Source organism: Mastacembelus armatus, chromosome 24, assembly GCF_900324485.2.
Source record: "Mastacembelus armatus chromosome 24, fMasArm1.2, whole genome shotgun sequence".
NCBI classification, from domain to species: Eukaryota; Metazoa; Chordata; class Actinopteri; order Synbranchiformes; family Mastacembelidae; genus Mastacembelus; species Mastacembelus armatus.
Genome location: NC_046656.1, coordinates 13,719,490 through 13,927,866, shown reverse-complemented (window position 1 = coordinate 13,927,866; position 208,377 = coordinate 13,719,490). Strand labels below are relative to the sequence as shown.

The 208,377-nt window shown below is 39.6% G+C and overlaps 12 protein-coding genes and 1 long non-coding RNA gene across 28 annotated transcripts; 7 read left to right on the top strand and 6 right to left on the bottom strand.

The window, feature by feature from the left end:
- Positions 1-554: 554 nt before the first annotated feature.
- On the bottom strand, positions 555-7,363 carry slc22a16 (solute carrier family 22 member 16). 2 transcript variants are annotated; one of them, XM_026318198.2, is made up of 8 exons: positions 7,223-7,363; positions 6,331-6,807; positions 5,635-5,752; positions 3,709-4,270; positions 3,057-3,184; positions 2,271-2,380; positions 1,942-2,041; positions 555-1,786 (listed from the first exon to the last, which is right to left on the bottom strand). In XM_026318198.2, the coding sequence occupies exons 1-8, from the start codon at positions 7,264-7,266 to the stop codon at positions 1,619-1,621; spliced, it is 1,707 nt and encodes a 568-aa protein (XP_026173983.1). In that variant the 5' UTR covers positions 7,267-7,363; the 3' UTR covers positions 555-1,618. The 2 variants fall into 2 exon arrangements, with proteins under 2 accessions (XP_026173983.1, XP_026173984.1); XM_026318199.2 differs by having other exon boundaries at positions 6,331-6,781; positions 7,223-7,338.
- Positions 7,364-11,972: 4,609 nt separating this feature from the next.
- mettl24 (methyltransferase like 24) lies at positions 11,973-37,257 on the top strand. The gene is made up of 5 exons (XM_026318200.1): positions 11,973-12,590; positions 25,787-25,885; positions 29,443-29,564; positions 33,228-33,453; positions 36,051-37,257. Exons 1-5 carry the CDS (start codon positions 12,261-12,263, stop codon positions 36,366-36,368), a joined length of 1,095 nt encoding a protein of 364 aa, XP_026173985.1. The 5' UTR covers positions 11,973-12,260; the 3' UTR covers positions 36,369-37,257.
- Positions 37,258-37,424: 167 nt separating this feature from the next.
- On the bottom strand, positions 37,425-53,869 carry cdc40 (cell division cycle 40 homolog (S. cerevisiae)). Its single transcript, XM_026318197.2, has 15 exons — positions 53,665-53,869; positions 53,274-53,360; positions 52,383-52,512; positions 52,202-52,288; positions 51,932-52,071; positions 51,329-51,425; positions 50,833-50,972; positions 49,644-49,718; positions 49,445-49,490; positions 47,826-47,927; positions 45,529-45,644; positions 44,310-44,443; positions 41,794-41,870; positions 39,398-39,542; positions 37,425-37,937 (listed from the first exon to the last, which is right to left on the bottom strand). Exons 1-15 carry the CDS (start codon positions 53,854-53,856, stop codon positions 37,760-37,762), a joined length of 1,746 nt encoding a protein of 581 aa, XP_026173982.1. The 5' UTR covers positions 53,857-53,869; the 3' UTR covers positions 37,425-37,759.
- Positions 53,870-55,468: 1,599 nt separating this feature from the next.
- Positions 55,469-107,002, top strand: wasf1 (WASP family member 1). 8 transcript variants are annotated; one of them, XM_026319521.2, is made up of 12 exons: positions 55,469-55,576; positions 55,719-55,854; positions 77,157-77,311; positions 78,420-78,554; positions 87,038-87,191; positions 91,601-91,718; positions 96,245-96,328; positions 100,208-100,264; positions 101,181-101,344; positions 102,627-102,803; positions 104,526-105,091; positions 105,347-107,002. In XM_026319521.2, exons 3-12 carry the CDS (start codon positions 77,179-77,181, stop codon positions 105,502-105,504), a joined length of 1,746 nt encoding a protein of 581 aa, XP_026175306.1. In that variant the 5' UTR covers positions 55,469-55,576; positions 55,719-55,854; positions 77,157-77,178; the 3' UTR covers positions 105,505-107,002. The 8 variants fall into 8 exon arrangements, with proteins under 8 accessions (XP_026175306.1, XP_026175308.1, XP_026175311.1 ...); XM_026319523.1 differs by adding an exon at positions 76,295-76,349 and having other exon boundaries at positions 55,470-55,854; XM_026319520.2 differs by having other exon boundaries at positions 55,497-55,576; positions 55,645-55,854.
- A 1,662-nt stretch (positions 107,003-108,664) lies between these two features.
- Positions 108,665-115,448, bottom strand: kif25 (kinesin family member 25). Its single transcript, XM_026318997.1, has 15 exons — positions 114,902-115,448; positions 114,700-114,765; positions 113,817-113,939; positions 113,483-113,624; positions 111,812-111,915; positions 111,594-111,679; positions 111,436-111,475; positions 111,281-111,348; positions 111,125-111,199; positions 110,868-111,014; positions 110,437-110,613; positions 110,138-110,292; positions 109,787-110,032; positions 109,171-109,326; positions 108,665-108,996 (listed from the first exon to the last, which is right to left on the bottom strand). The coding sequence occupies exons 1-15, from the start codon at positions 114,968-114,970 to the stop codon at positions 108,845-108,847; spliced, it is 1,806 nt and encodes a 601-aa protein (XP_026174782.1). The 5' UTR covers positions 114,971-115,448; the 3' UTR covers positions 108,665-108,844.
- A 316-nt stretch (positions 115,449-115,764) lies between these two features.
- Positions 115,765-118,557, top strand: ccdc167 (coiled-coil domain containing 167). The gene is made up of 4 exons (XM_026318639.1): positions 115,765-115,886; positions 116,117-116,211; positions 116,667-116,719; positions 117,320-118,557. The coding sequence occupies exons 1-4, from the start codon at positions 115,836-115,838 to the stop codon at positions 117,436-117,438; spliced, it is 318 nt and encodes a 105-aa protein (XP_026174424.1). The 5' UTR covers positions 115,765-115,835; the 3' UTR covers positions 117,439-118,557.
- A 5,271-nt stretch (positions 118,558-123,828) lies between these two features.
- On the bottom strand, positions 123,829-124,836 carry gpr6 (G protein-coupled receptor 6). The gene has a single exon (XM_026319023.1). The coding sequence runs from the start codon at positions 124,834-124,836 to the stop codon at positions 123,829-123,831; it is 1,008 nt and encodes a 335-aa protein (XP_026174808.1).
- Positions 124,837-130,664: 5,828 nt separating this feature from the next.
- On the bottom strand, positions 130,665-165,391 carry fig4a (FIG4 phosphoinositide 5-phosphatase a). Of its 5 annotated transcripts, none has more exons than XM_026319172.1 (24): positions 165,277-165,391; positions 164,752-164,844; positions 163,299-163,397; positions 162,194-162,317; positions 158,649-158,805; positions 157,911-157,961; positions 157,662-157,825; positions 156,669-156,797; positions 155,193-155,293; positions 154,544-154,706; positions 151,846-151,943; positions 148,911-149,044; positions 148,580-148,696; positions 147,036-147,081; positions 146,319-146,467; positions 145,635-145,801; positions 144,151-144,289; positions 142,609-142,667; positions 141,683-141,830; positions 141,324-141,407; positions 140,235-140,433; positions 136,041-136,129; positions 134,257-134,331; positions 130,665-131,536 (listed from the first exon to the last, which is right to left on the bottom strand). In XM_026319172.1, exons 2-24 carry the CDS (start codon positions 164,812-164,814, stop codon positions 131,359-131,361), a joined length of 2,733 nt encoding a protein of 910 aa, XP_026174957.1. In that variant the 5' UTR covers positions 164,815-164,844; positions 165,277-165,391; the 3' UTR covers positions 130,665-131,358. The 5 variants fall into 5 exon arrangements, with proteins under 5 accessions (XP_026174957.1, XP_026174954.1, XP_026174958.1 ...); XM_026319169.1 differs by having other exon boundaries at positions 164,752-164,866; positions 165,277-165,389; XM_026319173.1 differs by having other exon boundaries at positions 165,363-165,380.
- A 51-nt stretch (positions 165,392-165,442) lies between these two features.
- Positions 165,443-177,470, top strand: ak9 (adenylate kinase 9). Of its 4 annotated transcripts, XM_026319166.2 has the most exons (36): positions 165,443-165,804; positions 166,133-166,196; positions 166,282-166,334; positions 166,456-166,552; positions 166,752-166,864; positions 167,037-167,216; positions 167,374-167,496; positions 167,824-167,898; positions 168,151-168,252; positions 168,453-168,592; positions 168,700-169,022; positions 169,256-169,276; positions 169,479-169,597; positions 170,113-170,260; positions 170,370-170,472; positions 170,579-170,643; positions 170,742-170,792; positions 170,941-171,135; positions 171,749-171,873; positions 172,025-172,228; positions 172,322-172,594; positions 172,725-172,846; positions 173,053-173,272; positions 173,401-173,469; positions 173,562-173,771; positions 173,919-174,137; positions 174,367-174,583; positions 174,713-174,914; positions 175,071-175,217; positions 175,342-175,559; positions 175,841-176,037; positions 176,151-176,320; positions 176,420-176,518; positions 176,622-176,724; positions 176,849-176,963; positions 177,103-177,470. In XM_026319166.2, exons 1-36 carry the CDS (start codon positions 165,712-165,714, stop codon positions 177,309-177,311), a joined length of 5,184 nt encoding a protein of 1,727 aa, XP_026174951.1. In that variant the 5' UTR covers positions 165,443-165,711; the 3' UTR covers positions 177,312-177,470. The 4 variants fall into 4 exon arrangements, with proteins under 4 accessions (XP_026174951.1, XP_026174950.1, XP_026174949.1 ...); XM_026319165.2 differs by having other exon boundaries at positions 167,037-167,165; positions 176,151-176,518; XM_026319164.2 differs by having other exon boundaries at positions 170,944-171,135; positions 176,151-176,518.
- Positions 173,171-178,847, bottom strand: LOC113137484 (uncharacterized). Its single transcript, XR_003296364.1, has 3 exons — positions 178,718-178,847; positions 176,304-176,476; positions 173,171-173,245 (listed from the first exon to the last, which is right to left on the bottom strand). It is a non-coding gene; the product is annotated as an uncharacterized LOC113137484 (long non-coding RNA).
- Positions 178,047-188,404, top strand: LOC113137480 (structural maintenance of chromosomes protein 6). Its single transcript, XM_026319167.2, has 27 exons — positions 178,047-178,135; positions 178,506-178,637; positions 178,729-178,864; positions 179,410-179,515; positions 179,798-179,934; positions 180,178-180,239; positions 180,362-180,442; positions 180,547-180,648; positions 180,890-181,009; positions 181,143-181,241; positions 181,346-181,492; positions 181,729-181,817; positions 181,938-182,102; positions 182,312-182,490; positions 182,637-182,838; positions 183,334-183,448; positions 183,533-183,693; positions 185,071-185,206; positions 185,316-185,396; positions 185,632-185,802; positions 186,098-186,235; positions 186,395-186,537; positions 186,618-186,743; positions 186,941-187,046; positions 187,217-187,369; positions 187,486-187,583; positions 187,864-188,404. Exons 2-27 carry the CDS (start codon positions 178,515-178,517, stop codon positions 187,958-187,960), a joined length of 3,273 nt encoding a protein of 1,090 aa, XP_026174952.1. The 5' UTR covers positions 178,047-178,135; positions 178,506-178,514; the 3' UTR covers positions 187,961-188,404.
- Positions 188,405-188,437: 33 nt separating this feature from the next.
- Positions 188,438-191,155, top strand: LOC113137483 (uncharacterized protein C1orf115-like). The gene is made up of 2 exons (XM_026319175.2): positions 188,438-189,013; positions 189,986-191,155. The coding sequence occupies exons 1-2, from the start codon at positions 188,705-188,707 to the stop codon at positions 190,121-190,123; spliced, it is 447 nt and encodes a 148-aa protein (XP_026174960.1). The 5' UTR covers positions 188,438-188,704; the 3' UTR covers positions 190,124-191,155.
- A 41-nt stretch (positions 191,156-191,196) lies between these two features.
- Positions 191,197-192,897, top strand: tmem18 (transmembrane protein 18). The gene is made up of 5 exons (XM_026319174.1): positions 191,197-191,361; positions 191,536-191,653; positions 191,791-191,845; positions 192,316-192,409; positions 192,512-192,897. Exons 1-5 carry the CDS (start codon positions 191,269-191,271, stop codon positions 192,608-192,610), a joined length of 459 nt encoding a protein of 152 aa, XP_026174959.1. The 5' UTR covers positions 191,197-191,268; the 3' UTR covers positions 192,611-192,897.
- Positions 192,898-208,377: the final 15,480 nt, after the last annotated feature.

Sequence of the window (208,377 nt, the reverse complement as noted above, 5' to 3'; positions counted from 1 at the left end):
TTAACAGCAAGTGTTTACCCTCAGACAGACCTCTTAGGGCACATTTTCCAAAAGTCCACACTTTACAAAAATGTCCTCTCCCTCTCGAAGCCTCAAGCTCAATTGGGCACTTGCATATCCAGAACTAGAACATGCACACACACACACACTGTAGTGTCCAGTAATAGCCAGACAGTGTTTGGGCCCTCAGTATCTACACAGAGCTGGATGTCATTTAGCAGCCTGGCTGTTAAAGGTTCAAGTGAAGTGCATTAGTGTCTCTGTCCACACAAACACACACAATAGTGTATATGTGCTCGGGTTTTCTGCTCCGAAGTTCAACATAGAAGGTTTGTTTATATGCTGAGTGGTGCAGTGAGAGCTGGCATTGTGGCAGAGGAACCTCCTCTCCACTGGCAAATAGGAAGCTGTTAGTGCTGGTGGGCTGTTTCCAGACCTGATCTGTATTCCCCGGAATGACAAAAATAGTTTCCCCTGCTTTTCCAGCACCTTGATCCATCTCCAGTTCTCCATTTAAGAGATGGAAAGAAAGAGAGCATTACCTTGAGAAGGTGCTCATTTATCAAATACATTTTATTAAAAGATTCTTAGTTATTTCTCATCAACATAGAACTACGGATACATATGAACAAGGCAGATGTGAAGAGGGCAACAACTTCAGCACAGCCGTCTTACTTATTTTTACATTTTGAAACAAAAATAATACAGAGAAAAAAGATATTCAGACCAGAAATTATATTGTTTTTGTAAAAACAATTTTAGAACTGACAGCTGAACCTGAGGACCTTATTCACCTGGTGACCAAATGTCATCACCAGGATAAAGCACCATGTGATTGTTTGATATGAAAGAAAAACCTGATAGTAGTGTACTTCAGTATTGCCAAGGATCTAAATACAGCTCCAAACTGTTGTGGTTTGTTCCTGTATTTGGTCCAAAGTATGTCCAGAGATCACTCTCACAGACATGTCCAGCATTTAGATTACATGCACAGTATAAGCAGGTAGCACAGGACAGCAACTTATCACGACTGACGCACTAGTGCCCAAGCTGGTACTACTCAGATAACACCATTAAAGCTCAGCAATGGCATCTTAAACTACATGGAATTGAATGTAAAATTAAAATACCCTCAAAGTGATATCCAACATTGGATGCCCTGAGATTTTCAAAAAAATTTAGAAAAAAGAAAAGGTGACATAAAAAAGAATGTCTAATTCATTCCATTCTTTGGATAGAGTCAAATACAATTTATGTAATGTATAACAATGTGTAGTCATGGCCATGATCTACACTTATGACAAGGCACAGGGAGAAGTTACTACAGAGGCTGTAGTAACAGGAAGTCTTATTTTTGTAGTTTTGACCATCAGTCCTTCTAGTACCATCAGCACTTTACTCACCAGATTAATTGCAGAAGGCTTTCACTATGTCTCAGGACCCTTTGCGACTAAACTGTTGATCACTTTACAAAACAAAATATGAACAAAAATATAATTTCACAATTTCTTTTCCATTAAATTGGTGCTTACCATCATTACCATTTCCGTGTTTGTTTCTTTCTTACATTCTGTTTCCAAATTACATCTGCCACTCTAGGTTTCCAGCAGTGTGCAGTTCAAGCCTTGGCTTCAGGTGGGTTCATCTTTAACTCATCCTTGTTACTGCTGGGCTTGTGTCCCAGTGCTTCAGCCTCTTCCAAGGTAGTTGTTAAGGGTCTGCCCAGAGTCTCAGGTAGCAGGAGTGTCAACACTCCAATAATAAATGCTAGGATTCCCACAATGAGCTGTACAGGATCACAAATAAACAAAAAAAAAAAGTTAAAATTTGTTTTCTTGTTGGGATAGCCTTGTAGATAGACTATGACAAATGGTTAACAGGGTGCAAAGGTGACACAATGGAGGAAAGATGAAAACATGCAATTAAACAGTGTGTGTATACCTGAGGCAGGTAGACCCAGACTTCAGCCAGGTACACACAGAAGGGGGCAACCACACTGCCAACACGGCACATCATACTGCCACTTCCTACAGCCAGAGACCTGGACGGAGATCATACATAAGGATTTTCTAACATCAGGGTACAGATGTGCCACCAATAGTAAACAAGGAAAAAAACAATTACTGTAAACCTTCTGAAAACAAACAGAAGTTTTTCTATATAGAATACTGTGACAGGCTGTTTCTAAAGAGATAATTCAAAAATAGATTCTTGTTCACTTATTCAGTGTTTCCAGGAGCTGTGCATGTTTCGATTGTGTTTATGCTTACCTGATGATGGTAGGGTAAAGTTCACAGGTATACAGGTAGATGAGACCAAAGGCAATGGCGATTGCAAACTTCCCTATCATACTGAGTGTGATAACCAGTATCTTGATGTCCTGTGGAAAAGAGGTCGATATGGATAGAGAGCCAAGAACTTCCCATGTTAGGTTAGATCGTTGCTGTGATTGTGTACAGCAGCATATGGCCTGGTCTAACAATGCTAAAGATTCTCAGAGAGAAGAGGGAGGCTGCGTGAGGCGATCCCATACAAATAAGCAGTTTTAATTTAATTGGTATTAAGTGTGTGTAGCAATTCTTCAGCAGTGTTTACATGAAAAAAGGGGGGGTTTTTTAATCCTTTGAGCCTGAACACTGGCAGTTGTGTTTCTGTGGTGGTCTGTTTTTAGAAATATGTAAAGATTGCAGATTGAGTACCATTAAGCTGTACCTTCCCGTGAAGGCCTGCAGAAGGCAGTACAGTATCATAAACAGAGAAAAGAGGATAGAAACTGTCCATTATTGTCATCACTGTTTCTGTTGCACTGTGTCTGACCTCATGTTTGTTGGTCAAACCCAGCCCATAAGCAGTGCTAATTTGGTTCACAGGTCATTTGTGGAACATCAAATCTAATAGGGAGACTAAATATTGTGCTGATTCATCATCTAATTGTGCAGCATAGATGGACAACATGAAGTCTTGCACCTTAATATTTACGTATGTCAGTATTTGCGTTTGTTAAAAATGTACACAGAGTGTTTCTCTCTTCTTTCATTCACGGTCTTTATACGTACAGCAGGCACCACAATGATGAGCATACAGGCAGTGCCAGCCAGGAGCAGAGCTGGGGCGCACGTCTTCTTCCTTCCAATTCGGTCCATCGCAAAACAGGCAACCAGATAAGAGGGGATCTCCACTAGACCTGTAAAGGCAAAATCAACTATTTAGCTGGGAAATGAGCTGCAGTTTTTTGTGTGCAACATAATTTTGCAGTGGTAAACAAAAGCCAAAACATAGAACAACATATTCTCCTAACCAATATACACCTCAGGATGAACATATGTGATAGCATACAAAACAAATACTATAAACCAAGTGTGGAGTTACAGCTAAGATGCTCCACCATTTTAGCATTTCTGCACAGCTTGGTATATCAAGCTATATCAACTTGGTATATCTTAGGCTAAGAGGCCTGTTTATTTTCATGGGAAACAGTGGATCTATTATTGTTTTAAATCAGCTACCTAAAAAAAACTTCAACCACTGTGAAACTGTTATAAATGAACACATACACAGAACCCCAGTCGTCATTAAAATCACAAAGGATGTAATCCAATGATGTACCAGTGCATCTAGCAGGATGTTGCTGTATAGTTCTGCAACCACATTACCACTATTTTCCTCCTTTTAATGCATCTGCACTGTCATCATCCGATTATCACTTACCAGCAAGGAAGAGGTTCATATACTGGTTTCCTCCTAAGTTGACTGATCCCAAAGAAAAGACATAGTAGCCTAAGCTGCCGATGAACCAGATGGCCCACACAGTGCATGTACGGCCCACCATCCTCCAGCTCCCAAACAGATCCAAGATGGACAGTTTCTTTTCAGACTTCAGAGGCCGCTTCTCTGCCTCCTGCTCCAGCAGATCTCTTCCATTCTCTCTCTCCTCTGACTGGAGGAGCTCCTCCACCTTCAGCTTGCAGTCAATGCCATTAAAGTGAACTATTGTGTCCATCAGGGCCTGCGCGTCCTTGTAACGGCCCTTTGCAATCAAGTAAAATGGTGTCTCGGGCAACTTCCAGCAAAACAGAAGGAACGGTGTGGTACACAGGGAGAGGATGATCTGGTAGATCCACCAGATTCGCACCAGGTAGCCAGTCAGTGCCACTACCATGACGCCGACTGCAAAGGCTGCATGCACGTGCATAGAAGTCCATGTGCGTACTTTGATGCCAGTGAACTCTGTGACATAGACAAACACTACCACGAGGTAACCACTGGACACCTATGAAGACCAAGGATGGGAATGAAGAGCAGAAGATCATGGACGATGAAAAGAGGGGAGAGAGGAGATACAGAAAAGGGAATAAATTTGTTATGAAGAGTCCTGATGCAGGAGCTGGAATGTGTAAGGGCTGTTTGCTACATGCCAAAATGCTAAAAACATATCACAAAAGGCAACACAGACTTTGAATATACAAGCTCACAGTATTAATGGTGAAATATCGAGCTGCCTGAGCAATTTACATCATTATTGTTACTACAAAATGCACAGCGTCTTGTTGTTAGGAAACATATGAAGAGATGCTTGTCTATGTATTGGGCACTTGTAATTTTTACAGATCAGTAGCCACTGTGGCCTCAAGGAACAAGTTGAAAACAACTCTGTTTTTTACCCTTAAAAAAAACAGGTTTTTACTGCAGTATATCAATATATCTGCAACTTACAAGTAAACATATTTCAAACATTTTCTTTGCCAGAAGAATAGATTTTTATTTTTTAGCTCAGTGTAATGTATGTGGCAGGAATTAGATATTGACTCTGCAGTGTGGCTGGTGTGGTGGTGCTGTTTGAGCCCACACTATCTGAGTGTCTGATTGTATGTGGAAAAACAACAGCTGTAGCTGAGGAGAGCTGGAGGGTTAGATTAGAAGACATGAGTGAAACTTAAAACAGTGCACAGACTGTAGAGAAGCTTTCAGCGCAATTTGCTGCCACATGGGCTTGGACCTATAATGACTCTCTTCCTCTGGCTTGTAAACATGTTTTTCATTCACATACCATGTATTACTCTCCCTAAACACCCGATCCAACAAAGACACTCAGTTGTCTCTCTTGCGTTACTTGCTCTCAAATTCCTTATAATTACTGTTTTTCAATGCATAAACTGGTGAAGTGAACACTGCCCATGTAACAACTTACAGTACAACAAAGGTGTGAATATATAGTGATAGTGATATAAGTAACAGTGATAGTTTTGTTCTTTTTGTTTCTTATATTACACACAGCTGTTACGGGCAGCTTCTCTGGTTTGTATTGGCCTGACTGCAATATAACTAACAAGAGGTGGCTCCTGTCACTGAAAACATTAATGATTGGCAGGGGTTTGTTTTTTTTTTAATCAGAAACATCCAGACATTGGGTACATTGTGAACCCAATGAAAGGTGTTTACAAGCAGTAAATGACCCCCTCCCTCATCCCATGCTGGCTTATGCAAAGGTCCAGAATAAACCATTTTAAATGACATTACTGCTTTAAAAGATTAGCAACAGGCACATTCATGCTGCATTGCCTTTATCAGGGAAAGTTCCTGGAACTGTGCCGGATTTTGTGCTTTCCAGTACAGAATTGCACATACTGAACTCACCATGGCAAGGAAGAAGCGCAGCGTTGCAAAGAAATAGTAGTTTCCAGAGAATGCAACAGCCACCCCAAACCCAAACTGACAGAGGCTGGTGAACATCAGAATCCTCACACGACCAACTCTGGAAGAGAGAAACATTCACATTGGTAGAGAGGTAAAGAACCGTTAAGTCAGCAGACCAAAAATATGCAGTTTACAGTTTTGTTGGGAAAATCAGCTTCTTATCTGACTGATCATTGTGGCTCTAGTTAGCTGTGATGTTAAGAGCTTAGTAGTAAACTAATACATCTTATTTTGTGTAGATCAGATTGCACTTGCAAGCTCCAACTAGCGAAACAGTCCAAATGTTCGCTGCAGCACTGAGAGCAACGGAGCTTTTGCTTATTGATTTGCATCAGTTAGACTTGTGTATTGTTTAACGTCATTAAGTTTTCTGTTGAAAGCAACATGGGCATGGGATTGAACTTTGCTCCCTGACCCTTTTGGGTGCAGTGAAATGCAAAACTTCACCTTGCAGTGTAAACTATGGAGACTCCTGTTTGGTCACCTGAGCTGCCCTGTTCTCCTAACATCATCTTCTGCTACTCTTATCTCTACTTTCATAATTTAACCAAACATCCCTCGATGCAATCATCCACACCAACAGTCCACAGTAACCCCGCCCCTCCCACACACCCCTATACCGCAGCCCCTGCTTACCTGTCAGCAATGTCCCCAAATACAAGCGCTCCGATCAACACGCCCAGCATGAATGAGGGCTGGCACAGCTTGGCCAGCCACTCATTCTCACACACCAGGTCCCACTCCGTCACTATGCTTTGGTAAACTTCACTGTGGTCATAAAGAAACTTGCCGTCGCAGGCTTTCACTGTTTTGTTGCCATCGAAGTCATATGAAAAGCCTTTTGGGTCGATGCGCAGGGCGCAGCGGCACCGGCTCAGCTCCCACTGTTCTCCCTCACTCGTCTTCACCACCAAGGACCCCTCGTCTGGTCTAAACATTGGCAGGATGTCTTCCACGCTGTGTCCTGTCAGGTTGTGGTACAGAACATCGGTGATGTTGCCAGGCACACTGCACACGAAGTTTGGTGTGTTCACCAGGAAAACAGAAGCCAGATAGTGGATCCCACAAGCTATGGCCTGGAAGACCGCTGCAAAGTACACACATGCCTGAAATCTGGATAGGAAGAAAATGCATTACAATATGCTGACACAAGCACCGAACAGCGGATGGTAGCAGCCATGATCCCCCATGGAACAGATAACTCCAAAATACAGAGGACGCAGACGAGAGAAGACGCAGCCCTCAGGGGAGCTGACATGTGATAGAAAACGCGTTGAAATGAGATTTTGCGCATATAAAATTAAGGGAGCGAGACCTCGTGCTGTGTGTGTGCGTGTGTGCGTGTGTGTGTGTGTGTCCATTATCGCAATGAATTAAAAATAACTTCAAACGTTCAGAACTTTCTGTTCCAGAGTTACTTTACTGGCTGTGGTCTAAGGACTACAAAACACCCCCCATTCATAAAAATCAAAATCGACCTTGTTAGCATTCAGTCCGGAGAAGAGTAGGCTACAAATGTTCTCTGTACCTTTTGAAATGACCGAGCTGGTCGAATATTCTCTCTGCGGTCATTTTCTCACGGTGGGTTTACACGTGGAGTGTCCGGTGCGTCTCTCTCTCTCCGGCGGCCAGCGGATCCCGAGCGCTCGAGCGTGAAGTAATAATAAAGTGTTGCTGTCACTGAGCAGAGACAGGGTAGGAGGGGCGCACGGACAAACACAAGCGGATCTGATTTCAGCCGCTAAGTCAGATTAAAAAAAAAAAATGTCGCTTTGACTGGAGACAATGATTGAACGTCGAGGAAGAAAGTCACAAATAAAATCACTCATGAGATCTACAGGTGTCCTGACCCCTGTGATTACATTTCACATTTGCATACAATGATGAAGCACGTACAGTGGGTTTCAGTGAGCTCTAGGCCTTTCCAATTAAGCACTGATCATTAAGTCACTTTTGAATATCCCTGATTGCTTTTTCTTAAACCTCAGAGAAATGTTCTTGGATGAAGTCACATGTAACCTAATCACAGCATGTGGAGCTCCTAAATTAGTGATGTTATCAGTCTGGAAACAGGACTGTTTCTTCTTTTAATAAATAGGCTACCCTTGCATCAACACCCACCAATGTAACACTGGGTTTCTGACATCATGGAGTCATATTTCCTCTGAGGTGTTACTCCTGTCGGTCTTTTTAAAAACAAGTAAAACAAACAGCTGCTGTAAATATGAAAGGTGTTTACAGCTTAGGCATAGCAATAATAGCTGCTTACTTTTTAGTCAACACAAGGTCGTGTTGTTGAGCTCAAAACCAGCAACGTGCTGCATTCAGGGTAATCACCTTTTCCCCTTTATTACACTCAATTTAAACCAAGACCTGGTTAATTTATTATCAGTTACTCTGGACAGAAGTGGGGGGGGGGAATTACTTTTTCTCCAAGATTTTTTTTTTTTTTTTTTTTTACAACTTTACATCTCAAACTCTGGCGAAGAGAGATCTGAACCATAAAATATACAAATAATTGTAGATGTGTGGCTCGAAAGCAATGTTTAGTCGCTACCTTCTCCTTTCATTGGTGCTGTTTTCCATTGGCCTTGAACCTGCATCTGATGTAGGTATAGCTATATTTATTTTCTCATGCGTTAGTAATGTTTGTAGACATAACACAGTAGTAACATGATAATGCAAAGGGTGACAGTTTGAATTCTGATTAACTGAGAAAGACTAAATGCGGATTTCAGTCTGTAGTCACTGATCAGAAGATGACTTTTATTTTGAAATGGAAACAGATAAAATCCTACATCAGTTAGTTTTTCTATTCATTTCCATTCCAAACATACAAACTGTATAATAAAGACCATACACTGTCAACTGTGTCACACAGGAGAGGCCTAATTTGAAATACATAATTCATGCAGTGACAGAGACAGTTTATGAATAGCATGCAACCTTGAAATGAACAGCAAAAAAAATCATCTTTCAACCGCCAACAAATAATTCATACATTAACAAGTGTCTGGTTTGATTACCATAAACAAATACAACTGGATCATCAGTGTCTCTGGGTCTCCACAGACCACAAAGGCTGGATTCTACAAGAAAATTTGACTGTTATTAGACAATAAAGAGATTGATTCATGTCACAAACAGATGGTGCCACAAAGAAATCAGTGAAGTTATTGTCCTCTGATTGTATGTTTGGTTATGGTTTTGAAGGTGAAAACCTATGTATTTTTTAAAAATTGTTTATTATTTTTGGTAATCTGCTTTCTGGGAAGAGCTGTGTTGCCGACTATAACCTCTTTCCCTCTTCTTCCTTATTTGCTGGGTCCCTCCTTACTTGTTTTCACTAGCACGGAGAGGCTGTTAAAACTGGTAAAACCTGGCATCACGGCGTCATTAAGAATAAAAGCTGGTTATCCATTTTGACGGTACTGTGGGATTTACTGTACTTGTCAGTTTGTGTGTTTAAAGTTTTAGGTTTGTCTTGTTTGTGGTTGTACTACAGTGAAAGTGAACAAAAGTTCTTAAGTGTGGATCATTCTGAATTTGAGAGTGCCATCTAGTTGACTATTCTGACTTTGAGGACTTTGTGTATCCATGTGTGTCAAAAGCAAATACACTCTAACCTTCACCTGCTCCTGTCACAACTGGCTGATTCTCACCAGCTGAGGCTTTTGCAAAGTGTCCAAGTCTCATATCCCAGACTGCACTCTAGTGAACAAACTACCTTGTATCAGTCCGGTTTCATCTAGTTTTGTGAGACGTGAATACAACACTGCATATATCAGAGGAGTTCCTGCATGTAGCTTGCACCCTTTCTCTTGGAATTTTAAACCCAAAAAGATATCATTTGTATAAGCTGCCCTCAAATCTTTTTATAGCTGATAATCAAATGGGCCCATGAGCCAGTAATTGTTTTACACTTTTCCTCTAGTGGCAGATGTTTCCAATGCTCCTCTTCCCTCCACTCCTCCTTGCCCGGAGGCTCAATTTACTTTTTGTTCTTAGTCTCTGACAACTTTTTGTTTATACTAAGAATGAGAGTAACAGCTACACTACCATTCTGTAGGTTATTAATAATAGTGTATGGTAAATGGTCTTATACTTGTAGTACACTTATTTGACACTCGAGTGCACTCAATGCACTATTTGTCCATTCACCCACCTACTGAGACACCAATAGACCCGCTATTCACCAGGAACAACTTGGGGTTCAGTGTCTTGCTCCAGGACACTTTGACATGTGGACTAGTTCATGGCCAATGTGCTCTACCTACTGAGCCAGAGCCACCCCTGCTGTTGACACATTGCTTTGTTTAAGTCACAGTTAAGATTTTTCTGCCAATATGATTCATATGTTTCATCATCAGTATCACACAGTACCTTCGTTCCAAGCAATACAAATGGTTATTTGGTCAGTTTTTTGAGCTAAGGGGGAGTCTTGACATGACTTCTGTTTGACCTTTGTCTTGCCTTCTGTACACTGCTAAATAAGGAAGAGCTCATAGATCAAGTTTACATGAGCTCTGCGCTTCTAGGTCTTATTTTGGTAGAGGTGAAGGGAGAGGGGGAAGAGGAAGCCAGGCTTACATGAATGTATTCCATGTGGCAGCACAGTTTGGCCAAATTATGACAAATCATCTACAGAGCAAAGAAAATCTGAAACGCCCTCCTTTTGAAACTGGCATTCTTGGTTGTCTTGCTCAGTTTTAAAGTTGGGCCAGCAGAAGCAATCATACTCTACACTTCACATCAAGCAAACATCCAGACATTATACATTCGCACACGTACAAATGCACACAGAACCCAAGCAGTGTGGTATTTTCAGATGTATCATGTCTCGTCGTGTGCTGTAGTATCTACGAGAATCAGTGCTCAGTTTAACAGTGGTACATTCTGTCCTCATTCTCTCACTGCTTTCAGTTACTGTTTGGCCTACATCAGTTCAGGCATTCACAGCCCTAAAATGAATTCTAATCCAATCCATATGTTTGTAAATGATCATCACTGACCACTTGGTGGCAGTAGAGATTGTATCTCTTAATTTTTTTTTTTTTTATCCAGTGTCCCTGCACTTGATGTAGACATTTTTTTTGTACTCTTCTCATAATATTTTGCAATTAGACTTACCATTAAATGTAATATATAAAATCATGAACCAACTTTTCATTCATACCGTGACTTTACGTAACTAAAGTGAACAATAGCACTGACCTTATTACTTTTTTATAAACCTAAATACTAGTGTTTTATACCACAGTGTTATTCCTTTTCATGTATTTTAAATCTGGCACACAGTATTTGTATGCATACAAACAAAGCAAACTCAATATTAGTGTTAGTCTGATGTCCATGCAACTTGTGCACTAAACAGTATAGTTCACCCTGTCACAGATAATTAAAATCCATAAACATGTATTCTCTTATCAATAATGGTGTGGAAAGTATTATTTCTACTCTAAAGAGGGCAGTAGAGAGCTATTTATAAAACCCTGAACTTTAACCATTTATTCCCAAGCAGCCTTATTATTTAGTCTTTTGATTTAGTCATGTGAAGATACTCTCTCAATCCTAATTTCTATCCAAGTAAAATCTTCACAAGCAGGTTTTTTTTTTCTCCCTTCGTAATTTCAGTCCTGATAAATTATATGCTTAGTGTTTAATCTAAAATATCAATAACATATTTCTTAAATGGGTGCACAAGAAAGAATTTTGACTAATTTGTTTTTAAACAGCAGCAGATTAGTATTTGGAGGGAAATCAATGACAAAGTTAATGATGAGGGTTACTGGGACAATTAGGGCAGTGCTAGCTTATAATTATTTTCTGAGAAATATTGGCAGAGAAATTAAAGCCCAGAAGTTATTTTCATCAAGCTGCTAAACAACACTAGACTGAATAGTACTACCAAAAGGCAAGAATTGCTTTAGATATGTGTAGTGTTAAGACTAATAGTTGAGTAGCACAGTTTTTGCTCTATGAGACAGCCAACTCCTATGCAGATGCTTAGAGAACAGCAGGCCCTGCCCATATCTAGAGTTACACTGTAACCCAAGAGTCTTTGGGGTGGGAGAGGCAACCCAAGGGAGGGGGCAGAGCAACAGAGGTGCGTGTGAGTGTGTGAGTGTGTCAGTGTGTGAGAGATGCGAGCCTAAAAAGAAAGCAAATTAAAGGGGCGTGTGTGTTTGAGAAAACTGGGACTAGAGCGTGTGAGGAGGGAGTTCCCAAAGTTTTCAAGGAGGGCAGCACACATTGTACTTCAGTGTTCACATAGCCTCAACACACACACACACTAATATGCATGTGACCATTCAGGTTACGATGCAGCTGCATGTCTTTAGATTCATGAACAGAAGTGTTCGGGTATCAATAACTGTCTTGGTCTAATGGTGGACTTTGGACCTGAAGAGAAGGCGAGAGAGGATATTTAACAGAAGAAAGCAGAAGAGAAAGATCACAGTTTAGCAAGTAGGATATGAAGAATGAGATAGAAGCAACATGCAAACCAAAACTTCCATTTGAAGACATGGACTGAGGTGAAACAGAGGACAAAATAGTGGAAGGACATGGGCAGAGAGCGACTCACGTGGGGACTGCTGCTGCGTTGGGGTATTCTGCTCACTGCTGTGTGTGTGTGCTTCCATGTTTATCTGGAGACAGATTGGCGGGGGGCACCTGCACCCTTGGCTTTGGGACATCCCACCCAGTCTAATCAGAACTGGGGCCAACAAAGCAGATCCAAACAGTTCTCTGCAGAGGCAGAGGAGCAGGACAAGAGTATTAAAAGGAGAATCTCCTATGTTCGAAGAGTAAAGAAGGGCAGCCCAGTTGGGGAGAGAGAAGTAACAGAGGACTCCTCACCTCCATGCTGCCCACCTCTCCACCCACAAAGAAAGGTATGGTTAATATCCCAGCAGTTTGTAATTGCTGTGATTAAGATTCTTGCAGGGCTATCTGATCCTAAATCAGTGTAGTAGGAGACAGAGTGGCTCAATAAAGAGCTTTCACTCCATCTCTTTGGCTTAAGGCTCAGTAATCCCAGGAGGGCGATGAAGGAAGAACAGGCAGCTGGATCAATGCATTTTCAATAAGCGCCTCTGAAATGCTTGGAAGTTGAAGTTTGTCACTGGGGTTTCTCACAGTAGAAAGTTACCTGCATTTAATTCTTGATGGATCTCAACAATTTAATCAGGTATAGATTTAACACATCAGATGCACTTGCCTCCCATAAAAACACACACGCGCACACACACACACACTCCAAGAACTTGACCCTTGACTCGTGAAGGGGAGTTTCCCTCTCTTTTGCTGTCTCTTTATGCCTTTTGTTCTTTTTTTTTCTCTTATTAATCTCTGCTTTTACCTCCATCTCAGCAGCCTCTGTTTTGTCATTTGATGTCTATATCCATCCATCTCTCTTTTGTTCCCTTTCACTGCCAAATTCCATCAGCCCTCCCACCACCACCACACACACAACAAACCTGCCATTCTTTAATCTTGCTTTTCTTCTCTGTTTTAGTGCTGCACCTCCTCCTTCTCTTACTTTGGGATGAGAAATGCTTGTTCACTTTAAACTTTTATGTCTTAAACCTACTACTACTGACTGAGCAGCAACAGTGCTGAGTTTTAAATGCCATGAAAATCACTGCAGCGTAGAGAGATGGGCACTCATGCACCATCAATATTACATACCACCATATGCTCACCCTCTCTGCTTCTTAACACAAAATTTGTCACATAAAATGCCCAGAAGGAGCCCAGAGGAAATTTCTGTCATGTGCTTCTGTTATTTAACTCTCTTTCTTTCTATCTTCACGTCTTCTCACTTTTTCTCCCTTTAGGCACGCGTCTCGAAGATCGCTGTTGCTCTTTTGCTCTGTCATGTTACCGTGTCCTTGTTCTTCAGAGGCTCTCATCCTTACACTTGCTTTTTCATCTCTCCCGTCTGTCTCAGTTTAAAACTTCAGACTCACATCCTACTTCTTAGTTTTCCCCCATTCCTTTAACTTCTGTCTCTCTTTCTTTCCCCCTCACGCGCCCACTGGCTCCCTGCTGGCATGTGCTCGGCACATATTCGTGCATCTTGGATAAAATAATGGGCTGAAAAGCAGGACTGTTGCTTTGCAAGAAAGATGACAAGGGTGCCCCTAGTGACCCTGATGAATAGCACTGAAAGAATTTAAGAGGACAGTCCTATAGAAGCGTTATCAGTGGGTAAGATGAGAAATAGCTTTTCAATAGGCAAAGACCTGTACTGGCTGATGTTTTCAGAAACTCCAGGGAAACTAGGCTTTTCCAAGCTCATATTTGGTGAAGCTTTGTACAATGCTTATGCCAGCCTGAGCAACTTAGTTCAGAATTTCTTGATTGTATCTGTGTGTTTTATTATGAGGATGTTCACTTGCAGTGTATTACTGTTAATGAGAGCCTGCAGGCCTTCTCACAATCCAGTGGTTTGGCTTGCTATTTAAAAGGGATAGCATCAGTTTAGGATGCATGGTATATTAATTACATTATTACTGTTTGAACCTTCCAAAGACTGAGGATTGTTCGTTAAGCTTTATGTGGCTGCAGAACATAAACAGAGCTGGTTATCTGCACCTCGCTATCATCTATTTATGAGCTGTTGTGAATCTAAATCAGTGTAACATAATGTAGCAGTCATATAGTGGTCTGGTATTTATGTATATGCTACTACACTGTTAAGTTCCCAAGAGTCATTTCTTCATTCGCCCCCAGTAGTCTTTGGTTTGTTTATATTGTGGACTAGTGACAAAGATCAACTTTTTAATGAGATAATTAACTGTACATAAGAACAATATTCGCTATAATTAGCACTAAGTTCGTCTTAAAGTCTAATGCACATATAATACTACAGTGTTATTTCAAATATGGTTTATTGATTAGAGTTGTTTGTATTAATAATGAAAAAAAACTTCTGAAATTTTGTCTGAGTTAAAATGAAGCATGATGGTCTCTAAATAATTCAAGACACTTAATCGTAGAAAGATGACAAATGTTGCTGACAAATTCTGCCTCCCTTAATAAACACTCCGTGTGTGTGTGTGTGTGTGTGTGTGTGTGTGTGTGTGTGTGTGTGTGTGTGTGTGCGTGTGTGTGTGTGCGCGCGCGAGAGAGAAGAAGAGCGACAGCCTAAAGGACTGTTTTAGTAATAACCAATCAAAGGAAATCTAATCTCTTAGCTGTCAGGCATCCACATAAATACACTCTCACACATCTTCGTTTAATCATTTAACTCCTGCAGGATTTCTTCCCCATTGAGAAAAGAGTAGAGGGATGACTTGGTAAATTACAGACCGACATGAAATATGTTGAGCCAAACAGCAGCATTGGGGATGGAGCGAGAGACAGACAGAGTTAGAGAGAAAAAGATAAAGAGCAGACAGCAAGCAGTGATGACTCAACCTCCTACAGTAAGAAACGAGCCACAAGGCAGAGTGACGCACAAAAACAAACAATACATAAACAGCCCGATGCATTTTTATCTCTGTCTGACTGAGATTGGCATTTTATGGCTTTGTATGAATCTTGTCTTGAGACTGAATTAAAAAAAAAAAAAAAAAAAAAGATCATTTGAGCTCTTTTTTTTTTTTTTTGAGAAATTGTTCAGTGGCAGAATAATTATTGATCACACAGATTTTGATAAAGTAGAAATGAGATGAACAGCAGAAGATAGAAAATATGAAATACATGTCTGAAACATTAAGACAGCTGTAGTCTGCTGACTTCTACAGCTTTTCCTCTTTCATATATAATACTTCCTGAAAGGTAGATATGATATCAGTGCGTTTTGGAGAGTCATTCTCAATAAAACACTTCAGATTGAAGTTTAACAATCACAAATTTGTTAGGCATCTGGTAAAGTTTTGCGTACTTTATGGTTGTGATTTGTGAACCTTTTGAAGTTTGGGTTTTTGGTGGATTTGATACAGATTAATCTTCAAAGAGCTCTGCTGCTGTTTGTGATTAGTTCTTTCCTGATTGAGGTAAAATTATGAGACAGTTCATTTATTTTGTAATTTACTGGTGTTTTTGAAATCCTTTTCCTTGTTTTTGGCTGTTCTGAAAGGAGGTGCCATCCCTAGAACCAATGCACTTGCATAGCTAAGAATAAGACAATAAAGATGCTACAGTACGTGGGCGGTGGCTCTCTGGTGTTTTGCTATAGGAGCTAATGTTCTGCCTTATCCAATTTTGTAGTGTCCAGGGATAAAAGAGAGATCGGAATGCCCTCGGAGACAAACACATGGATGATTTATGCTTCTATAAACACACTGACATGACTTCAATGAGAACCAATTTCTCTGTGTCTTGTGTTAATTTAGTGTCATGTTTTGATTCCTCTCTCTCAGTTTTCAATTAGCTGAGAGATGCGTGGATGTATTAAGGTTGCACTGAGGAAATGGGGTCTTCAGTCCTGTTAAACACATGCATCTACTTAAATGTTATATAGACTGTTGTTATGGATGAGGGGAAAAACACTTCAGAAAAACAAGCTTTTATCTTTTTTAGACACTGTATTTAGTTTGCATTATGTTTTATGAGTGGTTCTTAAAAACATGGTTTGAGTTAAGCAGTTTAAGCTGTTAAATCCAGCAGCAACAGGAAGCATCTTGACCCAGCAGTGACCTGTAAAAGTGTCTCAATACTCTTTACACTGTGAAGTCATTTCTAGAGTCTATATATTTCCTAAGCAGTGGAAACACAGTCCTAGATGAGGAAATGATTGCTTTCAGCCACAATTATGACACGGCCTTTTTTAAACGCAAAGAAACATTTTCGCTTCCTGTCAAAAATGAGAATATTTTTCATTCACTGCTGCTTTTACTCCTCCCACTCAGTAAGCATTTATTTTCTTCTACTAATATAAAGACATTTCTTTCCCCATTCACATCTTCAAAGTGATTTGTTCTAAAGTCTTAAGTGCCTCCTGACATCAATCATTTAAAGAAGCCAATCACAAACACCTCCAAATCTATGTAATGAAGAGTTAAATGTACCGTGCTATTACTACATATCCATATCATTATCCCAACTGTCACTTCACACTGTCCCATTTTACAGTCTAGATAAGTTTTCTACAGGTTTATGCAGGCCAGCTGTCACTCACATGTCCCACACACTCAGCCTCAAAGCCCATGTAGCCCATGTTCTATGTAGCCATAGAGAAATAAACATTGTTAGTGATCTTCAGTGTTAATACTAATAGTATCCTTTTATTAGGCCTAATTGCTTCCACAGGAATCACCAAGAAGTTACAACAGCCTGTACTTTAATACAGATGATTTTTTTTTTTAATCTGATGAGATACAAGAACATTTATCTGCAGGTCAAGGATTAATTACTTTTGTTCAAACAAGCATCAGCATGAGTCTTTGCACTTGAGAGTTGGTTATTTTAATGTGAAAAGCAAGAACAGAAAAAGCCACTTGTCCTGTGCCAGGCAGTATTGGGCCCCAGTGGAATTTCTAATACTGAAACCCAGTGACCTTGGTCATGTCTTGGAAAGCGGAGAGACCTCGGTTCAGCAGAGGGAAAAGGGAGAGAGGAGAGAGAGAGGCTATTTGAAAAGAATGAGAGGGATTGACTTCTGTAATCCCAAAGGTGTGACTGGAGTCAGTTCCCAGGCACCTTTAACCTCCAGCTGGGATGTGGGGAACCAGGGAGTCACAAAGAATCATTGACTGTGAAGCAGACGTCACCTGCGTCACAGTCCACTCCTTATTCTTGAGCTAGAAATTTCATCCTTTACAAACGGTCATTAGTCCAGTAGCCCTCACAACTTGGGTTATTTATACACTTATATCGATTGCCTCTATAAAGCAGTGCAGCAAAACCGTGACCTTTTGAAGTGCCATTTGTTTAAGCAGAAGTGTGTTTATAGTATATTCAGCAGGGTTTTTTTGACCGTGAAGTTTGTCTTGAGTCATTGAACTACCTGAATTGTGAATGAACAGCTACAGATTGTTTTAATATAAATATTTATTTGATTATTTTGTTGCAGATTATTCTTTGCCAAGAGTTCAACAGAAAGACTGATACTACCTTCATATTAGTCTAATAAATTTGAAGTTAAAGCCTAAAGTTAGCTCGCTCTGTCCAAAGGTAACAAAAAAAAAACACTGTAAGGTGAGAATCATCTTTTACATTAGGATCACAAGCGCCTAGCCAGGTGTAATTACTCCAGGCAGACAGAATCAGAGGAGAGACATAAACATTTTCAGACATACGAGTCCTTTGATTACCTTCACTTCAGCATCATCTCAGCGTAGTGCCATCACATCGCTCCTTATTCACACAACCACCCAGACAAGTAAACAGCTCCACACAAGCTCCACAAGCTTTGCTTGTTCACTGTGAGATTCTTATCCAAGTCCCAGTGAATGAAAACATTTACTGCAATGTGACAGTTTAATTTCTACACACTTTTAACATCAGTGTATCACTGTGGAAATGAAAAGATAATACTGCTAATATGTTTTCATAAGCAGGAACCCTATGGATCCCAAATCAATATCCAGTTTTCAGAGCTGTGGCTGTAAAACTGATAGGGTGAGACCTGATTCCTGGTGATCCTGACTCCTGAGTGCAGTTCTATAAAAGCCCTGCCTCAAACAAGATGATCAAAACCATATGTTGCAGATGGAGAAACATGGGCCACTCAGCGCACTTTATCTTACTGACTGAATAAACAGTGGGTCCGTTGTGTGCACTAAATGCTATTAGACAAAGACGCCCACGGGAGGGGGGGAAAAGTCAGGGTCAAACTGTGAAGTTCAGAGTCCCGGACGCACAATACTCCCCTCAGACATGGATGTCTTGTCTGGAACATTCCAGAAAGTTCTCAGCCTCACTCCTAAGCTGATATGAATGAGTGCATTGACCTCTGAAACGGGACAACCTCACTCTCATCTCACTCACTCACTCACTCACTCACTCACTCACTCACACACACATCCATGTACACAAACACACACTCTCTCACACACACACCATTAATACCTGCTTCTAGCAAAGAGCATCTTGTGTGTCACCAGTCTGAGGATTGTTTGTATAGCAGAAGCCCAGTTAAGAAGTGTTTGACATGCACCTTAGTTAGAAAGATAACAGCTCCACCACTTACCCCTAGAAGCAACAACAGAAGACAGTGAACCTGAAGAAGAGTAATTTAAAGAGCCTGTTGCTCTAAGCCTTGTTTAAAACACACTGTCTCTCACTCTGTACCTGTGGTATTTATTTGATACCACTTAGTGATAATGACAGTGGAAAACATATGGAAAATAAAGCACAATAGGTGAAACACATTTTTTCTTCTTTCTTTTTTCATATTGATTATTCATTTTTATGTAAGACACAACCAGGGAAACTGATCAGAGAGAAATATTACTGCCTGCTTTGCTGTCAGACTGTTTCTCCAGCTCTCTGGAAGTAATCGTCATATGGTGGTCAGTGTGCTCTCTCTGCTCTTCCCAGCGAGACACCAAACACACATCTCATATCTGGGATGTTGTCCAGAAAGACAGGCGCACACTTGCATAGACAGACTGTCACACACATACAGGTTTTAGCTGCAACCCTAGTAACAATAAGACGCCATCTGTCTCTGGAGATGCCAGCCAAGAGGAGCAGATCCAAACCGCACAATGTGATAGAATCAGAAGACTTTAGTGGTGTCAGCCACTTTCTTTTTTGTTTTGTTTAGTTTCTATTTGAGCTGCATCTCCACAACATTTTCAGTCTGTGTTGTGGTGAATAGGAACATCTGTATAGATTTATGAACGCTTGCATAAGTGAAGTTACCGTAGCGTGACTGGAAAGGGACTGTGTTTCCAAGGCAACGGGCAGTGCTACAGAGATTGGTCGATGGCATGTGCCGCAACAAGTCAGAGGACTCCAGCGGACACTTTAGTATGTATGGATACTTCTATATGTCTCTGTGAAAGAAGAATGATTATCCATTGTATGATAAGAAGAGCTGTTAGTTGTGCTGACACTTAACTTAGAACCACAAATGACTCAGGAATCTATCAGACAAAGTGACACACAGCTGCCTTTCATTTTAAAAGCACACAGAGCCTTGAAAAACATTGGATATTCTTCTAAGGACTGGTGACCTGTCCAGGGTGTACCCCTGCCTTTCACCCAAAGAGAGCTGGGATAGGCTCCAGCAGATCCCTGTGACCCTAAATAGGAATAGGTGGGTATAGATAATGGATGGATGTTTGTAAGGCCATTTAAATAATCATAATTCTACACTACGGCTTTGTAGTAGATCAGATTTTATGGAAAATCACCATGGGTAGGTGTGTTTGTCTCAGACTCTGATTGCTTTTGATCCATTTTTTAATCTGTATGTCATTTTTCTAAGTGGTTTCTTCTTCTCACTTAAATCATAAAGCTTAATCTCTGTCGATAAGGCTGTTGTACTTTTGTTATGAGATTAAAGGCAGCAAAGAATGAGGTGGTTATTTCAACAAGCCCTACAACCTCAACAACTGTGTGTAGTCTGATGTGACACATGGCAGCACTTCATCAATTAGTGGCCTTATATTAGCAGGAGATGTGCCACCAAACTATGGGGTTGTATTTTCTTACAGGAGATGCTCTTGATTCTTTGGGTCTGGTGCAGTGTATTGAGTGTTTATGATGCACTAAAATAAAACAGGAGACATGAAAACAGGAGACATGCTGCTGTGTGGACAATGGCACATATTGCTGAGTGACAATGGGTGCGCTCTGATCTTTGATCAGCGTTGATTTATGGCACGTGTGCGGATATTGCTACTGCCAAGTAATCTGTAGAATAAGGAAATGAGGGCTTGTGTGTGGTCTAATGTAAGACACTGTGCCTTTTGTTGAATAATGTTCAGAGTTTAATTCACATGCACCACTGTACCACAAAAGTTTATAGGATCACATCAGGTGTTCCAGCTTTCTCTCTCTCTCACATATGCACCTACTGTATGTTGGTCTTATGTGAACACTAACCTAATTCTGTCTTGAACCCTCAGACAGCTGAGGGTTAAGATGTAAGTACTGGCCAAAATGTCCACACAATGATGCTATCGAGCTACAATTTGTCCACGTAGTCAGAAAGACGTGTACAGTTAATACATACCAGATGTGGATTGACTACTACTTTGAATGAGAAAGAGTACAGAGATGAAAACATTCACAAGCATCCAGCCACTTCCACCTCCTCCATGTATCCCTCCACTCGTCCAGAGATTTCTTCTATAGAGTCACTTTGCCTTTCAGACTGAGGTCAAAATTTTCTGAGATGATGATAAAAAAAAAAAACAAAGATCAGTTTAATCCTCTACTTTACCTCATTTATACCCTCACTGTTGTTTTGTTTTCTGTCAGTAAGCTGGGTTTAGCTGATGAGCCAGGAGGTGGATGTGGAGGGACAGCTGGGGCTGGTCTGACTGCCAGCCACCCTCATCTCCCAGATTAGTCAGACTGATCGAGCTTAGTAAGGCTGATTCTTTTTTTTTTTTTTTTTTTTTTCCTTCTTTTTTGTGATTATCATTTTTTGTGTTTCATACTGTGTACTATCTATCATGCTGCCCTGGTAGCTTATAAATCAGTTTGCTGTGGAGCTTCATCACATGTATTATAATTAATTTCATGTAACCCCTGCAGCAGTAAATATTCACTGGAGAACCAAATGTATATTAATTAATAGCTGGAAATAGTCCCCAGTAATTGCAATAATGACTCCAGTTTGAGAAACAAGCAGTTTTACTTACTTTTTAAAAACACACACTCAAAATATTTCTGACCCTAAAGATTCACTGAGAACCAGTGGGTTTGGAGCTGAAAGCCACTGAAAGGGTGGGGAAATCAGGCAAGTTTCAATGGATGGGCGAACACATTTTGAAGGGATTTACTGGCTGTAGAGAAGTATAGAAAAATGGCACTTGTATCCTCTAGTGCTTCATGGGATAGTGGACAAGGCGGAAGATGAAGATGCAGTTTCATTAAACCACAACTTCTCTATCACATTTTGACATTCAGTTGCATTCTTATCAAAGTGGTCAGAAAAATGTATTTCTTAGCTTCGAAAAATATTCCACCTGCTGTTGAACTGACATTATTGACCTCTTGATCGCACAGCTTGGTGGTATTTTGCTGAAGCGTCTGGACACCGGTGAGGCCAATTGCAAAAAATGAACAGCAGGTCTGACACTCAGCCACCCTGGCACTTTACCAACACACGGGGCTGACTTGGCAGCAGTCCTTCTGTCACTTCATGGTTTCCAAATGGGCAGACACAGTTCACCTGTGGCTGCTGCTCTGTGACATTCAATACACAGGTGTCAATTTGTTTACTCAAGCACTGATTATGTTGCGTCCTCTCACTCTGGCCACACCGTCATCAATCGTGATGTATCGACTTCGTTTATTCTCACTGCACATCCGGGTGTAGAACTTTTCTTCCTTCACAGTGAAGAGGATTTCCTCCTCCGTCTGTGTGTTTGCCCTCCACCTCCCCCACTGCCTCCCTCTTTGCCTTTCTTCTCACCCCACATTCATTGTTCTGGCAGACAGTCCTCTCTTGTTTTATCCAGTCATCTCTTGTTCACCCATCCATCCTCCTCACCCTGAGGGATTATTCATGCTTGGCCTGGCTGCTCACACCTCTCTCACACCCAGGCTGAGAGGAACAGATCCATAAATACACCCAGCTCCATCAAGACATGCAGGCCATGCAGAAAGGCCCCCATAACAGAGCAATCATAAAAGTGACTAAGATGTTTAAATGAAGCACACTTTTACTTTATATCTCTGAGAAAGAAAATGATATGTAGAGGCAAGAATGTATCAGAATAAGAGAGAAATAGAATATCACTCATTAAGTTTGTTTAATTAACTTTGTCTCCAGATTAGGTCTTTTTTTTTTTTTTTTTTTCAACCAAGGGGTCAGTGATCGCCCTTCAAGTGATGCATCAACACATTTCAGTGTTCACATACACTTAGACTGTCACATTTGAACAAAAAAAGAACTGCTACCACTTTGTGTTTTCAGTATTCACACCTTTTCAGATGTTTTCAGTGCACATTATTTTCAGCAGTGAGTACACACCGTTTTTTTTTTTGTTTTTTTCTTCGACATCCAGATGTCATTCTTCCATCTAAATCATTTTAATTGTCCAGCCTTCCTTTCATGTCAAGGCATCTACCTGTAATGCTCATGCTGAGAACGTGATTATATCTAATACCATGAGATTAAGGTTTAAACAGCTGAGCCACAGTTCTGTGTGATGTTATTTGTTATTAACACTGCTTACATGTGCAGTCCCCGAGGTGCTGATGACTTGTTGTTGCCTGACTGAATCTTTAACACTGCACTAATTTCGTTGCTTCTCAGTGATGATTCAGCAGTTCTCATAGGCATGTTTACTGTAATCCATGCACAGACACACACACACTCCCCCACATTATAGATTTTTTTTTTTTAACCAAGAAAATTAATTGCATCAAGAACAGACTTGCATTTAAAACTTGAGTTGTACAAGGCCTGAGCAGTATTTCTTTCTAGTGAAGTAGTGACACCTCTTCTCTTGCCAATATTTCCTTTTTTTTTTTCTCTCCTATAAAGTTAAGATAGTACAGTATGTGTGTGTTTGTGTGTGCTCTTTTTACCCTCACTCTGCCCTTTGCTTCTTCACTATTTCCCTCTCCGTTCCTATTCAGTCTCGCCTCATACACTGCAACCTCCCAAGGAGTCCATTGTCCCAGATATCTGCCGTCTGATCAGTAGTCCTGTCTCAACCTGTACCAAGCTGATGTATGGGGCCTGACAGCTGAGCTTTACACAGAAGACTCGCTAAAGAGATGAAAAGGCCATCTCCGAGACAGAGAGCTCAGGGAGCTTTCAGAGTCCCTGCGCTGTAAAAAGGTGGATGTTATTTGTCTATGTGTAAATAAGAAACTCCCAGGCTCACATGCAGTCTTTCTGCCTCTCTAAAATTCTCCCGGCCTCACTACTGCATTTTTAGAGCAATGTTGGAATTGATGTTTTTGTTTTCATCTTTGTGTCAGGGATTGTCAGATCATGGGCTTTGCCAGAGAGATGATGTCTGTTGTTCAGGTCTTCCATAAAATTTAGCTTTAGAGCATATTGCAAACACTCCATTTGCCAGGATGAGGGAGATGTATTATGAATGACTCAAGACCTGCTTACACACAGACACATGTGGGATCTTGGCCTTCTGCATGGTCACCACAATGTAAATCATTGAATTTGATGGTGGTGACTTGGTGTAAGATTAGTGAAAGGTTAGGATTAGGTTAAGGTTAGGGTTAGGTTAAGCCTCCAGGAAATTAAGGTTAATGAAGGAATGAAAACACACTTGATGTGCAACATCTACAGTGTTGCCTATTTGTAATTTCGTTGACCATCATCACAGATTTCATCTTAAACTAAGACCGAAGGGAGGCAGTGGCAGAAAGCAGAGATGTAATGTAATGAAATGCAAAATGTTACAGCTACTAGAACAGAGGGAGAGATAAGGAAATAGAGGCAAACAGTGATAATATGATGCACAGAGAGGAGGAAGAGCTGAGGCATAGTAAGCATTCAGATGTTTTGACACAATGCAAATCAATTGAAGACTGAATGCCAAACAGTGCATAAGGCTACATGGATCCAGCTCTGCAGCAATTAAAGGGACAGCAGTTTCTCTGTGTGGCAGGTCCAGGATCAACATCACTGGAGGAGAAAAAGGACAGGTGCTGTCATAGATAATGTTTTAGCAGAGGGCTGTAGTGTGTGCATGTGTGTGCACGTGTGTGCACATGTCCATACATATACACATATGTTATGTGATTGTGTGAGTCTATGCATACGGAGGAAAGGACACGTGTGTATGTGTGTGTGCATATGTACAGTACAAAAAATGTGTGTGTAGCAGTGTTCTTGTGTGCACATGCATGTTTTTTCATGTCTGTGCGTATGTGTAATATTTTGGTAATATATTTCTCATTTGTCAATGGAGCTGAATTGAATTAATACAGTATGTAACCGTATGGTTTTTGTGCTTGAGGAAATTGACCTATATGCAGTCTAGAAGACAATCAAAGCCCCCAATCTCCAGGTTTACAGCAGATCATACTAAAGCACTTTTGTTGAACTCAACAGGGTGATTATAAATGAAAAGTATCTAAATTATGAGGCACATTGTGCAGTGGAAGGTACAATTACAAGTAGAGAAAAGAAAGGGGGGGGCATGAAATCATGGGAGTGAAATGTAACAGACACAGGCTATTTTCCTAAACAGACCTCATCACCATAGTTCCCCTTCAAAGCTTGTTCACAGCATTAGACAAACCCAAACATGATTTTGTGATCTAAGCAGAAAATTATCTGTGCATAACTATGGAAAAATTGAAAATAAATTGCAGTGCTAATAAAACATTTAAATCTGGAGCGTCTCACGCAGGGAAGTGCTCTGTCGTGAAATCACCAGGGATAATTTACACAGGGGCTGCTAATGAACACTGATGTTTGACCCAAGAAATGATTCTGTGTTCATCAAATGCCTCATTGCAGCTCTGCCTCTCATTCGCTCTCCTTTTTGTTCTCCGTTTCACGGCCCTCCAAATCATAAACAGACACATTCCTGCAGAAATAAAGCCGGCAGTGAAGCAGAGCTCTGCCAGGTTTCAGGAGCATGATTGTACAGCAGCACTTCATAAGGCTCTGCTGCAGCAAGCTGCTACAGCCATCTGATGCTGTCAGACACAGCTGGGCTATCTAGAGCCTTGCAGCAAAGAGTGAATATGAATAAATAACAGGTCCCTGCTTTACTAAAATAACAGTTGGAATAAACTTTAGCTGTGTATTTGTCACCTACACAGGTGGGAAAGAAATCCTCCACTGAGCACATTCTGACCTAGTTCCATCAAGTAACTATGCAAAAGTAGGTTTAATACCTGAAAGAACAAAGCTCCCTTTGTTGTTGTCTGTGCACTGGATTCCTTTTCAGTGACCTACTTTAATGTTAGTTAATTGTTCTTTTCGTTTTTAATAACCAGGCATGTGTATGTGTGTGTTTCTCTGCAGACCCCTCGGTGGCATATAAACCTTGAGCCCTGGGCCAGTGAGAGTCGCTCTCTGGAGGACGAAGCTAAAAGGTTCCTAAATTACATCACAACACCACAAGTGAGTCTTCGTCATTTGAATTCTCCCTGGCTTTTAACATTAATGTCTGCTGTAAACAATCAGATATAATTAGGTCATTTTGTCCATTTGTAAGGGATCGTGTACATATTAAAAATAAATGTTGTCACTGGCAAAGTTTGAATGCAACTTACTGCAGATAATCAAATGCTAAGAAATTTGGGCTACTTGTCCTTTACTCATGCTGCTTTATAGCTTACTGGCCAATGCAGCGCAGAGAAATATGCCTTTTACTCCGCTACAATTATTTATCAACTATACCAAACTACAAATTAGGATGATAAAAGGGATCCATTTTTATAGGTGAAGCTACTCAACAATAAAAAAAAATAGTTAGTGAAATTAAAATTTGATACACAGCCATCAACCATGGTGTAGTAAGGATAATCTAATAGCCCAATAAGATAGGTGTAATAGTTTTACTGTATACTCCCAGTGATCATTAGTTTATATTGAGAACCTTATGATTTGTGTAAATGTGTAAATGCTCATTCTCAATGCAGGGCTTATAATAGTGTGTTTTTTTTGGGGGGGGGCAGGATAGTGGATAGAGAGAGAGAGAGGGAAGACATGCAGGATTATACGAGGGCTGGCTCGGGAGTCGAGCCGGCATCCCTTGCGTACATGGACGGGCTTACTACCACTACACCACCAGCGGCCCCCGTTATAGAGTATTTTTAAGTGTAAAATTGCTACTGTTATTTAAATATAACACCAGAATACGTTTTTTGCAGGAAATACTTTCTTTTTAACAGGTCTAAGTCATGTATATTAGAGGAAACCTGTATCTCTCAGCCCATGACTGAGCTACACTAGTCCCTCCTCTTTGGTATTCAGCTCAGCCAGAGAGTATTTGCTTTGCTCCACAGGACACACAGAATTCATTACTCCATTGATTAACATACAGATGGAACTCACAGCCTCTTTATTCATTCTTAATCAATAGAATGTGTTTTGGTCATTGATCCGTGTTACTATTAAATTACTACAAATCAATTAAGATGTTCAACATCTTAACTTGAAAGAAAGCCTGGATCCTCTGCACCCTAAGTATGGGTTAAACCAGAGATAGAGTTTTTACTGCCTAAAGCACAGATGGGCTTTTTTGGAGCACATGTGCTACAGTTTTTATTGTGATGAAGCTGGCTTGGGGATAAATTAGCAAGTTATCTTTCTCCCTCCATAAAATATAGCCACGGAGTTCTCCGATCCAAATGACTAAGCACTCCTTCTGTCTTCCACAAACCAGACATTCAGGCCATAACACAGTTGCTCCGGGGTGTGTACTCGCACACATGCCACTTATGCGTATTTGTGTGTATGAAAGCAAGGGACAAGGACAAGAACAGAGAGTGTGATTGCATTAGCATGCGTAAGTGTGTAAGTGTGTGTTTGCAGGAAGCTGCTGAAGGGAACAGTCCATCATAGACAGTGACAGGCGAGGGTGGAGGGGGTTGGTGGGGGTGCACCAGCATCCTCAGCTGTAATGCTGACTGACACAGTGCCTGGTGGAGCTGTTACTCAGATAGATGGCCTGTGACACAACTGTCCAGTGAATAGCAGTCAGTGTATCTTGAATGCATGCATGCACTAGCGCACGCACACACACACACACACACACACACACACACACACACACACACACACACAAAGGTAAGAAGAAATATTTTAACAGCATGAAATGTGCTGTAGATCATTTTCTGATTAGCTTGGTTTAACAGTGATAAAGCATGAACATTCTTTCAGGTCAATTCTTACAGGTCAGTATTCAGTGGACCAATGTTGAGCTGTCAGCAGCCACTGATAAGTCTGCAGATGTACCAAAATAATCAAGAGTGATTTAGCATTTCACTGCACACTGTGCATTACGTGCCGACAAATGGTTTCAGCCGGAGCACATTAACAATGATGGGCATAATGTAGCGTGTTCCACATTCATTGAAATGGATTATTACACCACCCACATTTACAATAGAGTTATTGTGCTCTTTATGCCAAAGACAGATCGTGTGAATTTCATTCGCTGTGGATCAGTGACACTGCATTTGACTCAGCTGGTCCCTTCCTGTCTGACTTGTCACTGATCGCGCTGGTTAGACGGCGAGCTTTATTACGTGAGAGATTCTTTTTGAAGTTGTACAAATTGAATGATAGATTTTAGAAGAGGTGAGAATACAGCACTCATTGATCCCTTACAGGAGAACTGATCAATCCCTGATCATTTTTTTGTTTGTTTTGGTTTTCTTTCACATTTGTGTTGTTGCAAATACATTTTGCTCAGGCTTCATGTCAAATAACGTAAACAAACATTGTGACACATGCACGTTCACACACATGCCGTCTTGTTTGCAGTTGAATTGCACTATACACTATAGCCATGTATCATATCATCATAAGCCAATATTGTTCCTTCCTCTGCTAACTGAGTCTCTGCAGCAGAAGGGGCTTAAAGGAACCAAAGAGCAAACACTTGAGCGGCAGCTACTGTGCTAAGGCTAAGTCCATTTCAAAATCACAAAACCAACAAGCTGACATGTACTATAAACTCATATTTACTGTTTGTACAGAGTTTATGCAGGTACGTGCTTTATATAAACAAAAGGAAACACACACTAAATATGTTGAGCCTTGAATGATTGGTTTTGTGTGAGGAGAAGCTGAGTTAATCGCACAATTTCTAGAATTTAGAGAAAACTTCAAGGTGATACTTTGGTTATCAGCCAGTATTTTATTGTAACCACTTTCCCTAATTAACAGTACTTTTGGGAGAAAGGTATCTGTCATACCTATAAGACAAAATACTTCAGTCTTCCCCTTGTTGCTTTTAACAGCAAGAGACTTGGCAGTGTTGCTGATGCATCAGCCCCAGCTGCACATCGTGATGAACAGTATGCAAATTGTAGTCCAACACAGACGCCTAAATATATACCAGCGCAGGGTCAAATTCAGTAGCAGTTTCCAGTGATTTACATCCTCTGTGTTAAGATATCTGCAGAAAAAGTTTGTCATCCAACCTGCCATTTGTGACTTTTAAATGTCTCTTATTTATTGAATTTTTCAACCAATCCCATTCAAATTGCTGACACACATGTACTCAATACACAACTACTGGGTTAAGAATGCAGCAAGTCTTATTCTTACATGGATAGATTTTGTTTACACTCCACAATATATTAAACTGTAAAAAATATATATGTACTGTACATGCAGTGACCTACTCACATATGCCTTAGGTTGTATATGACTCTAAATGTGGAGTGTGTACACAATGTGTACGTTGTTTTAAGAGATACTTACATTTACTTAATGTCCAGTACCACAAAATGGAAATATGTAAAAATGCTAAAAACTGTACATACATACAGCACTTTGGCCTAATGGAAATACCATTCATTTTCAAATGTAGTGCTTGTTTGTTTCCGAATCTACACTGTATTTGCAACTTCCATTTTGAGTCGGGGAACATAACCTTGACAAGAAGTTCTGCTCTTCGTTATTAGGAAAATGTTATAAGTGGATGTTTTTCATGTGTTTTCCAGGTGTCATGTTCATCACTGGCTGGTGACAACGCTGCTCATGGTGCCTGGGCTGTGTGCCTGGATCCTAAATACAGCCTGACCCACAGGATACAGAGCAAACACTGCAGGGTCTACTCTTTTGGGTGGGTACGCACCCACACACACACACACACACTTACAAACTGCTTCTTTTTGTTGTTTGTGCTACATTCATGTGGTGCTTACCTTGACCCTGATGTTACCCTTCACCACCACATCTACAAAGTCCAGCGTTAATCCAACATATAAATCGAATCTATCTGTAATCACATACACAAGAACAACTAGTCTCTACATTAGCTTCAGGGCTGGCTTTGATGTACAGCATCTGAACAAGAAACAGAAATTTTCACACTTAGTGAAAGTGTACAAGTGTTATATGCAAATGCCACGGTTATTAATGGCATCCGGTTCTGTGATCTAAAAATGGTAATACCATAGAAATGGTAAGAACACCACCAAATCAAAGATAATACTCTTTCTACCTTAACTATACCCCACTTGGAACATCACATTCTCTGTATCTCCGCTTCTTCTTGTTGAGTGGCAAGTAATCTTGAATCAAGTCGGCCAGGCCACCAAGGTATTTGACCTTCTTAAGATTAGAGAGTCAATCACACCCAGTTGGCTTTGTGCTGTGGGTCAGCTTGGCCTGATCCTGTCCTGCTGGGCCTGTGCTGTGCTGAGGTGCTGCAGAGGTCTGAATGGATTTTTCTACTTATTAATTTCACTGTTGAGAGACAGCACAGGTGTGCTGGCGTCAACACCGGCAGGGCTCGAATGCTAATAGGGGGAAAAAAGGAGGAGTGAGGTTACCGCTTTTTTCTCCGATTCAGAGGTCAAACAGAGAGATTGGAGGAAAACATATCTGATATTCTCGGGCTGAATGATGGCGGAGGCACTCATGCAGACAAGTTACAAGTTAAAATAAAAGGAATGTTGTTATGCGTCCCCTCAGTGATTTATGCAAACATTTTAACATTTGGCTGCATATCGGCTCATTAACATACAACTCACAGCTCTGATTTTTCAAGCCAGTGAAATCTGCATTAACATTTTTCCTCCTATTGAACTGATCCTTTAAGACCTCTGGGATGAATTCAATTTATACCATGTCACCTCTAAACTTTGGTTAATGCATTAATAGTCAGCAGGCCCAAAAAACAGAATTGTAGGAAAAACAGAATCTTCATGATTACAAATGAAATATCCTAGTCTGGTGTAACTGTTAATCAAGTCAAAATGTTCTATGAAGGTCCACTTTCCTCTTAATATTCAAGTGATTCTTTCCTCTACGTGTACCCTGTCTGACCTTGATTCATTGCATGCGCGCACACTCTCCTCAGTTATACTCTTGGCCAGGTATGCCAGGTATCCTGTACTCAGGAGAGTTCTGCTCTGCTATACAGGAGACAAAACCTTCAACTTCAGTCCACTACCACTCCACTATTAAATATTAAATATGCATGCGTGTGCATTGTCAACTGCAGAGTTTTACTATCTGTATACTTGTGTTGGTATTTTGTGTGTATGGTTGATACGTCTAATTTGCATGCTGTTCAATGAGCCATGGATGGCACCGCCTGGGCAGGATGAGCAGCTGTTGTCAGATTGGACTGTCGCATGGTGGTGGACGGGCAGTGTGCGGGGTGTGTGTGTGTGTGTGTGTGTGTGTGTGTGTGGAGGGGTGGGGGGTTGTTTGCAGGATGTTTTTTCACATGAATAATCAATTATTTACCTTTTACCTCTCCTACTCAATCTTCCGGTCTCTCATCCTCCTCCATCTTTTTCCTCTTATAGTTTCAACCTCAGCCTGTTTTTGATCATGTTTTTTTATTTTCCTCCTTTGCCTGAACACGTGCAGTGACAGTGCAGGTACTTACTGTAATCAGAGCCTGAAGATGAGTCATCCACTGCAATACAAACAGCCCACATTCTGGTCAATCAAAACAGGCACTTAAACTTTTGCAGTTTATTCGTCTGCTCTAACCATAAAACATATGATTGTACAGAAAGAAAGAGTATAGCTAATAGATCAAGTCATTAACCTTTTACCCTCTTGTTCTTACTGTCTGCCAAAAATAGGTACAAAGAAAAATCTGCAAGAAAAAACAGTTACCAGTCAGTGACCAGTGTTTCAGCCCACCCAGTGTTTGTTAACCAACTTCGCCTCTGAAGTTCACAACATGCAGATAAATGCTGTTGACATAACAGTTCAGTGTGAAGACAAGCAGATTCAAGGCTCTGTTTGGCAGATTTATAATCCACTGAGTGTTTGTGACCCCACACACATTTTCACATCTGGTTGCTATGACATTCTGGTGAAAAGGGATTTCTTCATAATCCATATAGCGCACGTTTGAAGTTGATTTTTTTTTTTTTTTTTTTTTTTTTTTAAATATTCTGTGCCACACACGTCTACGTAACCATTCGTCGAGAGGGTTACTGCTCCTGCACTCTGTAGTCTCATGAGAGACGATATTACAGCTGGTAGAAACCCTCCTTTATCAGCATTGTCATCCAGAATTGCTTCTGATGAACTGTGACTCCCCTCTCACTTCCCACTGCCCCCTGAGTAATCCCTGCTTCCTGTCATTTGAAGTGTCACTGCAGTGATTCCCAGCCAAAAAAAAAGAACACACTAGAGAATTGGAAATGCTAGTTGAAATATTTAGCGGGGTAAAAAGAGATGTCTAGTTTCATCTCAATCTCTGCCATGTGCTCATCCATCATCTCACTGCTAGCAGGATGCATTCAGGGCCCTGGTGCCTCAGCTGTAAAAGATGTGAACTGTGAAATGTACTCCCTTTGTCACAATTACAGAATACAGCCGCAGCACAAACAGGACACAGGGGAACAAGGAGACAGCAATTGAGAAAGGATGAAAAGAAGAAAACTGCAGAATTAGAGGGAGGGAGGGGTGGGATGAAAGAATAGCAGTGAGAGGGATTTAGAAAGTGGGAGAGAAAGGAGAGAACCTTGAAAAAGACAAATGTTGAGGGTATGCATCTGTACTTAGATTTACACATTGTATTTCCTAATGGAGAAGCAGGTCCCTTGAAAAGAAGTAGAGGGAAAGCAACAGAAACATAAGAAAGAAACAAGAAATATCTCACTGCCAAAAGATTCTGGTCTGTTATTTCTATTATTAGTTTTGGGGCTTTAAGATGATCAAGGCCCAGTCAGTCATTGACTTTAATATGGGCAGCATGAAGCTTGTTTGTATCTTTTTTTTTTTTTTTTTTTTTTTTAAAGATAATTCAATTTATTGCATTAGACATTTGTGATAATTTGTGTTCTTTCCCTTCACATCCAGAACTACAGTATAGTTGAGCTGAGTGTTCTTTGGAAAAAAACAGGAAGTCCTGATTCTGTTTTGCACTTGAAGCCTTAGCCATTGGTACTATCAAATGATAGCATGATGGGAAAGTGGATGGCTTTATTTTGAGTTGACCAGTCATTCATTAGATTTCCTGTGAAATTCAATCCAGCCCCATTCAGTAAAACGTAGCTGATCTAATCTGTAGCTGCAGCAGTGTCTCAGTGGGAATGTGGTAATGTGTTGAAGCTATAAAGGTACATTGGATACCTGTTTGTTTAGTTTTTTTAACTATCCTTTACTTAGCCTCCATTAGGTCCAAATTATAATTTGTCTAAGGTTCACATCCATATTTGTGCAGCTTGTACCAAAAATGTATTGAGATTCAACACCCAGCCTTGCGTCCGACTCAAACATACTTAACTTAATCATCCTGTGCTCTGTGCAGGTTGGGGTCGGATGACCGGTCTCTGGAGCATTCCCTTGCCAGGTCAGGGTGTGAGGTCCACTGTTTCGATCCCAGCCTGAAACAGCCACACTTGCAGCAGGCTGAAATGTGGCTCCATCGGCTCTCTGTGGACTGGAGAGATCCAAACCCAGCCATCGTTGCTCAGCGTCGGTACGCCAACACCAAGAAACTTGTCACCATACTTCGTGACTTTGGACACAGAGAGGTAAGATGTAGAGGGTCTTTGGGGTTCTATAGGTATTGTCATGATTAATGTATAAACAAATCTGTTATATTCTGCTTCTAATGGCAAAACCATCTGGTACCATATGAAAGTTTTTTTTTTCTTGCTATGTCAACATTACTCATAAGCTGCATGCAGACACAGGTCGATTCCTGCGCACCCGAAGATAAAATAGCTCATCAAGATTCATTCCTCTGTTGTCTATCTCAGGCTCCAGGTGGATGAACTCCAATGTATAATTTTGTTTCCCTCCTCTACATATTATTATCCCGAATGTTACCTCTTCAAACCCCACTAAGGCTTGTGATACACCTCATCAGATAGGGATCTGCACACAAGATCAATCATATATGCACCCACCAACCCTGCTGATACCATGCATACTAATAAACACAGCTGTAGAGCCAGTGAAAATGCCTATTTAGGAACAAGCGGAATGATAATTCAAGGTCACTGAAGCCGCACATCTCTAAAATAACCAAATCACAATTGAGAGGGAGCTTTAGTAGCTACAGATACATATAGATTAATACCAGAGCAGGCGTGTAAGCAAATGTTTGTTCCATAATGCCAGGCTGTTTTTTTTGTAGCCAAAACCTATTTAAGAAATCAAATTCTTCAGTCTCTTTCATATAAACAACACTAATTTAGATAAAACTCTATAGCCAAAGGCCCAGTTATTAATTCCTATAGTGCAACCAAAAACAAAGCCAGACAGGCTCAAATAAGGGGCATATGTGTGTGTGTGAGGGTTTGTACACCATACTGTTTTATAGATGACAGTACTCAACTGTTTTAAATGCACAGCCACACATGTATCCTTGTAATGAGGTTTTAATGTGAGTACATATTGTGCTGGAGGACTGAGCAGCAGCAACAGAGTGGTTTCTTCTCTCAACCAGCCTCTCTGACAGGAAACAAGACAGAAAGGTCAAAATATGCATTTGTGCATATCTTATCTGTGTTGCTTAAAAGATTTACACAGCTTAGAGATACTGTCACCACAGGGGCCAATCTCAGGAATCATATCTCATTTATTGAAATAGAATGCATATGTAAAACAGACTGCATGTCAAACCATTGTTGTTGGAAGTTGGACTAAACAGCACTGACATCAACAATGCAACAACCTACAATACCTGTTGAAGTTGTTAGAAATCTCTGAAATGTGTATTTAAATATCTTTATATATCTTTAGACTTGCTAAATAAAGCATATTAAAACAGTATTAAATAAGGCATGATATTCGTCTTTCTGGCTTATTAGAAAAAACAAGACCAATCATGTTGAACACAAGAAAAAAGTAAATAAACATCTTTTTAATAACGAGAAATAGAACACATTTCAGGTCAGTTTACATGCCATAGTATAAACTTCCATTTAAATTTATTGTACAATCAAAAATATGTCATTTAAGAGACGACTGGGCCAATTAAATACGACTAGTCTCAGAATAATATGACGTCTAATAAAATAGGACTGTTCTAATACAATACGATTGCTCCAATAAAATTCGACAGGTCCAATTAAGTACGACTGGTCAAATAAAATACGACTGTTTTCAGAAAAATACGACTGGAAACACAAAAATACGACAGCACTCTGAAAAATATGACTAGGCCAATTATATAGAACCGGTCCAATTAAATACGACTGAACTCTGAAAAATACGACTCATATAATTAAATACGACTTGGTCCAATAAAATCCGACTTAGAACACGACTGTTCTCAGAAAAATACGACTTGAGTCTGAAAAATACAACTGGTCCAATTAAATGTGACTAGTCCAATTAAATGCGACTAGTCCAATTAAATATGACTGGTCCAGTAAATTACGACTGGGCCAATTAAATACGACTCGTCTGAGAAAAATACAACTGGTCTCTGTTTGGCATCTGAAAAATAATACTGGTCCAATTAAATACAACTGTTCTCAGAAAAATCCGACTGGTCCAATAAAACACGACTGGGCCGATTAAATACGACTGTTCTAAAAAATATGACTTGAGTCTGAAAAATATGGCTGGTCCTATAAAATACGACTGGTCGCAGAAAAATACGTTTGGTCTCCGAAAAATATGTCTGGTCAAGAAAATTAGTGTAATATATGATACAGTAATTCTTTGTTTGGTCAGAATGTTGCTTTAGTAGAATAAAGTCAAATATAGTATGTAGTGTAAATGTGGTGAAATGATGCAGAAGTCAGACAATCAACAAACAGTATTTGGCAATCTAGAATACTTAAACGTAATCTTAGTGTCATTATGATATGCATTAAACTTTGGATATGCATGAAATCTTTTCACATGAATATGACCTAAGGGTGCTATTAACATTCATCTTGAAGGATTTCCTCCCTGATCCAGCACAGCAAGCCTTGTCGGGCTGCTGTCGCACGCAATCCCTCATCAGCATCGCTAAAGTAATAAAAGCCAAGCTTCACTTGATCCTCTTCATCTTTTAATAGCTTTTTTGTTCAATAACTCTACACGTTAGTGTCATTTTGGTGGTACAATAAAACAATTTATTACTTGAGAACAAAAACATGTCTAAACTTTCATTTTTTACCTGTTATAGGTAGATGTACTGAAGGCGGACATGGAGAGTGCAGAGTGGAAGATTTTGGAAAATTTGGTCCTGGAAAGAGTTCTGGACTCAGTGGGTCAGCTGCTCTTGGAGCTCCACCTGCACTGGGCAGGCTTTGAGGTGGGTGGTGACGATCCATCTGTAGTGCGGTACTGGTTCAGTCTGCTCAAGGAGCTGGAGCGTGCAAAATTCCACCTCTTTCATGTCCACAACGATCCAGCCAAGCCTCACCTCTTCCTGCATAAAAACATCCTCAATGCCAGCAGTGCTTACACCTTGAGCTGGGTGAACATGGAGTGGAAGCCTTGAGGGACTGATTGAAATCAAATATTGATACCTTGATTGGGACAGCCTCTGACTTGAAACATGCAAGTTAAGGTAACATGAAATTTTCAGTGTAAGAATAAATCTGGCTTGGCCTTTTTGGAAAGTTCAAATCCTTGCTCATCCTCTCTCAGCCTGTAATGACCTCAGCCATTTGGAAGGGCAGAGCAATTACCTCCAAAGGCACTCTGTGTTCTACCTCATAGTGGATGTGTTGTTGGCTGCGGGTCAGCCTGAGTCACAGTCACCTCTGTCCTTGTGATGTTATCTAAGCTTGGCTAACAGCCAGATGGTCCTGCCTGGTATAAGACTTTCCCAGATTAAAGTAGTTTACACAGGCCTAGTGAGACCACAGCCCTAAAAATATTAAACGGATTAAAGGTGAATCAAGGTTTAACACATTTTCTAACAAATGTTAAGTCACTCAGCTCTACTATCTCCTCTCTAGGACACAGCTTCTGTGATGCCATTTTTGTCATAGGTGACAAAACTACGTATCCCCAAGGAAACACCATTCCACTTTCTTAAGAGTTACATTTTACAGAATGTTTATTCACAAAGGCATGGTCATACAATTGAAAACAGCAGATTACAACAGCGTATGATACAGAACATTTGAAACTAAGGAAACAAAACATTTTTTAAAAATTCCTAAATATCCCTCCAATAGGCAGTAGAAAGAATTTGTAAAAGTATGCTTGTATTCATCTTTGTACAAGTACGACATGAGTACATATTTTAAAGGATAGGCATGGTATTTTTTAACATGGTCTTACTGATGTGCTCTTATGTATTTGAGGGCCAAAATACACATCGCTCAGTTTGGACAAAAAAGCAGCTCAGGTGAAGCTTCAGCTGTCCTGCTAAGCTAATTCAAGTTAGTATCTTTCAAAGTTACAGTCTATTAGGATAGTAGCCTAAAATGATTAAACTTAAATAGTGATTTTGAAAAATACTGATTTGAATTAGGTTGGTGGGACAGCTGAAGCTTCTTGAGCCTCAGACCAACCCTGGAGTGCATTTTTGTATAGAATGAGCTCTGTGTATTTGGTCCTGTGTATTAGTCATGTTCCATGTGATATGCTTTAGGTTCACTGTCAAAACTAAGTAAAATGAAGGCGACTAAGTAATACTTATGTGCCAGAACAATACTGTTTTAAGACCAGCTTGAAAAATCCCAAATCTATCCTTAAATCTCTCACGATGGGATACAAAAATCCACTGTTCACAGTAAGACTGGATGCCAGTCCTGTGGCTTTCACTCAGAAGTGTTTCACAAAATCGTTGGGACAAACAGTCCCCTTCTCTCTCTTTAATCCATTATTTACTTTCTGTCCATCATACCAGAATCGTCCGACCCACACCAGGACACAACTCTAATCCCAGAGTTTGATTTGTCCATCCCAACCGCAGGTGATGACCTTTGAGGTTTCATGCGGATGCCACAGGGCGCTGATGCACACTTTGTCATGAGCCTTGATCCTGTGGTAAAGCTTGGTAGTCTTCCAGTCCCAAATGTTCAGCTTTCCATCTGCATCTCCTGACACCACATAGCTGTTAGAAAGGAAGAAGTCCAGGGAAAAACAAGAAAGGGAGTGGGTGAGGATGGAAAGATTAGCACTGCTAAAAATTACTTCTGTCTCCACTTCACCTGCCAAAAGGTGGGAGTCTAAATTTTTTGGTATTTAGTGTAGCCAGGAGTTCCTGTGTTGCCATGGGTACTGAAAGGAAGTAATGACACCTGTTCACCAAGGTGGGTGGTGGGTGGTGGGTGGGAAGAGGAAAGAAAATTTTTCTTAATGGGTGTTTAAAAAATATGGCTAAAAATAAGGGTAAATAAGGCTAAAATTAGGGTTCTGGACTGTCCTAGTCAGGTCTCCTTGTGTATGGCATTATTAACCTTTCAAAATTCACAAGCATCAATTGGTAGTTTCAGAGCATAATTTTCCTCTGCTTGCGCTCAAAACTTTGCGCTGGCACCCAGATTCTTTCTGCTCGGAAAACCATGCTCTCAAACTACTAGTTGATGCTTGCAAATTTCACTGTACTTGTGGAGCTTATACATTAGACAACATGAAGAGGCTGTTTTCTACAGCTCTTCAACAACTAGTTATTTAAGGGAATAAGCTAAGAGGCAGAAATATATGTATCACACTGTCTTTTCTTAAACTTTTACCAGGTTTTCACCAGTAAGACAACTGACTTTAAAGAGAGAGATACTTCCTGGCCTGTATGGGGTAAGGTAGCTCTCAAAAAAGATGTGTGTACTATTAGCCATGCATGCATATTAGTCTATGGCTGCGCATTAAGTTATTCACTACATGATATATGCCGTATGTATCGTATTGCAGTATGTATTGTCTATGAGAGCATAAGCCTAAGCGTTAAGACTAAAAAAATGAATAAAAAAATAAAATAAAATATTAGGTCAAATGTTACATTTGTCTTCTTTTCATTATGAATACAAATGGACGACCATGATTTAACAATAAGTCACAGGCATAATGCATCAAGCAAAAGACACATCGATTCCAAAAACAGTGCACAGGTTCAAAGTTAACGTCTTGGTGCCAAGACGGAAAACAAAAAATAAACAAATACTACATGCATAGTTACTTTAAACGTGTGCAGAGTGTGGAATGAAGGTGTGTTCAGCTCAATGCATTATGCCTGTGATGACCATGATGTATTTATGACAGCTGAGTCATGGTTGTCAGCTCTATTCATAATGAAGAAACCACAATGTAAAATGTTTCTGAATCAGAGATACAAAAGACATTTTGTTGTGCTTTTGTAAACTATTGTGTAAATAAAACTTACTCATTTCTGCACAACCATAGACTAATATGCACACATCTATTAGTACATGCACGTTTGTATTGACTGCTACCTTACCCCATACTCCTGATCTGTTATTGACAACAATTGTAAACTATCAATGTCATGTGAGAACCTCCAATATCACAGCGACATTGCCTTTCATCAGATAATTGAGTACCAACATAAAGGTTTACCTCATGTCTGGGGAGAAGTCCACTTGGCAGGCATAACCGGCCACCATGTGGCCCTTGAAGACCTTCTTCTTGTTCAGTCTGAAACGATTTTGGGCTCCAAAGATGAGAATCTGGTTGTCCATGGACTGGCATGCTAGCCATTTACCTGGGTTGAGAAACAAGCAAGCAGCATGAAGTTAATAGCTAATTCCAAGTGATGCTTGGACATTTCGGTACTGCTGTGGTAGCATAATATTAAATGCTTATCAAATCAGTGAAAAAAAGAATTATATTCAAATATTATCATATGTAAAATAGTCAAAGTATCATGCAAACATGTCCAAACTTTAAATACTATTTTAAAGTGCCTGCTGACTTGTTAGTACAGTCTTGTTAGTTTGCTTCTACAGCCAACACTAACATCTCTGACTTTAGGGAGACATTAATATTTGTAACAATAGGTGGATGGTAATTGGTAAAAGCATGCCTGAAGAACAGTTAATACAAACAGAAATGTAGAAATTTGGACACTCTGAAAAAGGCCATGGACTCATCTTTCTGCTGTTGCATTGGAAAGGATTGAGGCAATTTAGGAGAAAAATGAAAAGAGGTTTTTCATCAGCAGCTGCCCAGTTGAGATTTACTTTACAGAGCATTTCAGCTGCTGACAAAAAAAGCAGTCTCAAAGTCACTAGACGGTGATAAGAGGCAGCAACCTCAGTGTCAAAGCATTACACGACTTGCTGCACTTAATGAACAGAAACATGGTAGAAAGTATTAATGTGGTATGTGACAGACATCTATTGTTTGTGTGTGTGTGTATATGTGTTTTTTCTACTCTTACACCCTCCCTCACAAAGCCGAAATGAAAAAGACACTCTTGTCCAGAAATGTCAAATGTAACAGGTTCAGGAGAATGAAAACAACTTGGCCAATTTGACCAGCGCACTCAGGCTCTGTCTCTTTCATTAAGATGGCAGGAGATGAGATGAGAGAGGCTGAGGACATGGAGCCAGGACAGAGAACCTGTATGCTATTTATGTGTAAGAGGTAACTGAACTGGGAACATATATTATTCAAATATAGACAGAAACAAGCTGTGTTGAGAAAAACAAGAACAATGCCACATTCATATCTATATAAGGTGTCATTGCTCACTGTCAAATGTCTGCATAATACTTAAATAAAAATACTCTGACCACACATCACTGTCTTTAATCCTGAATTGAATCCCTTCATATTAATTATCAGCCAATATCTACATATATTTCTCACATTTTCTTCCATAATGCAGCTGCACAGTAGTGCCTACAACAAACCTGTATTACATAACATGCAATGCCAATTGGAGCATATTTGTATGTACTAGCTCTGCATTAAAGGAAGAGTTTGACATTTTTAGAAATACGCTCATTTGACCTCTTGTCAATACTTAGCTGATGCTCAATGCTGCTCTATATTAGACTACAGCCAAGAGGGAGTTACTTTTGTTCAGCAGTAAGACTGGAAAGAGGGGGAAATAGTTAAGATCATCTCTTTCCAAAGGTAAATAAAAATCTGTCTACCAACACCCTTAAAGCTCAATAAATAACATGTTACCACTTGTTTTGTTTAACAAAAAAAAAAAGCACAAATACAAGTAGGAGTTGTATGGTTTGCTATGTATTGATCTATATCTTGGCAGGGTGTAGTCTCTGCCTGACGACCTTAACACTTGAGAAGCTTTTTATTAACAACCTTTGGACAGGGCCGGGCTAGCAGTGTTCCCCTGCTAACTAAACTGCCCATCTCCTGGCTGCAGCTTCATATTACAGTAATGATCTTCATATATAAGACGTAAATAAGGGTATTGGGCAAAATGTCAATACTTATTGTAATATTTAATATGTTGTCCTACAGTAGTTTGTTACAGTTCAGGTGGGTGACATGACTATCCTCATCTTTTGGTACAGTAGAGAAATTTCACTCAAGTAGAGGAAAAGCTTTTTTCACTGACTGCAGCTCCTCTCATTTCTCCCTGATGCACACTGACATTTCATTAATTGAAACTGCTGGGTGCTGTGCACTCTGCACTTCACTCCCTCACACCACTGCATTAGGACAAGTTACAGTCTTTTAACAGCGCTCAATGGGGTGTTTGGGGCAGCTGGCACACAAACAAAGGGTTGGAAATGGATCAGGCAATATCTGCCTATAAAATTGCCTGGATTTGGCCTGAACCTGATCTCAGTGAGTTCTGGATATTCCTACTAATAAATTTAATTAGCTGAATGAACCCTGCCTTTGTTTAATCTTCAGAGCAATGGCCAACACTGACAGGTGTGAATCTACTTCAATCTATCAATATATGCAGATGTTCCCCCTGAGTCCTTTGTATTGTATGTTTTTGAGTGTTTTGCCATGGTCTGCCTACTCACCATTGGGAGAGAGTGTCACCGCCGGCATTGAGTGCATACTGGGCTCGGCAATGTACTTGAAGTCCACAGGGATGTCCCTGAAAAAGGCAAAGTGCTGTGAGTACACCTGAAGATGGGTTAAACACTGGATAAGAGAATAACCTGAGCAGCCCTGCAGCAAAGAGAACTCAAAAGAAAAACATTCACAGAGCTGTGGTTTACCATCTCAGCTGCACATTATACCATCTCAAAAAGGCTTGTTACTAAAGAGAAAATGGGTGTAGTGAGAAAACAGGCGGTATCTCCATTAGAGCTACGGTATGTAAATAAGTCCATGCAGTGTGGTCTGAAAAAAAGCTTTTGATGCTGCACAGCCGACCGTATCGGCAACCAATTATTTATTTATCCTTCTTGGCTCTTTCACCCTTCCTCCCCTTCTTTTATCCTCTGCTCTGTCTCTACTTTAGGAGAGAGGAAAACTTGACAATATGACTTGAAGTGGTCTGCAAAAGATCATTTAAATTTACAGTGCAGCGCTGCTGCCAGGATGACAGCATACCAATTTTTTCTTTTTCTCCTACGAACCTCTGGGACTCACTGCAAACTAACAGAATAAGTGGAACTAATGTGTCTTTTGGCATCGAGTGAGTGCTAAAAACCAATAACTACGAACTCATCTTGCTATCTGCTTAAGAAGAGGCTATGTCTCTGTCTCATGTAATGAGTAATAAAATGCTTGACAATCTATGAATAACACATGATAGACTGTTTGCTGTGTTTCACATTGATCAAGTATGAGGAAATCGCAAAACAAACATATGAATTTTAGTGTTTGTCAACAAGGTTATCTGATGTGAGATTGATACTGCATCACTCCCTGCAGGAAAAATATCAGAACCATAAAAACACTTGAGAAGGAAATGAAACTGACATGTTTGTAACTTGGAACTAATACGGAAAAGTGAATTTCAGTAAACATAATTGACTGCATAATAAATTAACATTTTCCCCTTTGAAATTCTTTAAAATTCTGCTTTGGTTCAGTCAATACTATAGACCAAATATTTAGAGAATTGATTAAATTTGGGCTGCGGGGGCTTTTTTTTTTTTTTTTTTTTTACAGGGTCAGGATAATCACGATCTGCTTCTCAACCCATCATCCCATATGCTCCTCCAAACCGACAGTTTCATTGCTCTCTGAATGATGTCTCTATGATCAAGTGTAAACTCTCTTTCTTGGCAAACTGCACCACATTTTGTATTGATTGTAAGCCTCCTCCAATACATACACTAACTCTGCTCCCTGACGATAAAACTCTGCTACAGATTAACTCCCCAGAAAACCCATGAGTATGTGTGTGACAACAAGGACAGAATCTGAATCACATGTAGGTGTTTGCACCGTGATGTGAATGACTTGCTGCCTCAGAATGTTTTATAACCATCCAGTGTTCCCTCTGCCAGACACTGCTGCTATTCTGGCTATAGGAGACTTCTGATAAATTCAGCCTAATGCGGCTACGTGGCCGCTCCCACAAGGAGGGTAAGCTTGAAGGAAGGAGGTGAGGGTTCCTAGCCAGGTGGTATCCGTGGGAGAAAAAGGAATAGCAAAGCCACTCTTTGGCCTAACATATCCCTCGCCTGCTCGCTCCCACGCTGCACTAGAAAAGCCCATGGGAGCCCCCTCCTCCCGAACAACTTTAGAAAGTAGAGCCTTGGGATATGTTGCTTTTGGTCCATTTTGCTCTGTCCACATTTTATTCTGTCCTTAAACTTAGACTGTAAGAAAGGAAAAACAAATTTTTTTTGGGTTTGTTTTACTAGTTAATCTGTTTTCGCACTCTAATGAAGGGCTGGGAAATTCTGGAAAAAGGCTCTCCTCCTGAGATTCCACAAGGAGTTTCCTTTATCAGCTAGTTGCTTAACATTTATACATGTGTTTCTGTGATTTTAAATAAAACTTCTTCTTTTCCTTTCGGCTGCTCCCTTCAGGGGTCACCACAGCGAATCATCTGCCTCCATTTAACCCTATCCTCTGTATCCTCCTCACCCACACCAACTATCCTCATGTCCTCCTTCACTACATCCAAGAACCTCCTCTTTGGTCTTCCTCTAGGCCTCATTTAAAAAATGATGAAAATTTGTTTTAAACCTCAACTGCCAGTTATCCTAACACACCTGTCATCCTAACAATACTACACATTTCCTGGAATCATCACTGAAATGTTAGCTGCGGAGGGAAAAAGAAACTACTGTGAAACAATAGATACTCAGAGAATATAATTAGTACAGCTGGGTGAACTGTCCAAAACAAATAACTAATGAAGGAAGTGCAAAGGTTCTTCAGCAAACAGTAGAGGTCTGAATATACTTGTATTTTAAATGTTTGACCCCAGTTTGCTTATTGTGTGCTGCTGTCCAATGCAATCAGTCTTCTATTATAAACTATTAAGCACTGAGGAAATTAATTATATGCCCTCCTAGAAGGTGTAATACTGCATCAGGATTTCAGGCTGAGGAAAGTAATCTGTACTTACCACTCCCAAACTCGAAGACTCTTGTCGTCTGATGTGCTGACAAACCGACGGTTCTCATCAACAAAGGTGATGGTGTTGACGGCTCCCAGGTGACGGTCGTACTCCTGAACCACTTCACCTGTCCTGATGTCCCACTGTCAGGGAGACACAGAGAGGAGGTAAACAGATTTATAGATGACTAGTCAAAATGAAACAAAGTGGATTATTTAAATTCATTCACAAAATGAAACCAAACTACTGTCTACTACATATTCTCAGTTTTGTGGGATGCTGAATAGTAAAATAAATCCAAATGTTCTTGCTTCAACTAAAGAAACAAAGAGAAAGTCACATGATGGCCTGTGAGAGCCTCGGAGTTTTAATTGTGCCAATGTAGTAAAATGGCTTAACTGCAGTTGTGTGGTGGCAGTGATTAGCAGTTAAACTGGTCTCAGTCTTGAACACTTATTTTAGAAAACATGCACATATTAAAATGTAAAAAAAAAATAAAACCACACTAAATATGCCCCCAAGCAACAAAAATAGGATGTATCTCTGTCCAAACAGATTTTACTTCCAATTCTATTTATGTTCTTTTTTTTTTTTTCTTTAAATGTTATCCTTTTGGCTGCTCACAACAGCAGCCATCTGTTCTCTGAACCCAGAGAGAGAGGCATGATTTATTATTTACTCAGATTATTGGGCCACATATTGTAATGACTACTGTTCATCTAAATCATTAGGAGACAGAAAGTAAAATGAAAATCAAATTTTCTTATTCCTTCTTTGGTAGTCCTAAATTTTATAAACATGAATTGTAGAAAATGAAGTCCTTTCCTCAGCTAATGCCCCGTTTTGTTCTTTGAGCTTGTTACACCCACAGAAATTCATAGTTTCATCTGTAGAGATTCAAGGTTACTTCCTTCTAAAAACAGATTTCTTGTTAGTATGAACTGCTAGTTATGGATTTCCTCCAGATTATGCTCTTCCCTTTACTGCTTTTCCACCCTAATGCTGCCTGTGAGTTATCACTTGCCCTAGTCTTGTCAGCCTCTGAACGCCTCGTCATGCACACACTAGTGCTGGAAGATGAGATGGAAGTGCATTTCATGCCTCTGTGGGCACAGGATGTATACACAGAAATTCATGTGTGCATGTGCTTGGTCAGCTGGGAAATACACATGAAGTGATGGTGGAAGCTGAATTGACTTGCTGGCAATAAAGCAAATGCCAGCTTTACCTGAACAATCTTCTTATCAGACATGCCAGCCACAAAAAGGTTCTGTTTGTCCTCATCTGGGTTGAACTTGACACAGTATGGTACCTTCCTGTTGGTGAAGCGGGAGATACACTGGCCTGTGGAGGGAGGCAAATTGAAAAGTCAGACCTGCAGAATAGTCCACAGTGGCTTTTTTTAAACAAAGGTATACTCAAGTTGTTTAAAAATTAACGGAATAGTCTACAATGTTCAATGCACTGTCCCTGCAGGCAGCAACAGCACAGCTGTAACACAGAAAATTCTGTGTTTCCCTGTTCCTTTAGCTGTAGTGAGTCACAAGAATGATGCTACCAACACTGCTACAGCTGAGCTGACAAAACAGGAAATTAAAATGGCTACAACACAAAGGGGCTGTTAAGAACAGAAGAAAGGCTTTTCAAAATCATGACTGTATAACAGAAAGTGCCTTAACTGCAAGTGGGGCAAATCTAGAATAAAATGTACAAGTTAACCTCCTACACTCCTACTGCTCTGCAATGCTTTAGGAAAGAAACAACTGCTGAAATTTACAATGATGACCCAAAACATTATCACAGATAACATGCATATACTTTTTATTTATTTAGAAGCTTATTTGACAGGGACAATGGACAGACCATGACCAACCCAGTATTAACTACAGAGATAAATTTCATCTTAAAAAGATATATGTTGATTATCTCATAGCAATCTCATATCAGCACATCAACGTCTGGAATATATTAGGCAGTAATTAAACATCTGTTCTCGTAGCCAGTGTGTTGGCTGTAGGAAGGTGTGAAAACTTGAGTGACTATGACAAGCACCAAATTGTCATGGCCACACTAGTTTACATCTCTGAGTCCCAGACTGAGTCAGACCTCCAGAACAATAAGAGTAATAGAGTACCTGACATCGGAACTAACTACGAGGAACAAACTATCAACAAGTGCTTTATGGATCTACAAGGGCAAGATACTCTGAACAAACAGGATGGCTACTGTGGCACAAGTCGCTAAAACCTGTTAGAAACATTCATGCTTGTCATAATGTTTTTCTTCATTAGTCTATACTAAACCTACAACAACTGACTTCTGACAAGCCATTTCATTTATTATACTGTGACTGCGTAACTGTAAAAGTAGGATTTGTATAATGTGGCTACAAAGGGAATCCTGTTATCAACAAGTGGGGGATTTAACCCTTTTCTGCCCTCTGCTGGACAGGCACTTGAGTTGAGTAAGGTTAGAAATGAAGATGGATGAATAGAGAAGAAAGATAACAGGGAAGTGTGTGGCACCATTACTTTAACATACAATTCAAATATACACACTTAAAGGAGGTCATCTGTAATTTGGTTACAGATATTGGAGGTCTTACCCTCTTGAGAGGGTACAGTTTAATTCATTAGACCTAGCAATTTTAAAGGACAAGGAAAAAAAACTCCACAATGCTGTGCAGTTGGCTAAGAAGCCTGCCAGGGTTGCGAGTAACTAAAAATACTATTTTATACAAAGTGGAATTTTAATGTCTGTACTTTAAAAATAAAAAGCTATACATTATTATGCAAACCGGAAATCATGACATGTCTCTCTATTTGTGGACTAACGTGGCAATGGCTTCCATATAAACAGGCATATATCTGTAGGCAAATCACAGCTAGGCCTGCAACAAACAATTACTTTTATTGTCCATTAATGTGCAGGCAGTTTTCTTCACTGATTGATTGTTAATCTACAAAAATTCAGAAAATAGTAAAAGTAATGGCCATTACAACTCACTAACACTCAGTTTATTATAACTAAAGATAAAGAAAATAATACAATATTCAAACATGGGCTAGAACTAGAGAACATTCAAAATTTTTGCTTAAAAAAAAAGGATAGGGTACAGGGGCATTTCATCTAATTATAATCCAGCTCCAAATCTGCTTAATGAAGCCAAGTAAAGTACTTTTGTACGCTGATTATTTTGTGTGACAAACAAATCTAACTTAATAGCTTTCTGTAATCACAATAGGTCATTTTATTCATGACTTAAGGAGCTCTGTCTGATCGTAAACAAAATATCTTTGGATTTTAGACTGTTTATCAATAGAAAGAAATTATGTGAAGATGTCACTTTGGGTTTTAAGAAATCAGGATGGATATTTGTCACATTTTTCTCGCATTTTATTGTCCAAATGGACAACCCTAGGTCATATAGTTTGATAGTTTAATCTTACTGAGCAACTGAACTACAACAAAAGGCTGTGAGAACAATAGTGAAGAGTCTGTTGATGTCAGAGTGGAAGAGCCTACCTGTCTCAGAGTCCCAGAGTTTAAGGTAGCGGTCATAGGCAGCGCTCAGGAACTGGGTGCCACTGTTGTTGAAGCAAATGTCTCGTACTGCTTTGCTGTGGCCTGATGCACAGAGAGAAAATCCACACACATATTAGAGATACATTCATCAGCATTTCTCCTGTGTCAAGATCTGCTGGTTTGCTGTCTTGCTCAGAGACACTGAACCCATGATGACGCGTCAGAGATCTTTCACGGGTCGCTACCCTAACACTAAATGCTTGCAATGCCAAGCACTCCAAGAAGGTCAAAATTTAACTGAAAAAATATTTTTTCTAAAAATATTTCATAAAACTTCCTAATTCCCCAGTCTTGATTCCATATCTCTCCGAGCTGCTGTGTCTTAATTTTGAATTAATCTCAGGAATGTGAGGTCTGGTAAAGGAAAGTAAGGGATGTTGAGGAACGAGTTAAATTGGACCACAGGTGATGAGGGAAACGGAATCTCTAAATGAGCTTGGAGAGCAAAAGAGCAGAAAGGAAAAAAAAATGTGTTTTTTCAACTGTTTTCAACCTTTTCCTATTCTTTGCCTAATCCCAATCCATACAGTCCATTGGCTTCTCCCTCATACAGTGTTAGGCGATGAGAGGTCCTGTGGGCTCAGCGCATGAGACGCCTCCTTGTTAAAGCTGGCTTTTATCAGGTATACACGGTTTCCACGGTGATAACAGAGCCCACTGAGGCTAAGCGCTTGCCTGCTCACTTGCTCTAACCCCATTTGCTTGCAGACTAAAGGCAACACCAATGGTGCAGAAAGCCTTTAAGGTGTGTGTGTGTTTGCAAGTACCACACACAAAGCACTAAAAACAGATGCACGTCATCAAATATACCCTTAGTCCCAGACTGCTTCCACATATAATACACACAAAATGTGCATCTCATGCATTTAGTCCCTTCCTAATTAATTTAGACATACAAGATGTCTAGTGTAGACATACAAGACATACATAAGACATACAAATGCAAAGTAAAAGAAGTAAATAATATTGTAAACAAGAGTGTACGTTATAATGAAAGAAAACTAATAAAAATAAGACATAAAATAGAATATTTCCATATGTCAGAGAAGGATAAAAAATAAATAAATCAGAATCTTTTATTATACTGGCTCCTCTCTCTGTCTTGTGCCCACCCTTGCCCCTCATTCCCTTCGGCCCCTGCACTGCTGAATTATGCATATTATGTGAGAAGCTGACAAGCAGAACCATGGCTGCAAACAATCTTTATTCTGACAGTGTGCTGTCTCTGGGAGGAGTGTAAGGGTGACCTGCATGCATTAGCCTAAACCCCTAAGATGGAATGTATTCCAAAAGAAAATATCCCCACAATTTCTGTCAACAATGAGCAGAGGTGTCATTAGTGTTCTAGTAATGCTGAACTCAGTGTGTCACTGCTGTGTATTTCCCCTGAGGATATTTCATGTCAGCAAGTTTCCTAATGAGCCACATTTGTATATAAAGGTTATAAGCCAAAGGCAAATTTCACAGAATTTTGTTACTTGTACAATTTCACATAATGGTTTATCAAAATTTAAAATATCATTTTGGAGAGAGATATTTGATGAACACTGCTAACTTACCAATAAATGTCCGAATACACCTCCTCTCACCGTACACTTCCCACAGCTGTGGAGATAAATCAAAAAGAGAAAATCATAGTTTTACAACACTTTTCATGGGGTTGATTGCGGAGGTCCTCAAAGGCAGTATAGTACAAGAAAACTTTAAAAGTCATGGCCTCACTTTACAATTATAAAATAATCCAGTTTGAACCTTTACCTTGATCTTACAGTCCATAGAGCAGGAGAGAAGTAGATGACCAGAGCCTGGAAACAGTCGGATAGCACTGACACCCTGGAGAATAAGAAGAGAAACTGTTATGAATTTAACTGTCCCTCTAACATGAGTATGGTACCCACTGCTACAGCTCCTAGATCCAGTAATGTTGACATATCAGTTCTATATATTTTTACCACATTAAATGGAGTACTAAATATTTTGGGCTCACTATGATTTAACTGGAAAACAAACATTTTTAAAGAGGGCAGAGTGGGCAAAATGCATGCCATTAAACATTTATAAAGAGATTTCAAATTATGTATTATATAATGTCATTACCCCGCCCCCATTTTTTATATTTTTTTTACAAATGATGACATCTAAGGGATTTGTGTTTCTAGCTGGACCATACCAACCACCCCATTGCTACAGCTTATTTCATTGCTAACATGCTTATGTACATTTTTAGATTATAAAGACACCCCTTATTTTTGCAGTATTTTTATCTATAATCCAAAAAAGTCAAGGGCATCAATAATTAGAGTGTGGCCATGGACTACACTTTATAAAGTTACCAAACTTTTCTCTAAAATATGATAGAAAACTTTAGTGACACCGTACGGGCCATCCTCTATCTATTATCTCAGCATCAGCACTTTCACAGACATTACCTTGTTAAACCTCTTTGTATTTCAAATGAGACTTTGGAGACTTTAACTTCCTGCACAAAGCCGATAGGATCCAATTTAAAACTTGAGTGATTTCTCCCTTACTGAAGTACACTGGCAGATCTAAAGCTTGAATCAGATCTTTCTTGGAAACCTGTGTTTGCCTTCATTATTAAACTATAAAGACTGTGTTTTGAATGAGACATATAGACTACTGTATCAGGAAGAAGTGGCTCATATAGAACTGCGTTACCTCGTTATTCAAAAATAGCCAGAAAGTTTTCACTGAAAAATTCTTACAAGGTCTGCATAATAAAAATGTCTCTCTATGTACACGCCAACAACAATGTGACACTACAGCCATCTTATAATTCAGAATTATTTTAAACAATACTGCAGTACAAGAGCTTACTACTGTTAGCAAACATACAGACTTTTAGCTGAAAACTTCTAACCTGGTTCATAAAGTGACACTGATGTACACACAGATACACAAATGTTGGAGGTCCCTTCCCACTGACCTTGGTGTGACCAGACCAGACATGAATCTGTTTCTTTGGCAGGTAACATTTATCTGGAACCTCTGCAGAACGCAGGTTGACCCCAACATCCTGTGGGACGTGGAGGTAGGACCTCCCCTGGTAATCATACATATCTTTGACTGTAGAAAGAGAGAGAAAAAAAAGAATTGTGTTAAAAAAATAAATAAATCTAGCAACATTTGGGTATATGTTTTAAAGGAGCATTGACTGCCAGGCATCCTTAGCAGTTTTTCAAAAGTTTCTTGTGGGATTAGATGCTTGACAATCTATCATCAGTCACCTCACGGCAGCAGAGACAAGAGTCTTAAACACCACACAATAACGAAACAAATGGATGAGCTCTGTGCTTAAAGGTAGTGATTAATCATTTCTGAACATCAGGAGGCCACTAATCAGCTATCTTCCAGCAGAAAGGCTTATACAAGACAGAATAACTGAGTTGGACACACTCACTAAAGGAAAAGGGTTACAGTACCGTGGAGAATGGTCTTCTCTTCTGCTGGCGCGTCCTCTTCATTCCTTCCCTTCTTTTGCCTTTTGGCTGTGATCTCATCCAGCTCTTTCTGCTCTTCCTGTAAATTAAAATGAATCACAACTAGGAAATTACACACTTCTTCCTGCATACGGTTATGAAAAAACTGAGAAAACTAAAATGAGTTTACTCTCAAATGCACACCCTGGGCCAACACTTTTAAAGTTGTTTCTGAGAGATATGTGTTGTGTTTGTGAGGTAAAAAAACATGTGCACCACTGAGTGTGTAATCAACTAAAATGCAGTATGCTTTTGGATTACAAAAACTTACATATATATATATATATATATATATATATATATATATATATATACCCATATGACATCACTCAAAAAGGCTACAGTTGGTTACCCCAGGTAAGTTGATTTATGCTGTGCTGTGTAAATATCAATAATCAAAGAATTCCCATGTTAGTACTGACAGCACAAATGCACAAATGTATGTTTAGAGGCATTAAGTAATAAGTTGATTAATTATGTGAAAAAGCAACATTTGTAAGCACTCAGCAAGAAAATCGTTATATTATATGATGAACAAAGTGTTACCTCTGAAGGTTTGGCCACATCTTTCTCATCTATATACCTCGCCCATGGTCCAAGGAAATTGTCAATATCTTTTGCGTCTCCGCCTTTGACCTTTTTCCTTTTCTCTGACTTTTTGTGTCCACTCTCGAACACCGTTAACCCTGGAGGAAACATCACTAAATATTATAATCCTGAACCACAGTAAGAAACATTAAAGTAAGTCTCATTTATAGAGTTGGAAGCAAACAAGCACCTTAGAAATAAAATGAATACGATGTTATTAATGATTACCTTTATTCTTTTCAGCCTCATCTACTGCACCAATGTAGCTATTAGAGAATACCTGATGTGTGTCAATAGATGGATCTAAAGCATAACCTATTAGGAGAGAGGAAAGAGTGGTAAAAAGGTCATTAAAATTCAAACAAAGCACTTACGCAGACCACAACCAAGGCAGAGATCATGAGTTTACCATAGGTGGAGAAAGTCCTCCTTTGCTGTTCAAACATAAAGTCGTTAACATGAGCAGGTTCTGCATAGCCAGATAACATGTTCCTGGGGGCAGCCATCTGCTGGGTTTTAAATGGGTTCATTGGTCCAAACTACAAAAGGGGAAGACAACATGATTAGCAATACTAAAATGTAACATACGATGATCTTTGCATGATCATTCTATTTAAGTATCTACTAAACATGATTTGCCAACAACAGATCATAATAAACCATATAAGGCATAACATTCAAAGAAGGAGGTAAAGATGTGATATTATTTGATGAACAACAAATACTGGAATTAATGCTCTAACACGTAACATTAGAGAGGGTTTTTGATAGACAAGCAGCTAGAAGCAAAAGCATTTTGCTTTACTCCCCCTTAAAAACCTGGAAAACTCCATATTTAAGCTGTATGATCAACACACCACAGTACATTAGATATTTACCTAAATATGTGAGCAAGCTCAACAATGCCTTGACTTTTGAAGCCATTAATGCTCAATTTTTTTGTCAAAGCTGATCTTTTTGTGTTGATGGTTCATTCATGTCTGCTAGTGACATGTATTCGACTCCAGAGTGACAACCTCAAATGTCCAACAAATCCTAAAAATTCACATCTTTACTACTGTAAATGTTTGTTTATTTTGATTAGTATTTTTACTAGTGTGAGAAGTGGTCGAGTCAAGTCTAAATTCATTTATACCGCCCAATATCGCAAATCACCACTTTTTTTTCTCAAGGGTTTCTGGACCATAAAACCTTTTAACAGGAAAATAAATGTAAGAACCTTCAGGAAAAGAAACTTTGCTTACAAAGGCCAGCTCAGCCCATTTCGGCATGTAAAGTGACCGCAGTTTGTGAGACTCACCTCTGGTGCAAACATAGTGTCGTATGTCGGGTTATAAGTGACTTCTTTCAACGAAGGGTCCAAGTGTGTGCCAGTTTCAACAGCCTCCTAACATGAAGAAGTACAAATTAGCGTTCGACAAACACTGTAATCTCACACCAAACAGCCTCAATAACGTTAACGTTATGTCTCCAGATTAGTTATGATTTAGCCGCTAACTGCTAAAGCTACAACTTCGGTAACAGTTTGGTAGCTAACTGTTAACACTACACATTAAACACGTACTTGTGTCGCAGTTTTTCATTGTTGCGACATTACTATTGTTAGGTTTAAGCACACTGAGAATGGCGTTTAAATAACTGTAACTAGTGGTATAACGTTAAGCTAACCTTAGCTAACTCGGTTAGCTTACCTTAACGGCGACCTCGGGAGCAGAATTGAGAACAGCCAAAGACATTGTGTGTCCAGACTGCAGAGGCTTGAGGTGAGACGTGGCTTCTGGGTCAACGGAGTCCACTTTCTCGGCCCTGGGATTGGATTCTGACTCATTTTCGCTGTCAGAATCGCTACCGTACGAAACGAGGGAAGCTTTGGCGGCAGACATCTTGGATGTTGTGAGTTCGGCGGAAGCAAAAGGGCGGGACTTCCGTTGTGAGAAATAAAATAAAAATCGCTGTCATAGTTGTAGACTGTTGGTCTGACCTATTGACTGTATATAAAGCATGTTTCACGATTTTTCTTTTATTTTGAGTACATGGTCTGAGAAAACAAGTAATTTGAAACTTTCATATTAGTCATCACATTTATAGACAATGAAACATGGTGTATGCACAAGGTAACACAGTCTATTTGCCGGATTCATAACTTAATTAATAATTAAGAGTTTGTCCAGTGTTGGGTTCAGTGTAAACCAATACCAATCCAGAATGTGGAGGCATTGATGTAACTGTCTAGGGATGGGAACTTAGTGTATTTTAATTTAGTGTATTGTTGTGTTACCATCTGTATATATAGGCTATTGATTGTCTTCTGTTCTTACTCTATCTTGTTTTGATCTGTAATAAAGCTTTGTTTTGTATTTCTATTGCCAATTAGAAAAGTTTACTGTTAAGTATACAGTTTTATAAACGTAATTAAATAATTGAGCCTATAATATGAAAATGCTGAAAATAATCGTTGGTTGCAGCCATAAACAATCTCTTTGGTCTGTGGTAGTCAGTATTGTAGAAAAGGTAGAATTTGAACACTTGAAATGACTGAGGAGCAAAAAGCAACAACACCAGGGGCAATTTTAGACCCTTTTTATGGGTGCTCAAGCACACCTACATTTCATCTCAGCATAACTAAAAGTTAAAATGATAATTAATCATTAGGCATATTATTAACTAATGTCAGATTTCACAAACACATTGTTCCACCACACACAAACAATGTAGAAGAAGAAAAAGGTAGTGATGGATTTCATGGTGGAGATTAAATAAAGCAACTACAGTTGTTGACTGTTCTGACTGTGAACATTGGGTTGTTATTACTGTGACTTAGAAAGTGTGTTTACAGCTCCACGGTGTGAATATTGTCAAACTTTAGCTGACTTAGCTGTACACTTGCCAAGTAATGAGCTAATGGAACTGATGCTTTTTATTACTTTAGTTTAAGTGGGGATAAAATACCAAACCTGTGCAGTATTTTCAAACACTGCCATTATTATTCAGTTTTATGTTTAAATTAAGTGTAGGATTTTTTTTTTCTTTCAAAGAAAACAAACTGGTTCATGAGAGAAAGAGAGGTCAAAGTGACATTACCTGAATGAATTACCCATAACAACTCAGTATTCAATTAGAGTAATATAAATCTGTCCGGTTCAATTTATGCCTTTTGTAACATTGGATGTTAGATTTGCTATTTGGTTGAGAGCACAGAGAAGGAGAGGGGAGAACAGTGATGGAGACAAGGGCAGAGAGCAGGGTTTAGTCACCAGATAGACCACTGGGCATGAGGCCTGGTCCACAGTACATCGGCTCACTGCAGGAGATCATTCATTGTGTAACATGATTTTTATACACAACGAGGGTTGGAGTAATCAAATCCTTCAAATCGACCGGTCAGCACAACGTGACGGTCCGCGATAACAAGCCAATGACGCGAGCGCGCACGTTACGCGCGACCTTCCCACGAGCACACACAGCAGTTGCACGGGACGCTGTTCGCGCCCCAACAATAGAGTGGCTCGTACCATTGCTGCCGATAATAATGGGGTAATTTTGTCCTGAACAAAAGTCATTTCACACTCGTTCTAGCGAAAAACAAACCAACGTGACATACAGGTAAAACCGAGTCATTTTCTCTTCTTACGTATCATTTTCTTAGTTTTACGGAACTAGATATTTAACAGTTTCAGCAACATCTTTCCGGAGGGCACCTTTGGAAATAAGTGTCTGCGATCTTCTCCGCCGCCGCCTCTTCCAGCAGGAGTACATTTGATCATCGGAGGCAGTACAATCATGGATCCGACCCGGGGATTTAAATTTTTGGACACGGTGGCATGCTCTGCTGCTCAGTAAGGATGGAAAAAAAATAAGAGGGATTTTAACAAACGTATCAGGTGGGCTATTTTTTTTAATACCGTGTACTGGAGTCACATTTTTTAACTTAAAAAAATGTCACTTTAGTAACATTACCTTAACAATCGTGTGTCAAACCAACAGCAACTAACCTTAAAACCGATCACCGTGTTATAACACTGCACTTAAACCGGAGCCGCAGGACTAATAACGGGCTCGGTAATTCAACTCTGGCTGGCCATCACTGTCACATTAACTTAGTCCATAGGTGAAAGCTGAGGCAGGGTTCAGACTCCAAAGTGTCCAAAACCTTAAAAGTACCAGTAATGGGTTTTATTAACAGCGCAGGACCAGAGTTTATTAATGAGTAATAAAATGCACAGATGTGTACCGGGTCTGTTTGAAGGCTGATGAACTGCAAAGCTTCACATCTGCATGAGCTCCCGCAGCAGCGTCTCGAGACTGAAGACTATCATGTTTGTGAGAAACCGGAGAGCAAATATTTGCAAATGTCTCACAAATGCTCTAATTAGAGCTAAGGACATGCCACATATCGCGTCTTTAATTCGCACCCGGAGCAGACTTCCACTTTGACACAGTGTGAATTGCGGTTTTTGTATGTGTGTGTGTGTGTGTGTGTGTATGTGTTTTTTTTTTTTTTTTATTACGGTATTTAATTTTCCCATATGAGAAACGAGAGAGGAAAGGGGCCGGGGTCTACTCTCCAGCCAGCTTGGTTTGCAGTCATGGGGGGATGGTAGCCTGCAGCCCAGAGAAAATCATGCTTTGTGAAATTCGAAACCTTCTTTGTACTACTTCAAGTGCAGCGAGGAAAGTGGACATGAGGAACAGTGTTGTTTATAGTGTCTCCTGTGCAGCCATCACTTTTTTTTAGCTGGTGACAGCTTGAAAATATTGGTTGTCTTACACGATGCCAGGTCGTGTGGTGCTGTGTGAACTGACCATATCCTCTGCAGCATGTCCATTTAAATCTAATTATAAATACAGGCTTGGGATGCTACTCTACTGTGAAGGAAGCAGCATATTTCATTGTTTGCTTCTATAAGTGCAGTGACAGTGTAAGATCAGCCTTTAGTAGAAATATGGGTTCAGATCAGTGGTGGTGAGTGATGAATGAATTGTCTTTGCAAAGATCAGCTGCAGTCATTGATAAAAAAAAAAAGCAACTGTGGCTGCTGCTTGTGACAGTAGATTAGTGGGGCCAGTATGTGCCAGTGATGTATTACAAGTACATAATAATGCTAATGCACAAGCGATAGGGGTTAAGTGGGATGTAGGTGCATTAGCTCCATTGTGATGTATATAAGTTAAACGATATTATTTAATTGATTACTTTCTTATGAGTTTAAATAATTACTTTACCCAAGTATGTATTATTGTCTCACCAGAGGTTTTTGAAAGCAGCTCCGATGCCTTGGACAAAATAGTCAGAGGCCCCTTGCAGCTGTTAAATGTATCAGTCTGCAGCAGTGGCATCCAAAACTATCGTATGACTGAGCGAAACCTATAGGTGAGGTTTCACAGCAGCTCCGAAGTATCATACATGTTCATAAAACATTTGCTACATTGGCTGAATGTGAAGTTGGCTTTAAATAGGAATAAGCTGGTATAGATAATGGATGGATGGATGTTTTGTTAGAGGCAAGTTTTTTCCTAAGTGGTGTTACCTCCTGTGTCTTTGCTGTTTATATTTGGTATTTTTGAGCAAGCAGAACCACATAAAGATCAGGTGAAAAGTAGACAAATCTGTATAACCTCTTCTTTGAGAAGTGAATCTATATAACAGGTGTTCAGTTTTATCCGGGGAGGTGTATTCCCAGACTAGAAGAGAACATGTTGTGAACTCTTTGCTACAAGGGATGACATTCCTGCACAGTTTGCAGTTCCCATGTTTTTCTCTGTGTTTCAGAGGCCCTTGTGATAGAAGAGCCTTGGCATGCCTCCCGCAGAGGCTTTTGGACCTCTCTTATTTGTTGACATTTCTCTGATCCTCTGCCAGTCGCTGGCATTCGCATGCTTGCAAGAAGAATATCTCTTTCTCTTGTGCTCTTTTGTCTTTCTCCACAGAGGTAGAGTGGGGTGATAAGAGGACATGCAGAATAATCAAAGAATGTATAGAGAGAGAAGAGGGGGAAAAAGATGAGTAAAATGTGTGATGACTGCCTGGCATGGGGAGGAGGTGGGAAGGAGGTGGGCAAAGGATTCTGGGAAGGGCAGGGAGAAAGAAATTTTGTGTGTGTGTGTGTGCAATGTGCAACGCCCCCTTTATGTGCCGTTTAGTGGAGCCAATGACAGAGCTCCTATATCCCAGCTGTTAGGATGCTCCAGCACACAGGAGCTATTGTTCTTCCTCTTGGGCAGGCCCACAGTGTGATAATACTGCTTCTGTCCCTGGTCTGAACTGGACGGTCAGAGGGACACCAGGCTTCAGTTACCCAGCTGACTGGTGCTCCTTGTGTCTTACTGCCACTGCCTCCTTCACCCCCTTCCCTGTTTGTCCATGTCTAACCTCGCCTGTGACTTTTTGCTCTGGCAGAGTTACCGTGACTGTCTCTCTGTGCCTTTACCATGTTCTTATTTATCCTACTTTTTCAATTTGAGAAATTGTCGACATTTCTTTCTTGCATGTTTCATTACTTTTCTCCACAACTCAAGGAATAGGAGCTGTCAGCCCACCTTTATCATAGCACTGATATTTGCTAAAGCGTTTTACATTTTTATCTTACTGCAGAGTGATAGAAAAATATTTACAATATCAGTAAAATGAAATTCAAGACTTTGTAGCACCTCAAGCACTTTTAAGGATGATTTGATATATTATCTTGAACATAAATACTGCCATCTGTCCAAACAATATCAGACAGGAATGTTTCATTATCTGATCTGATGTTCACTTATTCTGACTTTTCCTGCAGAGCCTCATTATATTTAATCTTTTTCTCTCATGCCGTTCATATTTGTCATTATGGCTCTTTCAGCCTGTTTCACTCTCTCATCATCACCCAGGGGAGGAGAGGGTGTTGACAGTATCTCTGACATACACCTGTTTGCCACTGCCAATAGGACAAAAACACAGAAGTCCCATCTGAGCTCAGACTCACCCCCAATCAGCTCTACGATTGATCCTCATCATTTTTGTCGTTCCTCTCTAAAGTACCACAGCAGTTACTTTCAGTCACCTGTCACTTTGATATTTGAAAGAGCAGGTCCTTACTCGCTGTGAGGCAGCACCTCTGCTACCAGTGTTTGACCACAGCTGCTGTGTCTGAATATATGAAATACCTCTGTCACTCACTGCATCACTTTAGCTTTTGTTTTGCTTTTATAATTTTAAGCCTAGCTGTATTTGCATCATGAGTAACACAAAGGGTGCGGTCATACTGGAGCTAATCCCAGCAGACTCAGCTACTCACAGAGTGTCTGTGTGTCACAGAGCTGACACACAGAGATAGACAACTAGTCACATTCACACCTATGGCAATTTATAGTCACCAATCAACCTAATCTGCATGTGTTTTGGACACTGAGCCACACAGACAGTCAACATGCAAACTCCAGCAGACAGGCCAAGCAGTGTTTGAACCTGTGAGTGCTCACCACTGCCCCACCCTGCCACTCCTGCTTGTCACCATTAAACAATAATGTTATTTGTTGAGGCTGAGAACTTTATTGGAATTCCAGTCTAAATGTGGCTCAGACCTGATAACATACAGCTATAACAGTAAAAATATTGGCTTCAAAGACATTGTTAACACCCTACTCTACCTTTGTGTGCTTATGACTTTGTTGCAAACAGAAAGGAAATGAAGACCCATGGAGTCCTGTGACTGACCTGGATTTTTTTTTTTCAGGTTAAAGCCAAAAACTTTGAATTATGGACAAAAATATGGCGTGTTGAGGCCATTCACCTGGTGTCATGTGCATGCTTGGATGGTAAATGTAGCCTGATACCTTCCTCAGCACAATAGCCTCGGTCTGTTCCAAGAGTGAATTGGATACAGGGCTCTCCTCAATGGGCCCCAGCCCTGCCACTGGGCGTGTATCTCACTGTGTGTGTGTGTTCAATGTCTATGATTAGGCTTTTTTTTTAGTACTTTTTAGTGTATATTATAGCCAAACAATCACAGTGTAATGTAACAGCCATTTTAGGTCACCCTGTATTTCTGTTTAGCTCTATGGGTGTATTTGAATAGATTTGAATGTGCAAAGATAAGCAAAATAGTGAACACTACCATAATGTGTAGCACAACGTAGAGTATATTCTCTTTTTTTCCTCTGTCTCTCCCTCTCGTACCCCTCACTCTGCTCTCCTCTTCCCTGTCGGCCGATGCCCTAGTCATCCCGGTGATGCATGATGATTGATAGAGGCTGGAGAAATGGGACACAGGGCTCGTTTGTCCAATCTGCAGTTTGAAACCTTTCTGTCAGGACTAAGATGTCAGTGTTTAGTTACAGTCGCACTGAGTTTTCATTGGGTTCACAGGTAGAAAAGGAAAGATTAGAGATACGAATGAGGTAGAAAATAAAAGCTGCAATAGATGGTTTGAAGCATATAATGTACCACACTTTGGTTATTTCTAGCTCAAGGCTGTTGTTGCAGCTGACACCCCCACTCTTATCGTCTTCGTCATGTCTACCATAAACTGCCTGCAAAAACAAAAATTGTTATAAATATAATATCTGAAAGAGGAAAAGAGCAAGGCCACAGCTTACTGAGCGTTGCTGCAGGGAACGTTGGAAAGTTGGAAAGAAAAGAGAATGAGAGCAAAAGGGGAGTCGCCTCTTAATGTCCCAGTGTGTTTGTCCACAATTTTGCCTGCGCCTGTTCATTTACAGCTCTCAACCAAGATCCTGCTTCACTTTGGATTTGCATGAGGCTTAACCACAAGACCTGCCTGGTTTGTGCCAGATAGAAGCAGAGTAGTGACTGTGAGTGTCTCAGATGGGAAAATAAGAAGTGGAGAAAAGCCTGCCTGTCTTTTGTCTTTACTGATTAGCCGTAAATGCCAAAGTCACTTAGAACCTCAGCGAGAATACTACTCTAATTGGGCTTACTCAGCAATTATTCTATCAGTGCATATCATAGAACATAGTGCTGTGAGCTCACCAGGACAGACGGCTGCTCCAGAGCAGGGGTCAAATACAGGTTAAGAAATTCCTACTAGTAAAAAACATCTGATGAAGATAGTCCATGGAGTTGTGGTTCACTGAATGACTATTTACTGTAGTCTTCATCCACCATTCAGTGCTTTGCCAGAGGAAATGTAAAGACATGGGGGTGGTAGCTGTTTGTGCTTATCTACTGCCAGGCCTATCTAAACTGTGTTAAAATTGATATGATGATGAAATCAAAGCCAATGTCTAACGTCAAGCTCTGGGCTTGGATCTCAGACAATGGCAAGTCCCTTACATAATGCTTTTTCATTTATAAACACATGCCCACGGCTTGAGTGTGTCAAGTCTACCATTATATAATAGAGGGACAACACTGTCATCAACATTTTTCTGCACTCATATACATTAGTGATAATAAGAGACTCTAATAATTGGTTTTCTTGACTCTGACAGTGCCTATGGGCATGGTCTCCCTGTCCCTGCTCTGGAACATGCGATATACCAAGGTGTACTTGTGTGTATGCATCCCTCTGCTTTTTTTTTTGTACTAGCGCTACTGACTGGACCACAAGATGGCGGATGTGTGAATGTGATTCATTCCCTCGGAGGGTCGAGTGTAGCCATTCAGCCAACCAGCGAGCTGTGACTGTGATCCATCATCCTCTTGATATATATATATATATATATATATATACTTGCCACTGAACTGTTTTTGTGAACCGCAAAATTGCTGGTGATTGTACCAACACCAGTTAGATTAAACAACAAAAAACACAAAACTTTCAGCACCAAGGCAGAGCTCAGCAGTGTGGCTGAGAGCGTGTCACACTCACAGCGAATTGATTAGATAGTTATAGTTGAAATTTGTCATGTTTGTAAGTTAGTATTCCATTACCGTCCATTTTTAGCGGTGATACATTTAACACATTGTTGTGCTTTCCTTACTCTGCTACTGTCGACGACTTCATCACTTCAACACGTCATCTACGCGTATTCACACTTACTTGGTTTGTCAATGGCATCTTTAATACAAACAACAATGAGATGAACGTGGATCTAGAAGGTCGGCCATATTAGCTGTAGATTGAGCATGTGTAAATTTGATGCTGGACAATAGTAATTTCTTAAAACAAAGTCACCTTTTTAGTTGGATAGTAGATGTGCAATTATTTTCAGAACACCCTTGGCCTTCCCCTCCCCGCCTGCTCCAAAAAAAAAAATAAAACAAACAAAAAGGTTTATATATCAATAAAGCACTCTAAGACAGAAACTCCAACAACTGCACTGCCTGCCACTCCACTGCTTTCCAAGGGACTTTCCACAGGGTTCTGCTGGTTGTAATAGGCAGAGAAATACTGTTTTAGCAAAAAAGTTGGCTTTGAGCAGCAAGCTAAAATAAAACACCATTGTGAAGAGTCAAAAACCCCAGTGTGCATCTCTAGTGTAGAAAATCCCCACTGAAGCTTTTTTCTTTCTGTATGTTCTGTTGCATTTGTCTTTTCTTAATATTTGTTTTTTGACCTATGTGTTTTTGTTTTTGCAACTAACAGAGTATTGAAGATGCTCTGCACCAAGCTGTGTTCATATAACTTTGACCCACATAACGTTATGAACAAGACACTTTACTGTGCTTCTGTGCTGAAATTATACAAACTGCGATCTGGAAGTGAGATGATCACTTTTAAAGCTAAAAAAAAAAAAACTTTGGCCAAATTTCAATTTGAGTGATGTAGAGATATGGAAGCCCCGAGTCCCTTTGCTATTAACTGTCTTCTGCCTCTTAGGTTTTTATTCAAGGGCTCTATAATGGATTTTGAGCAGGAAGCAGACATATTTTAATATAGAGAAGGCAGAGGGAAGTTTAATCTCATTCATGTACATATAATCCCTAAAGTAAAGCCATAGTCATCAAGTTGAAAATGGGTAAAGTCACACTTTAAGGCTGATTTCTGAGTCTAGATGTCACTATACCAACATGCTCTGGCACTGTCGGCATGTAGAGGTACCACTGTCGCTTACGCAATTGTGACTGGTTGGTGATTTATGGTTTCCTACATGGATTCAGTCCTTGATCCTTACTAAATCCTCCAGAATCCACAATGAACTACACTTACCTTCACCTCTTATTTGCACAGTCCTTCTATCATTGCATAAGGAGAGAGATGCACTTCAGTGACTAACATGCAGGGTGTGGGGTGTATCTCAGATGACAGGTGTTCGTGCACCTGTTTGATAAATAGAACACACATCTCTAGGGGCAGAATCTGAAAAAGAATTTGGAATAAGGAGAAAAAGGCTCAGTAAATCTTCTAAGCTTCTAGGCATGTTAATATGACAGGTGTACATTTAAATTCAATAATATAATACTAAATTATGTATAAACAATCACAAACATCCCTACATTGGTACCATGGTGAGCCTGCATGAGTGCTGTGAATAGCAGCACATGGACTGCAGAAGTAACAAGGCTCTCATTTGCCAGGTTGTGCTTTTTAGGGTGGAGGGACGAGGGATGATGAAGCAGGGGAGTCACTGACTTTAAATAAATTGAACATTTGCAGTTGATCTTAACACTGTCCATTACTGAGCTTCAGATACATGTAGAAAAACGTCATTAAGACTAAGCACCAAACTACTCTGTCTTCAAAATGTGTGTGTGTGTTAATCAGCCGTTGCTGGCGAAATGTCAGACCACTGTTTGTGGTTAAACAAGGTTGGCGTTAGCTGCCTGAAGGAAAACCATCCTCCCCCAGCTAAACAGTAAAGCAGCAGCTCATGTAGGTCAATGCTGTGGTGTAGGATAAGGTCAAAGGTCATTTTGCTATTGTGTTTTGTAGTTTTATGAATGTTACTGGTGACCCAAGGCAAGAGCTTGGCTTGTGCGGCCCAGCCTCTGGAGGACAGATAGGTGCTGACAGCCAGACTTGGCCCCACTGCTGGGGCGGCTGCTGCGGCTGCTGCTGCTGCTGAGTGTCTTCTTTCTCCATCTGTCTCACTCTCCGTTATTCTTTGTTAGCTTCCTCTGTCTTTATTCTCTCTATGTCCCCGTCTTACCTCATCTCCTCTCCTTCTCTGTGTTCCTTACATGTCTGTATGCCTTATTCTTGTCCTACTTTACATAAGCCAGAGCTGCACAGTCAGTGCTGACGGCCTCCAGCGAGGCAAATGTTGACAGCCAGTTTTGCTGGAACATTATGTCTTAGTTGGACATGTGGACATCAGCAGTGTCTCGGGCTAGATCAGTGTTTTTTATGCAGATCTACAGCGAGTTCAAACAAAGGTAACATTACTGTGGAAGAGAGAAAGCAGACGGACTGGGTCAGTTATTCACCAGGCCAGATGTTGCCTTGAGCTTCAAATTCAAATTTCCAAATGCAGCATTGATCAAGCAGAATATGTTTGCAGGTTTATTTCAGCATGTGATGCCTCTTAATTATATCTAAGTTGACTAATAACCACACTAGAGAATGCATTAAGCATTTGCTTACACATTTCCATTGAATTAGCATCAGTGTTCTTATTCCAGAAGAGTAACCAGCCTCATTACTCTCATTGTCACTTAGACACTTGTTGAGCTGCATTTGGCTTTTGCAAATTTCTTCAGGTTTGTCATGATGCTGCTTTGTTAACCAAGTTATGCCTAAATGCACAAGTGAAATTGAGTCTCTTGGGGCGTCCTGATGCAACATCCCTGGTTCTACTGCAATATCCATGGTTTGTATCCCATATTATTCAATAAAAGCAAAATACCAAAATGATAAAGAAGAAATGAACACTCTTGAACCAAATTGCCAAAAATGGTTTTAACTTTTAAAATTTGTTGTATCCTGTGTTAACTTGGCAGTCTAGACATTTTATTGCAAACAAATCTCCAAACTGTGCTTAAAGTCATAAAAACAGGACAGCAAAATTACTTGTCTTTCAAAGAGCTTGAAAACCCTTTAGAGAAGAGTGGGCGAAAGTAGTCACACATGTGACTTCTGAGATTATACGTAGTGTAACAGCTCAGTATGGTAAAGATACAAACAGGATCTGGTGCTACTTCACCTGTTGTGAGGTAAACGGCTCTCCTGAGTGAGGAAATGGGAAGCAGTGGACTAATGAGCAAGCTGGGTAGGTGTTTATCTAATTGCAATGGTTTCTGAACGATGCAACAGTGTGTGGGACTGTCGAGGACATGATGACTCAAATACATGGGTGCGCGCACACACACACACACTTGGGGGTGTAGTGATGAGGGGGGAAACAGACAAGGCAAGGTCTGACTGACCAGGATAGATAACAAAGAATCATGTGGAAAAGCGATAACAGCTCCTGCTTGTCTGTGTGTTCTTTTTCTTATGCTCTTACTTGTGCATTTGTACACACTCATACAGACACACACGCACACACACACACACACACACACACACACACATATATATATATATATATACAGCAGCCTCACTTAACACTGAAGAGAATGCTGGAGGCTTGAAATATGCCGACTGATACAAGGTAAAAAATAGAGGCAGCCATGAGGAGAGAATAGGACAGTGAGAGGCTTTGTCCCTGCAGGAAGAATTGGATTTGCTTCTCTTTCAAGATGTGTTGACTGGAGACAAACAGAAAGCCTCACAATGCCTGGTGACAGCCAAAAACAAGAGGGACTGAGGGGTGCTTTTGTCTCTCCATCCTGTCTCTCCAATTGTCATCCTGATCGCCTTCACCAGAGACAAGACCCTGCACTGGGCTTGATCTAATGATCAACTTGATGTGTGTGTGCGCGTGTGTGTATGTCTACCGTGTGGATTGAATGTTGTTTTGTGTCTGTTGATTGTGATCATCTGGACTCCCCTATGCAGCACTCAGTCTTCATCTAAATATATGAATTGAATCATGCAGACGTCTTAAGTAACAGTCTGCCACAATTTAAAAATCTTAGCTCAGTCCTTGGGAACAACTGCCTGGCAGGCACCGAGAATCAGTGTCTTTATCTTTGTTCAATATAATGGCAGTGTAAGTGGATTGCCATGGCTTAAATTGAGTCAGGCTTCTATAGTGCTGTTAATACAAGCATGTTAGACCACATTTTGTCTTCTTCAGGCACTTTTGCTCCACAGAGATTCATTCTTTCCTACCGCCACCGTTCTATTTCCATTTGAATGCAGAGAACGCCAACCCACCATTTTGCCTTGGAGTGATATTTTTAAGTATAGCTGTCTGGACTATGTGGGGGTGCTGAGATGTCAACAGACAAGGGTCGCATGATGGCTGCAGCTGACTTTTTGACCCCTGATGAGCATGCTGTTTCTATACCTGGAGAAATACCCAGAGGACAGTAACCAACCGCAGCTCGCCTGCCTGCCTCTGTGGTACCACCTATTGCTCTCACCTAATAGGTGACCTGGGCTTGTGTGTGAGAAAAGGTAGTTCTAACATGTGATATACACACTGATGCAGTGACATCTGTAGTTTCATCACTGATTTATATTGGACAACAATTGCACTGTTTTTAAAATGTATTGATTATTTAGAACTAATCGTTTTGAAAACTAGATGATTTTATCTGTTTTTTTTTTCTGGCTTCATCCCACAGTTTGGGGTTAGGGTAACTGGCAGCACTAAATTACGTGTATGTGAGTGTGAATGTTTGTCTCTATGCGTCAACCATGAGCTCCAGCCCCAGTGACCTTCACTGAAATGTCCATCTCACTACATAGTTTCGCCACAGTTCTTTAATAACAAGATGTAAAGGATCTAAAATATGTATTTCTGTAGAAAAACTTAAATAGTTGTTGGAGTTTTTAAAATCTCTATCATCGTAATTGGCCCAAAAAAAAGTGCCAGTGGGCTAAAATGTGCACTATATTTAAACATAACTCACGACATGCTTCCTTGTGTAGCATTAAACTTAACTTGCCATGTTTTGTCTTGGGTCTAGTTAACTGAGTGTAGCTGACTCAATTAAGACTTGGTTTCATCCCAGTGGTCAGTCCTGCTGTTGTGTACCCACTGGCACCACCTCAGGCCCCCTCGCAGCAAGGGCACCTTCACTAACCATCACCACCCTGCTCTGCCAGCACTTTGTTCCCAACATCCTCTCTCAGGCATACACATACACACACACAGAGGCTGTCACATTACACACAAATACAAGGGACAGCCTATGAGAGGATTGCACAGCTGCCGTGGGCACTCTCTGATCGGTCCAATTTATCCCACAAATCCTCCTGCTTCCTCTCTACTTTCTCTTCCTCACATATCTACCCCTCAGCTGCTGCCAGGTCCCACTCACTTTACTGAAAGAGTGTAAATGGGTTGTTTAATCTGTTGTTGGGGTCTAATTGACCCTACTCTATCAATGTTCAGTGCAACCCGGTTGCTGTAATGATGTCAGCCTACATTTAGATACTAGTAAACATGTGACACCGCGGAAAGTTTGACTTCAAAATATGGTTTTAACAGCTGTGTAAAGCAATGGGATTATTTACGCTTAATAATCAATAGCAGTTAGTTCAATCCAATGGCCAACATATGGTCAGCAGCTTTTTGAAGTGAAAGATTTAACGTTTTTCGTTGGCCGGTATTTACACATTTCCCTCAGTGCCTGCAGTGGTGCATGAGAGAGAGAAAGACATTTTGTCGCCAAGTTACATCACCTGACACACCACTCTGCTTTTTCATTCTTTGACCATGACGTCTTCTTAGATGATAGAAGAACAGTTCATCCACAGTGGGCTGTATTTGTGCCTTCTTACTAGAATTACGTAAGTAGAGAGAAGGGTGATGATAATTAAAAAGACACTTCAGATGTGGAAAATTGAGTGCCAAATCTTGTGATTAATGTACCTTGCATTCAAACTGTAATTGCTGTTGACATGTTCCCCTCTGGGTTAGATACAGCAGTCACAGTACACTTTGCTGTATTGCAATATATTGAAAAGAAATCACAACATCAATGAGGTATTAGGCCCTGAAGAAAGTGACTTTTATTCACAATCCTGCCACCGGTGTGGTTTTAGTCATTGATGTGAATGAGAGAAAATGATCTCTTTATCTCATTCCCCTGATACCACCCACACTGTTTTTTTAAAAACTGTGCCTCAAGCTGCCTCACTCTCTCCTTCTACATATCATGCTGCTGTACTTTTTCCAACAAAGGTCTGGACCACCATCTCTGCATTGGAGCTTTTTTCTAACATGCAATAGAAGCTGAGGGTCTTTTTTAGACTTAAATCTTTTAACATTTATATACGCACCTGTCACCTGTGGTATTATGTAGCTGGCGGGACCGGTTCCATCTTCTGTGACAAAGCGCAGTTGTGTATTCTTGAGGGACAACACCCTTCCAATATCTATTGACTACCAAATGAGGGGACATAATGAATGAAATAGCTCATGTTTCATTTGGCAGGCAGGCCCACTTTATTTAAGTGTTTTGCTCTGCTAACAGGCTTGAATAGCACTTCTGTGCCTTGGTCTCGTGAGAAGGCATGCGTACACTTGCACTTTGGTGGTGATTTTCTTCTTCTTTCCTTTCATGACCGTATTTTCTGTCTTTGCAGCTCTATGCTGTGGTTAGTTTGTGTGCATGTCCTTCATGCCTGCATAAACGGCAAGGGAACTGGTATAATGAAATTTTCCTCACAGGCCAAACAAGCGCAGCTGCACAGTACGAGCATGCAGACATTTATTATTGAGCAGCAGGCTTTCATTATTCATACCACTGGGTTTCTGTGTACTCAGCAGATAAACTTCTTTGAGTCTGTTTGTTCATCAGACACTCTCCTCATTGCTGTTGGCACACAGACGTCCATGAATATTTAGTTGTGCAAGTCTACAGTGGAATAAAGCATGTTGGCTAAATGAATGTCTGAAGCAATCAAATGTCTATGTAGCAAACTATAATATGGTCTGTGTCCAACTACTCACTCAATGTAGGATTCATCATTGATCATCCTCTGAATGTAAAGTATAGTGTACAGTAAGCTACTGTTGACTCACAATGAGGTTTATTCATAGAAAACATTGAATGGAAGGGGGGATGTCTGTGAGGGAAGGAAACATAACAGCAACAGCTGTTTAATTTTATACATAAAGATATGAAGTGTGATACATATGTGCGCAGCTTTGACTACATTTTTAATTCGCAGGCCGGGATTTTCATTTAGTGTTTTCAGCATTTGAGCTGCTTTTAGTTTGTTGTCTAAAGCAACTCCAGAAACTTGTTTACAGAAAACCAACCAGCCAGTGAATCTGTGCCACCTGACTACCTGAGCACCATCTGAGTGCAGTGTGCCAGGATGCTGACTTTGATCAGTGCTGGCTGTGTGAAAAGAAGAGGCAAGCTGTAGTGCTAAATGGCTGCCTTGCTTCACACTCTCGCCTGATTGGGACATTTTACTGTTAGGTGAAAAATGGCTACGGCCTAGCATGAGGCCTTGTGGTGCAAGTCTGCACCTTGAAAAAAAGTTTACAGCTCTTTAAGAATAGTCTGTGTTTATGCACAAGTTCGACTGCATGGCAAAAAAAAAAACCTCTCAATGCAGTTAAAAACTCAGGCTTATTGAGGCAAGGAATTAAGATTATTATATACCCAGATTCCTTGCCACAAGCAGTCTGTAAAGTTTCCTGCTACTGGCAAACCTAGTTAGCATAGTTGTCTAACCTGACAGCACTGGTGCTGCAGGTGTATTTTTAGCCTGACAACAAGAGGTCTGTGTGTGTGTATGTTATTGCACCTCGCTGGTGAAGGCCTGGAAGTTGTCGTCTCACCACTGAAATGGTGCCGGCTGGTACGGAATATTAATTGGCAGGAAGACACTCTGGCACATGTCATGTTATGTTTTGCCAACGTGATAAGTTGCGATGAGTGGGGGAACTGGGAGGTTGTAGTCTCAAATGGACGGGTGAGTGTGTTAGTATGTGTGTGTGTCTGTGTGTGTGTGTGTGTGTGTGTGTGGTTATTTTGCTGATATTGGCCTACTATTTGCATAGAGCTTTGAAGATTGCTGTCTGAGAATTGCAACATGTATTTGTGCATGTTATTTGGTTCTGCACATGTGCACCAGGGACGTCTTACTGTGCAGAGGCTCGAGATCTCCTATTCTGTCAAATTTGACAGCCTGTTTCTAACAGCAGCACAGCATTAAGAACAGGGTTATGCTTGAAATGCTCATTTCGACGACCGAGTCTGATATCAAAAGTTTTTAAGTATTCCCAAGGGGCTCACTAGAATCCATTATGGATAATCCATTATGGTCTTTTTTCAAAAGAATTTGTGTTGTGCTTCATTTCAAGTACTGAAATGTGACTCAACTAGCTGTTTGATGAATGAATGCCTGAGTGAATGAGAATGACGAAAATGAACACCTGAGGAGTGCCATAACACCTACAATGTTTTACACATCTGGCCAATTCTTATGTGAAATGGGTGTGCTTGTCAGATTGTTGGTTTTGGAAAGTTAGAAAAATTTTAAGATGTATCCCACCAGTTCTGACGGGAGAACTGTATGAGGGAGAGTGTCTGTGAAAACACACTGACACCACCATGCTCTTCACAGTGGGTGCAGCAGGGTGAGGTGGGGCATCTCACAGACTGAGTCAGACCTTCTTTAGCATTTTCTCAATGAGTTTGGAAATGTCTTTTTTTTCTAACTTCCCAATAACCTTTGATTAAGTTTTATTCATAGGGAGCCAACAAATTCAGGCTTATATTATGATTAAAAGGGTCTGGCCATCTGAGCTGTTTTTAGGAGAATATGAGAGAAAATTAAAGAACTAATAGCATTTAAACATTTATAGCTGTCTCTCTACAATAACAAAAAAGAAGAACTAAAAAAGAAGAACTGAGACATATTTTTCCTGTTGAGCCTCTGCAGTCCCAAAATGAAAAGTTTTATCCAGCTAAAGGAAACAGCAGGCCCTTGAAAAGTTTTGAGTTTGACAATGTACAATTTCTTTTTTCCTGCTTTTTTTTTCTGGGAAAAGGAGCCATGATAGCTGCCCTGCACCGCATGTCTGCGTTACTGATTTAAACCAGCTGCTGGTAAGCTTTGCCAGTTTGATCTCTGCTCTCTCTGTGCTATTGTCTGCTGTGACTCTGCCAGCTTTCCAGATGAGATGTCCATGTTGTTGTGTTTGCAGCTGTTCATTGCATAGAAAGTGCACCGCAAATTCCCCAAATCACTGGACAAAGGACAAAAATGTTCGGGCTCAATATTATGGGATGCACTTGAACTGTGAACCTGCACTTGAGCTGTGATTTGGTTCTTAGGAAGGATTTTAGACAGAGTACAGTACATTAGTGTGAATGCATTTTGATTTAAGGTTTAATAAAGTAACTTTGATTGAGTGAGTGTGTTAATAAATAACTCATGGGTCTTTTCCAGCAATTGAACTGTTAAATCTTTGCAATTGCAGGATGTCAATAACAGTAATAAATTACAAAAACAGCTGCCGCAGTTACTTTTAGTGACAGCACTTTTTCTCTGCAGGTCTTGAGAAGCCTGAAAGAGCATTAAATTCTGTTTCATAAAAAAAGGCCTTAGATGGTACTAAACAGTATTTAAGGCTTTACATATTTTTTCGAGCTTGCTGTTGGCAGTAATGTTAGTTATAAATGTTTGTTATTTATATAAGACTACATATAAAAGAGGATTTTCAGTCAGCACCATTAGACATACAGGAAGCATAGTCACTGCTGCTAGGGAGCTCAAGTTTCAACTTGGGTAAAAACGTTAATTTAAATGTATGTATACATTTGTGTGTCCATATATACATTTTCCGCCACTTCTGCCACTGGTTTCCCATCACACTATATCTTTAAAGAGCCGACCAAACTGTTTTTGAGCAGTTGGAGGAAACCAGATTCATTAATCTGCGCCTTGTGTTGGATTCTGTTTCATGGTGATCCAGTGAGAAATCAGCTAGACTAACTGTTCAGATCATGAATTTTACATCACTTAATGATGAGATCTGGCTTATTTCAGAAAGCAGAGGTCATTTCAGTATAGTTTCTGCTAGCTGCTTTTTCCGTGGCTCCTATCGTTCTGCTTTTCCTTTTACAGCACCAGTGACTGCTGCTAAAAGAATTGGATCACCGCTGGATGTCAGTTGCCTATTCATGTCTGATAAGATCTGTCTGTTTTCTATACACATCAGTATTTTTTATTATTAATTTCTTTTTACCTTTTCTTTTTTTGTTGAAAAAAAAAACTACAGAAAACGCTGGTTGTTTTTGTATGGTTATATGTGTATCTAATTGCAGCTGGTTGTGTAATCAGGGTCTGGTAGCTCTTTCAAAACATCCAAATAAAGAGCCCTTGACTTGGCCTATTGACTTGACTTGGCTTCATATAGAGAGGTCTGAAGCTATATTGTGTGCCAGTGTGAGTGAGTAAATGCTCCATTACGATTCATTAGAGCCTCTAGTTGGACATATTGTCCCGCGTGCAATGAGCCGCACCATTGGAGGCCCCCAGCTCTCCAATGGCACGTGCCGTCTCTCACCCTGCTTTGTGCTTCCTTATTCTTTCTCTCGTATTGCATTCATTCATCAGTTGCTACCATAGTTTTCACCCATCACCTGGATCCAAGCCCTGTCACTCCTCCTTCCATGCTCCTTTCCTTTCCCCCCCATCCACCTTCTTTGCCTCTGCCTCTCTTGGGATACTATAAAGTGACCAATGACATCCCACTGCAGCCGTTGCCATGGTGATAGGTGACAGCGGGAAGCACCACCCAAGATGAATGGGCTGTAAAAGTAGGAGAACAGTGGTAAGGGGTTGCAGAGAGGGAAGAAGCTGGCTAGCCTGTAAACTGGGTGGAAAAAAGGAAGAAAGAGCAGGTATGTGAAATATTTCTGATAAGTGATCATCCCTGATTTGATTTGACTTCATTGGGCTGCAGGGGTGGCCTTCCTCTGTTTTACTGGTATGGCACAGTGAGGAAAGTAACTAAGGGGAAACATATAGGGAAACCATAGTTCTTGTGCCAGTGTCTATCAGATGCTTTGCTGACTGAATCAGAAAACAGAAATGTGCACATTTTTCAGTGGATCTTTTGGCTGAGACACTGAGGTAAGTTGACGCGCTTGATTTAGGCTAATCATTCCGTCTGGACATTCATTCTCATATTCAGTTTCTGCAGCATTATTTGTTGTGTCCGAAGAGTTTCAAGAGTGATCGTCTTACATACACACAAACGCTTTTAATTCAGGATCATCTAATAGGCTTTTGTTTTGCATGTAAAACCTGCTGGCTAGATAATTTACATTGCTTGAGCTTGCTAGATCGCAAACTATATTAGTTCTAAGTAGAATATTATGTGCTACCCTCAACAGCATCTCATTACAACAGCATAACATTACAGTAAATATCTATTGAATTGCATAATCAGACTGTTGTCATGGACAGTTGCATATGTTGAAATATTTTATGAGCTCCAGTGTCAGTGAAAAACTCCTTGACAGGTCTTGACATTTACTGGTCATGATGAACATCCTCTGTTTATCTGGTGCTGGAGCACTCTGTGTGGAGTAAACCTTTTGGTTTCAAGTGTCACTTATTAAGCCCTTTTACTCATGCTGGAAAGTGCTAGTGATTCCACCTTGTTAAGTGCCCTCACGTTGATGTGGCGTTTAGTGTTCTTGAGTTTGTCTCTCTCTTTCGGTTTCCTTCTAATGGCCTCTTTTTGCTTTTTTTTTTTTTTCCTGTCAGAACTGGGATGATGTGCAAGCATTTCTCATAGGAAAGCACCACTGTCATGAGAACGGCACTGTCATATATCATCATGTCATAGTATGCTATGGAAACCTCGGCAGAAATGTGCAGCATGTATGTGCTTATACTGTATGTGAGTGCTCACATGTTCCTCCTCTGTAGAGAAAAGCTTCCCTCCTGTGCAGTCTTGAATTAACTTACGTCCATTGAGGCAGCAAATGTATACTGCAGTCATTAATCACGCACGCACGCACGCACGCACGCCCGCACACACACACACACACACGTGCATGCACTGTGATGACAGTCCAAGGAAGTTTTTGAAATGCAAGGCAACTTAACAGTATTTGCTCTAGTAATTTGCCAACATATGAAGAAAATGGAATTGAGCCTGTCATAATGGAAAGAGACATTATTTTAAGTTAATATTTTTCAGACGCATTATGCAAATATATAATCTTGTAGCCTAACCATTCTTTCATGCACTCGATCCACAACAGAGACCAAAACAACAATGGGAATGGAGCCAAATCACTATTTCTCTATAGCACAAGTGCAGAGTGTACAGTGCACTTTCTGAATCCTTAGCTAGAGATTAATTTTATAAGTGTTTTTATGGTTTGTTTGAATTACTCTGAAAATTGAAAAAAGATTGAGCAGAACCTCTGAGCATCTGTATATGGGACCAAAAGAGGAAAGAATCAAGATCTCCCATCCTAAGGAGCTCAGGCAGGCAGAATCCACATCACCACTGAACGCCTATTTTTATGTTATGGGGCTTAGGGGGTTGGAGTGGATGATGATTCTCTTTCATCTACTTCTGCTTTATTTTGGAATCTGTTTCCCTGATACCCATGAAATATTTATTTTCTATAAAGTCAATAAATATAAATGTATAATTTTTTTTTTTTTTTTTTAAATGGCAAAAGACGGTTGATCCTCTGTGTCGGCTTTTTTTCCACTGCTTTCTTAAAGCTTAATTTTCCATTATTGTTTTTATTTCCCCCTTTAAACAAATCTGTTCTCCATCATTGTCAGAAATAACTCTTATGACCCACTAGGCAGGAGGAAGGTTGTTAAAAGGACAACACATTCCTCTGTGGAAAGATGAGGGAGGAGAGAAACCTTGAAGAGGGAGTGATGAGCACGGAGAGGGGGAGGGGTACAAAAACAGCATGAGCTTGCCCGGCAGATACATTTGTCATCATCCATGTGTGTATGTGTCTATTTCTGTTAAATAAGCTATTGTGTATGCATGGCAAATAAATAAACACAGCGATGACTGACTGATTTAAGGTCTGTTTGCCTTTCTGTTTCTATGTCTGTTTCTCTCTGTACACCTGTACCCCAGAGATAAGCTGAATATACAAAATATACTTATAGTTCTCCTAAAGCAAGCCGCCGAGAAGAATAAAGGGAAATAAATGCCGTATTGATTTTTGACATTCATCTCAAAGAAGGGGATGTTGTAAAGGAGAATGGGATGTTGACACACTGTGTGGATTAAGATTGTGCAAAACGAAATGCAGCTCAGCTTTAAGAAGATTAGACTGATACTCAAATTAGTTATAACATTTGTATTGTTTAAGGTTTGTAAATCTAGGAGAGTGTTATGGATCCCTAAATGTTAAACCATTCCTTTAAGTGACAGCCATTTATCATTTGAGATTGTGGTTTGATATCATTCTTCTTGCTGTTTTGTGTTTTTAAGTTGACTGTGGTCACCATCAGGAAGTGGTAGAGAGGTTAAAGGAGGAAACACACAAAAAAAAAATCTCTGATGAGCAGAGAGGGTGTCTTGTTTTTTATAGATGTGCAGGGTCGTCTGTTTGGGTTTGTGTCGCGATAACATCACCAGCACGCCTCATTCGAACCACATTAGAAACGTCTTAGAGAGGTGTGTGTTCTCATTCTTTCCTTTTATGGGCAATGTTGCCCCCATTAAGATGCTTCCAAGATGAATCACCTCAACAAAGCCTTTTACTGGACACCCTCACTTTTCCCCCTCTAACCATCCATAGCTGGGCCACTTCCTAGAATAGCCTTCCATGCCCTACATTTTTATGGATATGGTCAATAATCATGTTTGTTCCTCAGTGACAGCAACACTGTTGAAAATATTACAGGATATTAAAAGGAGGAGGCGTCAATTAAAGTTTTATATTCGCTTTAACAAGTCCTGATCACTATCAAGCCCAGTCAGTCAGTCTATCTGAGCGCCTGATCTCCACATCACTGCACATGCGTCCTTTAATTTAAACAAACGCGGTGAGACAGTGTGTTGTTTGCATGTCCATTTATGCAGAATCATAAAGCTCTTATGATTTAATCTGTTATTTTAACTCTTATATGGTTTCAGTCATCACTGGCAGTTACATGTGACATTGTGGCATGGCTTTAGAAATGGCAACGCTGGGCTGTCAGTTGGTCCATCACTTTAGTTCATACTAAAATATCTCAGCAACGTCTGGATGGACTGGCATGTTTGTGTACACACATTGATGGTTCCCAGATAACAAATGATCTTGTAACATTTCTTATAGAGCTACCATGAGGCTATCATTTGTAGCTGCTAGTGAAATAGCTTAGTTTGACGGATGACTTGAAATAATTTTAGTACAAATGTTTATGTTCCCATCAGGATGTTTACACTCACTTTGGTGGTCATCTGACTTCTCACCTAGGACTATTGTCAGGTCAGGTTTCTCCATTACGTTGGCTTATGGCAACAACTGAATTGAGTTTAATACTAATTAGCTAATGTGGGCATGCTGCACATTAAATGTTAAACAATATACCTGCTATACACTGTTATTTTGGCGTTGTCATGAGCATACTAACATTCACAGCCTCATACAGCTGCATGAATATGTATAGTCTGATCAATTTGAACAGTTCATTGTAGTTTCTTCATGTGTTATGGTAAAACATGGGCATTATGTGCAAGTAGTATAGTTTTTATAAATACATTCTGAGTCTGCATCCTTGCAGCCGCTGTCTCTTTGGTTGTTTTGGCCAGCCTGGGCTAAGCATCCAAACACTGCAGTCTTAATGCCATTAGCATGGATGAGTGGGCAGACAAAGTGCTGAGGTATGTTAGCCAGGCTATGCATGATGAAAAGGACAAGACAGCACCAAGTCAGTGAAACAGATGAGGCAACATGGCTTTTAGCAAAAACATTTCTTCCCCGCTGTTCAGCTGCATTTTATATTTCTCCGGGATCTTGTTCAGCCATTCTTCTCACACTGTCATTCACTCCCTACATGCCCTTTGTCATCTATCTTTCTCTTACACTAATGGTTCTCTGGGCCTCCTATTCTCTAGGTTTAGATAAATATTTTGTGATTGGCAAAACAATCAAGATTTATCGCCATTCTACCGAGTCTGACATTAGTAAACAGCAAAATCACGAAGTCTGTTGCAAGAATTGGTGCTGTAATGACATTTTTTCTCCCCTCCACTCCCACTCCCTTCTCTGTTCCTGTCTGTCCGACTTCTTCAGGTAGTGGTGTCGCAGCAGAAGGATGCCGCTGGTGAAGCGCACCATCGAGCCCAGGCACCTGTGCCACACGGCGCTGCCAAAAAACATCAAGAACGAGCTGGAGTGTGTGACTAACATCTCCTTGGCCAACGTCATCCGCCAGCTCAGCAGCCTCAGTCAGTAGCACAAGGACACCAGCACACACAAGTGAACACACATGCACACACATTCTCTCAACGTTACTTAAATATACAAACATGGCATACACTCACCTTTTCTCCAGAAGTCAGTTGGCTGACCATTAAGCTATTAGGAACTGAGTCAGCTAATGCCTACCTGTCAATCAGTTTTCATTCTATTTAAGTATTTATATTTTCCTACTTGTTTAAATGGGCACATTAAGTGTATTAAGTGTCTAATGTAAAGATTTGTGCTGGGAAGAGTGCGAAAACACAGTGTATATTGCACTATATAGCCATGACTCATGATTTCACATGAATTTAATCAGATTTAGAGTAAATCCTAATACAGTGCATGAAGGAACTGGTGGAAGACCTGCAACAAGGAACACCTTGCCTGCAAATAGCAGATCAGAACTTGGGCTGCAAACCAAAGTAGGACAAAGACATGTGTTTCTGTTACAGAAAAATGAAGCAAAAAACTAACAGTTTTCCTCCTCAATTTATCTGCATCGTGCTTTTTTTCCCCTACATCAGTATCACACAACTGTCTGTGGCAAAACATCTCTAGCACTCAACGTCTCCATCAGAGCAGTCAGCCTGCAACGATAGGTTCCTCAGGGAATTCCAGTCACTACTGACAGAGCGTGTCTCAAACTCTCAGTCTCAGTAATTGCACATCTTTAAAACTATGCTGCTTGACATAGAAAAAGAACAGCACTTTTAGTTTACTGTCTGACAAATTGTGTCTGACAAAAGATTTTAGTCTGCCCTTTCAAAACAAGTCCCCAGAGTCAGTTGATGTAACTTAGAGCTCTGTGAAAATGGAAATTGTCTACCGAAGAGAAACTCTAATAAACATTAGGTATCTATTTAGAAAATTAATCATCTGTCTGATTATCACTGCATATAAACATATTACGTGTTAATGACTTTAAAAAGAATATATTTAATCATTCCACATGATCCTTTTCAGTGCTATGCAGGTACTTTTTCTCCACTTTCGTACTTTGTTGGTTCTTATAATTGTGTACTACATAGGTATGAAATGCATTTTTAGGTATTTAGTGTTGACTTGTGTGTGCACTTGTGTGTATGTGTGCAGGTAAATATGCAGAAGACCTGTTTGGAGAGCTGTTCAATGAGGCCCACTCCTTCTCTTTCCGGGTCAATTCCCTGCAGGAGCGTGTGGATCGTCTCTCTATCAGTGTCACACAGCTGGACCCCAAAGAAGAGGAATGTGAGTACTGTAATCAAACACAGACACATACACAATTAATCTCTTGCCTCTTTCTTTTCAGCTTCACACCTTCTCCTCTCTTATTTCAGCTGTGTGTGTGTGTTACTGCACAAAAGTGGATGTGCGCTTGTGGTGTGTGTGTGTGTTTCAGCTGAGTGATGGAACCCACCTAACCAGAGTTTATGGCTGTTATTACAGGAAAAGGCAGCTATCGGGTGGTGTCATTGTTCACCCCCAATAGTACAAACTGAAGCTTCTATTTGAAATATTCTCTCATTTTGCCTGGATCCTCATTTAGGCACTAAAGGCATTTTCTTTGTGAGGAGAAATTGGATATGTGGTCCGGTTGTATCTGTGATGAGCAATAATAATAAAAAAGGAATGTGATAATCTGCGAGACAGCGAGGAAAGCCAGGTAATTCTGAGAGGGGAAGCAGGATGACAGGATAGTGTAACTAGAGCAGAGTGCTGTGGGTGCAAAGTAAAAAGAAAGAGAATCACAGAAGTGTAATACCATGCTCCAAAGTGCCGCATCGATTTCCCATGGGTCAGCACTGTGTTTACGGCTTTGCACAAAGCTACTCTAACTGCTTCCTTGTCACTGACACAGAGACAATAAATTGCTCACTGGGTTATACTACCTTCTTATGACTTTTCAGTGAATACAAACACAGGCTTTGGTACAGGCTTTTTTTTTTTTTTTTTTTTTTTTACAAGACCATGAATTGTTTCTTAGTTTTTACAGAATTGTGGGTTTGCGTTTCAACCAGGACCCAGATTACTCACAACTTTCAGCCTGACATGTTTCCCGTTCTACCCTCCATTTTTTTCTCTTACTCTGCAAAACAGCCTCCTCTTCAGCTCATCACTCTCTCACCATGTCCCACTTCCCCACCCTTTCTCCACAACCTGTCCACTCACTGTACCTGTGCTAATTAAATAATTGTGATCTAATTGTGGACAGCTAATGTGCACAGTGCCTCAGCTGGTAATTCAGACCATATTATCTCACAGAGGTTGAAGGGCAAGCACACACTGACTAAGGTTTGCTATATTACCCTGCAGAGGATAAGATATTAACATCAGTCTAATTAGATGCACAACTACAGATCTACTTTGGGAAATGCCCAAGTAACAACAAAGCCAGTCTTTGTATCGGTTTGCCAAAAGGCTTCTTACTCATTTCCAAGGAACGTATCTGTCTTTAATTGTGTGTGATTCTGTGTGTGCGTCGACGTGCGCATGTGTCAACATCTGTGCATGTGGTCCTCAGCTTTATCTCCCTTCATAAATAAGCCTGACTCTCCTGCTTTAGCTTGAAGCATTGGCTTGAGAGACACTGGATAAGGATCCGCTCAGTTGCAGTTTAAGTGTGTGTGTATGGTGGAGGGGGAGTGGGAAGGGAGGAGAGTAAAAAGATGGAAGGATAGAGTCATGGGTGCATAATACAGGGCACTGCAGCAAAAGCAGTGGAGTGGAAAAGGATTGTACTGCAGAATTTTCTGGGACAGGTTGAAATAGCCTCCTTTTTAGGTTACACAGATTTCCTCACTCAGTTCAACTCCTCCATTGTATCAATCATAACCAAATTAAGTCATCTTGTAAATGCAAAAAAAAAAAAAAAAAAAAAAAAAAATATATATATATATATATATATATATATATATATATATATATATCACAAACACTTTTCTGGACTATTATTCATTAAAGATTTGTCAATCAAGTGCCAGTAAGAAGAAGGTAGTGTAGTGGTGTGTGTTGCCTACTTGACAGAGGCAAAATATGAGCTGAATGTGGCAGAAAGATTATGGGAGGGGTTTGTAAACTAAAGGGTTGGGTTCCTGTAAATGCTACCCTTCAATCCCTGTCCTCGCTCTTTCTTTACCCTCACACTCTCAAACACACACCACCATACAACGTGAAGCATATACTTTTAGCACAAGCATATGACCTGCCTTGAAATTGTCTGTGCGGCTCTGTGGTCGGCATGAGAAGAGGAGCGAAGGAGAGGGGAATGAGTGCGGGAAGAGATGGGACCATAAATCAGAACAGTGACGGGATGAATATAGGAGGATGGGGTTAGGGTAGGATGAAAGAGACAGGAGGAGGACACAGTAAGAATATACGGCTCTCAAAACACTCCACAAACTGAAGACGTGGACCGAAATATTTCCTCTGGAAGTGGATTTTAATCCGCAGCTAAATTGTAGTTTAAACATTAACATTTCAACAGTAGTTGCATCAGTTTAAATGTCAAAATGTGTTAAATTGCAATTTAGTGGACCAAAAGTCTTAATAAAGGTTTTAATTTTCTAAGACATAACTGGTTTTGACATAATAGACACAAGCACTTTTAACATAATAACGAACACTGCAAGCAAGCAGTACTGAAGAGCCAGAGCTGTAATTTCCTTCGATTATTTAAACATTACATTAAAGTAAAGGCTTAACAGAGAGAGAAAGAGAGGGCACCTTATAATTATATAATAACCCTGTAGTATAAACAACTTTGCTTACCCTGTAATATTGATTTAAGTGTTATTTGAGGCACTGAGTGTTTGTTTGTGACCACTTTCTCTTCGTCACAGCACATCTCCTGTTTGCTGTAAGAAAAATATTCCTTTGATTCACGAACTGTAGCGATTACTGTAAACTGATTAAAATGCAGCTGCAGAAATGAGTCAAGCTGCATATAAATAGCAGCATATGCCTTAACAGAGATTTAACAGTCACCAATTATTGCAACGTGAGACACTTTGCAGAGGAACTGGAGCCCAGAGTGTTTTCTCATGAAATACTGGCACATCATTTGCAAACACCGTGAAAGAATGTAACAAACACCTCTGAGATCCTCAATTTAAACATTATAACTTCATCTAATGAAGTTTACCAGTTTGCGTTTAATGTATTGAAATGTGACTGTTTTCACACCAGCCAAATTTAGTTGCAGTCAATTATTGATTAAACCAGATTCTCTAAATATTTCACATTTATTCCAATTGCCTCTGTCAGGCACTTTTTATACCCCAAAAGTGTTTCTACACCCAAGAACTAAATTTTAACTTCTCTTCACAGCTTAGACACACAGTAAAGAGATGAATTTCAGTATTGGTTTAAAGTTTGAGAATCTCTTTGTACTGTGCCTCCTGATCATCAGATAAAAGCTGTGCAGCGTAGCTTAGTTTGCCCACTTACACAAATACAACAGCAGTAGTCTTACAGGACTTAAAGCTGATGTAGAAAGACGTACTGAAGTGAATAATGGTTTATCAAACTGAAGCATAAGGACACAGAATTTAAGATGGGGGACGACGTGAAAGATGTTTGGGCTGAAGGTTGGCGAGCAGGCCAAAGTGATGTATGCTGTGTCAGTGGTGGTGCAGCGGTTGATGTCAAAGTGCTTTATCACATGAATTTATACACATTCAATCTGATGCATCCGCACACACCTACACAAACACACAAACAGACACTCACCTTGCCCACACCCTACCGACCCTTAAGCCTTTAAAGGGTATTCTTCCTCACTTTGCCCTTTAGGCCTCCACTCCCCGTTTCCACCTCCTCCTGTCCTCTCCTGACCGGTAAGCACTCCCCCACACCTCTTCTGTCTTTGTTGTCCTCCCCAGCCCTCTCTCATCTCTCTGATTGATCTGTGCTCTCCCACCATTTTGCGTGGATGCTATTTGAGTAGTGTCAGGCTCTCTTCCCCCTATCAGTCCAGCCAGTCAAACTAATGGCCTGCATCTCCTATGTAATGGTACCGTTATATCAGCACATTGGCTGTGGGCCATTATGGGAGCCACAAAGCCACCCCAAGTCCCTCTGGACTCTGTTCCTTTATGTTCGCTATGGTCTTTCTCTGCCTCCCTCTTTTTCTATTAGTCCACCAAGCCCTCTGATTTAGTATTCTGTTGGAGGTTTCTTGTTATTTTTCCAGTCAAATTGCGAAAATGCCTTTCTGTTTTCCTTAGTTTTTATCCTTTATTGCTTGTTAAACCTCCTTGACTCTTATTTTCTCTGGCACATTTCACAACCTTTTCCTTATATCTCCATCAATTTCTGTCTATCTTTCTGTCTATTTAAATAAGCTTTTCTAGTAAGGCTGCTAAAACACTATATTAAAGGTATAAAAAAAATAGCTAAAGTCTCTACTTCTTTGTAAAGCCCTTTTATTTGGTATTCAGTAGCTCTGTTTTTCATCTGGGGCTGGAAAAGCTGGAGTGGGAAGACAAGTCATTTGCTTAAAGGCATTTAGAATTTCAAATGAGGCTTGCACATGTACAGTATACACATGTCAGAGACTCCCAACAAAAATTGATATATTCAGACAAGGTTCAGTGGTTTCATGTACGCTTTTCACACAAACAATAAAAAGAAAGCAGCACATACGGGTGAGGTGAAGAGACTGGCAATTTGATTCAAATTCTGTGTCAAGGTCAAGATGGAATTGATTGTTGTTTCATATACAGTACTCATGACAGGGAACAACACTGCGTTCTTTTGGTGCTATAATAACAACATAAAACAATAGAAACAAAAGCAATAAAATTCTGTTACGGATAAAAACATACATAAAAAAAATGTAATTTTCATCATGATATCACTATATACCGCAGTATATAATAAAATGCAGACAAACAAATATACTGTGGAAGTCATCTCTTTGATAGCTCCAATTTTATGCAACATTGCAAATCAATGAGAAAGACTATTTTAATGTCAAAACCACAACATAAGAGGGAAAACTAATATGCTAAAACTAAGCACAGACACTTGGCTTGTACTTCCATGTATTTGTGGTTAGTTCTTCTTACCTTTGCACAAGGCTTACTTGTGTTTACTCTCCCACTGTGCATAACACTGGTGATTTACAGGGCTAGTCGATGCAAGAGGGAGAACATGCGGATAAATTTGGGCAGAGGAGAGGACATAATGAAAGACAGAGGGCCGGCAGTAAACAAGCTTGTAAGTTAAAGAAAGATAGAAAGAGATGGAGTAAAAAGTGAGTGGGAAAGAGGAAAGTGCAATTCAGGGCAGGAGGAAATGTGCAGGATGGGGAAATATAGGGCAGCATTTGCATTAAAGTACAACAGGAGAGAGAGCAATGCCTGCATGCTAAAAGACAACTTGGCCTATGCCTTTTCTTATCTTTCAGTACCTGTGTGTAGGACTGCATCTCTATGAGGGAGGGGATGAAAAGAGGGAAAACATTATTTTTGAGAAACTTGGAGGGAAGCTGAAGATGATGTGTGTCTGTGTGTGTGTGTGAGAGAGAGAAACAAGAGAGAGACTTACAAGAACTTCCTCACCTCTCTTTGGGTGAGGGTGTTTCAGTGGGATGCTATCTGTCTAAGAAAGATATGATAGAAAGAGATAAACTCTCCACCACTTGCTTTGATAAGGTGTTCACAGACTGAGTTCAGGGACTGCTGCTGCACCTGGTCTTGCTGATCTGACACACACACACACATACACGCATACACGCACACACACACACACACACACACACACACACACACACTTTCAGCCTCTCCCAAACACATTTTTCTCATTAGGTAACTGTCTTTCCTAAATTAATGTAATTGGTGGTTGAGCTGAATAAGTGACATTTTGTAATTAGGATGTAGAACACCATGTTGAGATATCCATCTGTGTGTGTTTGATCCTGTGTGTGTGTGTGTGTGTGTGTGTGTGCATGTGTTTGTGTGTTTGTGTGTGTGTGTGTGTGTGTGTGTGTTTGCCTTCTGTGTTTCTGCCTGCATTGATTAGTGCAGAACGCCTCTCTCAGTACCCAGTTTTGTTTGGCAGAGGTTTATAGCCCCCTCACTCTGCATCAGATAGCTCCTGACACACACTTCTGCACTGCCTCTCTCTTGGTTGTGGCTTTTGCACATACTTGTCACACCTTCTGACAGCCCTCTGTGTTCCTTAAATGCAGTGGGGCAGCCAGGCATAGTGCTCGTTCTTTCTCACTCTGCAACACTAAATTTAGACCCACCGGCCGATGGCTACTTCTGGCTCAGCGGGGTGTTATGTGTCCACAGTAGTCCACTCTGTAAATCTATTGTGTAAATTCATAAACAGCAAGTAGGAGTGCACTTTCCTGTAGCTTATCCTCACCTTCATTTTGACCTTCCTGTGGCAAAAAAGCAGAATGCCCTACAGGGATTAATAAAACATCAGATGTGCATCACTTTAAAGTTCAGTGGATTGATCTCTAATCTTCTCAACTTGGGGAAAAACATCTGCTTCTTAGATCTCACCATTGCTCCCACTTATCCCTGGCATTTCTCTCCTCTGTGATCACTGTGGGCAATGTAATTATCGTGCCACTGTGCCTAGGGCTTTGATTTTTGCCTTTCTTATATCGCCGATCTAGGAAGTGCAGTTTACTGGGCTGCAGTCACTGCAACAGGCTCAAGATAGTTCTTAAAGGATAAATCTAGTTTATTACAACTTTGGTCTTAATTTTGTTGTTCATTCCTACTGGAAACAGTAAGAATGCACTCGCCAAGTCAACTCTGAGATCTAGGAACCCTGCAGCTTCGCTATAAAGCAGCAAGATGGGGCTAAAAAAACACAAGCAGTCAGAAAATCACACAGGATTTAAACAAACCACAAAGCTACGCAAACAAACTGGCTTACATACAGTAACCCTGAGAACAGTTTCATCATAACTGATGTTTATGGCTTAAACAATGCAGCGAGTCATAAACTTGAATCTCTTTAAATGCTTGCAATGCTGGTTTTGTTCACTAGCCTGTATTTTACATTACAAACAATCACGTTCTAGGCTGTGGAAATCTCCTTTATTACTCTGATGGAATAAAGGAAGATTGTTCCCAGGTACAAAACAGGAAGATGACAACCAGTTTGTCATTACAAACAGGTAAATCTGTCTCACAAGGGCACATGAGGTGACAAAATCCAATCAAATGTCAGTTGCAGTGAAGTAAAAAGAAGAAAAATACATGTTAAACCATGTTATAACTGCAACAGTGAGTCCCAGGACTGAATGAAAAGCACTAATTGTGATCAGCTGTAGGGTTACCAAGCAGTATGTTGTAGACAGTATGTGTTTGTATCCGTGTTTTCAATCTAAATGCCTCCTGGAGTTTCCCCTTTTGTGTTGTCTGTGGAGTCAAATCCACCTTCTGGCTCTGCTCAGGTTACAGCATTTTTCTCATGGGATACTTCACTCATGCCTTTCTGTTTTTTTCATAGAAGTCATACCATGTTTTTAATGTGTGTTTTTCTCTCTTTTGTGCTCTTCTTCTATTTATTTGCAAGATTTCATATTATCATCATTTCTTCTTCATCTCTAATTATCTTCCACTTCTCTTTGTTTTTTTTTTTGTGAATGTTCCTTTTTTATCAGCCCTTGCTCTTTGTTTTACTCTTAGTTCCTCTCCAGCTCTGTCTGTGCCATGTTCTTATTACCCTGCCTCTGTTGTGTCCGTGCAGTTTTATTATCTCCGTCTTGCATTCCCCGGCCTCCTTTCTCTCTCCCATGGCTTTACTTGCTGAGCCTCTGCTCCCTGATAGTGTTAATAATGTGTTAATAATGATACGTCAGTGCCTCAGGTGGCTGGCCCTGCACTACACTGAGAGTCTGTGGAAGTCATTATCCTGCTGTACTGCTGCAACGTAGGATTTGACTGGTGTAGTTATTTTTTTTGCCTTTATATAGTGAAATATCTCTTTTAGGCTCATTAAATTAAAGGTACAGTGTCTCATTAACTAATTTTTTTTTTTATTTAGTTTATAAACAGATCTTCTTATCGTATGTTTCAGCTAGAGGTTAGCCTTGGATTCTGTGGTATCAAATTGTTTTGTGTTGGGCAGACAGGCTAATAGCAGAGGACTGTAACAGTGCTTTTTTTCTTTGGCCACACAACTTTTTTCGGTCTCCCCTTGGGCAGCAGTAAAGTGTATCCATTTGTCACTCCCTCATGTATAATTCAGATCTGGTTGCAATGATCTGATTTTTTTCTTTTTAATTTTTTTCTTCAGGATCTGCCTTTTTTTGCTTTTTTATTTGGATTTGGACACAATTAGTCTGGATGTTTTTCTTTTTACCCCTCAGCAACTTTTCCAACCTTGATTTTCTAAAAGCTTCAGCTGTGCAGCATCAATTCTCCTCTGTAATTCTTTTTGCCTTCTGAAACTATCAGCTGTTCCTGTATGACAGAAGGATAATTATTCCCAGAGCCTCTGACAGACACACTTTGCCTAGCCTAGGTTAGCGTAGCATACTTCTGAGTCATTCTGATTCAGCTTTAGTTTTCTGTAACGTTAATTGTGACTTAATGATGATGACATTGTGTAATTGAATAAAATATAGTGGGTGAAAGTGGTAAAAGAAGGAAAGAGCACCATGTCCTACACTGACATCTTATTTCCTTACTGTCACACCTGAGAGAAAATAATAACATTTGATCTTCCCCTTTCTCTCCATCTTTCCATTCCTCCCTCAGTGTCTCTTCAGGACATTACCATGAGGAAGGCTTTCAGGAGTTCAACTATTCAGGATCAGCAGCTGTTCGACCGCACGTCACTGCCCATCCCACTGCAGGAGACTTTCCAGACCTGCGAGGAGCCGCCACCGCTCAACATCCTCACACCCTACAGGTCTGTGTCACTAACCTCATGATACATAAAGTGTATGGCTCTCCTGGAAAGATTATGTGTATCATGGTCCGCAAAGAGTGGCATATTTTTCCAGGCATATTTTCAGCATCATTTTTTTTCTACTTTCATACACTAACATTCCTTTATAATACACATTTAATACCCTGTTGGAAGTTGGATGCTGATTGAGTGCCATTGTTCCATTTTTGTAAAGCAGAACCTGATGTTACTGACAACTACAAATTTCCCCTGAATAGCAGCCCTTTTACTGAGCCCAGTGTGACACTACATCAACCTTTCCATATTTTAGTCACCTTCCACTCTCATTCTGGAGAATGAGAAAAAATAATACATCAAGATTTTATTGATAGGAACAAGTTACACAGTGGATTTGAGGCTCCATGTCTAGATTCTTGATGTGTCACATGGCCCCAAAGAGAAGGGGGGTGTCAGCCCACGGCTTCAGAACTCTTCAGGGCACCACAACAAAACCACTCTCCAACACTAGCCTATCATAAAGTGCACATCCAGCGGCTTCATAGACCATCCTGTTGTGACTAAGGCCCACTGGTTTGGTTAATTATACTCAATGGCAACAGCACAGCACAAACCCTGTTCACTTGTAGTTGATTGTCCATGTCATCATTGTTCACACTGTTTGTAATGGTGCCTTGAATACCTGGATGCATAAGGTATCATCGTTCTGTCTTCTCTTCACTGTCCTAATAATACATCATTTCAGTGATGGTGTTTCTTGAGTTGGGCCCATGACACTGAGAAGACTGAATAGTGTTCCAGTGTTCCAGTGTCCCAAACATTTGCTAACCACCCAGTCCTCAAGATGAAAATGGAGCACTAACCAGTAACATATAGTTTTCTTAGCAACCAAAAACACTTATCCAAACCAGACAACCTTCCTCTAAAATCGCACTTTGACTTGCTCATGCTAAAACAGGACTAGTACACACAAGCTAGTAAACCTGTAAAGCCTGTTTCATGCATCTAACATTTGCTAATAATCACATCCCTGTGACCGACTTCACCTCATTTTAGCAGTGACAATCCAAAAATATGCTGCAGTTTCCAATTTAGTCTATTCTGTTAGCTCTTTACTTACCAGTCTTTGCCTCAGTGACACACCACCATTCACTGTCAGCCATATTATTTCCTGTCTGCTCTAGGCTCCGCCCTTTTGCAACCCACTTTACTCAACAGAGAAAAACCTGACTTGCCAACAAACTCTTTTACATCCAACCTTCACTGGGTGGACCTTAACTTTCCAGCACACTGGTCTGTCTCCATGGCCAGTTCTGTGTATCTAAGCTTTTTCCTCATAAAGGTTGTTTCTACAGCGTCTTCCCAGTGAGCTGCAAGTTTCACAAGATACACAATCTGTTTCTGAGCACATTTAGTATTGTACTTCTGTCTGCCACTTATTAAGCATATGACATGCTCACAATGAGGGACCATTCAGAAAAAAAAGGAAACCATACAGTGAGCTTGGATTGCTGAAATGTCAAATTGCTAGATTTGACTTACTGTAGAGTTTGGAATATGTGTATACATGCTTAATATTTGATGCGGTTTGCAATGCAAGGCACTGTTTGCATCCAGAGAGACCATCTCTGAGACCATCCAGATGTGTTGGTATATTACTACAGGCAGGAGTGCGCCTCTTTCACACCAGACACGTCTCTGGGCTCTTGAGGTTGAGCTGGGTGAGCAGAGTGATAGAGGGAGTCATCTGAAGATGAATAATCAATAAAAAGCCCTGCTGGTCAGCACCCCCTCCCTTTTATTTATCTGCCTTCTCACCTCGCTACTTTGCTTTCTCACAATTTTTTTTCCGCCTCTCACTCCAAAATTTATCTTCCTCCAGCATCTTACATGACCCTTCTCTGTCTAATACCTAGAACCAGCCAGTTGAAGAATGTTACAGGCCAAACACAATAGCTTTATTTTGTGTGTGTGTGTGTGTGTGTGTGTGTGTGTGTGTGTGAGTGAGGATATATACATATGCACTGTAAGGAGACATGTACAGGTGCAGGCTGTGGTATTTAAATCTGTCGTGGATGTGTGTTTAACCTTGACATGGCTTAGACAATGTGAGTGTGGGTGATTTTCTCACTGACGTCATTTCCACAGTCTCATTCCCAATGCCCTGATATCTGTCTGAAGGCTTCATGTCTGTTTTTAGCCAGGAGGTTAAATGCTGCTAGTTGAATTAGATATAAAAGGTAAATTGTAAAACTAAAGGTCAGCAATCAAGCTTGCTGGAATTGCTCTCAGCCCTGCTTTAATAAAAACTGATGTGTTTAACCTGATTATTTTCATGATTTATTGGTTAATCGTTTGGCTGATAACAGGTCAGAAAGAAAATTCCCTCCACATGTTTTTGTCAGCCCAAAGGAAAAATATGTTGAAACAGTCAATGTTGTTGTCAGTTGTTAATTTTCTATTAATTCATTAAACAATATAGAAGCAAACCAAACCATCACTGAATTAAAAAACAGGCTGTAATGCAACACAGTTTTCTGCTCATCCAGTTTTCCTTTTTTTTTACATAGAATCTAAATGAATTCACCTCCTTCTTCAGTTCCTTCAATTCACGATGCTTTCAACCTTATGATTCATAATTTAAAATACTGCCTGGATTTTGATCTTTTCAGTCGTTTTGCCGTTCATTCTCTCCCCATCAGTGTCTTCATGCTTTCTGTTGCTTCTACTCTCTCATCTCTTCTCATTTTATTCTCCCTGCTCCTCTCTTTTCTACTGTCTTTCTACTGTCTCTCTTCACATCACACACTCTATGGGACATCTCCCCAGGCTGCTATTTCTCAGATCCACCCTGAGCACAGCTGTTCTTTCTCTCACACACGCAAACACACACGTAAACTCACACCTCAAGAGTGAATACACAATTATTTATCACCAAACACTGAAATACTACCCGCAGTGCACACACAAACACACACCACAGCAGTTCTCTCTCCACCCTTTCCTTATCCTATTGTTGAATTATATTTTCTACCCTTTGTTGTGTTGCACTTCATTAAACTTTCCACTCTTGCCTTTTGAAGCTTTTCTTTTTCATGTTCTCTCGTCTTGCTCTTATCGGTGTCATCGTCAAATAATTGCCTCCCAGAGCATGGCAGACGCTGGGCGAAGAAAGCTACACCAGTTCAACTTGGGTTTTGAAGTAGAACTCTGACCACAGAAGGGTCAAGATGCATCAGCTATTTTTTTCTATACCTTTTATGTTGTAAAGAAAGTCTGAGATGTCCTTTTACAAACCCCTCAGCTGCAGAAATGCCTTTTAATTAGTATTTTCTTTTGCCAATTTTCAGGAGATTTGGAAAGTCATGCTACATTTCAAAAAAGACAAAACTGTCGATCTATTGATCTGATATTTACAGGAGACTTTCCACATGGATGCAAATCTGTATAGCTTTACTTTACCAAAGAATTTATATTTGTCTTGAGGATGTAACTGACTGGCTGTGGTCTTTGACAGCTTTTCCACATATTTCCTAAAGTGACACAAGGAAAGAAAAACAAAGACATTTGGAAACTTCCAATAAGAAAGAGAAAGACATCAGCACAGTAATTAACAAGGTTTCTCCCCATGTTGATACGAAATGGCATTTCTGGACTGCATGTGCGGACGTTTATCTGTGATAATTTTCCTTGTCAAACATGACCTTTGATATGATAAGTACAAGTGTCTGTCAGAAGTTTTGTGGTTCTTTTCTTATCGCCACAGCACTGTTCCCCCCAATGACCACCAACCACAAAGCCGTCTGTAATAAGAACAAAGAAGACAGAGAGAGCGGCAGAATCGAGAGAGAATGAACAATAATGCAGGACATTTGCTCTTATCTATGATAAATGACACACGTGACAAACGAAATGATTTCTTGAACGAAAGCAGGCAAGACAGGGAAAGGCAGGAAAAGAAAAATGATTTCTATTGAACACGTCCCTCATTCTTACACTCTCCAGATTCTGCAGCACCGTACTAGTCGAGAATTTTAAGAGGCAAAGAAAAAAAAGTAGATATAAACAAGAGGGAAAAGGACTATTTGCAGTAGTTTAAGGTTGTGACTCATCCCCCTGTCCACCTGAATGTTCATCATTCAGCAGCTATTGAATTATCAATTAATTGTTGGAGTGCCAAACATTCTTTGGGACATTTATGTGTGTAGGTAATTTACTGCTTTTCAATTTTAATCAAATTGAATATTTGGGGATTTTATACTACTGGTGGTTTATGACGATCAAAATGATTGCATATGAACTTTCTACTCACCTAGAAGATTTATGTGATGTTTTTATGTTACTGTTATTTAGCTTAATAAAGGAAACAACTTCTCCAGGATACTAACCAAAATAAAATTGTCCATCTGCAGGGATGATGGGAAGGAGGGCCTGAAGTTTTACACCAATCCATCGTACTTCTTTGACCTGTGGAGAGAGAAGATGCTGCAAGACACAGAGGACAAGAGGAAGGAGAGGAGGAAACAGAAGGTAAGCCTTAGAAAAATCACAAGTACAGGACCCAACAGTAGCTTAACTTTCTTTTTAAGCAGCTGCTGAGGATTGTGCTGATTCTTTAGTTGCTGCAATAGGTCAAGGTGGGATGAGCAGCTTTGAGTGCATGGACGCTGAAGTGAGACAGCAGAATAAGAGACACATTGAAATGTCCTGCTTGGCCAAACTGGGAGGATGATTCACTGACCGATTCACAGGCCTGGCTTCATAGCACATAACCCAATGCATTAATTAGCCACCACTCATAGATTAATCAACTCTTCCCCCAATCAACCCTATTAGTTATGACTTGTGAGATCATTACATCTAATTAATGGGAGCATCTGCTGTTCACTTGCCCCCGCACTGTGCGTCATCTCTCTGCCTCTGCACAAGCACACACACACACACACACTCACACACACACACACAGCCTGACGACAAAGATCTGTACACACATGTGCAGTCTGATGAGCTTGTATATGTTGTTATTTCCCTGCATCGGAAGCAGGGCGTGCTCCACATTTTGCCCCCACCACACACACACACACTCACACACACACACACACACACACACATACACACACACCTCCCCCTTGCAGTCAATCACAGCTTATTACAGTCATGTCAATGAGGAATAAAGAGAGTGATGTTCCACTGAGGGCTCATGTGAACGAAGACGATATAATTTGTTGGTTATGAGGTTTTTAATGATTGTGGGAACGGTGCAGAGAAGACATGGGGTAAGTTGAGCCAAGAATTAGTTGGAAGGAAGGAGAGAAATTAGTGGTATTTTTATGTGGTCATTTTGTAGTTTAATATTTATCCGTTTTATAGCAGTGTAGTAAACATACATGAATTTTGCTAAATGTGAAACACAAAGCTCATTCGCAGCTCATTTACACAGACCACGCTCACGTCAGAGGGTTAGATTGATATGACCGCTTGAATTTGAAGCTTATTCCAAAGATTTCATTATAATTAAAGCCCCGGGTGGGCTCAGATTGTAAAGCCATGTTATTTTCCCTCTTCACCACACTGGCAGTTAGACGGACCCCACGGAAAGTCCTAGAAGACATTCACAGGGAGAGCAGGATGGATTGAAGGAATTACTCACACATATTTGTTGGTTTGTGTAACCATCATGGTGAATAAGTGGTCTGAATGAGGATCAGGGCAAATGCAGCATGGAGAGGTTATGGAAAGCATGCAGAATCAGCCACCAAAAGAGTGAGCAGTGGAAAATAAGAGTTATGCGCACACATATACACACACTCACATACACACGTTCAAATGGGTGAAATTTAGTATGTAAATCTTTGATAGATGTACACGCAACCAGTTTGCTTATTGAGTTGTTCTGCCATCATCTTAATGTTACGGTTGGTCATAGCTTTTACAAAGAAAGCGTGTGTTTGTTGCTGTAATTATGATACTCTGCGTATTTTACCAGATTATAGATATCCATGTCATTCTTTGCTTCTAAATTTTTTAAAAATATTTTCCATAATGGCAGTTAACACACACACAGAGACACACAGACATGGATCTGCACAGACAAGTGCTTAAAAAGATCCGAATCGACCATGAGCTGCCATGCAGCTGCAGTGCTGAGGACCTGACAGGCCTTGCCACCTGTCAGTCAATGTGAGGCCATCTGAGATTGGCTGCTAACACATTTACTCCTGTGACAGACAATGTTCCAACTCTCTTTCTCTTTCTCTCACATCTTTTCCTCTCTCTGTCAGTCAGTCCTCAGACTTACTCTTTCTCTCCTGCTCATTTTATTCTTATTTTCCCCCACAGTTACAGGAGATATTATGAGTTATGGATGAGCAGTACGGTGGGATTTAATATTAGAATCCTACAACAATAAATATTGATTCAGATCCGTGCAAAATGACATGTAACATAATGGCATTTATGTTTAATGCGATGAAATGTGTTCAAACTAAAAACATGCAGACAGGTTTTATGTGATCTGTGGTGTTGAAAGTACAGTACCAGCAAGAAAATGTATGGGATCTATGAAGTCCAGCTGGACTAAAGTGTTTAAAGCCTTCCCAGGCAAAAAGAAAACACTGCACCCTGACAGGTTATACACACAGACTGGATTTTAAACAGTCCAGACTATTTTTATTCTTGATCGTGAGGTTCACTATAGACTATAGAAATGCAGCCTTGATGCTGAAAAATAATCCACCAGAGCTGTGTGCTTGCAAACAAGAAACTTGTGATTGTGTACAGATTTGTTTCACTTAGTGAATGCCAAAGAAGATACAAATCTTTTCAAGTCTCCTGTGTCCTGCGATCACATCTGAAAAACACAAAAGTGAGAAAGGAAAGCAAGAGGAGCAAACTGAAAATCCACACTGCCGCAATTTCTAATATACAACAGCCGTAATCAGATGACATTACAGAATAATAATTCTTAGCATGCTTAATAAATAGACTTTGGCTCTTGTTTATTGAGAATTAAAGTTGTTTTTTTTTTTTTTTTGTAGCATACTTAAAAAGTTTTTCTAACACAACCCCTTGATTCCACTGAACCAGGAAACGGAGTTTGGACACCTTCCTGCGAGAACCAGAACCAATTGACTTTAGCTGTTGCACAGGGAGACACGGTTCATGAGTTTAGGCCAACATTTGTTCTTACACCATAGAGAAAAGGCAAATAATCAAATATTTTAGCCCAGGTGTCGAAAGACCCAACTAAATGACTTTGGATGTGAAGTGGCAACAAAGACATTCATGATAGAATATAAAAGGCTGGTTTGAAGGGAATAAAAGCCAAACTCATCCATTTCAGAGTAAAACATGGAGTCACATTTTAAATAGAGAGAGATGAAAGAAGTGGTTTAAATCAATCTGAAACCTGTTTGAATGTTTAAAAGTGAGTTCCATTCATAGGAAAACTGCCTGCACACTAGTAAAGCACTTCAGATGCCATTTTTTTCCCTATGCAACAAGTAATAAAAGTGAAAGAATGTGAATTAAAACAGATGCACAGATGCTTCGGAGAAAAATACATCGTCAGCATAATGTTTTCTTTTTTGCTGTTTAAAAGTGAGACCATACTGTAATTTAATTCCCTGCTACTGATTTTAAAATCTAGAGACTGGTGCTGTCCTTGGTAGCAGAGTGGAAATAATAAGACAAATGCGATGTTTGGATTTGCAGTTACCTTGTTTGTCAAAAGAAGTGGAATTTATGCATTTTATCCCTTCTTTGTTTTATTTAATCACCTGCATTTTTTTGAGTAAGTCATATCACTTGTTAACCTAAAATCACATTTACTCTCAAACAGGCCCACAGATTAGCTGCCAGAGTTAAATGAACAGCAGCACAGGGCAGAGAGAGGGGAGAAGAAACCTGCAGTGTCCTAATCTCATTAGCTCCTGTGTTAGCCCCGGCCTCAGTGGATTAGCAGTACACTGTGTGCTGAGCCAGTCAAAGGAGACGGAGAGAGTGGGAGGAAAGTCCTAGAGATGCAGGAGGAAAAGAAGTGGAAGAGAGAAGGAGAAGTAGAGTATCACGGCTTCTCTTTTAGCTCCGTGCTTGGGTCCACTCTACATAGAGGTTCTCTAGCATCTGGATCCCCTGTGGACAGGACCCTTGGGCTCTCCCTCTCATACTCCTATCTCATTATAGCACTCCTGGGTATCTTAATGGAATACATTGACATTTAACTTTAATCCTGTTCTGCAAAACCAGGAATAAAAGCTGTCTGCAGTTGTCCACGCCTGAAAAGTATTGCTGCCAGTCCTTAATAAAACCAGTAGGTGCCCATTATTACAAGTTGTAGCTCAATTGACACCCTGCACCACTGTCAACACAGAGACACTGGGCTCTTTGTGTGCCACTGAAGGCAGTTCATCCTGGGGTTTGTTTTTAAAATATTCACACTAGGAAGCGATATTAGCAGAACGCTCCTTTGAGCTTTAGCAGAAACATACTGAATGGTATTTTTTTCAGACTTTAGTACACATTCAGAGTATTGGAGCTGAATGTGCAGATACTTTATTACTCAGGCAGTGTAGCACATAAATTGAAAAATGGATTTCATGTTAAATATTGACCTTTCAACACAATGCTTTGGCAACTGTGGTCTCAACTAGTAAAACATCCAGCACAAAGTGCATCTTGTTTACAAACATCTTTATCATACAGCAACATGATATCATACAGCCTGTTTAGTCCACATCACAGTCACAGCATGTAGTGGGCAGCCTTGATGGTTGTTTCTGACTAAAGATAAGCTCCCTAACAGCTGCGATTTGTACAGCTGATTTTTCTTGGCTTAAACATGACTTCTTTACACATGAGGAATAAGAATAAGTATAATAAGTACTTAATTAAGTACCAATTTTATGTTAATTAAAACTTGTCGGGTCATAACTGTATCATGGTACAAAAGTTTTGAAATACTACTCTAGGATCTCTCTTCCTCTGTCTTTCCTCCTAACCTTTTGCTTTCGTTCTCTTTTCTGAATCCTGGTCGAACTCTGTCTAACTCTGTCCAGCTGGAAATGCCTTATCTTGTGTGTCCCAAGGGCGTTAACAGAGTCCTCTCTGAAACCCCTCCTCCTTTCCTCACTCCCCCAGAGGTAAGACCTTCTCCCTGCTGCCCTTCTGCCAGAGCATCTGCTTCCAACACAGTAGCCTGCAGCCTTCCCTCCCTCTCTCCTCTCTCGCCTCACTCTCCCTGTGGTTTGCTCTGAACAAGTGAGCTCCACACCTCCAACCCATTACTAACAACCCTCCACTATTTACCTGCTCTAACTGCATCCCAGCTCTATTTTAACAGTAGGAGCCCAGGAGTACTTGATGTTGCTTATGAGTCATTTTCCAGAAAACTGAAAATAATTATACTCCATCTCTTTCCAGTTATTAGGTTGGCCTAAAAATTATGACTAGATGTCTATTTCCTTAATGACCTTGCAGTCAGCTGAAGAATACAGTAGATGGGGAAACACATAATTTTAAATATAATCACTTCCCTTCGTGTACGTGCTGTGCAGCCACAACATATCTACGTCTAGAAACTTATGCATTCAGCGCATCAACCTTCATTTAAGTTTGAAAAAAAAAAGAGAACCAGTTGACATAGTTTTGACTCTCAACACTCAGCTGCTTTGAGATTCATTGCTATTTCTTCATTGAACTATGTCATTATTTGTTTAGTTTCATCTGCATCGCATTGCACCAGTGCAGTCTCAGCTCAAAAACAGTATGTTTTTTGTGAAATCAGGACAAAATGATGGTTGAATGCTTAGACGTCCTCTTTACGATAACCATAAATATAAGCCCACCTCAATAACGCTGAGGATGGACAAGATACTGTGATGCAGCCATGGCCCAGAATCTTTACTCACAGCAACAACTCAAATCCATCAGAAACCTGCAAGCTGGTAGTTGTTTTGGAAACTGTCTATAGATAATTTGTTTGCTAAATTCACTGGCGCTTGATTGGATTGTTGTTACAAATATAAGTTTTTGCTTTATATAAATATAAGCATGTTTTTCACTTTTCCCTCTTGCAAGCCAAGCACATAGTTTGATATTGGCATGAGGTTTAATTAAAATGTAAAATAATAATATTCCTATCAATAAAGTAACTGCCGACCCAGCATTTTCTAAATTTCTTACAAGTTTTTAATTGACCATTGATTGTTGTTATTAATTTATCAGAAAATCTGCAGCTCCAGATAAATATTGTACAAGTATGTACCAATCCAAAAGATCTGCAGCAGCAGGAAAGCATGTGTCGAGTGTAAGGTTTGTATTATTGTTGGCAGCAGGGTGGTCCAGTGGCCGTGCGCATCTGTGCATCTCCCTGCGGGGCTTATTTACCCTGTAACATAGCCGCAGTTCTGCTGAGTCTGTCACATACTGCATGAATCAAAATGCCAATAACACACATGAGAACACGCACCTACACTGGGAAGTCCACATACACGCACAAACACTCACACATGCACACTCATGGTGCTTAAGCAGCGACCCTTTTCTAACGGCACCAGTCCATTCAAATGAGGGATGATGGCCTAGCAGAGGCGCGCATCCCTGTGAAATTAGCTACATTTTTAATGGCTGTGACACACACACACACACACACACACACACACACACACCCTCACACACACACACACACACACACACACACTTGTCATTTTGTCTTACATACAAAGACAGTATACCTCTCTCCCTAGATTATTCTTTGCTTTTTTTCCATTAACACAGACTCACATTCATGTCGCTGCAGTAAAACCTTCACTCTGTGACTCTCTGTTGGGCAGATGGTTGCCTCACACTGGTGGCATTATCATATGTGTTTGACTTTCACTCTTCACCTGTGTATCTTTGCACTGTTATCTGTAGAAAAAGACAAACCTAACTCTCAAAACAATAGCCTATAAAACCCCTGGGTAGCACTGCACTGTGTTCACTTAGTGCTTCTCCAAATACTGCTGAGACAGTGACTGCAACCCTCTCAGTAAGTCAGAGGTTAGTCAGAGTAAATCTAATCTTGCACATTATGTAGCGGAAATGCAGCAGGATTTTAAAGGCTGAGGACAATTTAGAAAATGGCAAATATTTGACCTTCTGATGCAGCTCCCTCAGCCTCAGCAGACACTGCTGTCAGGATGCAGCACTGTCTCATGTTTAGAATAAATAATTTTGTGTTTGTCACTTTAGGTACGTAAATGTGTCAGAGCAGAGTAGGAGGTGGTCGGTCGTCTGAATGTGTGTGTGCTTGAGCGCAGAGGCTTCCCCTCAGCCAGTCCCTCATCGGGGGTAATGGGCCATGATGAATCAGAAACTAATCAATGTGCATTACCATTAGAATTTATTCCCATGATCACTCTCAGCAGCTCTGGTCACAGCAGTGGATGGGAAACATCAACATCATTTAGCCAAAGCAGAGGAGATGCTGTCCACAACCCACGCTGTGTTGAATCACTGGCCTGTCAGCCAGCATGTTTCATTTGAACACACACACACACACACACACACACACACACACACACACACAGAGTTATTGAATAAGCAGGGTAGGCCGCCCTGGAGGATCTACATGACATAAAAGAAATCGATTAGCATTGGTTTTAATGGAGAGTGCCAGTGTGACAGGCTGGAAATTATGTTTCAGGGGCCATTTCTCCACCTCGCCTAGAAACATTTCTCAGAGAAGCGATGCACTACCACATGCACAGAAATGTGCACTGACAAATACAGAATCCTTATCGTTATTTCTGCTGTTAGAAATAGGATTGCAATACCAGTAATTGTTTGATTCCTCAGAAGCTAGAGACCAAACAGGGGGAGAGGTTTGGAGAATGGTTTATATCATCTGCTGTAGTGTACCATGCACAAAAACCTGATTTTGTAATTACAACAAATCTGTTGATTTAGCTAATTAGATGTAAAGGTTGGCAGGTGATGTTATATAATTTATCTTACAGTCAAAAAATCCCATTAAAAAATCCTACAATAAAATAATCCTTCTAATACACGTTGTCCTTCATTACCGTTCACATGGACACAATTCTTTATTTTAAACCAAAAATTCTGCTGCTATAAATGTTCACTACAGCATTTCATGTTCGTCCGCTGCTGAAAATAGTTCCTGACAAATGCACTATTTACTCCAGATTAAGTAAAGTCTGATAAAATGTACAGTGCCCAGCTGACATAGGACATTTTATAGCCTTCTATAAATTTGTGACATGCTTTTAAAGATGTCTCAAATATAAAGACACTGATGAGCCTTGGGCTGAGTGCCACACACAGACTAGAGAAGTCAGAAAGTCCTGCCAAGGCATTTCTGGTTTTGGTCTTTTAAAGGGATTTGTTGACAGTAAGAAAATATAGAAAAACACCATCATTTTAAAAATACGTGCTTATGCAGGTAGAAAATGTGTTTTTACTGTTTGGCAGGTATGCGTATGAGTATTCAGTGCATATCTTCACTATTTAGTTTGACTGCGAATTGTCCTCTTTTTCATTTGAGCTTCCTCCTCATTATTTTGAGCTGACCCAAGCATGTATGTTTGTGTGTATTACACGTCATTTTTCAGAGTGTGCTGTTGCGATATGTCTGAAAGTCTTTCCCACATGTAGAAACACACCCTTTGTACTTTCTACCCCTCATTCCAGTGAGGTCTCTCTCTTTGTGCCTGAGCTGAAGCTCGGCTCTGTTCCCCCCCCAGCGTGTGCGTGTTCTCGCTGGACTCTGTATGTGCCGCTGCCTCCCACTTGCATTGTGACGTCCAACGAGCTGTGCATGGTGTCATTTTCTGTTTAACAGCACTTTCTTTTTCCCTCTTTCCCCTTTTGTCCCACTCGCTCTCACTGCCCACTCTGTTTTTTTGTCCCTGCTGTCTTTTTGCAGTGGTGTTGTGCTCAATCCTGTGCCATGTTGATTTTTTTCAACTCCCTCACCCCCGTTGCTTCTCTTGTGGTTTTTGTTTTTGTTCTTGTAGTTGCAGGAGCCCCGCATGTATGATCAGGTCTATAGGTACTTAGACCTTCCAGGGCAGGTATGTGAAAATACAGTGACTATTTCAAAACCCTGTGTGTGATTTCTGCTCCAGCAGCTCACTGCTCAGTTTCTTTCCTGCACTACCCTGTAAAGTGTGTTTTGTCTGTCATGCTGAAATCTGGGAGGAAGGGAGTGCTGTTTGACAAACCTTAGTAAATATGTCAAAACCTGTACAAATTGCTGCTTTAGCACTACTCCATGCTTTGCTAAATATATATATATATATATAGTGTTTAATTTGGCCAATCATTCTATGAGCACTCCCTTGCTTGTATGACAGTGTTTTCTTTTCTGTGAAGTGCTCTGAGAAGCCTTACATATTTGTGTGATTTGTTGCTAATGGAATAAACTGTACATCACACGTAAACATCACAGTTTCAGATGGATAGAAATCTCATAAAGCTCTAATGACAGTAGCTGCCACGTGAGACTAATTGTTTAAGACGGAGGCTTTGGTGTATGGATATTTGTGTGACTCATGTACAGTTGAGTAAAGAGGCAGCAACAGGTTTTAGTATCAGGGAGCAACTTAGAGTCATGTTTCAAATTTGAATTTGATTGTGTGTGTCTGAACTGTCATGGAATGCTTCTTTTACTTATGCTTCCCGTTTTACTTACAAATCTCTGATTCACCGTCTCCTGTTTTAGTGCGCAACAACCAGCCGTTCACTGTTTTGTGTTCTAAGATGCCAAATAAAATGTATTTAGCAGCAGTTAATCTGTTACCTTCTCTCTCCATTATTCTCCCTCTCATCTTCCTTCACTGTGTTCTTCAACAATCCACGTCTTGTGGGTTCGTCCTCCATTTGGTTCTCGCCGTCTTCTGCATCTGCATCTTCCCTCTAACCATTTCCTCCCACACCATCATCACCACCATCACATCATTCCACCCGTCATCACCTCCTCTACCCAAGCTGAAGGCAATAGACCGTCCACAGGAACCGGAGAAGGTCCCCCGGGCGCCTCACGACCGTAAAAAGGAGTGGCAGAAACTGGCACTGGGTGCGGAGCTGGCACAGGACATACCTGACGACAAACACAGAGAGGCCAACGGATCTGCAGGTTACCACGACAACAGGTATGTGAAAGTGGCTGAGCAGTGTATGTAACTCATCTCACAAAATCATTTTGTCAGGTCGACATTTAGGCTCACAAGTTCTAAATCTAGGAAAATCAACCTACCACCATCAAATTTTGACTGCTGTCAAATAATGGGATTAACATGAACCAACAGAATCTAAAAATTTTCAAGTTAAAATATGCTTTAAAAATGCTGATTGAATACACACTTTATGTCAGCAGGATATAATCACTTGATCTACAATAATAAATCGTGCCCACTCCACAGAGAATGGGTTCTTGCACTTTACACTTCACCAGCAGCGAGGAAACGAAGCTACAACAGCGATGATTAAGGTCCCTCATAGTTGTGATTGCATTTATTGTGTCTCAAAGCTCCACTGGCACTCACATTCAATAATTTCCCTGCCAGTCATTGTGATTAATAAGAAGAGATTTTATGCAAATTAGAGGTTTTCTTCAATTTGTCAGTGCCATGAATGGCTGACATAAAATCTTTTTTCCAAGCATAGACGAGGATGTATTTCAAGTAAAGTGATCCCACGGTATGAGCCCATGTAGATGGTTATGGATGCATACTTCTAAAGCATCACCCAAGTTATTTTTGCAGCTAAGACACATTTGTCATTTATCCAAGCTCATTGAAACTAAGGTGTCATTAAATCTCCTACTCCGGTATGAGATTATTTTTATATTTACGCTCACTCTCAAAAGAATTGACTTTGAGCTGCTTCATAAATACGGGATTGATCCGTCTGTTGAGTGAAAACATGCTTTTCCTTCTTATTTTTACACTCAAATATTGATTTACACAAAGTAAACCCTGTGGGAAACACACTGAATTTGAGACCAACTCTGTATAATGGCCAGGAACAAATACACCCGTGACCTTGTTTATAGATTATCAGTATCATTATTCTAACTGTTCCCGACCTGGGGATCTGAGTCCCCTCCAAGGCCTTTTTTCTAACAGAATGGGGTTATATAACCACCAGGATAAGAGGATAAACTCTGCTATGCAAAATTCTATTTAGTTTTTTCTGACTTAATCATCTTTGGATAATTATCTGTCTTCAGGCCTTCATTCAAAATGAAGTAATGATGATGGGAATACGGGAGGAAAAGTCATTCCTCCTTAGCAGAATGTTGATTATTTATTTGGCTTATGTTCATGGCAGGTTAGATTACTGCATGATTAAAAACACAATCAAATCAAAACTCAGGGGAACCAACCACGACATGATTAAAGTGAGAAAGTGAAAACATATTTCTCTGCGCAGGGCTCCCTTGTACATGGAGCATTTGGACGGGCACTTCTCGCTGGCGGCGCTGCCCTACAGCCAGATGAACGAGCTGCTGAACCGTAGCGGGGACAGAATGTATTCGCGGCCCCATGACCCTCCTCCTCCCCCTCCCATGCATCCACTGGGAGAGATCAAGCCACCCTCTGTGATCAGGTTAGGACAGGAGACAACATAACAAACATGCACAATTTCCCCCCCCCCCTCCAAAAAAATCATTAATTTTTTATAATTTAGCAATAATGGCTTTTACCCACATCTTCAGGCTAGAACGTTAGTGTAGCTCTGATTTCTAACTTGCCTGGCACATAAAATCCAGTGTGAAGTGTGAAGAATTATTTATAAATACTGTTTCACCTTCACAAGCACATGCACATGAAATTGCAATCCCATCCTCATGGTTTTTTTTTTTTCCTCTTATGGATCCATTTGTCAGTGAGTTACATTCCATTACTTTTTTTTGTGGGTATTTATTCTCTTTAAGAAGATGAGGATTTTTCGCTCTATTAGAGCTTAACGGAAAAACACAGGGAAGGATGGAAGGAGGCAGAGCTGGATGAATGGATAGATGGATGAATGGAGGTTTTGTGGACCAGAGCTAAACAAAAAAAGGAAAAGGCCAGGATCAATAAAGTGTTAAAGCCACTGAGCGTATTACAGGTTGTTTTTCTGCTGCGCACTTTTGCCGCATATGTCACTGTTTGAAGAGCTGGGGAGATCAGAGGGAATGATTAAAGCTGCAGCTGCAGCACCAGAGAAATATCGCATTGATTTTCGCAGAAGTCCTTGCAACCATCGTCTCCTGTTACTCTCAAAAGCTCTCCATCCTCGTCTTTGTCTGTTCTCTTTATTTGATGTCACTTTTCATTCCCTCTTTAACCTTTAGTTATGTTGTGTTGCTTAGTTTTCCTTTTTCTATCATGTTGCTATCATGTTCCATGTCTCATTTTCTGACTTGACCACCTTTCGAATCTTCTCCACATTTAATGTGGCACATTAAGCAGATATTGCCACAGATCAAGTGTGCTTGGAGGAAATACTCGACACATTACTTTCCTCCCCCTTCTCTCTCGCTTGCTGTGCTTTTTTGTGTGCAGCAATTTGCTCTGTAGGAAGAAAATTGATTGTGAGCGTGTCAGTCTTGTCGTGTTGCAATGTCTTGGTTAGTAGCTCCATCCACCCACACGGTTTCAGCATCAGTGAATGGCCAATACTGATAACATTCTGTCTTTAATGTATAAGTAAGGTGCTCTGGGATACACTCCCCTCAGTATACCTTTAACCTATAGTCCTGTATATCTTTCCATACTAGTGATCAGTTAATATTATTTATTTGAAAAGGTATAATTTGTCTTAGGAACTAATGAAGCGCTGAATTTGCACAAAACAGAACAATCCTGCCCTTGACATGTGCTACTTCAGCTGACTTGTTTTAAGACATCCTGTAAAAGTGGACTTAGATGATATCATGCTAAAATACTGAGGCTAAAGCTGCACGTGAGCCAGCCCTGGTTTATGGCTCTCATTACAAAATATTACCAATATTCTGAAGGTATTTCAGAATCAAATACTATTCTAAGAACCTGGATGGAAAAAAACATTGTGTTCAGCGAATGATTTAGAACAAAGATGGCAGCACTTCAGCTACCCAGAGAGGTGACAGAGTTCCAAGTTGGACCTTTTTTTTTGTTTCAAGAGTTGTTAGAAGAATCTTTGGGGAGTAAGTGGTAAGTGTTTCTAAGTAGCCTTGTGTATTTTTCAAACACCACCATGTTATCTTTTAAAGTGGCTCTGTGTTAAGCTTGAGTTGAACTTTTCTCAGTACTCTGTTTTTACCTGTCATGCATCTTTTTTTATCCTCTCTCTTCTTCCGTCCAGCTCCAGTTCAGGTTTCTCCGACAGCAGACCTCAGTCTCCAGCCCGGACAGCAGGCCACAACTCCAACACTCCTCCACCGCCTCCTCCTCTTCCACCTCCTCCTCCGCCCTTACCCTCCATGAGCATGCGGGGCACCCCTCCTCCTATTCCTCCTCTACCAATCCAGCAGCAGCCGCCGGCCATCCCGCCTCCTCCTGCTCCTCTCCAGATTGCCCCAGGGGTGCTCCACCCGGCCCCTCCTCCTGTGGCACCACCCCTACACTCCTCCTCCCCAGCCCGTCTCCATCAGGTCTTGGACAAGGGCCCACCCATGGGCTCTGGGACCCAGTCAGATGGCACCATCCTGCCTCCTCCTCCACCACCACCCCCTCTGCCCCTATCTGGAGCACGGACCTCGTCGCCCTGCCCTTCAGGCCCACCACCTGTGCCGGCCTTCCCCTCAGCAGGAGCCATGGCCTCCCCACTGCCCCACACCCTCCACGATGTGGGGACGAAGAGGCACCATCCAGCCAATCTGCCCCCCATCAGCGACGCACGCAGTGTCTTGTTGGAGGCTATCAGAAAAGGTGGATCATATTTTACCAGAAGTATTTGAAAACGTCCTCAGCGAAACGTGAAGAGCCAAATTTTAGTTCCAATATAACATTTCGGTCTGGAAGATGAAGTTTTAGATAAGACAGCTGATAAGATGGTTGTTTTGCATAGTGTATGTTTACATAATTCATTTATACCTTTATAATTTGTATAATATAGTGATATCACATCATCATAAACTAAACTAAAGTCTTTAACCTTTCTGAATCTGTTTCCTCTTACTCCAGGCATACAGCTGCGAAAAGTGGAGGAGCAGCGAGAGCAAGAGGCAAAGCACGAGCGAGTTGGCAACGATGTGGCCACCATCCTGTCACGCCGCATCGCTGTGGAGTACTCCGACTCTGAGGACGAGTCCGAGTTTGATGAAGGAGACTGGATGGAGTGATGGCAGCCAGGGAGAGGAAAAAAAAAGAAATGGTGGCAGGAGAGGACAAACATATTCAGGTGCTCTTCGAACCCTGCAGTCCACACCCTGCCATCAAAGAGTCACTTCTATTTGGGAAAGAGGAGAAATATTGTTGTTGCCCACGTTTCCTCCGTTGAGGTCTTTTATCTCTGTCTCGCTGTGGTTTGTGTTCGGAGGGGAATCTCCACGTTACCCTTGTCAGTCTTTCTAGTGCTCCAAGAGAAGTTTTTTTCATTCATTATTTTCTGCACTACCACACAACCAGGATTTCCTGTGATGAAATCCCTCCCCCCATGTTTACTATTGTTACACATGACAACTTTTTGAAGAACCACTTGTTTTTATTATCTGTACATCAATGTTCAAATAAAAGAAAAGGAAAAAAAATGAAGGCATGTTGCATAAATCCTTAGTTCTTAGCACAGTTTTGCCACCTGATGGCTGAACATGGCATTGAATGAATGCTGTTTCATTTTATCTGTTTTTTTTTCACCTTTTCCCGCTAAAACATGTGCAGTTCTAATGGACCAGTTGTTTCCGACACTGACCTTTCCATGAACAGTCACTTAGTGTGAACACCAGCTGGGTTGACTTGATTCCTCTTGCTATCAGGACTGACTTCACCACTAAGTACAAGCGAAAGATTGTGTTGGTATGTCGCAATGATTGTTGTATGGTTGAAAATGAAGGAGGGGAAGCATATGGCTGCGTTGGCAATGCGTGTGCATATCTGTCTGCTTTGATCTAACCTTTACCCTAGGGAGATGTACGCCAAGAGATCGAGCGCTTTTGTCTGTCTAGTTTCTGAGAAGCCACATGCTCATCCTGACATCAAACGATGTCAAAGGAACTCTGAGCCATCAATATTCAAGTACATTGAGCTCTCATCCTTTTTTTGCAAGTTGTTTGCCATAGAAACGGACAACTGAAGTGATCAGATGCTGTAGATGTATATCAGATTACCTGCCTCTCTTTTATCCCTTAAAATTCAGCGTACTGAGGAAAACTTTTAAACCAGATACCCATGATAATAAAATTTTGACCAATGCCAGGTACAAACCACTGAATACCACTGAAGGCAGCTTTTCCCTCAGACCCCCCCTTCATTGTGTACCTGCCCACTAATGAGAAGCCTTACCTCGTCTGGTTGTACAGCAGCAACTCAAAAAAATACATTCTGTGTGATACTGATACAGCCTTTAAAGGCTTAAAAGAGAAGGACACATTATGCCTTGTTTTGGCTCATTTCAAAGAAAATGTTTGCCATCCTTTTCTGTTGGTTTGTTCGTTTTTTTTTTTTTCTTCTACTTGCCTTATTGTTCGTACAAAACGTATCGTTGAGTTGATGAATGTATTGTGCTGTTACTACTTACTTGCCTGCGCTTGTATGGATTTGCTGTTTCTATGTTTCGGGGGGTGGGGAAAGGGGCAGGGGGGCAAAAACCCCGGTTTAAAAAAAGAAAACATTAAATCAGTTCTGTATACCATGTAACTTATGTAACTGTTGACTGTAACAGTTTGCTTGAATTAATAAAAATCTAATGTTATGTTTCAGCAATAAATGTAATGGGGGTTTTTTTGTTTGGCTTGAGCTTGTTGAATTTGTCTCTTCTCTTTAAAGGAGTCCTGACCCTGTTCTCCATACTGGATATTGATTACTCAATTAGCTTGATTTGTTTGTTGACAACTTGACACAGGCCTGGATTTTGTGATTTTCAAGTCAACCTTGGAGAACAATCTGGAACGTTTGTGAGTCATTCCACAAACTTTGAAAGGTGAAACTCAACAAAAGTGCAGGCTTATATTAGCTGGATCATGTGCATGAGGAGGGAATGGTAATGTAAAGATCTAATTTTAGAGGTACATATGTTTTTAAAAAATATAATAATAAGTTTCTTATTACACCAATGGAACCAAAAAAACATTTAAATTGGCTTCATGGGGATTTGTCATTTGAACACTAAAATGTATTTGCATTGTAAGTACAATGAGTAACTCAGATCCTTTCAGAGTCTGATGCAGGCTGCTACAGGGCAGCTGCCCCTGCAAGTGTGCTGTGGTTCAAAGCTACTACAAGCTTGACGTGGTAGTAGAGAGGGTTGGTGGGTGGGTAGAAGTTGGGCATTTGAGCATTTATGTCAGAGTTGTACATGACATCTACGTCTCAAACATATATCAGCTTTGGAACTGTATGGATTAGAACTTTAATACGTTGTGCAGAGCCCTTGTGGCCATTTGTTGGTAGATGGAGACCTATTAAAATGCATGTTTGTCTTAGGAGAGCTGATGAAAAAGATTTAATTACCAGACACATTGTGTTATTCTATTCATGCTGGGAAGATGTCCAACTGTTTTACCTCAGAGGAGATTGCCTAATTTGTTTTTTCCCCAACATTAAACCTGACACAGCCTTTGCAAACATTCATCAGCTGATGAACTCTTGTTGTCACTGTGAAGAGTTTACCATATTGGACAATCACTTTTACAGCTTCACAGCTGATTCATGTTTATACAGAACATTCTGCCTATTGCTCCTGTAATTTACGGTGAAAGAAAAGCCAAAACTGTGTTGCCCTAATGCTAAAATTCTTGCATGCATTCCTATTTGCTGTAATCTACACAGCAGCACAGCTCACCAGAACAATTATCCTCAGTGGAAGGAGTTTATATATAAAGAGCAATAACTTATATGTGAATGGTTTATTTTTAGAGGGACAGTGTACAACTAGAGGGGACTGCACAATGTATTCAAACACTGTTCGAATACACAGTACACTGAATGCATGTAAGTTGGCAGTGCTGGATTTATGGAGCAGGCTGATGCACAAAGACACACATTTGAATATCATTTGTTTTAAAGTATTATTGACCGATACTGCACTTGTACTCTCAAGGCATTGTAATGTGCAAACATAATAAGGTGACAGTTACAAATATAGAAGACATCAAAGTGTGTATAAATGCTGTATAATGAAGCTTATTATGTCATTCAGTGCAACTAATATCTATTTAAAATCAAATTATAGGAACAATAATGACAAATCAACCTATTTCCTAATAAAAGCCACCACTAAAAATACTAAATGAGCAAGGAAGGTGATTTTACACCATGCCAGTTATTGTTTTTACAAATGAGCATTATCATATTGTTTAAGGCTGCAAGTCTTTCAGGGCCCGCAGAAAAAGTCAACCACTAAATACTCTGTGAAACCAAAATAACAAATGCATCTTAAATCCTCAAAGCTGTTCTGTTGACTTGATCGTTAAAGGATCGATGTTGCCACAGCAATTGTGGATGATGAAATCTTTTTCTGTCTTGTCACTTAACTTTGAGGGTGTAATTCTTCCTTCGTGGTAGCTCCTTCTGTACCTGACGTGCCCGAGTACCGAATCCCAGTGACTGCAGAGATTCAGTGATGAAACGTTGTGTGGGAGAAACGCACAGCATCACCAGCAGCTTGGCATCACCACCTGGTGGACAAGATGGAGAAAGACAAGGCCTTAACTATGAAAAGACTGTGTACGCCGTACCCTGTACGGTAAAATGAATGTTTGGGTCTGCACATTTACACAAGAGTATGTTCAGCTGTTTTAGTGTGCTGATAGAGAATACTATGTGTTCATATATGTGTCTTTGTGACTTACCTATGGCATCCTGCAGTAGATGAGTGACTTTGCTGTTTCTATAGGGCACATGTGGTCTCTGCTCAGCCAGCGCTCCCAGGACATCAGATAAAGCAGAAAGGCTACGGTTTATACAGGACACCTCCCACAGAGCAGCACCCGAAACTCCAGACATACCTGATTTATATATGCACACAAAAGCACTATACTATATACACTATATAGACAAACACATATAATGATTTTGTCATGGAATTAATCTGTCATTTATCAGTTTTGCCAGTCTTTATATGAAACAGTGAATAAATTTTTGGTGAGTTTAGTTTGCTTTGAATGGAGCATTATTTGTTTAGTCGTCAGTTTTCAGACCAAAGACGTGTAGTTTCTTGACCTTTGAATTTTATTTTTAGCAGCAGTTCATAGTGTCTCAATGTGGCTACAGCACAACTTTGGAATTTGCCCTGATAAAACAAGTTTATTTCCAGTTGGATTTGTGTCTCTGGCCACCCTAAGAAAGTTAGAACATTCAAATAATCTCCATGAGTTCTGTTTTTGTCTCTAACAACTTAAATAATCAGAGGCCAGTTTATGTGACATCTACACACTGATATATCCTTAAGCACTGAGCCTCTCTTACCAACACACTCACTCCCTGCCAAGTCCACCAGCTGTAGCTTGGTCCTGAACGGAGTCTGTGAGATGCTGTGTCTGGGGGAAGGACAGGGAGATTGGAAAGGGGAAGGGCAAGGAGAGGAGGCAGGACTTGCAAAGATTTCGTCAGATGAGTGGCCGGCTGCAGGGTTGGCACGACGACAACGTGGACTCCACCACTCTTTCTGGGAGGAGTGCTGCATGCCCCTCTTGGCACCCTGTAGCCTGCGGGCTGAGTGGAAAAGTCACAAAGTCACAATGCATGAATGTGTGGCCAAAAAGTGTCATTTATGTTAGTGTGAGTGGGTCCGTAGGTTTGTGTATAAAGGCGTCTCACCCACAGCCAGTGCACTGGGGCTCTTTGAGGAAATGGTGAGAGTTACAATGAGATGAGAGCGTGAAGAGTCGGTGTGGACGAGAGTGGGGCTGTGAGCCCTGAGCTTCAGAACTCTGCTGATGATCTGCATCACTTCAGAGGTGCTGGACACAGGCCTGCAAAACGTATAAAGAGAATAAGTTCAAAATGAAACAAACACATTACACTATTTTATTCATTTAAAGCTAACAGACAATCAATGGAACTCTGCAATAAACTAAAAAACACATCATCTAACATACAGCTCTGACTGTACTCACTCATATGTGAGGGATGTGACTTGGCTGGTACCAGAGGAAGTGGTGATGACATCCCTGCGCTGGCTGATAGTGTTCCCCTGCTCATCTCTGGCCAGTAGGTCAAACACTTCATTGTTGTATACCTCCATCACTGACACTTCCACAGTGTGGCTCTCTGCAGGCTCCTCAGAGATCAGTCTGGGTCACACACATAGAAACACATACACAACAAGAGAAAGGTAAAGACAAGAAGGTTCATGGCACTTTTAACCTGAGCCAGTTCTTTGTGCACATTAATAAATGGAATTTATGGTTGAGCAACTGGATAGATCAGATCTTCTGTGGTTTTTCAAATAAAATGTAGGACTACAGCACAAAAGTTCACTTTCTTCTCTAATTTAATGATTACACATCAAATTACACAAAAACAAACAGGCTCCTCTCTGTCTCACCGAAACAGCTCAGCAGTAGCCTTGGGGATAATACCCTGCTGTGTCTCCTGCTGTGTGCATGAGTGCTCCCCCGGCAGCTGGGATCCCATCATGGTGTACGTCTTCCCACTGCCTGTCTGTCCATATGCCATGATACACACATTATAGCTGTAGGGATGAAGACGACTTTCAAATAATGCTGAAGTCTGTTGTTTCACATATATTTTAGTGGAGTGTTTAATGAATGTAGCTAAATGAATACAGTCAAAAGTAACCACCCATCCAGCAGAGATGTGAGCAGTGGCTTGATGTCCTCAAACACAGTGTCCTGGGAATCCTCTGGTCCGTGCACCCTGGAAGAAATAAACGTGCCACAATTGTTACTCAGAAGACAGAGAAGAAGACCACTCTATGGTGTCAGTGTTTGACTTTACCTTTCAAACTCAAACATCTTGTTTTGCACAGGCATCCCTGTTTTCTGTAAATTCACCATCACCATGTCCTTAAAAAAAGACAAACACCAGGGCCAGTGAGGACACTGACCATCAGGCTGTCAGTGATCAAATTAAATAAAGTCTGCAAAACTCACATCACTGATTGCGTAGACCACTTCCTCTGATGATGCAGGTCTAATTAAGAAAAGCAAAGATTGGTTTATCCTTAGATTCTTAAGTACATAACTCATCTCAAATCTCAATTATCCTACTGTATATAATGTTGTTGGTCATGAATGATATGCTTTATTACCCTGACCCAGATGTGGAGGACTGGACGTGGTCAAAAGGTAGAACCGGACGCACTCTGCAGTGAACCCTGATGTTCCCTCTCAACTCCTTTAGCAAAACAGAGAAAGAGAATGAAGGTCAAACTTAGATGCTGGCAGACTTTCTGTAGGTTTTTATGATGCCGCTGTATAAACCATTATCTTTGGACACTTAACATCTGGTAAGGACAGATGGCCTTACCACCAGTCTGTTATGTAGTTCTTTCCTCCTTTGCCTCTCTGCCCTGCACTTTTCCTTCTCCTCTTCCAGCGAGCACTCCAGAGCAGCAATACGACCCTTCAAATCTGGACACAAAGTGCAGAAGTTGTAGGGAACAGTCAATATTTAATTTTCTTTTTAGGACGGATGTTAAAGATGCATTATTGAATTCATTAAGCTATTGTTATGTTCATTTTAAAAGAAAAAAACAAACAAGAAAACCACCACTGGCCACTAGATGGAATTTGGTGGGAAATCGGGTACAGTGTATTTTATAACTCAAGCTGTCCTAAGGTGAAAAACTGTTAAGTGAATGAAGCTGTAATTAACTCCAAAGCTAGAGGCATCTGCTCTCTGGAGTAAATTTAGACAAAGTCTTTAATCCTGGAGCACACATATACAGATACCTGGGAACAAACACCTCCAGTCACACAAACGACAGACTGAGACATTCAAGAGAACAAGTTAATTATAAATACAACAGGAGAATACAGAATGGCCAAGATTTTTTTTCTGCATTGAAAAAAAAAAACTAATTTTTGCCCAAAGTTCCACATAACAGCAAAAACAGCTCAAATATATTTTCTCTCATGGGATATTACTGTACTTTAAATACTTCAAAATACTAAGTGGCTGTGTTGTCATATTTTGGCATTTGCCTAGCAAAATTAGATTAACGTATAATACAAGAACTTAAGAATTGTGTGAGTGTGCAGTTGCTTCATCCAAAATCCTTGTAGCTTATGCACTGAAAGCCATGTGCTCAGGCTTGTGTGTGCCAAAGCATCTGACAAGATCAGGGCAGTGGTGACCAGCTGACTTACAGAACTGGCAACAACAGAAAGTCAACCTTCGACAACCCCCACAAGAGAGCACTGAGAGAGAATTACCAGCAAGCATACCCTACTGACATACAGTACATCACCTGTAAGCCATATCAGAATAATATAGACCCACAGAAGGTGAATGCAGAAAAAAAAGCTTTCCTTTAAAGATCGTTCAGACAGCTTTTAACAATTGGAAACTACCTCTGTGGTTTACAATACCCAACAGCACCTGTGAATCATATAAAAGCTGAGCAGATGGTGGTTCAAAGTCTATTTAGTATAATGAGTTAATTGTTTAAATTTTAACACCCACTGTAAAGGCCATGTGACAACACAGGCTCTATCTACAATAAACTGTTACTGTGAGAATAAACATCTAATATTTATAACGTGTAGACTTCTGTTGTTTTGTGATTAGTTTACAGCTGAAACATCTCCTTATTGTTGAAATCTTTCTGCCCAAATCCATTACAATGGTTAAAAAATTCTTCTTATTTTTAAATTTTTGGTGTGGATGTTAGATGGTTACTTTAAAAATATTGGTCAATATTGGCTAACTCCCTTTGTTATCCATCTATTATATAATATATCACATTTGATGAATGTGTACATTTGTTGTATGGAGGTCAACATATAGTAACTAATGTGGTCTGATACATCATTATTGAAATTATTTGACTCCTAAATACTGTTGCCAGTTATACAGTAGTTCCAGAAATCCATTCAAGCGAACTGTATTGTGCAGTTCAGTCCAGTCTTAGAAGTCAAATGAGGTCAAAACAAAATGACCTAATATATTCAGTCATCCACACACGGGGGTACTTACTCTGAACCTCATCCCCATCGTGACCATTAATGGAAGAGCTGGCCTTCTCTACTTTCTCAAGTAGCTCCTTTCTCTGCTCCTCCAGTTCAGAGGCAAACCTCACATACACTGCAAACACCTCACTCAGGTCATGCTTCACAGCCTGTGAAAGGACAAATCAAGTGTGTAAGGCTGTGTATGAGTCTACTCTTTATTGTGCATGGCTTTCTCTGTTTCAGTATAACCTGCTAATCTTGATTTTGGATGATATTTAATAAAAAGGCAGACAAAAAGACCACTCACACGATATTACATGTGCACATACAAACACACAATCATCTCAGTACATTAGTACCTGGACCTCAGAGAGGAGTTTGGCGAGAGCAGACCGGGTTATCTTCTGGGCATTCCTCTGGTGCTGACAATGGTTCAGGGTCTTGGTCTCCTCTTCATGGTCCCGACGCAGTTTCCCCAGACACTAAAAAAGATTTTATATCAACATATTTATTCCATGCCTAGTTTCTCCGAGGCTGGTTTGTTTGTCAACTGTTGAGTAGTTAAGAACATAGAAACCAACAAATTTCCTTATTAAACTGTTTATTCCAGTGCCTCTCACAGCAGATCGCAGCCTGTTTTTAAGTATCAGCATATATAAGAGTATATGTTGCTCTTCCCATAGGATCAGATTATAATACATAACAGATCTTTCTCATACAGGTATTCTGATTGTCATAGCAGGACAAAAAAAGTTTAATTAGTAATAATAATAACGTTGCCTACATACACAGCAATAATCAGCAGCGATAATTTAACGGAAAGACAGAAACTTTTCAATGAACACTAAAAGTCTAAAGGTGTTTCTTGGGGGAAATCCAATTAGCAAAGCATGGCGACAACATACTTCATCAGACAGCAGTCTGTGGGTAAACTAAAGGTGGGAGCCTGCGTTTCAACTGAATGGCGGTGAAATCGAAAGCACGAGATGTTCATTTAAACCTATTCAGATAAAACACTGTCAATCAAATTCCTCCAGATGTAAAAGTGTCTGCAACAAATACACACTCATACACATACTTCTCATTCAGATCAAGGCATTCGCACTAGTCTTATTACGACATTCATCTGAATGATTAAATATAAATAGAACAGAAGGGAGCAGAGTAGAAAAGAATAACGGTTTCCCACAGGGCTATAGGTTTAAGCTTGCAGCTATGTAATGATTGGCAAAATCTTCTTACCTCAGCAAGTCTTAAATGAATAATAGCATTCTCTGTCTCCAGCTCCAGCAGTCGTTCTTCTTTATTCTAAAAAACAGACATCTAATGTATAACATAAATATTACAGTATAATTGGCTGTGTGTGTCTTAACGTGGCTATCTAAACAAACCCACAGACACTAATATCTCAAACACATTTGTCATTCATAAAACTGTAACTTACCCTCAGTTTGTGTTCCAGTAGATGTACCTGATGTGCAAATATTTGGTCCCGGTTAATAAAAACGGGCATTTTTAGTGAGAGAGAAGAAGCTGGTGGAAAGAAAAACAGTGGCCTCGTTCTCTTCCCTCTCAGATGACCAACCCGTGTCCTTACTGGTCAAATAATCCGATTAGATTAGGGACGGTCAACAACAAATCTCTCAACTCTGCTCACCTGGTCCAGATTGACAGATGAACACCAGGCTGTGTTCACAAAGACATCTTGAAAAGACACTCAGGGCCTTATGATCATTTTTATCCTAAAGTCTCATCCTAATATCCACAATTCAATGAGACAGTTCAGTGTGGCTGCTATTGGAGCAGCTGTTTTAGGTTTTCTGTCATGTCTTAAAGTGAAACAGCATGGCAGTAGGCAGAGGTTGGAAGTAACAAAGTACAATTCGTTACTGTACTGTAGATTTTTCAGGTATGTGTACTTTACTTTACTATTTATTTTTCTGATGACTTCTTACTTTTACACCCTACATTTAAACACAAATATCTGTACTTTCTACTCCTTACATTATCAAAACAGGCTCATTACTTTTTCAACCTCTGACGACACGACGTAAAAACGTAACTAACTAAAGAGGGAAATGAAAGGTAAGTCTGTACTTCTACTTTTACCAGAGTCTTTTTTCACACAGGTATCTGCACTTCTACTTAAGTACTGAATGTGAGTACTTTTGCCATCTCTGGCAGTAGGTTATGATAAGTTACAGAAAGACTTCAGCACTACCAGACAGCAGTATTTAGTAGTTAACAGATAGAGGGCAGCAAAACCTCTGAGGAGCGACGTATCAAAATGTAAAAAATAAACATTACGAAGAAGAGTAACACTTCCGCGTAGTCCCCGCTTTCTATACCAGAGGCTTCAGTTTTAGGCGCTGTCAAAAATGCCTAAATTAAAAGAGAAAAGACGAGAGAAAATCAGCGTCGCCACTGAGGTGAAGACTTTAAAAACCTGCATTTTAGCTAGCTACCAGCTAACTGTCTAGCTAAGGCGTGCTAACTGCAGTATTTAGTAGCCTATTAACCACGTGTTCAGCTCGTACAAATGCTATTCATTCATTCAGGAACTGTTTTCATGGCGAACATGTCATTCATCTAAGTTAGTTAACCTAACTAGCTAACTAGTTGTTGTTGTTAGTTGCTGATCTCTTCGCTGTTTCCGTAGATCGACCGTGTGGAGGAGCGGCGGGCGCGTTGCCAGGACAACCTGGAGAGGGCTGAGTTCAGGGGCAGGAAGGAGAAGCTGTCTGAAAAGGAGAGGTGAGGGAAAGGCACATAAAACAATAATCCTGCAGCCATATGAACAGGGAGACAGTTCATTCATCCCTTCCTAATCACGTGCCTTCACTAAAATAAATGATGGTGGCTGTAAACCACAGTCCTCATTATGTGGACAAATGCATTTATATGTTTAGCTGAAATTGATGAGGCATCAAAACAAATGGAACAGTGGAAAATGAAAAATGCGCAGGAAAATAAAGATAAAAGAGGTAATTTAACTTAAAAGTGCAATATCTTTGCCCCTGTGAATGATTACAGCAATCAAAACAGGTGCTTGATATTGTTTTAAGACAGGTTTGATAAGTTTGTGTACTTATCCTTCAGTCACTGCTGCTAAAATAAAACCTAAGTGATGACTTTCTGACCTTTTGTGGCTTATCCAGAAGTAGCGCCCTCTTAATTGTGCTGTTTGTCTTGTCCTTTCTGCTCCACAGGCAGGAACTAGAAGATGAAATGGCAATCATTAACGAGAGGGTACAAAAACTAGGTGAGTCTATACTATATGTTTACACAGAAGAAAAATTATAGCCTGCTTTGTTATTGGGACTTTCAAAGTTTTTACATATTGCTGTATATGCAGTAATATATATTGTATTTTACTGACTGTATATGTACACATTGCTAAAATTGTAACTACCATTTGACATATGAGAACAAAAAGGACTCAGGTTGAATGTTTTCAAAGTACATTGACTTACTTATAGGGAAAAAATGGTTATACATGTGTAGATCTGGGCCACTATAAATTAGTTTGGCTATACTGTCATATCTTATTATTCGTGAGGCAGGTTTATTATCTATTTCCCATGCATTATTAATTAACGGTCACAAGAGACTATCTGATTACATTATAACTGCTTAATGCTGGGGTGGACTGCACTGCAGCTCTGCTAATAATTTTAGTAAATGTGAGCCAGGTCTAAGCTTTCTGTACAATCTTTGCCTTCAGTTCAGCTACTGACTTCTTTTTAGAGTCATGTAGAAATGCAGGTAGGCTGTTTGTTCTGTCTGTTCTGTCTCTGGAGCTTTGTAAACCGTCATAACATGACCACTATGCCTGAACACCAATCTTGTTTTTCTTTTCTAGACAAGGAGCTGGAGACCTTAAGAGGAGAGAATCGAAAGAACATGCTGCTATCAGTCGCCCTGTTTGCTATCAGTGCTCTATTGTACTATTTCTTTTTCTACAATGAAGAGGACTCTTGATACCAACCAATATCTTAAAAGAGAGCTACTGCAACAAGCACAGGACAGTGTTGTCATAAAGTGAAATAAGAGGCCAGGGCTGTGGGCACAAACACATGAAAAAATGCCGAAGTATTCCAGTTCTGCCTCTAGGTGGCATCATTGTTATTTTCGTCTTCTCATCTGCTCATCAAGCTGGTCCTATCCTGCATCCTCCCCTAAAGCTTTATCAACTTTATATTTAGTGTTTAACCCTTGCATCAACATTTAATAACAGCCTGCAGGTCTTTCCTCACTGATTTCTCTGCCAGCATAATTAATTGTCACAGTTAGTTCTCTCTAGGTTTTTCACTTTTGAAAGTGCAATTATTGTCCAAATCTTAATGGCAGGTGGCTGTATGATATTGCCATTACTCAGCTTCTGTAAACAGACTATGATAAAGAAGGCTGTTGGCTAGTTCAACATCATTTTGATACTATTTGGATAGTTATACCTGGCTATCGGGAGACAAAATGGAATATTTATCAGTGTGTGGCTGGCCTGTTGGTTAATCCATCATAATCCCACCTCACATGCTGGACATCTGCACAATACTGCATGTGACACAGGATTGTATCATCTGTAACTTACTTGTGACACAACGGGTTACACATGAGGTTTTATGATTGTCTTTTTCTTCGTATACATTTGGTTTTTACTACCATATAAAGCCATTATTGTATATAATAACATTCCACATGAAGAGTTTATATACGGTTTGCCAACTGAATAACCTGTAAACTTTAACATTTACCTCATGCCACAAATTAATCAAAGTACTAATGCTGCATTTTATACAATATAATGAAGAATTCATGGTCTTAATCAAAACTCCTTATATCCTTTCAGTGACTTATTAATAAATCTATAAAAATGCATGATTGACATACTACAGTATACATGTACATGTCAGACTATTCAGAAATGTTACTATGAGTAAGTGATCCTTTTGGTTGACTTTTGAAATGCGTTTTGCTTTTAAGGGGATTTCATAGGACCTGATGGCTGTATAATGTAAAAGCTTAAAGATGCCAAACATGTTCACAAATCTTTTTAGTTCAGTTTAGAAAAATCATTATAAAAATTGAAGTTAGCTCTTATGGTTGTTTTGTTTGTCTTTTTCTAATTATTTTTTTTATGAATATAATTAATGCTTTAAATCTATTTTGGATGAACATTGTTTTCTGCTACATGACATTTGCAGATTTATCCACAATACACTTCAACAATGCTGCATTTATTATTTCTAGTTAATAAGAGTTTATTAGATAACTAAATCTTATGAGAGTCCTAAATGACCTGTTAGTGGGACAGATCCATGGTGTTGTATAGGAATTGTTGAAAATAAGATAAAAATACCACTAGACTTAACCTTTAATTAAAATAATTCAGATTATTCTCTTTGGATTTACAGGAGAGGTGTTGCTTTGTGATGGCAAAATTCAGTCAGATATATGACAGGTTAGCTCACCAAACAATTGTTTGTGTGCCCTCCCTCCTACACACTGTATTATCACCAACACAGTCCACATCACACCTACACACACTCATTCTCTCATCCCCAGATAGAACAAGTGTAAACAAGCCCATTATGCAACACTTCTATGGGATTTAAATGATGATTATAGACACCAAATAAGTTTGAATATTCATTTTCCACATTTTGGTTGACACTATTACTCATTTTTAAAACAACAGTTTGAAAGCGAGACGTAAATTTACAACTTAGTTATAAGATTGTTTAGTGCTTTAATTTTAATCACATGCTTGATTTTAAATAGGTTTACTCTTACATGTAATATAATACTAACTAACTTCAATACATCTTAACTGTTATACACTGACCTTTGGCCTTTATGAAACCATGTGCCAAGTGCCCTTCAGTTATGAAAGTACATCACTTACAGTACATAAAAATGTGTCAAATTAGAATAAGTCTAGCTATGCGATGGACTGGCAAGCTGTCCAGGGTGTACCCTTGCCTTTTGCCCAGAGAGAGCTGGGATAGGCTCCAACAGCTGGATGGAAGGATGGAAAAACTCTATATGAGCACCAAAATGCCAGATGTCATTTTGAATTTTTGTGGTTCCTAATGAGGGAGCTTTGAGTTCACCGCCCGCAGGTGGAGGTTCGGTGTCTGCACTAAGGTCAAATGCCATTATATAAGTTTTTCAGCAATAGCTTGGTCATTTCTGTATTGAACATGTCCTGCTGACCTTTGTCTCATTCACTTGAGTCAGATGCCACCATGAAGGTTTTACATAAGATATTTGGTCATAGGTCAAGTAAATTTAATATTCATTCCTTGTATGGGACTTGACTTGTTACAGTACTTTATGAATACTGAAAAAGTATTCAAATATTGCATTTTTGTAAAAGTAGGAATAACTGCATAATTTTATAAGCTTCTCATATGTTTTGTGCATAAGAAATTTAGTGTCATGAACAGTACAATATCTGTCTTTGACATGGATGGTAGAATGAAAGTGTAGTCTAGATCGGGGCACACGACCTTACACAAAGTAGGTATTAAATGCTGTGTCCTTTTTCATACTGGCTAAAATGTGTCTTTGTCTGTTCAGTTACAGTAATGGGAAGGTAAAATCCATAGGCAGTAAAGACCATAATTATATAAAACCATGACAAATAATTATTATTATCTTACACTTATTTATCAACATTAGTAATGATTTAAGTCATTAAGCCCAGATCCTAATGCAAGTCCTATTCCTGAGTCATAAGACTGGACATTTATCTGCTCCACGCCTATTTTCTTATTAGTCATAATCTCTGAAGTCAGAGGGATGAAGATTCTCTTAAGTAAATAAGGAGTTTCACTTGAAAAGAAGATAAGAGCCGTTAAATCGAGTGGCGACGTAGGAGAATGAGAGATGAAATTCATGATGAGGAGGAGTGTTAATTTGTTAGAGAGGTGGCTCTTAAGAGTCAGGTGATGAAGGCGACACTGCTCTGTAGGATACTGACCTGGGCTGGTGGAAGGTTCAGTGTGTGGTGATGAGTTTGGTGAAGAGGCGTTTCGGATGAGCTGAGCTGATGGCAGGTAATGAGGCTGAATGAAAGTGTGAGTAATGAAGAGGCAGGCCTCTGGACATATCACTCAGTAAGTGAAGCAGCCACATTCACATTCACATTCACTTTTGCACCAGAACTATACAAACTGACGTGTTAGGCCTCAACAGTTTAATTTACCATCTTAATCTTCCTACTGTATTATCTCGCAGGTCAAAACGACCTGTTTCACACAGCAAAGTCATGTAGACATTTTATGCAGTATGACACTTTCAGTGCCTGAGTTGTGAATGAACCTATTATAAGAAAATTAATTTCCAAGCATAGCTGAAACCCCCTTAATGTTTAAATAAGTTAGATAATGTTTTGGTCAATTCAATCTGGAAACAGAAATAGTGGCTAAAAAGGTTTAATTTGGCGAGAAGGTACTTCATCTTTAATAGGCCACTTCCCAGTGTGATTTTCTCTGAAATATTCTACCGCACAAGCATTAATTGATTCCCTCCCTACCTTTTTCTTTTTTTTTACACATTTAGGGGGAGAAACAATAAAAAAAGTCACAGACACACATAGAGAGCAACCTCTTGGTGACCTCTGTTCATTCACCACCTGATTTTAATGTTATTATGTCATTCAGTGGCCATTATGTAGTGGGTGCTGTTCACCTGGCAATACGGTGTGTCGTATACAGAGCTGACTATTTACGTACACACATACAGTGCACACACACTCACAGCATGGAGGGAGCATTTAAAGTACACAACAGAGACAGCTAACAGGCAGCACACCCACTTACAATCTGGTAAGTTAGCAATGATGAAGACTGGTAGGAGCCTGGCTACTAACAAGCACACTCATACATTACACTCCTGTGCCAACACGTGCACACACACTCGCCCTCTGACACACACACATACACACACACACACACACACACTGGTGTTTGAACAGGCCACAGGCAGAAGGACAAAGGCAGATGACAATAGCTTTAATTACAAAGCAGATTTTATGCAGCTGATGTGGGTTTGCCTCTGCTTTTCCAGCAGATAAAGCCTGTGTTTGGGTCTGTGCTTGTGTTTGTGCATTGATGTGTGTTCATTGTGGCAAACCCCAGTGTCTCGTAATCACCATGTAGGGAGTTCCAAGGTTTTCCACAGCACTCTGCATGTGGAGTGAAATTAGAAATGAATGCCGCTATTGAGGTTTTTTTCATGTATCTGTCTTTTCTTCTGCCATCTGTGTCTCAAATGCTCCTGCAACACCACTTTCATATGAATATGAAATAGCAACCCAGGAGGGAAGCAAAAACCAGCTATTTGTGTGATTAGACAATCAATAACACCAAAGCCTTTTCCATTGAGCTAATGGCTAAATCAGTAATAGTAATGCTCCTGGAGAGCATTTGCTATGCCACTGTAATTAATGTTATTAATGAGGAAATCATTCGCCTGCGTACTTTGGTAATTGCCTGGAGAGCTGCTCAGGTCTGCACTGATCAAGTATTACATAATTCAAACCCTGCTACCTGCCTTTATTTAGTCTAATGGATGTAATATCAAAGTAAAGGTCTATGGGTGAACCTCAATGTTGTTAATATTTAACCTCAGCAACAAGAGTGTGTTTTGTTGTTTAGAAGAGATGACACATACTTTAAAATGTATTTCATGACTTTTATGTTATCAAATAAAGATTTTTATTGCTTGGACTTTCTATAAAATTAAATGTCCATTACTGACCCTGCTAAAATTTCAAGAATGCCAATGAAATCAAGCTCTAGTGACGCTAACAAATATAAGAAAAATCTAAAGGTAAGAACGAAGGTCAGAGGTTGTGTCTTTGTTACCTCCACAGGTGTGAAGCTGGTAACAATAACCCGATGAAGAGGAAACCCCTGCAGAGTACTGAGTGGGAAGAGCTCCAGTATCTCCTGTCACATGCTAGGGAACCTAGTCAACAAGCAACATGTCACATCCCAAGTGTTAAAGCTTGTCCTGCTGACACCAAAGGTTAATGAGCACACAATTAAAAAAAGGGTTAATATGGCAAATTGAACATATATACATATATATACATATATATAATATAAGTAAGTCTAATAAAGGATGTTTAAACTTGTACCTTTGTCTCCAAATGCACCTGCAGATCTCCTGGTCTGGCATCCTTGTTCCGGCGTGGCACTCTGATGCTCTCAACCAGTACCTGTTTAAACAGCCTGCCTGACAAACTGCCCTGTTTGGTTGTGCCAGGTTCATTTAGCGTCTTCACAGCACAGCTGAAGGGGAGAGACTTATCATCTGCCTTCTCGCTCTGTCACACTCACACACACGTGCTCATGGCTGCTTTAGGACTGAATCATAATTATAAATGTTGATGAAATAAGTGGCAATAAAGCGACTGTCCAAACAGCCTTTCTCATTTGCAACATTTGCACAGTAGAGTGGATCATATCTTATTAATGAAGCCATATACAAAGGCCAACAGCAAGAAGCAAAGAAGACTCCTGCATTGATAGCTGGGTATGCGGCACATTAGGTTATATTTTACATGCTTATCCCGACAAAGGAGGTAATCAAAGCTGTTAAGCACACTTGACCACATGGCACATGTTTTCACACGTTTGTGGCATCTCTCTGTAACTGTCAGCCTCATTCACTGCCGTTCTCTGTCACCCAGACACACACAGGCTGAGCAAACAGGATTCAAAGGTGTCTGTGTGTAAATTGAAGCTATTTTACCGGGTCAATGTGCCATTAGTCTCTTCAAACAGACCCACCTGCGCTCTGGAGGAAACGGCTGGAACAAGCTGAAGAGGATGTAAAAAACAACAACAAGTCATGTGTAGCACAAAGACCCTTTCAAAGAAACCTGCTACAGTGACAACACGTGATAGGCTCAGAGGTGGATTATATCCTTTTATTCCTCTTGTAGAAAATGTACACCAAAGACAATACAATACAAAATAGAAAAATGGCACAGTACACACAAGTTCAAACACTTAAACACAGTAAGGGCTATACAATACTGCTTTGGCATTTCAAAAACATTGAATAAAGTGCAAGATTTCATTCCTTTTCTCAGTACATTCAAAAGTTTGTTTCGTCTTTTAAACAAGTTTCTTGTTCACAGCATTTCCAAAGTTTCATCCTAAGTTGTGTTGAGACATATTAAAGTGCAGATACAGTATGCATGAGACAAATTTCTAGCATCACATCCCCATTTGTAAAGCACTGTCAGCTGTAAGCAGATTGTCGATGATCATGAGATAGTTTGTCTTTTTGCTCTCTCTTTTTTTGTTTTTTTTTTGTTTTGTTACACACGCAAGAAGAGCCCTAGCACCTTTTTTAGACTTCACTAGGTGATCTGGAGCGGTAGGCCCCATTGGTCTGAAAGCAGCCACAGAGAAGCATGTAGATGGAGCGCTGGATCTCTGCATTTCTATAGGCGTAGATGATGGGGTTGATCATGGAGTTGTAGGTGGCTGGCAGCAGTGTAGCATATGTGTACACTGATGGATATTCCTTCTCGCCCACAAGGCAATATATGGCAAAGGGCAGCCAGCTGGCGCCAAATGTCCCCAAGATGATGGCAAGAGTGGAGACCCCCTTTTTAGTGGCAACATAATGCGAGGTGGCAAAAAAATGCTGCTGGAGGGCAATCTGGTGGGCGTGGCGGCACACAATCTTACAGATCTTGAAGTAGAGGGTGAGCATCACAACGAAGATGGCAAAGAAGGAGGTGGCAAGGAGCGTGACATTGCTCCGGGTCAGAGGGCGGACGATGCTGCAGGAGGCCGGCTCGTCTAGACAGTTCCAGCCAAGTACCGGCAGCAAACCCAGAAACAGAGACACCCCCCAGGTCCCCAGTAACATCAGGTGTACGTACTGCAGTGTCTTCTCTGAGAAGTAAGTCAGGGCATTGTAGAGTGAGAAGTAACGGTCAACTGTTATAGCCAAGAGGCTGCTGATGGAGGCAGTGAAGGAGGCCACCAGGAATCCTACAGTGATGAGGCTGATAGTCTCAGAGGAGATCACATACTGAAACACAAAGTTCAGGATTAATCCCATGCCAGCCAGCAGGTCCGCTGTGGCCAGGCTCCCGATCAGCACAAACATGGGAGTCCTTAGAGTCGGTGTGTAGAAGATGATTGCTACCACTATGGCATTTTCACACGCAATGACAGTGCCAGACATGCAGAGCATAATGTCCCACGGGTTGACAGGGAAATCTAACGGGGCGGTGGAGAACTCCAGGCTGCCGTTGTGCTCTGGAGACTCAGCCTCCAGCCATGTGAGAGCTTCTCCAGTCACAGGAGTCGCAGAAGAGTCATTTACCACCAGCGACTCATTCATCTCTCCACCCTGTTGTCCCTTTGTCCTGCAGAAGAAGAAGAACAGTAGATGGTTTTTATTTTAATGATGGTGTTTCAGAGCACAATGAGAACTTAAACTGAGCAGCTACAGCAAGTCAACTTTCTCTCTGACACTGCTCATACACTCAATTTCACAAAAAAGCAAATCATTTACCAATCCAGACAAAAATAAATAAAATGGTATATTCAATTTGAATATTAGAGGCTCATTTACAGATAATCTGTTGCCAGACTCATGTGAATGTCACAAAGAAAATCCACCCTAAATCTGATTTTGGTCATTTCAAGCTTTTAATTTGTAAATTTAAGTTGAACAGAGAACCAGACTAGTAATGAATTTTGGAGCTGGTTCAACCTGAGTAAATACTGAAAAACTCCCAGGACACATTCTTGTTTTTATTCCACAACACATTTTAGAAAGAATATGTAAAAAAGAAAACTCTCTGTGCCAGCAGACAAACAATGAAGGTAATTTTTAACGCTTCAGTTTGGAGCTTAGAGGAACATCTGTCTGCCAGATGTTGATTTTACCATCTAAACCTCACTGGCATAGCAAAAGTAAATTCAGTTTTAAGGCAGATTCTCCTTTTAAAAGTTGTTGCAATAGTAAAGCAGCCAACAAGCATGGGTGCTGTCTATGGTGCTGAAATCACAACGGCACTAAAGATAAAAACCGAATACAAACATCATCTATCCCTTTGGTTTAGTTTAAAACTGATTTAAATACTTTTATACGGACTTACATTGTGCACAAAATGAAAAATTAATTAAACACAAAATTGTATTTTATTTATTTATTTTTTAATCTTCGTCTTATCTGGAATTCGATTTGTGAAAGGTTTAGAATACCTACCTCCGTGACAAAACCTTATGAACTGGGATTCTCGCTGAAAATCAGATGGTCTCCTTCCGAAGGGAAAATATAAACGAATTAACAATAAAAATTTTTAAAACGATGAAACGAAGATTTAAAAAGATGCAACAGTTCCCCTTTTTTTTCCCCTCACGTTCCCGTGGACCCTCTCAAGTGAAGCCCTTGATTTTGTTGTGCTTCCCACGCATGGGGCAGACACCCAAGGCAGGGGTGGTGTGGAGCATTGGCCGGTGTTGAGCTCTGTTGTGAGGAAGGCGAACGTGAGGAGGAGGAGGAGAGGGGACCGTGCAGATCCGCGCGAGGAGACCTTTAAATACGAGTGACATCACGGAAGAGGGACGGAGAAAGAAAAAGAGAGAGAGAGAGAGAGAGAGAAATGGGGGGGGGGGGGTGATGATCTCTCGTTGGCATCAAGGCTCCTGCACTTTTCCACTAAGAAAATCCAACTACAAGCTCCTGCAGACTCTTCTTCTTTCTCCTAAAGACTAATGTTACTTGTAACTTTCTAATAGCGTGGCTTGATGCATTAAATGTTCATATTCTGCTTGTAAATGCTGAATTAGGAGAAGTGCTAGTCCTGCCCTTAAAATCTGCTTTGGCATCATGAATACAAACAAGCCCAACATTAACATTAAAATCCTGGGTATTAGGTCAAATTATATCCATGAATTATGCAATGGAACTAATTATTTATAGCGTATCCCAGAGTTTCACCAAAACTGGGATTAGTCGACTTGTCTAAAACACCTTGTAATTTAAACCAGTGTGAAGAGTGTGGCTCCAGTGGACAGTTTTAATGCCCATCGATGCTGATTTTTACCCTAATGCCTGGAGTGCTTAAATATGGTGGTTCTCTGTGGGTATTAGCAGCAATAAATCAGAGCCAGTTTGAGCCTTCACATTTCTTTAACCATTCAGCCACCAGCAGCTGCTTTCAGGTCTATAGCTATAAGCAGTTTGTTAGATCTATGGTGAAATGAATATTGCATACATACGTATCCTTCATCTATACTCTCCACTGCTATGATTGAAGCAATATCTATAGGTGAACCATTGATTATTGCTATAAACTGTATGTGACTGAATTGTTGAGTTTTTAACTACACGAGGGACTGGGCACCATGGGATGGCAGTGTTGGTTGGTGTGGTTAACCATTTGTCTTGATTTATCTCAGGTCATTTTAGCTGGATTGCAATGAAGTTTTCTACAGAAATTCATAGTCAGAGGATAAATCCTAAGGATCTTTTCAGCGACGACCATAATCAGGTCAAAACATCACTATGTTCGCCTTGAGATCAAATACTTGCATTCTCATCAGTCTCAGTTTAGTTAAAATGGCAAATGTTAGCATGTTAAAACATTGACCTACAGCAGTGAACATGGAAAGTTAATGTAAGTGTGACCATGGTAGAACAATCAAATTAGTGCTGTGCCAACAGTTTCACAAAAAGTGACGTTATTTAATGTTGCTGGATTTTTCAGGTGAACTGTACCGTTGGTTTTAGTTTTCTCTCTGATACTAACCCTGTCCTCACTTATTCTAAGATTTGTGCTAGATGTCTGATTGTGTTGCTGAGGCAACAAAAGTGACTATTTACTATTGGGCTATTAAATATAGTTTTCATGTTGTATTAACGTATTGATTCTGTCTTACAATACTATTTATCTTACCTTTTGTGTGTTGCATTTTTTTTTTCTGATTTGAAAACCTTCATTAAATCTGTTGTATTTTTCCAGGGCCATTTTCACACTTTAATGGCTCCTTCCAAATTTACAAGGCCATCTCTGTTTCAAACGAGTATTAAAAGTTTGTTGAGGCATATTTGCAGACCTATACACACATGGTGAGGGCAGAAGATTATCAAATGTTGTAGTAACTGTTAATTAGCGTCCAGTACTTCTACAGGCGGCACTGCAAACTGTAAGACTGTGCAACTAATATCATTAAAGTTGTCTCACCTAATTGGAATGCAGTCATTATTAATGTTAAGGTACACATGGAGTTTACCAAGTCTAACAATTTATTGTTTGCTGTGTGATTATGGAACAAAAAAAGTGAGTGTGAGTAACAACAGGAGTGAAGAAACAGACAGAGAGAGCAAAGAAAGAAATAACCAGAGGGCGCACATGTAGGAGTAACAGATGGCCTATTGGTAAAAAGAACAGAGGTAACATGGTAACACACTCTGGGAGGTGGTACTGTAAGTTTAACAATCCTAAGCGGTACACTAAACTGTCATCTAACTGTGAGGACGGTAGATTAATTAAACACCTCAATTCAGCACCTTGTCTGGTGTGTTAAGTGTTTGGTCCTTGATTTGTTAAATCATTTTCCTTATTTCATCCTTTTTTCCCCAGTTATACCTAAAATGAAACCATATATCATAACAAAATGTGTTTTTTTCAGTAGGACAAAGATCTGGTTGAGGGAAATTGCAAAGTCAGTGAACACAAATCTCAAAGAAATGAACATGTAGATGTCTGATGCAAACAATCTCTCGTATTAAAATTCAGGCTGATGCAAAGATTGAAACAAGTCTTCCAAAGAGTTTTTTTCCCCTAACATTTTATATTCTTTGTGTCTATACTTTAGACTGTAATGTTTACAATTACTAATATTGTTGTGTTCATGTCCTCTAACATTGGATGGCATTTTGGGAGACGAGGGGAAGTAGAAGAGATTTAGAGCAGCATAGCAATATGGTGACCAGGTTTGGTTTCCAGGCAACAGCTGTTTGACCACCTTTTGTAAGTGGACTGGGCACTGGAGAGGGGGTTGTTTTCATTCATAAGCTAAGCGGTCACATGAAGTGCCTAGTGACTCATGTCAAAGACCCATGCAGATAGACAACCACACACAGGCCCAAATACATATCTGAGTGTTGTCTACGATGGACTAATTAGAACTAATTGAATTTCCCCCAAAATAGAGGTAGCTACTGCACCACTGACACACACAAAAAAACATTAATCTTTTTCTCTATTTTTTGCAAGTGCTATTAAGAGCAGATGCCCAAAATATCAGTGACTAGATGCATTTATGCATCCATATCCATGTGTGCTGAGAGGTTTCAATGTAATGAGACACCTGCCATTTGGAACATAAAAACAGGGGAAAAACACGGCCTTGCATTAAAAAAAAAAACAAAACAAAACACTTTCTCCTTCAAAACAGCCCCCCTACACACAAACACAGACAGCAGTGCTCTCCTTTTTGAAAGTGTACACATGATTTCACGTGCTCATATACAAACACACAAGCCTAGTGCCTCAGTCCTCAATGTAGGGCAACCCTTATAGAGATATCTGCCCATGCATTACACAGAAAGAAGCCACTAATGAGGGTGCCGAGCAGACAAATTCAAATAAGGAAAATATCAAAGCACAGATTTAGTTAAGTTATAGTTCAACAGACTGAAGAAAAACGATAAACCTTGTTTTTGTGGGAGGTAGGAGGTTAGGGACTGGTGAAAAAGAGAGAAATGGCTGAATGGCGACATCACAGGGACACATAAACCTGGTCTACTTATTACAGGAGAAGTACCTGAATTCAGTTGAGGACACTCACACACTTTACTCCTATGTTATTGTTCCTGGAAAACAAAATGAGTGGACCACTGATAAAAGGAGGCTCGAAAGGAGCAGTCACATAATGTGTTAAATATGTCTGACCTGCTGCAGTGTACCTGCCTCGTAGCATACAGTATGTCATCGTGACCTTTATTTTATGATAAATACAGGACATGTGGGAAAGACTTGCCAATTGCTAGCGTCGTAAATGGAATGAGGTCTAGACATTGCATCAAGAAGTTAAGCACTGGTTGGTGATGGAGCCAAAGAGATGTCAAAAAATGAAAAAAAAAAATCTAATTACATTTTGATATCACAGGTGTTCTTAAGCTGGCACATTATACCCACAATTCTCTAAAAGTCATTCTGTTATCAGATCAATCCTATTTTTGTTTCATGTATACCACCACTGAGGACACTGGTCAAGTGCTCAGTATTGATTCTGGGAATTAGAGAATTTCTTTTTCAACCTGATGAAGCAGTTTATGGTTTACATTTACAGAAAGTAACACAAGCTCTAATATTCTTTAGTCAAATGTGAAGTGATTCTTCTCCAGGTTTATAGTATTGGCATTGTGCTTGTACCCATTTGTAATAGGAACAAGACTTTAAAATTATACACTTAAACTATTTTATTATTTCATGAAGCATCGAAGACCAATGAAAGCATCCTGGGTTAAATCAAAAGCACAGCAGACTTCATTAATGGTCCAGGTCTAATTCACATAACAATTTAAGATAAAAATAAAAGTAGTCTCCTGAGTCAGCGGAGAGGTTGTCTTCACGTTGGGTGACATGTGTCACTACTGCATTCAGTAAGTGTACGCTTAAAATCGCCAAGTTATAATTATAGGTTTGAAAAGGGATGATGGCAGATAGACCAAATATATTTCCTTGTCTCTCTGAGTTAATTTGAATTTAAATACAGCAAAAAAAGGTTATTTTTCCTCTAATTTCCCTCACATCACATGCTGAAGCTCCCCCTCCTCCTCAGGCTCACGAGGCACTGATGCAGAGACCAGTGCACAGTAAGTATGCTGACTGAATGTGTATGTGTATTACAGGAAAGAAAACCTTCATCACATTTCACATTTTCTGACACCTGTGGTTGAAAGCTGAGTACTAAAAGAGCATGAGAGACGTGTGAGAAAAGAAACAGTGTGATAGACAGAACAAAAGTGAACATGATGCATAATGGGTGAAGAAGGAATGAGAGAACTTTCTTCATGTACAAAAGACTGAAGAACAAGAGGGCTTCAACATGAAAGCAAGAAGGCATAAAGGAAAATGTAGTGTAAAAAAAAAAAAAAAAAAAAAAAAAAAACCACTTACCGATAGCAGCAATTAAATCTTTCACATCATGTTAATAAATAAAAGTTTAATTTAGAACCACTGTAAACAATAATCATCTGGCATCACAGAAATGTTTTTAGAAAAAACATCATCATTGTGGAATTTAGTAAGAGTGGATAAAACCTATGGGTGATGTGTTTGGTCAGCAGATGAACCAAAAATGCAGCTTTAATGAAAGAGCACAAGGAAAGAAAATCAAAACTCAGAGCACATCTTGGGGCCTACTATTATATTCCATTATATTAATAGAACCAAGAGATTTGAAATATATAAGAACTGAAACAACTTACTGTACATCAATTTACATGTTTGAAATGTACATATAGTTAAACTTTTTTATAAAGAGCTAATTAACTAATTCATTAAAATAACACAAAGCCATGATTGATTGAATAACAAACTGAAAACAATATATATTTAAAGCTATTGAAACACAGATAACTTTAATAAAAATAACTTCAAACAACATAGTTCAGTCCAAACAAGAGGATATATGGGGTGTTCATGTACCATCATCTTATTATTAACAGTAATGTAAGAGCTGGGTATTTAAACCCAAATGGATTTGCAGATGTAAGATAACTTTTCTTGCTCTGTAGCGGCAAACAAGTCACAACCTTCAGAAACTAAAAGGAGGAACACTGTGGCTGATCGTACTGGCCTTGCACATTAGTAACAGACAACCAGTTCATGTCGACTGTGTCTCACATGTATCTGTTTTTGATATATTCCCTGTATGTCAACATGTCGTCCCTGCACAGCGCCCTCACCTGACCCTGACCTGTCATCACATGGCTCTCAAACACATCATGACTGTGTCTGTCCACCTGCGGAGGACAAGCGGCGTAGATGCTGTCTCCAGGGAAGCAGGACACTGGCTCTCTGAGAAGGAGAGAAAAAGAAGATGAGCGTGCCAAATGATTTGAAACTCACGTGTTGGTGGAAAAACAAGTTTAATTTTAACAGGGGAAAATATTACTTTCTATAGTTGTCACTAGATGATCCAAAAATACCCCATGTTACAGAAAAAAATGTTTTACAGCATCCAACATCTTGTGAAAATTTGCTGCAGAGAGTGGGTCATTAAGAAAGCTTTTAATGGAAACAACATGAGGATGGCAGAGACGAGCGTTTTTACAGGAGAATTACTCATCTCTTCGCAGAAACTAGTCTCTAAAACATGTCTCATCATAGTCAGGGTGGATTATCAACAGCGTGCTTGTCGGGTCATCAGCTCACTCAGCCAGTTCAACAGCAGCTGTGGCCACAGTGAGAAGCTGCTCAGACACATGGCTGATTTACAAAAAAGCCTCCTTGACAACTGGCTATATCAAAGCCACAGCAGCGACTCAGGTAGATGGAGAAGGCTTTGAGGTGAATGATGAAATTGATAAACACTGACCAGGCACAGAAAAGAGACATCACAGAATACGGTTTCAACATATGATTCATCATGTTTACATTGATGGACAGGCTGAAGTCAGGTTTTGACTTTTTTTTTTTTTTTTTTTTTTAAATTTAGGGGGTCAGTTCATTCATATAAACAGTCATTTTCTAATTGAGCATAACTAATCTCTTGCAGAAGAAGAGGGTCCAAGAAAATGATGCAATCTGAAGAGTCAAGTGTCAAACAGTGAAAAAGGATGTAGAAGAAATGATGGAAACATGGCGTTTATATTTGGTGAACCAGTCTCCTCATTGCTCCACACAGATCTGATGTCTTTGTCTGCCGTTTAAGTCACATGCTTCATGTATGTCACTATTTATGTGTTAAAAATGTTTCCAGTCTATTCTGTTGCAAGTCTTGATTTGTGCCAAGTGACATGAGCTGTAGAGTGAAGCAGGGGAACCCCTGCCTCCTTCATACAGTGTCACAAATGTAGATCAGACTGGAAAACATCATGTCCGCTATGTATAAAGTGAACACCATGAAGAATGCTTTGTTAAAAATAAAAACACAAACACTTTATTACCCATAATCACTTTAAAGAAAATAAATATTTTTTAGTCAGTCACAGCTGCCCATTAATCCAGGCCTATCTCTTTATAATTTAACACAAGTCACCATACCTCACTAATGCTTTTCAACAGAAATCTGTCACAGTATTCATATCCTTTCTGCTTTTATCAACACAATTGAGTCAGCTTTGCTTACACCTGATAGGTCAACAGAGGAACTACACAGAGGGGGGATGACTGCCTAAAGGGCTTTTAACAGTGAGAACATGTTTGGGGTGTTGTAACAGCATCTTAGAATAGCACTGTTGCACAACAACAGACACACCTGCCAGACCCTGTGCACCCGACATGAGGACGACAGCAGCGGGTGGATGGACTAATGAATGGCCAGAGTGATGAAAGGTGAAGAGGCAGGGAGAGATGCAAACTGAACAGGAATGAAAAGATATCGTGATTCCACGCTGACTGAGGCTGCTCTTGCATACAAAAGTCTTCCACCTTTGTGTGACATATAATAACTTTCCTCTGTGCTAAACTAGAAAATGCCTTTCTTCATGTGTTCCCTCTAAAAACAGACAGCACACTTCTTTTCTCTCAAGTCAACAACTTCCACCTTATCCCTGTAAGACAACATCCAGCATGTAAGTGTATGGCCAGGGCCGCATCACTGTCTTTATTAACTACAAGAAAACAAGACAGCATGGAGGGAAACTAAAAGTGGCAGGTATTAATATGATTTCTTTCATACTGACAGCACAGCAGCGTTGTGTGCGTGAAAATAACTTGACGTGCTAACTGCTTGGCTCTATTGGTTCTGTTGGCTGGTCAGTGATCCCCAACTTTTCAGACAATGCTTCCATTTCTGGCTTTAAGTGAAATGTTTTGATAACTATTAAACTATTATTGGCATGAAGACAAGAGCTCCTAATTACGCTGGTAACCCTTTAACTCTTCATGTAGCCTGTATGATCTGAGTCCTGGTGCCGCAACTTCAGCTAAATAGACATAGTATGTGTGAGGGCAAGGGAGAAAATGGGGAAAGAGCAAGGGCAAAAGAGAGAATTCAGAAGAATAGATATTTTGAGGAGGCTTGATGAGAAATTGTGTTATTGACATGCTGTCTGTGAGTGTGCATGTGTGCGAGAGAGCTGGAGCCAGAAACAAAGACAGCAAGACAAAGAGGGAAACTGCTAATGTGTCTGTATGGCTGCACATTGCCATCCCACGTGTGCTTGAATTTTGAATATTGCTGCAAGGAGAAAAAAAAACAAAACAAAAAAACCACTCAAGTCTATGACCCGCTGGGTCACAGCTGCAGTGAGCAGGACGGTGATGGGTAGACTAACTGGGAAATAGCAGGGATGACAAGAACTAAAGAAAGTGGTTGGTTAGAAGACATGAAGATTAGGCAGCACAGATAGCAGCCTCCCTAGAGACCACTTACTGTAGGGCAAGTAACTGTGTTCACTTGTCAAAAGGCTGCTGCAAATGAGTGGTATGTAAAAAGTTTGGATTATAACTACAAAACAGTATTGAAAGGTAATGCTCAACATTATGTATGAGAGAGGATAAGTGAGTTTGGGTACATATTTTTTTTTTTTTTAGTTTGAGTTTTGGTTTAATGGGTCACATGTTGTACTCACAAGCAGATGATGTTTGCCAGGTTTATGTGTTCAGTTCTCTCTACTTTGTGCTGGCTCTCACCCAGATGTGCAAACCTGAAGAGACAAAAAAGAAAAACATTTCTACAAAATAAGCCAATACATGTTTGTCTGTTCCACTTGCCCCTCCCATCCCAGCAATTAACAGAAGGTAATTGGGTGATGGTGTATATAATATCTTAAGTACCCTATAAATTTCAAGCTGTTATTGTTTATTCTTGTATAAAAATACCCAGAGATGAGCTAAACATGTAAGGTGATATCTGCAATATTCAGTACACATTATCATCAAGGCTCAGATTTCCCTGTAGGCCATTTTTTTTCCCTCAAAGACACAACAATATGCAATGTTGAGCCTTCCCCTTGGGCTCTTGCTTATGATTGTTAATATTAATGCATTGATTAGCGGAGCTCTTGCTGCAGCTAACATGCTTGGAGCTGTTCCAACTTCCATCCTCAATAATGAATGCTGTTTCATTTGCATTATGAGCCACTACAGTGGGAAGATATGAACAACATTCTTCACTGCAACTTGGATTTTTTTTTATTTCATCAACTCCCTCATTTCAATCACACCTCAAAACTGGGTCTGCTATTAAAATTCAGCTGAAACACAAATCTAAAAAATAGAAATCATCAGCAACACAAGGTAGGTTTTAGCATGCATTCCTTTGCAGCACTAATCAGAATCAGGCAGATGCATCTTAGGTCACTACAAGATAATCTTGTAATTTTTTATCCAATAAGATGGCTTGATGTTACCATTGTTTACATTACTGCATGTTTGTGTTTAAAACCGTGGATAAGTCCCAGGAGAAGTCTGAGGAGTCAAAAAAAGCTTTGTAGACAAAAACACACACAGGTACCGAAACAGAGTGGACCATTTATCTCCAGTGGGTTTAGGACAACAGTGTGGGAGAAAAAAGGTATTAAGTCATCAAATGCATACTGTATTAAATGTTCTGTTTGTATCCAAAAGAACAGATATCTGTGTTTCACAGCTTTACAAGGGCTCTTCACTGTAGCTCATCGACGTGGTGAAGAGCATATGGGGAGTGAGAACAGAATGAAACAGAAAATCAAACTCAGAGGTGAAGGAAGGGAGAGGTGGACAAAGAGCACTGAGGTCAGAAGTGCGATGCACTCAGAAGGGTGAAGGTGACAATGTCCTTTTTGCAAAATGACCAGTATCATCTTGAGGAGGCTGCTGACACTGACTGTTCCTCCCCTCTCTGCCTCAATGGGTACATTGTCAATAACAATAAAAAGAAAGCATTTTCCTCAGCAACAGTTCAATGGGCAGTGGTAGTCAGAAAATGAACCTGGAGCTCTTCCATTTGCAGGCGTTTGCTTCAACGTGACACCAAAATAACATGTTAGACATACATTATTCTGAGAGCTGAAGGCCAGACAAACATAAGCCAGCTCCAGTTGCTAGGCACAGCATGAGACATGTCACATCTACCCAAAATAAGTGTGTGTGTGTTTGTTACTTTCTCTGGTTAGTAACATCCATCAATACTTTATTTTTTGTTTATTATGTAGCACATACAGTACACTTTAATGCAAGTGATGTGAATTATATTCCATACTAAAATACCTGCAAATCTATAGAAATTTTATCCACATCAGGTATACTTTAACATTTGCATTATTTACAGTATTAACTTATATGGCCTGACTTTAAAGATCATTCGAAAAAGTGCACTAATTGTGATATTGAAAAGTGCATGTATGCATGTGTGTGCCAGCCTTGTGTGCATTACCTCTCATAAATTAGCAGATCTTTTTCTGCAGGAAACTTAGCCAGATTGAGTCCATAAGGCTCCTTAACTGTCTGCTGCTGCTGGATCTCCTGAAGAGGTGAGAGGGGAAATGTAAGAAGTTATATGTAAATGAGAGAGGAAAAACACAAAACACTTTCAACTGAAGTTCAAATATGACTTTAAAACTATTAAGAGTATTATAGATATAGTTCAGCAGGTAATGTCAGCTTCTCCAAACAGATATACAAGTAGCTGCAACTCCAAATTTAAATTCATGCAGACAAGGCCACTGGGTTCAACTGTTTCGCTACAACTGATTCACTAATTAGGATGGCCCGAGCAGTGTAATTTAAGCAACTTTAAATGTAATTTGATTGTTGGTGTCTGATGAGGTGGTTTCATGTTCAGTGACAGTGCCCTCCTGGGGTTTGTGCACACACTGTCTGTTGAGATATAATTGTCATTACAAACAGGAGATCAGATCAGAAAGGTCAGACTGGTTCATGCTGACAGAAAGGCTTAACATGAGAGGCAGAATGGCACGGAGTTCACAAAGTGACATTAAATGAAAACACAAATAAGCACTTACATAAAATGAATTAATCCCATAACATAGAAATGGAAAATCATACTCCAATAGACAACCAACTTAGATTTGATTGAAAATACAGCACGCAAAGTACAACTTCAATGAAACAACATTATGTCCAATATATAAAAATTGTGATATTTCATTATACATATACATTATACATTTATAAAGATTTAACAAGACACCCCATCAAACCACAATGACAAGTACCACTGTGATCTTGATACAAAAAAATATTTTTATATTTTTCCTCTCAATGCTATTTTTAAAAAAAACCTTTTTCTCATGTACAAGGTCAGTAATACCTCAGTACAACAGTGGAGTACAGAAAGAGTTCTCTTATAATGCAACTACTTGTAGAAGTAAGTCAATGAGGCTGCAGTGGACACGTGTTTACCAGCACCAGATGACTGAATCAGCGGGAAAATGTTTGTCTGCTATGAGGAATGTCACTGTCTGTGTCCAACTGCTGGTGGTGGGGTGGAAATTACATGTAAATAGTATGAATTCATCTTTCCTTGTGTCGTGTGTGAGATTGCAGGGGTGGTGCTACATTGTGGTTGTGATCATTACACTGAACATAACCAACCAGGCAAATGTATTACTCTCCAAGATATTAAAAAGGTTCTGAAAATATTTCTTGAACAAATTACAAAACCTTTAAGAGTGTTTTACTTTATTTTTATGAACCTGCAAGGACAGAGAGAAGCTTGTTGTGTAACAGCATGCATGGGAGTGGCCATAAAACAGTCAGCTATGCCACTGTTATCTTCAACTTCTCACTCTGCAGCAATATGCTGAACATAATGCATTGGATTGGCACTGAATTTGTATTGATCTGAGCTGCAGGGAAGGGGAGAACAAATGAGGGTGTTACAGGACCATGTCCAAGAAACAGCAGCTGTGAACACACACGGACACACACACACACATAGGATCACTTGTACAGACCAAGATTACATGGGAACATGCCCACAACTAGCTGTATCAGATCAATGTGTAAACGCATACTTGCAGTACACCCACACACATTGAAAATCCATCCATGTTTATGTGCGGGCACACGTACGGCTGAAGTGAAGTGGAATATGAAATGAGCATGTGTAATTACATAGCAAATGCAATAATGATCAGATGCTTAAATATTTCAACAATTTTGTGTTGTGCTGGCACCCCTGTTGATCAGTTCGCAGGGACAGCCTCAGAGGCAGCTACACAAGACGTATGAAAGTGAGAGTGTGAACTCAACACGTGAGCTAGCTGTCCAGCCCGAAATATTCATGACCAGCTCTTTGCTCAAGTTCCAGTGAAGACAGAGCCAAAAGTCATAAATCAGGAGGAGGAAAGAGATGGATAGAGTGAGAGGGAAACCCTACGCCTCAAGCAGATCAAAAATGGTCCTTTTAATTTGTCTTGATTCATGCTTGGTTTATATCAAGCCAAACTAAGTTTTTGAAATATGACTACAATACAGCTGATATGATCATTTGTGAATTCTTCATCATCTATCTACAGTATGTGATGAATGTTCTTCTGGCAGGTAAAATGTTCAGTTGTTCCAGAAATGGGAAGCAAGAAAAGCTTCACATTTCATACCAATTCAAGCCTTCTTGTACACACAGAGCACGATAGGACTACACTGTCCAAAGGTATTGCAAATCTGAATAAAGTGAAGTATTTGTTGGGCTATAAGGCACATCCATTGTTATACTTCCTAACTTATGTTATTTTAGTTCTTGTGTAGAGATCGGGTAACACATATACAACTAACAGGAATACAGAAAATATACAAAATTCCAGTCCAGATCCGAGTGTTGAACAGATGGACATCGCCACACTTAAAACCATATTGCTCATGTAGCTAAAAAAACATTTGAGAGAGGTCAGCTTCAACAGCTTTAAAATGTCACCTCCTGACAAGAGCAAGACAGTGGAACAAGTGCCACTCTAATCATTAAATGGATGAAATCCCCTCATCTAAGGACCAAAGGGGATTTAATTTAAACAGCAAGAGGTGCCAAGGCCGTCAAAGCAAACCAAGCAGAGACTTGGCTGTAAATCATGCTTCTAACAACAGTTTACACATCCTGATTTCCTGGTGCGCTTGATTCACACTGACCTACTGACACAATGACCTATTGCCTGTGCTGCTTAATGTGCTATTTCTTCCTGCTATGGAAATGAAAACTAGGTCAATTAAAGTGTGACTGGTCTATGTGAGACATAAAATAGATACACAGTGTGACAGAGACTAGAAATATGTCACATATATATTTTGTTATTTTGTCACTGTACTTTCACTTACAGTTACCTGTGTATTTTGTACACAAAGGTAAAATAATACGAACAACACAAAAACATGAAAAAACAAAAACTGACCTCTTATCCAGATCTGGTCACTAAGAATCTCTGATACTGAAGATCAAAGTGGACATCAAATAAGCAATCAAAACATTAAGGCAGGGAAGGCATCTGCAGGTGATCACATGTTTATAGATGCCCTCAAAGCAGACCAAATCCCTCTGCAAATGTCCTACATACAGGCCTTAATGATACAGGGGCATTGCAAGAGGAAGCCATAGAGGTCAGACCAGTGCAGAACACTGCCCACAAGTCAGTACAAAATCTGGAAGATTGTTTCTGTTTAGTTTAGTGGGGAAAGTTCGATTTTATTTTATATTCAAATTGGATCACACCAAGGGCACCAACCAGAAATCATATGAAAAGGAATCAGGAATGTGCCACAAATGGGAACTCCAACGTTTGGTATCAAGTGGCTTATTGAGAAATACATTTGTAATCAGCTTTCCAAAGAGAACTTTCAAAGAGACCAATAAACATACATCTAGTCCATCTGCCATCATGGCAGTATGGATCAAGCACTTCAGCCAAATGTGACACATAAAGTTGTTGTCTGTATGATATAGACAATCGGAAGTATAAACTGGACTACTGATCCAGTTTTAACACAAGAATATCACAATTATGATCTCAGTTCAATGTAAGAAAAATAATTACCTTCCTAAGAGAAAAAATTAATAATGTTATTGCCCATGTTTTATTTTATTCTTCCTGAAAGTAACAATAACACAAACCTACATTTTTAGACCCTCTGCTCTGGAAACCCTCGTCATTCACTCTGACTAAGTTGACGTCTTTTCTTCCATCTGACGCAAACAGAAACAAGGGGCTAATATCTTGTGGGAGACTCAGGGGAGGTGGAGAATAAGAAAATACAATCAGGGTAATATAGTCAAATTGGAATGCAAAATGCTCCTCAGCCCCAAAATACAAGCAGGTGGCTTCATCTCATTAACTGTTACAACATTTCCCTGACGTCCTTAGAGGAGATTACATACCCTTGAATCATGAGAGGATCTCATTTGATAGGTTGCTGTTTTTTTCCTTCACATTAATAAAAAGCTCTAAACTGATACTAATCTAGGTTTTTGGTTTACATGTCATTGGAATAAATCAGATTAATTCATGTATAATTCATTCATTGCTGCGCTGTATTTGTGTTTACTTGATGTGTGCATTTTTATTTGTAAACCTACTGCCAGGGTTAGTTTAGTTACTGTAGATTCTTTCTGTTTTCATACCTCCTGCGTGCGACTGCTCTCTCCAGACTCAGTCAGCAGTTTAATCGGGGTGGAGCGCTGGGACACGGATCCATCGTCGTCGCGGTCCTCCTCAGAGTCGTCTTCTGATGAGCTGGAGATAGCCTCCTCACTCGGGGGAGGGGGTGCGCTGGCTGCAGTCTTCCTCTGCAGCAGCGTCTCCTCCTTACTGCTCTTGTTGCTGCCAACATCCACAGACATGCACAGATTAATATATGCACAAACACATACGAGTAGATGTCAAGGTAAGTCAAAATTTTTTGGTTTAGTCCAGTATCATAAATTTGCCCCATCTGTGCAGCATGACACACACTGTCCTCTTACTCTCAGTGCAATGCAAAAATTTGCAATACAAATGCATTTCTAATTTAGGAGACCACGAACCATTTACCCAGTAGTGTTTTGGGGCTCATAGGAGCAATAATGGCACTGAACTTGGTACTTCCACAACTCCTCCCCACAAAAACCTGAATATTACCCTAAAAGTACCAGATCTCTGAAGTCTCTGATACACACTTTAAAAATGTCACAAAGACAGTATGAAGATCAAAACCTCAAAGCATGTGGCCATAGTTCTGGCTCAGAAAACATTTTCATTCTATCCATGTTTTCTGTTCCTCCTATTTGACATCTGCACCCCCATACACACAGTCTCTGCCACACAACAATTGAAATCAACAAAGACCTAAAAAATCACTAAAAGTAACTAAAACAAATGTACTAAAAATAAGTTAGGCAGTCAATTTCTCTGCAAATCAGAAATAATGTTTGCTTCCTAAAAAAGCGTATCACTAAAGTAAAAACACTAAAGTGCATTATGATATTTAGTAATGGTATGTGTGAACAGGTATGATTAAGTATGTGTGCACACAGTCCATTAACGGTGAATTTGACCCTGTGTGTAAAAACAAAGTCAGGATAAGGGGCAGAGTGTTGTTTTTGGTTATCTGAGAATTCAATATCAAATGAAGCTATGTGTATGAGGGCACAGTGACATGGGATTCATTACATCAAAAAAAAAAAAAAAAACACAACACAAATGAACATGAATACTGACTTAGATGCACTCACCTGAGCACTGATTTCCCGGTTTCCTCTGGCTTGCGAACTGTGAATGGACTTGGATCCACTCCAACTGTCTTTGGCATAAATTCCCTTTATGAACACAAAGTAAAATAAAACCCATTTGATGATGCCCTGCAGTACCATAATAGCGAACAAAGGTTTGTTCCATCCTTTAGGTGAAGAGTTATTCATCAACAACATCTGGGCCAACTTTGCAAATTTGACGACTTCACTATTAGTTGTAAAAATAATATATGCCTCCGCTTATACATTACAACCCTGTCACATTACATGTGTCCTTCAACAAAATCGTTTCATTTCCAGACCTTTTATTTAAAATGTTTTGTGTATATGTGTGTATTCACCATGCAGATGTGGTCAGGGCAATGCAGAAGGTGTCGTCAAAGGAGGTGAGTTCATAAGGTTTAAAGAATTCTGTATAGATGTCAATACTCTCATCAAAGCGGTTTACTCTCTTCACTTTGACCTTCGTCATGGTGTTTTTGGAGGGGACTGCATCCACACAGGAGAACAGAGAAAAACAAGCTTTACTGGGCATTAATTTACATACATAAAATATGAGTCTGATGATAAACATGCTGCTTGAAAAAAACTAAACCAACAAGTCTTGCCTCTGTAGCAAAAGCCTGATATGCTGTAGCTTACTCCTGTGTGCCACAGAGGTCCTTTGTTGCTCAAAAACTATTAAAAACACATCAGTGAATCATGCCGTTGCAATGGGTGACATGTTTTTGCATTATTATAAACATGGGCACTCCAGTTTATGTTGCTGATGTCCCCCATATATTGTGCTGCTGCCATTAATAATAGCATATCAAAGCTGTCAGATATTGTCAACAAATACACCATTTGCACCTGTTTGAGTCATGTTTGCTCAAAACTAAAGAGCCTAACTGTTCTAGAAAAAAGAATTTGGTCTTTTATTGAAATGAAAGTACATTTTTTGTGAACTGTTTACATAATCTTACATAGATTATGTAAGAACGGGCTTGGGAAGAATCACACAGGCTAAGGAATGTATTTAGTTTGGGTTTTTTTTCCCCATTTGATTTGTTGATAGTGACAAAAATATGAATTATTCTTTAAGAATACTGTCAGTAGTATTTCCAGACCAATCTAATATCACAAATTTATAATGCTTATCACCACACATGTAACTCTTTGTAGAAAGAGCATTTTTAATGTTTTTTATAAATGGTATAAGGTGTAAATCAGGTTTATCTCTTTCACATATCATAGATGTTGCAGATATGATATACTGAAGATATACCTTCATCATAGGGTACAGGAAGAGAGGTCAGGACTCCTTCTGACCACCAAAATGTGTAGCTGAAGAAAGACAAGATAACACAAATGCATTAATAACCAAACAGAATTCTTTGCACTGACTGATATCTCTTCTGCAGTTTGCACTCTCTTCTGGGACTTCTCATAACCTAGATATGAAAATGGGCAAAACTGGACCACCTACTGTACAACTCCTGAATACACTGGCCTTTTATTCAATATGACCAATTTGAGTGAATGCACTGATTATTATTTAGTGTGTGATGTGCTACTTAGATGAATTTGAGAGCAAAAGCGCAGTGTGTGGCTGCTGAAATGAATTCAACTCGAGACCATGCTAATTTCTTGGAATAATGGCTGAGTTACCTTGGCCCATTGTAGCTGCAAAAACTAGATACCCTGCACTAAAAAACTGGGTCAACTTTTATGTAAGTACAAAGAAAGGAAACATACAAATAGCATACTAGTACACTCCCACACAAATGCACACAAATGACAATGACAGAGTTACTGTGGATGAATACTTGCATACAAAGGTCAGCACTGAAGCACAAGTAAATACATACCAAGTGACAAACCAACAGTGTCAGAGGAAAAAGTATGTGAAGCTCTAAGCTCATAGCATCAACAAAACTTAATTACAGTCAGGAGTTAGCAAACCTTGAGTGTAATCAATGATACAAGATTGGATATGTCGGTTAGAGCTTCTCTGACTTTTATAACACACTCAAACATTTAGATCTCTACACCTCATGGAAGCACTTATTTGAGGTTATTGCTGCCAAAGGAGGTTCAACCAGTATATCCAAAGGTTGATTTACTTTGTCCCACCAGAACTGAGATGGTTGAACGGGTGTGTTCGGTAAACAAATGACGGCTTCTAATTGTCTGTGAACTAAACTAAACGTAATATGCAATTCAACAATAATTCACCATAATTACTGTTGTATTTTCCTAAGCCAAACCTCCACCCTTTGGTGTAGTCTGAGAAGCTAAACCAGGAGTTCATATCCATGACGAGAGTAAAAGGAATTATCATGTCTCACTAAAATGGAGTGGTTGCAGTAATTTATACATTACTTTGAGATGATACAGCTTCCCACAGGGCTTTAGGAGCAACCAAAGCTATTGTACAGTATATCACCCTTGTCCAGGTGAAGCAACCAGAGCAACCTCAAAAGCAATCACAATAAACCCACCCAAATGCAGAACCTCCACATTCATGGCAGAGTCATTTTCAGAAACTGCTCTGCAGGTGCTAATCTCTTGTGAGTGATATCCCACAGAGAAATTCAATCAGCAGAAAAACAAACAACTAAGAGTGACTGAAAGAGGTGTTGTGTATGTGTGTTTCCCACCTCATCAAGTACATATACATTTTTTTAATGCACATACATAGTACATACAGTTATCACTATTTTATATTTAGAACTATGTATGTTTATGTAAGTAGGTTCTTATTTAAATTTGTGCACGTACTGTATGTGTAATAAGTGTTTGTATATGCACAAGTGTATGTGTGCACCTGCGTCTGTCTTGGGGGAGGACCATAGTGCTGCTCTGATGCAGGTAGAAGTCAGTGGGCAACTCCCACAGGTGCGGCTTGGACTCTGATGGCTGGTAGACCTGAAGAAACAGGTTGATGGCATCCTGTCTGTCGGCATCTGGAGGCAGAGGAAAATTTTGTTAAACAAAAATATAGAAATATAAGGGAGATATTATAAAGCTAAAGGTGCAAAAGTTATTTAGCATCCAGGAAATCATAACAGAAAAAGTCTCCTGATAACCTCTCATCAACATGTTTGGTTATGAGAAGCTACCATGATAATCTCTGAGAGCCTGTGTGTCCAGCACGTGGTACGTGTTTTGCATGTTGCCCAGTTTGGTGCCATTTAATCACCCTCTAACTGTGAATCCACGTGCATGCTGCTCCAACAGTCGTGTCAGGTAATTAGAGAATGAATTTGGTCTTATTAAATTATCAAGCTATTTCTCTAGGTAATTTTCACCCTGAGATTCATTCAATATATCACAAATAAGCTTTTATGGATGAGGTATGAGCATAATACATATGTGCAAAAGAAGTTATTGACAAAAAGCCTTATGTCAAAGGATGCAATATGAATGAAATACATATATTAAAAATCAGTCAACAGCTATGTTCAGTTTTAGTGTACTTTCCTCCCATTTTCAATGGTGTTCAAACACAATATCCCTTCACATATACTCCAAAAGTTCAAGAGGCTGCACAATATGCTAGTGCTGTTGGTCTAAAATGTATTTGTGGGCCAGAGAATCTGTCAGAGTGCTTGGCAGAGAGTGCTTGGCATGTACCGCAAAGAAATGAGCATGCTGGTGGATTATTCGAAAGGAATCAGAAAAAAAGAGATACTGAGTATTACTTTGGGGAATTTATTATGGAACATGAAGAGGGAGTAGGAAAAGTAAAATTTACTCCAAATACAAAAAGTAAATCTGAGTGCCATTATTTTGCATTTATTTGCCCTTATACAGTATACTTTGCAGACGCAAACTTAGCAGTGGTGCTACAGTCATCTTGGGAAGCCAATTTCAATTTAATAAGACCTGATATACAGTAGGGCATTGCATCATTGAGTGTGTGTGTGCTGCATTATATGAGATTCTCTTACTTGACATTTCAGTAAACAATTTGCTACTTTCCTATTACTACCTAGCTTCCAACCAATGACCCCATCTGTCTGAATGAAATGAATCAGTCAAAACCAAAAGGAACAGAGGAGGTCCTCTTACTGCAGTTGGTCAGGTAGTCTATATGTGCATGCAAAGGCCTAGCCTGTGTTTTTGTGGTAACCTGGGACATGAAGGCAGGCTGGGTGCAATGTATGCAGTCATGGTTTAATATGGACATACTCTGGAATAAAATGAATGGGAAAATGGCTACCTTCTTAATTATATTTGTGCATAACTGATGTGTAAGAAGACAAGCTTATTTAGATCAAAGAGTGTGTGTGTCTGTGTAACACTCACCCGAGAAAGCATTGCTGTAGTAGCGTGACAGGGTCTGCATGATGTCTTTGGAGTGCTGAGTCCAGGGGGCAATTTTTCGGTAGGTCTTTACCCTGTGGACCAGCTGGGAGCCACCGTACTGCAGAGAGAGAGTGTCTCCATGGTCCTCATACAGCTCCTCAAATAACCTGAAGTACACACACAAACACATAAGCTGGACAAATATTTAAGACAGATATGTGCATCACGTGTATGACAATTTTTCTATAACTAAAGAAAAAAAAATCTTTATCAGGAATGTTGAAGGGCAGTTAGAAAAGAATTCCAGTAGCTTAAAAGGCTCTGTGAAAATAGAAAAACCACAATTCGAACATGTGACAGTTCAGGGTCGTCCTTGATGCATTCACTGGGGTCCACACAGTTTGATTAGGTCTTCTCCATAGTGACCTAAGGGAAAATTAGAGCTGCAAGAAGCAATTTCAATGTTCTAGCAGGACTAGGACACAGATAGAGGGAGGAACATAATGGTGAAATACATGACAAGTGGTGTAGCTGTATCTTTCTAGTCTTAGTCTTTCCTTCACAGCAAATCTGGGGCACAATACTTTAAAAACCCACACATGCATAAACAATCAAATGAATATTTTTAGTTGATTACAATACATGTATTGCATGTGATACATACAATAAACTACAAAGTATTACCTCACACAGTCAGTATCAAACTGCAGCTTGGGCTTGTCAATCATTCCTAGCGCATAAAGCTGATAGGCAAGTGCACACTTTCCAACCATGAACTGGGCGGTATTGGTCCGGTCCAGACAGTCCACACAGTTGGTCCGCAACACACCAGTCTACAATGATCAAGATTTATAAAACTTAACTGACCTCACTTAATAAATTCAGAGAATGGTTATGTATCTCTGACAGTGTATCACAAACTGTGTTAAAAAAACAAAACAAAACTGCACTTTGTAGAATCACATCATCAACTGTAGACTGGTTTCTCCCAGTTCTTCTGGATCTGGTAGTAATTTAAAAAAATAGTAAACAGCTTAGATAATTCCAAGACCACTATACACACAATCAAGGTTTCTATGAAAACTCAGAAAACATCTCATTATGTCGCTTAATATAAACATATTAGCCTTGTTATGCAACTAACTATGAATGCCATGCACCTCTGAAATTACAAACAAAAGCATTTCCTTGGCCTACATGTCTCATTGCAATTAATTGATATGTGGGTTCACAACCTTCTGTCTTTCAACTGATAAAGATTATTTGATTATACTTCTTTTTTACATGTTGCACATAGCAAGAGCTGCAAAGGAGTCACAAAGTTGGACAAATAATTAGGTTCTTTCAAAAAAATATGAGTGTAAGATCAAAGTTAAACCAAAAACATTATAAACACCATACCTGCAGTCGTCCTTTGGCTGTGATGTGTCCACCCACATCCCCCCACCTGAAAAATCAGATTTAATTCAACTAAGAGAATAAGAATATTGGCAACAGACAAAAGCATTAAAGTGCATATCAACACGCCTCCTCTGCAGGGATGCTCCCGCATCTTTTTCTTCTACATCAGCAAAAACAAGTTTCAATCATGCATATTTGAAGATTGCTTTCCCAATTCCACTAGCATGTATTTGGCCTTTGTTTACATGCAAGTTGCTAATGTGTTAATGTATGAATGGTCATGCTTATCACAGACTGCATGGTGTTGGTACATGTTCATGTATAGCTTGCAGTTTTTAGCTTTAGTGAAAAAATGTTATGCCGTTTATACCATTTTAATATATTGAGCTTATCCGTGATGTCTGTCCTATGTCACATTGAGAAGCTTTAGGTTTTAAAGCAGTCAGATATGGGATACACAGACCTTCGGTCTTTAGTGGTCCTTTTTCCCCAGTTCAATATACTACTTGCTATTCATCACTTTCTTTTTAGTATTCTCCAAAAAACAACAATGGCAAAGAAAAATCACTCTGAGAACTGCCTCTAAATTGCTTAAAGGGGGAGCTCTGAAGATAAAATTCAATAGTGAAAAAAGGTAAGTTTTAGGCAAAGTCCATCTCTACACTGCATGAACTCAATGAACCTACTGTGTCAAAAATGTATAATAAGAAGCCAAATGTTATAAGAATCAAGTATGTAGATGTCTGAATAAATGTATGTCTAAATGTAAAGACAATGTTATGAAATCTACAATCATTATTCATGAGCTCGTTTATTGTATGTATGTGGTGAAGGAGAGAGGTACCAAAATTATCAGTATGTCTGGATAAAAGCATATGAGGGTTTTATTATTTGAGTGTTTGCATGGGAGTGGGGGTCTGTTTAAATGCGCTAAAGTAAGAGCGTATTACAAAAAGTGAGACAGAGTTGGGTAATGCAATAGAAAGGGTAATAAATACTGGCTGTAGTGTAGTTGTTGGGTTATGTAACAGAATAGTAATGCTGGGATAAAATGATTAAGACGATGGAAGAGCCATGCGTTAAAGTACATGGACGGCAATCTACTAAGCTCGTTAACAGAAAACTGCACGACACAACGGCCATCAGGCATAATTGCCATTAAGAATTCAGATCCGGAGAGTTGATGTATGATTCTAACTATGTATAGTGTAGAAATGGATAATCACACTTTTAGAAGAAATGAGCCTTGATACACAAATGCAGAAAACACAGTGGTGTGGTGTGGCACATGACACTTTTTCTTAGTTTTTCACATATCACAATTTGTTACACTTTCACTTTGATACAGTGTAACTTCAAATAGTTTAAACAGTTCTCTTGGTAAAAAAATGAGTGAACTATTAAGAGCTCAAATAGAGAGCCCAATATGTTTTATATTAGTTTACAGCTGGCTTCATATAGAAATATGCAAACGAGTTGGCATCAGTTTCTGTTCCCTGTTTTCAAAAGAAACAATTGGCGCAGCTGCATCAGAAAAGGCTCACCTGTCATCTGGTCTCAGGGTGTGACAGTAAAAGTCGGATCGGTTAATGTAGAAACCTGTTCTCTTGACTACATTCTCTGCTATCATACTCAGGCGGTCCAGAACGTTACACAACTTACTGGAAAAAAGAGAAACAACAAATTAATACTTGCTCAAGAATTCATATTTTTGTCTCTGTAGATTTGTTTGTAATATGCACATTTACAGACTGACAGAATTTATTTTTCTTTCCAAATGAGAATGATATTTTGAGTGTATGAATACAACACTACAAAAGCTCGGTTTTATGCAAATGTAACGCTTAAACCCACGTCTACATTTATTGTCAGAACCTCTTAGTGTAGCGGGCCATGTCCCAGGCGATGTAGTCGATGCAGTGATCTGGAGGGAGGAACTGATTTAGATTGATCACAGCTGGGTACAGCTCTTCACTCAGAATCTTCTCGTGTTTCCTTTTTTCACGTTTCTGTAGCACAACAGAGAGACATCACATGTGTGACTCTGGTTCTGTTACCGCAGAGATCAGAACATCCAAAATTTAAGGAGTGTTAATGTACAGTTATAACAGAATGTACAGTTCGAATAAAAGGTTCTGTGACAATTTGATATAGCCAGACATGTGACAGTTTATTTTCTTCAGTGCATTCACAGATGGGTTCAGGCTTTTTCCAGGGTGACCTCAAAGAAAAATAGAGATGAGTAGCAATTTACTGGTTCCAAGTAGAGTATTCAGACCCCAATCACTTTTTGTACACTCTTTTGTATTGTGTGTTTGATTTTTATTGAATAAACTGATATTTCTGATAACCAATCTATACTCAATACCTCATAATCCAATCATTAGCTATACCCCTTGTTTTGTAATACTCATAATAACAAAATTTTAAAAAATGTTAAAACATTATTTTGCAAATCAAAAGCTTGACTTGTGTTGGGAGGGAAGAAAGAATTATAACAAATTAAATATTTTTATTATAAAATCAATGCACACACTCTCTTTGTGACCTGTGGTCACACTGTCCATTAAAATTATTTCTCTGTGTGATCCTCCATCTCTCATTGTGCCCTTTTGACTGACCACCCTGGGGGTTAATCAGACTGGATGCATCATTTAGCAGCTCACATCTCCATCCACACATCCAGCAGTGGCAAAGCAACACAGCAACCTGTCAAATTACCAGTGCACTTTCTCACCCATTCAGCAGAGCGTGTCATGCAGTCTGGCACACACGCAGGCACACATACAGACTTTCTAATCACAGATGAGAGAGTAAAGTGTGCACGACGTGTACAACATAAAAGCCCACAGGTCTTTCGCACAGGTATTAAACAAACATACAAATGCCACAGTAACCATCATGGTCATGGGTGTATGAAGGTGCAGTCACAAATCATGAATGAATATTATCAGTCACACATGCAAGTGTAAAGTGTACATGCATGTACAGAAGGAATAGGGTGGGGTCATGGACATTTTAACGGATGGATTAATTTATTCCACATTTTTTGTGTGAGATGAATTGATTCTTTGTGGTTGCTGGCATTTTTGACAGAATTCCTAAAAAAGTGGTTTTGGTCTTTGAACATCAGCTTGATTAAATTACAGGTGATAAAATAATTATTTAAAATTGTGGATGGAGAGTAAAAGTTATCTCCCGTAGTCAGAACAAATGTATTCTAATTAAATTCACTGGTTGGAAAAGTGATTCACATGCTTAGCCATGTGCGCTTTTACTCCTCTCTCTCTCCCTCTCTTACCATACACCCTCAGAAACACCAACCCATGATAAAACCAGGCACTGGCACTGACATGACCACACCAACCCCAGTTGCCATCATGGAGAAATTGCTAATTGCCAACTCCATCCCTTTTCTGTCTGATTGGGATAAGAGAGAATGTGTAGTGGATAAGCCAGAAGTTCCCTCCCTTACTCCCCCCGGTCTGCAAATATCACATGTCCACAGCTTGTGCGGACCTCCGAGTTCTGTGATTGGTCCCTCGTCTCTCAGCTCTCCTTGTGAGTGACAACGTGAGCGTGTAACTCAAGCCACAGAGTGTATAGCTGCATGGCCCAGTGAATCCATGTGTGTGTATGTGAAAAGTCAATGCAGAAACTACTAGTAGAACACTGGCTCAGAGGAGAGCACACAAGGATGAGAGGGAATCAAAATAGTAGTAGGCAAGTAGTAACCTTTTGTTTACCTTGAGGCATTATAGTAGATATAAAATTTTCAGATCTGGCATCATTTTATCATAATGTTTTATTTATAATTTAATTTGATGATGATTCATGTGTGTTTTGTGGCAACACAATGTGAAGGAAAGAACCATATGTGTCTTCCCTTTCATTATTGCTGTGTCTGTTTGCAGAGTAAGAATTTTAAAAGGTAGCATTTCAACTGCTAGTAATCACCGACCATCAGGAAAATCTCTGACTATTAAGGTTTCCAGAGCAACAACTAACCACCAGTATCAACTGAGTGCTTGGACACACAAATTACACACACCACATTCTTATTAGATAACTACCTGTTGAAGGATTCTACAGGCCTGATATATTTCATCCAAAGACATCAACAATCCACATCTCACAAAGGTACATCTTAGAATGCTGCATTATAAGTTGCAGACAATATAACATGAAGCACACACAATACTAGAACTAGAAATCAACGCATGAAGGCTTAAATAAGCCAAGATCAAAGTGGTTACAAAAACAAAAAAAAAGCGTTCAGTGTCAAGAAAGGTATGTGCATAGAATAAAAAATAAGTAGAAGAGTGACAGCATCCACAGTGGGTACCAGTGTAGCTCTCTCTATATATATGTGTGTAATTTAATGATTTTACTGCAGAAACTATCTTAAATTAATTAACTGAATCGCTGTAATTCACTTCCTCCTTTACATCCATGGTCAAAGACCACATAGTTACATAAACAGTGTGCTTAAAACTCCAATTTAACCAAAATTTAAACAATGTTTGAATTTTACTATATGGGAGCCACAATTTTATGTAGCAGTGGTATGTTTATACAAACAAGATAATAAAATGTTGTGTAGACACAACATGTGAATAGGAACATGTTTTCTGAAAAGACCAGGTCATAATAAATCAAACAGATGTCCCTGCAACTTCCTTTAATAAAGGTAAATATTTAAAATGTCAGCTTAACCTACTAATTACATCTATTTTAGTGGGGTATCTTATATGTGATTTACCACAGCCAAAACAAGGATCTCAGAGAAGTACTCGTGTGTGTGTGTTACCTTGACTAGGTTGAGGATGATGATAGGAGAGCCAAACCTCTGAAGCATCTGGTCAAAATGTAGGGCAGCTACATGGGCATATGGGTCAGCTTGGTCCACTGAAAAAGAGGTCAAACTGAACTGAAACTTTAATTCATTAAGGGTATTATGGGTTCCTAAACAGCTAAACATCTTAGATCATTACATCTTATCTAAGCTGCTGAAAGTTTCAACCTTATTTGATTTATTTATCAGCTAAACTTTAACAAACACCTCAGTTCTTCTCTCAGTGATCCAAAACTTGTTTAAATCAAGGCCACCATCATGATAAAAGTGTCATAATGGACAATGACTGAACCATATACCGTACAACCAACCATTGCTTGGACTCCCATCTCTGGTGTGGCTCATTGTGCATGGTTTCATTCTTTGACTTCCATATTCATTCTTGATTTTAAAATCACATTTAATGCCACTCCTGCTGAACCCCACACCTGCAGCCTGCCATCAGAATGGAACCATGAAGCAGCAAGAAAATGAATTTGACAAAGTAGGTCAGACAGTAGCACAGTTCATCCGTCACTCACAGGTATCTCAAAACTGACAATACAAATGGTTACACAAGGTGCATACATTTCAACTTCACTTTGCCCATACCACCTACTGTTCAGGCTACTGGAAATAGCCTATTACATTCTTATTGAACACTTATGAGTCTTGACAGACACGGTAAAGGCAATCCAGGACATGGGATAAAGAAGGATAAAGAAGTTGAAAGCTGAAGATGAACATCATTAAAACACTGTACACCAGACAAAAAATTCAAGCTGCACCCCCTTTTGAACTGTTGAGGTTCTATCAGTTTCTTTTCTCTCTCAGTGTGTGTGTGTGTCACTGTACCTATTAGACAGGCTTGGAGGGAGGTAAAGGTCCTGTCCAGTAAAGTTGGGGGGTTGAGTATGGGTGAGATGGTGAGAGTGATATTCTAAACTGAATTTAACTAAGTGGTCAGATACCACTAAGCACAAACATTTTCTATTTTTATTTAATTCAATTAATTTATTTATTGGTAATTTGAGTGAATAAACCTTTTAAACAAGCTAGGTAAGCTATAGGCAGTAAAACAAATATGTTTGACTATCTGTTGCCTTATTTTTGTTAACATGCCTGTAGTAATGTCACTACTGCAAATATTGCATTTATGAAGCTAATTTTTGCACTCCAGACTTTTGCTAAAAGTACAAATGAAGCGACAGCTTTGATTGTGCTGGTGTCCTCCTGAGCACAGCATGATCACTACATGAACTACAGTCTGTGTGCAGCACTACCCTTTTGCTATGCAGAAAGGGTTTGGGTTAATAAGTCTATTGTCAATACAAGAGATTTAAAAAATTAATGAAGTTACAGCTGCTGTGCCACGTGCTTCAATTGCACACAGCCCTTCTCTCAATTTGGAGACATTTCAAGGCATATCAATCCTGCTGCTGTCTGATGGTTAAAGCTATTAAGTAATGTTGCTGTATTCTATATTTATTTGGTTAGTACAGGAGTTACTTTAGGAGTTACAATACAGTTACTTCCTGGAAAAAAAGGCTTCACTTTCACCATACAGACATGAGAGTCTTCTCATCTAACTTTTGGCAAGCAATTGAATAAGTGAATTTTCCAAAATGTTGAGAATATTCCAACATGGATAGACGTTATAACTTGCAATGACCATCATTAAAACATTGTATACCAGACACTATAACAGACCTAACACGAATAACTGTGTGGCTCATACGCAGGGAGGTAAAAATATTAAGAAAGAGAAAGTATGCCAATACAAAGGGCAAAATGTCTCAATAACACAACCACACACAGAGACATACTGATGATGAAAATTAGGAAACATTTGGAAAATGTCAGATAAGGACTGTCTTTAAACATCAAAGTGGGTTGGGTTGGGTGGATGGTGAGGTGCACTGATACACAGAGGGATCTTAGGGACACACTCTGTCTCTTTCTCACTCAGGTAAATGTCATCCAAGGATGGATTAAAGGGCAAACTGGGGGAAATAGATTATGATTTAATACAGGTATTGTACAAAGGCAGGCACCAATGTCTTACTGTGTATACACACACAGAGAAACACACACAGCAGTCACCAATGTCATCAGTCTCAGGGACCTGATCATCTCCTCATGGTCCTGGTTTTGTGTTTTGATCCAGCTCATAATGAGATGAAAGAATGGATACAAAGATGAAAATCAAGTGTGAGGCACCCTGCCTTCACTCATTACTTTTTTATTTTCGGGTTTTGTGTCTTTTTGAAGAATGGCCCTGGTATAAAGCCACTATTTAATTTTAATGCAGTTTTTCCAATTTCATCTATCTCTGTCAGTACAAGGTTATGTCTTTTCCTGGAAACTGAGCATAATAAAAAAAGTTGCATATCATCATACCTTGTAGATAAGTATTCAAAGGGAATATGTATGTTTCATTTGTTATTTGTCCTTATGTATGGGGACAATGTAGATCTGAGGACAATGTTACATCAGCGCCTAAGCAGTTCTGCCAGTGCCTACATTTTTCCATCAAAAGCCAAGCCAAGCTAAACTTCTATGGTAATATAATGTTTAACATAATTTTGATATCTCAAGAATTTTTTCCAACACTAGACAACAAAGAGGATGCTAATATAGAAAATAAGATGAATGTCAGTTGTAAATGGCTTACATCGTATAGGGGGTTTTGGCATCATGGTGGAAATATCCTGGGACCAGTAGAGTGGGACGGAACCTCGCACTTGGACATATGAGGAGTAGCTTCCTGCTGTGAAAGACATAACTGAGGCGTCATGGACGATCTGCTCTGTCTCTACCTCATTAGCCACATCCCCCTGGAAACAAACAAACAAACCAAAAAAAGCACAAAGAAACCACAAGCGAGGTCCCTTATTAGCTGAACTGAAGCTTTGACAACAAGATCTTAGAATAATACATGTTCAGATTTTCATTATTCAAGCACTTAAAGGAATTCTCATGTGTTGAATTAGCAATTTGAATCTTGATCATGTCCAGGCAAGATTTTGTATGAAAACGTATACTACCATTTGGAAATGGACACACTAAAGGCAAATTGTGAAATCTGTGTCCATCCTAATATCAGTATGATAGCCCAAACAGTCTGAGGATGTCATAGGCCTGTGCCTAAAGTCCCTCCTCCCTTCCATCGCACATCCACACTGAGACTTTCATACTCTGTGAAGACACAGTGAGTCAAATTAACCCCCCCAAGATCAACCTGAGTCATCTCAATAATCATGGTGCCCTTCTGCCCTGCCTCCACTATCTCTCCTTCCCTGTCGCCTCGGCAACCTCTGTACCTCACAGTTGGCTCCTCTTTTAAGGAAGCGTGTCCCGGCAAATTTGCTGGAGCGCCTGGCGATGAGGGTGATGTGAACAGGTCGACCGTAGATCAGAAGCTCTGTAATTATTAGGTAAAGGAGGAACAACATTGGCATTATACAATCCCCTGTTATATACACTATATGTATATAACAGCTATAGCTATATACACTATACATTCACATACATCACTTTCTTTATTTATATTATTTAATTTGTCTTTGTCACTTTACCCCAAATGCACCCTTGCGATAGGGCTGTTTATTTTTCATTTTAAATTACTGGAAATGTAACATAATAACAATCACTACTTAGTGTCGACATCATTATTATTGTCACTAAGAAAAACTCAAAAGCACAGCATTTTTGAATTTACTCTATTTGCAGAACCTTCCTTATTGCACCCACTGGCCTACTCATGCTCTCAGGAAAAGAGCACTGAAGGCCAAAGTGTTTCCAGCAATTGTCTAAACACAAAGCGCCCACACAATGTCACTGTGGCAGCACGCTGCCTGATAAGAGATGACAGTGTTTATGGCAGCGCTGACTGTAAAGTGCACCCCAGCTGAGCTACCTGCTGCGAGTTACTCAGCAACACACAGCCATTAGGAAAATACAAAAAAACATAAAAACTTGCACTGAAATTATAATTCATTAAAACTAATTACTGATAAAATATAAGAGTACCAGTAACTCTTTTCACTGAAATGCAAAAAGCCAACAAATTTACGCTACTTGGTGTGATTTATGCAAAATGGATTTGATGGAAGATGATTAAGAAAGGTAACCTAAGGCAGACTTTTACTATAATAAATCAGACTGTTTACTCAGCTCTAGTCAAACCCAAAGCCCTGTTGCAACAGTAACCCATGCATCAATACTATAAAAGCATCTCAAGAAAAAAAAAAGGAAAGTACCACTGAAATGAAAAAAAAAAATGTGTGTATGTACAATAAACAAGACATTTATCCAAAAATAAAAACCATGTATCTCATCTCCTTAAATATGCACAACTGAAGTGCTTTATCTCCACAGATAACAGATGGAGAAATTATGCAAGTCACAGTGTTTACATACCTGATGACAATTACATAATTACAATCATACTCATTTTGCTAAGGCCCTAAAAGCAAATACAAATTGCTGCTGCAGTTTTGTAGTGAATCACAGGAAACACGCTTGTTCACAGTGTAATCCACGTGCTTTGATAAGAGGCCAAGAGCAGTTCAACAAGTGATGCTGAGAGATGAGGAGTGTTGACAAAGGAGGATATTTTGAGAGATGCAGTTGTGTCTTGTGTATGAACATTCGTGGTGACAAATGTTATGTCTTGGCATTTAAGAAATAAAATGTATGTGTAGTTAAAAATATAAAAAATAACATTGACACAGACCAAAATAAAAGGCACACCTAATTTTGCACTGCTTCAGCACAAGTGAGTACTCAAAGGATACTAGACTGGCCACAAAAGCCGTGGATTATGTACATGAGCCAGTCATGATGCACTATGTCCTTGACTCGTTCCAGTAGTTTCCCATTCCAGACGTACTTGTTGTACGGCTCGTTCTGGAGGCCATAAACCACTGTGGCGGAAGAGTAGGAACACATAAAACCTGTGAATCACTGTTAAGACCTGAGATAAGCCCAAATAATCAGTCAACAAATGAAAAAAAGAAGATTAACTGAGATGACACAGGCTGTGGAAAAAGAGCATGTTTAGAAATGTTTGTAATCAGTTCCTGTAACTTAAGCTTATGTTGTCTCATAGATGAGAGAACATATCAGCCAAGGCAAGTCAAGATGTTTTTCAATTTAAATTACTTCAACGGGGCACTGTAAGGTCAATTGCTACAATTACTCTGACATTATCTTTGTCTGTAACATCAGAATGCAACAAACTTTTTTTTAAATCTACAATCATCACAAAACTGAACAGAGAGCTCACTAACATTAATGAGAAAAAACTAATGCCACTGCTAGTCTAAGTTAGCTAAAAGTAAAGGTACTTATTGACAAGCTCTGCAAAACAGAGTTTTGAGCTGTAACTTTAAATAATAAAAAATATATAGCTAAAATGAACAAGAAAGGCCAATATGTTACACAGGCTGCCAGCCAGTGTTTTTCTTCTCCTCTTCATTGCTTCTGTAGTTACTGCTCTCACACTTTGTGTGGCAAATTGCTTCTATTGGGGGCTTATAGAACTTAATAACAGCAATACTGGGCAAAGGCTAGTGTATTCACTCTGTTCACTCCAGTACTGATTCTCCCCTGTGCTCCAGCCTTGCAGAAGTAAGGGTGCTCATCTTAAAGGAGCCCACCACAAGCCAAGCCCCACCTCCCACCATAAAGTGAAGTATGGGGCTTCTGCAGAGTGGTTTGCCATGGTCTTCTCCAGCCAATAGAACAGACAAACAAAAAAGAAGTGCTATTGATTAACTTGTGCTCACCTTGTGTAGGCAAACCCTCATCTTCAAAGATGTCAAAGCTGTCCTGTTTGCTCTGTGTGTGTACCTCTTCCTCAGTGGAGGAAGCTGCTGATGACCACAGGTCATACGGCCTCTGCAGTAAAGTCAGATTGTACTGCAGCGAGTGGCTCAGGTCGTAGCTGTAGCTGCAGGGTACAACAGTAGTGTAATTTCAAATATACACAGCCTTTAGAGTCCCATAATGAATTTCAGATATGAAATCTTTCATACCTGAAATAGAAGTTGCTGGACAGGTCCACATTCTGAAAGATCCGCACATATCTGTAAGTAGAAAACTCTGGCTACTTGCATCAGTAAGAAAAAAAGGAGTGAATGAAGTTGCTTGTGCACTTAATATACACATGATCAAATCTACAAATCTTTTGGCAACTATAACTATCTTTAAGATATTATAATATTAGACCATTCTATTCTCCACATTAGTGGGGCGTTCTATAGAGTCATTGATGTAGATATGAAGTGTGCCTGACATCAGAAATTTCAAAGATGTCAGGCCCTTTACTAAATTCTTTCATACTTTTTAAACAACTAAACCTACTTTATTCCTTCTACTGCATTTGCCAAAAGTACTTTATCTTCTTTTCCATACAGTGGACACAATTTCGGTTCAACCTCAATCTGAAATTCTTCTTTGTCCTTGAATGGCAAGGTGTGTGTTTTAGAAAGAAATGCGCTCATGTGCATCCACAAATAGCAACAATCCATTTTTCCTACATGTGTTTCATACAGATTCTGAAATGGAATATTTTTGTCATGACAGAAAAGACCTAAAATATTTATACTGCAGTGTTTATCAAAATATTACATTTCTTGACAATATCCAGCTAGAGTGTTTAATCGTGCTTAATAGCTGTGGTATTTACAAAAAAAAACACTGGCTACAAGATTATAAATGGGCCCTTTACAAATGTAGAAAATGAAGCACGAGAGGGGAAGAACAACATGTACCTTGCTTCATCAGGGTGTGTAACCCTAACAGAGTCATTGGGGATGTAGATCATGCTGGTGTCTTCGATTTTGTAGATGGAGTGTCCCCCAATGTCAGCCATCTTTCTGCGTTTGGTGATCAACACAATGTAGTAACCCTCAAGGAAACGTACAAACCCTGTTAAGAGAAGAAAAACTTTAATTTAAAATAATTTAGAAAAAAAATAATCAAATACAGATCAACCTTACTTCAACTACAGTATAGTTTTAATAATGAAAAGAAATAAGTTATTTATTGTGGTGCATCTTCAGTGTTTGCGTGTCATACTGCACTACTATACATTAAATCTAGTCAAAGTATCTGTCACAGATGCAATTTTCCAACTGAGTAAGTAGTCCACGTTCATTTGAACTCCTTACAATAACAGATGCCCCAGTACACTGAGCTGTAAACTGACTAGTAGGGATGATGAAGTCGGCATACAAAGAGGAGGCTACAAAGCAGGTATTTAAACTGTATGATGTAAATCTGCAGATCCATTCACCACAGTCCAGCCGCTTCATTATTTTTTCATTCTCAGTAATTTCAAAATCTGCCTCTAACAGGCTATATGCTCTCCACTGAAACACAATGAGGTATGCTTCTAAAATCTGAGAATTGGCTGAACATCTCAGATTAGATTTGAAAAATACAACGCCTGCAAAAAACTCTTGACGTGCATTAAATAAAAGACTGGCTAACTGCCTAAATTGCTAAAGTGCTGTTTTATGTTTCAGAGTATTACTAATATTTTTCTTATTATTTTAAAAACTTGGCTAAAAAGGCCTGCGTTTTGGAACTAAAAGCGGCATTTATCCAATAAATTTAGAGTACGTATGAGCCGATGTATCCAAATTTTCAGATGAGCTATTTTTTACTGCGCAATTACAGTCAATGCAGCCTGTCAGCTATAACCTTGTATAAGACCAAACTATCATCCAGAGCCCACTTTCAATTGTGGCTTTACTGAATGGCAATTCCTATGTCAGTTCATTTAATTTCTTCTTGCCAGAGATGGGTCAAACTGACAAAACTGGCAGATGGAACTGAATAAAAATATAGTTACAATAATGGTACTCATTATATACTGCAATTACAAAGGTGTCAGACAAAGGAACTCTCAGGATAGACTGTACTCCACATGGCTGCATCACTCTTGCTCCATGTGACACTGAACACAAAAAAGCAGCTTGTGAACAAAGATGACATTAGGGCACTGTGGAAAAAAGCTTTCTTTACGCAGACGTCAAAGTCAGAATTTGTCTGTGTCAGTGTGACCGACCCATCTACAGCCTCAGTGATCATACTAAATTTAATCTCAAAAATCTACTATTACAGGACTTATTTAAATGCAAGTCCGGCAGAATTTTATTTTGGATTATACCTTTCTTAAATTAGTTAGCAAATGCTAGTAATTTCCTTAGACAGAAATGGATATGCACACACACACACACACACGCGCGCGCACACGCACGCACGCACACACACACACACACACACACACACACAGAGGATGAACTGTAGTAGAATATAAGATACGGCAATTATCAAGGATTTTTAGATAAGCCAGTCGAGCTTTAAACTATTACTGAGTAACTATATAGTAATACTATATAGTTTGGAAAAACAATAACATACTGGCTGCAAACAACCTTCAGGTTTAAACCAAAATATCTCAGCTATTAGATGACTTGCTGTTGACCTATATGATCTAACTGATCTAATGGCCTCAGCTGGTCATTGTGTATTTATTACTGAAAATTAGCAAATGTTATTATGTCAGCTCAAAACACCACTGTGTTTGCCAACAAGCCTGTTGACTCTTAGAAATGTTTTTTAAGTTCTCATGAATATCTGATAGCGTTTGGTTCTGCTAGTGGTAATATGACATGATGGTTAAAAGTAAGCCTTAGGTCCACACTGCATAAACTAATCACGTCTGCATTGTAATCCTTGGCATTCCTGGGGAGAAACAGGTCCCTTACTGATTTGATTCTGGCCCATTAAAGAGGCTTGGATTATTTCTTGAGGAAAGTGGAAGAAACTGAAAAAAAGACATGACAGCACCATTTTTCCAATTTCTCCATATTTCACAGAAATGAGAAAACTGCCTTCTTGCATATACTATCTGAGAAAGGATGTATATATATATATAAATATTTCACTCCAGACAGCTCAGCACGACAGGTTACTGGGACTCAGACCCACTTCTGCCTTTTCAGCAACTAGTTTCCTCAGTTCCCAGACATTTACAGACTGTTGTTAAAAGAGGGAACGTTGCACCATGGTAAACATGGACCTGTCCCACCTGTTATGAGACGTGTTGCTGCCATCATTTGCAAAATTACCTCTTTTTTTTTTCTTAAAATGATACATTTTCTTAGTTTAAACATTTGATATGTTTTCTATGTTCTACTGAGGATAAAATATTGGTTTATGAGATTTGCAAATTACTGCATTCTGTCTTTATGTAGATTTTCCACAGCATCCTAACTTTTTTGGAATTGGGGTAGATCATGACTGATAACGGAGTACATAGGTAAAATTCAACACTCCGTGACACCATTTACTTTCTGTCACAGTAAGTGGGGAATAAAGATTCAGCTACACATGTGATCAGTTACACAATATCATGTAACCAAGGCCTGGCTTTCACTTATGATACAGACAGACAGAACAAGATTAACTTGAGAAAATTAAACTGTACTCCATATCTTGGTTTGACAAAAGGCCAGAAAAGAGACACTAAATGATAATTAAATAAACCCTACAATTGCACTAACCTATAATTGAGTCTGAAGGACAATGTCTAAAGCAGAACAGCAGAGGAGATGAGCTTTTATTCTCCTAAATGAACACTGTAAATTAAGAGTATAGCATTTCATTGAAACTGAATTACCTATTACATTTCTTGGTCTGTTTTTTGTTTTCAACATTAATAGAAGTGTTGATATTAGTTGTATGTGTTACATAAAACTAATAGTAGTGTAGTTTACACATTAATATTCAGTTCTTTTTAAAGTATTCAGCACTCTTGGTACAGTTTGACAGAAAAAAAAAACCTTTAATGCCCTAATGAAAACAAATCTCTAGAAAACATTATGAATTCATTAAAAAGTAAAATAGAAAACAGTTTTAATAGGCTCTATATACAAATATAACAGTTATAGGTGACCCTCACAGCTTTCATACAAAAGGAAATGTGAAGTAATGAAAACGTGTAAAGCTTCTTACTGCTTCCAATTACACATTATTTTAAAGGAGAACACCGACATTACAAGCTTTACAAAAGTAGTAGTGGTAGAGGTGGCTGCAGTGAATTGCATTATATTTTAGTGAATTGCATTATAGAGCCAGGTGTTCCTTTTATTATTCGTTTTTCCATCTCCTGCGCTTAAATGTGAAACCAGGTCAACACCTGCAGCTGTAGAAATAATGCTCTAAGGATGAGGTACATGTTGTCATCACTATGCCCCAACAGTGATTGTTGCTATGCCAATGAGGAGAGTGCAGTGATTTTACTCACCCACAATCCCACAGGCTAAGACAGCCCTGGAAAGGCCTGAGGAACCCTTTTGTCCAATTTTGGTGCGGTTGCCCAGGTCCAGTCGACCTAGCAAGTCCCGAACTTCTTGTTGGTTGTACACATGCTATAAACAAACACACACACACACACAGTTACTGCATGCAGAATGCACGGATAACACTGTAAGCTTTTTGTAATTTATGTGCATAATTTCAATATTGTTCTCATTTTATCTTACAACAGCAGGAGAAAATGGACCACTGTGTACACAGTCCTCCAAGTACAGGTTACTGCTTATGAACGACTAATAGTTGACTAATCAAGTCAAAGGGAGACTTGTATTACAGAATTCTTTTCTGTGCTACACTAAATAAATGACTAGCACGTCCAGATTTAATCAATGGACCCAAATTTCTTACAAAAGATTAGATTGATCCTCAGTGAGGCAAAAAAGCCAAAAACAGCTAACAGACCAACAACTTTACACAATAGTTATCTGTACAAGAAATCTCTATATTACAGGTTTTACCTATGCACCTCACAGTGGGCATTTCCTGTTTATTTGTATAATTATATGCTATCCTCTGAAACATACATTTACCTAGGAGATGCCTTTTATCCCATTTTGGTTCCTCAGCTTTCATTTTTATTACTCTCTGAAATTAATAAACTGCTCTATGTGCGCCAATATTCCTTGCATATGAAATGTAAGTGAAAGATGAGGTTGATGCCATTGTTATAGTTGCTAACCTCCAGGTCTTGTGACATTCTCAAGCAAAAAATGCTAAACTTACTACAGTATGCCATGTCTCTTGGGGTCTGTGTATTGTGTGAAGGAATGAGAGCATTTGGTCATGAAAATTTTGTAATAGATGCTTCATAATAACAAAAACATCCCAATCCTAATCACCCACATCATGAACAAACAAATCAACTCCCAGCTCATAGATCCTGTTAATGAGAAGTGGAGAAGAAAAGAAGCCATCATCCACAATACACTTGGGACAGGCTGAGTGATTGCACAATTTCCCCCCAGGCGCACTGTACTGTATTACATAAGCATATACATTTGCACTGTACTAACTGGTAGAAACTCTGCACTTACCTTATCATCAATTATGACCAGGTCCTTGGGTTCTGTGCGGTCAATCTTAAGGACCCGGTGTTTGGTGTCGGCCTGATTGCTACCAACCAAAAAATATCTCTGGAAAAATAAAATCGCCAAAAAGCAACAGGCTATAATGTATTTGGTGCAGGTTACTACAAGGGTATTTGTGATGTAGACTGTATATATTCTTCTATTAGTAAGTGTATATGGAAGACCATCAAGCTTGAGGGACCACAGAAAAATTATGTGACTTGGAGAAGATGTGTTCATATTTCAACAAACATGTCTGGTAATGTTTTTCAGTACAGTTCCATTGCTAAAATCCCAATTTTTTTCACATTTTATTTTCTGTAATATGCACCATTTTCTCTTATCAGGCGTGTGTAAAATTACACCCTCGTGCAATATCAGATTTGCATCATATTATCAGAATACACTGTGCCCTTGAATTAGAGTAGCTACAGTTTCAAGTACAGTACATGTGTGCAATGTGCATATTTGTTCAGAAGGCTACATTGTAATTTGGCCATTCTTAACATTTGTCTTCCTTATATATTTCTTTAAAGTCGTTATTTTTTGTCATACTGGGTTGCAAGATGGATAAAGATCATTATACTGGAGCACCTTGTACCTGTACAGTCTGAAACCATTACAGCCATTTTGTCCTGTTCCACACTTTTCAGTATCCTAGTGATCTCTCATTCGTCACAATAGTTAGACAGTATGCTTTTCCAATGTTCAGTAAAATGGGCAGACAGAGGTTCGGTAAAAATGTGTACTAACACAACAGTGACAATTGTTTTACTGCTTGATTTGATCATTTTTTGCCACTGATGCCGACAGTCAACAATCACACTGTTACAACACACCTTTATTTGAACACTGGTAATATTGAAAATGGAAAAACAAAACATGTAAAATGATACAATGTGTACTTTTCTCTCAACTGGACATATTATCATATGCACATATCAAATGTGCATAACACTACAATAACATCTAGTCTATTTAAGTAATTGTCTAGAAAGATCCACTATATTTTCAACTGCTGATGTACATCCATATAACTGTCACTGTGGAAATCATTGTAAAAGATAATACTGGGATGTGTCTAAAGCAGAAAATCATCACAAACATCCATTTGCTGCCATCTAGTGCTTGCTTCAAGTACTCTCATGTTCACAGCCATTAACTTTTCAAACGTTAAACTCATATTTTAAGTAGGAAAGTCCAACAGTGGAGCATTTCAGCAGGAGCAGAGAATCCTTATAGTAAGTGAAGGATTTGGGCCATTAGAAATATACATGAACGTAACTGGGCTGATTTGTTGATTCTCCTGAATACATGTGTACGCCTTAAAATTTGTAACACAAACAGAGACAGGCCAGGCGTTTTGGGGGATTATGTTGAGACAATGATAATAACAGAAAAAAGATCCAGTCACACTTACAGCTCTGGTTTCATAGAGGACAATCCTCTGGATCCCACTGATGATAGCCGCTGATTGAGGCATCTTTATTTCTGTGTTCTCCGACGTTCACAACTCAGGGGAGACGACAAAACAGCTGCACAGTTAATTTAAACAAAGCATGCACATGCATTACATAATATTACACCTTACAACAGAGACCAGATGGCTATACATCGTGTGTACAACTTATATTGGCCCTTAGCTTTTCCTAGCTAACGTTACTCACCATTAATTTAGCTAGCTAGCCGCGTTAGCCAATAACCTTTCCCGATGGTGACAATACGCATCTTCCCTGAGAGTCAATACAACTTCTGTGAATCTTTGCAATACATAAAATATGTCTATAACCTGCTTCATTAGTTTTTGACTAGCAGGAACATGCTACACGAAATTGTTTCAGTCAGGTGACTGTCATGAATGACTCAGCTGATACAGGTGCCTCGCAGGGTCAAAAATGCTCGAAGGAGTAAAAATTCCATGCACGCATTCAGTTCTTCACTTTACCTTTGTGTCTTTTCGTTCACGGATAACCGCCACCTGCAGGTTCATAACTCTTTATAAGCAAAACACTTTTAACGAGACAAACTTACGCTCAAACGACAAAGTGACGCTAGCTAGCGCCAGTCTGAACACAACCCTGCTTTCGTTTATTAGTTGCTATGGTAACCATACACGGCGCCTGTTAAAGTTGGATACAGTTACGTTACCTACGGTAGGTTAACGTAGTTAGCAAACGATTTTGAAAGTTTAGATGGGTTTAAAAAGGACAGGGGGATGACCGAAATAAATGATCATCCTTTGAAATAAGACAGCGGACACCAGTAGCTAATAACTCTTCTCAAGTAACGCTAGGTCGTCAAATACTTTACAACTGACAGTGTGACGATAGCGTCGTGCTGTCACGGCCTTCAACTCTCCCTCTGTATATAATAAGCTCAAATGGACCCTTTAATGGACAATCTAATAGAAGATGAAGCTGAGAGAGAGATTCTTCTTACCAAACCCACTTGCTTCATCGTCGTTGGAAGACCGGTAATTTCTCTCTTTTTATACGCAGCCATTAATGTTAGCAGGTAGCAGTACCCACACCAGTCAATGGTGAAACTATGATTTAGACATTTCGATGAAAGGTCTTATTCAGGGAAAGGTGAAAAAAACACAACCTAGATAAAGAAATGTCTCAGCATAACTTATCATATATATTATTAATTGTTTAAAAAAATGCTATTTTCAATAACACAAAAAATAGCACAAAAAACTAATTGATGTAGCCTAACTACTTTTGATGAAAAAACAAAGATTTCATGTCATCGGACTACATGTGGCTCTAGTGTCAGTCTTATGGTTTTCTTTGGGACAGGGTGTTGGCAAATCCACCTTGGCCAAAAAAATTGCAGAGTCCTGGAAGTGTATCTTGATTGATGGTAAGTACATTTATTTTTTTTGTATTTTCTGGGTTTTTGCCAAGATAAGATTAGATTTTTCTCATCTGTTTTCACAATGTTGCAGATACAGATCTGCTCAACGTACATATAAACAATCGAACAAAGGAAGGCATAGAGGTGAGTTATAGAATCTGTTTCATGGCATAAAAGAGAGTTAACTATCCCTTTTGTACAATGGGTTTACATATCTTCTTTGTAGCAATTAAGGCTTCTATGTTGCCTTGTCTGACAACTTTAGCTTTTAGATATTTTATATGAAGGGAAGAGTATACCAGAAGACATGGTGCTGAAACTGATTCTCACCAGGCTTAACTCACCAGATGTGGAGCACTATGGTAAGTCCTGTTTTGTGTGACTATTTAATCAGGCTGAGAACAGTGATCATACATGTAAAATAACTTGAATGATCAAATGTTGTTTGTGGAGTGTGATTAAGTTTAAAAGAATAACTGTAGGGATAGAACTGCAACCTTTCTTTCAAAATCTCAGTACTGCTGGAACTTGTATTTGATGGCTCAATGTGTTGTGATGCAGGATATGTGCTGTGCTGCCTGCCATTCATGTCAGAAGAATGTGTGAAGATTCATGAGCAGATTGATCTGATTAAAAATCTCAAGCTAACACCTGATTTCATCATTAATATCAAGGTCAATATTACATCTTCTGTTTAGAGTTAAGCATTGCATCTTTTTGTGTTTTGTATATTTGAGGATGCAACTGATAAATTGTTTCAAATGAGAAATATCTATTGTTCTTTTTTATGAAATGTTTGACAGTAAGTGGTGTAATTATGAACCTACCCCTCCCATCTTCCACCAGTGTGCAGACAAGGACCTGGTCCAGAGGCTCTCAGGTCTGAAGCAGCACCCCGAGACAGGGCAGCTGTACAGCATGGATCAGCTGAAGGGTGAAGAGCTGGACAGCAAGAAGACAGAGCATACAGAGGAGGTGGAAGATGAGAATGAGGATGGGGATGAGGAGGAGGAGGTGGAGGAGCAGGTGTGCTCAAGGGAGAACACCTCTTGCCACAAGATTTAACTTTTACTTTCTTTAATGTTAGAGTAACCTATGTGATTGTATTGGGTTATGATTTTCTTTTGATGATGAAATATATTTTCTACAATCTCTAATTTCATTATGTTGATTTTACTTGAAGACTGTAGAAGAGGAACTTCCACAGGATTTTATTGACCAGATGGTTTGGACACCAGAGAATCTGGCCACAAATGTGCTTCTTAGAATTAACATGTACAAGGATACCACTCTCAGACCACTGGAAGTGAGTTAACTGGGACTGCACAACGTCTCAATGTCATTAAGTAGGAATTTAAATAAAGATAATTCTCCACACATAATTCTGCTATTAGTTTATGTAGTCTTTTGAATGAAGCCATTCATTGTTTGCATGATATTAAGCAAGGAGGTCAGCATTGTTTTCAGTCAGAGTAATGAGATGGTTTATAGTTACATTCCGAGTTTGATGTGATGCTCTGTTTAAAGATAAAATCTCTTAAGGATTTAAATGAATTGCTCCTCTGCCAAAAGTTACAACACTAACACAGATTTCAGTGAGTCAGTAAACGTTACAGTAAATAATTTTTTTCAGGACTATATGACAAACCACAACCCCCTCTACCTGTTGGAGCTAGATGGAAACAAAACACCTGAAGAGCTGCACTCGGTAAAGACTCCATGGATGAATAAACCATGTTCAGGACTTACATGCTGTCATATTATAAATTACAGTACATAATACACAAAAAGTTGCCTAGCATATGCTGGAGGTTTGATTGTGTCACCTAAGTAAGTTTTTAATTAAAACACCAAGTTAGTTTGGTGCTGTATTACGTAAAGCGTGTGTGTAAATGTGGATGTTCAGCTACCTATGTATTCTGTGGCCTGACATCATTTTTTTTTACTGTTTTGTCTGTAGTCTGTAATGTCCCGCCTTGGATGCATGGCAATAAAACCTGTCTCCATTCCCATCCTCCTCAGCCAACCTGATGATGAAGAACTACCTGACAACATTGACACGGTCTACCATTAATGATCATATTTAGATTTTATATTCACATATTTTATTTCAAAGAACCGAAACTTGAGCTAGAAACAAACAGATGGCACTAATGCAAAAATAATATTTTGCTCTGTTTTGGATTTTTCAGTTATTTTAATCATCTTTTTTTGACAAATCTACTATTGAGATATTTAATTATGAGTCCATTCCTTTTTCAGGAGGACCTCCTGAGAATTATGTCATCATGTAGCACCAGGGTCCCTGGCTTTAGGTGGAGAAGGAGCCGCTGGGGACGAACCTGTCCTGTTGCTCTAAAGGAGGGCAAGGTCGTTCCTGGTAAGCCTGGATTATCTGTGGGGTGAGTGCTTGTTTGTAGTCAGTGGCCAGTTGAGAAATTCATCCAACACTTTTTATTATGAGACTGGGTGAAAGTGTCAACCAACTCTCATTTCAACCACTGTACAGCTTCCAGGACAAATTGTACATCCTTTCATCTCAGGAGGCCTACCAGAAATTTGTGACAAACCCAAGAAGGTATCTTGTCCCGCCAATGCCCAGGCCCCCTTGTAGAGTTTCTATCATTGGGCCACCTCAGGCAGGGAAGACCACTCTATGTAGGCTTCTAGCTCAGCACTACGGTGCATTGGTGCTGGACATGGAAGAACTGGTGCAGCCGGTTCTGGCTAAGGTTGAGCAAGAGCGGCTTGAGAAAATCAGAGAGGAGACAACACAGGTCGCTATAGAGAAAATCAAGATGAAGATGGAGCAAGATGGTGTCCAGAATTCAGGCAAGTTGAGCTTTAGGGCCGATTATTATATTCACCTGGATAATCAGTGTTTCTTTAAACAAAATAGACACATGATAATATAACTGTATAACACAATGTGCAATAGCTTAATAACTGTTTTGACAAATGTGTTATTTCAAACATCACATCTTGAAATGATATAGTATGAAGCAGATTGATTTGTGTATTGTATTGTCATATTTGAAATTATTTTATATATTTTATTTAATCAGATGAAGCCAATTCTGTAGAAGGTAAGCTTTTAAAATATTGTTTTTACTATTTAGCCCTTTGTATGACACAAACACACTCAAGACAAATAACAATGGAGAAATAATCGTTTTTCCAATCTTTTCTAATACTAATAATATCATCTCATTTAATAGTGTTAGATTATGAACCACTGAATCTAAGGCCCAGGGATATGATTTTGTTTGGTAATGTTTTTTGTCCCAGTGACACAGAATCACCCAGAGGTGAAAGCTATGGTGCTTAGTGCACTGGAGGAAGCCAAGCAACTGAGCACATCTCCCCTCAGCCTGTACACAGAGGTACTGGAGAGCCGTATAAAAGAGGTACTGTATGTCAAAGACAAAAAACATCCATCCATCCATTTTCTATACCCGCTTATTCCTTAACCAGGGTCACAGGGATCTGCTGGAGCCTATCACAGCTCTCTTTCAGGTGGAAGGCAGGGGTACACCCTGGACAGGTCACCAGTCCATCACAGGGCCACATATAGACAAACAACCCCACACACACACTCACACCTATGGGCAATTTAGAGTCACCAATCAACCGGAGTAAACCCACATAACCACAAGGAGAACATACAAACTCCACACAGAAAGGCCAGGTTGCGAACCCACGACCTTCTTGCTGTGAGGCAACAGTGCTAACCACGCAGCCACCATGCTGCACAAAAACATTGTAAATGCATATACGCAGTCCTTCTCGTTCTGAAAATGTTTGCCTACACATATTGTTTAGGATATACAACTAACTAACTATTAATATCTGCAAGATATTAAATCCCATCTGAGCTTGTATAATAGCTCTTGTGATGTTGCTAACAAGGTTTATGTTACAGATTGAAGAGGCAGACTCTGATAAGGAGGTCAGGACTGGCTGGGTTCTTGACAACTTTCCTAAGAACTTTGCCCAAATGGAGTCAATACAACAAGCTGTAATCCTGCCAGATATCATCTTCTGTTTAAAAGACAGTGATGAAAATGAAGGTAGGAGACACAGACACAAAGCAATCAAAAACTAGTTATCTAATGTATAGACTAGACGTATTAGACTATTCTGTCAGTGGTCATATAGCAACACTTGTGCCTTGAACAGTTTTGAAGAGATTGTATGAGAAGAACAAGGAGAGAGTGGACACAGCAGTAAGGAAAAGGTTCCAGGACAAACGGGACAAGTCCGAGAAGGAAAAACAGGTCTTGTAAGTGCATGTCACAATATGATACTGTAAAATTTTGTGGTTTGGTATATCTGAGCAGGGTTGGTATTGCATCTGTTGTTTGTGCTTGGTTTTTTCTCCATGTCAGAAACCAAAATAAACAAGAATCAGAGGTGTATTCAAATCTAGAAACAGTTTTTGAAGAGCCTGATGGTATGTAGCTGTCTATTAAATGGCCTAAATTCATATACCTTCTTTGAGCAGGTAAAACTTAAGCCCCATTGTTTTTATTGTATTATTTTTCTTAATAGAAAATCTGGTGCAATCTGGCACCACCAGCCCTGACATGATCAGAAAAGAAGGTGAGACTTTTTTATTAAGATACCTGTTGTTTCTCAGATCAAAATACATTGACTTTTGTGCAAGCAAAACAGTTATCACCAATTTCACACTATTTACAAACTACAGTGCACATAACTCTTCCCTCTCCTTCTCTTTCTGTTGCTTAAGCAGTGGTACTACCTGGTCATTGGGAGTTGGGCTATCCAGATGGCCCGGAGATGAATGATTTTAAACTGCAATTGCAACAGTTTGGGTCTGAATGGCAGCAAATGCAGTCTGCTCTAACTGTCACCCATTCTGTGCTGGAGATTGGTGGCAAAAGTCCGGAGGACCTGCTTCAAGAGATGGTTTTTCTGATGGATAGTAAGTACAATTTAGAGCACCATCCATTATCACTACAATAGAGTCAGTTAGGCAGCATGGTGGCTGAGTGGTTAGCACTGTTGCCTCACAGCAAGAAGGTCGTGGGTTCGCATCCCGGCCTTTCTGTGTGGAGTTTGCATGTTCTCCCTGTGCTTGCGTGGGTTTACTCCGGGTACTCCGGTTTCCTCCCACAGTCCAAAAACATGCATGTCAGGTTGATTGGTGACTCTAAAATTGCCCGTAGGAGTGAGTGTGAGTGTGTGAGGTTGTCTGTCTTTGTGTGTCTATATGTGGCCCTGCGACAGACTGGTGACCTGTCCAGGGTGTACCCCTGCCTTCCACCCGAGAGAGAGCTGGGATAGGCTCCAGCAGATCCCCGTGACCCTGAACAAGGAAAAAGCGGGTATAGAAGATGGATGGATGGATGGATAGAGTCAGTTAATATACAGTGGTGGAACTATAATGAGTTGTGAAGAAAGTGAAGAGGTCACATTTGGCACTTACGGTACTTTAGTTTTGGCTATGAGCTATACTGATGACAGAATATTAGTAACCTCCTCCATAACTATAAATACATCACACACAGTCTCTTGTTTACATGCATAATCTTCAGAACCATTCAAATATGTGTCCTGGGAGCTGACAGAAGTGGACCTGAATGAGGAGACAGAGGCCTTAGCAGAGCTGGAGGAAGACGAGGAAGCCAGTAAACAGAAAACTTGTCACTTAAAAGACCCTGTCAGTGACTCTGTTTTATAAAATATAAGTTTACAATCCTATTTACTGTATAACTGAACAGATTGAAGTCAAAGACCTGTTATATTGCATTGTTGAGAAGTAATAATATAACCAGAACTTAACAGTATCTGTTTGCTCTTAATGAAACCAGGAGAATAAGACAGCCAACATGTTATTGGGTGATACCTATCATTTCTGCCCTGTGACCTTAAAAAACCACAATGCACTGTGGCCCTGTACCAGCGAAATTGCAGCCAAGTACAGAGAGAAGACCTTCTACTTCTCCAGCACAGAAGCCAGAGACTCCTTCTTTCAAAACCCTGCACAGTTTGTTGCACAGGCTGAGCCTCTCAAGGTACTAGCTGACAAGAAAAGTTGAAAGAGCAAGTTTTAGTACAACAAACATTTACTGTATCCCCAACATGTTTTCTATTCTCTTCTATCCAAGCCTCCTGCCCTGCGAATTTTTCTGCTTGGCAGCAGAGGGTCCGGCAAGACCACTCATGGTGCGTGGCTGGCACAGCAGCTTGGCCTCTTCCATATTCAGTTCAGGGAACAGCTCCAAATGCTTATCATGGCAAAGACAAAGACGCGGGTACTTTATGCTGATGAGGTAGAGTCTTCAGATGAATCTCCTGAGAACCTGGAGGCCCTGATAAAAGAAGCCAAAGGGGAGGAAGAAGGGACCGAGGATATGCCTGCAAGTATGAATGACACTGAGGTCAGGTTTGATAACCTTTTTCTATAGTAAGTTTTCCTGTATTGTGCTGCCCCGATTTTTTTGTTAGAACCTTGTCTTGGTTAAATTATGATATTTTTGCCACAGAATTATTTTTTCTATGTATCTACAGCAAGAAGTTGTACTGACTAATGAGGAAATGATCATCAAAGCTTACCTGTCTGATGGAGATCCACTGACTCCAGAGGTCCTGGATATGCTGATTGCACCATACTGGAAACAAGAACCTTTCATGTACTATAGTCATACACACACACACACAAACACACACCCTGTCCCACTGCAAAGAAAAGTTTGATATTTTGCAAAATGTGCTTTCTTACTTAGATGATTCTTATGCCTATACAGTATATACCTTATAATATCTTCATTATATATGCATTTTTTTTACATTTACCTAACATACTACTACTATCTTAATACACCACGTTGTTCTGTAGGTCCACAGGTTTCATTTTGGAGGGCTTCCCACATCATCCAAATGAGGTGCAGTATATGGTACAGCGAAAGCTTTTCCCTGATGTTGTGGTAGTCATGGTTGTGGATATCACGACTGTTCAGAAGCGTTTGCTGCCGACATACCTGGAGAACTGGCATCAACGCCGCAATCACCACAAGGCACAGCTGAGCCTCCTGCGTGATTTATGCAAGAAGAACCGGGTAAGTGAGTTAGTAGTACAATTCTTTTGCCAACTTACGTATAAGGAATTAGTTGTGGTGTCTGCCCAGAGAAATAGTGACACTTCTGTGAATCTCTGACACAATAACTTTAAGTTCTTTGGTTACAGGAGGAGAAGATTATAAGGAGAAGGGCTGAAATCATGTCAGAAAAAGGTGTAAAGACAACTAAAACAAAGGTGAGCAGTGCTATTATAACCACTGTTATTCCCACTGATTACTTACTAACCCTTTCCTTCTATTCCTTATCACCTTATCATCAACCGAGCAGGATACAAAACGTGAGGATGAAGATGATGATGAAGAGGATTATGCAGATAAAGAGAATGAGATAGAGGCCTTGTTGGAACAGGAGTTTCCTTTAGATGAAGATAACGAAGACATGGAGCAGATTGAGAACGAGGATGCAGCTACTGAGAGAATAGAAATGGAGATAGAAGAGCGTTTTATAACAGATGAAAACAACGTTGCTGCTGTGATGGTACAAAGACATAGCAGTTGTTTGGTTGTCACACCTTTGAAACTTTTGCTGTTATTTTGTGTTATGAAAAGCATCTCATAGTGAAGTTATTATGGTTTACTTATGTTGAGATAGAGTATATTTTGGTTTGTCCTTTTCTATATTCAGGAGCTTCTGAGTGATCAAAACATACCCAAAGTGTCGATCAATACATCTCACAAGTTGCGGATTGTGCAGAATCAACTGCATAAGAAAATCCAGCCTTTGCTGATCAACAGGGAGTCACTCTTCCAAAAATGCCAACCCATCTCATACAGCCTGGCACATAGGCTGCTGCTTTATTCCTACAAGTTCCACAGTGCTTTTGGCTGCTGGGATCCCATAATGGTAGGTATAATTTCTAAATGATGAGGCCCTTATTTTGGTCTTTAATAAGAGTTCTAGAAGTTATTTAAATGACAAGACCAACTAATATCTGCTGACGTTTATCAGCAGAGCTCTGTCCAATTTTATGTGCACGATTTGTTATAACATGTTGTTTATATGTACCTATATGTATATGGAGATGAATAAAGCTTATCTTATCATATTATCTTATCTTACCCACCCATTACAGCAATACAAAGAGAGAGACTTAATCAAGCCACTGCAGTGGCCACTCAATGCCACATATCCGCTGATCTTCCACCAGTATATCTACTTCTTTGCATCTAAGGAGAACCGTGACACATTTATGCTCAACCCCTTGAGGTACCTTAGGCAGCCAAAGCCCAGCCCACCCTTCCCTGTTAAACTGGCAGTCATTGGACCACCCAAATCTGGAAAAACGCATTGTAAGGTTCAAGACAGCTAAAACCTAATTCACTTATAACTACTGCTTTTGTGTACTTTCTCAAATGCTTATGTCTATCTAGTTTATTTTTGGTCTCTTAAATCCTTTTTGTTTGCTCGTATCCTTCCAGTGACACAGATGTTTGTTGAACAATATGGCTTGGCGCGACTGTCCATTGGTGGTGCTATACGTATGGTGCTAAACACTCGGGAGCACACTGATCTGGCAGTCCAGATAAAAAAGCATCTTACGCAGGGCCTTGTGGTGCCTGATGAACTGGCAATGCAGTGTCTTGAGGTGGCACTCATGAGCTCAGTCTGCAGCATTCAAGGGTAAGACAGGTGTCTAACATTTGCATTACAAAAATGTTTTTCTGGGCCAAAAAGTGTATTTATTTATTTATTACTAAAAAATTTGCACATTTCGTACTGTGTTATTCTCAGTGGTGAGCGTTTGTGAAGACATTGTTAATTCCCGTATCATTCCAGGTACATACTGGATGGTTTTCCAATGACACTTAAGCAAGCAGAACTGATGGGGTCTCATAGCATCATCCCCATGATAGTGGTTGAACTGGAACTGGATACAGCATACGTGTTGAGGAGAGGCCTTGTTGATAAAATGAAGGCCAACAAGTAAGAGAACGGACATCAACAGAAACTATAAAAACATGACCTTTTTCAGAGAGCTGTTTAAAATCAGGAGCCTCTTAACATAATAAAACATATGTTTTGTTGCCCTTTTCTCCTGCCACTCTAGGTCTCACGTGACGCATGACAGTTCAGAGATCCTCCACATTCGCAACGCCTGTTACAAGCAGGAGGTGGAACATGTGAGGAAGCACTTTCAACAACAGTATCAGAACTGGCTCCTACTGGATGGCTCAAAGTCCAAATGGTGGATCTGCGATAGTATTTTAAAGGAGGTCAATATCAGCATGAAATATATCCACAATTACCTTGAGAGAACACACAGCGGTAAGTACCAGAAGCTTATATAGACATCAAACACCAGGGATTTGTGCATTTGAATCATATCATGCAAAATCCTCTATGCATTGAAAATCGAATTCAGGATTATGTATTAAATCAATTATTCATATGTTTTAAATGTTCACAGCAGTTTGCAAAAATTAACTTACAGAAACAGCCTCACGGAAGTAGGGAAATGAATTAACATTAATTTAAAACGTGATCATATTTAGATTGCTCTTAAGAAGACAAGTATTTCTCCTTCTGATGAGATTTATTTTAAAAAGGGCAAGCAGCCTGTATCAACAGACTGTGCATCACACAGAAGGAGCTGCAGCAATGGCTTGGACAGTTTGGCCAATACTGTCCTGTCTGCCTGGCTCTTTATTACCACCTGGTGGACTGCTCAGAAATGACGCCATTGACACATGCAGCTGAGTACAGGAGACAATACTACAAGATGTGCTGTGAAGACCATTTAGAGGTCAGTCTAATGGTGCTACAATATAAAAAAACACTTGCTCACAGATCAAGATCAGGTCATATGTTTAAATGTTTCTGTCAATACCCAAGGATTTTTATTATTTAACATTTCAGAAATTCCTGACCACTCCAGATGAATTTGTAACTCCTGGCTGCCCACATACACTCCCACAACCTCATCTGCTGCCAAGAAAGCTGACTGAGATTCAAGTAAAAGACAGGTTCCCACAGCAAGTTGAGATGAAGGGCTTCTGTCCTGTCACTTACCTGGATGGAAAGCAAAGGTGTACAGACCACTGTATTCTTTATTATTTTCAGTTCTCCTTAAGTTCTACTTCCAATCAGTTGCATTCCTCTGTTCATGAAGATGTATTTGTCCTTAGGTATGAAGCCCTGATTCGAGGAAAGATGGAGTATGCTGTTGAATACAAAGGACAGATCTATATATTTGAGACAAAGCAGAAACAGGACAAGTTTTTGAGGTGTGGAGCTATCATTTTATATTGAATAGAAATGTTTGTAAGCTACGTGTGTTTGGTATTGGTGCGTTCAGTGAAGCATGGTCTTCTTACATCGTCTGTGAAGGATTCCTGAGACCTACTGGGACCAGAAGCTGCCCAGTAAAGTTCCTCCGCTTTGTGAGCCTATACAGCTCACCTCCCTTCCAACATTAGGCTACTTGGAACAGGTTAGACATATTCAAATTCAGGCCTGTCTGCAGAGATGTTGTAACATCAGCATCTGATTTACATATGATTTTCTGCATTTGCCTGAGATATTTGCTCCGTGTTGAGTTAAGTCTGTGTTTTCAGGGTGTGGCAGCACCAGTCATCAAAGCCATGACAGCTGTTGGGTGTGTCAAACCAAAGTATCCTTTCCTCAGTATAGAAAGATCCGCTCTCCTCTACCTGGCTTTCTATCTTAAAGGTAAACAAAATGTCAAGTTGCCTTAGGTTAAAATAAAGTAGCATGTGTGAATTCTCAGGATGTTTAATTTAGGAGGTTTAATTTGATAAATCTATTTGCTGTTTCTTCCGTTTTTAAAAAATCTAACTAATTCTTGCAGCTTTTAACCACAAGAGTACAGACTATAGTCGCCAGAAGTACAAAAAGAAGCTGGCCTTGTTTGAAGAGAAGTGTGCACTCATTCCCTACCTGAGCTCAACAATGAGAGGGAGCTACAGACCTCTCAGTGACTATCCCATTGACTTTGAGTTTAAAATGAACAGGTTCCTGGCCTTGGAAGACTTGCCAGAAGGCAATGGTTTGCTGTAGCTTTGTCTTTTTGGCACATTTAACTCCATGTGACTGGATTTTTATGGTACCTGTGTGCTAAAAATGTCTTTCTTTCTTCTAAAAATGTTTCAAAATGTACCCATATTAAGATTTTATTTTATCAAGAAATATCTGTGATAAAACATCCTTCTTCATCAACACTGGTACAATAAACCTTTTTTGTTGCTTGCCCCCACACTTTTAGAGATACTACTTTCCTTTACATGCATTGACTTTTACATGAAAATGTTATTATTATTAAGCAAGCATCTTTCTTTAAGTTACATCTGAGACAAAGGACAGTCAGGATAATGTTCACTGATGCATCCTATAGCTGCACTAGCTTTATTTATCAATATAACACTGTACAAGTAAATGAATGTGTATTAGATAGATGGATAGATACTTTATTCATCCCTTTATTCGTATATATAATTTTCAAGATATTCTGGGAAGATGGGCAACTGTACACGGCTTAAACCTATATCATTTTTTTATTTTAAAATCGGCAAGGAAATACAGGCTTTATCATTATTTCATCATTATTGTATGAATATATTGTTGTTTGGCCTCACATTTTAGCCCTGCCTATATGCAAATATTTGATGACTGTGTCGTTATTTTGTTGTAACCTTATGGTATATTGAGTTGTTCTATGGATCCCCATATGCTAAGTCCTCTCAGGTTTGTTTCATATGATGAAGGGAAAGGATATGAATGATCTCGTTTATTCGCGCGAGATATGCGTATGAGCGCGAATTCGATAAGTGTCTTAGTGGTCGTCCCGATCATCAGCCATCGGTGCGGCGGCTATTACAAAGTTGGTAAGTAGTGACGCTATAGTGCATTATAAGGACATTAAAGTAGCCGCAGATGATCCACAGATACATGGATCTGCTGGTTTTAACTTACTTTGGGTTTAGCATGTAGCGTTAGTTAGCCAGCTAAGCTAGTTCACTAGCGTGGCTCAATTGTTGTACTATTGCGACTGTTGTTATGAAGGTCTAAGTTTGAGCTGTGGCCGCTGCTCTGAGGGTCTTTAGTCTTACGGCCGCTGGAAGACATCACTAGTCCACAAAGCCGCGTGTTAGCTGGAGAATGGCAGTCGCTATTTAAAGTTCACCTAACAGCTTGAATCTTGCTAAGAAGTCCGGTGTGTGGTTCCTTTCACTTTCGTTTCTCCATGACATTAAGTTGGCGAGGATGTCTAAAAGGAGAAGCGGCTCAGCCAGTGACCAGCCAGCCAAACGGCTCAAACTGGCGGCAGAGGCAGAAAAAGACGATGATGAAAATGGAGACCAGGACCATCCTTCACTGGGTAACCAGGTATCTATCGACTGTTACTGTTTAAGCCGAAGAGTAGACACATTGTATGTGTGTCATGTGAGGCAGTGTGCTGTGCATACCTGGTGTTTAGATGCGGTGTCCTGGTGAGATGGTGACCGATGCTGGGATCGTGGAGAGCATCACACTGAAGAACTTCATGTGTCACTCTCTCCTCGGTCCCTTCACCTTTGGATCCAATGTCAACTTCGTCGTCGGAAACAATGGAAGTGAGTGTAACCGCACAGCGGTGCTGAGAGACAGCGGCTACTCCATGATATCTGGTCTGCTTACATGCACGAGGTTATTCTAGTTGCCAAAAAGCCCAAACTATATTACCTAATGAATATTTTTGTTGTAGTGCTTACATTTTTCATAAAGGAGGTGACAATGTTTATATTTTTCTTAGATAACCAGTGTTTCACATTTATCTCAGACTCACATTTGCAAGATTACAAGACAGAAGATAATAAGATGAATTAATTAGTTACTGGTTTTATCATCCACAACTACTAGTAAAATGTTGGTGTTTGCATTTGATCTGGGTGCCTGGTATAAATATGTCCTTGTATTGATATTATCAGTGCTTCACCCCTCAGGATCTGTGTAGTGGCTTACACTAAAATCATGTATTTCACATTTAATTTTGTTTTTTTTTTTTAATTCTACTTTAACCTTGTTTCTGCAATACCATCTGTTCTTTTGTCTTCCTTTTTTTTATTTAATACTATCTGTAATCCTTTTTTTTTTCTGTGCACAAACCCTTGGGTGACAGGTGGAAAGAGTGCTGTCCTAACTGCTCTCATAGTTGCCTTAGGTGGGAATGCACAGGCCACAAACAGAGGAACATCCCTCAAGGGTTTTGTGAAGGAAGGAGAAAGGTAGGCATTATTTTTTCACACGCTGAATCTGTTACAGGCTGTGGCTTTTTCTAAGGGCAAAAAATTCAAATGACCTAATGTGGCTCCTTCCGCCCCCACTCGGGACGTTACAGAAGTTCTAGTGGAAACGAACAGTTGCCTAGCAGCACTACATGTTTGAGAATGCATTAGTCAGCTTATGCCTGTTCTCCGTTATAAATGTGGATTTGCGTGAATTGTCACAAGTTGCATCACTTGACTTGAACATTACTTGATTTAACATGTGCAACTTTGTTACCTCAGTGCAGCAGATGTATCGATCACTCTGCGTAACAAAGGAAAGGATGCTTACAAACCTGAGGTGTACGGTCCAGCCATCACTGTAGACCTGAGAATAACACGTGATGGGTTGCGAACCTATAAACTGAAAAGCAAATTAGGTAAGGACCATAAGAAGGCATGGATTTCTCATTTGCAGAATTTCTGTCAGTAAGAGACCACGGCTACAACGTGTTACAGTAGTACACAGCAAGTACATTTAAGGTTGACTCTCTAAAAAAGTTGCAAGAGTGCAAAAAAATATTACGACAGCACTTTCCATTATTAAAATCTAAATATCACACTTCCTGTAGCTGCTTTAATTTCCCCTGAGCATCAAGGAAACATTTCTTCTGCTATTCTAGGTCATGTCATCTCGAACAAAAAGGAAGAGCTTGTGTCTATTCTGGACAATTTTAATATTCAGGTAAGTCCTATCCAAATATGCTTTCCTATAAAATTAATTGCAACCAAATTGATACCTACATGATAAACCATTGTTAATGTGCTGGTGAGAAGGAATCATTACTAAGCTGTTTTCTTCCAAAGGTCAACAATCCAGTGTCAGTTCTCACTCAGGAAATGAGCAAATACTTCTTACATTCCAAAGGAGAGGGGGACAAGTATAAGGTTTGCTTAAAGAAATGACATGTGATTCCATTGTTTTTAAATGAGAAACTTTAATCTTGTTCTTCTCCTTACTCGCTTTTTCTTTTCTGCTTCCTGTTGCTCAGTTTTTTATGAAAGCCACACAACTGGAACAGATGAGAGAGGACTTTGTCTACATCAAAACCACCAAGCACATGACAGAGGATAAAGTTGGCCAACACGGCGAAGTACGAGTTTGTCTCCATGTCATGTTCATTTTTAACTATATTGACTATATGGATGATAATATATAGTTAACTAATTCTTAGGCTTCATTGTGGATATAATTTATAATACTTCAGCTAAGAGTTCAGTGGCATAGCTAGGCCCATATGTTAGTTTTATATGACCATGGATCATATAGGTTAGGAATGAGCAGGTACAGATAATTGATGGATGAATAGATAGATGTTTATGTGATTGTTACAGTGTTTGAAAGATTTGAAGCGGAAGTACTTGGAGAAAGAGGACCGTTACAAGAGCCTGGCATCACTTGACGAAATGCAGACTAAACTGGAAGAGCTACAGAAGCAGATGGCTTGGGCTTTGGTGAGATTGTTTCTCAGGTTTCTCAAGTTTATGCTCTCAATTTGGAATCCTGGTACCTTTTTTTTCTCACTCCCTATATATCCTTGTACAACAGGATTAATCTAAATATTAATGGCAGTGAGTGTGTTTGCAGGTGACAGAGTTGGAGAAGGAGTTGGAGCCAATTAAAGAAAGGCTGCGGTCAGACAGAAAGTCTACGGAGAAATATGACGAGAAGGTGGATGAATGGAAGGTATGATACCTAAAACAGAAAAACATCATGTGTTCGATTCTGATTGTCATCGTCTTAACATTTAAGCCCCATCTTCTCTGATGGGTTTTTATGTAATCATGCAGAACAAGGTCGAAGAGGCAGAGAGGAAGTACAAGCAGACCCAGGAACAGTTGGAGAGGATCACCCAGCAAGTCCAGGAGCTCCAGCCTAAATGTGCTGAGCTCAAAGCAGAGGCACAGAGACGTAACACTCTTCTCAAGTCCAGCGAGGTCAGGCTCTTGTATTTACAGTTTGTAAACTGTTTTTGCTTTGAGTAATGATGGTCAGACAAACCTCATATTTTGAGAGAATGTGTGTGTACCAGAAAAATCTGTCCATTTCTTCATTCTTCTATCAGCGCTAACACAGGCTCTGATGTACTGATGCATTGTGATACTTGTTGTACAACTCTGTAAATAGCCAGTGTTTGTATTCTTTTCTGTGTACACTATGTTCTGTACACTAGGTCACTGTCCACAGATGCAAAGCTAACCTGAGGGACATGGAAAAGGACAAGGTTCAACTGTCTTCACGGATTAGTGATCTTAAGCTTAGGTACGACCTTATCATGTTTGCATGTCCTGTACATGCTGAACTCAAACTTAAAAATGTTTAGTCGAGTCCTTTGTGCTTCTGATCACTCCAGTTTTTGTTCTGTTTTTATCTTCCCTCTAGCATCAGCCAAACGACAGGAGCAGACAGTCAGGCCAGGACAGAGCGTATGGAGCAGATAAAGGCTGAGCTGGAGAACTTGAACCAAAAGATTTCCACTCTGGGCCAGCAGATTGACCAGTATCAACACGCCTGTGGTCGTGCTAAGGAAGAGCAAGGAAAAATGAGGTAAAGCAATAGAAATGGGGCACCAAGAACAAATGAATCACCCATCTAAGAAGACACTGATGGGTGGACTAACCTAAATTAAACATGGAAATTATGACCCAATGTGGATAATTAGCTCCCTGTTGGTGCACCTGTAAGAAGTCGTTAATCTGCTACTAACTACTTTTGCAGTTTGTTGAATTGAATCACAACACTTCTTCTGTCTTCAGGAGAGAGCAGGAAGTGCTCCAGAGGTCCATTGAAGCGAACAGAAGGACCGTGCAGACCTTGGAGAGCAGTCGCTCCAATCGGCTGCGGCGTTTTGGAGAGCACATGCCTGCACTCCTTAACGCCATTCAGGAAGCCCACAAAAAGGGCCAGTTCAAGCACAAGCCCCGAGGACCTCTTGGTAATACTTGGTGCACCGTTGTGCATAAGTGTCAACATTAATAATAAATGTTCATCACCCAGGCCAGGGCAAGCCAAGGTTACTAAAATGAACCTATCTTGGCTTTTTTTTTTTTTTTTTTTTGTTTGTTTTCTTCCTTTTCACAGGCTACCTTATAAGCCTGAAGGACCCAGAGCAGGCCCTAGCTGTAGAAATATGTCTCAAAGGCCAGCTGCAGGCCTTCACCTGTGACAACTATGACGATGAGAGGGTGCTGCAGGGCCTCATGACTAAGGTGTTCCAAGGAGGCCGTAGACCTGCCATCATTACCAGCCAGTTCATCTCACATGTTCATGATACAAGAAAAAGGTGAGAATGTGAGAGGAAGCATTTTAGCTCATTTTATTTAGTTGCATCACTTACATGTTATTACTTTACTGTGCATAGTGTATTTTCTCATTCATTTCACTCTGTTTTATATTCCACTCACCAATACGGACCTTTCCACAGTGTGACGTGCTTGGAGTAACATGCTTTGCCTCTGTTTCTCTCACTGGTAGTCGCGTAACTTAACTGCAGCAAGGATGCAGGTCCTGTTATCCAAGGCAGCGTGCAGTCCTAGAACTTTGTGATACAGAGATAAAAACACCAGGTGTAACTCACTGATACAGGAAAGTGGGAACAGGACAGCGGTCATCCTTAATGCCGTCCTTTGTTCTATAAAATCTTTATACACCCTCAGTTCGGGGCGCACTCTCTGCTCGTTATTCATAGCTGTGATACTTAAAGGAGACATTTAACAGCAGAAAAATATCTTTAAGACAGACCTTTAAGTGTTGTTTGGTTTTGTTTTCTCTGTGTCAGGGCTGTGAATCACCCTGAATACCCTTCTGTGCTTCAAGCTCTAGAAATTGAGGACCCAGTTGTGTCCAACTGCCTCATTGATCAAAGGGGCATAGAGAGTATTCTACTCATTAAGGTAACAATTTTTTTCACAAAGTCCCAGTAATATGAAGGTTTATCATTAACTCAAAATAATGTGTGTCTGTATGTCTGCGTATAGAATCGCACAGAGGCTCGGAGAGTGATGCAGCACGGGAACCCACCTCAGAACTGTACGCAGGCCTTCTCTAGGGAGGGAGATCAGATCTTCAATAACCGTAATTACACTGCTGATCAGAACAGAGCCAGCTACCTCTCAGGAGATGTTGAGGAGGAGATTAGGTATGTGAGATTAGTTTAACTGAACTTCCACATATACACACACACACACACACAAGAGGGAATGGTTGTATAAACCTAGAGTATTGTTCAAAATAATAGCAGTACAATGTGACTAACCAGAATAATCCAGGTTTTTAGTATATTTTTTATTGCTACATGGCAAACAAGTTACAAGTAGGTGCAGTAGATTCTCAGAAAACAAACAAGACCCAGCATTCATGATATGCACGCTCTTAAGGCTGTGCAATTGGGCAATTAGTTGAAAGGGGTGTGTTAAAAAAAAAAATAGCTGTGTCTGCCGTTGACTGTACAAACTCAAAACTATTTTGTACAAACGTTTTTGTTTCTAGGATTTAGCAATCCTGTGAATCACTAAACTAATATTTAGTGGTATGGCCACAGTTTTTTATAACTGCTTCACATCTGTGTGGCATGGAGTCAACCAACTTGTGGCACCTTTCAGCTGTTATTCCACTCCATGATTCTTTAACAACATTCCACAATTCTTTTACATTTCTTGGTTTTGCTTCAGAAACAGCATTTTTGATATCAGCCCACAAGTTCTCGATTGGATTAATGTTCCTCCATTTCTCTTTAGGCCAGTTGATGTGTTCTTTGGCAAATTGTAACCTCTTCTGCACATGCCTTTTTTTTTTTTTTTTTTTTTTTTTTTTTTTTTAAAACAGAGGGACTTTGCGGAGGATTCTTGAAAATAGATTAGCTTCACACAGACGTCTTCTAACTGTCACAGTACTTACAGGTAACTCCAGACTGTCTTTGATCATCCTGGAGCTGATCATTGGCTGAGCCTTTTCCATTTTGGTTATTCTTCGATCCATTTTGATGGTTGTCTTCGGTTTTCTTCCACGTCTCTCTGGTTTTGCCCTCCATTTTAAGGCATTGGAGATCATTATAGCTGAACAGCCTATAATTTTTTGCACCTTTTTATAGGTTTTCCCCTCTCCAATCAACTTTTTAATCAAAGTACGCTGTTCTTCTGAACAATGTCTTGAACGACCCATTTTCCTCAGGCTTTCAAATCCATGTTCAACAAGTGCTGGCTTCATCCTTAAATAGGGGCCACCTGATTCACACCTGTTTTTTCACAAAATTGATGACCTCACTGATTGAATGCCACACTGCTATTTTTTTTAACACACCCCTTTCAACTAATTGCCCAATTGCACAGCCTTAAGAGCGTGCATATCATGAATGCTGGGTCTTGTTTGTTTTCTGAGAATCTACTGCACCTACTGGTAACTTGTTTGCCATGTAGCAATAAAAAATATACTAAAAACCTGGATTATTCTGGTTAGTCACATTGTACTGCTATTATTTTGAACAATACTGTATACTTGTCTCCTGTGTTCCTCTCAGGCACCTGCAGAGGGAGATGGAGAACCAGAAAGGTCAGGCAAATCGCTTCCAACAACAGATGAAAAAATTAGATGATGACATCAGAATGAACGACGGGCTGTTGAGAAGAGCCCACATGGAGCAAAAGACTACCAAGGTTGAAATTTCACCTCTTTCAAAATCAGTATTCATCTTTTTCTGCCCTCAGGATATTATGGAACAATGAGACTCTGTAATTGCTAATGAAGTTTGCTTACCTGTTGTAGGATAAGGCCACAAAACTAGTGCTGGAGCTGACAGACATAAAGAATGTGGAAGAGCCTCAGTCAGAGGACCTCAAGCCCCTGGTATGTACAGGACCCCCTCAATATACATATTAATAGATTTGATTTGCATCATCATGACTGTACTTAGCTCAATAGCATATATGGAATGATGATATGAAAACAGGTGATTACTTTAAATATATCCACTGAAATTCACAATGAAGTCATTAGTATTTTTGCAGTCAGCAAGCACAGACACTCCTTGCAATTTACCACTGTTAATACAAAAACTGTTGGCGTCACCACTACACCACAGGAGGAGGATCTTCAGGAGATTGTTGCCAAGATCTCATCCAAGCATGCAGAGTATGATGAGGCACGAGTTCACATGGCAGAACTCAAAGCCTCATATGAGAAAGCAGAACGGGAGTACAAACAGCACAAAGAGCAGATCAACACCATCGCTGAGGAAGCGGACTCAGTCAAGGTAATGTAGTGGACAGAGCCAGGGTGTAAGATGTCCACGTACTGGGACAAAAGAAAGATTTTCTTCTCTTGGCTTTTACTATGTTTAATCAGATCCGTTTTTTTTTTTTTTTTATTATAATGGAGTTACACAAAACTTCTTTAAAGCATTAATGTAAGATTGATTCTTAGTCAATAGGTAAGATACAACTCCCCTAGGTGAAGAACTTGCTGTACCCAAAGTCATTTTATCCCTGTCATATTTAGTGATTTTTTTTCACAGCAGTCTCATTAGCTTAGTACATGTCCAACTGCAGGAGGAGCTGAGTAAGACTGACCAGGAGGTAATGAAGTGCAAGCATCACAAAGAACACTACGACATGAAGCGCAAGGCCCATATCGTGAACACCCAGGCTCTGGAAGACACCCTGAAAAGCAAAGAGCAGGAACTTGAGGTATGTTTTTGGTCATTTTGTAACCTTAAAGCAGTGCTGGCCTGCTGTATATTATGCCTTAGTCTTGACAGTTTTAATGACCTTTACTTTATTAATGCCGTACTGTGTACTTCACCTGCATCGTCACTTCAAACTTGTTTGTTTTACCCTGCGGTTCAGGAGTCTGTGGCCAAAGCTACAAAGATCAGTCCAGAACGCCAGGAAGTCCGTCGGACAGCCAAGAGTTTGGACAGTGAGATCAACCGTGTCAAGGTTAAAATCACTACTCAGCAGGAACAAGGGGACCGTGAGGAGATTGTGAGGTATTTTACTTTAAGCCACGTGGTAAATGATAGGGAATGAGTGACAAGATGGCCCAACTTGTTATCTTTCTCACATTTAGGCAGTATCATGAGGCGCTAGAGAACTATAAGAACATGGCACAGCAGATGAAGAACCTAAACACTTTCATTAAAAGCCTGGACAGCGTTATGAACCACAGACTCCAGGTGTATGGTGAGCTCAGGAGGCAAGTGATGAAACTATAGCTTACAATTTCCAATCCGTTCATCTCTCACAACATCCGAAGAGAAAAAGCATTAGTGCCCCCCTCTGAAACATTTCAGATCTTTATAACAACTGCATTTTATTGTGTTTTTCATATTTATTCTTGTTCTATCCTCCTCTTTCCCTTTCTTCTCTTTTCTCTGTATCTAATGTTCTTAGGTTCCTCGCAGCACGCTGTAAATACTACTTTGACAGCATGCTGGCCCAGAGAGGCTACACAGGAAGTATGATCTTTGATCACAAGAATGAAACCCTGTGCATCTCAGTGAGTGGCTTTTGTGCTTGGTAGGATTTTCTTAGTATTGCCAGAAGTCATTTTGTACGATGCGTAATCATTTAAAAGTCCGGTAGTGATTAAATTCCCCTGCAAATAATATTCCCTCAGCCTAAACTTTCTGTTCTAACTAAAGCCGACTTATATTCTATCCTCTGTAGGTGCAACCAGGCCAAGGAAGCAATACTAAGTTGAGCGACACACGCTCCCTGTCCGGAGGCGAGCGCTCCTTCTCCACTGTTTGCTTTGTTCTATCTCTATGGGCCATCACAGAGGCGCCTTTCCGCTGCCTTGACGAGTTTGATGTCTACATGGTAATAATAGTTTTTGGGTTAAAGGCGGAGTTAAGATGTGGCACATTTGAAGTACTGTCCCACTGTGTGTACCTTCAACAAGAAAATAACATGAATGTTTGTGGTTGTTCAATTAGGACATGGTGAACAGGAGGATATCAATGGACATGATGCTGAAGGTGGCTGCTGCTCAGCGCTACAGACAGTTCGTTTTCCTAACCCCACAAAGCATGAGGTAACAATCACTGGTGCAACATCCCTTTCTTTATATACCAGAGTATAAGTCGCCCTTTTTTTACCCCTCTGGCTTGTAGTGCGACTACATAGCGAAGTGACTTATATGTGTATATTTCCAGTCAGAGTAAATATACAGAGTAGTCACCGGCGTTAGATGGCACTCCTGACTCAACTGAAAATACACAGGCAACAGCACAAGCCACTAAACCTCATAGGCACTGCTGCATTGACATCTTTGTTGCTTTACTTCTCTCTTCCCCCCCCCCCCCCCCCCCCAGTAACCTACCAGAGAGCAAACTCATCCATATCCTCCGTCTCAAAGATCCAGACCGTGGCCATAACAGCGCACAAAGAAATGAAGATGAGGACCAGTAGTATTGCTAGCACAGTTTAATATTGAGGGTTGAGACCACTAACAGGTGCAGGGACCCTACATGAGGCACCAGGACAGGCCACAGCAGGTTGAATCACAGTTGTACATTGATTCCTGTTTAGGCAACAGCTGTTAAACTTCCAAGTTATCGTTCAGGATACATGTCAAATGTTTTATATTATAACACTGTGTCCGAGGACAAGTAAAATACTGGTTGCACTATTCCCATTGTTCCAATAAGTACTGTTCATGGAGGGGAGGTATTTTTATATTCATTGTTTAAATAACTGTTAAATGGCTTGACAACTGAGATTTATTGTAAGCAATTGATGTCATTCATTAAACCAGAAAAGAGGCAAAAACTGTGTGAATTTAAATTCCAGTTAATAACTTATTGTAAATCAAATTTGGTATTGTCTAACACGATGGGTTAGGAGACTGTCATTCGGCTGTTTTTTTAATAAACCAGATTAGCTCACTAGGTCACAATTCAGTCATTCGTCATTTTTCTTTCGTGCCACATTGTGACGGGATACTGACTTGAAACACTGAAATCTATTCATGTCAATCTTGCAAGGAGGAAGGATTTGCATCTTTAAGGGCTCTGTGCCAAATCCATTAAATAAGGCGGTCCACTGGAATGCACTTCCACTCATGCACTTAACAGCAGCTGACAACATACATGACCTCCAGAGGAAAGAGGTGCTCTTTTATTCAATCCGAGAGAGCTGCGGAAAGCAAACAACATGAAGCCTAAGTCTCTCCCATCAAGGTTGTTTGACAGAAATTCAACAACATCAGGTGAGACTCTGAGTCTACGAACGCCAAACTATCAAAGACATGTGGACTGTGAGGATCAGCTAGAGAGTCTGGATAAATCTTCCTGCCGAGAACAAGCAGCAAACAACAACAGACAAAATGAGAAGACCCACAGAGAAATACATTTTTCCTTTCTGCCAGAGAGGTATGAGGTACTGGTTGATGAGGAGGCACAAGTAAGGGCAAAGGAGGAAAAGAAGAAAAGAAAGAAGGAAAAGTACAAGAAAGTAAAAAAGGTTGGTATTCATTTTTACTATGGAATCAATCAGCCCCACTGAAAGTATTTCTATACACTATTAATTGCAGAAAAACTGCAATGATAGTGGGATAATTTATATGAAAATAATTAAATTAGATAGATAAATAAATAAATGAAGATTAGGATGATTAAGATTTACTTTATTAATCTTATCATAATTAGATGGACTAAGGTCTTTATCTAAACTCATCAGTTTAATTTGCCAAACCAAAAAGATGATTTCCTTTGCTCAACAAATCATTCTGAAATAATATGCTTGGTAAGGTTATGGCTTACCAACAGTAACTGCAAAAACTTTGCAGCAATGTTTATCATGACCAGGCACTGTTCTTTATCCTGAAACTTTACAATATCTGTGAAAAACATGAATCGGGGAATGTCCTACAAAGCTGTAAAATTCTATAATTTTTCATATTAATTTGGTACTGATTCCACTTCCTAACAGAGACGAAGACAGAGTCTGTCTACCAGATAAATTTGCATTTACTTTTCATTACATTGAGGAAGTTGGATTGCTTTTCCCTTAGTTTTTTGTAAAACATCTGACTTCCTGTATCCGCTTCTGACGGTCAGCCCTTTCCTGTTCAAAGGATACAGGACAATAGTGTTCATGGAGATGAAAACAAACTGTACCTTTCCTCCCGCTGTGCTATTGTTCACCACATACGCAGGTCTAACAGCTTCTGCCCCAAATCATGTCCTGATCCAACCCTTCAATCACTGCTGATCACCATCTGTAATCTGAAACATGTGGGAATTAAATAATTACATGACTGAATTTTGCACATTTGGTGGAAGACACTGTTTGTAACGCAGCCTCGATCAAGGTTAATTTACTTTGCATCTTCCTCGGAATTACTGAAAATATGTATATGATTGTGGATAATTCTGTTGTTGTTGAATTATACAAAGTTAATTATTTATCTGGGGCTGTTTGTTTGTCTTGCAGAATGTTGGCAAGGCGATGCATGCCACCTGGAAGTGCCTAATGCTAGGCCTGTACAATTTTGCCCTTGGCTATTCTACACCGATAACAGTGGCTGCTACCTTTATCCCTGACTTTCACCCAGCCAGAAACAGGACCTGAGCTGAGGTGCTGGGCTCTCCTAAACTTTCTGCGTAAACCGGACACTGACCAGACTTTAGATGTTTATATTGTTTGTGTATGTGAAATTAAACCTTTTCATGTTTTCAAAAATCCTAATCAGAAGTGAATTAATATTGCAGGCATATAATTTTCTTTTTTTTTTGGCCAATAGGACTTTTTTTTTTATTAATTTCATTATGAGCCTTAAATTACATACTGAAAACTTATGTGACTTTTTTCCACTCAACATTTTTTATATTGAATGTAAATGTATGAGTTCAGAATGACAGTAGGACAGGAATCAGAGGATTAAATATTGTGGTTTCACATGAAGTTAATCAGGGCAGATGCTTCTTAATGGGATTTACCAGCAGGGAAGCAATCATCTGTAAAGCGCCTGAAAGGTCTGAAAGAATGTAGACATGCTCTGTGAGTAAGAAACCAGACTGACCATTTGTCTTGGAGTGGAATGAGTGTTTTTCATTTCCAGAGACTTTGGTTAAATCACATAATCACTAGGCTTGTTTGTTGGTGCAGCCAATTATTTCAGTGTTTATGTATGTATGAGAGGTTATTCAGTTGTAAAGGATTTGCAAGTCCTTATATGTGTAAGCCAGAATGATGAATGAAACTGTACAGGACAACAATCAATGTGCGTGTGAAAATTGATCTAAATTACAGATGTAGTTTGGTGGAAAGAATCATCCAATTATCTTTCTCAGTATTATTTTCCCAGAATGCCTGGCACTGATTTTGAGCTCTTGTCATATAAAAAGAGCCATTTCTTTTTATTGGTTTGTAATTGTTATTTGTAAATGTTATTTTGTAATTTCACATACAGTGACATATCACATCCGCAATGCGAAATGCTCAACTTCCCAGCAACATTCAAATGATATAAATGTAACGTTATATATTAACACCTGAAAGGACTGATTAGCAGTAAAAAGTGTCAGAACCTACAATTTCACTGACTGTATTACCGTAAAACCTTTTTATGCTGTACTTTTTCATAATAAAAAAATAAAACAATTCATTCGCCTTTCGTGACGCAATTCAACTGCGACAGAAGACCGCCTTGTTTATATTAGCCTTTAGCAACAGCTAAGCTACAGCCAGCGGTGTCGCTTTAGTGTTTTCTGAAGATGAGGGAGCAAACAGCGGAGAACATCAGCTCCATCCCTATCGACGGATTCAGTCATTTAAGAATAACGTCGATATGGACATTTCTTATGTCTGTAAGTTCAATGTATCCCCCTGTTAGTTAGCTGTTAGCCTTAGCTAACGTTACATGTAGCTCCGCTAACTGGCTTCCCCGTGGTTTTATCAGAGATGCGCTTTTCTGGCTTCATATATCGGTTCAGGTAACAGTAGGATACAGATGTGTGTGTGTGTGTTTTACCTGTTTTTAGGTGCAGTGGTCGGAGCCCTGGCTTATCGGGCTGTTGGTCTTTCATGGTGTTTGTCTGAGCCTGACTGTGGTCACCTTCAGATACTACAGAGCTCAGATCTGCCACTTTCTGCTCATGGGTACGTGGATAAGGAAGATAATAATAATATTAACAGTAAATAACCCGCTTAGTTTTGCAACACGCGGTTTAGTAAAAATGTCACCTGGAGCTAAAGAAAACAAACTGCTCACAGTCTGACACCGCGTCTCTCCACAGTCGGCCTGGTGTACACTGCTGAATATCTGAATGAACTGGCTGCCATGAACTGGAGGTAACGTTACAGTAAGATCTTTGTCCAGCAGTACTATAAGGATCCATGTACAATCCAAATGTGTTTTAATATGGAAAGGAAAACAAGTACTTCACTTTCTAAGTTTAATTTGAAAAGACTTTTTAAAAAAAAACGTTGCATTGTCTTTAATGGATCCGTATACCTACTTGACAAAAGAGGCTCTTTTTTAAATTAGTCAGAGCTTTGAATGAGGAGAGTTGAGTATTTTGTGATTGAAGTATTCATTTTTTTAGTTTTTTTTTTTTTTTTTTTTTTTTCACTTCAAATGAAAATCTTTGAAACGGATGTGGCTTGGGATTTTCACATTAAAAGCTCTGTCTGTTTTGGCTCAACACAAATCACGATCACTCTGAGTGTCACATTTTGGACTGAATGAAAGGAGCACTTTATCTGTGCTGGGCACATGATATAATAAACTAATAATCATTAAACTCTTAATTATTTTGCAGGTCCTTTTCTAAATTCCAGTACTTTGATTCCAAGGGAATGTTCATTTCCTTGGTTTACTCAATTCCTCTTCTACTGAATACAGTCATCATTGTGGTGAGATTTACTGTTTATCTTCCTTTTTTACAAATAGAAAAAAACATTAAAAACACTACTAAACACCTGTTCATCTTATGCTTGTGTGTTACACACTTACAGATGGTGTGGGTGTACAGGACCTTTTCCACTATGACAGAACTAAAGACACTCCAGCTGAAGCGAAAGGCCCGCAGAGAGAAGAGAGAGAAGAATGACTGATTCCTCTGCTTATGTGCATTAAAGGGTTTCTACTGAGAGGAGCTTAGAATCTCTCATTTGCTAATCCTCAATTTTGGAGACGGGGGAAGATTCCTTTTTGTGACCATGTCCATGTAAGGTCTGGATGTCTGTTTCTGGAAAGAGGACTATGGGATGGTGCAGCTGAATACACTTCACACTATGAGATTTCCAAGGACCAAAGGATGTTTACTGTAGCCGGAATTTAATGTCATTTTAAAGTGTGTAAAAGTCTGCAAAAACAGAAAAACAAAGGGTTTTTAAATTAATATGACTGTTGAGTTTGTGAGTTCATGATGTGGGAATGTTTAGAACTTAATACTAGGTTAACCATACATCTATATAAAATCATCTTTTCTACAGATCTAAATAGGTGTATATATATAAAACGAAAATGGAATCAAAACATCTTTCCTTAAAACGATGTTTTCTGGGATTTTTGCACATTATAATACCAGCACTGGTCAATCTTTCCAAAACTCAGATGGAGCTTACTTTTTTTTTTTTTTTTTTCTTGTCACATGCACAGCTTGGATCTCTCTGATTACAGTAGCAGCACCCATTGTCAAAAAGGAAGTGAAAAAGAACCATTGACCACACATTAATTATTATTATTATTATTTGGATTATCAGCTTTTTAAATTTGCCAAATGTTTTGGTTTTACGAGTTGATCTAGTATATTTACAGTTTTATGCATTGGTGGCCTAACTAGATAAAATTAAAGCAAAGCAAAGTATACAATGAAATTCTAATACAAAAAAGTGTCATGATTCAAAATATGAACCCTGCAGAACAGTGTTCAGATCTGTACTGTAAGGTGTTTCATTATGCTCCCTCTGTGGTTTAAAAAATTGCCTGTACACCACTGGAGGGCAGTATGAAACGACAGGAAGCAGGTGCTGCTGTCTGTTTGATGACTTATGTGAGAGAGTTTGTGTTCATTTCACTCTGCATCTTTTGCAGTTTACCAGATGTAAAACATAAAGTTTTTAGGTTTAAGAGTACAGTTGGCCAAGTGGTGGTTATGGAAATTCAGTTCAAATTCAAAGTCAATGTAAATTCCACATGAGGAATGAACGCAGATGTTTATGTGTGGGTGTAGCAATTGCTCAACCTCTTGTGCAGGAGGGCTCTCCATCCCAGCTAGAAGAACTGATGGAATATTTCTAAGGAAATAAGCATTAGAAATGACCACTTTAAGTACATCAAAATTGATGCAGCCACCTCAGACATAAATCACACCTGAAAGAGTGAATCAAAATAAAACTACAGGTAAGTTTGAGAGGAACATTTGTCTCTTTTCAACAAAAGACTGCAGTGGACACTATGCACTATTTAAATCTTCTGGTCTGGTTGGTGTAAAATTTGCAGCCAAATTCACTAGTTCATGTAACAGATTTGGCTGCTTTCCTTTGGTTTGATCTGCAGAGCAGGGGCTGTACATTGCACAACATGAAGTCAACTGCATTCCTGTAGGGAGAAAATACATTGGATTAGGAAAAAAAAGTACCTGTTCATAAGCTGCTTGAAGAGATGACCACAGTTTCCAGGATAAGAATTATGAGACAAAATTGTGACGTGGACGTCAGGACAAAGCACAGAACATCCATTCTGCTGTGCAACAAATGTATAGACTAATAAAAGCAATCCTTACTGACATCTCCATTAACCTCCATTTTTTAAGAGAATAAGATTGATTGAACTGTAAATAAACCTTTTTTGATTAAACAGACATCAGTTTTATGTATGCAAAGTATATAAATCCTGAATCGGATTCACAGATCCAGCCTGAAATGAAGTACCAGCCTGTCTATTTCAAACTTGTAAAAATACCAGGCATAAAGATTGACTTCTTGAAGATGCTTTTATTGCTCTGTATATCAACTCATGTGAGGCCAGCTAAACCTAAAATGCATTTTTATTGCATATGAATGAATGAGAATAAGCAGCTGTTGTGTAGGCCACAATGGGCCCTCTACATTTATATATGGAGTACAGAAAGGAAATGAGCCCCAGTGATGACAGTGATTTCTCCATCTGTCACAATATTCTGTCTCACTATTTCTATACAGTTTATGTTGGCTCCTGCTGTGGGTCCCAACATCTGTTGCTGTATAATCTACTCGTAAAGATGTTTGGCCAGGACTTTGTGTTTTTTACTTTTTCACATGTAGATTCTTACATGTAGATCCTGAAGCACTGACAGTTCTTACTCTGAAAAATATTATTTAAGGTGAAAATATCAAAAATGAAATATTAGGCATACCATACTAGAGATAAAGACTTCACGAGGGATTAATTTATCTTCTCTGCTATAATGAGGTCAGTAGTTGAAACTAAATCTCAAACTAAGAAAATAAAACAGTTGTATTTGGTCTATACTTCAGCCTATCACTTAGGATTTCTAAACTAAAACTCCCTAATATTCACCCCCACAGACATGCAGGTCAGGGTCAGTGTAATTAGTGACTCTCAATTAACTCTCTAAACTAGAACTGTGTGTTTTAAGAATTTATTTTGTGTTTGTATTTGATACCACTTATAAAGACTGAATATGGAGTGTGTTGCTGTGTGACCCTTGCCTGTATTTTTACGTATTGAAATCAACACACTTTTGTCTGGTGGTGGTGTCCTGTAAGGCAGCAGCGTCTCTCTGCTGGTTGAATCATAGTGTGACTAGGCATGATCTGTACTGCAGTAAAGAGAAAAGAGAGCGGGAGGAACAACTGGAGTAATTGATACAGAGTGATAGATGACTCACTCACTGTGTGCTGAGTGTGGATGAGTCACCATGATATACATGATAGGTATATTTTGTCATAATCTGCATATTGTTGAAGTATAAAACCTGCTCTCTGAGGATCAGACTAAAATCACCAGTAATTACTGTTACATTAACTTCATTTATGACAGCTACTTTTTAAATATGATATATATATAATATATATATAATAATTTACCTTTTAGTAATGCATTTTATGCTTTATCAAATACAATATGTCTCCAAGGCACTGACTAAGAGCCACAGAGGGTTTAAACTTAGTGACTCACCCTTAGTTTCAAATTCAGTGAGTCATCGATCAACCTGTATCCATTATGAATGTGTCTGCATGGTCTGCAGAGATGATGATCACTTTTTTCATCTTTTGTTTTTAAAGTAACTACTTAAAATAATAGTGATAAACATTCTGATGGTATTTTTGTAATTTTAGTATCAACTATGCATATGACATTGATCAACTTTTCCTAAACACCATAAGAAATTTCACTCTTACTGTAAAAAAAAACAAAATAAAATAATATTATTAGTAGTGATTTATAGATATGGCTTTCCAAAAAGTGAAAGATGCAAGTTTTTTTTCTAAAATGTATTTAAAGTTAGAAACTAATTTGATGAGCCTTATTAAAAAGTGTAATTCAGTTCGTTTCAGGCACACACAAAAAATCCTCCTAAAAGAAAAACTGGTTTTAGGACTTGAAATTAAGAAAATATTCCCCCTGCTAAGGATATAAATGTTTTGAAAATCACTTGCTAGATTTAAGATGTGCTATGTTGTCAGTTCATTCAGCAAATATTTCTCAAAACAGATGTAGGTACTGGGATGAAGAGCCATTTGCCACAGGTCAGTCTTTTTCAGAAGTCCAGATGGAGAAAAAACACCAGACATTTGACTTTGTTAGATTTATATTTCAGATGAGATCATTACCAACACCATACTTCGCAAAGTTCCTCCTCACAGCTAACTCACTATTTCCTAATTTTAAATATATTGGCATTTCCACATTGACAGGCTGCTCCCTGTTCCAGATAGCTAATGGGATTGTGGGGATCTTCCAGTCATACTGGGAATTCTCTTACACCAAATTCATCAACTGTTTGGGAAAAGAGTGTGCTCCCACTGATAGACCCAAAACTCTGGCTTGCCAAAAATACAGACCGAAAAACAAAAACAGTCCAGGGGAGGGTAAAACAACACAGTGAAAAAAGAACCAGACCTACTGAGGTGATAGAAATGGAGTGACAAAGACATCTCATGTAAATAATGTCATATATCCATGAGTGGACACATACAAACATCCTCACATTAACACACATACACGTATCAAAGGTCATTAACTGTAGTGTGGTTATCAAAGTACAATTGAAGACAGTTAACTTTACATACAATCCTGCTGAGGCCTGAAAGGGGACTAATAGCTGAATGCATAAAGATGGAGCCATGGATGGAAGATCTGCTGAATGAAATAGGCTTATTAATGTCCATTCTCACACATATCCGTCCGTCTGGACAACGTGTACACTCTAGGGACAGTGTCTCCATTGTCACTTATGCCAATTTGGTGCTCCTATCTGAAATGGATGAATCATAGCCCATTATTTTGATGAATTATAGAACTTGGTCACTTGGAAAAGTCCTGTTTTCATTGTGTGGCTGGAGCTCGCCCAGTCGGAGAGGGAGAGAATACGGGGAGAGTCTGTCACCATTTGAACAAGATATTCAGTGAGCGGCTCGATTGTACACAAGTAGTTTTCACAGCTGTAAATACTGCCCACTTTGTTTTCCAACTATCCCTGCCCTATACTGCTGTGCTATATATATATATTTATATATACATATATATTTGGTGAATCACATAGTAGTTAATACTCTGTAATCCAGCACATTAGACTTGAAAACAATGCTTAAGATTGAAGTGCTGTCTCTGAATTTAAGGGACTTGAAAAGTTTGCCTCTGCTTTAGGGTTTACAGTAAGGTAAGATAACCATCTCCTGGCTGTACCTTCAAACTGGATGGGCAGATACAAGAGTGGTATCAGATCAGATGTACCATATTTCCCTTTTCTACGTCAGAGGAGCTGGTGTTTGAGAGGGAAGGTCTGGTGTGTGAGCAATGTGTGTACGGGTGTGTTCCACTGAACTCACCATTCAATTATCATTAAATCACAATTATCTGAAACACAAGCCAAAGAACACACTAGCACTCACTAACATATGGCATTAACAGCGTGAAAGATGAAAAGAAGTACAGAATGTAATGTAAAAGATAACATCTGGCACAAGCAGATGAAAGGGAAAAAAAGGGCGGTGCGGAGGATTATAGTGATGGTGGAACTGGGGGGTCAGATTGTGTCTTTCTGTCCATTAAAAGGTTGAATTCTTACAATCACCAGGCTTTGTTCTCTGCCTTCCTCACTGAGAAATGTTCCCTCTATCTGTCTAGACCGATGAGTCATCATCTTCATCTCTGCCATCTATCTGGGACCCATGTGTCACATCAGGTGGGGCCGAACAGCAAATTCTCACATTGTTTTAGCTCTCTGCATATTGGTTTGCCATCTTCTCCTCCGATGATGTGTACACATCAACTCTCCACTTGATTGTGTCATGTTAGGTGCTGTATAGATGGTAATCGAAAACTTTGCTTCTTCCTTTTCAGCAAAAAGCCTTTCAAATACAGATGATAGAGTGCAGATGGAGGGTTTGGAGTAGTCATCGAAGTTGGCAGATCCTGCTCTGTGGTTCATTATTCACAGATGTATCTATGTTCTGCTATTGCAACAGCTTAAACCAGTAAAATAGTTACAAATGAATTTAATTCTTATTATGACATTTGTCATCTTAACAGAATTAGTGCCCTTTCACCTCTCTGAATCCTGGTTTTACTAAGAAAAGAGAAAACAAGGATTAAGATGTGACAAAGAGCACACATACATTTTGGAAATACTAGTGCTCAAAAACTTTTCTTTTATTACGCTGCAACACATGAATGATCCAATATGCAGGTTTTATTTTGCATTACAGCACCTATATATAGATTATCAATTCATCAGGTCACTTCGGTTTTGTGCAGATTAAACAGGATTAAATAATGATCTTGTTTTCAGTCTTTATTCTAAGCTGAGAAATAACTGTCTGGTGGTATCAACCTTTTCATCTATGTGATTCTACGCCACAAGGTTGATACGTGTATTTTCCAAAATGTCGAACTATTCCTTTAAGTTGATTGAGTCCCTTTGAAAATACAAAAGCTTAATGTCCCATCACCCTTACCCATATTAATAATCAGTCATTCTGTGTTAGCGCTTTTCCTCCCCTTGTTAATCTGGGTTAGAACCAGCGAGATTCACAAATAAACTAGGCTTACACTTTGACCACTTTGCCAGTCCATCACCAGCAAAAAGACAGACATTCCTCATATATGCAGACAACCACACCCACATGTCTGGGCACAGAGAGGGCCGCTGAGAGGTGAGAGTTATAATTGTTCTGATCTCCTCACTTAGAAACTCCAAAATTACCAAACAATGAAGCATCAGAGGCTCTGACAAGTTTTTTTTTTTTTTAATTATTAATTTCAAACTTTGGTGTGACAGTAATTGTAAAGCCCTGTCTTTCCCTCTGCTGATTGCCCTCCTGCGTCACCAGCAGTGTTTGCTGAGATTTCCGTCTGGGATGAGACAACGTTCTCTTCCTGACGTTTCCCCTGCAAAGACATTTCTGTCAACTGGGGTAATTTCCCAGTACAAGACTTACGGCAAACACTCATAACCTACTACACCTCCTCAAAGTACAAAGGCTGTGCACAAACTGGAGACAGAGATGAAAGAGATGACGGAGGGATGCTGGGACCTCAAAGGCCAGACAGAAAACACCAAAACCTTTTTTCGTCTGAAGAAAAAACAAAGGTGCAATATTCAAAGATGAGCAAGGATCAGATACCGTCTCCCTCCTCCAAAGATATATTTACCAATTTATCAGGCAGACTCATACACAGCACTTCGTACATACACAGAATGAGAATACATGGCTGACAAATGGCATATAAACCCCTGGCTGGGGGCTTGTATGTTGCCCCCGTGGCATTTCTTTGTCACAGAGGCAAAGAAAAATATTTGTTGTGTCTTTAGCCATCCTCATACCATAATACAATTTACAGAATAATAGGATTTCTGAGGAAACGGGGACCTTAACTTTATTTCCAAATTCAAACGAATGAATGCAGCAGCAATGACGTCATTGCTAATAAAATAAGCCAAAGCGGTTGTATTATTACTGCGAAACTACTGATGGCTTATGGCTTCAGATGGACAAAAACAAAAAGAAGTTGTGGACAAAGGGACACAAACACAAAAACATACATTATCTACACATTTTAAACACTCTGTTTAAGCCGTCCAGGTATTGGCTATTAGCATGTCACTCTGTCCTCACTCAGTAATGCAAACCAGGCTTGAGAGCTTGTTGATGATGTAACTGATTCTCTATACCACAGCCTTTAGAGCACAGCATGTGTGCATCGTGTTACACTGTATGGTTACCCAGTTTAAATTCCCACTGTTAATCGACTCACTGGTCAACTGTTAAAACTGACCAGTTTCGTGAAATCAAAGCTATCGGGGAATAAAGGCAGTAATGTTTGAGAAGTTTTTTTGGGGGTCTTTTTCTGGTTTTGATTAATGTCATGTTTGTAATACTCCACCACAGCTGGTGGTTCAGCTCTTGTTCTTTACTGTCTCCCCTCTCACATCATACATCTCGTTTTTATCTCCCAAAGTCTGAAAAATGTGAACATGCATCTTTCAAGCAAGGTAAATGTTTATTGATCTATGGGCACACAGAGACTCAGCTAATTTGCAGACGAGGAGGAGGAAAAAGACGTAAAGAATAGACTTATAGGAAAGACAAGAAAAACACGGGCGATATGGGAGGGGAAAGCGGATGAAAAATGACTTTTTTAAAAAAACTGTGACATGACAAGAACACCAGTCTATCACAGGGCTGACACAAAGAGACATATAAACAATAAACACACTCGCATTCACACCTAAGTGCAAACACGGGGACAACATGCACACACACCATACACACTCCACACAGAAAGACTTCATGAGCCATTAGCCTGAAAAAGTTTTTTACACACCACATGTGCACTAAAACAATATGTATATTCACACTCACCACAACACACAACTGTATAGACAACACTCAGCAATACATCTGGGTTTCAGCCAATGCAGTTTATATTTCTTTGTTGCTGAATTGAATTGCATTTCATCTAACATTAACGTCTTTGATGCCAATCAGTAAAATGGCACGACAGACAATGAGCTTAATAATAAGCAGAATAAAAACCTTGTTATTAAGATGACACTATATATGCCATTGTAATTACGAGTGTCCAAATCAATGCACTATAATAACTGTAGGTGCACTATACTACACTACACTCAAAACTCACAGTAGTTTTCATGGCAGCTTGTCTCACATAATGAATGTGCCTGTGGGTCTCATACAATGTGTGGCAGTACATAGTACATGACTGTCACATAGTTGTGTGTCTGCTCCCTTCAGTGTTCTTATGTATTGTCATAACAGCCTATAGATTTTGATAAGCCTTCAGGAAAACTGCAGTGTTTTGAATCATTGTGTGTGTGTGTGTGTGTGTGTGTGTGTGTGTGTGTGTGTGTGTGTGTGTGTGTGTGTGTGTGTGTGTGTGTGTGTGTGTGTTATGTTTATTTTCATTGGCAAATGTCAGAATTAAATTTATCATCAGCATCAAGAGGCTAAGAAATATGCCACTTTTACTTTATTTTTCAAGACAAAGTCAGTTCAAGATCATGGTTATTTTCTTTCCAATGCAATGGTGGTTTCTCCTCCTGGACGCCTGGCTGAACTACACTAATGTCGGTGTTCCCGAGAGATGGTGGGATCGGTATCAGAGGAGTTCAGACATTCAAGGTCGGATGGTCAATCCTGTTTGTTAAGACACCACAAACTGATAGTGCCACTTCCTTTATACTCCCACTGTCCTTAGTCACACATCGCCAAGAGAGGAGTCTATAGTATAGTATAGTCTATAGTATAGTGAAAATAAATAGTTTAAAGTTACAAGGTTGTAAAAGTGTTTCTCAGTCAGTCTCAGCCCAGATGCTCATAATGACTGTGTATGTTCAGCAATTCAATGTTTAAAATCTTCAAATTATATAAATGTGTGCATATTACATTACATTTTCCACATGGGCTATAAAAAAAAGACATTCAATGTGTCAACTATTCAAAATCAAAAAAGCATGTTCATTGCAATAAAAATAGCGCAAACTCCAAACCTTATATACTTTTACTTGACAGGAACTCCATGTGCATGATGTCCCTGTTGACTCAAAATTTAACCAAGACCACAATGTTTTCCTGTTATTAACCTTAAATGCTTTTAGTGCCTTAACCTAACCATTAAAAACATCTGTTACACTATATGAGAGGATGTTGTACTGCAACACCAGATATCCTAAAGAAAAATGAAATACACTGCGAAGATTTTGCATTTATAATCATTTCGTGATTTGATGAAAAGGAAATAGTGTTGGTATTATGGATCTCTAAATCTGTATTAGCAGTTGTAAGTCAGTAGTATATAAATGTTAATTTCTGAGTATGTGTTGCTCAGAAGGGCTGACAATTAAAGCCTGAGAAAACTGCAGAAAACTGCAAACACAAAGTGAAACATTTTTTATCTCACTAGGGAGTAGTGATGACAATATTCTATTTCATGGGATCAAATAATAAGGAGCTCTTATTAGAGATTCTGAAGTGGTTACTCAGTGATTTGCACACACAGGAGGTTCTTACCATGGTAGATTTTACACCACAGTGTACTGAACTATGTGTTTGCATTAGATTTTCTGTACTGTAGAAAACTGTAGTTTTACAGTACTTTCATAGTGGTATTCAATTGCTGTTTCAATATTTCAATACTTCCTTGGTGGTTGAACTAGTCATGTAATATTTGGCTTGGGTGCGCTAGTTGCCAACATACATTATGGGACTTTATCATATATTCACACATAACATGTATGAAAGTAATCAGACTGTGCTATAGATCAGTTTCAGTGTTGCATTCCTAAAATAGACATCTCAGATTATTCTGTGGTGTGCAGAAAGTGGTTATGTTTGCCCACAGAGCACTTAAGATAAGTCTTTATACTGACTGAGGATGCCTTTTCTTTACAGCCCAAGTTAATATCACTTCCCCTGCAACCAAAGTCAATAAAAACAAAGATTCCTGTTACTCCCTAAAATTCCTACATGTCATTCCATGTCTTTGGACAACTCCCCTGGATGATTATTCTGTCTTAAATGTCTAAAGTCTGCGTTTCAAGTGCAAAGTGGAACATGGTCACCACAGCGATGTCCTTTCATACAGAGGAGTACATAGGGCTGTGAAAGCGCAGAAATTTATAGGTTAACTTGTATATCATGAATCTTCTCCAAAGCCTCCCACTCCCACTCTGTACACCCTGTGCACCCTTGCCACACTTTTCTGTGCCTCACACTAATAGTGTGTGTGTGTGTGTGTGTGTGTGTGTGTGTGTGCCTTGTAGCTTTTGAATGAAGTAAAGGAGGTCAGGTCAGAAGAGTCTGTTTACATCAATGCTGACTGGGCAAAAACAAATAAATAAAAAAATTAATGTGCTGTTTATTTAGGCAGAAAATTTGGAGTAGTAAAAAAATAATTCAAAAATCATTTGTTCAACTTCTATTACGGATGTTTTGCGCACTGTGTTGCAGTTTGGAGACAGACTGGAGGATATTAGGAAAGTGAACTAAATGAAAGTTGTAAATATAGATATATATTTATTGTTTTTATTTTATTTTATGCTCTTTAAGAGATACTGCCAGAAGGCAGAAGATATTTTCCCAAAACCTTCTCAGAGGTTCAATTAAGGTGCCTCATTGACATGTGGAAGTCAATTGAAGGCAGCGAAAAAACAGAGGTGAACATAAATGACCTTGTTAAAGCTATGAAAACTGGGCTGGAGAATGCAATCTAAAGGGAATGGGTGAGGAGTGGCTGTGATGGCTACGAGCCCTGAACTGAAAGAGAAGCTGTCAGTGCACTGACAGGAGACTATGCAATAAACAGACCGGCACTAAACCTTTGGATCAAATCATATGTTTGCATTGGCAGGTGTTTGCGATTCCTGCTTTTCCTCATTTTCCCCTGCCAATTTTATGTGGTTTTATACTTTGTGTATTCAAAAGTGGTTCAGCTGCGCCAACATGGTGATAGTTTACAGATCAGGTTCAACTTGTCTGGACTCTTTAAGACTTCCCACACTTACTCCATAGTGTTAAGCTATGCTTGTTGACAAGAGCACTTGATCGTGCATCACAACGGTTTGAAGCAAATTCCTCAAATGAAAGCTTCTGCCCTTACAGCTGACAGGTGGAAACAAACTGATTCCAGGCTTTTTCAGAAACTTTCACTATTTTGCAACATAGGTTTTAGCCCAGCAACACTCTTGATGCAAACAGTCACATATTGTAAAGTGACTGTCCTTTGTTGCTTTCTCTCTCAGCATCGTTCTTTCGACCAATTTTTGTCTGGAAGCATTGTTAGTTTTTAAAGACAGATAAGTGTGTGTATTTCATTTGGTTGTTTGTGTTTTCATATTATGTTTGAGGGTATGCATTACACCACAGACTATATGATGTTTTACATGTGAGGTCAAATATCCTGCTCTGTCATCTAGACAAGCAAATGTAACAGGAACTCACAGAATCTTGACCATGTGACTAGGGAGAAAGGTAGCTACAAAAAAAAAAAAAAAAAAAAAGGATGGATGATGGGAATTGTGTACTTTCAGTGTCACATGCCTTCACCAGATCTCACACTTAGTGTGCGTACAGTGCAACATTTATAGCACAGAAGCCGGTGACTAAACTTTGAAATTCAAAGGCTCAGTTACTTCTCAGGAATGAGAGATTCCTGTGAAATCAAATCAGCAAATAAATGTGACATCCTGCTTGTGAACTCCTGCAGACCCAGAAGCAGAAGAAGTAGCAACAACATGGCATCAATGAATCAGATGTTCAGTCGGGTGATCGAGAAACCTCCAATTAACTTAAAATTTTAAACACAAAGCCTTTAATTTTATAAAGGGAAATATTTCTATAAATGTGTGATGTGATTTTTTTCATGTCTTTAATTGTTACACTGTACATGGCTAAGCCGCAACAATACCTCAAAACCCAAGTTGAGCTTTAACCCACTCTATTTATTGCAGTCACAGATAATGGTATAAGTACTACAGTTCTTCCAAGGAACTGGCTCCTAGTCGATGGCTGCAGCTACAGTAACTGATCCACTCCTGAGTGCATTTTCCGTACAAGGATGGTGAGGCCTTTTCTTGAGAATACACTTTTGCCAAGCAAGAGTCTTCTAGGAATTAATTATTATATCTGATCTAATACCAAATCTAATACTATTCCTCTGAATGCCTTTTCAGTTTTTCTTCTATTTAGGAGAAAAACTCTCAGATTTTGTCATTTTGCACGCTCGACATATGGATGCTTGCTGGCACTAAAAAAAGCATGCTTTCCACTGTAAGTCAATACAAAGCCATACCATTTGTTATCCCAAGGGAAATCACATTTACAAAGCTCTCACCCTCTCAAACATTTACAAACAGTGAGTTGACGCAACCTCATTTCTCTCCCTCCCTTTCTTCTTCCCTTGGTCTCTTGCGCTCTCAAGCTTTTAGATCCCATGTCGGTGTTGAGTGGTCAGGGGCCTGCAGGAAAAGTGTGTTAGTATCAATTGCTCCCTTTGGGAATTACATCTTTGAAGAGCTCCTTTGCCTTCAAACATACAGTCTGAGTTCAGCAACTGGATCCTGGACACAAGGCAGAAATGCAGTACAGTTTTTCCAGCATGCTGAAACAGGCCAGCTAGTTATCATGACCTTCAGGAGTTGTTGAGTCAGATGATGAAAGTGTGACGAATCACATGTGGATACCAAAGAAGAGAGAGATACTGTCATCTCTGAGTAGAGTGCTGAGATCAGGATGGTCTCAATGACACTGGATTCATTTCACTGTTAAAGTACTGGGCATTACCTCAGCACTGTTTTCTTGTTATTGTGTCATGTCTTTAGCTCTCTAAAATAAGTAAACATGGCAAATCTGCTGTCCCGGAAATTGGAAATTGGGAGACACTGGATCATCCTGCCTAAATAAACGAAGTCCACAGTGTTGACTCATTTGTTTTGCGAGACTTTGCTATTAAACCAACAAATTTTCCACCACAGCTTTCGCTCATCAGTCTCATCTTAATGTCCTACATCTTTGCATTTCATTTAAAATGTCGGAGGAACTTCAAATTTCCCTGAATGCATGGTGCAAAAGTCATCAGTTTTCTGTATTAATGGGGTGCCACAAACATATGCTTTCTGTCAGTGTCGGCCAGCCCCAGCACCTGATGTTCAGCTCAAGTCTCTCACACAGGCACTCAGCAACATAATGATCACTACAGCTAACACACATTAAGAACTATTATGCAGAGACAGGTGGGAACAAAAGAAAAAGGAAGCCAAAAGAAAGGAGAAAACGCACGGATCTGGCTCGGACAGGTTTCTCTTTTCTTCTTAAAGTTGTGGTTTTGGATCTGGCTGTGAGAACTAGAGGTCCAGGCCTTTACTCTTTAAGAATTTTAAACTAGAACAACCTAATTACTGGTGTAATTATCCCTGTGTGACTGTAGGTCTACTAGGCCTGTGTGCATAAAATATGCAGAGCGGGTAATAGCACTGTCAACCATCTTCTGAAATGCAACTGTCTGATGTCAACTGTCTGGTCAGTAGCTGCCAAGATAAATATTTTAGTCTCTCAGATGACAAGAATGAGTGTGGTCTCTTTTTATTATCATGCTGTCTCTGAAGGGGGACAGCTAAGTGGTCACAAATAATTCACAAATGATTTCACTGATTTACAAAATGGCTTGAAAATCGTGTCTTGTACATTTTAGAAATCTGCCGTAAGCTCCCAAGCTTGTGCACACACAAGCTTTACTCAGCTTCACAACACTAACATTTATATTTTTAATGTTTTATGACTATAAACCAAATTGTGGACAACGGATCATATGACACATAAACACATTAGACTAAAAAGCAAAGTTAGGTGATCTGGATCTCGCAAAAATATAACTAAGATGTCACCCACCCCAAACTAACAGACCCGAGAAGCCACCAGAAATTTAAACCTTGTCCCCAAGCTTCCATACTTAGCACCAAAAGTTGACACTCTTTAACTGGTGGGAGGTTATTTGGCCACAAATAATGTTCTTTTAGTGTTGGATGAACAATCTACGCATTTTTGCTCCAGTGGGTCAATAAGTTCAAGCCACGGAGTCAGGTCGCTGGAAGAAACAGATTATATTTTCAGCACTTCAATACAAACCTAAACCAATTCTAGTTATATGTTTTAAACTTCTATCTTTATCTATCTTTTCATCTCAAGTCTGACCCACCAGGACAGATAGACTGGTAGATTTAATAAGGGAAATGTATTTATCTTTGTCACATGTCCACTTAATGTACCAGATGTGAAGACGTCTCCAACAAATCCTTTTTTCCCCTCATGTGGAAGAAAATATTCATCAGCATCATGTAACTCATACTGGAGACCAATTCTACCAAGTCATTAACACACAAGACTGAGCCCAGATGATTCAACATCCCTTAATAACATCAGTGAGGGAGAACTGTGCATCACCTTGTCTTCACAACATGAAGTTGTCATACTGAATGACTAAGTAATACTGAACCCCCCCACTTCTTGTCAACAGACAATGAAAAATGTCAAACCAATTTGTTGGTCTCCAACTGCTAGTGGGGACTGTGCCAAAGTTCAAAGTAGTGAGCTACTCCATTACAATGCGGAGGAAATGATACTTCCCACGCTGCACTTCACCAGTCCATGCTCACTCCATGTTACCGTGTGGCTCCGATTACTGCTTGTGTGCTTTTGCATGCTTAGCATGCTTCTATCCCTGATAATGTGGCTCTCACTGCATGAGCCGATTAAATGATGTGAACTGCCTGTTGAACAGCACAGAGCATGTCTTTTTCTAGTTGCAGTAAATAATAATAAATAATAAATAAATAAAGATCAAGGTTGGCAGCTGCAACAGACAGGCTGAATTTGTCAGAACACACAAAGCGTTAAAGAACATCACTCTCCACCTTCTTTTCCAGCCTCATAAAAAAACATGTGTATCTAACATGGAGGAAAAAGTTTGCTTGTGCAATCCAGCCAGGATCTGAGAGAATGAGAAGAGAATGTGTGGTTTTGATGTTCTATTGCAAAATAAATATAATAAATATGAAAAGTTTCGCATTTATTATGAAATTGATCAAGCTCAGTTAATTTGTGTTTAACTCATCGTTGTGTGTCCCAGTATGGCATTTGGTGAAGATCATTTATCACAGACTACTAGATTGTGTCACACAGAAACCACAGGATCACTCACGGTTGTGTGTGTGAATCTGCTGAGATAAGGTTCTTATGATTTCAGCAGCAAAACCTTCTTCAAAGCAAAAAGCGTAATAACAAGTGACATGAATGTGTGTGTGAAAGTTCTGTCAGAGAGGTTTCCATGTGGAAACAGCATAGTTGTGGCCTGGGGCGAAAAGAGTTGTGGGCCAGCTCCTGCCCACTTACAGTAGGAACAAAAGCAGCTCTCCTGAGTCATAAACATGACAAAAACATTATACTGTAGTTTTGATTTGGAACAGGATAACTTTTTATTGAATCCCCCCACACCCTTTATAAAGACTAAAAGAAATATGAGATTATTTTTGTTGAAGTACGTGTGCGCAGTTCTCTTTAACTCGGTGTAGCTTTATAGGATCTATCAGCTCATCTTGATCTCACAGCCTAAAATGTTATGGTTTTGGTTCACTGTC

Bases quoted from the DNA above. Each gene is read 5' to 3' on its own strand.
- slc22a16 (XM_026318198.2), bottom strand. From the start codon at position 7,266: ATGACCGCAGAGAGAATATTCGACCAGCTCGGTCATTTCAAAAG. The intron at 3,185-3,708 runs GTAAGTGATAAT...TTGCCTTTACAG, and splicing joins TATGAACCTCTTCCTTGCTG to GTCTAGTGGAGATCCCCTCT. The intron at 1,787-1,941 runs GTATACACACAC...GATCCTGTACAG, and splicing joins TCTGGGTCTACCTGCCTCAG to CTCATTGTGGGAATCCTAGC.
- mettl24 (XM_026318200.1), top strand. From the start codon at position 12,261: ATGGGCAGAGAGCGACTCACGTGGGGACTGCTGCTGCGTTGGGGTATT. The intron at 25,886-29,442 runs GTGAGTCTTCGT...TGTGTTTTCCAG, and splicing joins ATTACATCACAACACCACAA to GTGTCATGTTCATCACTGGC. The intron at 29,565-33,227 runs GTGGGTACGCAC...TGCTCTGTGCAG, and splicing joins TGCAGGGTCTACTCTTTTGG to GTTGGGGTCGGATGACCGGT.
- cdc40 (XM_026318197.2), bottom strand. From the start codon at position 53,856: ATGTCTGCCGCCAAAGCTTCCCTCGTTTCGTACGGTAGCGATTCTGAC. The intron at 52,289-52,382 runs GTAAACTCATGA...CTCTCCTAATAG, and splicing joins GAGGACTTTCTCCACCTATG to GTTATGCTTTAGATCCATCT. The intron at 50,973-51,328 runs GTACTGTAACCC...CTCTTTCTACAG, and splicing joins AGAGAAGACCATTCTCCACG to TCAAAGATATGTATGATTAC.
- wasf1 (XM_026319521.2), top strand. From the start codon at position 77,179: ATGCCGCTGGTGAAGCGCACCATCGAGCCCAGGCACCTGTGCCACACG. The intron at 96,329-100,207 runs GTAAGACCTTCT...TTGTTCTTGTAG, and splicing joins CTTTCCTCACTCCCCCAGAG to TTGCAGGAGCCCCGCATGTA. The intron at 100,265-101,180 runs GTATGTGAAAAT...CCTCTACCCAAG, and splicing joins ACTTAGACCTTCCAGGGCAG to CTGAAGGCAATAGACCGTCC.
- kif25 (XM_026318997.1), bottom strand. From the start codon at position 114,970: ATGCCCGTTTTTATTAACCGGGACCAAATATTTGCACATCAGGTACAT. The intron at 111,476-111,593 runs GTAATAAAGCAT...TTTCTTAATTAG, and splicing joins TCCTCCACATCTGGGTCAGG to ACCTGCATCATCAGAGGAAG. The intron at 110,614-110,867 runs GTGAGACAGAGA...TGTGTGACCCAG, and splicing joins GCTACTGCTGAGCTGTTTCG to ACTGATCTCTGAGGAGCCTG.
- ccdc167 (XM_026318639.1), top strand. From the start codon at position 115,836: ATGCCTAAATTAAAAGAGAAAAGACGAGAGAAAATCAGCGTCGCCACT. The intron at 115,887-116,116 runs GTGAAGACTTTA...CTGTTTCCGTAG, and splicing joins AAATCAGCGTCGCCACTGAG to ATCGACCGTGTGGAGGAGCG. The intron at 116,720-117,319 runs GTGAGTCTATAC...TTTCTTTTCTAG, and splicing joins CGAGAGGGTACAAAAACTAG to ACAAGGAGCTGGAGACCTTA.
- gpr6 (XM_026319023.1), bottom strand. From the start codon at position 124,836: ATGAATGAGTCGCTGGTGGTAAATGACTCTTCTGCGACTCCTGTGACT.
- fig4a (XM_026319172.1), bottom strand. From the start codon at position 164,814: ATGCCTCAATCAGCGGCTATCATCAGTGGGATCCAGAGGATTGTCCTC. The intron at 156,798-157,661 runs GTGAGCACAAGT...CTTCCGCCACAG, and splicing joins TGAGGGTTTGCCTACACAAG to TGGTTTATGGCCTCCAGAAC. The intron at 154,707-155,192 runs GTACAGAGGTTG...GTTTGTTTCCAG, and splicing joins AAAGAGGAGCCAACTGTGAG to GGGGATGTGGCTAATGAGGT.
- ak9 (XM_026319163.2), top strand. From the start codon at position 165,712: ATGGACCCTTTAATGGACAATCTAATAGAAGATGAAGCTGAGAGAGAG. The intron at 166,197-166,281 runs GTAAGTACATTT...ACAATGTTGCAG, and splicing joins GAAGTGTATCTTGATTGATG to ATACAGATCTGCTCAACGTA. The intron at 167,217-167,373 runs GTGTGCTCAAGG...TTTTACTTGAAG, and splicing joins AGGAGGAGGTGGAGGAGCAG to ACTGTAGAAGAGGAACTTCC.
- LOC113137480 (XM_026319167.2), top strand. From the start codon at position 178,515: ATGTCTAAAAGGAGAAGCGGCTCAGCCAGTGACCAGCCAGCCAAACGG. The intron at 180,240-180,361 runs GTAAGTCCTATC...TTTCTTCCAAAG, and splicing joins TGGACAATTTTAATATTCAG to GTCAACAATCCAGTGTCAGT. The intron at 187,584-187,863 runs GTAACAATCACT...CCCCCCCCCCAG, and splicing joins CTAACCCCACAAAGCATGAG to TAACCTACCAGAGAGCAAAC.
- LOC113137483 (XM_026319175.2), top strand. From the start codon at position 188,705: ATGAAGCCTAAGTCTCTCCCATCAAGGTTGTTTGACAGAAATTCAACA. The intron at 189,014-189,985 runs GTTGGTATTCAT...TTTGTCTTGCAG, and splicing joins AGTACAAGAAAGTAAAAAAG to AATGTTGGCAAGGCGATGCA.
- tmem18 (XM_026319174.1), top strand. From the start codon at position 191,269: ATGAGGGAGCAAACAGCGGAGAACATCAGCTCCATCCCTATCGACGGA. The intron at 191,654-191,790 runs GTACGTGGATAA...GTCTCTCCACAG, and splicing joins CTGCCACTTTCTGCTCATGG to TCGGCCTGGTGTACACTGCT. The intron at 192,410-192,511 runs GTGAGATTTACT...ACACACTTACAG, and splicing joins TGAATACAGTCATCATTGTG to ATGGTGTGGGTGTACAGGAC.